General features: G+C 35.8%; 9 protein-coding genes across 14 annotated transcripts; 6 read left to right on the top strand and 3 right to left on the bottom strand.

Annotated features, from left to right (window-relative positions):
* The first annotated feature begins 16680 nt into the window (after window positions 1-16680).
* LOC128217638 (phospholipid-transporting ATPase ABCA3-like) lies at window positions 16681-66846 on the top strand. 5 transcript variants are annotated; one of them, XM_052924914.1, is made up of 27 exons: window positions 16681-16788; window positions 20692-21072; window positions 21689-21931; window positions 24826-25079; window positions 28963-29200; window positions 29433-29606; window positions 31669-31850; window positions 32592-32621; window positions 34859-34993; window positions 35636-35668; window positions 46821-46938; window positions 48708-48862; window positions 49510-49665; window positions 50096-50306; window positions 50938-51187; window positions 51715-51877; window positions 55218-55344; window positions 55853-56252; window positions 56412-57016; window positions 57446-57694; window positions 58604-58713; window positions 60089-60190; window positions 60882-60989; window positions 61372-61578; window positions 62025-62212; window positions 62545-62715; window positions 62975-66846. In XM_052924914.1, exons 2-27 carry the CDS (start codon window positions 20775-20777, stop codon window positions 63396-63398), a joined length of 5331 nt encoding a protein of 1776 aa, XP_052780874.1. In that variant the 5' UTR covers window positions 16681-16788; window positions 20692-20774; the 3' UTR covers window positions 63399-66846. The 5 variants fall into 5 exon arrangements, with proteins under 5 accessions (XP_052780874.1, XP_052780873.1, XP_052780877.1 ...); XM_052924913.1 differs by having other exon boundaries at window positions 16780-16899; XM_052924917.1 differs by lacking the exon at window positions 16681-16788 and having other exon boundaries at window positions 51715-51820.
* A 9727-nt stretch (window positions 66847-76573) lies between these two features.
* LOC128216742 (uncharacterized) lies at window positions 76574-81381 on the bottom strand. The gene is made up of 7 exons (XM_052923400.1): window positions 81253-81381; window positions 80347-80464; window positions 79404-80103; window positions 78991-79310; window positions 78616-78792; window positions 78068-78385; window positions 76574-77942 (listed from the first exon to the last, which is right to left on the bottom strand). Exons 2-7 carry the CDS (start codon window positions 80461-80463, stop codon window positions 77379-77381), a joined length of 2196 nt encoding a protein of 731 aa, XP_052779360.1. The 5' UTR covers window position 80464; window positions 81253-81381; the 3' UTR covers window positions 76574-77378.
* Window positions 81382-83479: 2098 nt separating this feature from the next.
* Window positions 83480-104402, bottom strand: LOC128218089 (GRIP1-associated protein 1-like). The gene is made up of 27 exons (XM_052925629.1): window positions 104357-104402; window positions 102204-102270; window positions 101992-102053; window positions 101601-101627; window positions 101098-101205; window positions 100434-100587; window positions 100065-100154; window positions 99764-99802; window positions 99105-99175; window positions 98515-98594; window positions 98088-98135; window positions 97574-97673; window positions 96430-96507; window positions 96069-96203; window positions 95122-95217; window positions 94403-94549; window positions 94080-94193; window positions 92892-93035; window positions 92199-92273; window positions 92047-92103; window positions 90535-90634; window positions 90295-90355; window positions 89649-89709; window positions 89232-89402; window positions 88640-88733; window positions 88089-88237; window positions 83480-85397 (listed from the first exon to the last, which is right to left on the bottom strand). The coding sequence occupies exons 1-27, from the start codon at window positions 104396-104398 to the stop codon at window positions 85185-85187; spliced, it is 2583 nt and encodes an 860-aa protein (XP_052781589.1). The 5' UTR covers window positions 104399-104402; the 3' UTR covers window positions 83480-85184.
* Window positions 104403-107661: 3259 nt separating this feature from the next.
* Window positions 107662-117134, top strand: LOC128217801 (zinc finger protein 684-like). Its single transcript, XM_052925196.1, has 4 exons — window positions 107662-107723; window positions 113814-113930; window positions 114283-114426; window positions 114722-117134. The coding sequence occupies exons 2-4, from the start codon at window positions 113831-113833 to the stop codon at window positions 116062-116064; spliced, it is 1587 nt and encodes a 528-aa protein (XP_052781156.1). The 5' UTR covers window positions 107662-107723; window positions 113814-113830; the 3' UTR covers window positions 116065-117134.
* Window positions 117135-118039: 905 nt separating this feature from the next.
* LOC128217417 (muskelin-like) lies at window positions 118040-172918 on the bottom strand. The gene is made up of 19 exons (XM_052924561.1): window positions 172834-172918; window positions 168963-169032; window positions 168616-168758; window positions 167491-167579; window positions 166883-166992; window positions 166231-166423; window positions 165969-166043; window positions 163292-163473; window positions 161601-161714; window positions 156457-156614; window positions 132741-132882; window positions 124808-125012; window positions 124307-124374; window positions 123981-124057; window positions 123576-123687; window positions 122430-122507; window positions 121170-121334; window positions 120281-120353; window positions 118040-119744 (listed from the first exon to the last, which is right to left on the bottom strand). Exons 1-19 carry the CDS (start codon window positions 172905-172907, stop codon window positions 119596-119598), a joined length of 2277 nt encoding a protein of 758 aa, XP_052780521.1. The 5' UTR covers window positions 172908-172918; the 3' UTR covers window positions 118040-119595.
* Window positions 140394-144830, top strand: LOC128217419 (uncharacterized). Its single transcript, XM_052924563.1, has 2 exons — window positions 140394-140838; window positions 141821-144830. Exon 2 carries the CDS (start codon window positions 141822-141824, stop codon window positions 143163-143165), a length of 1344 nt encoding a protein of 447 aa, XP_052780523.1. The 5' UTR covers window positions 140394-140838; window position 141821; the 3' UTR covers window positions 143166-144830.
* On the top strand, window positions 151387-155225 carry LOC128217418 (uncharacterized). The gene is made up of 2 exons (XM_052924562.1): window positions 151387-151683; window positions 152306-155225. Exons 1-2 carry the CDS (start codon window positions 151635-151637, stop codon window positions 153721-153723), a joined length of 1467 nt encoding a protein of 488 aa, XP_052780522.1. The 5' UTR covers window positions 151387-151634; the 3' UTR covers window positions 153724-155225.
* A 36-nt stretch (window positions 172919-172954) lies between the features above and the next one.
* LOC128216446 (carnitine O-palmitoyltransferase 2, mitochondrial-like) lies at window positions 172955-199200 on the top strand. 2 transcript variants are annotated; one of them, XM_052923016.1, is made up of 16 exons: window positions 172955-173084; window positions 174781-174824; window positions 175796-175995; window positions 179733-179792; window positions 182921-183024; window positions 183700-183833; window positions 185557-185661; window positions 186162-186259; window positions 186565-186711; window positions 187150-187276; window positions 187624-187820; window positions 188610-188779; window positions 189987-190092; window positions 190841-190963; window positions 195566-195757; window positions 198224-199200. In XM_052923016.1, exons 1-16 carry the CDS (start codon window positions 173010-173012, stop codon window positions 198364-198366), a joined length of 2025 nt encoding a protein of 674 aa, XP_052778976.1. In that variant the 5' UTR covers window positions 172955-173009; the 3' UTR covers window positions 198367-199200. The 2 variants fall into 2 exon arrangements, with proteins under 2 accessions (XP_052778976.1, XP_052778975.1); XM_052923015.1 differs by having other exon boundaries at window positions 187117-187276.
* A 7025-nt stretch (window positions 199201-206225) lies between these two features.
* Window positions 206226-210529, top strand: LOC128217465 (uncharacterized). Its single transcript, XM_052924620.1, has 2 exons — window positions 206226-207448; window positions 210090-210529. Exons 1-2 carry the CDS (start codon window positions 206443-206445, stop codon window positions 210527-210529), a joined length of 1446 nt encoding a protein of 481 aa, XP_052780580.1. The 5' UTR covers window positions 206226-206442.
* The last annotated feature ends 1413 nt before the right edge of the window (window positions 210530-211942 follow it).

The following is a 211942-nucleotide window of genomic DNA, read 5'->3' as shown; positions in this document are numbered from 1 at the left end:
ACTATCAATGCCCCCTCCCCCTGTTTTTCCTGTCATTATCAATGTCCCACTGGTTTCCCTTTCATTATCAATGCCCCCTGGTTTCCCTATCATTATCAATGGCCTCCTGGTTACCCTGTCAGTATCAATGGCCTCCTGATTTACCTGTCAGTATCAATACCCCACTGGTTTCCCTGTCATTATCAATGCCCCACTGGTTACCCTGTCAATATCAATGGCCTCCTGGTTACCCTGTCAGTATCAATGGCCTCCTGGTTACCCTGTCAGTATCAATGGCCTCCTGATTTCCCTGTCAGTATCAATGGCCTCCTGGTTCCCCTGTCAGTATCAATGGCCTCCTGATTGCCCTGTCAGTATCAATGGCCCCCTGTTTTCCCTGTCAGTATTAATGGTTCCTTGGTTTCCCTGGCATTATCAATGACCACTGGTTTACCTATCATTATCAATGACCCCCTGGTTCCCATGTCATTTTCAATGCCCCCCTGGTTTCCATGTCATTATCATTGGCCTCCTGGTTTCCCTGTCATTATCAATGGCCCTTGGTTTCCCTGTCATTATCAATGGCCCCTGGTTTCCGTGTTATTATCAATGGCCCACTGGTTTCCCTGTCATTACCAATGCCCCCCTGGTCTCTCTGTCATTATCAATAGCCTCCTGTTTTCCCTTTCATTATCAATAGTCTCCTGGTTTCCCTGTCATTATCAATCACCCCCTGGTTTCCTGTCATTATCAATATTTCTGGTTTCCCTGTCATTATTGATTGCCCGCCTAGTTTCCCTGTCATTATTAATTGCCCGCCTGGTTTACATGTCATTATCAATGGACCCTATTTTACCTGTCATTATCAAGGGCCCCTGGTTTCCTTGTAATTATTAATGCCCCCCCCCCACCCCCCTGGTGTCCATGTCATTATCAATGGACCCTGTTTCCCTGTCATTATCAATGGCCCCTGGTTCCTGGTCATTATCAATGGCCCCCAGGTATCCCTGTCATTATCAATGGCCCCTGGTTTCAGTTTCATTATCAATGCGTTCCTGGTTTCCATGTCATTATCAATGCCCCCCCTGGTTTCCCTGTCAGTATCAATGGCCCCTGGTTTCCCTTTCATTATCTGCTAGAGGACCCTGGTTTCCCTGTCAATATCAATGCCCCCACTGGTTTCCCTGCCATTATCAGTGGCCACCCGTCATAATCAAAGGCCCTTTGGTTTCCCTGTCAGTGTCAACTGCCGCCTGGTTTTCCTGTCATTGGCAATGGCCTCCTGGTTTCCCTGTCAGTATCAATGTCCCCCCCCCCTGGTTTCCCTGTCAGTTAAAATGCCCTCTCTGGTTTCCCTGCCATTATCATGCCTTACTGGTTGCCGTGTCAGTATTAATGGCCCACTGGTTTCCCTTACAGTATCAATGACCTCCTGGTTTCCTAATAAGTATTAATGCCAGCCCCTGATTTCCCTGTCAGTATCAATGGCCCCCTGGTTCCCCTGTCAGTCTCAATTCCCCCCTGGTTCCCCTGTCATTATCAATGCCCCCCTGGTTTCCCTGTCAGTATCAATGGCCCCCTGTTTCTCTGTCAGTATCAATGACCACACAGTTTCCCTGTCAGTATTAATGCCACCCCCTGGTTTCCCTGTCAGTATCAATGGCCCCCTGTTTTCCCTGTCAGTATCAATGGCCCCCTGGTTTCCCTGTCAGTATCAAAGGCTCCCTGGTTTCAGTGTCAGTATCAATGGCCCCCTGTTTACCCTGTCAGTATCAATTGCCCCCTGGTTCCCCTGTCAGTATCAATGGCCCCCTGTTTTCCCTGTCAGTATCAATGGCCCCCTGTTTTCCCTGTCAGTATCAATGGCCCCCAGGTTTCCCTGTCAGTATCAAAGGCTCCCTGGTTTCAGTGTCAGTGTCAATGGCCCCCTGTTTTCCCTGTCAGTATCAATTGCCCCCTGGTTTCACTGTCAGTATCAATGGCCCCCTGTATTCCCTGTCAGTATCAATGCACCCTGGTTTCCCTGTCAATATCAAAGGCTCCCTGCTTTCAGTGTCAGTATCAATGGTCCCCTGTTTTCCCTGTCAGTATCAATGGTCCCATGGTTTCCCTGTCGGTATCAATGGCCCCGGATTCCCTGTCATTATTAATGCCCCCCTGATCTCCCTTTCATTATAAAAGGCCTCTGTTTTCCCTGTCATTATCAATGACCTCTGGTTTCCCTGTCACTTTCAGATGACGCAAACCGTGAAACCAGACTGCTGAAGAATACGCAGGACTATCGGAATTGGCCAAAAACAGCTGCAAAACATAATGCCTATCTTATTATGCGGAAACATGTAAATATGCATTTGTAATAATTACAAATAATATTTTTATTTTATTTAGATCATTTATGTTATTGCTGTTGGTTTGCTTTAAATATGTTATTTAGAAACCTGCGCGTAAATGGCAATGGTTTCTGACTTTAATGCAAACAAAAATGCACACGCTGTCCACAGCTTCTCTTGTCTCATCTGATGTATGGGGTGAATCGACCGATCCCGACCGATCTATGGGATAAATCGACCGATCCCGACGAACTATGAGATGAAGCGACTGATCCCGCCCGATCTATGGGGTGAATCGACCGATCTCGACAAACTATGAGACGAAGCGACCGATCCCGCCCGTTCTATGGGATGAATCGACTTATTTTACAATGGTTGTGAAGAGTAATATTCAGCTGTTGAACTGCCAAACGATTTCTAAACATGCTTTTTACGCTGCGGACTTCCGTCCCTCAAAATGAAAGGTCAGGCAATATATAAAACGTTAGGGAAACATGTGGTAGTTTAAGTTATAATTTTTAACTAATCGTATTTGTGAGTGAGCCATGTCGTGGACGAATGTACCCCAACACTTCATTCTTAGACGTCCACAGTTGACTCCTTTCAACTCAAAGCTGACCGGTAGACAGTCTTGGATGTCATCGGCGTAGCAAATCCCACGGCCTGGTGGCGTATGTGTGGTCGTTGACTTGGTTGTAATTGTTGGCGTGTATGTGGTTATGGAAAGGGTTGTTGCTGTTGACGAGTGTGTGGTTTATTGACGGGATTGTAGTTGTTGGCGTTTTTGTTGTTATTGACTGGGTTGTAGTTGTTGGCATGTGTGTGGTTATTGAAGAGGTTGTATTTGTTGGCATGTGTGTTGTTATTGAACCGATCCATCGATCCACCGACTTCCGCGCATGCGCGGATCTTAAAAAATCTGCGACATTTACTCCCAATTATAAGGTATTGGGGCCCCATTGAAGAGTAACGTATGTGATACACTTGTCGACGTCAGAAACTGATGTCCAAATGACGTCCCCGGCGCCCCGACGGTGGCGTTAGTTGGGGGAACCAAGTACCCCAAAGAATAGAACCGGTCAGGATTTCCGCACATGCGACGTTAACACCCCCTTTTTAAGGATTTGTACATTTGTAACGTGTTGGAGAAAGTTATAGACGTCAGAAACAGGTGACCTAATTATGTCCCAGACTCCCCGGCGTTGGCATTTCATTGTGAACCTAGCCACCTAAAGAAAAAAACGGTTCCGACTACCGCGCGTGTGCGGATCCTGAGATATCTGCTTCATTAATTTAACTATTTTAAGGCAGTTTGGCGCCATTTGTAAAAAAAAGGAGGAACTTGTTGAAATCTAAAACCGGTGAAGCAATTACGCCACATGATATATCCTCCTTCTTAAATGAACAGAACCCGTCCCAGCTCTGTACCTGGTCGGGAAAGTGGGAAACTCGGCGCACAAAAGTCCCCATTGTTACCCAATGGGCGCACCCGGTGACGACAAAAACCGCCCAGAAACAGCCATTTGACATCAAACGATAGTCTGGGTCACATAACATCGGCCACCTTAGACGAACTAAACCATCCCGGCTCTCTTATTGGTCGGCAAAATGTATAACTCGACCCATAAAGGTACCCATTGTAGCCAAATTTGCGGCTTCGGTGACCGTCAGAACCGCCCGTAAACGGCGTTTGACGTGACACAAAAGTGTGGTTCACAAGACAGTCACATATGGTATTTAATACGAACGGAGCCGGTCCAAGCTCTTTACCTCGGCGGGAAAGTGTTTAACTTGGCACCAAAGAAATCCCAAAACGCAAAGAAACGGTCGTTTAATTTGACGTTCACAAGAAATCCGTCCCTTAAACGAACGGAACCGGTCACAGCTCTCTAACTCATCGTTGGATGATGGCCGAGGAGTTCCGATTGCTTGGGTAGCTGAGGGGTATCGTCTGTTAAGTATTTCATTAACACTAGTAGTCCTGGTGTTTCCGTGTGTTAGTCATTGAGTTTCTTTGGCTGGTCTGTGTATGTCTTATTGCTGATATCACTGGATAGTCTTGAGAATGCATTGGGTGTCTCTTGGTAGTCCTCTTGGGTAACTATATTGTAGTTCGGAGTCTTGACTGTGTTTTGCTAGTCCTGTAGTGTCATATTGTAGTCCTGGATGGCGTTTAGTGTGCTTTAGATGCTCTTCAGAGGTGAAAAATTTAAATGTCCTTATTAACTTATGTAGTACTTTGTGACCTTAAGGATTCATGTAGTTTACTTGAATAGCTCTTGGTTGTCTTTATGAAGTGTTTAGATGTCATTGCGCACACGTAGAGTGTCCTTGGACAGTTCTGGTATGACATTCGTTTTTTGGTTGTCCTAAGGTAGACTTGTAGTGTTTTGGGTAGACATGTGGTGTCACATGGTATACCTTGCGCTATCATCAGAAGTGAGTGTGTGTTCATGGCTTTTTTCGTGGTTGTATTCATTAAATACGTCTTGCGTAGTTATTTGAGGTCCCTTGGTAATGTTGGTGTGTCCTAGGATAAGCATGGAATGCCCTTTGGTAGTTCTTGGATGTGTTTGTAGTCCGACAATGTCGTATGGTAGTATTAAGATGTTCTTGGGTAGTCATGCGATGACCTCGTGTAGTCAATGGGCACCTTGGCTAGTTCTGTAGTGACCTTGGCTAGTTTTGGCGTGTCTTTGGGTAGTTCTGAAGTGTTATAGAAAAGACAAGAGATGTAAACCATTACCACTTGACTCAAGTTTCATGAACAATTTGAAGAAATATGAATACCATATGTTATATTGCTTGATGTTTTAATAAAAGACGAATAAGTAATCATAGAAGAGGTTCTTGTGGCGTTATAGTGTTTCTAAAAGATAAACTAGCAAAGATTTTTACACGTTTATATGAACAAATCGATGATTGTGTATTTTTACATGTAGCCAAGGAACATACGGGATTTAACAATGATCTTATACTATGTTTTACCTATATATCGTCAGAATATTCTCCGATATATGCTGATGGTGAGCAAGACGGTGTTTATAAAGTTAATCAAAAACTTCTGAGTGTGTTGTCCGATTTTCCGACGGCGAGTATGTTAGTAGCTGGCGATCTGAATGCCAGAATAGGCGATCTCAAAGATTACATCCCCGACGATGATACAGATTTTATATTTGGTCAAACGGATTACCCATCTGACACCTTTAATGTCCCGAAACGAAATACTAGTAAAGACACTGTTTTGAACAAGTTTGGGTCGAGCCTTATTGAACTATGCTGTTCATTTAATATTCATACATTGAATGGTAGAGTAAATGGAGATGAATACGGGGAATATACATATACGGCAAATGGGGGATGTAGCGTAGTAAAACAGTTTTGGGGTAAGATAAACAGTGCTAAGCGAACCAGATCGAACACAAGCGATTTAATAGACAGTAGCCAGTGGTTATCGTATTTCAAAGACTTGTTTTCAACCTCAGAGGCCGAGAACCCACAGGCGCGGTTTGATGATTACGTTAGTGAGCGACTAACAAGGGAAAAAAATACGTATGTCTTAAATGAACCTCTTACTGAGAGTGAGGTGTCTTATAGTATTAAAAGTTTGAACGGATGGACTGAGTATGGAGATGTTTAAAATCACTACAAATAAAACTGTGCCGTTTTTGACAAAACTGTTTAATGCTATTTTTGAAAAGGGTATATATCCTGATGGATGGGGACAGAGTCTTATATGCCCCATTCACAAAAAAAAGATCAAAACTAGGACCAAATAATTATAGGGCTATATCATTATCGTGTAGCCTTAGTAAAATATTCATGCAATATTGTTCGAACATTTAAGCCAGTGATCTTGCTTTTGGAATGTAATATAACCCATAATAGAAATCTTTTTTTGCTCATGTGTGACATCAGTTGGCATTTTGACATCTGAAAGTATGAAGAAGAAAGGAGGAACCAATTCAGTCTGAATATGTTGTCATCGGTTGTTTTGATTACTGATATCACTGATTCGATCGATATCAACGCGCGCTAAATTAAAGACTGCGTTGTAAAGCGAATAAGTAATGCCCAAAGGTGACGATTACCGTTATGACTAAATAATCTTATCAAGTGATTAAATACTTTACGTCCCTTTTCGAATATATCGTCATTAGTAAATTTGTCGTATTGTTCCAAGGACCAAGGCAAAGGTGATATCTACAGTCTCAAATCCTTTTTGGTGCATGTTAAACATAACTACCTCTGAGCAGAGACATATGACGGTAATTTGTATTGGGGAGGCGGGATGGTCCTCCGGGAGGTTTTGCGTAGATTTAGTTTCATGTACAGTAAGTCCAAATAATTGATACGTTGACGGATTTATTTACGATTTTTGATATGGCAAATCCTTCACGTACAAATTGTTTTGTACGAAAAGTGGGTAGTTATTCCGATCGGGATTCCGGGTTAAAGCATATTGCGTCCATAAAATATCACAAAAAAATAAATATCCAACGAATAATAACGAGTTTAATGGGGTTTTCTTCATTTCATTCTGTCAAACATAACGACATATACATGAAGGAGTTGTTACTATTGTATTTATGAGGACTATCTCGAAGCTTGTCAGAGGTGGCCTAGTTATTACTATAAGGGTCGAATTGTTCCGCTTGACATAATTGTTGTCTGTGTCAGTCAAATTTCATTTTATTGTAAAGGTAAATCATGTGTTTTAATGCATTTTAATCTTGTTTTGTACAGAATAGCTTTTCTATAAGCGGTAAAATAGGAATATAAACCTTTATTTTCCATTTCAAAGATAAAATACTTCACTAAAAACAATTTCAATATTTTTTTCAAATCCCCCCGTTTTTTGCACAAACCCGTTAAGACGTTAGGACGTTATGGATTGAAAGAATCCCGTATAACACGTCTATTATTTTAGACTAATTTATTTGTAAGACCCGTACAATTTAAAACACATTTCAACGTTGTTGCTGCTTCCAAAACTGTAGATATAGGTACATATCTTAACTTTGATGTGAAGTAGTCACTGTATATTAAAATTATGGTGTAACCCACCAATCAGTGTCAACTGACTACAACAATCCAATAAAATGAGGCATAAAAAGTAAGGAATACAACACATTCAACGCAATATTTCTGTTCTCCCATTTGTTTGTTAGGAACAGGTAATCAAAAGCAACGACAAATTTATCTGTGTCATAACAAATCACTTTCTAAAGCTATTAGATTCATAAACAGAGTAAATGTATTAAGGAAGTCTGATATGCAATCTGGATAAAATAATGTATCTTGCAGATGTTCCCATTATTGTCTGTAATGAAGGTAAATTTTATATGGAGTTTCTTTCCCCATTTCATTTGTTTTAATGGACTCTTTATTTTATTTTGGCTATGTCTTTTATGTCGTGTTAGTTTGATCATCACCATTAGTCGTGTCGATTTTAAATATCCATGTGTAAACAAACTTTCTTTGCTTGTCATGATGACTGCGCCTCAGTTTTAGCCAAATCCAAATTTTTCCGCCTAAAATCTCAATATGAAAAAACAGTTTACAATGTTTGCAAAGCGTTTGTGTATATGTCATCATTGTATGTGTGTTGCCAGAAAAAAAGAATGAAGGCAAATTGTTAGTTGCCAATTTTCAAGAGTTTCCACTCAATTTTTTTTGCTAGAGCCTTAACACTCAACCTACATTTTCCCAAATTTCACTCACATTTTGCGAGTGTGAGAGCTTAATTCGAGCCCTGATTATGGCCCTTGGATAAATCAAAATTGCAATAATTGAGCTTGTAAACACTAAGTCTTCATTTTAAACCTGATGTTTGCCAAACTAATCAGTAGCTAGATATCAATAACAGCTCAATTCCCTTGAAAAACCAACTAGATCCCATTTACAATTGGGGATAAAAAAAACAACATTTATCATCCGATGTTTACCAAGTACCTAGATTTCTATGAGAGCTTGTTTCCGTCTGAAAACTAGCCAAACTAAAAATGTACATACATGCCAGGATTATGGGCCTTGGAATAGTCAACATTGCAGTAATTGAGCTTGCGGACAAAAACTGTTTACTTATAATCTGGCCCCAATTTCTCGAAACTTCTTAAGTCCCTTATAACAGGATTAAGCTAATCTCACTATATTTGTTGTTCTATAAAATATGTTAAATTTACTTCTTCAAGAATTTTAAGAAATTATGTAGGAATAATCTATATGATTATTAGAATAAACCATTTTTCATTTATCAAAATCCATTTTCAGTATGTATTTTGGCTAATTGAAATAAGCGACTTAAGCCTGTTAAGCTTAAGAAGTCTCGAGAAATCGGGGCCTGATGATTGCCTAACTTATACAATACATGTAGCTAGATATCCATACTTGCTTTTTTTTTTAAAAAACAAGCCTTATCTGTACATGCATGACTTGATTTTAATAAGACCTTTTAAAATGTTCAACTTTGTGAACATGATAAAGTTGTCATTTATTAATCGATGTTTACCAAACTTATACAGTAGCTAGATTTCAATGAGAGCTCAGTTCCGTACATGCATGTCTTGATTATGGCCCTTGAAATAGTCAAAATTGAAATAAATGAGCTTGTGAAGACAATAGAGCCTTCAATTATAATACGATGTTTACCGAATAGTAGTAAGATATCAATGAGACCTCAGTTCCTATCGAAACCCAGTCACATCCATCCATGCATGACTGGATAATGGCCCTTTAGAATTGTCAAAATTGTTATATATTTCAACATTTGAACACAATAACACCTTCATTCATTATTCAATATTTACCAGATTTAAACAATAGCTTTTATCCGCAATTCCTTACTAATGTCTTATGATCTTGATACAGAAAGTGACCAAATGAGGCATGCCAGTCGAGCACATGCCCTATTAACCTATTGTTTAAGAAATTCTGCCTTTTCATTTTGCATTGATTTCTGTTTTTATAATATTCTTCTGCTTTTTAAAAACTTAAATTATATTGGTACAATAGTCTAAGATTGAAAAAAAGGTGTTCTCATATAATTTTTTAAATCAATTAATTTTGTTAAAATGAACAACAACTAAATGGTATGTAAGGCCAAGAAAAAATACTTGTGTTTCTGGTAACCCGAAATACTTGTGTTTCTGGTAACCCGACCGACCCTATTTTTTCCTCGTCGACCATAATCTTTTTTTAGACATAAAGGTAAAAAAATATTAATTCTATCGTAAGATTTTTTTTTAAATATATCGTTATTATTTTATTATTTTCCGTTGTTTTCCTTTCTATGTCCCCGAAAAATAAACTTTCATTCCTTTATGTATTACCGAGACGCTATGTCAACAGGTAAACAAAATGGCGGAGGGCGGCAACCCTGTCCGATATCTTCAATTTGGCAAATGCATGTTTATGGTCCAAACACGTGGTTAATCACAAGAGACATATTTTACTGTCTTAAAAATGAAAGTATTTAGGATTATAGCTTGCGGTGTTATTTATTCATGTCGAAAATAAAACTTACTTTTTTATGATTAGACTTTGCGTATATCATGCGGGCTTCTTACGATTAATAGGCTTTGCGAATTCATGCAGGTTAACTGCCAGGTTCCAATTCACATTTCATTAATCGTTACATTAATTTATCTGCAATTATCAATGGTTGTTTGTTGGAATGTGTCGGCTGCAGATCAAACGGTACAATTTGTGACGTCAGAGCACGAGCGGTGATAATATCAAAGGCGCGTGGCTATGGTTTGTATTTAATTCGGTCAGTCGGATACCGTATGAACCCATTTGATTGCCAGGATTTCGCCTAGGCTGGTAAGAAAATACCATATGATCGAAAAAATAATAATCAATAATCGTTGTCTGGGAATCTTATAACAATGACCGAAATGTTTGAAGAATAATATAAGTAAAATAAATCCATATCCGTGTTTACTTGTTCTATTTTTAACCTTCTTCCACTTGAAGGCCTAATTTAAGGAGCTCACAGTTGACAAGAAAATCGGTGATTTTCCTCAAGCAAATTAACAAATTTAGTTGATAATTGACTGCTTGGGTAGAACATTATCACAGATTTGTATTAATAGAAGTGCTGGATATGTTCTAAAACCGATCGCGACTTATAAACGAGTATTGTATACAAAAAACATCAGATTTCATGGGCAAAATTGGCGGGAAAATACGGTAGTCAAAGGTAAGGAAATGATTTCAGACATTAAACAATGCTGTTCTTCTCTGACTTTTTGTAAATTATGAAACGCTTAGATATAACAAATTGATCTGATTCAACAGAAAAAAGCATTATATTGAAACTGTAAAAAAAAATCCCGACCGACTGACCCTTTTTTTTCGCCATGTTACCGGAAACACAGGTTGTTGTTTTTTTGGCACAAGATAATATGTATCATATGGTACACACTTAAAAGTATAATTCAGTGCTTAGTTGAAAATCCCTTTTATACTTGTTGCTTTTGAAAATTATTTCCAAATGTGTTAAATAATAGATTAAATATATACCTTGAATACATAACTTACTTGGCAAAGCAAGTGGCGGTTTTTGCAACAAATACAGTACCACAAAGTATATACATTAATAGCTTTAACTTCTTATAGACTGCTTTTTTGATGAGAAAACAAAGTTGTTCTGTGTGTGCATAGATTATAGAAAAGCTTTTGATTTCAGCAATAGAGGGAATATGTTGTTACATCACCATATAAATGGAAAATGTATGAAAATAATTTAAGGAATGTTTTCAATTGCCAATTAAGTCATTTGTTAAGGTTAATTCTTTTATCACACTTCATCACATTTTTAAGGTTTAGAAACAGTGCCTAAAGGGATGTTGATGTAGACATTTATGTTAGATTATGTTACTGTATGGTGATAGGGGTATACTTTCAGAAGATCTATGCATATGATCTTCAAAAAGACATTTAGATGCTTTGTATGATTACTGTTTGTTACTGAGGCTATAAGTTAATGCTTCTAAAACCAAGTATAGTATTCATAAATTGCTTTTATTATGCTGTAAGATTATGTAAATTTGTTGAGGATTTGTCATATCTAGGAGTGAAGTTTAGTTGCAATGGCAACCTCCTATGAGCAAACAAAAAACATATTGTTGAGCAAGTAAGGAAATCAATCCAAAGTGACCACAAGCTCAATTTCGCTCTGTCTTATCAATTACATCTGTTTGGTGCAAATTATTGCACCAATTCTATTATTTGTTTTAAAAGTAAAGGGTATGGAAGAGATTAAGATAATTGACTAATTTCAATTGTGTTCTTGTAAATTTGTTTTAAAATTGAACTCCGAATTGTGCAAACATGGTTTTTAAAAAAAAAATATATTGTAAGTGCAAAAGTTGATCAAATGTGTGAAAAGCAGCATAAAATACTTATACAGAATAATACTGCTAATAACTCTCCTTGGGTTCCTTATGTGATGAACAAAGCTTATCAAAATAGCTCATATGCCAAAGTGCCTTGACATGTGTTAACAAATTTTAAATCATCATTTTAAATCATTGCTTAAGAATAGAAAACTTAAGCTCTTGTATTGAATATATATATTATATAGAATTTTAAAGCTGCGCTCTCACTGATTAACAGTTTTGACAACTTCTACTGGCCAAATTAGCTCTTCTGGCCTTTGGATGGTAATGTGTACATAGTATGTGCATCCGTCCGTCCTTGCGTCTGAGCGTCTGTAAACAATTGCTTGTGAACACGATATAGTCTTCAGTTTTGATTGTATCTCGATGAAACTTGTACAGTATCTAGTTACCCATTAGAGCTTGGTTCCATGCGAAAACCAGCCAGATCCGCCCATGCATGCCTAGATTATGGCCCTTGATAGTATAAAAAAAATGCTATTGTGTAAACAATTGATTGTGAACACAATACAGTCTTCATTTTTGATTGTATCTCGATGAAACTTGTACGGTATTTAGATATCCATTAGAGCTCGGTTCCTTTCGAAAACCAGCCAGATCCGCACATGCATGCCTAGATTATGGGCCTTGAAAGTATTAAATAATCAGTTTGTCTGTAAACAATTGCTTGTGAACATGATACAGTCTTCAGTTTTGATTGTATCTCGATGAAACTTGTACAGTATTTAGATATCCATTAGAACTCGGTTCCTTTTGAAAACCAGCCAGATCTGCCCATGCATGCCTGGATTATGGGTCTTGAAAAGTATAAAAATGCTATTTTAAGCTAAGTCTATTTTTAGCCAAGTCTACATGAGCAAAGTCTATTTTTAGCCAAGTTTACATGTAAAGTCACAATTGCTTGTGAAGGTTTGTTCAAATTATGCCCCTTGGGTCAATACTGCCCCCCCCCCCCCACACGGAGATTGACCAGTGCGGCAAAACCACTATGCAAATCCTTGCTTTTTTTAACAAGGCTTTATTAAGTGGTCCACTACCATGGTTGTTCAAATTATGCCCCTTGGGTCAAAACTGGCACTGCCCTGGATGTCACTATAGACTTTTTTAAGAAATATTTTCAAAATCTTCTTGTTTCAAACCACAAGGCCCATACCTTTGATATTTGTTGTAGAGCGTCATATGATGCAATTGAAAACATTTGAAATAATGCCCCTTGGGCAAAAGCTGGCCCCACCCCTTTTGACTTACTTATTAATTTTTAAATCTACAGTAATGAAATTTTGACCATGTGAACAGTTTTGCAAACAAGCATTAAAGTTGTCTTTGGATGTCCTTGACTTTGACCAACTTTTTTAATTTTAAAGCTACAGAAATGAAATTTTGACGATGAGTACAGTTTTGAAAGCAAATATTTCTTACCCTCAGATTACCTTTACTTGGCACATATTAAAATAGTTAATGCAACTAATCTGCTTACAACACTTCCTGTCCTCAGATGTTGAACGTGCAGCATTTTCAGCTAACCCATACACTAAAAGTGAACTATATATTTGTTGCCTATATTACTCAAATGTACATGCTCTTGATTGAAAATGACCACAAGAGCCATGCCAGTAGAGCATAGGCCCTTTTGGGCCTCTTGTTTCTTGGAATGTACCAGTCTTTGTGTAAATGTCGGAAAACCATTAATACAAGACAGCTGACTAAAGATCAGATTGTAGTTTTCATATTAACGCTCGAAATTAGATATTTTTGACTAAACTCGTTATTAACGCTTTAGAAAAATGAGGGTTTTTTGGCAGTTTTCCAAATTATTGAGATGTGCTCTATTAATTGTGAATCATCCTAAATGCCTGAACTGAAAGCATTGATACCAAGATAAGCTGATTCCAAAGCAAAAGTACTAAAAAAGTCAAAACTGTCAGTCTGTGAGAGATCAGCTTTAAATTATAAAATACTTATTGAAAAATGTTGCTTTTAATATACGGTAATGACAGACATCAAAATTGGTGATGAAATTCAGAATTTGTTTGAATGTCATTTTCATACGTAAACAGTAAATAACCCCAGCTCGCACTTTAAGGGGGAATAACTCATGAATTGTAATAAAAGAGCAAAACTGTTCAAACTCTCCCTCTTTTGTAAACTAATTTTAAGTCATTTAAATGTCAACTCATTCTCCATGTACAATCCACAGATTTAAGTAAAACTGTATGTATTGTAAATGTTTGATTCATTATACCCCCCAAAACAAAGTTTGGGGGGGGGGGGTATACTGGAATCGGGTTGTCCGTCTGTCCGTCTGTCTGTCTGTCCGTCCGTCCGTCCGTTTTTTTTTTGTCCGGGATTCATCTTTGTCGTTATTGAACAAATCTTTTTCAAACTTTCAGATATTAATGGCCATGATGTAAACTTGCGCCTCTGTGAAATTGGTACGGGTCACATGACCCTGACCAGAGTTATCTCCCCTTGATGTGTTAAAGTAGGCAAAATAAGCCCTGTCCGGGATTCATCTTTGTTATTATTCAACAAATCTTTATCAAACTTTCAGAAATTAATGGCCATGTTGTAAACTTTCGCCTCTGTGAATTTGGTACAGGTCACATGACCCTGACTGGAGTTATCTCCCCTTGATGTGTTAAAGTAGGCAAAATAAGCCCTGTCCGGGATTCATCTTTGTTATTATTCAACAAATCTTTATCAAACTTCCAGAAATTAATGGCCATGTTGTAAACTTTCGCCTCTCTGAATTTGGTACAGGTCACATGACCCTGACTGGAGTTATCTCCCCTTGTAGGCAAAATTAGCTTTGTCCGGCCTAACTCCAGGGCAAACAACCTAGACATGGAGGGGTGGGGGGTATTCGTTAGCCTATGGCTTACAGTTCTAGTTCCTTTATGGGTTTACAATATGTTTGCTTAATTTTGTTTGACAATTGTGTATTAATGCTTTTTTTGATGTTGTTTTTGTCATGTCATACCCTAAAAGAGTCTTGATATTAAAATTAAAAAAATGAATTTTTGTCCTTTAAACAATACTTTCAAGATTAAAATGGGAAATATATGATGCCACTAATTTATTGGATATCAAGAAAACTTTAAAGGCACATAATATTGGTTGATGCAAAAAAATGATGCATTTTTATGTTTGACTCGATTGACTTTAATGATGAAAACAAAAAAGCATAATGATTGTGTACAGATTTAAAATACATTAGCGATATTTTGGCACTTTTTTAACAGGGGAGTTTGTGGCCACGTAGCTATTAATTGAAAAACTCCATAAAATAAGGGTCTATATCTTTTTATCTTTACATATCATTATCCTTTTTTGTTTTGATCATAAAGTAAAATAAAATGAGTTAAATATAATAATAATAATAATAATTGAAAAAGAACACTTTTGCATCAACATAAACATTATGTGCCTTTAATGTAAAAGGATTATGATTATCACGAAACCTGATAGTTAGTTCAGGATTTATTATATGCTTTCTGTTGGTTTATAGAGATTTATCAGTAAAATGAAAATTATATTTCACTGTTTCTCACAGTGAAATATTATCTATTGAATATTTTACACTGTGCTCTCAAATTTTAGTCTGTTATCTGCCTCAAAAATTTAACTTCATGGCACACAGGACTGGGACTCAATGTCTACCTTTTGTCTTTGAAATGGCATTATGTTTTCATACAATTTGGCACGCTTTTCTTAAAAATTGCATTTAGATTCAATTCAATATCCTTTTCAGGCAGAGACTTGTTTTATAATGCGCTATACAAATATTTACATTCATTCATTCATTCAATAAAAAGAAAAATTGCTTCAGTGTAAGAGTTCTTAATATTTCACCCAGTGAACACCAAAATTAAATCTTTCACTCATGCCACTAGTGAAACATAATGTAACAACATTTGATTGTAATATTTTGCGATATTACAATAAAAAAAAATAATTATCCTCTATATCTTTATTTAAACCTGATGGCAGCAAATGTAAAAATTTTGAAAAGGTCACACCACATTCCATTTAGTTGTCGTGATTGAAGTTTCCTGATTTTTCATGAAAGCAAAATAATCTTCTTTTTTATCATTTCTTTGACAAAACATATTTTTTAGAGATTTTAGTTAAAATTTGTCATAATTTACCGTGAAAAGTATCATTTCATAAAAATACTGACTTTTCATGAAAACTTCTTAGTGTTGGCACAAACGTCTCTTAACTAGAGTGTTACTAAAAATGCACTTAAAAGAAAAAAACCTTAGTGCAACTTCGATGGTGACATTTTCATTCAGTTTTTTCTATATGAAATAAATTGGATAAATGGGTAAATACGCCTAGAGATTATTATTTTTTTTTAACAGTTTTTTTCTTTTCCACTAAAGAAATACAATTGTTTTGTTACATTGTATATTCAATTTACTTCCTTGAATGAATGAATCAAGTTCTAGATTATTATGTTAAGAGCTGTAGAGGACAGTTTTTGGCTGATCATTTTTTGGCTCTATAAGTTGTTTTGATGTTTTAAATCTATATTTCTTTGAAGAACTATATATTTCGTTGAAGTCAATTGTTAAAAAGGTATGCTTGATAAATGGAGGGTTTAATGATTTACGTAACATGCGATCATTCTATTTACTGTAAAGTTCTTCGTTATGTTCTGATTAACACACATGACCTCGTTATATAACTGAACAGCTTATACAGGATAATGATCCAATTCTTGTCTTTCACTATTTTTTTACATTGTTAATACTCTACTCTACTGACACTTATAAAATCTTGGTGTGACCTGAATACCATTTCAAGGTATATGGAGGGAAAAGCAGCTTTCTTCTTCTATCATGTCAGTATAAGTTTCATTTAAATAATATTTGCACTTTACGGACATGGAATAAAGGGTATGATTGTGACTGTAGTTTGTTCAGGTCATGTGCTATACTATGACCTATTGCACTGGTTCCCAATATCTAGTGATAATCTACCCTGGTAGTGTACTGTGGGTACCAATACAGGTGTGTCCTTGCTTTATTATATATTGACAACACAATACATGCAGAGGAATGTGATACAAGGTATGGTGGATTATTATTGACTTTTGACCATTTATACCTCCTGTAGCTGCTAGTGGGGGGAATATTTCCTTTTTACAGTGTTAACTTAGGTATTGATATAGTTTTGAAAAGGTATGTTATTCTTGATTTAATTTATGCATAGAAAACTTTATATAACAGTATAATTTATGCACTATTTGTCTTTAACCATAAAGGAAATACAGCACCCGATGAGGTAATGGGAGTAAATGCTGTTATAAATTTAGATTGTATGAACAGAATGGGTCTCTACAGGTGTCTTGTAATGGTTTACCTGTATAACTTATATATTGTGTTTTGTGTTCCATCATTTAAGCATTATAAACCCTATTTATATATGTTAACCAACACTACCTATCACTCAAGTGGAGCACTCAACAGTTCCCGCTGGGAAACAACCACTACATTGCTGAGTTCTTTCAATACTTTCAAGAGATACACATTGAATGATGTTGTCCGAGACTGTCGCTCAAAACATGTTTTAATGAATTTTGATAAATTGCATGACATTCATTCAATGCAATGGGGATTATGAACTGAGTTTGGCTTTTCAACCACAATCTTGTGTAACAACATGCCAAGGGGAATGATAAATATAATGTTCTTATTAACTTGTTTTATAATTGTTATAACCCGTTAGCTCGATATTCCAGGGACCGGCCAAAAAAAATTAAGTGTATTTTTTTTCTGGTACGTAAATGAAAGTCTCTGGTTACTTAGTTTGTTACTAGCTATGTTATCTCCGCAAGATAAGAGTATTTATTGGAATTAGTTACATGCATCATACTGTTCGCAACATGACACATTTTATACAATAACTTTTTTTATTATATATTTACGCAATGAAATATAAACACATGTATGTGAAATTAATAAACACGCAATCTTTATACAGAGAATAATACACATGAACAGCTTAGGTTGTACTGGGTCCTTCTCTAGATTACTCAGCATTTGAGATTTGTAAAAATGATTCCATTTAGAGCAGCATTCAGCACAATTTTTTTATGTGAATGACACCTTATCAAAATGCATTTAGATTAATACATGTAATGCCATAATTTTGAAATTAGTACTCATGCCAATTAAAGACGGCATGTTTGCTCAAAGTGTTTTTTACTATTTAAATTTGATAATTATTGTGATACCAATCAAGCAAATCTTATCCACTAGCGCCTTGTGCTAAATGATTTTAGCCAAGTAAACAAATCAAGGTGTGAATTTCTTACCCGAGCCCTTAAAATGACATCGAGTAAAGCTTACGAAACAAAGTGTGAAAATCTTACTTGGGACTGTGAAAAATGACAATAGAGCTTGGAGAAATATCGACCCTCAAGATATCGAGCCATCCAATCAAATTTCATATGAACAAAGAGTAAAAAAAATTGGTCCTTTTAATCTGGTTCGAGCCAAAGAGGATATTGAGCCTATTGCCATATCACGCCAACTAGTTTCAACTGTAATCTTATTCTACTTTCAACTACACACCATTTCCTTTCTCTTTGACATGAGAGTTGAACCAGTTACATGCATGTACCCAGGTACCTCATTCAGAACACATGGGCCATTTTCCATCAAAAACAACCTCAAATGCATACCAGTACATCAGTAGAAGTAGTTCTTAAATTTATGATTAATACTTTTATAGTATTAATTAATTGTAGTGTATATCTGAGCTTAAACTGATTGCCAATGAAGTGAATTATTATATAAATAATAAAGACTCCCAAGGGTAAAGTCTTTAAGTTAATTGCAACTGCTAAATTGAAATTACTGCGTGATCTACTAGCAATATATTAAGTTAAAAGATTTCTGACACTGTAAACCTTCCATATACATCCCAGGAAATTGTAATGGCATGTACCTTAGCAGCTTTACACGTTGGTCAGCCTTACCGATGCTGGAATGAGGGTGGGCTAGTGCGGAGATGCTGAGACTCTAGGTGGCTGCATTCAATCATAAATACAGCTATTATTTCCATTCCGCCCAGCAAGGTCATCATCTCGTACCTTACAATGTGTGTTGTTCACGGAGTGTGTTGTACTCTAGTGTTGGCACTGTAGTTAGTAGTATCGTTAATTAATGTAAAAAGAATGTAAATAAAATGGCCAATAGATGATATTTTGTAATACGGTAAAATTAGAGATATCTTATTCATGTCCAAGTATGCTGTCACTGGTAATGAAAGTGTAATTGTCTGCTGATTTTATCTATCATACAGTCGTGTCACCATGATTGTATGCCGTGATAAAATTGAATAACTTTGCTGTTTCGGTAAAATATAAATGGACTTAATATTTTTTATAGAAATAAGTTTGAATCTGAAAAGGGAATTTCATGAAGTCTGTTGGTATTTACTTTTCATAAAAAGGTTCATGTAAAATTGTGTAGTTTAAAACATTACTGTAATTTTTATTTGCAGTGATTGTAAATGAAAAAATTGACATTTTGAAATTGGTTTATACTGTGGATCATACGCATTTTTCTAATGCTGAAAACTATTCAAATTATTTTGCATGAATAATATCAAATAATATGATTAAGAATATAAACAGGAAAAAAAAACACAATGTAAGATTGTGTCAAAATTAATTTGAAATCCGACATTGGACTGAACAGATTCGTATTGATTAGTTACTAATGAATTGTCTCCCATCTTGTTAAAATGTTATACTATAATTATGAGAACAAAATCTGGTACATCGTTTTAAAAGTAAAGCATGTCTCACTCAGCTACGTACTTGTTCTGACAAAATGCCCATTTTGGGTACAAATCATGAACAAGATACCGTCATATCAGTCTTTTACGACAATAAACTTTAAAGTTTATGAGCACTTGAGGTATTTTATTATGGCCTGCTCCTTTAGTTAACATGACCTTTAGTTAACATTGATGATTTGCTTAAATGTGACAACTTAAAGAAGCATATCCCTGATATTCAGATGTTGAGCCCTAAGGGTATACATAGATGCACAGTGGTGCCACCCTTTATTAGGCCCTGGGAAAATGAATTTGTAAATTAACTTGTTTGTAAGTCGTAGCCCTTAAGCTGACTGTCCCATTGATTGATAAAATTATATATGATATAAGATAAAATAACAATCAATAATTAGGAATTCAAAAATTTGTATCAGTGATGTACTCAATGAGACTGAATGAGAGTGTCTGAATTTCTGTAGAGCTTGAACATGTCAATAAAAAATGCTAGACATGATATTCCAAGTTTTGTTGTATTGGCCTAAATAGGAGATATAGAATGTTTGTGTACTTAAGATTGCTTGCAGATAATGATACATGTACTATTACTGTTGGTATGTGTAATGTTAGTATGTGTAATAAGATATATTTGAATTGTGATTAATATCCTCTGTCTTAACTGTTCTTTGTTACCTGAAATACTGTAGAAGGCCGTACTGGTAAATGAGGTGATAAAATACAGACCTGTATTGATCTGAGTGGAGTTCTACCTTTTAACTATGAGTAAAAATAGATTTGTGAAATAGGATATATTAGCTTCAGTTAATGACAACAACCGAATATAAGGCTGTAATGCGCATAAAAGGTAGTATTTAGGGTTTGGAAATTTATGTGACTGGAAAGTTTCTTTTCTACCTTTTCAGATAGCAATGAGAAAATGAATGATGATGTTTTTGTTGATGGATAAAGCTGCTGCTTAAATAATGCTGATTCCATTTTACTTGTGAATCTAGATAAAAAGAACTGATTTCAAACTAAATAGTTGTTCTTAATCATTTTTTTGACAAATGCACTTTGTCAAAAAGTTATAACGGTTTGTTACCAAAATAAAAACAAATTGAAGTTTTAGGAAGGCATTTATATATTTGATGAGAAGTTTAGAGGTTTGTTTTTCATCCTATTTCCAGGTGGAGTTTGACTGTAGACACCTGTAACCAGCATATTGTAGTACAGCAAAGATTCAAGACAGTTCTTCAGGAGTGATCTCGCCATGTCGTCGGCCGGAAGCCAGTTTGGCCTTCTTCTGTGGAAGAACTTTAAACTGCAGGGGAGGAAAAAAGTTGTGACTGCGTTTGAAATTATAGCTCCACTATTTTTCGCTGCCATTTTGCTTGCTATTCGAACAGCTTCAAATTCGGAGTACATTACCACAAACACTCTTTGGGATAGATTTTCATTGGAGTCTAATTTGGAAACTGATGGAAAGACAACAATATACTTCACTCCAAATAATACATTCACCAGGGCCCTAATTCAAAAGGTCATTGATTACTCAAATGCAACGACAAGTAAGTTCATGATTTACTAATAACTTAAAGATACTCAGGAAAAGTTTGAACTTATTGCGTAAACACTAGATGAATAAGAAGGGCAGAGCTAATGAGGTGAGCGAGCCCATCATAGTCATTATTTAAGGTTTTAAGCAATATGTTCTAACTGATTTAGATTAAGTGTTTTTCTGCAGTCTGTAAAGTTGTGAAACTGTAAGTATTAATGATAAAGAGTGATACTAAATAGAAATAGGTAATTTCGTTGGCTAGAAATTTAGGCTGTTATCTGAATAAAATTGAATATAGTTATTTATTTCATACATATTGGGTATCTGTTCACTGAGTAGAAAGCCATGCAGCATAAATAATTGTTGTGTGACTTGTATTGTTTTAAAACCAATGTCAATTAAATTTGAACAGGTTTCCGGCCTTTTGCAGGTTTTATTTAATGACGTAATATTAAGTGTTGTAGTATAAGTATATAGTATAAGTTTCGATGCAAGTGTTAGAGTTTTTATTGTCCGATTGAAAATGTTCATATCAAATTATTCACTAAACATGTAACCTTTCCTAACTTCAAATGACAAAATGTTGTGTAATGCTGTGTCAGATGATATTCCTATCATTTCTTCAGAGGTTGGATTTGACACTGAAGCAGAGCTACTAGAAGAGTATGAAAACTTTGACAATTCTGACCTGTGGGCGGGGGTGGTGTTTACGTCAGACACAAGCACCACGCCTCTGGACCTGAGTTACAAGCTTCGTGTGATGTGGCGGAAGGGCAAGGCAGACGATGACCGGTGGCGGACGGACCGCACATTCCAGTTCTTTCAAGTTTTTGGGCCGCGTAACAAAGATGCCGACGGCGGGGAGCCTTGTAAGTTTTTCCTTTTTGTTGCTATGGCAAGTTTTGCATGGAATACTCTTCTATGATGAATTTGAAAGAGCATAGTAATGCTTCACATTTGGTAAATTCATCAAACACTCGTTTGCATTGTCATAGAAATTTCATGGATGGTCATAGAAATTTCAAAAATGTTATCTTTTCTGATTTATAGATCTCTTTTAAACTTCCATATATGTGCATTCTTCTACTGAAACAAAAAACAATAACACTTTAATAATAAGATATGAAATGATGCAACCTAGATTGTTTTACAAAAAAAACACCAAATTGTATGCAAACTAAGGGATATTGTGGAAATTGTGTCCCTGCCCTATGGCCCACAGACATTCTTTTTTTGAAGTGAGAGCAATCATAAATTTTAAAAGTGAATAATATCAAATTGTTATTTCACTCAGAGTTACAGATAAGGTGCACCTTAGTGTCAATGGGTATTGAAAAGCATTGAAAATGCAAGAATTCAAAAATCAGTAAGTAAATTAAAATGGCTTTCTTAGGAATAAAAACGAAAAATTGGAAACTCAAAATGTCTAATTCATTGAATTAGATTCCATAAAGGTATTTAACCTCAGTTAAAAATAGATCATTGTTTCCGAGATTTGCCGATTATTTTCTGGAAGCAAACTTGAAATGAACAGTGTTATGAATCTTGGCAATTGAATTTTTATTTCCCTGATAAGTCTATGTAAGTCACCAAAGAGCAACCATTTAGGCCTTAAAATAATGTAATATTTGAAGACTGGTCTCACTCATAAAAGTACTGATGTCATAACAAGTACATAAGGTTGGGGAAATTCATGAATCACTACCATAAGTATGTCATTTATTGTTAAATAAAAAGACAAATGTATATTTAGTAGCAGACTTCCTTTATGTGCCAGTAGGCCAGTAGTATTCAGTGTTAGTTCCACAACAGTCGCAATTTCGCATATCAAGTGCCTTGTTATTATCAATCAGGTTCATAAAATGGCTCAGCAGGTAACAACACTTTTCATCAGGATTATAAGATGTTAGATACCAAAAGTTTCCAGTTGTTCACACAATCACATTTTACTTCAACTGGGAAGAGCAAAATGGTGTGGAAAACACATCAAATATGGACAAGAGGCTCATAAGATGTTGTTTTTTGGTCTACTACTTTTTCACGCAGATGACATTTTATACATTTCTATCAGGAAAAGCTTATTTCACACTTGATTTCTTGAGTCTGATCATGCAGCCAACTTAGTTTATAAAACACTGTATATATATATATATATATATATATATATATATATAAATGACTAGTGATTATCATATTAAATATGTTTTAAAAAAGTCTTTAAACAAAGAAGATAAATAATAACATAAGATAAGAATGGCATTTTCATCATGCATCATCTTGAATTATAAAAAATGGCCAGATAAAAATATTAAAGTCATTATGAAATAAAGACTGTTAAGATTAAAGGACATACTCGTAATATAATAATGTTGGTACATTATCAAACTTTACAATATTTAAACTCAAGTGTGACAATCTCTTCCTTTGTGGTTGAGTGACTAACATGTTCACATTTCATAACACATTATTTCCATATAAGTACACAGTCATTAATATTTCCTCATCATAGACGAATATTATCATACAGTTCTGTTTCATAATTGAAATTCAATATTTAAAGCTGCACTCTCACTGATTGACTTTTGACAGCTTTTATTAGCTCGACTATTCGAAGAATAATACTACTCACCCAAGCGTCGGCGTCACCCCTTGGTTAAGGTTTTGCGTGCAAGCACACATAGGTTAATATCTCAGCAACTATTTGATGTATTGCATTGAGACTTTATACAATGGTACTCAACCATCCAACCTACTTAATTAACCAAGTTTGATAACTCTACTTGCATTTAATGCAAATAATAGGCCTTTATTATTTGACTTAGAAATTCTGGTTAAGGTTTTGCGTGCAAGCACACATAGGTTAATATCTCAGCAACTATTTGATGACCTAATTGAATAATCAAGTTAGATAAATGTGTTTTGCAAATAATGGCCCTTTATTATTACACTTAAAAGGTTTTGCATGTAAGTAACTTTAAGTCATTATCTCAGTAAATACATCATGTATTTCATTGAAACTTTAGATATGTATTCCCAACTATCTAAACTACTAATTTAATGAAGTTAGATAACACTTTTGGAATATAATGCAAATTGTGGGCCTCTATTATTTGACTTAGACATTCTGGTTAAGGTTTTGCATGTAAGCACACAAAGGTTAATATCTCAGCAACTATTTGATGTATTGCATTGAGACTTGATACAATAGTACTCAACCATCCAATCTACTTAAATAACCAAGTTAGATATCTCTAGTTTGCATTTAATTCAAATTATGGCCCCTTTTTTATTTGACATTGAAATTCAAATACATCATGTATTGCATTGAAACTTCATACACAGGCTCCCAACCATTCAACCTTCTTAATTAATCAGGAGAGATAACTCTATCTTGCATATTATATAATTTTTGCCCCTTTATTATGCGACTTAGAAATTATGGTTAAAGTTTTGCATGTTAGCACACATAGGTTAATATCTCAGCAACTACTTCATGTATTGCATTTAGACTTTATGCAATGGTACTCAACCACCCAACCTACTTGAATATCCAAGTTAGATAAATGTATTTTGCAAAGAATGGCCCTTTATTATTGGACAGCTAGAAGTAATATGAAATGTAAATAATGCTATACAAATAATTTGATAACAATAAGACTTTTAATGCTGCAGTAATTGATTGAATTGAGTTTATGTACAGATGAAATCAGAGAAAACACTTATACATATATATAGTACAAAAACTAGTATCACAATGTTTCAGATTACAGTCAGACCGGCTTTCTGACACTGCAGTACCTGGTAGACAAGGCATTCATCGAGTTGTTGAACCCCTCGAGCAATGTGGGCGGAAATATTGATGTGGCCCTGAAAAAGATGGTTTACCCACCCTACCTGAATGACGTACTAGCCACCGTTCTCCAGCAGAATCTACCCCTGTTTATTGTGCTCTCCTTCATCCTGAATGCTATCCAGATGGCGAAAAACCTGGCCTATGAGAAAGAGAAGAAACTCAAGGTATAAAGCCATACTTTTCACTTTTGTAAGAAGGTGGGAACAATTGATATGATTCTAGTTACGGTCCAGTCATCAAATCAGTTTTTTGGATGAAAAAGCCCGAATTCTTATTCTATTGCTTGGTATCTTTTTTAACAAGCCCTGCTATATAAATAAACTAATATTTTAGCAAGCCTGGATCACATTTTACTGCTGCAGTGCTTGCGGGCTTGTGTTAGTTCCTCCTGTTTAGCTGTAATGTTTATTTTACACGCCAGACGGGGGGGGGGGGGGATTTTGAGAAGACAGCATTAAGGTACAGATAATTATATAGTTTGCTGTATATATGAAAAATAACTGTGTACAGCTGATGACAAATATTAAAACTTGTGCCTGCTAGGGGAGAGAAAACTTCTTTACAAAAAGGAGCAGTACTTATCAGGTGAGACAAAATAAAAAATAAAAAAAATGGCTGAACCATGTCTGTCAAAAAATTCCTCTAGAAAGCAGTAAACTAAAAACCAAGAACTCGACTTTCCTTTTCTTAGCTGTAGGGAAAAAGAAAAAGCTTGAAGGTTAAGCAAGAATAAGCAGTAACGATTATTTCCTTTCCCAATTAATGTTAAGACTATGATATAAAAGATGGTAAATGCATAGCTAAAGCTTGATATTACATTTCAAAGGCACAATTACTGGTATATGGCAATAAACTGGTTTATTGTGTAAAGATAATGCAAAGAAAAATATGGCTTTATACAAACATATAACCTTTAATTTACTGCAGCACAATCACAAAATCAATGTTTCTAAATCTCCAAAATGAACAAGTATTTGCAGACTATAATTAATATGATGATAATTGTATTTGCTGAAAGATTGAATGACAGCTTTCTGAACATTTCTAGTTTTCATTTCCATGACTTTAATTAGCAATGCTCCTTGAATAGGGAGGTAAGCCTACAGTTTGTTCAAAATTGGAAGAAATGGTTGTCGTTGGTTTACCATCACTGAAAAATGAACTTGCATCACTTGAGTAGCTAACACTTGTAACCACTTGTATAGTGGTTTGAATTTAGCACTTGTTTATGAGCGATTTTATCATTTTTTGTCCATTGGATCATTATGTTGTCCATGGTATCATTATTTTGTCCATGGTATCATTATGTTTTCCATTGTATCATTATGTCGTCTATGGAATCATTATGTCGTCCATGGAATCATTATGTCGTCCATGGAATCATTTTGTTTTCATTGTATCATTATGTAGTCCATGGAATCATTATGTCGTCCATGGAATCATTATGTCGTCCATGGAATCATTTTGTTTTCATTGTATCATTATGTCCTCCATGGAATCATTATGTCGTCCATGGAATCATTTTGTTTTCATTGTACCATTATGTCGTCCATGGAATCATTATGTCGTCCATGGAATCATTATGTTGTCCATGGAATCATTATGTCGTCCATGGAATCATTTTGTTTTCATTGTATCATTATGTAGTCCATGGAATCATTATGTCGTCCATGGAATCATTATGTCGTCCATGGAATCATTTTGTTTTCATTGTATCATTATGTCATCCATGGAATCATTATGTCGTCCATGGAATCATTATGTCGTCCATGGAATCATTATGTCGTCCATGGAATCATTTTGTTTTCATTGTATCATTATGTCGTCCATGGAATCATTATGTCGTCCATGGAATCATTTTGTTTTCCACTGTATCATTATGTTTCATTGTATCGTTATGTTGTTCATGGTATCATTATGTTTTCAATTGTATTATTATGTCGTCCATGGAATCATTATGTCGTCCATGGAATCATTATGTCGTCCATGGAATCATTTTGTTTTCATTGTATCATTATGTCCTCCATGGAATCATTATGTCGTCCATGGAATCATTTTGTTTTCATTGTACCATTATGTCGTCCATGGAATCATTATGTCGTCCATGGAATCATTATGTCGTCCATGGAATCATTATGTCGTCCATGGAATCATTTTGTTTTCATTGTATCATTATGTAGTCCATGGAATCATTATGTCGTCCATGGAATCATTATGTCGTACATGGAATCATTTTGTTTTCATTGTATCATTATGTCATCCATGGAATCATTATGTCGTCCATGGAATCATTATGTCGTCCATGGAATCATTATGTCGTCTATGGAATCATTTTGTTTTCATTGTATCATTATGTCGTCCATGGAATCATTATGTCGTCCATGGAATCATTTTGTTTTCCACTGTATCATTATGTTTCATTGTATCGTTATGTTGTTCATGGTATCATTATGTTTTCAATTGTATTATTATGTTGTCCATGGTATTGTTATGTTTTCCATGGTATCATTATGTTTTCTATTTTATCAATTATGTTCTCCATTTTTAACTCGACTATTCGAAGAATAAGGAGGGCTATACTACTCTCCCCGGCGTCGGCTTGCGGTTAAAGTTTTAGGGCAAGTTGGGATTTCACTTATAAGCCCAATACCCTTCATTTAATTGACTTAATACTTCACACAGATGTTCAGGGCCATCACATAATGAGGTTAGATAACTCCATATTATCTTTTATACAAATTATGGCCCCTGATTGACTATGGAAAGTTTTAGGGCAGGTTGGGATATTTATTGAACTTTAATAATAATCCTTCATTCAATTGACCATCACACAATGAGGTTACATAACTCCATATTATCCTTAATATAAGTTATGGCCCCTGATTGACTTAGGTTAAAATTATGGGCAGGTTAATGAATTAGGGCAAGCTGGGATTTTAATAAAAAAACTTCTATACCCTTCATTCAATACACTTAATTCTTTGCATGATTATTGACGACCATCTTACAACAAGGAACATAACTCCATTTTAACCCTAAATACAAATTATGGGCCTTGAATGATTTTTTTTTCTCTTTTAATTTCTTTTGAAAGGCACATTTTTATATTCTTTACCACATTTTCATAAAGGAAAAAAAATATATTTGAATGACTTGCGTCATTGTTCCGGCGGGCTGGGGGTAAGGCAGTGTTAAAGTCACCTTATGTATTGAATAATTTTAGCTAGGTTTGACATAAAGAGACCAAACTTGTTATATATGAAGAGTTTATAGAGACCTTTCATGGGAATGCGTTTGAGGCCCCTAGGATCACAGTCAATGCTACTATTAATAGAAAAAGGGTTGGTATTGAATGACTTAAGTAAGGGTCTACATATTGTGACCAGACTTGGTATATAGGAAGAGTTTATAGAGACTTTTCCTGAGATTGTTTTGGGCCCCGAGAGTTATGGTCTAGATCAAGGTCACTGTTGCTATAAATAGAAATATGGTAAGTACTGAATAATTCAAGTAAGGGTTGACATAGTGTGACCAGACTTGGTATATAGGACAAGTTTATACAGAGCTTTCATGGATTGCCTTTTGGCCCCCTTGGGTCAAGGTCACTGTTACTAATAATAAATTACTGTTTCAATTATGGTTGACATACTGTGACCAAACTTGATATGTAGGAAGGGTTTATGGAGGACTTCCATGGGATTGTGTTTGGGGCCCTTAGAATCAAGGTCACTGTTACAAAAAATAGAAGAAGGCAGTTGAAACTGAATCTCTTCTGCCAATCATTAAAAACCTGGTTTTGTCACATTGCGATTCTTGTTCATTTTTTAATTCGATTTTTTTATTGCTTTTGACAGGCACATATTACATCATTTTTGTATTGACTTCTAAGTCAAAGCGGCGTAGTCGAGCACGCTGTCTTACCACAGCTCTTGTATCAACTATGTTTTCTATGGTAGCATTATCATTTTGTTGTCCATGGTATAATTATGTTGTCCATAGAATCATTGTTGTCCATGGTATCATTATGTTGTCCATTGTTTTATCCAGGAGGCGATGAAGATGATGGGCCTGAAAACGTCCATGTACTGGCTGTCCTGGTTCTTCAAGAACTTAGTCTACCTCCTTGCCGTGGTCATTGTCTACACCCTCCTGCTCAACATTAAGGTCGGGGAGCGGGGCAAGATCATCAACTACACACACCCAACACTATTCTTCGTCTTCCTACTGCTATACATTATAGCCACCATCGCCTTCGCCTTCATGGTCAGCGCCTTCTTCTCAAAAGGTAGATTCTATTTTTCTTCTGCAGCTCTAAAAAGAAAATCCCATGTAGGCCAGTGTAGTACTAGTTTTGTAGTCTCAATGTACAAGTTTATGCAATATTCTCATGTTTTTACTATTCATGATCATTCAAGTTACATACAGTAAATGTCGACCTATAATATTATCTTATATTAACATCGTGAATGTTAACTAAATGTTAGGTTGCTATATATAAATAATGATATCTGTTTCAGCTAACTCTGCTGCCTTTGCATCAGGAATCTTATATTTCGGGTCATATTTCCCGTACTTTTTCCTCACCAACAACTATGAGACAATGAGCAGAACGGAAAAGTACCTGGCATGTCTTCTCCACAACATCGGCATGGCATTCGGCATCAAGTCAATGCTCATATATGAAGGAACAGGTGAGTTCAATGGATCAATGGTTGTTGTTTGTGCGTTTTATTTTTATACAAATTTATAGTTATGGCCAATTCATGCTAGGGTTTTAAATACCTTAACCATTATATATTGGAACGATTGTGAAGGAAGCAATGATTGCTTATACTAAGTCACCCTCGTTGGCACGATGTTGCACGAGAGTGTGGTCTTGTGTTGTGGGGGAAACCAGAGTACCCAGAAAAAACCCACTTGTCCGGCTTGGTGACCACTAACCAAACTCACATGCGCCCAGGCCGGGAATCTAACCCGGGTCGCCTTGATGAGAAGCGAGTGTGCTAACCACTGCGCTAACGGGACAACCGATCCTTATTTAAAAAGGACATGGTGCTGCAGAAAAGGGACAGGGTGGTAAGTGAGAAACAGTCTGTTTAATCAGGTTAAAAAGAACTTGAACATTAGGAATTGGGCAGAAAATATTTGAAATTGTGTTTCATTGAAGTAAAATTAGTTGTCAACTGCCAGATATGTTAGTGTGTATTAATTTATGATTTAGTGTAAGTTAACAATTATTAGAGTGCATTCAACCTTATGATGTACAGAATTTAAGTTTTGGTGTTAACAGGTTAGAATATATTGTAATCTTACAACAAACAATTTTCCTCAGAATGATATGGCATTAGGGAAATGGAATTGATTTTTTTCGTGCTAAGCTTTTCTATATAAAGTTATGTTAATCCAGTAGCATGTAGTGCGTTCAGTAAGGCGAGCGTTTACAAAACGCTACCAAATGTTTGTTGCAAGTGGGGAACCAAACAGCAAATGTTTTCAGTAAACATGTTTACTGAATGCATGGCAGGTTGTGATGAGACGCATTTATATTGCTTTATGTCAAGATCTGGCATAAAATTTAATGTAATTGTGTTGATCAGTCATTACGAAATGTTAAACTGTAGGAAGCAAGGTTAAAATGTGTTCTGTTTAATCAACATGCGGTTAGCAATTAGATACGGGTTATATTTGAGTTCATGGCAATGTATGAAACCATCGACTACAAATTGACTTAGTACTGAGCAAGTATTTCACTCGCAGGCCATCCTAGTGGTTAAAATTAAAACAAGCCCAAATTCATGCACTTCTAAAATGTTGGACAGGCTTGCTCAAAATCTTAATTTTACAAAGCCACAATTTTATTGATTTTATTTAGCCAAGTAAGTGTAAAACAGCATTTTCTTATGATATTAAAAGTCCCATTGTGATAACTTCTGCCCAGTGTAATTTGACGTAGGGATCACTTTTTCTAATTTCAATAAAAACCTTTTAAGCTTAACCATTTTTTAAGGGGATTTAATTTATTAAGCACTTAACTACTAGTGTTTCACCCCTAATGTTTCACCCCTAATAGTATTAGTAAGTAGTTCATAGAAATAGAATGTTGAATTGAAATGAATGTTGAATTGAAATTCCCAGAATTTTCAATGATAAAACACACTTGCCTTGTTCAGAATGTAATGGTTTTAATTTTAAAATACTGTATTTGAATTGTATTGATCTACAATGTTTATATTTTCATGAAATAGGAAGCTTTCATAAGGCTGTACTTTAGAGGTGTGTTTGAATTATTAATTGAATAAAGGTTATAAACAAACACAGAAAGTGGGCAGTTATGCTGAGTTGAGAGTGGCTAAGTCTGTTATGAAAAATTGTATCATTTTTTTTTATGTGTTTTATTCAGAATAAAGATGCATATGCACACAAAGCAGAAATGTTACATCATGAGAATTTCAGCCACCTATTAGGTTTATTTGTCAGCATGATTAAGATGTCTTCATGATTTATTCCTTTAATATATACTAAAGAAAAAAGGTAACTACAGTGCATGCATATTAACCCAATTGATAATGCCAAAGGAAGTACTACTTTGTGTCAGAGTTGCAATGCCATGTTATAGTAACTATGGACTGATGAACAGCATGTGATCATTGAAAGTCTTCAGGTTCTGATAGAATGATTCCTATTGTGAACAATTACTTTTTTCTGATATTTAAGCTATTATGTGTTATACAATATTCAACATCTTTCCTTCAGGTGAGGGAGCCCAGTGGAACAACTTTGCACAGCCGGCAACAGTTGATGACAACTTTGCATTGCTGGACGCCATGGCAATGTTGGTGGTTGACACGGTCATCTACATGTTTATTGCTTGGTACATGGATACCATTAACCCCGGAGAGGCTGGCATCGCTCAGCCACCATGGTTCCTTTTCAAGGTATGCATGCTCATGTGATCTTGGCCCACAGTCTAAAACATTTACCGAAATATGTAAGCACTGAAACATATGAATTGAATATCTGTAATCTTATCTTAATGATTGCCTATTGGACTATAACACTGATTTACCATGACTAACATGCATCTACAATATCAATTTAGAATTTGAGGCTATTTTAAATGTTAAAAGCTCCTACTCTTATGTTCTATTTCGATTAAAGAAATAGATGAATAATAGTTCTCCCTGATTGTGGAACTTTTAAAATACAGCAATTTTCGGAATACATGCAAGTAGCAAACCGTAGCTTTACCACACAAATAATGCCGTTTGCAGCGCCTTTTCAAATTCAGACTTATAATATGACAGAATAAGGGTTTTAGAAGCACTTCAACATAAACATTGTACAGTAGCATTTGTGATGTGTAAAGAAAGTGATTAAACTGCTATATATTCCTTTTTTGCTTTCTTATTTTGACAACGATCCATGAAGTTGGTGAAGATATTTACAAGAGTTGAAACCATTTTTAGTTACTTGATCATGAGTAACTTGAGTGTCTGTTTTGGCTGTACAACTATATCTCATGGAGAACACAAAGCATGGGTTAATAAAGATTGTTCCAACTATAAACTTAAATGATGTTGATTCTAACTTGAATTTTTCATGCATGTGTCTGTTTCCAAAAAGGAAGTAAAAGTTTAAGATTAAGCGTAATGGTTGCAATATCTGTTTGCTTGTAGAGGAGCTACTGGTGTGGTCTCTCATCCAAGGTGACTTTAGATTACATGCACGTATTTCCTAGATGTGCCACTAACTTAGGGTGTGTAGTGGGCATTCATGTTATGTACTAGCCATTTTATACCTTGGTCCATATTGACTCACGTCTCGAAAGTTTCAAACTCTAGACTCGAAAACATTCATCTTAATTTCCTTATAAATATATTGTCAGAAAATAATTTATGGTGAAAAATGTTGAGTGTGTTATAATGAACACTTCACTGTTTGTTAAACATGTTTGTCAAAATGAATCACAAAACACTTTTTTACCATTTATGTGTCTGTGTCTCAAACTGGACTCAAGTTGAAGTGAATATGGTCCAATTGATCAAGTTATATGGTAGTTTTCCATAGCAATTATATATCAAAAAACAACTTCATATCATCTGAAATATTGAATGGATCAAAAATACCTGTTTACAATGATGTATTCTCTCCTGATTCAATAAACTTCATTAAAAAGGTGAATCGTTCACCTCATTACAATGTTTCTATGCTGTTTCAGCAATCTGACAAAGATATTCTCATTATTGTATTGTTGCCATGGAAACCCTATTCTAAGATATCATCATTCTGCAATTGATATTGGAAGCTGGGAAATAATGATGATCTGAGTTTTATAAGCTTGTTAATATATAGTTTGTTAGATTAAGTAAAGCATCATTGCCATATAGGTATTGATTTCCAGAGCATCAAGCCTTGCTGTGTAGTTGCCTACCTCTGTATTAGCTCTAAATATGGGCATGAGGTAGCGGTGTCATGACTTTGATCCGAGAATGAAATATTGAACAATTACCTTCTGTCATTTTTGTATCATACCAATTACCAACCTTTCACCCAGATTTTATGCCATTCACTAGACATACAAATAAGGGACATAACCTTTATTTAGCCTTTAGATCCTTCTTTTCCCCATATATGTCAGTTCTCCTTTCTTGCGTTGTGTGTCTCTGTTGATCTTCTGTGGGCTTCCTAATTTTATCTTTACCTATGCTTGAACATATATGAAGGTATTTTTATGTAGAAAGGACCATAGATTCTATCAAGCCTCAAACGATCATCAGATAGAGTCTATCCATTTTGAAACTTTTCATTGAGCCAATGTGAACTACAAAGTATACTACAATTGAAATATTTCGATCAGTTATGTATTATTTGATGTCAACTGTGAATAAAAAAAATTGCTTGGAGATCGTTCCATCAAGAAAGTTAGATGTGATCTGATATGGTATGCTATACTGTTTAGAATCTATCCTAGATATGGCATTACTCCTGTGTTGTAGGTCGCCTGAAAAGACGACATATAGGGGTTACTTTTGTCGGCGGCGTTGGTGTCGGCGTCCGCGTCCCCTTTTCGCTTGCCCGGGGTATATCTCCTAAACTATTAGTGGTATCAACTTGAAATTTCATATGTAGATAGATGTAATTGAGGGCAAGTGCAGTGCACAAGAACTGTTACTCTTGCTTCCATATTTATAGAGTTATTGCCCTTCGTTATTTTTCATGCTTAAAGTTTTGTCTGGGGCATATCTTGTAGAATATAAGAGTTATCAACTTGAAACTTCATATGTAGATAGATCTCATGGATGGCAAGTGCAGTGCACAATAACAGTAAATCTTGCTTTTTTAGTTTTAAAGTTATTGCCGTTTGTTAATTTTCATGCTTAAAGTTTTGTCCGGGCTGCCATATTTTTAGAGTTATTGCCCTTTGTTAATTTTCATGCTTAGGTTTTGTCCATGGCATATCTCGTAACTATAGGAGGTATCAACCTGAAACTTATTCCGTAGGTATATCTGATTGAGGGAAAGTGCAGTGCACAAAAACTCTTGCATCTATATTGTTTAGAGTTATTGCCCTTTGTTAATTTTCAAGCTTAAATTTTGTCCGGGGCATTTCTCGAAAACTATAAGAGTTATCAACTTGAAACTTTATAGATAGTATTTATTGTGCTCATTTTTGCTTATATAACCAATTGCTTGCTCCTGGCTTAATGTTGTTACCTTCAGTTCAAATGCCACCTACACTTGAAAGTTAAATGGCAACATCATTGTCTATAAATGAATAAAATGCCAATCTAACAGCTATAATGTCGACAGTAAATAATTCGTCAGGCGACACATCCGACTCGCGGAGTTCTTGTTGATTAAACGGCCCCTTGATTTTATGTTATCATTATAATAAACAATGAAGACTTTTTTTTGCATTTTAACTGATTGTTCCTGTTTACAGCCGTCATACTGGTGTGGAGGCAAGGTGTCTGACTTGACCCTGATGAACAACGGAGAAGTGAACATCAACTCACCGCAGTTCGAGAGAGATCCCCCACATAGTAGGATTGGTATCAGCATTAGACATCTCAGCAAGGTTAGCACATACAATCTTACTTGTTTAACTAGCTCAGTTAATTAGCATACATCTTTATAGACCATATATAGCTTATCTCAGTTGATAAAATATCAACCAGGGGCCATTTCAGTAATGATTCCTAGAAGCAGTGTTTTCTTCTGGAGAGATTTGGATCAGTGCCGAACCACTGTTGAAAATCCCGCTGATCTTAGGATTCCTGATGAAAGGTCCCCAACTGGTATAAGTTGGTCACTGTAACTATGCAGTTTTAAGATGATATTATACACTAAGTTGTGTTTTGTCTGACTAAAAAAAAAATCAACACAATGTTATTAACGGACAAAACACAATATTCTTTAAATACAAGCAAAGCAATTTGGCCATTTTATGACTACATAATGTTTAATTTAATACAATTATGTGCCAAAATTTAAAAGAAATGGCTGTAGTTAAAGCAACTACTCGGGAAATCACCAGAAAATGATTATGTTAGAATTGCTCCAGTACTCCAAAAAACAATTGTTTATGTCACAAAATATCACATTAATAATTTTCGAAGAAAGTATTACTGTTTCTGTGTTGATGATAGAATAAAGATGTTTTAAATCACATTTGGATGTTGTTTATAATATTTTGAATTTTTTGTCCATCTTGATTTAGGAGTTTGAACCAGGGTTCATTCAGCGATGCAAAGTAAGAATGATAAATGTGCACACTGTGGTTTTCCTCATTCTGTTGACCACCGTAATGTAATGGTTGTAGTGATTCATTTGTCATTCTTTTCATTCCTGATTAATTATTAGTTTTTATTCCCCTACTTCTAAGACAAAGGCTTTTGATTTACTATTTTCTGTCCATTCACCCGTCCTTCTGTCATAAAATCTTGTGTCACAAATATTTGCCTATAATGTGTGGCTGTACGTAGTAATTGGAAAGTAAGGACTGTTGAGTTAATTAATAAATAGTCAATAGAGCATGCAATCATGTGTTGTGCGTATCTCCAAAAGTCTGCTAGGTGGAGCCAACTGGTAATTTTAGTTCAGCGACTATAGGCAAAATACTGATCCTTGCTTTTGGTTTAAACATATTTTATTTAACATATCTATATATCTATATATACATATAATACACGTTAAATATAATTTAAGTATTTGCATTAATATATTGAATCGGATTGAAATGAAAGAATAGCTTATAAAGTTTCTCTCCGTGAGAATTAAGTTACACATTATGCAGAGTAATGAGAAGGTTAGACAATTTTAATTACATGTATATATGTTGTTAATGAAAACATGCAGAATATTATCTTAAGAGAATGAAAGAAAGCGTTTGAAATAGTGTATAAAAATGATGATTTCGGTAACAAAAAGAAGAAAAGAGAGCATGGATGAAAACAAAAGTAGACAGAGCTAGAATATATGGAAGTTTGATGATAGTTAGATTGATGATAGTTGGGTACCTGTACCGTTTGGTAGAAAGGGTCAAGTCTGGGAATATAGCATAATCAGAAGCGTTTTGAGATTTTTGAGTTGCTCTCGTTGTTAAGGGTGGGATCACCGTTGGGAATGATATCAATGTCAACACGTGTGATTCTAGACATATCACAAATTAAGGTTTGTCTAATATCCGTATACAAGGGACAATGCAGGAAGAAGTGAGTACTACTTTCAAGTTCACCACATTTGCATAGAGCAGAAATTATTACGTTTTTGCAAAAGAGTTGATAGTTAAGGGCACTACAACTAGTACGCAGTCGAGCGTGGAGTACCTGCAAGCGACGGCTACCATTGTAACAGTATGGAGGGCAGACTGAAGATTGATTTGAAATAGATCTCTTGAAGGAAGCAATAGAAGGGCTGTCCCGCACATCCTGAGAAAGTTTATTCCATGCACGTACAGAAGAAGGAAGGAAAGAGGAAAAGTAAGAACTAGTACGTGACATAACCGTTCTTGTATTAGATGCATTGCGTAGTGGATAATTATGAGAACCAACAGTTTGGGGTGTAAGGGATGATAAATACTCAGGTACAAGGCCGTTGTCCATTTTATAGAAGAGACATAGTTTGTGATTGAGTCGTCTTTCTGAAAGAGTAGGCCAGCTCAGTTCCTTGTGAAGAACGGAAATAGATACTAGCTTTGTAGCCCCACAGACGATTCTACCAGCCTCATTTTGAATCTTTTGAAGTTCATTTTTTTCATAGTCTGTACAATTATCCCACAATGTATCAGCATATTCAAGAATTGGGCGAATGTATGAAAAATAGATAATTTCTAGACATATTCTGTCCAAACGGAATTTTAGCTTTCGCATGATGCATATGTGTTTGAGGGCCTTACTTCTAATGTACTCAAAGTGCTCGTGCCATGTACAGTCACTGGAAAGGACCAAACCAAGATGTTTGTGCGAGTTAGTTTCTGGAATAGTTAACTCGGGATAGAAACAAGGTTGTTGTTTTCGGGAAAACAAAATTGACATAGTTTTTGCAGGGTTAAGGTTACTAACCATTTATCAGCCCAAGTACTTATGCTATCAATATCCCTCTGGATTATTTCAGTGGCCTTCAGGGGCTCATCAACCAGAATGTACAGACTGGTATCGTCTGCGAATAACCTAATATTACTACCAATATTAACAACAATGTCATTTATGAATATAAGAAATAAAAGGGGACCTAGAATGGAACCTTGCGGAACACCGGCCTGAAGTGGGGCCCAACTAGACATGGAGCCAGGGAGAAATATGCGTTGCCTACGATTATTGAGATAGTCACAGAACCATGATAGTAAGTTGCCATGGACACCTGTGTCTTGAAGCTTCACAAGCAAACCCTTGTGCCAAACTTTATGAAAAGCCTTGCTAATATAAAAAAATACTGTTCGAACTTCAAGGCCATCATCTAATGCCTTGCAAAAAGTGTTGTAAAGGAAGGTAAGTTGATTAACAGTGGAGTCACCTGGCCGAAAGCCTGACTGAAACGAGGTTAGAAAGTTTATATCACGAAGATGGTTAAAAAAAATGTTTATATACTGCCCGCTCGAACACTTTTTCCATTGTATTAAGCAGGGAAATAGGACGATAGTTTACAGGAAGTGTCGGATCTCCCTTTTTGAAAACTGCACATACATTGGCATCTTTCCACTGCTTGGGAAACTGACCGGTAGAAAGAGATGTATTAAAAAGGGCGCACAGTGGGCGAGCTAAACAGTGCGAGCATTCTTTTAGTATTCGGTTGCTTATTCCATCAGTACCTGAGGCTTTGTTTATGGGGAGGGAGGTTACAATGTCGGTGATATAACTTGGTAGCAAAGTTATGTTATCAAGATTATAAATAATGTAGCGATTGTTTACCGGCGGAATGACATGACCACTATCGTCTAATAAAGATTGGTTTCTAAAATGTGTATTGATCAGTTCAGCTTTATCAGCGTCCTCTAGACACAGTTCTCTGTTAGTGGGATCTTGAATTGCATTGATACATGGCTTAGATTGAGGATTAAGAAAAGACTTTAAAATCGTCCACCAGCCTTTAGATTGGACAGACCCAGAACAAATCTTTTCCGAAAGATTAGAATAGTAAGTTTCCCTTGCACTCTGAATGGCCAGAGTGGATTTGTTTCGAAAACGTCGAAACTTATCCCAAAGTATAGTTGAGTTTTTACTTTTAGCATTTTTATAGTACCGTTTACGCTTGCGAATGAGATTTTTTAAATGCAAAGTCATCCAGGGAACGTCGTCTGGTCGAATAACGACTGTTTTAGTTGGGATACATCTTTTGGCGTGATTCAAAATTGCGTTAGTTACATTGTTAGTGTACGTATTAATATTTGCATCAGAAAGAGAGTCCCATTCAGTATTGTCGAGAAGACCTCGTAGCTCCTCGTAGTTACCCCTGTCGTAATACCATAATTGCCTCGGAAACGAGGTTGTCTTACACTTAGCGAATTTAAGTATTCCAAATATAGGACAATGGTACCGAATATTGGATGGGAGAAAAGGATCCCCAACACCCGAAGATATTAAGCTATTAGTGTTTGACGCGAAGATCAGATCTAGTGTGGATGAGGTATTTTCAATAAAGTGGGTCGGCTCGGTTATAACTTGCGAAAGTCCATAAACAGAACATAAGGTTTGAATACGCCTGGAAGAACTTGAGTTGCTTGAGTTGTAATTAAAATCACCAGTTATTATTACTTCACTGATTCCTGTATCAATGGCAAGTCCCACAGAGTCCTCTTTAGAATCACGATACACGCTAGATGAGTTTGGTGGTCTGTAAAATGTCCCAAATAGTAAACGCTTACGGCTTTTCAAAGTAATTTCGTCCCATATGCTTTCCAGGCAATTGATTTCTAAATGTAGGGGGCGAGTGAAGTGTATACTATCCTTGATAAATACACAAACACCACCATGACTGTCGCCTGGTCTATCACGTCTCTCGACCGTGTGATAACCAATGAAAGATATATCTTTGCAAGGGATTGATTCATTAAGCCATGTTTCAGAAAAAGCTATAATATCAAATCCATTCAATTCAGAGAAAAGTATATTAACCTTGTTTTGCAGGCTTTGTACATTGTAATGGATAAATGAGACGTGATGTTGTGACAAAAGGAGTTTTGATAAATCTGAACTGGATTCTGTTAAACATGATGAAAATGAATCGGGACCAGGATTACAGTGAACATCACCAGATAACAATATGAGCTGGACAATCCATAATTCAAATACAATGGCAGAGAAAACTGAGTAGACGGTTACAAACCATAACCTGTTACAACAGAGTTTTATAACATTAGGCTGGATCTTTTTTCCAGTGGTTGGCGTTGAGTGTGAAACGTGGTATGCCTTAAGAGAAAACAGGGCTAAGACGTTGAATAGGATTGGGATGGAAAATATTAAAACTATACTGATTTTCCAATATCCCCCGACGTATAACTTTGTCAAACCGGCTACTGACGACCAATTATTACACAGTGCATTCATGAAACAGAATGGATAAGAAACAGAAACAAAGTCACCGCCGATATCCGGTTGACGACATTAAATGTCACTAGCGAGTACCCATAAACTATCATAAGGCATACCCATAAACTATCATAAGGCAAGGAGCATGAAGACCAAAGTGTGAAGAAAAGAAAAGTTTACAGGATGATGGAGATCTAGAAATGTGAAAAGTAAGAATAAACAAAAAAAGTGATGTGTCATGTGGAAGAACCTAAGAGCGTAATAAAACCTTGGTCCTTAATAATGATGATTAATAGCAAATTTCTGAAAAACTGAAGTGTTAACAGATATTGATGTTAACAACAGTATTATGTACAAAGAATTACATATACCTGTATGCTAAATTAAAAGTTTCAATAATTTGTAACAAGTGATCGGTTCATAATTAGTTATGGTACAAAGTAGTTACATATGTATATATATATATGTATTAAATAGACTCTAAACACTTAATAGCTACAACAAAGTAATGATTAAGTGTTGTAACTATACATATGCACCCACAACAATAAATTGTTAGATGCGACTCAGTCAACCATTGACCTTGTATAGGCACTCACCAACCAACAGATTAGAAGCAATGATGTGCATCCAAATAATATTAGTATATGTTATATACTAACTTGATCAAAGGTTAACAATGATACAATTAATTTGGTACGTTACAATACTGTTTCAATAAATTAAATCATACAGTAAACTAAAATTATGCAGGAAGTTAAAGGCACATATTTTAAAGTTATAGTACACTAGATGTTTTGGTAAGAAGCGATATAGACCAGAAAAGCAAACATTTAAATATATACGGAATTAATTTAATATACTACATGTGTGTTAAATCAATTTGTAAATATACTGTTTCCAAAACAAAATTGAAGCAAGAAGTCGGAATATATATGATGTAGGTTATATGCACATCATTAATAATAATACAAAAGATGATGGGGTATTCAAAACTATAAACTATTGATTGAAGATATTTAAGTAAAAGCATGCTAAATTGTAAAGATACTACAATGATCATGTTAGTTTGTTCAGTACAAATACTGTTTCAATAAATTATCACGGGTCATGTTACCGTTAAGTGGTTTAGCACGATTTTATGTACTTAGGTGCTTTTACTGACCAAGTGGTTTAAATAAATAAATCCTCGATTAAAGCACCTGTGCTAGTTCATGACCTATGATAGCCTTACTGTTTAACAGTAAGTACCGTTATTAGTGTTTATCGATATAAAAGTACATGGTAAATTTAATGCAATGTATCTAATATACTTCAGATAAAATAAAACGTAACACTAGAGATGGTAAGTCACTGGGAGCCTGCCGAAGGGGTATTGATGTTGGGGTATTGGGCGAAGCACTGTCGAGTTCTCAAACTTAAGAAGATCGTTCGCTTTCGTGACTCTGTGGACGTTCATGTCATTGTCACGAAGCAAAATAGTGCCGTCAGATGTCCATGCGCTTTGAATTTGACGTTTGCGTGTGAGGAGCCTAGCTTTGAAGAACATGTTGCCTCGTGCTTTAGATAGATCCTCATTAATAAAGACCTTGTTATATAGTTGCTTCCCCTTTGCATTGGCTCGAATATTGAACAGTTTCTGGCGCGAGCGGTAAGACGTGAATTTTACTATGATGTCACGTGGTCTAATCATACGAGCAGACCGATCAGACCCCAGTGATGACCCAGGTACATATCGTTTTCCGACCCTATGCGACCTGTTGATCTCATCCATGGAGATTGAGCCTCCCAAGTCCGACACCATAGATATGACTATATCGTCGGTGACTTCCCCAGCGGCCTCCTTTATGCCCGATATAAGAAGGCTGTTTCTCCGGCTATATTGCTCGGAGTCATCGACTCTTGACTCGAGTTCTGATACCAGTACTTTCAGAAAGTTGTTTTCCAACTTTATGGTATCAAGCTCCTTGATAAGATTTTGATTGATTTTGCTTACTACCTTTGGAATAAGGGAATCAACCGCAGATTCGACTGCAGTTGTAATAGAACTCTGAATTTCAACAAGAAAAAGAGCCTTTAGATGATTTGATATGACAGTAATGTCATGCTGAGAAAGCTTTATGGAAGGACTGACGTCAGCAGTAGTGTCAGTGGAGTGTTCTGGAATGCTCGAAATGTCAAAAGACTCATGAGGCCTTGACTTTTTATTGTCTGTTGGCAGGTCCATTTCCGATGGATATGACCTTGTATAGGCACACACCAACCAACAGATTAGAAGCAATGATGTGCATCCAAATAATATTAGTATATGTTATATACTAACTTGATCAAAGGTTAACAATGATACAATTAATTTGGTACGTTACAATACTGTTTCAATAAATTAAATCATACAGTAAACTAAAATTATGCAGGAAGTTAAAGGCACATATTTTAAAGTTATAGTACACTAGATGTTTTGGTAAGAAGCGATATAGACCAGAAAAGCAAACATTTAAATATATACGGAATTAATTTAATATACTACATGTGTGTTAAATCAATTTGTAAATATACTGTTTCCAAAACAAAATTGAAGCAAGAAGTCGGAATATATATGATGTAGGTTATATGCACATCATTAATAATAATACAAAAGATGATGGGGTATTCAAAACTATAAACTATTGATTGAAGATATTTAAGTAAAAGCATGCTAAATTGTAAAGATACTACAATGATCATGTTAGTTTGTTCAGTACAAATACTGTTTCAATAAATTATCACGGGTCATGTTACCGTTAAGTGGTTTAGCACGATTTTATGTACTTAGGTGCTTTTACTGACCAAGTGGTTTAAATAAATAAATCCTCGATTAACGCACCTGTGCTAGTTCATGACCTATGATAGCCTTACTGTTTAACGGTAAGTACCGTTATTAGTGTTTATCGATATAAAAGTACATGGTAAATTTAATGCAATGTATCTAATATACTTCAGATAAAATAAAACGTAACACTAGAGATGGTAAGTCACTGGGAGCCCGCCGAAGGGGTATTGATGTTGGGGTATTGGGCGAAGCACTGTCGAGTTCTCAAACTTAAGAAGATCGTTCGCTTTCGTGACTCTGTGGACGTTCATGTCATTGTCACGAAGCAAAATAGTGCCGTCAGATGTCCATGCGCTTTGAATTTGACGTTTGCGTGTGAGGAGCCTAGCTTTGAAGAACATGTTGCTTCGTGCTTTAGATAGATCCTCATTAATAAAGACCTTGTTATATAGTTGCTTCCCCTTTGCATTGGCTCGAATATTGAACAGTTTCTGGCGCGAGCGGTAAGACGTGAATTTTACTATGATGTCACGTGGTCTAATTGTACGAGCAGACTGATCAGACCCCTGTGATGACCCAGGTACATATCGTTTTCCGACCCTATGCGACCTGTCGATCTCATCCATGGAGATTGAGCCTCCCAAGTCCGACACCATAGATATGACTATATCGTCGGTGACTTCCCCAGCGGCCTCCTTTATGCCCGATATACGAAGGCTGTTTCTCCTGCTATATTGCTCGGAGTGGTCGACTCTTGACTCAAGTTCTGATACCAGTACTTTCAGAAAGTTGTTTTCCAACTTTATGGTATCAAGCTCCTTGATAAGATTTTGATTGATTTTGCTTACTACCTTTGGAATAAGGGAATCAACCGCAGATTCGACTGCAGTTGAAATAGGACTCTGAATTTCAACAAGAAAAAGAGCCTTTAGATGATTTGCTATGACAGTAATGTCATGCTGAGAAAGCTTTATGGAAGGACTGACGTCAGCAGTAGTGTCAGTGGAGTGTTCTGGAATGCTCGAAATGTCAAAAGACTCATGAGGCCTTGACTTTTTATTGTCTGTTGGCAGGTCCATTTCCGATGGATATGACCTTGTATAGGCACACACCAACCAACAGATTAGAAGCAATGATGTGCATCCAAATAATATTAGTATATGTTATATACTAACTTGATCAAAGGTTAACAATGATACAATTAATTTGGTACCTTACAATACTGTTTCAATAAATTAAATCATACAGTAAACTAAAATTATGCAGGAAGTTAAAGGCACATATTTTAAAGTTATAGTACACTAGATGTTTTGGTAAGAAGCGATATAGACCAGAAAAGCAAACATTTAAATATATACGGAATTAATTTAATATACTACATGTGTGTTAAATCAATTTGTAAATATACTGTTTCCAAAACAAAATTGAAGCAAGAAGTCGGAATATATATGATGTAGGTTATATGCACATCATTAATAATAATACAAAAGATGATGGGGTATTCAAAACTATAAACTATTGATTGAAGATATTTAAGTAAAAGCATGCTAAATTGTAAAAATACTATAATGATCATGTTAGTTTGTTCAGTACAAATACTGTTTCAATAAATTATCACGGGTCATGTTACCGTTAAGTGGTTTAGCACGATTTCATGTACTTAGGTGCTTTTACTGACCAAGTGGTTTAAATAAATAAATCCTCGATTAACGCACCTGTGCTAGTTCATGACCTATGATAGCCTTACTGTTTAACAGTAAGTACCGTTATTAGTGTTTATCGATATAAAAGTACATGGTAAATTTAATGCAATGTATCTAATATACTTCAGATAAAATAAAACGTAACACTAGAGATGGTAAGTCACTGGGAGCCCGCCCAAGGGGTATTGATGTTGGGGTATTGGGCGAAGCACTGTCGAGTTCTCAAACTTAAGAAGATCGTTCGCTTTCGTGACTCTGTGGACGTTCATGTCGTTGTCACGAAGCAAAATAGTGCCGTCAGATGTCCATGCGCTTTGAATTTGACGTTTGCGTGTGAGGAGCCTAGCTTTGAAGAACATGTTGCTTCGTGCTTTAGATAGATCCTCATTAATAAAGACCTTGTTATATAGTTGCTTCCCCTTTGCATTGGCTCGAATATTGAACAGTTTCTGGCGCGAGCGGTAAGACGTGAATTTTACTATGATGTCACGTGGTCTAATTGTACGAGCAGACTGATCAGACCCCTGTGATGACCCAGGTACATATCGTTTTCCGACCCTATGCGACCTGTCGATCTCATCCATGGAGATTGAGCCTCCCAAGTCCGACACCATAGATATGACTTTATCGTCGGTGACTTCCCCAGCGGCCTTCTTTATGCCCGATATACGAAGGCTGTTTCTCCTGCTATATTGCTCCGAGTGGTCGACTCTTGACTCGAGTTCTGATACCAGTACTTTCAGAAAGTTGTTTTCCATCTTTATGGTATCAAGCTCCTTGATAAGATTTTGATTGATTTTGCTTACTACCTTTGGAATAAGGGAATCAACCGCAGATTCGACTGCAGTTGTAATAGAACTCTGAATTTCAACAAGAAAAAGAGCCTTTAGATGATTTGCTATGACAGTAATGTCATGCTGAGAAAGCTTTATGGGAGGACTGACGTCAGCAGTAGTGTCAGTGGAGTGTTCTGGAATGCTCGAAATATCAGAAGACTCATGAGGCCTTGACTTTTTATTGTCTGTTGGCAGGTCCATTTCCGATGGAGAAAGTAAAAGGTTACGTTTGGCGGCCGGCCCTGAGCCAACAGGCGTGGGCGTAGACGTACAGTGCTCCATATGTATTCATTTATAAAATTAACAATACGTATGTGTCCCTTTTAAAGTTCTGCAGTATACAATTTGATAGTACTTACATAGAAAACACCAAATGTCCAAAATCATCCATTTGTAAGTCCTCAAATTCACGATTTTCAAACATATACACTTCAAGTAACTTCACAGATTAATTATCACCATTTTTAAGTCCTTAGCTTGACTACAAACTCGAAATTTTGTTTATTTTAATGACCGCGAGAAAATACGTCTGACCATTTCAAGATTTAATCGATCTTAATTAATGAATAGGTTTATTAGACATTTATTTCCATCAAAAAGTAAAGAGCCCTATTATCCCTACTTTTCTCTCTTAATAGCCCTATTTTACCCTACTTTTTCAAAAAATTCCTCCTACTTTTATCCCTACTTTTTATTGGTCACTTGAAAGCCTGCATTTCTGGTTCATATAGATCCACTGATGATAAAACAACTAACAAGAATTGAATCATCCATAAGTTTACTTTTTTATAAATTAACTTGTTTACTTTTTTATCTTACTGTTGTGTCATTACCAGTCCTACATTCACGATTCTTTTTTAAGGATTGGATTGTAGTCCTCCTTATGTGACTGTTGTGTTTTCACCAAGTAGTGTAGTTTAAGATGTATTGTTCTTCATTCCCCACTTAATTTCTCATATACATGATTTTTAGGTTTTTTTCAGGAAAATAGTCAAAAAATTGTGATAGTTTTGGTGTCTTCTGCAAACACTTATACTTCGGCCTCAACACAAAAATAGTTCAAGATATTTATTTGAGATTTGTTACCCATGTACAAATTTTTTTGTCGTCAACCCATTGCTAACAACCTTAATGTTAATTGCTTTGCCTTGGTGTGGGAAATTGCTGTTGTAATTGTTGAATCAAAAAAAAATATTGCTAAACATTGACATTCATAAAAGCATTTTTACATGTACTAAACTTGTTTAATTCTTTTTTTAATTAAGTAAAGTTGATTACAGTACATTTGTAATATTACTTCCCTTTTTGTTAGCCATTGTATGTAAAGGTTATAGTTCATTCAGTAAACAACATGAATTATTATACATATACTTTATATTATTGTAATCTAGCTAATGGGTCACATTTTTCATTCTGGTGAATAATCTACATACCCATAATGTACAAACATCTTATTTAAGAACATTTTATTGTTGGAGCTTAGATTTGCTTTAGGGCAATAAATAAAACAACATTTGCATATGTTCTAAAGAAATTCAAGAACAAGGTGGCAGTGAGGGACACAACCATGAACATGTTTGAAGGTCAGATCACGTCATTGCTGGGACACAACGGTGCTGGCAAAACAACCACCATCTCCATGCTGACAGGTACACATTACACTAAGCCGCCATCATTGTCAACACTCTCCAGTAGTTTATTTTGAAAATACAACAGGAAAAAACAACATAAAGATAATTCCTATAAAGCCAGAGAAAAATATGTTTTAGATTCTCATCTGGGCTTATAAACAAAAACAAATTGATGGTGAATCTTGATTAAAAAATGTTATAAGCACGTGGTTTGTTTACATGTAAATCAAAGATGAGCAGACCTTATTCCCTAATAATTATTTTAGTATACCGTAAGTTTGCATAAATGTTTGACTTGGTTGATATCTTTTTATAATATCAATTTATCTGTTTAATATTAATACTCCTAAGTCCTTTTGAGATTCCTTAATGGAACATGTATGCTCTCGATAGCATTTGGGTGAATTAAAAAAAATGAAGCCTATTCCATTTTTGTTAATAACCTTTTATAACAGAGGTCCATGAGCTCAACATTAAGCTCATCAAGTGTGTTTAATGGTAAGTGTTGCTGCTGGAAAGTTTTATTCTGTTATCTTCACTTGTTAAAAATTGCCGAAGAATAAAGTCGCCAAAATGTCCTGAGTGTACTGATTTTTGCATGACATTTCAACTTCTCGGCCATTTTAAAATTTGAATGATACTTAAGATATATGGTATATGACCATTTTTTGCTGCTATTCATTTATTAGTATGTCTGCCATCAATACATTTGTATATTATCAGCCATCTTGGATTGAACAATTTAAGAGAGTCTTGAAATGAACATGACCAGTTAAATAATTTTGAGGGTGCAAATATGCACTAACCTCACCATTACAGGTTTAATATAACAATTTGATAATAATTTTATGTGTGAATGTATTTCCTTTCAATAATGTAATATTTGAACCTTGAAATAAAACAACAATTAGGCATCACTTTTCTTTTATGAATAAGCTAATATGTTACTTGACTCGGCATTGTCCTGAGTGTACGATTTGGAACACAATTACCCTAAAAATGCCCCCGAAGGTGGGCATATTAAAATCGCACTGTCCGTCTGTCCGTCCGTCCGTCCATTTGACTCAATAACTCCGAATATTATGGACAGATTTTAAAATAACTTGCCACATGTGTTTGGCATACCAAGACAATGTGTCGCGTGCAAGAACCGTGTCCCTACCTCTAAGTTCAAGGTCACACTTAGGTGTTTATTCACAATGGAATGCTGCATATAATGACATAGAGTATAGATTGTCGTGTCCGGGCTGTAACTTTTCCTTGTATGGACAGATTTTAAAATAACTTGCCACATGTGTTCGGCATACCAATACGACGTGTCGCGTGCAAGATCCGTGTCCCTATTTCTTAGGTCAAGGACACACTTAGTGTTTATTCACAATGGAATGCTGCATATAACAACATAGAGTATAGGTTGTCGTGTCCGGGCTGTAACTTTCCCTTGTATGGACAGATACTAAACAGACACTACAAAAACAATGCCTGTGATGGGGCAAATGATGTTTTATTGCTTCAAAATGACATTGACAAAACAACTGACACCATTTAAGCTATTCACACAGCTGTTTATATATATATATATAAATGCATAAAAGGCTTTGAAGCTATTTTTTGTTTTGTTTTATAATTGGGATTATTTAATAGAATTTTTTAAATATTGAATGTAAACATTGCAGTACATCAGTGTATGAAAGTATTAGGTCAGGGCATGAATGTTAGTGATGTTAAAATGTGTTTAATTACACCTATGAACCGTAATACTAAAATATTCAATCTCTAAATATCAGGTTTCCTGGAGCCCACAAGTGGTACAGCGATCATTGACGGAGAGGACATACGGACGGATATAGACAAGGTGCGACGTAACCTCGGCCTCTGTCCACAACACAACATTCTCTTTGATCTGCTTACAGTGGAGGAACACCTGTACTTTTTTGCTAAGGTTTGCATACAAATAACACTCAGTTAGATTTTAATGTCATGTCAAACTTCTGAACAAGCCTTTTCTATCTACATGTACATGTTCAATATTGGTTAAAGGAAAATGCCAGGAATGGTTGCAGTAGCTACATCTGGCTATTAAGCTCCCATTTAGAATCTGTTGAATCAATTGATAAAAGGCTGAAGCTCATGCTGTCATCTTGTGAGGTTCTCCCTTACTTTGAACTTGTGGCGCAACAGGTTGATAAATGCTCTCTTTGACCTTGTGGCGCAACAAGTTGATAAGTGCTTTCTTTGAACTTGTGGCGCAACAAGATGATAATGGCTTTCTTTGACCTTGTGGCGCAATAAGTTGATCAGTGCTCTCTTTTTTTCCTTGTGGCTCAATGGGTCGACAAGTGCTCACTTTGACCTTGTGGCTCAATTGGTCAACAAGTGCTCTCTTTGACCTTGTGGCTCAATGGGTCAACAAGTGCTCTCTTTGACCTTGTGGCTCAATGGGTCAACAAGTGCTCTCTTTGACCTTGTGGCTCAATGGGTCAACAAGTGCTCTCTTTGACCTTGTGGCTCAATGGGTCAACAAGTGCTCTCTTTGACCTTGTGGCTCAATGGGTTGGCTAGTGCTCATTATTCTTTTTCCATTTACAGTTGAAAGGCTGTGACAGTAAGCGGGCAGATAAGGAGGTTGCTGAGATGATACAGGTCCTTGGACTCGAGTCAAAGAGGGATGCCAGGTCCGAGACCCTGTCTGGGGGACAGAAACGTAAACTCTCTGTGGGCATCGCTCTCATTGCTGGCTCTAAGGTAGGACTTTCGTCTGCATTGCAAGATGGTTACAATTATTGGAAAATTTTATAAATATATTATTTTTCCAATGAGTTAGAGGTTTTGTTACCACCATTTTTAGGGGGTAAAAAATATATAATTAAACATATACAGACTGGTGACACCAGTGTATACGGTACCTTATTTTATGGACCGCAGAAATTGTTATTTAACATGACTTTGTCTCCATGAATGTTTGTCTCATTGAATATCGCTTTTACCTCTTTTGGGCCATAAAACAGAAAAGTCAATAATGGTATATTATCTTCTAAATATCTTGGTTACGAAAGAATAGATTAAAACATGGTTTGGAATTCTGATGTTTAGGAATTTAACCATGATGATTTATTGTTATAGCATAAGAATGACAACTTAGTGACAACAGTTTATAGTGTATACTCAACCACAGATTGTTATCTTGGACGAGCCCACATCAGGTATGGATCCGGCAGCACGTCGACAGACATGGGAGATCCTGCAGCGATACCGCGAGGGTCGGACAATCATCCTCACCACCCACTTCATGGACGAGGCCGACATCCTTGGAGACCGCATTGCCATCATGTCTGACGGTGTCATCAAATGCTGCGGGACTTCCATGTTCCTCAAGAAACTCTATGGTTGGTCTATGTGTCCTTAAACACTTTTTAGTTTAAACTTAATTTATTTTACAATGTTTGTGAAAAAAGTCATATTAACTTATGCTTAGTCACTCCCATTGACACAATGTTCAGTCATTGAAATTAGACTTTTGGATGAACAAGCCCGAATTCTAATACTATTGCTTGGCATCAAATTTTTTAACAAGCCCTGCTATATAAGTTTTAAAATTTGAGCAAGCCCGAAAGACATTTTACCAGTACAGGGCTTGCGGGCTTGTGCTAATTTCGACCACTGAATGTTGCGCAACTATGGTCTTGTGTTCTTTGGGAACCTGGAGCAAACCCACTTGTCTGGCTTGGTGATCACCAACCAAACTTCAAATAGGCCCCGGCCGGGTATCGAACCTGGGTCGCCGGGTATTTTATATATCTATAATTATTATTTTGAAACATTTATACCTGAAAATTAATTTCTGATAAGAAAGATAAATCTGGATTTAAAAATAAAAGAAAATAAATATATCACAGAAAGTGCAAGGGAAAAGTTTATTATTTTAAGCCTATATTGTGAACTTTTCTCCTTGAGTACTACACATGTATTCAGTTAATTCTTAGAAAGCTTAACACCCATCTGCAATTTCTGCTATAGGTGCCGGTTATCACATGGTCATGGTAAAGGGTGCACAGTGTAACGTCCAGAAGCTCACAGAACTCGTGCAAGCCCACATCTCTGGTGCAACCCTGGAGAGCCAGATCTCCGCTGAGGTCTCCTACCTACTGCCCTTCAACGAGTCACGCAAATTTGAGGCCCTCTTCCAAGAGGTGGAGGGGAAAATGAAGGAACTTGGTGTCAACAGCTTTGGCGTGTCCGCTACTACCATGGAGGAAGTTTTCCTCAAGTAGGTTTTTATTTTTTGCTTTTTTCATTATAGCTTGGTGCTGTGATTACCAAAAACATATAACAATTGCTATATCTAAAAATTCATTCAAGATATTACATTGATTAAATGTTACGTGTTACAATATAAGTGTCTGTAGCAAAGCCCATACCTCTGTTCCTCTGTTGTTAAATTATGCCAATTCATCAACAACAACTAAAAAAAGTGGCATCGGTCATAAGAAATATAATTCAATGATAAATTTGTCCTCGAAAGAGAAAGATAATTTGTTCAAGTATATTTATGCCCTTTGAGGTATTTGCTATGAATCATTTTCCTTAAGATTCCTGATGAATCATACATAATTACATATACCATAATCATCTCTCAATAGTGTATGTTGATAGCAGTTGTCGGTAGATGTCAAATTGTGCTAATTAGTAATTGAATAGATTGCTATTGAAAAATCTAACATTATGGTGCCTGTGTACAAACCATAATATGGCCCCTTAAAAGAACAAAAGTCAAACTATGCAAATCTCTAACAGGGTTGGAGAGGGAGTCGCAGATGAAGATGAGGCCAGCCCAGGAATACCCAACCCTGCGTACGAAAACATGGAGCACCAACAAAGCTCAGGGGCCATGGAGAAGAGGGTAAGACTGCCGCCTATTGACCAACATTTGAGGCCCAGCATGGGACGTGATGAGAAGGTGGGATAGCTGATTACCCAATCCATGTGATCATCTTTAGTTTACATGCATTCAAAGCATGTTTAGGTGTTTAGCAAATAACATAGCTTAGTCTTAACTTTGATTATTTTGCTTAAAAAAAGAATGTTGCTTTTTGATAATTAATCAAACAACAAAAACAGACTGAAGCACTTTCTACATAAATGATGTAAAACATTACTTAAAGTAAACCTTAACTATGAATGTTAATAGATTACTTGCTTCCCTTTTAAAAAACGATATTTTGATATAGACTACCGTAACTCTGTTTAGTATAGATGTCTTCTAGTTACACATGCAATTCAGATCAGTCTCAATTATTTATCTTTAAGTAACAACGTTATTTACTCTTCAACCAACATGGAGGTATTTTTGCATCAATCATCATTACTCAACTCAATATGGATACCAATATATGTACTATTATTGTCAGAGGACTAGGTAATAAAGAAAAAAGGCTGCAAATATTCCAACAAAATTTGATGTTCTATCTTTTACAAGAATATAATGGAAAGGTCTCTGTTTTTTTAGTGATGTCTGGACAAACAGTGAATGTGTTGGATTTTTTATAAATCCAAACTTTACTATTGGTGAAATTAAAACATATCAAATTTAAATAGGAAGAATATTGGCCATTGAACTCTCAATCAACTCTAAAGAGTATACCATAATTAATATATATGGGCCTAACACAGACGATATAAAAGTTTTAATATCTGCAATACTTTATACATAAAAGCTCTGACAAGCGCATACTAATAGGTGGCGATTTTAACACTACTATTGATGTTAGATTAGATAAGAAGAACGGCAATCATAACAGGCCTAATTGATGTCGGACTTTTATAAAAAAAATATCAAAGACACTTATTGAATTGATATATTTCGTATAAAACACCCAGACAAAAATTTTTTTACATGGCATTTAAACTCCGATCAAGTATACATTGTTGATTAGATTATTTTTTTAATATTGGATTCCATTCAAAATCTGATAACTGATTGTTGTATACGCACAAGTTTCAGAATTGATCATGCATTTGTTGGTTTATGACTCTGTACACTCGAAAACAATTGTGGACCAGGATAATAACGTCCCTCCGTCTGTCCGTTCGTCCGTCCTTCCGTCCGTCCGTGTGTCCGGCTCAATAACTCGTGTCCGGGCTGTAACTTTCACTTGTATGGACAGATTTTAAAATAACTTGCCACATGTGTTCCACATACCAAGACGACGTGTCGCGTGTAAGACCCATTCCCCTACCTCAAAGGTGAAGGTCACACTTAGTGTTTATACACAATGGAGTGCTGCATATAGGACAAAGAGTATAGGTTGTCGTGTCCGGGCTGTAACTTTCCCTTGTATAGACAGATTTTAAAATAACTTGCCACATGTGTTCCACATACCAAGACGACTTGTTGCGTGCAAGACCCGTGTCCCTACCTCAAAGGTCAAGGTCACATTTAGTCTTTATTCACAATGGAGTGCTGCATATAGGACATAGAGTATAGGTTGTCGTGTCCGGGCTGTACTTTTCCCTTGTATGGACAGATTTTAAAATAACTTGCCACATGTGTTCCACATACCAAGATGACGTGTCCCGTGCAAGACCCGTGTCCCTACCTCTAAGGTCAAGGTCACACTTAGGTGTTTATTCACAACAGAGTGCTGCATATAAGGACATAGAGTATAAGTTGTCGTGTCCGGGCGGTAACTTTCCCTTGTATGGACAGATTTTAAAATAACTTCCCACATGTGTTCCACATACCAAGACGACGTGTCGCGTGCAAGACCTGTGCCCCTACCTCAAAGGTCAAGGTCACACTTAGTCTTTATTCACAATGGAGTGCTGCATATAGGACAAAGAGTATAGGTTGTCGTGTCCGGGCTGTAACTTTCCCTTGTATAGACAGATTTTAAAATAACATGACACATGTGTTCCACATACCAAGACGACGTGTTGCGTGCAAGACCCGTGTCCCTACCTCAAAGGTCAAGGTCACACTTAGTCTTTATTCACAATGGAGTGCTGCATATAGGACATAGAGTATAGGTTGTCGTGTCCGGGCTGTACTTTTTCCTTGTATGGACAGATTTTAAAATAACTTGCCACATGTGTTCCACATACCAAGATGACGTGTTGCGTGCAAGACCCGTGTCCCTACCTCTAAGGTCAAGGTCACACTTAGGTGTTTATTCACAACAGAGTGTTGCATATAAGGACATAGAGTGTAAGTTGTCGTGTCCGGGCGGTAACTTTCCCTTGTATGGACAGATTTTAAAATAACTTGCAACATGTGTTCCACATACCAAGACGACGTGTCGTATGACAGACCCGTGTCCCTATCTCAAAGGTCAAGGTCACACTTAGCTGTTTATTCACAATGGAATGCTGCATATATAAGGACATAACAGTGTCGGTTGTCAACTATGGGTGGTATTTTTTCTATGTTTAGAGGCAATTTAAAATAACTTGCCATATGTATTTGACATGTAAAGGCAAGATCAAATTTTCATGTACTGACCTTGTTCATAGGTCAATGTCACAATCGGGGGCATTCGTTACATACTGTGACAGCTCTTGTTAATATTGTTTTTGAATTTTTTTTTGTATTGAGCATGAACAACAGAAACACTATAACAACTTTTACATTCTTTTTGAACTAGTATGTAAAACTAAGAGAAAAACTAGATTGGAAACAGCTCTTATCAACATTCCAACAAAAGAAACTTCCAGGAAAATGGCATTTGCTGAATAACTACAACAATGCATAAATACCTTCTTTATTCTTCCTATCCTATCTACCCTTCTTTCTTATTTTCATCTTACTATTATTTTTTTCTTTAACACTTAGATATTGAAAGATTATATACTTATATAATAGTAGTCATCAGTATAGACTATTTTGTACAATATTTTTTGCATGTGATATCTTTCATATACCAATAATTAAAAAAAACAAGTACATGTGTATTATATAATTCAAATAACTAGTACTCTATATAAATGTCTCAATGATTTGTTTACATATATTTGCAATGTGCTGTGTTGTTTATTTTTTGTAAGTATTGAATAATGAAAAAAGAACATAGCTTTGGAATTGGACATCAAAGTTTTTTATCTGAAACATACATTTTTCGTTATGCATGATATTAAATAAATCATGATTAGATATTCAATATTTTTTGTTACTAAAGTCAGTTCAATATATACTTAAAACCTTTAATTCCTCACATAACTAGGCAGTAATGTAAATTTCTGTTGCTATAGGGGATACTGTTTATTGAAATATTTTGACATTTTGTTCATGAACTCTTCTACAGAATGTGAATGGATTTTCACATGTTCCTCCCCCAGCTGCACCAGCTGTGGCTTTCGAAAATGGCTTTAACCCGAATGGAAAGAAGGAAAGCATCATCCCAATGAAGGAACCACAAGTGAATTATATTGGTGAGTAAGAATGGATCACCATGCAAGAGCGATTCTTCAATTTTAGTTCCCCAGGTTTTACATCTTCTTATTACACACAGGGGCAAGAAACATTTTTTTTGTATATTTAAGCCTATATGTATATATATAGAATAATCAAAAAGAAAATAATTTGTTTCTGCCCCCTGTGTTATTACACATAATACTTTAGACAGTAATGAGGTTTAAGTCTGTTGGATTGAAAGTGACATTGATTTATTATAAGCTATGTATTATACCCTGAAATATATTACTTTAATGTTGATCTTGTTCAAGTTATTCCCTATCTTTTGTTCTGGAGATTGTAGATTTCTCTATACGTCAAGATCAGTCTAAAATTTAGTAAATGCTTTGGAAATCTCTTGAAAAAATATCATTTCAATGAATGGCAAAGCAACTTTTGCTCTCTAAAGACAAAGTGCAAGGTCACAACACAATTTACACAGTTAGTTAGCATTATAATAGCAAAGTTGAAATATGTCAATTTCAGCATACAATGCAGGCATCAGGAAGAACACTGGACTATCCCTTACAATGCAGCAGTTTTATGGTATGTTAGTGAAGAAGATGCTCCACGCAGTGCGGAACCTCACAGTGGCTGCCGCCCAGCTCCTTCTACCCATCATATTTACTGCCCTCGCTCTCTCTGTCGAGAAAGCCATCCCCTCCATCGGTGACTCTCCAGCCCTTGCTCTTAACCTGGCCCCGTTCTCAGACTACGATGTTGCCTACAGCGGGGGTGTGAATAGCAACACAGCATCTAATCTATTTGCTACAACATTCAAAAATCAATTTTCAAAAACATCTGATGTTGATAGGACAGCATACGCAACTATGGATGATTACTTTGCTAGAAAACAGAGTGAAGCTGGAACTTCAACTTTCAACAGGTTTGTGTTTCTGGTTTTAAAGCTTGTAAAATTATACTTGTAATTTTGTCAGTTTAGTTAATGAATGTTCTCTGATGATGATTTATACAATATTTTGAATGCTAGTAAAAGATGAATTGAATTACAATGAAGTTTCACCTTATAAAACATTTTTTTCAGGCAGTATATAATTGCTGGAGACTTTGATTACAACAGCACTAGCACACTGACTTCAACAGCCCATTTCAATGGCCAGCCTTACCATAGTACAGCCATCGCCTTACACTACATGATGAACAGCCTGCTGCATCATGAGGTCAATGATTCTACCAGTTTACAGATCACCAACCATCCTTTCCCCAAAAAGGCATCGGACAATGTCAGGCGAATCTTCTTTGCGACTAACGGAACTGGATTCACAATTGCTATTTCCATACTGTTTGGTATGGCATTCATGGCAACAAGTTTTATCATTTTCTTGATCAAGGAGCGCTCAGTTGGAGCCAAGCATCTACAGTCAGTTAGTGGGGTGGGGCCACTGGCCTACTGGCTGTCCGCGTTCGTCTGGGACATGATAAACTACCTGATACCAGTGCTAGTCATCCTCATACTATTTGCGGCTTTTGGTACAGATGCTTTTGTGAACGACAATCGTCTGGGCATTACTTTCCTGGTATTTATGCTCTATGGTTGGTCTGTGCTGCCGTTTGTCTACATGATGCACTTCTTCTTCAAGGTTCCATCCACCGGCATGGTGGCTGTCTCAATGATCAACTTACTCACAGGTAATTTTCTCAGCCAACTTGGTTAAGATTCAGATGGCTTAATTATGCGATAGATTATATAAAAATGAGTTAGCTTCTCTGTAGAAGCTGTAGTGTTCAATAGAATAGGTTTCCAGAAAGTGTAAGAGCTTGGAATGGAATATACCAGCTACATAAATATTTGTAGACTATTTAACTGTTTATAACAGCAGAGGGTTAGACATTGAAGACTTCATTTAAGATCTTATAGACATTTATTTTGTAGATTGTAAATAGGTAAATTATAATAGCAAGATAAATTTAGTATTATGAAAAATATTGAACATTAACATCCATATTGCACAGGTCTGATACTCCTACTGGCATCTTAAACACGCAGAAAAGCTTTCAAAAATTGTAATTATAAGCAAATGCTTTTTATTATGCAACATATATTGCTTTTTCCTGCAGGGTTGATATTCCTGTTGACATCATACACCCTGAGTATCCCGCAGCTAGGAACAGAGAAGATAGGGAAGGCCCTGGAGGTTATCTTCATCATTCTCTTCCCTAACTACAACCTTGGCCTCGCCCTGATGGACATGTACACAAATGCAGGCTACAAGGATACCTGCGGGCCTGTGCGTGACACGCTGTGTAAGCTGATAGAGACTGGTACTGGCCGCTTCGCCAACCAGACAAACCCTTGCTGCTTCCCAGGTAACTATTGTCAAATGGTTAAATGTACTGATATATAGCTTTTTAAATCTGTCTATTTCGGTTAAGTAAAAGAAGGCAAATACATGTACTCTTTGTTTTCTTTGGTAGATTTCTTAAACATATTACTCCAAAACAATTTAGTGACAAGAATGTGTCAATGTTATATGAATACAATATTAAAATGCTTTAAATATGAAATCTCCTTACATTTCACATTGACTCCGATTTTTTGTTATGTATGATACTTGAGATATGATACTGTAAGGTATGATACTGTAAGATATGATACTTGAAGGTATGATACTGTGAGGTATGATACCGAAAATATGATAGTGGAGATATGATGCTGGAAGGTATGATGCTGGAAGGTATGATGCTGTGAGGTATGATACTGAAAAGATTTATACTGGAGATATGATACTGTGAGGTATGATACTGGGAAGATTGATACCGGAGATATGATACTGTGAGGTATGATACTGGACAGTATAATACATTGAGGTATGATACTGGGAAGATTGATACCGGATATATGATACTGGACAGTATAATATTGTGAGGTATGATACTGGGAAGATTGATACCAGAGATATGATACTGTGAGGTATGATACTGGACAGTATAATACTGTGAGGTATGATACTGGGAAGATTGATACCAGAGATACGATACTGTGAGGTATGATACTGGACAGTATAATACTGTGAGGTATGATACTGGAAAGATTGATACCAGATATATGATACTGTGAGGTATGATACTGGACAGTATAATACTGTGAGGTATGATACTGGGAAGGAGGATACTGCAAGGTATGATACTGGAATGTACAACCTTTATGCTATGCTAAAACTGCAGGTGTTGGTATTAATAAAGACTTTTAAGGGGGAATATTGACTTGTTTTTCAGACCACTGCGGAGCAGACAGTGAAGCCAGCACATGTTTCACATACTATGATGATTTCCTGAACCTGAACAAGCCTGGCATAGGCAGGGAAGTCCTGCTTATGGTCATACAGGTAATAATATGTGGTTTTGTAATATTACGAATGAGAGGTGTGTGATTTATCTGTTTAGAGCAAAAAGGTCTTATCAACCTTATTATGTCTTCACTTCTACTAAGATAAGATAAGATAATTATAACCCCTATTTGAGGGGGTATATAGGAGTGAGCTTGTCGGTCGGTCGGTCGGTCTGTCGGTTTTCATGGTTTCCGGACGATAACTCATGAAAGGCTAGACAGATTTGAAAATATTTTGGTACACAGGTGTAACATCAGAAGATACAGGTCAAGTTCAATATTGGGCTGGTGGGGCCAAGGTCAAGGTCACTGTTACTAAAAATAGAAAAACGGTTTCCGGACGATAACTCATGAAAGGCTAAACAGATTTGAACAATTTTTGGTACACAGGTGTAACATCAGAAGATACAGGTCAAGTTCGATATTGGGGCTGGTGGGGCCAAGGTCAAGGTCATTGTTACTAAAAATAGAAAAACAGTTTTTGAACGATAACTCATGAAAGGCTTGACAGATTTGAACAATTTTTGGTACACAGGTGTAACATCAGAAGATACAGGTCAAGTTCGATATTGGGGCTGGTGGGGTCAAGGTCACTGTTACTAAAAATAGAAAAACGGTTTCCGGACGATAACTCATGAAAGGCTAGACAGATTTGAAAAAATTTTGGTACACAGGTGTAACATCAGAAGATACAGGTCAAGTTCGATATTGGGTCTGGTGGGGCCAAGGTCAAGGTCAAGGTCACTGTTACTAACACTAGAAAAACAGTTTCCGGATGATAACTCATGAAAGGCTAGCTAGACAGATTTGAACAATTTTTGGTACACAGGTGTAACATCAGAAGATATAGGTCAAGTTCGATATTGGGGCTGGTCTTTATTTAAAGTTGGTTATGATAAACATAAATAACTAGCTGATAGCTATTTTCTGACATAATAGATTATCCAATAATAGACAAACAAAAGACCTGAAATGATTCAAGATCATAATATCACGTGTTAAAATGTTAATACATATTCACATTACATGCATAAAGCAACTAAGCCACATTTCAACTAAAACTATACATTTGTTATACAAGCACTGAAGGGAGACATACTTCTTTTGGCATGGTTGTCTGTCTGTTTGTCTGTCTGTCTTTTACAAATTTGTGTCAACAGTATCACTAAGTTGACTCTGGTTTGGATAATGGCTCTTGCTTTTGTGACAAAAGAAGTGGGGTCATCTATGTCCTATGGATTCTAGATTGTATTGCGATCACTTTTAGAAAACATTTCTGGAAATATCTGAATATCTGAATATTTGGTGTAAAAAAAATTGTCATGCGTTAATTGCATGCTTTTTTTAAAGTCATTTTATTTATTGAATTTCAGGGCTTTGTGTATTTCATAATTGTGTTGCTGGTGGAATATGGAGTGTTCCGTAAAATTCAAAACAGATTGAATGGGAGAACTTCATCATCTGTTGGGTCTCAGGTATGTACATACAGATGATCTACGTCGCATTTATGTTGTTAATGCTGTTGAGCAGTTCTAAGAGAGAAGAATGAGTTTTTCAAAGGAACAGGAATCAGCTTGTTATCATTAAATAAAGATATTTAGTCGATCTTAAAAATATCAATTGCAATAAAAATTCTAGGCAATATTAAACAAGACTAATGCTGTTTTTATGTGTTAACTCTATTGTTGGATCTAAGCAAAGAGAAGGGCAGTGTTGTATATGTGGTCAGGGGCGTACCTGAAGCATTTTGAAAAGTACGCCCATGCACTTAAGCGTGGTTAAAAGGTAAAGGTATTTCTATATTCTGGACGCAATATGATATATGGGGTTTGAGCGGGACCGATATATCCCCTGACGTGGGACTTTTTACTGGCCATTTTGCGGAAACCTTAATTCATTTGTACGCCTTGGCTTACTGGAGTATGCCTAGGTAAACCCCTGGTGGTGAAACAGATGATCAGCCTTTTTTCCTATTCCCAGCATTCATTAGATTGTCCTTCCCTTTCAAACCATGATTTATCTCATATCATCCTTAGTTGAATCTAAATCGTTGAGAAAAAGACAGCGATATGTAGCTACAGAGAAAGGGAGCCGCCCTTACCTCTCTAGCATTCCTTAGATTGTCTGTCACTTTTATAAAGATGATTTATCTCATATCATCCTTAGGTGGACCTAAATGGTGAGGAGAAGGACAGCGATGTGGCAGAGGAGGAAAAGAGGATTAACCAGACCCCCCTGTCAAACCTACAGCAGTCAGATGCTCTCATTTTCAAGGTGGGTATACACACTTGCTTCTGATATTTGTTTCGTGTATTATATGTATCATTCTCAAAACTGAATCAAATTTGTTAAGTTCTAAATTCATATAAGTTTTATAACTCAATCTGTATGTTATTGATTTAAATCCAAGTATTATTAAAACAAGAAGAGTCAAAAACAATGATTGTTACATCTTAGCAGATTCATGTTGATTGTTATAAAGCCAAAACAGCACAGCTATATGTACTTTCCTTTAGCAGAAAAAGGAGAATTAAATGAGTGTCATTCTTTCTGTTGATGATGTTACTCAGGGTGTGAAGGAGAAGCAAAAGCTGTTCCTGAATAGATTCTGTTACATAACTGTGTTAAAAGTAAGGTTATGCTATTGCTGTTTCAGAACGTGGAAAAAGTGTATGGTACAGGTATTGGTTTCCGTGCTGTGAAAGGCGTGTCCTGTGGAATTCCAAAGAATGAGTGTTTCGGTTTGTTGGGACAGAATGGAGCCGGCAAGACAACCACATTTAAGATGCTGACAGGAGACGAGCCCATCTCATCAGGCAATGCGTACCTTAACCAGTACTCCGTGAAAGGAGACTTAAAACAGGTACACAAAATTCCTGGGTTTTAGAAATGTTTAAATAAACTTGGTTCAATGCTAGTTTACTGTTAGGAATGCAGAATTGTGCTTGTTATAATTCATGTGGTGTGCTCATGTAGGGATTTATAAAAATGGTCTTCTACAATTTAAACAGCTGTTTACTTTGGATACATCTTCAGAAAAATGTTGTGCCTTACATTAAACATTTTTCGTAAGAACATTAAGAAGGGGTTCTAATGACACATGTACATTAAAATGTCTGTTTAGGTATCAGCATTAGGTATTTTTTATTACCATGATGCTGGTTTTCATTAAACCATTTGATTGACCAATAAATAGATTAAATGTCATCCAATGGACTCTGAAATCTACCTGCAAAAAGTGACGAGGCAGAGAAATGCTCCAATAGACATCAAGTTTATTACTGATATTTTTCTCGTTTACTCAACCAGGTTCAGCAGAACCTCGGTTACTGCCCACAGTTTGATGCGCTGATTGACCAGATGACCGGGCGGGAGACGCTGTACATGTACGCGAGACTCCGGGGCATCCAGGAGGAGCAGATCAAGGACATTGTTAACCAGGTTATTGACGTCATGATGCTGGACAAGCATGCCGACAAGGAGTGCGGAGTGTACAGGTACCATGGCAACTCTGTTGCTGACCCTTCGTACATGTATTAAGTTATTAACTGATTCTGTATTTGATTTTTTGGAAAAACAAGTGTTTCTCTATTCCTTATTTAAAGAGCAATGATATGGTAAAGAAAATGAACTCTAGGAGTGATTTCGTGTTATGCTTTGCTGGTGCTTCAACTGTGTACCTTCATTTTGCATTAAAACAGTATGACGTTTCAGTATTTGATTGCCCCATTCTTTGAAAATTACATTCTGAGTTGTGATGTTACTAATCAAGAATAAACGATCAGAATTCATTCCTAAGTACCTTTGGTAACATTGTTAATTATTTCAGTGGAGGCAACAAGCGAAAGTTGAGTACAGCTATAGCCCTGATTGGAGACCCTCCTTTCATCTTCCTGGATGAGCCCACCACAGGCATGGACCCGGGAGCACGACGTCAGCTCTGGAATGTCCTGTCTGATGTACGTGCCAGCGGCAGGACTCTCATACTCACATCTCACAGGTGAGATTAACCATCTATCGGCACTTACTGTCTTAGCATAAGCGCCTTGCAGTTTGTAACAAGATAGAATAGATAATGCCATCATTGTAAATAAGATTTTATTTGATGACCAAATGCCATAAAAATCCTGAAACGATATAATCCTGTTGTCTCTTTCATTATAGATTTCTCACTTATTTAAATTGGAAAGTTTTTTAAAATCATACAGATACGATACACAAGTATATTATTACCATGTTCTGTTACCTTCTTTTGACAGCATGGAGGAGTGTGACGCCCTGTGTACAAAGATCGTGATCATGGTCAATGGGAGATTTGTCTGTCTCGGCAGCCCCCAGCACCTCAAGAACAAATTTGGTCATGGATACACGCTTTTCTGTCGCATGAAGCTTCAAGATGGGACTGTGGTGAGCAGCGAGCCCCTCGTCGAACATCTCAAGGGAATATTTATGGATCTGGAGGTCTTTGATACAAATCAGGGCTACGTGCATTTCCGTATACCCGACGATAACGCCAAGTTGGCACAGATTTTCGGCCTTATGGAACAAGCGAAGGAAAAGTACAATGTGGATGACTATTCTGTACACCAGACCACTCTGGAACAAATTTTCCTGACATTTACCCAGAATCAAGTAGCGCCTGCAGAAAAGGAACAGAAAAAGTGTTGCAGGTTCTTTTGTTAGGCAGCACGTACACTAACTCGGTTATCTCACCATCACCTCAATGACTGGTAACCATGGCAACCATGATGTTGTTTTGTTCTGATGTTTATATATAGTTTTAAAATTGCAAATTCTTTTTTATGTTGTTTGTTTGACATTGACTAATATTACTGAAAGCATATAGCTTTAAAGCTCATGACCTAATGAAAATTATTTATTATTTTTTATATACAGAAATGGTCTATGTTATTTGTTAAATATACATGTAAATGGTCCAAGGAACAGATATCAGATCTCTGATAACTTGTTACATACATTTAACTGTGATACTTTGACACCTCACAAACAGTAGTTCTTTATTATCAATATGTGACTTTCTTTGTGTTATTTCATCACCACGTGATTAAGTGAGAATGCATAATGCACCATTTTAAAGCTCAAAAAGGATTTTCGATAAAACTAGGAGAACAGCGTAAAAAAAAAATATCCAAATTATGGATAACGACACAGCGTTTAGTGTGCAATTTTATGATAGTTCCGTCTTCACCAATAACAAACAAGCTGTCAAACTTCAATTATTTTAAATCTTTTCTGTTGATGTTTGTATATTACAAATGTTCTTACTGTTTTGCGCATCTGTGAATGATACAAGATTATTTAACCTCTGCCTTAAAAGCACTGAGAGACTGACAAATGTTGGATTAACATATAAAAATGAAGCATTATAAATGTACTGTAGTTTTACATTACTGTTGTGTTGTAGTAGACCTCAATGTGTGCACATGTGCTTCAGTTATGAGTTGTATTTTGCAGTGTAACTTACATGTACTTATATTGCATAGGAATGGAATATGACCATCCATTTTAGGCAGGTTAAATGGTTTGATTTCACCAACATCTCCCCTGAAAATAAATTTGGTCAGTTGGAATAACTTTTCTTTAAATTTTCACAATTGAATCACAGCATTACCATGTCCTTGGTCTTTCAGTACACATGTACTCTGATGACCTTGATATATTAACATTATTTTACATCTTGTATATTTCATGTGTATTCTAGCAGTTAACAAACACAAGGTGTGAAAAATGACATAAGAATATATCACAAAATTATATTTAAGGTTGGCTGGGTCAAGTTGGTGGAAACAAACTATTTCTTGCCTAATTCTTATATCTGTGATGTACTACTTTATTTATTTTTAACGTTATACAACTTGTTACAAGCCAAGTAATTTATCAAAAAGGCTGATGAAATCCATTCCTTTATAATTTAGTTATTGCATTGTTTTCTTGCCATTCCCATGCATGTACTCAGTATCTGTTATAGCGTCTTCTTATTGTCATGTTAGATTTAAGAGACCCGTTGAACAAAACTGAAGTACATATGAGTGGGAAGTCATTATCTCAAGTTAAAATAAGTGATCAATTGTTAAAAAAAAATGAAAAAATGTGCCAAAAAGTTCTTGATTTTAGCGAGTGTTTTTATCACAATTGAAAATCAAATGGTCTTAAGCTTTAAATTCAGCTCTTTTATTTAAATGAGATCTACCTCTTTTTGTTTGGTGATTATTCCAACAAATGACTACAATTGCTCACTAGAAACATGATAAAAGTCCCTTATAAGTTGGAATGCAATGACTGTAGATGTGGTAAAGGTCATAAAGGTCAAGAATGGCATACATGCTCATGTATACATACATTTTGATTTTTGTTCATCAAGTTTATGAGGCTTTAATTGGAAAAGAACTGCCCTCAAAATTACTTTGTTTTACAAGGGATATTTGTTATTTAAGTCAATGCATATTTATTTGTTCAGTGTTATTTCATGAGTAGTAAATCTCAAATGTTTAACATTTACAGATATTTATATCAGACAGGTTCTGCCTCATGTCAGTTACATTTCTACTGCATTACCTATAAGACAAAGAAACAATGTGGACATGAGAGAAAGAATTATGAAGTTACATTTTCTTAACCTGTTATGTTGCACTGATCTGGGTTGGGTTTTTTTCAAAATTGCTAGTATAATGTAAGAATCAAAATAAGATGTGTATTGCTGTGTTGTTTCATGTGACCTGGTTTGTTGTATTCATGTTTTTCAGGATTTTATTCCATTTGCATTGGAACTCATAGAATTGGGAGTATGCTTAACCCATTGGAACTCTTATCCATGACCACAAACTCAGAGAAAAACATGGTAACTCATCTGACAATTTTTGTCCATGAATGATACATGTTTTGTTGTTATCTGCCAATGGTATTGAATGAAATTTATTCTTATGATTTACACTTGCTTTTTGTGTTTCTTATTTTTATTTATTTTTATTGACTTTTGCCTATATTTAGCTTTACAGTGATGAAGAAGCCACACACCACTAGGTTTTTTATGTTTTTATGTTATTGCAGCTTGATCCATGTTCTTTTAATGACAATCCACATATATTTCAATTCATTCCAACTTCTATTAAGATTCATGTGTCCACCAGTATCAATAAGAAACAAATCAGAAATGTATGTGAACAGTTTGAACTGTTCTGATTTCATCTCTCTTGCACTGAATTGAAATGTAACAGTAAAAGAGCAGACATGTTTGTCTGTCTGTTTTTGAGAGGAAAAGGGTCCAGATATTGTAATGGCCTTCTTTGGTGTTGTTGTCAGTGTCCTAAAGCCTTTCAGCTCAAACTCCTCTCACAATATCAGACAAGCTTTGCATCCACATGGAGTGCTCTTGTTCCTTAATAACCCGGTACTTTAACTAGTCGGATAAATATAACAGGAATCCAAACTAATCAAAACTGTACTTATTATTGTTAGGTTACCACTTGTCATGTTTTTATTATACCCAACCTAACAAAGTTGTGGAGTAGGAGGGGCGACATTGTATATAGAAATGATTTTGTCAGATGGTTGGTTGGTTAACCTTGTCAAGACTATAACTCATGAAAAGGTCGACGACTTGGCTCTCATGTTTAATACCTCAAACTTTGATCATATTCGAGCCCATTTTCAACTGAAAATTTGCAAGAAAACATTGTGTCCAGACAATAACTCATAAAAGAATAGTGGACAGATTTATATATTGTTTGGTACAGATTTTTAACACTAAAAATCAGTTTCAAGTTCGACTTCAGTTACAAACCATTAACTTTTTATTGAGTTATAGCTCCTTTTCAACTTAAAATTTGTCAAAAATATGGTATCTGGGTGATAAATTATGGAAGGAAAAATACATTTTTAAAAAAAGGTTCACATGCTTAACACTTCAAAATACAAAACGAGTTCGACTTTGGTTACACACCACTAATTTTTAAAGGAGTTATGCCCCCTTTATAAAGAAATAGTTCATCAATCCAATCGGCATGTGTGATGATTTATCACTCCAACAGCAGTACTTTTTTATTTGTTTTGCATTGTAGATGTTTGTGAGTTACTTGTTATTTTATTATCAATAAATGTTCTAACAAAAATACCTTTACTGTGTCTTTATTTGAAGGTTAGATTGTATTGAGAATTGCATACATTGAAGGTTCAGTTGTATTTTAGTTTCGTGAACCCCGGACATAAGTATTTTCCTTTTGTTTCCTTACTGGTGTAAATTGTGGCTTAATTGGTCGAATGACCTTTACATATTAAACTGAAACAAGCAAATATCCTCTTCATACGAAGAAGACAACTCAACAACTCTTTACTCCTGGAGCCGTTTTCATTGAGCCAACACCGTCGAGTCTGAGACGGCATGTGCAGAAACCTTACCAATTTTAATGCCTTCTCAAAATGACACTCAATGTTACATTATAATTTTACATCACAGCTGGTGAAATTATTATTGCTTTGAATTAAGACAACACGTCGGTCATGTTCATTTCACGCATGTGTAGCACTTACACCAAGTATGTAGTAATTTGACATTCCAACATAATATCAATGCTATACATATGTAAATTTAACACTGTTATTATCAATATGTCAACAAGTAAGTGTTATGGATAAAAACTAAAGCTACACTTTGTTCTTAAGGTTTTTACCATCCGCTTTATGTACAAATGCACATTTCAACCATTTGCGTATTCAAAAATAAAATACAAACGCAGGATATCAATGTCAATGGAATTGGGATGTGCTGACCTGAAAACGCAGAATACCGAAGTCTATGAAAATGTATTACACTACAGATCTTGATTTGACAATGTCAAGGAACCACCTTTTCTCTTTACAACAATGTTTTGCTGTTTCTGTCTTGGTCTTTCTCTATATGTATTTCCTCCACGCATAGTCAAAGTGATCCCTGATATAGTCCGAGGCTGCATCCATCTTTTTGTATTGAACTCCGATGGTGTTTCCCTTAGCGACCCCGCGGCGCACAAATAGGGTACACCCATTATTATTGACCCTGCTTACCTCTTGTCTGATGTTCGCTTGATGTAAAAGGTTGGTGCACCATGTGCCGCTCCGAGAGAAGCCGCGTAACGTCACGCGGTTGTACACCACATACTTCTTGCCGGCGCCTCTTCCCGGAACCTACCGAATTTGTCCGACATTTTGTGTACTTGGATTTCACCCGGTTTGGCACGAAAGGTACCACGACCTTGATCCAGTTGGACCACGTCAGTCCGCGTAGTGGCCCCTTGCTCATACAGGAATCCGGCAGCGTCTCACGCTGAAATTTTATCAGTGTTGATACTTAATTTGTTTATTTCAGTATGTAAAAGGGGTTATAGTAGCCATATATTTTCATTAAAAATGTAAATGCTTGATTATATTCTTGTTCAACATATAAACATCTAATATGCTTCTGAAATAGAGTGTTGATATGTTGATAACAATTGACATACCTTTTGAACTTTTTCAATCTTCTTTGATTTCTTGACTTTGGTCTTTTTGGCGATTTTCGCTTGTTTAAGCAAGACACCCTTCCTTTTTCTGAAGGCCTTAGCAGCTGCCTTAGTCGCTCCATTAGCTGCACGCTTGGTTTCAGCCGCTTTACCATTGCCTTTGGTCGCTTCTCTGAGTGTTTTTTTCCGCGCTCTCGGCGATGTCTTTGCTTTTCCAGTCGTATGGCCTATGGCCAAAGCTGCTCGATTTCTTAGAAATGGAGGCTTGCTTTTTCGCGGTGGATGGAATGGGATCCGATATAAGTAGCATGGAAGTTGAGACCTGAAAAAAAATACTAGTACTTAAAGAAAATCGATTATTCTGACTCTCCAACATGTGTGCGAAACGTTTCATTTAGAGTTATATATGTAATACATAAATGGTTTAAGCATAAATGTGAGCAGTTTTCCGTGCATTTACATACCTCTGTGGTTGCGGCGCTGCTCATATCGGATAAAGTCGCGGATGACGACCGGTTGGACATCTTGCTGGGACGCTCGTACGGTGTCCTAAAGGAAGTTTTTCGTTTTGTTACCGGCATCTTGCAAGAAAAGATACGTATGCGGTGATCAAATGAAAGAAAATGCATTTAGTTTAGTCCCATTCTCTTAGCATACAAACCATATTTTCAGCCAATAAAACTGCAGATAGGCAACTATTTAGCACTAAGCTTAATCATGAAAAGTTTCTTTTACGGGTGTTTAAAGGTCCGCCTACTACCACTCATCTGATACACACTCCTTGTGCCAGATTGTGCGTTGACAATGTGTCAGCTTGCACACTTAGTCAGTTAGACGACGTGAAGAAATATCTTAATGAGGCGTAAAATAAAGTTTGTTTCCACTGACCCGACCGACCCTATTTCGTTCCTCCTGACCCGAACTTTATTTTGCCGTAGTATGGATTTGTGTCGTAATATCCAAACAAATGTTGCATTGTTGGTTGGGTTTGACCATTTAATATTTTTTTTCTGCAATAGTGATATACCCTGATATAGGTCGGTCTTGTACAGAATCTTGTTTCTCAAATGAGAAACAAAGAATCATATTAGGTGTGATGAAGTCATTAGAAATCACTTCAGATCTTCCTAGAACTGCTATTGTAACGTGCGATGTCAAAGACGCAACGTATCATGCTCGACCCTGTATGGGTCCGCTGGTCTTTATATACAGTAAATTCTCAATCCACACAGAGCCCGGGTTTTGCTAATTTGCATATTACCAACCAAGTAATCATACGTACTATGAACGTACTTCCGTCTATAACGGAATGCTATAATATGCATCCGCCACCTACAGCGAACCGTTACACTACTTAAACAATATTATTAAGATATTATAAGTATTAATTCTTTTTGTTAACATATTTTAAAAGCTACAAAGGTAGTAGTGAAAACCGTATAAATCAAATACAACGACATTAGTATTTAAATGTTTATCTTAGCTGTGTCCATAACAAAAATCAATTCCAATACGAGATTGATCAGGTTCAGCCACATGAAAAATGCTTACCTTGCAAAATTATCATACAACGTACCCAATCGATAATCACAAGTAAATAAAAATGCAAACAGCTTCCAGTTCACATAAGAAGAATGTAACAAGCTCACAGTTTTTACCTGATTTATCTCTGCAGGATTTAAAACGCGTTAAAATTTAATGCTCATAAGTGTGTACACTTTGAACTTCGACTTTTCTTTATGACAACCAGTTTATAGGGAAGATCATACATACCTTTAAATTCAACATGTTCCGTCTTGATATCAGTATATGTTCTAAAATTAACGAATACGTCACCATCTCTGGCTACGTTTAAAGTAAAATGGTTTACCAAACATAAAGTACATCTTCACGTAATATATTCTATAAGTCAGAAGCTATCTTTAAATGCAGGTCGAATATAAATGTTCAAAAAATGCGCACAAGAGAACGTGCAAAGGTTAATTATAATAATTGATTGCTTTCAACTTAGATATGATAATGAAAAGAAGATTAAAGAGTAAAGGCAATAAAAACGATGTAGGGTTATTCCAAAATCTGTTTTGTTTAATTTTAATACATTATCATGTTTAACTCATTTGACTTGAATGATAACATTAAAGAAAGTATATGATTTGTGTACACGGAAAAATTATTAACTTTAATGATTTCCTTATTTTAATAGCTGCGCATTCATAAGTTCCTAAATCAAAGAAGCGCCAAAAATATCGCTATTTTTATCTGTATACAAATCTTTTATGATAATTTTAATCATTAAAGTCAAAAGCGAATGGAAAGCGCGCTCTGAACAATAGGATAAAGCGATTAGGTCGTTTCATCGTTAAAGAACCAAGCCCTTGTATGTTTAAATGAACTTAACGGAAGCATGACATCCGTCAATAACCACAATGACGCTCTTCATTGTCACGGCAGAACTCCAACAAACATGACATCGCTTAATGACCACAATGACGTTCTTCATGGTCATGTCAGAACTCCAACAAACATGACATCGCTTAATGACCACAATGACGCTCTTCATGGTCAAGTCAGACCTCTAACAAACATTGCATCACTTAATAGCATATACATTGATTCTTCTGGGCACTGCTAGCGTTTGTCGCTACTCGCTTGGTTTTCATTGCTGCATCCTCAGCGTTTGTCGCTATTACCTTGGCTTTGTTCGCTGCAGCCTCTGCGTGTGTCGCAACTATTTTGCGTTTTTATATCGCCGAACCATCAACGTTTGTCGCATCTCACTTGGCGTCCGTCGCTGCATCCTTAGCGTTTGTTTCTACTTTCTTGTTTTGTTATGCACCCTCAGTGTTTGTCACTACTTTGTCGGCACTTTCTTCGCTTTTATTTCTGCGACCTCAGCGTTTGTCGCTACTTTGTCGGCACTTTCTTCGCTTTTATTTCTGCGACCTCAGCGTTTGTCGCTACTCTCTTCACAATTGTAGATGCACCCGTTGCGTTTGTTGATCCTCTCTTGGCTTTTGTCTCTTGGCTTTTGTCGCTGCATCTTAAGCGTTTGTCGCTACTCTCTTGGGCCTTTTTCGCTGCAATTTTAGCGTTGGTCGCATCATTCTTGGCCTTTGTCGCTGCATACTTAGCGTGTGTCACTACTTTCTTTGCTTTCATTGCTATATCCTTAGCGCGTGACGCAACTTACTTTATTTTTTGCTGCAGCCTCATGTTTGTCGCTACATGTACTATTTTGGAATTCGTCGCTGCATCCTACACTTACCTTGCTACTCACTTGGCCTTTTCCCTATATCATTTACGTTTGTTGCTACTCTCTTGGTAATTGTCGCTGCACCCTCAGCATTAATCACAACTGTCTTCGCCTTTGCCGCTGAACCCTCAGCGACTGTCGCTTCTCTCTTGGCATTGTCGTTGCACCCTTGGCGTTTTTCACTTTCCTCTTATCTTTAGTCGCTGCATCCTAATTGTTTGTCGCTACTCTCAGGGTTTTTGTCGCTTCCCTCTCAGCGTTTGTCGCTCCTCTCTTGGTGTTTGTCACTTGGCTTTTGTCGCTGCACCCTAAGCGTTTGTCACTACCATATTGGCCTTTGTATGTGCACCCAAGTGTTTGTCGCTACTCTCTTGGCCTTTGTCGCTGCATCCTAAGCATTTGTCGCTACTTTCTTTGTTTTTATCGCTATACCCTCAGCTTTTGTCGCTACTGTCTTGACTTTTGTCGCTGCATCCTAAGCGTATCTCGCTACTCACTTGTTTTTTCCTATATCCATAACGTTTGTGGCTACTCTCTTGGGGTTTTCATTGATAGCTAGACCTTGTCGCTGCACCCTAAGCGTGCTTTACCTTTCTCTGGGCTTTTGTCGCTACACCCTCATCGTTTGTCGCTACTCTCTTGGCTTTAGTCGCTGCCCCCCTCAGCGATTGTCGCTACTCACTTGGCTTTTGTCTCTGCATTCTTAGCGTTTGTCGCTATTCTCTTTGCGTTTGGCTTTACATCTTAAGCGTTTATCGCTACTTTTTTCGCTGAATTCGCTGCAACCTAGCGTTTGTCACGTCTCAATCTTTGTTTTTGATGCAGCGTTAGTCGCGGCTCCCTTAGCTTTTGTCGGTGCACCTTACGCGTTTGTCGCTACTCTCTTGATGTTTTAATGTTGCTGAAACCTTGGTGTTATTGGTTTTACTCGTATTTGTTTTTATTTTATTTTCGGCGCGTTATGCCTTGAACAAGTCTCCAGCCGCACAAGATGAATCATCGAGCACAAATGTAGGCGTTGGTATAAGCCCATTGGATACCCTACATCGTCCATCATCCATACCGCCTGGTCCCGCATCTCTTCGTCGTACACTTATTATGGTAAGGCTATCTTTTACTGTTAGACCTGTTCCTTATACAACTTGGTTAATGTGTGTCTTTCATTTAATCTAGTTAAAAATGCATTTTTATTGTAATATCCAATGCAATCTAAAAAACATAGCCTAAATTTTACCCAAATTTTCAAATCATCTCATAAACAGTTAATCATATTTATCCAACAAAACGGTAAAACCCTCTCATAATACTTACGCTAATCATCTGGACTGGCCTCCCTGCAACAGAGCATCATCATATGAATTTGCAACTATTGGGTACTTTTTCAAAGCAAATATCAACATTAATATTTAGGCTTACATTTGATCTAGAGGAGGATGACCCTGGATGGCAAACCAAGATTATTTCAAATTTTCCAGGAAGATTTTGAATCATTTTTATTTTGCTCAAACGTTTCAGTAAAAACTAATTTCTTTGCTTTGTCAATAAGAGACTGTGCATTTGTCTTAATTCCTTGAAAGAATTAAAATTATGTTCACATTTATCTGTCCGAATATGGTTAAACGCCTCATCTTTTTTATTGATAGCTTTGAGAAAAGTTTAAGAGTCTTTGATAATAATTCCTCGTAAGCCAGCAAACAATTATCTAAACTTTGTGGTATAAAACACAGTGCATGTTCTTGCAATGAATATGTTCCTGAAGCCGCTTGATAAAAGCCTTTAGCCCTCACTTCCTCTAGAGAACCATTCATTGACCCGTCGTGTCAAAGGATATAACAATCTCCATAACTCTCCAACACGCCCCTGGGCAGCACAGTGGCACTAGCTTCGGTGGGTTTCCCTGTTTCCATGATGTCCTTCACTGCCTTGTTCTCTCCTCCGCATCAGCTGTGAACCTTGCTCCCAAAGTCTTTCTTAAAGAATGCCATACAGATGATCCTTTTTATGTCAATAATTTTCTAATTTGTCGATCTGCGTGAGTCAGGGGCAGACACCATTTATGTCTTGTCTTATCTACCTTTCCTGCAAGTTCAAATACTGATAGAACCACTTTGTCTTTAAATGGTAGCCCCGCTATGCCTAATTCACCAAGATGGTCAAGGAAAACAAGTCAACATGGAAGGCAAACTACTTTGAAGACTGAACACGTCCAGACTGCCTTTGGACCTGGGGCTTGTAAGAGATATGGACGGAACCGCTTCTCTTCATGTGGCCACCGCAGCCCTCTCTCCAACAATATAGCCATATCTAATGTTCGATAATTGCTTTACAAGGTGCTCCCTCTTCAACAAAGCAGCTTGATTTCTTACACATAGAGGCTGGCTTTTTCACTAATAATTTCCTCTCTTTCCGGTGGCGCCCTTGCTCGCATCGTCCGACGTAAGGACAGAGGAGAGTGAAAGTTATCAGATAAAGCTCGGGAAGAAGCTGAAAACTGAAAAATAATCAAAAAATTAAAAAAATATTTTGATTCTTTCTGTTGTAGACGTATAGCTTTTGTTAGAACTCTGGTGCTCCTTGGAATGTATGGTAATCGATAAGGAATATTTATTTGAAATATGTATTTTACATACTTATACATTAATGACATACACAAAACGTAAAACATTCAGAGTTTATAGTCCATAACGTCAAAGTTTTCATATCTCTGTGATGGTGGCTGCGCAACTCCTTGATATAGTCACGGATGTCGACCGCTTAGGCCCCCCAAAAAATACCTGTGTTTCCGGTTACCCGACCGACCCTATTTTTTCCTCGCCGATCCTAATCTTTTTTTAGACATAAAAGTAAAAAAATATTTTTTTTAATTCTATCGCAAAAAAATATTATTTTTTTTAATATATCGTCATTATTTTCGTTGTTTGTCTTTCTATGTCCCCCGTGAATAAACTTGCATTCCTTATTATGTAAAACCGGGACGCTATGTCAACAGGAAAACAAAATGGCGGAGGGTGGCGAACCCTGTCCGATATCTTCAAATTGGCAAACGCATGTTTACGGTCCAAACACGTGGTTTATCACAAGCGACATATTTTGGAGTCTTTAAAATAAAAATATTTAGGATTATAGCTCGCGGTGTTATTTATTCATGTCGAAAATAAAACTTACTTTTTTGCGATTAGGCTCTGCGTATATCCACAGGCATCTGAATCATTGTTTGCCACTTAAATGTTGTTTAAAACCATTTTGGGTACAGTAAGTACCCAAAATGGTTTTTAAACAACATTTTAGTGACAAACAATGATTCAGATGCCTGTGCGTATATCATGCAGGCTTCTTACGATTAGGCTTTGCGAATTCATGCAGGCTAACTACCAGGTTCCAATACACATATTTCATTAATCGTTACATCAATTTATTCGCAATTATCAATGGTTACAAAAACCTTCGAAAGTTAACGACACATTTGTTGGAATGTGTCGGCTGCAGATCAAACGGTACAATTTTTGACGTCAGAGCACGAGCGGTGATAAGATCAAAGGCGTGGCTATGGGTTGTATTTAATTCGGTCAGTCGGATACCGTATGATCCCATTTGATTGCCAAGATTTCGCCTAGGCTGGTAAGAAAATACCATACGATCGAAAAAATAATAATCAATAATCGTCCCCTGGGAATCTTAAAACGATGACCGAAATGTTTGAAATCACTATAAATATGAATTAAACTTTAATTGTACGAAAATAAGATAAGTAATATAAATCCATATCCGCGTTTAATTGTTCTTTTTTTTAACCTACCTCCACTTGAAGGCCTAGTTTAAGGAGCTCACAGTTGAATAGAAAATCGGCGATTTTCCTTAAGCAAACTAATAAATTTAGTTGATAATTGACTGTTTGGGTAGAACATTATCACAGATTTGTAAAAATTGAATGCTGGATTTGTTCTTAAAACCGATCGCGACTTATAAACGAGTATTGTACACCAAAAACACAAGATTTCATGGGCAAAATTGGCGGGAAAATAAGGCCCTCCCTATTTTTTTTCGCCATGTAACCGGAAACACAGGTGTGTTTTTTTTGGCCTTAGACGTCATGCTGGGACGACTGAACAGCGTCCTGAAGAACGCCTTTTGTTCCGTTGCCTGCATTATGCAACAGTAAGACGGTTGCATTTTAAAAGAAAAAGACATAAAATTACCATCCCTCCCTCAACAGTGTGTTTGTCCGTCCTTAGTGGTAGATTATGCGCTGGAAAATTGCTGTGATATTACTGAGGTTAAAACAATATTGTATTAATGCTAAACGATCTGGTCAGTGTCATTTTTGCTTGTTTAATATTTATCTAGTCATTATGGCGATGGGAGACATTATCTAAGAAAGTATTTTACAACTGAATTGGTCGTTTCAACTTTGTACTCAGTAGATCTGAAAGTTTGAATTAGTCTAAGAGAGTATTTATTCATAGACCCTCGGATATTCGACTAGCATGTGAAAATAAAAATGTGATATTTATTCCTTTTGAATAATCATTAGTAAATAATTTACAGCTTAAGAAAATAGTAAATATCTTTAAAGTCTATTTCTTTAAAACTATTGTCAAAACTTCGCGCCGAAATTCTTAAACAAATACATGGAGACTATTATTCCAAAGGAGCTCTTTGTCCATTATGCAACTCCTTAGAAGAAATCCAGCCCGAGTTCATGTTGATCAATAATCAATATAGTAGTCAGCAAATATCGTACCAAACGCTCAACCGATGTTTGAACGGGCTCACATTGTAAATCGACATTGATTTTTTTGCTGTACATGTATAATACCGAATGTCGAGCTAAAACGCTTAGTTGAAAGACCCCTTTCAATAAGATACAAAATTGAAATGTATTCATGTGGATCATGAAATAAAATATATGTTTCGACACGTGAACAGAACATATTTATTCACTACGCCTCTAGACGATGTTCTCTTGAATAAGTCGTTGTAGACCGTTGTTTTGTTCTAATAGTTCATTTCTTGTATCTGTTCCACTTCGTTCAGCAAGAAAACAAAAGAACACAAACAGCAACAACAACAACAACAACAAAGACGAACACATAGATGTTATGGTTGTTTTATTAAACTACCAGCAGTAGACAGAAGTAAGGACATCTATTTCCTTATGATAGAGTTTATGAGCATTAATTTCTTAATAACATATTAAAGGACGCAATGCCTCTATATTATCCACACGTAATAAACCCAATGAATGACTAAATGGAATTGAGGCGATTCTTGTCTGCTTTGTGGATTTTTGAAACACAGTTACGTCATAGTTTTTCAAAATGATACAAATGTGAGTCTTTCGGGCAATTTCATTGGCTGAGACAAGAGCCTGAACACTGAATGTGAATAAATCCACTCAAACGGTTTTATACTCAGGACTTAAGTACCTATTGTTAGGTCGGTGACGGCCTATATCGTGTGCAGATACGCCACACACAATTCACCCGTTGTTCGCCGTACAATTAATTGATTTAATACTCATAATGGCAGATATTTTATCACACCTTTTGAATTTATTTCTTTGAAATAACATAACAAGATTACAGAAAATATGTATGCACATCCATTGCACGAGCATGTACAAATGTAGTTCTATCACATGTTAACACGATATCATGGATATGCATGTGTATAAACAAAATGGTTATGTTAATTTAATAAAAATTAATAATTCTAAAAATATATACAGATGCTAGAATGAGTTACTCTGACAATACAATTACCAAATATCACAGGTGGTATCATCCGAGGAGGCGTTTTTGCAATCTGTTTTTATAAACAACGTACACGAGTCACATTTCAACCACAAACATACCCAAATAGAGTCTAATGTTAATGAAAATGCAGAAAACCAATGTCTATGAAGATGCGATACGCTTACACATCTTTACCTGACAATGTAAACGAGACACCCTTCCTCTTAACAACAAGTTCTCTATGTTTTTGCTCCCCAGCCTTGGTCTTCCTCCAGATATATTTCTTCCAGGCATAGTCAAAGTGATCCTTGACATAGTCCGAGGCTGCAACCATCCTCTTATACTGAACCCCCTTAGTTTTACCCTTCGCAGCCCCGCGGCGTACATATATGGTACAGCCATTATCAATGACCCTGTTCACTTCCTGTCTGACGGTCTTGTGACGTAACAGGTTGGAGTACCACGTGCCGCTCCGAGAAAATCCGTGCCGCGTCATGCGACAGTAGACCACGTACTTCTTGCTAGTCCCTTTCCCCGGAAGCTGCAGGGCAAACTCGTACATTGCGGGAACTGTGAATCCCTCCTTAAACCACGTCTTCAGTAAATATCCCTTATTCGATCGACGCTTTGTGTACATGGACTTGGCCTCCTTGGGAGCCTCGGGTATCACGACCTTGATCCATTTGGACCAAGTCAGTCCACGCAGCGGTCCCTTGCTCATACAGGAATCCGGCAGCTTCTCGCGCTGAAATGATGGGGATTTAAACTGTTTTAAAAGCCATAGATGACATGTATTTCGTTGTTGTATAATTTTCTGTTCAAGACAACACTATTAAATGTAGTTATTAAAGAATAAGAATATTGTCATACCTTTTGCACTTTGTCAATCTTCAATGTTTTCTTGGCTGGCTTCTTCTTCGTGACCTTTGGCTTCGCTCTCGGACCCGCATCCGTTGTTTTAGCCGCTACAATCTTAGCCTTTTTCCCTCTTTGCAATGTCTTTTTCACTTTAGGCGCTTTCTTGGCTTTTCCAGTCGCAATGCCTCCAAACAAACCACCGGGTGCGGGGTATACGGGCATGTGGGATGGCTTAAATGACGGGGAACCTCCAGTCTTCAACGTCTTTGATAAGCCCACCAAATCGTCCGCCATCCGTCCCTCCCGGTCTCGCATCTCTTGCTCGTATATCTATAATGATATTATCAAATTAATGATGTAATTGGTTTATGATTTGTATTAGTACATGCATCTTGTGCATTAAATATAAATTATCTCGTCTGCATTTTAATAACCGATGCATTTTTATAGCAATTCCCTAAATGATTTGATTTTCAACGAATTCAGTCCATTCACGTGAATTTTTTAACCCTCCGTAATCTTGCCAATCAAGTAAACCAAAATCATATATTTAGACTTACGCTCATCATATCTGGATTTGCCTCCCTATAACAGATCATCATGATGAAGTCGAACATGCTCGAGAAGTTCTTTAACTCGAGGAGTTTCCCGCCCGTTCTTTTGGCCATATCCTCGTAGGTGTTTCGAACTCCAAATGAACCGAACCCACAGGCCATCACGGGATATACCTTCACCCCCTAGTGGACACAAATATAATGTTACTATTCATGAGTATTATTTATACTACACGACAAACATATGACATCAATTCATTAATGTTTATTTACTATCTATAATGTTGGGTATGCATGTATATACGTTCATCTCATCAATTTTGGGAAATAAAAGAATGTATCTTTCTTAACACTACTCGTCTAATGGTCAAACATCCTTACGATTTTGCCCAAGTAGTTGCATTCGTGGCGCCAGTTGATGTGGTAAGTTTTTCCGCCATAGTTGTACCCTGGCTCATGCGGCAGGTTGTCGCCGATCAAGATGAGGGCGCGCTGGGAACCAGGCGTCCATGTGAGCGCCTCCCGGGTTCGCTGTAATACCAGCTCGTAACACTCTGGACCATCCCCTCCACCGGTTCGCCCCACTCCCTTCACGAACTCACACAGCTCCGGAAGCGCAGAGCCAAAGTCGATCCACTTGATGAGATAAGAGCTGTGTTCATCGCAGTAGTCACCGTGAGCGATAATGGCAATTCGGATACCTGAAGTTTATGACAACATGCATGGATAATGATTTAGAGACGTAATGTTGAAACAGTGCTTCATACCACATCTATTCTGTATTGATTTCTTACCAGGTATATCTCCCTGAAGCCGCTGAATGAGATCCTGTATCTTTGCTCTCACTTCCTCCAGACAGCCGTACATCGAGCCTGTCGTGTCGAAGGAGATGGCGAGCTCCATCAAGCCCCCGGGGGGTAGGGCGCCACCAGTGGCGGCGGGTTCCTCTGTGTCCATGGCGTCCCCTTCAACCTCCGCATCTGCTGCAGTAGACTTTGCAGAGACACCCTTGCTGAGTGTCGCACGCACAGACGAAGCTTTCTTCGTCAGCGATTTCGACTTAGATTTCTCTTTAGACAATGTCGATCTCAGGGAATCAAGGGCAGACGCCATTTCTGTCTCGTCTACCTCTCCAACAAGTGTGGACTTGGACACGGCTAGACTTCCTTTAGACCCGGAAGTTGTTAAGGCGAGCTTTGTTAGGCCGCTCGGTATGGACGTAACCGCTCCTCTTCCTGTTGCCACCACGGAAGTCTCTCCGATGATTGAGCCGGATTTGGTTCTAGATAATCGAGTGACAAGCGCTCCCTCATCGACAAAGCTGCTCGATTTCTTAGACATGGAGGCTGGCTTTTTCACCGAAGATTTCCTCTTTCCGATGGCGCCCTTAGTCGCGTCGGCCGCCTCCTCTTCTTCCAATGTAAGTGTCGATGCCCGACGTAAGGACGGAGGGGAGGGAATGACATCCGATATGACTGGTGCAGAGGCTGAGACCTTGGAAGGAAACCGAAAAGTATGACTTTTTAAGATTTTTGAACTTTTGACATCACAGTATAGCTTTATTTTTAAATACGACCGATTAGTGGTGATTTATGAAATGCAAGGTAATCGATGCTGCATATCTATTTCAAATGTGTATGCTAAATTCAATAAATGTTAATACGTTAATGGTTTTAACTTTTAACTTTCGTATAACTTGCAGAGAATAATTATATTCCATAACTTTTATTTCCGTACCTCTGTAACGGTGGCAGAACTCATACCGGATAAAGTCGCGGATGTCGACCGCTTTGACATCTTGCTGGGACGCTCGTACGGCGTCCTAAAGGAAGCCTTGCGTTTAGTTGCCGGCATCCTGCAAAAGGAAGAAACTGTTGATCGATGAATGAAAACAATGCATTAACATTGTCATAAGAAGTTTGATCCCGACATAATTAAGAAAATACTATGCGCTGAAAAATCGCTTTGATCAACGGGGTGAGTCGGTCTAGTTTGTTTTAACTGAATCGTTAAAACTGTTTTCTCCGTTGTTCTAAATAAGTATAAAATGAAATTGACAATGGAGAAGCTGTTCAATTTTGTTTTCTAATCCAAAATAAGAAATAAAACGAAATATATAATTTTAGAAAACTTTGTAAATATTTAAGAAACTTTGTGAAAAACATTCGCTAAAAAACTAATGAATACACAGAGATGATTATCATTATTATTCAACTGGAGGTCTTAGCTAGCCAATATCGCAGCTCTTTTCAAAAGAAAAATCAATTTAATTGAGCTCAATTTTGATCAATAATAGGTATAGCAGTTAGCCTGACAATATAAGGAATGCTTATGCAGCAAATATCGTACCCGACACACACATCAAGATCATAGAACGGGATTAGGGATAGCTAGGATGCAAACTAACTTTCTCGTTTATATAAGAAAAATAAAACATGTACATATGTATCGCATTTTATATTAATATACATGTTTATCCGTATAAAGTGTTATTAGTATATCAATGAAACTACATGTAAAGAGTCATCGCAAAAAATCAATTAGCCAATAGTTATTCTACGGAAAATAATAAATGCATATTATCATGATAATATCAATATTACAATTTTGTAGGTAATGCCCAAAAAAAACCATTATATTTACCTGATATTAATATCTAGACAGAATGGTAAAATACTGTACTAATTTATGGTTATACTTTGTACTATTGCAACCACTGATATAAGTATGTTTAATAGCAAGGTATTTATACCAATGTTATATACCCGCGATTCAACATGTTCCTACTTGATTGATAACGTGTTCGTTCTATATTTAACGAAAGACGTCATCCTCTCTCGCTAGGCTTAAGGTAAAATGGTTTACCATAGGCTAAGTTTATCTTCACATAGTTTATTCTTTAAAGTTCAAGTTATTTTTAAAGCGAGTTGGAATATGAATAGAAATGGTCGGTACATGCGCACAGAGCAAGTAAAATAAATAATAATATTAGGTTGTTTCCAACTAATTGTAGTAAATGCATGTAGGAAGTGTTTAAAAAGTATCTATCTAGTTAACCAGTTAAGTGGAACTCACAAACCATAGTTAAATAGCCAGTTACTGCTAAAAGCCAAAAGTGCATTTATAGATAAGCCGTAACACGAATCTGATCTAGTTAACCAGTTATTATGTTACTTATTAAGTGGAACTCACAAACCATAGTTAAATAGCCAGTTACTGCTAAAAGCCAAAAGTGCATTTATAGATAAACGGTAACACGAATCTGATCTAGTTAACCAGTTACCGTATTATGTTACTTATCAAGTGGAATTTAGTTAACCTGTTAAGTGTTGTAAAACTAAAACGGGTAATAGGTGGCAGCTCTAGGTACTGTCCAGCGGGTAATAGGTGACCGCTCTAAGTGCTGTCCAGCGGGTAATAGGTGGCAGCTCTAGGTGCTGTCCAGCGGGTAATAGGTGGCAGCTCTAGGTGCTGTCCAGCGGGTAATAGGTGACAGCTCTAGGTGCTGTCCAGCGGGTAATAGGTGACAGCTGTAGGTGCTGTCCAGCGGGTAATAGGTGGCAGCTCTAGGTGCTGTCCAGCGGGTAATAGGTGGCAGCTCTAGGTGCTGTCCAGCGGGTAATAGGTGGCAGCTCTAGGTGCTGTCCAGCGGGTAATAGGTGGCAGCTCTAGGTGCTGTCCAGCGGGTAATAGGTGGCAGCTCTAGGTGCTGTCCAGCGGGTAATAGGTGGCAGCTCTAGGTGCTGTCCAGCGGGTAATAGGTGGCAGCTCTAGGTGCTGTCCAGCGGGTAATAGGTGGCAGCTCTAGGTGCTGTCCAGCGGGTAATAGGTGGCAGCTCTAGGTACTGTCCAGCGGGTAATAGGTGGCAGCTCTAGGTACTGTCCAGCGGGTAATAGGTGGCAGCTCTAGGTACTGTCCAGCGGGTAATAGGTGGCAGCTCTAGGTGCTGTCCAGCGGGTAATAGGTGGCAGCTCTAGGTGCTGTCCAGCGGGTAATAGGTGGCAGCTCTAGGTGCTGTCCAGCGGGTAATAGGTGACAGCTCTAGGTGCTGTCCAGCGGGTAATAGGTGGCAGCTCTAGGTACTGTCCAGCTAGTTTTAGTCTGGATATGTATTTATCTTACCGAAAACGTTTTGCGAGTATTAACAAAATAGCTAGATAATAATCGCGAAAATTAAGTGGTTAACACGAAACTATTCGCGAACGTTAACAGGTTATGTACGGCAGCTATATGCCGCCATAAAAAAGACATCACACTGTGACCACAGGGGCAGGGTGCGTTTTTTTTGACACACTCCTTTGACCACGCCCCCCCCCCATTTTTTTTTAATCCCAGACTTATTAATAATGATGGGGGAACTGTTACTAATGATAACTTACAAAAAAGCTTTTATAATTTATAATTATCTAAGATAATAGAATAAAAATTCATTTTTTTTTGAAAAAATAAGTCTGGGATTTATTTATTTTTTAAAAATGGGGGGGGGGGGCGTGGTCAAAGGGGTGTGTCAAAACAATGTACACTGCACCTCTAACCTGTTCCATACGGGAATCTTGTATATGAACACCATACAACCCTAAGCAATACTTTCTAATGTGGAATTAAACCAAAAAAAGATGGCATGCACGAGCAGTTTGCCTGTGCAAATTAGTACGGCGAGTGTGTATTGTGTGATGTAGCTTGTAAGATGAATTCATTATAAACACAAGTGCTCAAGCCTATTCTACGAATAATTCAGTTATCAACTCAGTATTGATAGCAATCTACTAGAAATTTTCCTGTGAATTCTAAAAAACTTAACATCGGTCACACTGTGTTTTAAGAGATATTATTTCATTACAATTCCGTTGCAAACAACATGACAAACAAAAGAGTTGGTATTATTTATTCATTTTAAGTTTCAAAATGAGTTATCAACAATAAAATAGATACCTATGTTTTCAAAATAAAATATACATACCATACAATTTCAACATTTTAATGCTTTGAATGTCATCTAGGATGGGTAAACAATAACAAGTGAACATAAATAAACGCAATACATGTGTATTCAAACATAACAGAAAACATTTTGTTAATTAGAAATGAAAACAAACAAATCACACAAAAAAGAAAAAGGGCCGATTTTCATTAAAAAGAGGTAATTAATTTAGTATATTTGTCTGCTGTGTGTATTTTCACTAACATCTGGATATAAGATAAGAGTAAAATAAAAAAAAGTTGTAAAAATGGTAAATCTGTGAGAGTGCAGCTTTAAAATTAAGAATAGAAATGTTGACCTAGTCTTTGAAAATTAGTTGGTTACACCAGTATTTGACAAATATTTGCTTTGAAGAAGGATACATGTAAAATAAGACTTTACATCTTTCAGTCAGACATATAAAAGTACTTATCAAATTTATTTACTAATCCATGCAGTAACTTCTGAAAGCCTGATCATCATGCTCCATTTACATTCTGATAAAAAAAATGGCTAGAAGTCTGATCATCATGCTCCATTTACATTCTGATAAAAAAATGGTTATCTTAATAATTAATAGAAATACCCCTATAGTAAAATAAATAATTGTATTGTACATAAAAAGCATTGAGCTGAACACAAATAATCAGGAATATTTTAGCTATGAGGAAATCCTATTCATGGAATGTTGATCACACTGTTTAACATAGACAGCACCAGGTAATATTTACAATTCAACAGATGTATGTGCTATAAAACTGTCATAATAATATAACATAATGTTCCAATAAATTATTTTCTATATTGTTTCATCATGGCACTTATTTCAGCAAGTGATGCAAAAATAATCTCATCTTACTCCCACAACACTGAACAGATCTGTTTGTTATCCATGCATTGTAATAATAAAACCGAAATATAAACACCTCATTCTTGTGTTATCACCAATTTATAAATTATATTGCACCACCCTAATGTCCAATTAGTAGGCAGTAATTTAAGCCTTAACAAGACCTGTTTTGAGTAGCTATCTTTATAGTTGACATAATTTCTTTGAGCTTGATTATGATGAAAGTTGATATGAATTACTCTTGGGTCCGTTGCCTGGGTAGAAACCATAACAGATGTCCATTTTAAGAGTCCATGAGAAAGTTCCCCTATGATGACCGAACCATCAACCTCTTGGGTGAGAGATCGACAAATAATTAGCTAGCTCTTTCATGTTTTTGCATGAGAGTCCCATAGAACATAGTTGTTATTCACTCGAATTGGGAAACTCCATTACCCTTGCTAAAATAGTACATAGATTTGATTTATTTTAGTTAAACTACTAGTAATTAAACATAAAAAGGTTGGAAATATATTTCTTTATAATTCATTTTTGGGACTCACACTCCTTCAAAGGTATGGACAACGAACCCTGCCTATACAATTTATAATAATATGCTTCACAAGAATTACATACAGTTCATACATAAACTTTGTCATTTTATGAATATACTGTGCCCATAACCATTTATAAAAAGCCTTGTACAACAAGCTGGCTTGAACATAAGATAATAGAGAATGTACCAAAACAAGAAATTGATTAAACCTAATATGATACACAAATTATCAGGAGACTGCACCATTGGATGAACACTTTGTGGCCAATGAAAGACTGTCAGACTGTGTACATGTAGTTGAAATACTGTCTGTCTGTGTTTGTGTTGACGAAAGACTGTCTGTGTTTGCCTGTGAAGGGGGTGGTTCGCGGCTGGTTTGAAATAAAGCTTGGTGGGGCAGCTTGCTTAGTCGAACTATCTCCTGAGACATCATCTCCAAATCCTACAATACAAAACGGTTGTTATGTGCTGTTTGAAGCATAATGATCATTGAAACCAAAAAACAACAGTTTTATTCGTCCATGTTAACATGTTTCTAAGTCATAAAACTTTACTCGAATCTACTAGAAATAAATATTTGACACAAGCATTTTTCTCCACAAAAACTTCAAATACACATTACTAAATGTACACTCATTAAATATTAAAACAACTCTTTTACATCTTAATTGATCTTCAATTTTTTTTCTATCCCCGACCCCTATCATAACCAAGGCATTATACATTCTTTAGGTGCATGTTTTTACACAATCCACCAATCATAACAAAGGTAACCTACATTCTGTAGGAGCAAGTATTCAAACACCCAATGTTCCCAACCAATAAAATCTGAGGCAACATGAATTCAGTAGATGCCAGATTTTACACCCACACCCATCACAACCTAGGTAACATACATTCTGTAGAATAATGTTTTTACACACCTCATCCTTCATAACAAAGGTAACATACCTTCAGTAGGTGCAAGTTTTTACACATCCCATCCAATATAACCAAGGTAACATACATTCTGTAGGTGCAAGTTTCTACACACCCCACCCAACATAACCATGGAAACATACATTCTGTAGGTGCAAGTTTTTACACATCCCATCCAACATAACCAAGGTAACATACATTCTGTAGGTGCAAGTTTCTACACACCCCACCCAACATAACCATGGAAACATACATTCTGTAGGTGCAGGTTTTGACACACCCAAACCAACATAACCAAGGTAACATACATTCGGAAGGTGCAAGTTATAGCACACCCCACCCAACATAACCAAGGTAACATACATTCTGTAGGTACAGGTTTTTACACACCCAAACCAACATAACCAAGGTAACATACATTCGGAAGGTGCAAGTTTTTACACACCCCACCAATCATAACCAAGGTAACATACATTCTGTAGGTGCAAGTTTCTACACCCCCCACCAATCATAACCAAGGTAACATACATTCTGTAGGTGAAAGTTTTTACACACCCCACCCAACATAACCAAGGTTACATACATTCTGTAGGTGCAAGTTTTTACACATCCCATCCAACATAACCAAGGTAACATACAGTCTGTAGGTGCAAGTTTTTACACACCCCACCCAACATAACCAAGGTAACATACATTCTGTAGGTGCAAGTTTCTACACACCCCACCCAACATAACCATGGTAACATACATTCTGTAGGTGCAGGTTTTTACACACCCAAACCAACATAACCAAGGTAACATACATTCGGAAGGTGCAAGTTATAGCACACCCCACCCAACATAACCAAGGTAACATACATTTTGTAGGTGCAAGTTTTTACACCCCCCACCAATCATAACCAAGGTAACATACATTCTGTAGGTGCAAGTTTCTACACCCCCCACCAATCATAAACAAGGTAACATACATTCTGTAGGTGAAAGTTTTTACACACCCCACCAATCATAACCAAGGTAACATACATTCTGTAGGTGCAAGTTTTTACACACCCCACCAATCATAACCAAGGTAACATACATTCTGTAGGTGCAAGTTTCTACACCCCCCACCAATCATAACCAAGGTAACTTACATTCTGTAGGTGAAAGTTTTTACACACCCAACCAATCATAACCAAGGTAACATACATTCTGTAGGTGCAAGTTTTTACACACCCCACCAATCATAACCAAGGTAACATACATTCTGTAGGTGCAAGTTTTTACACACCCCACCAATCATAACCAAGGTAACATACATTCTGTAGGTGCAAGTGTTTACACACCCCACCCAACATAACCAAGGTAACATACATTTTGTAGGTGCAAGTTTTTACACACCCCACTAATCATAACCAAGGTAACATACATTCTGTAGGTGCAAGTTTCTACACACCCCTCCAATCATAACCAAGGTAACATACATTCTGTAGGTGCAAGTTTCTACACACCCCACCAATCATAAACAAGGTAACATACATTTTGTAGGTGCAAGTTTTTACACACCCCACCAATCATAACCAAGGTAACATACATTATGTAGGTGCAAGTGTTTACACACCCCACCCAACATAACCAAGGTAACATACATTTTGTAGGTGCAAGTTTTTACACACCCCACCAATCATTACAAAGGTAACACACATTCTGTAGGTGCAAGTTTTTACACACCCCACCAATCATAACCAAGGTAACATACATTCTGTAGGTGCAAGTGTTTACACACCCCACCAATCATAACCAAGGTAACATACATTCTATAGGTGCAAGTTTTTACACACCCCACCAATCATAACCAAGGTAACATACATTCTGTAGGTGCAAGTTTTTACACACCCCACCCAACATTACCAAGGTAACATACATTCTGTAGGTGCAAGTGTTCACCCCCACCCAACATAACCAAGGTAACATACATTCTGTAGGTGCATGTGTTCACCCCCACCCAACATAACCAAGGTAACATACATTCTGTAGGTGCATGTGTTCACCCCCACCCAACATAACCAAGGTAACATACATTCTGTAGGTGCATGTATTCACCCCCACCCAACATAACCAAGGTAACATACATTCTGTAGGTGCATGTGTTCACCCCCACCCAACATAACCAAGGTAACATACATTCTGTAGGTGCATGTATTCACCCCCACCCAACATAACCAAGGTAACATACATTCTGTAGGTGCATGTTTTTGGTGAGTGTCTCCTCTAACATGTTCTGTAGTTTCTTGTTCATGTCACGCAGGCCCTGGTCATCAGACTTAACAATGTCCAGCATCTTCTTAAATGAGATCTTCTCCTCCGGCACTAAGTGCTTCGTGTCTGGATAATAGCAAATGTAGACTGATGGGACTGGGATGTAGAGTGATGGGAATTATAAAACAAAACTTTTAATCGTCAACAAATGTTTCACTTGAACATATTCAACAGCCAGAAACTCCACAAAAAGTAAATGGGACTGATACAATACAGGAAATACCACTCCCTTTATCTTGAAATTAATATAAATATTTTTTCCACACACTCATATGAAGTATGGGTGTATTTTTTAATTGAAATCTGAGTAAGTGCCAAAAAAGTTTTATAGGAAACATGTATTTTAAAATTGCAGATATCAGATAATAAATATTATTGTGCATAAACATTTATAAATGAATTAGTGAATATGTTTATTGACGTACTTATGTCAAAATCAAATCAAAACCATCATCCCTTGGATATTACCTGTTCTTTTTTCCATCACATAGTGCTCAATAATTTTGGATTTCTCTAACAAGTCATTAGCCATAGCTGCAGTGCTGGTCTCTAAATGCCGAACCTATAGGGAGTACAAAATATTCCTCAAACACTTTGCCAACGCACAGACATTTAGCAATTTTCTTTTTGGAATTTATAGAATACCAGTATGATACAAGAATATGCCAGTATGGATGACTTCATATCTTAAATGAGCTACTGATAGTTTCACAGCAATGGCTTTATTAGTAAATATGTTCTAACAGTTTAAAATTCAATACAAAGTAATCACTGACCATTCACAGCCAGTGAGTAATACATGTTATCAATAAAAATACACACTATTTCACCACTTCCACCCCTTAACATTAGCCATTCTACTGTAAGTTTTAGTGAACCAGCATCCAATTGTATAAAACTGGCTTCAAAGTTTGGATAAAGCGAGCAATTTTTTGTCGTCATACACAGCATGTGTAACAGTGTGTCAAAAATGTTTATTGATTGGTTTACATCCATTTAGCAATCACATTGTTTCAAAATGCAAAATTGCTGAAGATAGTTTAACAAATTTAATACATACCTTTTCCTCCATGTTCCATTTCTCCTGCTGGACTTCAGCGAGGCGTGCCAGCAGGTCCTTCCCCTCCCCCTCCATCAAGGTCACGTCCCCGGAGCCTGGCCCAGCACCACCCTGGGGCACCTCACTACCAGGGGACATCCGGCTAGAGGTGGATTTTGGTGGGGACGTGCCCTTAGGAAGAAAATAATGGTAATGTTGATTGTCTATATCAATAGGTTGCCTTGTATATTGAACAATACCAAGGATAACAATTATGGGATCAGAAAATTGAAATAGTTTAAGTTATTTTTATGCATTTTATTTCCATATTGCCACATTTCATGCTAGTGTTTACAGTTTCAATTTCAATGCCGTACAAAACATATGAGCAAATACTAGGAATAAAGCACAAAGGTTAGAGAAAATAAACTAACTCACCAATGCACTATGGTTGGTATAGGAAGCTAGGGTTCCCCCACCACTCCATGAAGATATTGAACTGGAACATAGTAAAGAACACAGCATTTAATGATAAGAAAAATTAACATTACAACTCCAGTGGGGAAGAAAGGCAAAATTAGATAGAACATGCCAGTTACAGAGTCAAGGGCCTAACCTGCCTTTGCCCTCTTGATTTTCACCGGTGTTACCATTTTTGACAATAATGTCATTGAACTTTTGCAACTGATGTTACCCATATGTCCATATCACAAGCTATGTACCTGAAATCCATGTTTCAAGTATAACATTTATAAATGTAAATTGCACATCCGATTGGCGTCCAATCTGTGCACGCTAAATTCTTTGTTTGCCATGTCTTTTGAAATAAAATGAGGTACTACTTAGAAATACATATTTGATTCTTTTTACGGACACAATGAATATTGTTCCTGTTTTGAAAGGCATATGCATACCGTAGATGCTGACAACGAACGGGACTGTGTGCACATGGAATACCGACTGTTTGCCTTAAGTTAATCATATATTGATATATATTGCTGCTTTACTACCATGAAACTGGCATAGATCAAACATCACATAATAATTCTTGACATAACCACTTTACATAAGCCCCATGTCTCACCTCTGGTCCTCTCTCCAAGAGTCGCTCAGGGTATCAGGTGAACGCAATAAATCCTCTATACCTACAAAATAACAATGACATAAAACTACATTTAAAGCTGTGCATACAAGACAACTATCATATAGCGAAACAGATTCCAAAAAAAATGCCAGTTTTTTCAAAAGGTATATTATTTAATATTCAATTAGACCAATGGATGTTATTTCAAAGTGCAGAAAACATGTAACAACAAACACATACTTTTGTTGTGTGAGCCGTTGGAGAGGACTTCCTGTAGACGTTCCTGCAGCTTCTCGCCGCGCTTCCTCTCAGCGTGTAGTTGCTTTTTCAGGTCCTTTAACTGGGGACGGCGAGAATGGTATTTATTATTGTAGTTTGTTTTAATTTCATGGTTCTTTTTTATGTGTTGGTTTTTACATTTGTGACCTAATCAAACTCTACAGTTTCATTTATACAAAGGCTCAAACTAGGGACAAAAAGAGTTTCTTGAAAAGTTGCATAGACAATTTTAAACAGGAGGTCCCTGAGGGCCTATACTTGGCATTGTTCTAGTGGTCAAAAGCATGTATGTATGGGTAATAGGCAACATACTTATAGTTCACTTACATCGTTTTGTGTTTGGGTTAGATGAAAAGGTCGTATGTTAAACATACACGTTTAACATGTAAGGACAGAAATATAGTAAGGAGGTTAGATTGAAGAACTATTTTAGTATGTGTCAGAGACAGTAGTTCATATTCAAAGCATGTAAATTCTAGTAACAGGCAATATACTGAACCCACATTTAAAGTGACCCATATGTTTCAAAAGACAAAGGGAACAAACACTCAAGTAATACAACACTATCTGTAAAAAAATCTTCCTTAAAGTGAAAGGTTTCACAATTTCATTATCCATTCATACATTAGTGGATGTGGCTGGTTTTCAAAAGGAAAGGACCTCTCATGGATATAGAGCAGCTGAATATGTTTGATTGAGATACAATAACAAGAGGGCCATGATGGCCCTAAATTGCTAACACTAAAATTTTAAAACTTTGTTACCACTAGACAATGTAACACATAATTTTTTTCTAAGCTCAAGGCCTTCTGGTTTCAGGAAAGAAGATTCACAGTTTTTTATCCTTTATATCTTTTGCAACACTGTTGACCTTTTTGAAACACCATTGGACCGGTGCAAAAAATTTGAACTCAGGGGCACAATTTTATCAATCCTGGTAAAGAACCATAAGATTATGGTACACACCAAATATTTAAGTGAAATATTAGTTCCCAAAATTGTACACATGGTCTAAATTTCATTGCTGTAGCTTCAAAAATAAGAAAGTTGGTCAAAAGTCACATGTGAATATAAATATTGATGTATGTTTGCAAAATCCAAGGACAACATTAATATTAGTTTTCAAAGCTGTACGCATGGTCTAAATTTCATTTCTGTAGCTTCAATAACAAGTAAGGATGACACAATATCACAGCAAAGGGCTTCAGGGGAAAGAATTGATAGAAAGGCCTGTTAACTGAGACATTTGTTGAAGTTTAAAGAGAAATGGTAATTGAGAGGTTAAAAAGCGCTACTTGTAGATGTATCTAAGCCTATGGTCTATTTTTAATGCTCTACTAAATCCAGGTTTGTGAACTTTAAACAAATTTTAAGCCTTTATACATATCTAGGGCACAATTATAACCCCTGTAGATGTAGTATAATTAACCAATTAATTCATGCAGATTAGAATATATGATTTACAGAACTTACCATTGACTGGCCTTTCTTTTCATGAACCTTTTTCTCGTTCACTCCATCTTTAAGTTCCTAGAAACAACAATATTTGCATGTAAAAATATTGTGCAATGATTAAAACTCAATGTAAAAGGAGGTTAACGTTTCAATAAAAACTTTCAATATACCTGTTTCAACCTCTTGACTTCCTTTTCTAAAGTATCTATTTTCTTCATCTGAGATTCCTCTGTTTCCTTTAATGTCTGGAAAATAGCAACAAGAAAAATGTTACAGATAAGCGTTCTGAGAAATACATGTACTAAGTTAACATGACAGGAATGGGAGCTTAGCTCCATTCTGTCACCTGGCAGAAACCAATTTTTTTTTATCTTATCTTGAGTTGGCCATTGGTTAATACATTTACGGTTGAATTATAACAAGCTTTGTGACAATTGTTTGTCCATGAGAGTGATGGCTAGCTATAAAGATCTTTAGTGGACTGATTCTACTGGCCGACTCCATACCATAAAAATTTGGAATGATTAAAAGATTGACAATTTACCCAAAGGAATCTTTATTATTTCTTGCGGCTTATTATAAAAAGAGAGTTTCTTGCTGATCTATACATGCATGTATTTTTTTCCACAACACCTTCATTTGAATATCTTAAATGTTTTTTCAGTTAAGACCAAGGTAAAATAATTTGCACGCAGACGTTGCCACTGATGATGACAAAGACACCATTAAAAACAAAAAGGCTCACAATCAGTTTGTATGTTTAAATAAGATGATGGAAACTTAACGTTAGATTCTTACATTGATAATTATATAGAAAGGAATGTTTCTCAAACCAGTATAAACTTTCCCATGAGTTTTGGTACCTGTATTTGTTCTTGAAAGCTGCATGTGGTTTGTTCTAGCTCAGTGGAATGTTGAGACTTGAGGTCGGCCACTTCCTCCTCATGCTGTGCGGTGACGTCGAGAAGTTTGGCCTCGTTCTCATCCAGGGTCTGGTCCAGAGACCCCTACAGAATATTTAATGTATTACAGATTTACCATTTAACTATAACTCAAAATAAAATCCTAGTTTTTTTCAAAATAACAGATACCGTATTTCCCTGACTATAAGGCGATCCGCTTATAAGACGACCCCCTAACTTTGCCCATGAAATCTGGTGTTTTTGTCTCGACTCATTTATAAGACGGGGTTGATTTTTAAAGCAAATCCAGCACTTGAAATACAAGTCTGTGATATGTTCAAACTAAACAGTCAATTATCAACTAAATTTGTTCATTTGCTAAGGATTATTGATTTTTATTTTCCGATCGTATGATATGTTTTTACCAGCCTAGACGCAATCTTGGGAGTTAAATGGGTTCATACGGTATTTGATTGACCTATTTAAATACAAACCATTGCAGTGCACCTTTGATCTTTACACAGCTCTTGCTGTGATGTCACAAATTGTACTGTTTGATCTGCAGCCGACAAACACGACACATTCAATTGCATGTGTTAATAAGTTACATTTTCGTAGGTGTTTTGTATTGGGGTGTCATCAACAGACAATAAATCAGTCAGTCGAATACCTTATGTTGAATATTCCTGATTCTGACTCTATTCTTTCTGAATTTCTTATAGCCTCGCTTATAAGACGGGCCGGGCCCCCTACTTTAAGGTTAAGAATCGGGACCAAATTTCCCCGTCTTATAGTCGAGGAAATACGGTACTGTTTAACATACTGTAGTTAGACTGAATGCTGTTTTCTGGATTTTACCTGCGAATCAAGACATTCTGGCTTGCGCTTGAAAGTCTGAATTTCAAACACTGCTGTATTTCCTTTTATAATATTCATGTGTATCATAAGTCAAAATGAATATTTGGTAACACCTCACCTTTGTATTTATCATTCAAGAAGATTTGTTTTATAAATTTTAAATTAAATCACAAAGTAGGAATGATTCATTACACATGACTATCCAAATTTATCTTCATAATCAAGCTAGAATATATATAAGAATCAACAAATGTATCTTGAAAAGACCTTATATCAATCGTATTTCCTTACCTCGGTCTCTTTGAGTCTCCGCTCCAGCCAGCCATTTTTCTCTTCAAGGGAGGCAATCCTGGTGTTCTGCTCGTCCACCACGGGTCGTAGCTTCTCCAGTTCACCAACCTTACCCTGGAAAGAAAAATAACACAGCCCCTCATATGCTTGAATTGAACACAATGTACCTATACTTTCATGCTTCACAAATAATTTGCAGATATAAAACAAGGCCAATGAAATAAATAGTTTTGACTAACAGCTATGAGTAAATATTTTGGTATTATTCCAGATTTATATCAATTACCCATTACTTATTATGTATAATAATAATAATAATATACCCGCTCAGTTTCCAGCCTGGCTTGCAGTGCGGACACCTGACTCTCGTACTGGTTTTCCTGCGCCAGCAGTTGTTCCCGATGTTTGTCTCCGTCTTTCTGATACTGTATAGCCAGCTCATCCAGGTTCGCCTTCCGCCTCTCTGCCAACTTTGAATGTATGAAGTTAAACATTTATTTTTGTTACACAGACCACTTATAAACTCTCCTGGACTGGCGGCTGTTCCTTGACGCTTTTCTACCAATTGTGTGGGTGCAAGATTAAATTTTTATTTGGCAATTATGAGTATGCTTTTGGGTAGTTGCTCCAGTCAAATATAATCCCCAACCTTTATTGAAATCTTCACATAATGCTTCAGCACTCGTACAGTACTCGTACAATATTGCTCTGAGACTCCACAAAACCCAATAATGGTTATCATCAGACTGAACTATTCACACCCCTCTATACTTATAAAAGAGTTCCTTTGGTCTGATATGCCCAATGGTTACAGTTATCGATTTTCATAAGTAAGTCTCCTGTGAGTTTGTTTTTTGGTCATGAAGCCGAATGTGTAGATTTCCTCTGGTTACACCAGTTTCCACCATATAAGACTTCACTGACATTACAATGTCCATGAGCTTCGGTGCTATTATGCTGTATCCATTGATTCACAGATGTTGGAAAAAGAATAAGTTTAAAACTAACATTCAGCCCCAACCCCTGTACCCCCTTCTCTCACCTTGTTTGCATCCTGGGCAGCCCGTACGTGCTGATCCCTCTCCTGCTGGGCAGCAAGCAGACATTCTGATGTCTCCCCGGTAGCACGTTTACTCTCCTAGCATTCAAAAACAATAAATAGATATTTCTATAATTTCATAATAACCCTAAGGTTGTAAAGCCGAGCTATTTGGTATCCTGGCACGAGGTATAGCAAAAAAGAAACCTCAAACCTTATGGTTCTTTACCTAATGATAATATATGTTATACCAGGAACACTAACAGACGGAAAATTCAAATCCTGAAGATCTTGAAAACGATCTAGATTGAGTGTGATGTATTCAGGTCCAAAGCAAGGATAGGGGACTTGCTGTAATTGTTTTAAAAGTCATTTATTTACATTTCAAGATACTTTTTTTGTAATGCAAATGACTAGCTAAAACAGAATTAACCAATGTTTAATAGTCTGAATTAAAAAGCCTTCAGTCCTGCCTTGAGGACATATGCTGAACGTTATCATAACCAGGGCAATCAGGGTATTGAGGTATGAAAAGCCTCAAGGTTATTGCATATTGACCTGATCTCTGAAATTTGAAGAACAAATTCAAAATAGAAGGGGAAACCAGGTATTTAGTATGTATACAGCAGAACATACACTGTCTAGCTGGAGTTATCTTTTATAATGATGGTATTGAGAGTCCACATGCAGATCTTGGGTTGTGGGTTCAATCCACACCTGATGCACAGAGCAATTTCCAATAATTTAAGATATCTTTTTAATAATATGATAACAATGCAGAGTAAATATGTCCAAGATATACATATTATTAAACTGAACCAGAAATCAATCTTAAATCGACTCCTAGCAGCAGTGAAAAATGTTGTACTTTCATTTTGATAAGTTTATTTTTTCAGGCAGAATAGTTTCTATTTTGTCCATGCATTTGTTTTTAATATCATGTTTTATACCTCAAGCTGAGTAATGAGATCATCCTTGACCTGGGTGAGTTTGAGCACCTGTCCCTTGAGTTCCCCGATGTGGGCTTCTAGACTCCGACTTCGTTCTGCAAGTTGCTGGCTTCCTACTATGTCAGCAGCATCAATCTAACACAGAGATAAAAGTGACGATGAACTCACTATGCTATTAGGACATATTCCCAGGCAAAACATGTACAAATATATATATATACATATATTCAGGAGTCCCTAATTGATTGAGACTGTTCATTTCTAGTGACGGCTTCAGCAGTTATTATTGGTCATTTGGCCATGATTACCAAAACACAATTTTTCTTATAAAATGATCATGTTATATTTAAAATGATTTCACCTGTTGCTGCATTTGAGCCATTTTATTCTGCAGCTGTTTTATTGTCTTGTCGGCACTGCTCCGGCTGTCTTCTTGTAACTTTACAAAAAAATATAACATAAAATAGCTTCGTTGGTACATTTAGTTGAAATCATCCGATGAAATGACGGCCTAGATGTAAAAAATGGGCTTTTTTATATGAATACTAAATTCTAGGTACAGTGAAAACTGTAAATATCCTATTTAACATGCCTGGCATGTGTCTTTTCCCTATCGGGATTTTTTTTAAAATGTGCTAGATTTGCATATCAGTTCACGAGTCAAAAAATGAAATACTGACTACGATTGTCATTATTACCCATCACCTAGACCATAGGCAAAGCCCGCAAAAGACCAATCAGCGATCAGTATCCACTTCATCATAACATGTATTTGTATACACTCCCTGGTGGTAGATCAATAAAATGGCAAGAATGAGGCATGTTTGTATCTCTTAATGGCTAGATGATGTTGTCAAGTTTGAGTTTGACATTTTCATTTCTTTTAAATACAAAACTGACTCAAATATATTCGTAATCTACTAAGATGGATGGCACATTAATTCAATACCTATTGAATTAACTGGTGATTGTTATCACCTTTCACTGCATATGATTGGTTTTGAGTATACCCTATATGCATGAGGTCAGCAGCCTGCATGTGTTCTCTATAATGGCGCTGATGATATACTTTTTTATTGTAACAAATTGCATGTTTGTTCTAATTATATAACTATTTAAGGTAAGCCTTGTTCATATTGCAGAATCAGAAAATAGACCCACATAATGCCCCCGGAGTGTCTATTAGGGCATGCACTTTGAATAGGACATTTAAGGTATAATAAAATTTAAGAAAACGTGTATGTTAATCAACACTACATTTTATGCATGATTTCCAAAGAATATACTGATAATAACAGACATGAACAGAATAAATTGATGCAATGTGATTGTATTGCATGAAGTACACCAAACAAATACAGTTGTGAGTGTATTCTATGAAGTTCATCAAACAAATACAGTTGTGAGTGTATTCTATGAAGTTCATCAAACAAAACATTTTGTTTCAACCTATGTTACGAGTAACAACTTAATTAAGTATCTCATGTGTGTTATTTGATTCATACCTTCTGATATTTGGCATTTTCCTGTTGTAGTTTGGCTATTTGGTCGGAGTAGTATTTTTGGTCCCTGTCTTTACTGGCTTGTAGCTCCTCTAGTTTGGCACTGCAATGCATGTATAAACAGTAGATAACAAGTATATAAACAGTAGATAACATGTAGCAAACAAGAATTCCATGAATCAGATGTTACATCAGCCGGAAGCGCCCACCATTTTGACAATTCAAGGGTGATCTGACTAATCATCACACTCAAATGAGATATTATGTAATGTTTTGCAAAGATTGGAAACGCAATGTCTTAGTTAGACAGGGGAAATGAAAGTGTGACAGCAGAAATGACAGGGTGATGCGTATTACATTGCGGGTGACGCTGTACAACATTTTACACATGTGTCTATCATGCTACGTAGGCGACACTCTCTTTGTACTTTGTGAGTAAAATGTGAGAAAGTACCTGAGTTTATCTTACACAATACCAAGAAGTTTGAAGAAAATGGTTGTTAGTAATAGCTCCTACCTCTGTTCTTTGAAAGACTTCTCTTTTTCTATCTGCAACTGTAAGTAACTGAAAATCAAGAAAAAAAGCCATAAAAAATCAAAAGTTTGAGTTGTACAGTAAAACTAAGTTGAATATTTCATGTTTGGCTCAACCGTATTTCTGTCTTATGATATGTAGTCAATTTAAGGACTGAGAAAAAAAAGGTTTTTGATTCTCATTTTGATGTGATTTTGATTCTGGTGTTTAAATTTCATTTTTTAGCTTTCATATCCATTTTGGAACCATTTGCCCTTTTTAACCACTTTTGAGGTTGATTTATGTTCAATTAAAAAATGCTGCAGCTTGGGATTTTGGACAGGAGTGAGTAGAGAACACATCTTTAATATAATATTTCATCTGGCCTGACATGATTCAGCATAAATTATAACTTCTAAACTAGACACACCTTTCTTGCTTCTTTTTCAGTTTTTCAGCGACTCTCTCTGCCTCTTCCTGCAGAGTCCTCAAGTCCTTGGAATGTTTCTCCTGCAGAAAGTAAAAGATGAGATTTATCATAAAGATATAACTCTGACAAATTAATTCCACCCAAAAAGCCCTTTCAAAAAATACCGATATAATATGGGCTCACCAGACGTCCAAAGATAACATAATTGAACGGAAACATTCAGATTGATTTAACTTCAAAATACTGCACAAGTAACCTAACCCTTGAAGAGCATTTGACCGAACCTTTATAGAGAATTTATAGTTCATGAGTTTTGCCATATCACTGCCATACTGAACAAATAATGTTAAATGTAAACAGACAGCAAAAAAAAATACTTTAGTAACTCAAAAATGAATCTTCATTGCAAGTACAGGGTATCAAAAAGAGCTTTCCATATACCACCATAAAACTTCAACAGCAGTGTTCTTTTATATCAATTCATAGAATGGGTTATTTGTAATGGATGCACATGCTGGATTGCTGCATAAAGTCCATGACTTCCAAAATACAAGTATTCATATCACAGATCTGAAATATCTGTTCTTTACCTCCTTCTCTGACAGTTCATCTTTTAGAATTCTCTTCTCCTCTGCTTCCGTGTCAAGGTTTAACTGCAGCTCTGAAACATAGCAGTTGAGTTACTTAGATATTCTTCAAAATATCATATATGGAATAAAGCTGAAAAGATGAAATAGGAAGTTACTATATTGGCCTTCAATTAATACCATGTTTAATACTAACGGACATGAAGTCATAATTTGTCTCACCGCCTCAAAACAGGATTTTAAGTCAGTTTGAGTATATTAATTTATGTAAAATCTTGATAACTAAGAAGGGATTCTGACTATCACAAACATGTAAGAAGGGTGGCGGGAGTAAATACCAACATCTGAATGTTTTTGTTTTTTTCTCAGTCAAACAAGGGCAATAACTTAATATTGATTAAAGCAAAAGTTATGGGCATTGCAATCCATGAGCGTTTTGTGTCTGGCAACATGTGTAACTTTCATTTGAATACTTCTACTGTTTTTGAGACAAAGCCAAGGTATTTTTAGCACAATGATGTCGACAATCACACCAAGGCTATGACAATGGCTCAACTTTGAAAAAAACAATCAAAAAACTGATATGCTTAAATGTTTTGTTTTTTTATTCATTGACAAGGAACCTCTTCAAACACTACTGGTCTAAAATAATTGTGGATTACCTTCAATTCTCTTTTGAAAAGTTTCACTTGTGTCAGCACCTGCATAAATAGTTTATGTACAAATAATATAAGCTGGCCATCAAACATCTAAACATCCCTTTACATAATGGTGAACACCCTGAGATTGCAGTTCATAGACTGGATTTGTACTTCTGGTATGCTGTAAATTAACACGGTATTTGAGAAAATAATACCAACAAGCACAAAACTAGTAATTCTAACAATACAGACAAGCACAAAACTAGTAATTGTAACATTTTAACAATCGTCACAAACCTTTATGTACTGATATTTTTTGTACCTTGTGTATCTAGTTGTTCTACAGGAGGTTCAGACATAGTGCTGCCATCTACAACATCCTGTTCCGGAGTTGAAGCCTTTGACTGTAGACCTGTGTGTAAAGTTTAACACTTTTTTAGATGTCATCATTGGCACCACTACCAAACAATACCACAACCACCACCATCAGCAGCCACAGCTTCATCGTCATCATTGTCACTCTTCATATACCCTTCATATACATCTTTAACCATCATAGCAGTTTCCCAAGCTATGTCCTGATAATCAACAACACCATCCATGATTGATCATCACAATTGGCACATAATCATTCATGAAAAGAATGCTTTACCAAAGGTGTATTGTAGAACAACAGTTATTCCAGCCATACCCGCAATATTCTTCTGGAGTGCAGCATTCTGTGCCTGGAGACGGCGTATCTCATCTTCTAGCTGGCCTGTTTCAGGACTGGGTCCCGTCCCTCCGCATCCTGCCTCCTTTATCTCTGATATTTGTTTTTCTAAGTCCTCATTTGATGTACACAACTGAAATATGACAAAATAACAGGTGAAAACGAAAGAACTGTTATTTATCACTTTATCAGAGATGTTGAATAACTGTCACCTTTACCTGAATGAAAACATACATTTATTTGAAAGTTTTGTTCATTCGTGAAATGTGCTATTCATTTCCTATAAGTTAAGCATAACCTGTCCCTTGCACTTGACACTAAGTCTTGTCTGAATATGCCAAGCTAACCAAATATAGGCTTCCATAAAGTGAAAAACTAACAGCAGATACAACCCACCAAGGTTTTAACCATATATGATTGATTTGAGCTCCATTTTGAAGACACATTTCCACTGAGATGAATCAATCTACATGTACAGTCTGTTTTCTGGTAAGAAACCAGCCCTGGTATCCTTTTTTTAGAGGCCAAGAAAATGTACCCCATGGGGTGAGAGGCAAACTCTTATATCACTGAACTACTCTCACTCTCTTGTTGATTGATCTGTCATCTTATCCACAAATAAAGTGACCTCCCATCCACTCACCTTATTGAGCTCCTGAAGCAGGGTCTGGTTCTGTACTCGGAAGTCCTCCTCCTGACTGTGCAGTTTAAACTGTAGACTGTCATTCTCAGCCAGCAATCCTTCAACCTCCTGGCATGGAAAATCACAGTAAACCAGTCATGTTTATGTCTTTATTGGATAATGTCATTAGATCTAACAAATTATTAGTCACTTATAAGGAATTTATATTGTTATTGTTATAATAGTGTCTCATTGTTGTTTTACATTTTATGATCATTATGAATATAAAACTCATGTATGGAGACATGAGACATGCATGTTCATGTAAAATAAACTTGAAATAAGATTTTCAGTTACTGAATGGTCCTGAAAACTGTACATAGGCATATTTCATTAATTTCAAAGATATTTGATGTAAAGCTGAGCCTAAAAGCTAAGGTCAAAGTTGAGAGAATCTTTGCTTGGAAGTCTTTATTCTGTTGAAAGTCTATGGTGATATTTTAGACACATGTATACAAACTTACCTTGGCCTTTTTACTTTTATTGATAGCCTGAAATGTAGAAGATAAATTCACATAAAGTCAAAACATGAATACAATATACAAATGCCACTGCACATTTATTTATCCATGGCCATTAAAACTTCATTGTTTTTAAGTAGGATGGACAAATAACAACAAAAAATGTCTACAGGGTTTAAAGTTGTGTTGTTCCGTGTCAACAAGTTTCTTAAAAGACAAATAAAATAATTACATGTACAAAAAAATACCTGCTGTGCAATGAATGCATATAAATACATAATACTATTATTCAATCGATTCTGTTAGTTTTTGCGAAAGAAAACTAGCTCCCATTGTCAACTGGTGAAGGTTTCAATGTGGTTTAAATTGTAAGCTACAGGTATATTACATTTACCTTGAGGGCTTTCTGAAGTTCTTTGTCAGCATGTTCAGCTGTCTCTCTCAGAGTCTGGCACTCTACAAGACATAGGTATAAACATGACAATAAGGATGAGGATTGGAATGAAAAACTCACTTATAAATAAATAATAATTTTAAAAACATGTTATGTAAAAAATGGTTTAGATTTATTCTGCCAAAGTTTTCTAATAGCTATCCTACTGATACCTCTTTCAAACTTCTTGTTCTGTGATTCCAGTTCATATTTCTCTGTCCGTAACTCAATTAACTGCAACTAAAATAAAGTTGAAATATTATTATTTCTGTATTAAGTAATTTGATCACAACTGAAAATCAATCTCCATATAAATAATAAAATTCAAGCCTTTTACAAGAAGTCAAAGCCTCAAAGTATGCTATTTAACTTGATTACTTGGTCATTTGGCTTTGCACAATATATTGTGTATTAGGGAACTTGAATAAGCTCACTTTTTCTTTAAATATGTAACATATAAATGCAGTGTATGACTGTTGTGTTTATTTTAGATTTGATGCTATATATTGTAGAAATGAAATGTCTATATCTTGGCTAATTTTGTCTGATTTTGTTCAATGTTTGCTCATAAAAAGAACATTTTGAAGATATTTTTGCTCAAAATGGATGAAAAATATTCTTTTCAGGGTGGGAAATTAGGCCAAATTTTATCTCAAAATCACAAACTGTGCTATGTTCAAAGACAGCCCTGGAAACAACCAATTATTTTCCATATGCTTATCAGTACCGATAAATGATGGCAAATTCAAGTGTTGGGATAGAACTCATGACTTATCCAGAGTCTAATATGCTAATCATATAACGTTTATCGTTCATATAATAATTAAGGGGTTTCAATAACATACATAGACATATTATATGTCTGGAATATCCCAAAATACGTCCTAGAATTGAACCCCGGGCATTTTGAAAATTTCTGAAAATAGCTGGAAACATTTGAATTATCACATGGCAGTTAATAGTAATACTGACAGTGACTAGTTACGGTTCACATAACTGAATCTTCTCTCAAGTTTTTTATGTTGAATATAATATGCTTACTGGATGTTGTGTTGATTTATAATCAAAACTATATGCCCAAGGTCAGGGAGAGATCTGCCAGAATACATACTGTTTAGGTTCTACCTAGTCCAAATAATTGTACATTTACGGATTTTTTTACTTTTTCTGATATGGCAAATCCTTCACGTACAAATTGTTTAGTATCAAAAGTGGGTAGTTATTTCGACCTGGATTCCGAGTTAAAGCATTTAACATCTAAAAAATATCATAAAAACAAGAAATATTACCAGATTATGTTATTTTATATCAGTTCCATCCATAAAAATGTCATATCCTACGAATAATTGAGTTTGACGTGTTTTTTTCATTTCTTGCTGTCAAAACATAGCGATATATACATGAAGGGCACCTGCAAGGCTTCAGGGCACAATTTTTAAACAATCAGAACATTTCGGCCATGGCCGAGTTGTTACGATTGTATTTACGAGGTCTATCTTGAAGCTTGTCGGAGGTGGCCGAGTTATTACGATTGGGTCGAGTTGTTCCGCTTGGCATAATTGTTGTATGTGTCAGTTGACTTTCGTTTTATTGGAAAGGTAAATAATGTGTTTTAATGCATTAAATGCTTGTTTTGTGCAAAATAACTTTTCACTTACATGGTAAAATATGAATATAAACCTTTATGATCAATTTAAACCATAAAATACTTCACTTTATACAATTTCAATATTTTTCAAAACACCCCCGTTTTTTGCACAAACCCGTTTAGACGTTAGGGATTGGAAGAATCCCGTATAACACATCTATAATTTTAGACTAGGTTCTACCCGATTGCATATATATGTCTTCGACATCATAACATCAAATGTTTTGTTTCATGTAAAAAAGTTTGATTTTGTTCACAAATTAAATATCATCCACACTTGTAATTGTTCAGTGATTGGAATAAAAACATTGTTTAATATGCTAACGGTGACAAGATTCAACTGTCTTGGGAGGATTTAATTCTAAATGAATAAGTACTAAGTAGCTTTATAATATTGACTAATGTTTTCTCTACCACCAAAAAATAAAGCAAGATTTTGAAATTTTATTTCCTCCTTCTACGAACATATTCAATCCTGGAGGTTCGTTAAACAAACAATATAAAAATAAAAATAAAATGCCTTAACAAGTTGAAGTCTTTATTTTAGCTCGCTTTGTCAATAAATATACATGCACAATCATACGTGTATAAAGGCTCTGATATAACTTTATATAAAATGAACTATACTGTTTAAAAATGCCGATTAACAAATAATTGTAACTTAAATGGTATAAAAACCTGCATCCGATGAAATTCGTCATCTGACAGTGCGGACGCCATTTTGAACCAGTGTCACGTGACATAAATACTTTGTAGTACGCAAATTAACAAATTTCATACGCAGTAATTTCCCCTAGCAAAACTTGGACAGAAAGAAGGGCAGTCATACTTACCGATTGACATGCGACGGACAATAAATAAAGTGAGTGTTAATTAATTAATTAATGTTAATCAATGAAATTTTCTTGCACTGAAAAGTCCGGACAGCTTTAATGCGTACGTTTGTTATATAACTGTCTCTTATTAGTCTATTAACTCGCAGACACTTTTCACTATCCCTTTTCTGCCCCGTTTTTTTACATAGTAACTAATTTTAAAATTGTCTGTTTTAAAACAAACATTTCAGAAAAAGGGATAATAAAAACTTGGTTTACGAGGTCCGGTGTAAATCACTCTCACATGGACACCCTTGTAACGTCACTCCTGGAAGACGGTTAGTATTTTCTTGAAACACTCAATAAAAAAAAATAGTGTATGACACCCGGCCCCAATATCACAAAAAAACTAGTGCTAGAGCAAAACATATTCTATAAAGTATTTTTTTTTTTAAATTAATGAAAGAGCTCAAACACATTTTTGGTTGTAGAATATTGTACCCCTGGAATATTGACCAAAGGCGTTTATCAATATATTCTATGAAAGTAATCACCTTTCAAAGTGTAAAAACGTATATGAGTTTTCAATAACTTTTGAGGGCGATACTATTTCCCGGTCTCTCCTGGTAAAATCCGGTCTCATAATTTCCGGTTCATAACTTATGGCCCCAGGCAACGGATTGTGTTGCTGATGTTAATAACACGATTTTGACAATCTTATTTGTTTTTATATGTGACAAAATGGTATAAAATATATAAACATTATGTCTTAATTTATGCAATTTGTTAAAGGTCTACACTATTTATGCAATTCGTGTTAAAGGTGTAGAGAAAGATGCGACGACAGTACAAATGCTCTTGTTTTTTGCATAAAAGATTGAGGACGGCTAGAGTATGAAGTAACTTAGAATTGCACCTTTTTAATAATGTTATGTCAAAGTTGTGTATTGTTCTTCCTTTTCTGGTTACCCCACCCTCCTTCCCCCTCCAGACATTATATTTTTTAAGCATTAATGATTACAATTGAAAAATTCCATGTTTGCATATCCGACTCATATCGATACGATACGATATGTTTATTGCGTAAAACATTATACAATTCTCATAGCATGTAAAATCAATGAATGGAGAAAAGGTACACAAACACATTTTCTGGAGCTAATAGTTGCAATGTTATAACATCCTATTATAGTAAGTATGCGTGTGCTTAGACATTAAAGCTACTAGATGAAGAGTGTTTTATTTGAAGTTAAGCCATTTTTAAGTAATCAACACATTATGTCTCCATTTTTCGTTTATAATTTTGTGCTATTCGCTAACATTGAATACCTTCGTCATTATTACACAACTTTAGCCGAATATATTTTGTTTGTCAACTTGAAATTTGCAATAAAACTCTAGCTGTTTAAGAAATCTGATGCTGATTATTTTATTTATTTTTAAATTTGGTCATATGTTATCATCGTATTATTTATAATCAAGATTATTAGAGCCTTTGCATAACACTCATTAATTCTATAAAATTGCCTTTATAATAAACAAAAAAATATTTAGGGTATGAACCGAACAGTAGCCGTGCGTGTGTAATAAAAAAACTGGCTAATCCGTTTATCATGTCCTTAACGAGGGACATTCGCTAATCTCTGACACGCGTTGTATAACACATTTACACCTTTCATGGTAATATGACATTATTGTGTATTGTCATAAACCTGTTATGAAGAGTTCCATGACAAAATAAAATGATAATAAATAAACTTCTGAAATATTCGGAAGGCTATTTTACAAACGAAATATAACTTACAAGATACAAGAATCTTTATTTAAAGTCGTCATGATCGGTGGAACTACGATGCTCCTAATTTATAAAAAGTAACAAATCTCTGCTTTTAAAAGTTCCGCGACTTCTATAACAACTAAATGTATATGCCTGCATGTGGTGTCTTTGCAACTGCTAATGCAGTGGATTTTTGTTTTAAGAATGGCTATGTAAATACAAATGCCAATTTCGTTGTAAGTGAAATGAGGGAACATCTAGTCAGCTGTCTAGAAAATAAAAAAAAATCCGTTTCATAAAGAAAATGAAAAGTCGCGATCCCTATGACTTTCAAATTAAAAACATTCTGTTCGTGTGAAATGCCATAATTCGTCGATAGTTTAGTTATTTGCGAAAATAGAACATGCAGGAAAAGATTCCACATAAAAAAACGTCGGCATGAAAATTAAAATTAGACGATCAGTTGGCAGAAATACATAAGGCAACTTGTCGTGGAAGTGCATCTGCTGCAACAAAATAAATAGTTAAACAAAAGAAAAATAATAGAATTCCTGAAGTATTGAGTTAACTTATATATTTGATTTACATGTAGTCAAGCATTGTTTCTTTTTGTATTACTATTATCAATAGTATACTTATTACTGAATTTAATATGAAAAAAACCAATACACAATGCGTTTGTTATTCATGACTTTAATTTAAGTACCTGGGAATATTTCATGCTATTATCTTTGCCTTAATTTATTATATGTTTTATTTATATAAAATATGAAATAAATGGTGACATAATTATCATCAAATATCTGATGTTTTAATCAACTGTAATCTTTTGTAATCCTATTATCCCCGCGGTCATTAACACCTTTTTGGTCACGCCCGATAGCTACTATAAAATTTGGAAAACAGAGACCGGAGGAGACCGGAGGAGACCGGTACCGGATGAGACCGGGACCGGGAAATAGTATCGCCCAACTTTTGATGTTATGAGATGAAATGAATTTTGACCGAGATTGAGATATGACTTTTAAAAAAGTATTTTCGTGATAATAGGGCCCGTTCCACAGGAATATTATCTCCTTAGGGCAGCCCGGTGATATAATAATAATAATATTTGAAAGCTGGTCGGTGTTGTTTCCCTTGATAATGAAGGGCCAACACTACATTTTCTACATGATACTTTTCCTTAATATTCAGTTGCAGATTCAGCCCCGAGGTTCAGGAAATACGTTTCAGGGACGTGCCCTTCCCAGACTCACACCCGTTTACACCCTTTAAGTAAATAGTGAAGTGGAAGTGCAAAGGAGTGTATCCGCGGCGTATAATTTGTTCATTTTTCAACTCATTGCAAAGGGAGGTAACCGCTGCGGCGATTTCTTCCGTTCCGTGTTTTTGTATTTTCAAGATGGCTGCGCCCATGAAAAATATTTGTTATATATTTTCTTGAAATAAAAAGGTATTGAAAGAGTCAACTGTTACCAGTATTATATCTTAAGGAAAATGGCATGCATGGTGTGCATCTGGCAGAAAAAATGTTATTTTCATATAAATATGTTTGTTTTTGTTCATAAATTAAATTAAAAAGCCTCAGGAATAAATAATTAGAGAAAAAAGTGAGAATATAACTGATAGGGTCTCATATATTGTCTGATCAATTCCTGAGGTCCACAATGCTTATTAAAAAGAAATGTAGGGGAAATACTAAGGCAATCCAAACTGGTCCACTGACTAACTATATGCTAATTTTGGAAAGATAAGAGGGCGGGGCATAGCATTGATGTTCTTATGTGAAAAATCGCAAATGGGTACTCGCTCAAAATGCTCTTTTTTTGTACGCCAAAATGACGTGTGGCAAATCATAAGGAGTGTTAAAACTAAGATAATATAAAGCTTGAGCCCTTCCTTTTGCTCAAATAACGTCTTTGAAGGCCATAACTTTCATGCTTTGTTGTTGCGTAATTAGTTGATTGACATTATCACATGATGTTATAAATGTATGGTCAAGATGTCAAAATATCAACAAGATATATATGTATGGTCAAGATGTCAAAATATCAACAAGATATATAAGTCCTCATTCTCTAATGTATCAGATGGCATCATATATGATATAATCAAGGTGGTTTTTTTTGAGCATACCAGCATGGTTTCAAACCCCAATAAAATCAAAATATTTTTTATATCTATAACTGTATTTTTTTCTTCAATTTTGAGATCAAGGAAAAGAATAAGGATAAAATAAGTGTTTTCAGATGCATAAGCGGGAAAACCTTTAAAACCAAAAGCACCTTAGTTAAAAAATGTAAATCATTAGTACAGCTGTAACTTGTTATGTTGAAGTGGTCGGGATCTACCTAAAAAGTTTGAGATAACAAACATTCAACATATCCAAAATACAAAAATATTGCACCAAACCCAACACATTTAAGTCTGAATCATGTCTAATGTTTACATCCGCAATTGAATCAGTGTTGTATTATATTTCCGTCATAAAAACCGCAAGCTTATTATTAGATAAAAAAAATGAATTATTTGTGTCAATTTAATTTAGTTCATATTTATTTATTACAGAAACACAAATATAGAACAAAACATTTTATACTAGGTCCTTCTTTGAATTGATCGACCAAAGCAGTGCAACTAACATTTGACATTTTGAAGTTATTCTTTATGTGCCCAATTCAATGGCATTGTCATTAAATTAATAAAATCTCCATGTTGTAAACATAAACAAATAATCATGAGCTTGAGTAATAATGGTCTCTTGAATAAAATACATGAACAAACAACTTTAAGTATTATCTTTTACCAATTATCCTCCAAATTATGACAGTTTGTTATTTTGACACGCTCAGTAATTAAGTGACATACTGCAAACAGCATGATTTTATCGCACCTATATCTTGATCTGCAGTTCAACATAAAAAATATAAAAATGTGTGAAATTTGACCACAGGGACTGAAAAAATTCAACACAACCGAGATATCAGAGATCAACATAGCCAGTTTGGACTGTATATAAAGCAACATAGAATTTTAGGTATTCAGAAAGTCACTTGATATGGCAATTTCGTAATGACGTTATGTGGGCTTAATTTAGATTACACTTGGATTATGTTTTTTGGTCTGTAGCATTTTGTAATTGCATTTTTAGCTCACCAGAGCACAAAGTGCTCAAGGTGAGCTATTGTGATCGGTCTTTGTCCTTGTCCGTCTGTCAGTCAGTCCGTCAACAATTGTTTAAAAAACATCTGCTCTGAAACTACCTGGCCAAATTCAATGAAAATTCACAGGAAGCTTCCTTGGTTGTCCATCTACAAAAATACAACAAGGGGTCACGAACAACAACAACAAAATGGCTAACTTCCGGTTTTGCTTTAAAAAGCATCTCCTCTGAACTTACCAGTCCAAATTCAATGAAACTTTACAGGAAGCTTCCTTGGGTGACCCTCTACAAAAATATAACAAGGGGTCACGACTGATCAACAACAACAACAACAACAGCAACAACAATAAAATGGCCGACTTCCTGGTTTGCTTTAAAAAAACATCTCCTCTGGAACTACCTCTCCAAATTCAATGAAACTTTACAGGAAGCTTCCTTGGGTGACCCTCTACTAAAATACAACAAGGGGTCACGACTGATCAACAACAACAACAATCTGGCCAACTTCCTGTTTTGCTTTAAACACATCTCCTCTGAAACTAGTAGGCCAAATTCACTGAAACTTTACAGGAAGCTTCATTGCATGACCCTCTACGAAAAAACAACAAGGCATTGAGATTGATCAACAACAACAAGAACAAAATGGCCAACTTACTGTTTTGCTTTAAAAAAATCTCTGAAACTACCAGGCCAAATTCAATGAAACTTTACAGGTAGCTTCATTACATGACCATTTACAAATATAAAACAAGGCATCATTATCAGTAAAGATATGTTTAAATTGCAACATTTTTAGCTCGACTATTCGAAGAATATGGAGAGCTATACTACTCACCCAAGTGTCGGCGTCGGCGTCACACCTTGGTTAAGGTTTTGCGTGCAAGCACACATAGGTTACTATCTCAGCAACGACTTGAGGTATTGCATTGAGACTTCATACATTGGTACTCAACCATCCAACTACTTAATTAACCAAGTTAGATAACTCTTGTTTGCATTTAATGCAAATAATAGGCCTTTATTATTCGACATAGAAATTCTGGTTAAGGTTTTGCATGTTAGCACACATAGGTTAATATCTCAGCAACTATTTGAGGTATTGCATTGAGACTCGATACATTGGTACTCAACCATCCAACCTACTTAGTTAACCAAGTTAGATAACTCTAGTTTGCATTTAATGCAAATAATTTCCCTTTATTATTCAACTTAGAAATTCTGGTTAAGATTTCGTGTGCAAGCACACATAATTTTAATATCCCATCAAAATTCTGGTTAAGATTTCGTGTGCAAGCACACATAATTTTAATATCCCATCAACTACTTGAGGTCTTGCATTTAGACTCGATACAATGGTACTCAACCATCCAAACTACTTAATGTACCAAGTTAGATAACTCTAGTTTGCATTTAATGCAAATAATTGCCCTTCATTATTCGACTTAGAAGTTCTGGTTAAGGTTTTGCGTGTAAGCACACATAGGTTTATATCTCAGCAACTACTTGAGGTATTGCATTAAAACTTTATACAATGGTACTCAACCATCCAACCTACTTAATTAACCAAGTTAAATAACTCTAGTTTTCATTAAATTCAAATAATGGCCCCTTTTTTATTCGACATAGACATTTTGGTTAAGGTTTTGCATGTAACCACTTTTAAGTCAATACCTCAGCCAATACATCATGTATTGCATTGAAACTTAATACACAGGCTCCCAACCATTTAACCTTCTTCTTAAAACAAGTAAGATAACTCTATCTTTCATATTATATAATTTTTGCCCCTTTCTTATGCGCCCCTTTCTTATGCGACTTAGAAATTCTGGTTAAAGTCTTGCATGTTAGCACACATAGGATAATATCTAAGCAACTACTTGATGTATTGCATTGAGATTTTATACAATGGTATTCAACCACCAAACGTATTTGAATAACCAAGATAGATAACTGTATTTTGCATATAATGGCCCTTTATACCAAGATAGATAACTGTATTTTGCATATAATGGCCCTTTATTATTAGACTTAAAAATTCTGGTTGAAATTTTTCATATAACCACATTTATGTTAATATCTCAGCACATCATGTATCGCATTGAAATCTAATCTAACAGTGATCCATGCATGTTTTGCCCAAACTTTTCAATCCATACACTGAATAGCAGCGAAATAGTCGAGCGCGCTGTCTCTGTGACAGCTCTTGTTATTAATGCTTTATCACAGAGTTGTGGCCCTTTCCTTAGGTGAGCATTTTAGGGCCATCATGGCCCGCTTGTTATTAATGCTTTATCACAGAGTTGTGGCCCTTTGCTTAGGTGAGCATTTTAGGGCCATCATGGCCCGCTTGTTATTAATGCTTTATCACAGAGTTGTGGCCCTTTGCTTAGGTGAGCGTTTTAGGGCCATCATGGCCAGATTGTTTTTATCATTGTGGGAGTTAAAAAGATCAAGAAGGTTAAGAGTAGCCATTTGAATATACATACAAAAAAAATTACAGCACTAAAACATAATGGGACTTTAAACATTTCTATAATCATATGACAAATTAGTCATAGCCACAATCAAGTCAAGTGAATATTTGTTTATTGTTGGATTCCATGTAACATGGCAATAATGGGCATTTTGCGAAACATAATCTTCAGTGAATTATTTGGACATGTTTTTGTTTACCAGTAATGCCCCACTGGCACAGTAATGGCATATCCCTCGTCTGGGGGGAAAAATCTTTCCAATTTTCAAATCATGTCAAAGCTAGGGATGAATATTCCTGAAATTTATGTGTTGGCTAGATAACAGGATACAAGTATCTTTATTTAAAATTGGGTGTATGCTTACAAGAAACATTCGCCTAATGAGCTATTTCCAATATGCTACATGTAGATTGCTTTTATATAAACTTTTGCTTGCACAATATTTACTCACTACAGTGCTTTGCAGTTGAAAATAAATGATTGTTTAAATAGAATGCTGTTATAAGTAGAACTGGCTTGAAAATGCCTGTGAGGGATCAATGACAAAATATATGAAAATCCCCAAAGTTGAATGCCACATGCCCTTGTTTCTGAGAAAATTTCCCTGAACTAATGTCACTTCAGCGTTTAATTCTTTGAAGGCAGAAGGGTACACATGCTGGCGTTCATATGGGCAGAGGGATGCTACCATAAAAGGCCAGGGTGCAGCATCCTTCCAAACTCCTTTGCTTAAACCCTACAGAAGCAATAATAGTTCATATGATTAGTTCTTCCCACATTCAAGCCTTGCTTACCAAGTAGAAAGGACCCTCTTGCGACATAGTTTTTGTTTTTTGAGCGTTCTTAAGCAAAGTTTTAGAAAACCACCCCAAGTCTAGGCTATCGTCCAAATATTTGGATGATTGAAGAATTTGCTTAAGATTGTTTATATTTGTTGGTTTATACTCGCTTATGTTGTGCCTTTGGCCCAGGGGACAATTGTTCCAAAGAAGCGCCAAAAGGCAAAACAATTTTTGTCAACAATAACATAACTGTAGTTTTATCAGTGTGTGTTTACCAAATGACGTCAAAAATGCTATGTCGGAAGGCAATATTTTGCTTTGAATGAAGACTTTAAACAAATATAAATTTGCTATTTATTCACCTTTTAAAATAAAACAAAGTGCAGCCTACGCCGCTTTCTTAGCCCCACCTTTGGTCTTTTACTAGTGTTTGAATGAGATAAATGCTATGTCGGAAGGCAATATTTTGCTTTGAATGAAGACTTTAAACAAATATAACTTTGCTATTTATTCACCTTTTAAAATAAAACATGGCGTAGTCTACGCCGCTTTCTTAGCCCTACCTTTGGTCTTTTACTAGAGTTTGAATGAGAGTTTAGTTTCTTCAAACACTTTTGACAAACGTTTCCACCAAACCGCCACCTGAGGAGCACTGTCAGAACATTATTTCAGAAACAGGTTTGTCGAAGTGATTAAGAAAAGTTATCACCTAAACAAACTCTATTAAAAAACGAAGGCAGGGCCCTTTGAGCAGCATAGACTGCCCTTTGATTTCATTTAAAATGGTGAAGAAAAGAAAAGTTATTTTGAGTCACCATTCGAAGCAAAATGTTGCCTTCCAATGAAGCATTTATGATGTTATTTATCATGTGGTATACACACACTGATTATGGCTATTTAAAAAAAGATTGTGTGTGTGTGGCAATTAGAAGCTGAATACATAGTTAGATATATTTGTACAAAATGAGTCAATTCTGTAAAAAAAATTAGTATTCATTCACTCAAAATGTATGCAAATTGAAGGAGAATATTATTTTATTTTTATTAACTTGCCATGCTTTTGTGTGATATAAATTCACTTTTTTCTAAGGATAATAACGAATTAAAGATCTTTATCATTTCAGAGAACTCCATATGAATAATGGACACCTACCGCCTGACTGTTTATGTTACGTATGAGCAGGAGATGGCCATTCATGAGCTCTTCACATACAGAGGCTGGACATTTACCACATGTAATGGTATGGGGTTGCTGGATCGTAATTCAATCTCTTGGATGGCAAGCCTGATTTTTAACACTGTAACATCTTAGGGTTTTAAGGAATGAAGATTCAACACGCTATAGGACTATATATATTTTAATACTTCTAAAATTACATGCTTGATATGGTGCTATCAGCAGAGAAGTGAACTCAATTATAATATTTGGAGGCGGTGTCAATATAGCTAGGCGTGGTTGACAGGTTGACATTTAAATAACAATAAACATAACAAACACTTCCACTTCATTTGAAAAAAATAAAAACATTCAGTGTTTTTTCTGGCTAACTTATTAAAGGGTGGAACTTAGACCTGGTTATTGTTCCATTTTAGATTTTGACAACATGATCATTGTAAAGTCTGAAGTTGAGCCACAAGAGGACTCTGTTACTGGTACATCATGTGTTAGTCTGCATGATGGAGACTACACCCATGACATGCCAAAGATACTGCCGGACAACTCAACAAGCAAAGCAGGTAATATAATTATTAGTTGAGGTACTAGTATCATTATGAGTCGGGCTGATTTTAATTGAAAATAGATTTAGTAAGATTTGAACACTGTTGAGTATAGTTAAATCAAGCTGATCTGTTGTCTCGTGTGATATGAACTTAACGCCAGCAAGGTCATACAACCCCACTGATCAACATACTTAAACAATATTTTTTATAGATACATGATTAAAAGCTGCCTGCAGGGAGGGATTGATAAATGATTGCCATATGTGAAGTTGATATGGAAAATTCAATATACATATTTGTCAATTTTCAGATTTGGAGAATGTTGTTGTTGTAAAGTCAGAAGTCGAGACAGACAATGAATCATGGTCATCAATTCCAGGTCGGCCAGAGGAGGACAATTCCACTGCTAACATGTCAAATGTAGCATTGGAAACAAAATCAACTAGTGTCAACCCGGTTGTCAGTGGTCTTATGTGCACATTTAGTTCTGATTTTAACACGGTGACTGGTCATTTTTCAATGACATTAAACAATAGAAATAACAATAATGCAAGCCAAATAATGCCAGTGGAAACAGACAATCAAGAAGACGGGGAAGGTCCATTGCCATTCACTTACACTTCATCTGCCTATCCAGAGGGATTTCAAAACAATGATGTTGACTCAGGAAGAAAATCTCAAGAGACATGCTCTGACTTATTAGACAACAACAGTGACCTAGTTGCACTGAAAACCAGAAATAAGGCATTACAGGTACAACAGATGGAGACATTGTCTAAGACAAATCAATACAAAAAGTCAAATCAAATTAGGAATGAACTCCAGAATGAGGGTGCAAAACTGGCAGGATCTGAAGTTCCTCCTCCAGGAAAGGGACAAATTCCTTTAAACAAATCTAAACTAGAAGAGATTGCAGACAGTTTACCTATGATAAAACGAAAACGTCCGAAATATAGTGATCGAAAGATGAAGTTTTTTTGTGAATTCTGTCAAAAGCCTTTTCCATATCATTACGACTATTCCATCCATGTCAATCGGCATAAGAAAAATAAAACAGAAAAATGTCCTGTATGTGAAAAGCTGTTCTATGTAGGCGATTTATCGCAACATATGCACATTCACAGTGAAAACCGGCATAAACATTTGTGTGATATTTGTGGAGAAAAATTTGCACAAAGTGGCGGTCTTAAATCACATATTTTCTTCAAGCATGAAGATCATCCACAGAAAGAACATAAATGCTTCCTATGTGATTCAGCATTTCTAACAGCCTCATTATTAAAGCAACATGTGAAAATTGTACATTCCATAGAAAGGCTCTTTACCTGTGAAACTTGTGGAAAATCATTTAAACAAAAGACAAAACTCAAGCGTCACTCTGCTGTCCACTCAGACGTGTACCCGTATAAATGTGATTTCACAGGTTGTGAAAAAAACTTTAAAACAAAAGATTTATTGCGGATGCATTCAAAGAGACACAGCGGTGAAAAAACACACTTCTGTGAAACATGTGGCAAGGGGTTCTACGAGACTAGTGATTTAAACCTCCACATTAGGACACATACTGGCGTGAAACCGTGTGTATGTGACATATGTGGCTTCAAATGTGCCCTTCCTGGAAACCTCAAAAAGCACAAAAAAGTTCACAAATAGTGACTTAAATGTTTGGCCAATTTGATATTGTTATATTGATATTGTGATACTACTCATTCATTTATTTATTTATTTATTTTATACATTTTATTCATGGTCTCTTAAAAATATTGGTAAGCAAAAACAACAATGAAATCAACATGTGTAGACATTTAAAGAGAATTAATGATTTCCCTTGATATGAATATAATTTAATATATATGTTGTCTAAAAGTAATTATTTTTTTCTACCTTTCCCATAATTTTAGTGTTGACTGAAGAGATGCCTTTTTGAGATTTCTTATGGCATTGGTGGCATCATCAATTGTTTCAAGCATGATCTCCTTCTAAACCAGCTATGATAATTCTGATGAAACTTCACAGGAATGTTCATTAGTTGGTGCCCTTTCATTATTGCTAAAAAATGAATTCCATGCAGAACTCAAATTGAAAAAACTTCTTGACAGTAACTGTACAACATTGTAAAGTGGTCCTCTTCTAATATTGTTCAAATTAAGCTCCTGGGGTCAAAATTGACCATGCCCTGAGGGTCATTTGTTTTCATAAATATATAGAGTGAAATCTTTCAAAATCTTCTTGTATGTAACCTGCTAGGCCCACACCCTTGATTATTTTGCAATGTTGTGTCCTAAAATGATCCTCTACTAACTATTCAGATAATTCCCTTGGGGTCAGCTGACTATACCCCTTTTTACCTACTTTATAATTTTTGAAGCTATAGCAATGAAATTTGGAGCATGTGGTCAGTTTATAAAACATCTATCAATGTTGCCCCTCCAATGACCTTGACTGTTTGTTTGACCTACTTTTTGAATTTTGAGGCCACAGCAATGAAATTTGGAGCATGTTTACAGTTTCATAAACAAATATCAATGTTGTGCTTGGATGACCTTGACTGTGACCTTTTGACCTACTTTCTTATTTTTAAAGCTTCAGCAAGGAAATTTGGACCATGTTGTCCTCGGATTACTTTGAATGTATCCTTTTGACATAGTTTCTTATTTTTGAGGCTACAGCAATCAAATTAAGACACTGTTAAAAATTTTATAAAAAATAGCTTTGATCTGCTTGGATGACCTTGACATTATTTTTGAAGCAACAGCAATAAAATGGACCATAAGTACAGTTTTGAAAACAAATATCAATGTTGTCCTTGGATGACCTTAACCACTACAACACTTGTCAATTCACAAACATAGTGTAATCCCTAGTTGCATAAACCAACAAGCTCATTAATTGAAAAAAAACAAACATTTAAAACTTTCACTCAGGTTATATATATGGATATCCTTACACCCATGAAATACTAGCTGATAAGCTCCTTGTTTTATTTGTATTAAAGGGGCTGTACTCCGTATGATGAAATAGCGAAAAAAAAAGAAAGAAAATTGTCGAAAACTGACATAAACTTGGTATCTATGTGTACAATGCATTGAAACTTACTAACTGAAGCACCATATAGTTTACAATTACTTTATTTTTCTCAGTTTTGTGGTATTTTTCCATTAAAAAATATTACTAGGTATGTCTACCTAGTAGAATTCATTCCTTATGCAGGATTGGCTAGTCGATGTTATCACGTGATATTACCAAGTAAGGTATATAGCTGAAATATTCCACCCGTAAAGGGTAAGCCTTAGTAGCATAGTGGATACAACAGTGGACTGCATTTTTGGCAACCCTGGTTCGAACCCGTTCTCGATCTTTTTTTTACATTTTGGTGATTTTTTTTACAATTATGATATCAAAGAGTAAAACATTTTATTAAATATTTGTCTTCAGATTTGTTACAGAATTATTTTTTTGTGCCAATCTGGTGTACAGTCCCTTTAAGAAAGATGCAGATTTTGTCTATGTCAATTAACCCAATCATTAAATAAAAGTTGATTGAAAAGGAGTCCAATTATTTTCAAAATTTGCGAATGAACTGTTAAGGGAACACTTAAATTGATTAAATTAAAGACAAACACAAGAGTATTCATGGATAATTTATTTAATAAAAACAACACAATGCATTACTTTACTCAGCAAATGAAAAGGTAATAGCCATCAATATGTGCTTGCTTACAATGTATATCATAACCATTTAAAAGTCAATAAATACAAAATTGGCGGGATATATTTCCTGCCATCAAAATTGGACTTTCAGATGAACAACTCTGATTTAAAACAAGTGCTTACAGGGAAAAAAATCAATAAGCCCTGCTGTATGAAATCCAGATTTTGTTCAAGCCCTGAAAGAATTTTACAAATGCAGGGCTTGAGGGCATGTGCTATATTAAGTGTGGGGAATTATGTCTACTTTAACAATGCACCAGCATTAAGGTAGGATTGTGCTCAAATATTTGTTAGAGCGTAACGATCAAGGTAATATTATTAAAAAAATTATATCATTAATTTTATATTAAGCATGGAGTTTGAGCAATAAATTAAAGCTCATTTCATAGACAGATAATATTTGCAACTTAAATTACAAAGCAGCAACTTACATTCCTGAAGATAATCCAAGATTCATCTGTGAACACAAACTCTTGCTTAGGCCTAAAAAAAAAATACATTTGGTTCGGGTTACCCGACCCTACCTACGGAATAGGCGCCGACCCTACCGTTTTTATAGTCAGTTTGAAAAAAAAATGAAAAAAAAAAAAAAAAAAAATTTCGTTTTTTTTTTTAATTGCTTTTTAATATTAAGTTTAAACCTTAAATGCTTGTACAGAAGATAGCTTTAACACCATTCTCCAATGATGAAAATTATATTCTTATATAAAACCTAATAAAAAAAAAAAAAAATAAATAAATAAAAAGCCTACCTACCCTACCTATTTTTTTTAAGGATGTAACCCTAACCAAACAATTTTTTTTTTTAGGCCTTAGATTATCTGATAAATTGAATGATTGATCAAAACAGTTAATTGAAAGTACAGTCCCATCACAGTGAATATTCAATGAAGGGCATATGGCATCATCGTTATTGACATAAGACATTTATATTTCTTTAAATACTTTCTTACAGCTACATAGTAACAATTCTCCACTTTTTGGTCAGGCAAAAAAGCATTCGCATCTAAAAACCAATTTAGTTCAGTTCAGCTCCACATACATGTATGTAGATATACAACCCACAATTAACTGCAAGCATGACAGTATTTACCATTTGACCACAACATAGTCACCAAGGAAATGTGGACTTGACATTAGAATGGTTGTCTGTCAATATTCTATGCAGTGACCTCCCTTTACAAGTGGAAAAAATCTTGTCACCACGGACGAATGATTACACTTCATTTTGACAATTGAATTTCTAAAATATTTATTTTATTTTATCTCGTATCAGTATTGTCTTGTTTAAATCTTTTAATATTAAACATTTCATATCTTGAAACAAAGTATCGCATGACTTTGATCACAATCAAAGCAGTGGTTACTGTACAGTAAAGGGAAGTAACCCCGGTGGGAAGTTTGTCAGTATCCACAATTCACTGCTCATCCAGACACAACCACAAGAGAACAAGAGACTGTAGCAGGCTAAACTCAACACATTGGTATCAGGTCAACAAGTGTTCCCTTTGGTTGAGTCATGGTTTCAGGGAAATATTCAACGAGCTGGTCAAACAGTTCTGTTCTCTTGCGATACTGATCCTGGCCTATGTCTGCAGCTGATGAAGGCTCTCCTAATGAAACTGAAATATGAAACGGGAATTTATAATTCAAATTTGCATTATTATATCATAGAAAACTTAAGATCAAGCTTCTGGGAAATGTGTGAAATTATGACCTCGAGGTTATCATAAGGTTTTGCAATTAATTTTTGTGTTTGGGACTGGTAATGGTGCTTGAATTCTTTGACTTATTAAGGTTTCGATCAATCATCAGTATATTTTTTTTAAATAGCAGGAATAATAGTCAGGTCTAAAGCCGGACCTCGACCAAAGGCCAGTTCTTAAACAACCGCCTGTTTGCAGTTTTGCTGTATAAGTTATTGTAATGTCAGGAGATTATAACATGTAATACAAGTATTATAATGTTAGGAGATGATCATTATATATAAGATGAATAATTGTAATCCCGGGAGTTGATGTAATGTGAGTAATTGTAATGTTAGGAGATGATAATATGTAAGATGAGTATTGTCATGTTAGGATATGACATCATGTAAAATTAGTAACTCTGACAATCAGCTGAAGAGTGACTATGACCTTCAAATGTTGGTACTCACAGATTGCGTGTGACTGAACCATCTCCTCCTCATCCTTCTCCAGCCTGAACAGCGATGATGCCAGCTCATGGAACTGAATATGTTCAAACAAATTAGTTCTACGTGTCTGTGTAGGTTACAATGGGTCTTGTAATCAAATTGACCTGATAAGGAATGAACTGAAATGTGTAATACAATAGCCTTATTAGTCTTGCATTTTGATCCGGGAGGTCATATTAGACTGGAGTAGATTTAGATTTAGGGTGCCTTGTTAAATATAGTATATTCTACTTGGAAAACAGGCAATCATGTTTTGTGATACATAATGTTAACAGAATTATAAAGTGTATATAATAACAAATTGTCCTACACCGTATATTGGGAAAACAAACAAACCCCGAACAGCTCAAGGGACTGAAGCATTTCACCTTGATGTGGAATGATAATTATTTGTTTCAGTGTAAGACCTCAATAGTTCTCCCTGAGTGAGGACCAAAAGCTTAATTTTCTTTTGCTGTTGACATTACAATAAATGACATTATGATAAAGAATGTAAATTAGGCAAGTAGAATTGACTCAAGGTGCCAAGTTTGCATCATTGAATAAATTAATGTATTTCAATTCAAGTAATATACAGGTGTCATCTATCTACCTTTTGTTTCTTTGTATTCTGTAGACCATGATTGACCACTGGCCAGTATACACATGTCAAAATATGTCAAAAAGTTGCAGAGCACAACTAGTTTGACAACCCACCTCTTCTCTCTGTTGAGCATTCTCCTGGTCAATGGTGCTTGCAAGGTCATTAAGGTCATTCTGCAGGTAGACCATTGCTGACCACAGGTCAGTGACCAGTATATACATGTAAAATATCGAAATCTTGCAGAGTACAACAAGTTTGACTACACACCTCCTGTCTCTGTTGAGCATTCTGCTGGTCAATTGCACTGGCAAGGTCATTCTGTAGATAGACCATTGCTGACCGTTGGTCAGTGGCCACCATCTCCTGGAACCGGTACTTTCTCACCAAATATTGGCAACGCCTCAACAGGTTACTGGGTGATGGCCGACTTAGCTGTAGAAATAGATTAGAGATGACAATGGTTGTATATGACCAGCACAGGATGTATTAAATCATTCGGAACTCCTCGGCCATTTTTTTCAAAAACAACCTCGGATGTATGCTGGTACATCTGTTGAAGTAGTCCGTATTTTTTTTAATAAAAGCATTAATTAAATGTAGTGTTTAAGAGTTGTATTCATTGCTCTCAGTTTAAATTGATTGCCAGTGAAGTGTATTATTGCAAACATAATTACGATTCCCAAGAGTTAAGTCATAAATTTTAACTACTAAATAAGATTACTACGCGATCTATTTGCAGCGACTTAAACGTACCACTTTTTAAGTATGTAAACCGTCCATATACATCCGAGGTTGTTTTTGAAAAAATGGCCGAGGAGTTCCAAATGGTATTAAATAATACAACAAAACTTGCAACTGCCCTATGAGGATACTGGGTGAGGATTGACTCTCATCTATTGAATACATTATAGAACAATAATAATGGTTATATGGTAATGAATGATAATGGTTATATATGGTAATGTGATAGTGTAAATGACAATGTTTATATGATACTGACAATGGTTACATGTATGTGAAAATGATAATGGTGATAAGTAATGATAATGGTTACCGTTATATGATAACAATAATGGTTATATGATAATTACTATATGATAATGATTTCATTGTAATGATATTGGTTAAATGATAATGATTGTAGGACGTGTAAAAAAACCATTTCCCAGTCTACCTTACATTTTCCTGTGTGACCAAAGTATTTTCATTATTTTTTTACTTTTTATGTCCCCTCTTTTGGGTCACTTATCAATTCTGTTTGCATCCATAAAATATGTACAAAATCACATCATCAACTAACTATTTTGTCAATTTTAAGGCACTCCCTTGCATCCTGACATGACTTATTTAATTGATTTTATATAAATATCCTGATACATATATTTCAATATGGTACATGGTGTTTACGTATGTTGGAAAAGTGTTGATGCAACAACATTGTTTTATATATTGTTTTAAATAAAACTAGATCAAACAAGTTTCTATAATACAACTATAAAGATCATTAACATCCTGATTGTTATATACCTGCAAACACCAGAAGTCATCCAGTCTCATCTTAGGTGAATTTTCTTTACCAGGGTTACCTCCAAATAAGTAATGAACCTATAATAATAAAAATAAGAAGGCATCACTCATGAGAAAATGGTTTAATGTGAATTTATAATATGTTATGATTTTCATTATTAAGCATCAGGGCATACCGGTATGTCAGATTTTAATTACTTTAATCTTATTTTGTTTAAAACAATCACAAAACAAGTCCTTAGACAATTAAACTTATCACACTCATTGGCGCAGATGCTACACGAGAATGTGTCCAGTCAATAAATACAAGAGAGTGAAGAGACCATACAATTGTATCGCTCCGTAACAATCAACCAAACTCATCTTTTCCAGGACATATAAGTTAACTATTGGCTTTGGGAACAAAAACCAATGTCTCCCCCATGCTTGTCTCATATTTTGTTTAAAGGCATTTGACATTGGGAGATATGGAGAAGATTGTGGGTGGTGGGTCAATCAGGTGAACATTTTACGCAAGTTTCACGAAAAATCCTTCTAGCGATTTAGGAGATATGGAGCACATGACTGGAACCTTTGACCATATACAGTGACCTTGTCTGGAACGTCTTGAATGTCTGTTCTGCAAATTGTCTAGATGTGGTAAATATTCAACTAAGATACAAATCCATCAAGGGTTTTAGAAGATACAGAGTGGACAGAAAAATGTGACAGAAAAACAGAGACATCAGCACCAAAATTAAAAGAAAGGGGGGTGACATTAGCATTATCAAGTGCATTTCCTGGGTAGAAACCGGGCCCTTATTTCTCAAAACATCTCAATACCTATTAACAGGATAAAGCTAACAATATTTTTTTGGTATGTATAATATTATCATTTTGAATAGTTTTGAGACTTTTAAAGGAAATTGTCTTTATGATAACCAAAAAAATTTTTTTTTTTTTTTTTTTTTTTGTAAAACCAAAAACTAAAAAACATAATTTGGCTAAATGAAGTAAGATATTTAAGCTTATTATGCTTTTAAAAGATGTTTTTCAGAAATTATACCCAGTACTGGTGTTAAGAAGCCAGGGGAATGTGCACATTTTAGACAACTACAGGGCTAGATCACCTTGACCCTCTTCTAGATGTTTGTATAAGTGTGTTACCTTACGGACATGGTCGTACACAAGCTGGTGGGCAAACCGTGGCACTGGTTCCACGTGCTGCATCTTGGCCCAGTACTGTTGACCGGTGTTCTCATTCTTGTATATACACGACCTGGTCAAATGTACAATTCATGTGAGCAAAAAAATAGTTTTAAAACAAATACCATAGTAGTAAGACTCATTGCAAATTATTAGCTGATATGACAAGCTATGATAGAATACAAACCTCCATGCTTAATTTGTTAGGAAATGGCTTGTTTATGCTTCATTTAAATCATCTAACAACCAATTTCAATGCAAAATGTTTGAGTCTGTTTTTGGCAAAAACAACCTCTTAGATTAAAACAAACAAATCGGACTAAGTCATTGAAACATTTGACTATCTATGTCGGAATAAATACATACCATTTATTTTTAGCAATATTATAAACCCAGAATGAATTTTTTACGTTGTCTCGTTTATCTTTGTCTTTACTTAAACCCTGAAAAGAAAGAGAGAGAGATAAACATTGTAGTACATTCAGAATGATTCAAATAAACAAAACAATTTTCAGCACGAGTTCACGTGGGTATATATTGACTGTGTACATCAAATTGTATGTAAAGTGTGACAGTCAAAAATATCAAAATTTATACCCTTTAATGTTACAAGATTTATAAATGACATTTCTCTCCAAGTCTGTAAAACATATAAAAGGGAAAGTAACACACAGGAACCATTATGTACTCACCGAAAGCACATGTATTTCTTCAGTGTCGGGGTCTAGTGTCGCCCGCTGTGTAAAACCAGCAGCAGGTACTGAAACATGGTAATAAATAGTCCCTGCCATTGGTGGTACATGTAAGGGCTATCTTTTCACTGAGCTCACAACAAAACGGGGTAGGTTCAGAGAATTTAGTGAAATACATCGGTATGACAGAAATCAAATTAGGATTTTTATCTACCAAGTTGAAATGATCAATTTGTTTTGAGATTTGCACGTTGATTGCTCCATAATCATTATCACAAAACCATGAAATTATCTTGATTTTCAGCAGTGGGGACTACATTCAAAATTAATGAATACTGTAGTCCACAGAGCTGAATTTGTTCTTTGTTTTCACAGGCAAACACAAAGCCATTTTAAAATATTAATTAACTGATTTACATATAGAACATATAATTTTGGAAAAGGAGAGTGTATCAAAATAGCTCTAACTAAAACCAACTCAAGAGCCTAAAAAACACTTACTAGATCGTTTTGTGGGGTCTTTGAGAAAGCTGCGTATGTGAGAATGCCCTGTCATGGGGTTGTCTGGACGACCTGAAGGGGCAGGATCCTTCTTCGATCCATCCAATATAACCTCGACCCGTCGCTCGTCCACGTAATACATGAGGAAATCATTCAAGTACTCTTTGGCTCTCTGGCCAGCAAAGATGAACAAAACTCGCTTTTTCTACAAAGAAAATTAATATACATCACATCAAACTTATAGATTAATAGTTATATCTAATAGATATCAAATATAAAGGATTTAAACTCGAACTAAAGTCAACCACAATTTTGAAGTCCATTATGAAATGCTGAACAAATGTTTTTATGTTGTTATTTTTGACTGTCTGCTAATACTTGCAATCTTTCTCAAGATATTTTTTTCTAAAATAAATTGTTTTGTATTATGTTTATTTAAAAAATGTAATGTTTTGAATGAGAAACGGTCCAATTGGAAGAGGTGAAATAAATTTGCCCAGTAGTTTGATTAAAAATACTAATTTAATGTCTGTTGTTTAAAATGTGGCCAAAACTGAATTTCCTGTCGGACTTAAAACAGGAGACCCTGGAGGGCTCTGCGATAACTGGCATGGCTTGTCTGATAGTTTTCAAACCAGAGCACATAAGTAAGAGTACTTGGAGCATTATGTGTTATTTCATGGATACTACCATTAAAGTCTAGTAACATATAAAGTACAATGTGAATGTGAAGGCTCTATTGAATACAGAAATGTTGCCAATTTCAAGGGTCATAATCCAGTCATCTATGAGCGAATCTAGCTGATTTTCAAAAGGAACTGAGGCCTCAATGATGACCTTTACAATAACATTATGAAAATGTGAAGTCTCTTCATGAAGATGGGCATAGAATGGGGGAAGGTCATGTTCAATACTCATACAAAAGTTTATTGTAAATAAAATTCTTTTAATAAGGAGAAAATAAATTTCATTTTGTTTCAGATTCATTTTGTTTAGTTAAAATTGCACTTACTAAAAAACAAAAACATTTTCAACACCTTGTGCCTCTAAACCAAATCAATAAACCCTACATGATGCATTTAGAACTTTGGTTAAGTGTAATATGTTATCTACAATATAGTATAACGTAATTAATGTTTCTCAAATATTTTTCTTATCCAAAGGATTTCCAGTCTGATATACAAAAAGGTTAGCTCGCCTTTTGACCCTTAAGTATGGTCTTGACTTTGAAGGTACATGGGTTGAAACATGCTCTATGAATTTTACTGGAAATGAATACACAAAAACAACTCAAATTTAATGCTTCAAGGAAGTACCACACATTATCACAATTACATTATACTTCATATAACTGGGATCAATAACAAGAACTGTCACAGAGACAGCGCGCTCGACTATTCCGCCGCTTTTCAGTGTAAGAATTGAAAAGTTTGGCGAAACATGCATGGATCACTGTTAGATTAGATTTCAATGCAATACATGATGTGCTGAGATATTAACATACATTTGGTAACATGCATAATTTTAACCAGAATTTTTAAATCTAATAATAAAGGACCATTATTTGCAAAATACAGTTATCTAACTTGGTTATTCAATTAGGCTGGGTGGTTGAATACCATTGTATAAAGTGTTACAGGTTCGGATCATGATGGTGAACAAGTGTGCAAAGTTTGAAAGGCATATGTCAATGGACTTGGAAAATATCTGAGGTAGTACGCAAACTTTAACGTAAGTTCAAAGTAAATAAAGAGGCATAATATTGTAAAATAGCTTGATAAAGTGACCTCCTCCTGTACACAGGTTGAGATCATGATGGTGAACAAGTGTGCATAGTTTCAAAGCCATATATCCATGGAGTTTGATATTATCTGTCAGAGGTGTTACGCAAACTTTAACATCAATTCTAAGTCGAAAAAGGGGCATAATTCTGTCAAAAGGCTTGATAGAGTTACCTCCTCCTGTGTACATGTTGGGGGTATGATGGTGAACAAGTGTGCAAAGTTTCAAAGCCAGATGACAATTGAATTGGAAAATATTTGAGGTGGTACGCAAACTTTAACGCAAGTTCTAAGTAGAAAAAAGGCCATAATTCTGTCAAAATGCTTGATACAGTGATCTCCTCCTGTGTATAGGTTGGGGGCATGATTGTGAACAATCGTGCAAAGTTTAAAAGCCAGATGTCAATGGACTTTGAAAATATTTGAGGTGGTACACAAACTTTAACGTAAATTCTAGGTAGAAAAAGGCGCATAATTTTGTCAAAACGCTTGATAGAGTTACCTCCTTCTATGTACAGGTTGGGGGCATGATGGTGAACAAGTGTGCAAAGTTTCAAAGCCAGATGTCAATGGACTTTGAAAATATTTGAGGTGGTACGCAAACTAACATAAAATCTAAGTAGAAAAAGGGGCATAATTTTGTCAAAATGCTTGATGGAGTTACCTCCTCCTGTATACAGGTTGGGGGCATGATGGTGAACAAGTGTGCAAAGTTTCAAAGCCATATGTCAATGGACATTGAAAATATTTGAGGTGGTACACCAACTCTTACAAAAACTTTAACATAAAAGGGGTTACGCCGGCGCCGAAGCCGACGCCCGGGTGACTAGGATAGCTCTCCTTATTCTTCGAATAGTCGTGTTAAAAAGTAACAGTTATGAACAATTACTTTAAACAAATTTCCTGTCATTTGGTTTCTTTTTTCAGCTAGCACACTTGTATTAAACCTAAACACTTGAAACTAGAATAGTGTCAATAGGACGAAGATTCCCCACTTTCAGCCTTTGTCTCGATTGCAAAGGCCATTATTTCGCCCAAGGTTGATGAATGTGCAATAGGCAAAAAAGGCAATACCAAACTTTCAGCCTTGAAATATATCTACACATCATATTTTATCACCAAAGTTTAATTCGAACTAAATATATAATGTAAAACCCTTTTCTCTATTTTAGTAATAGTTCCCTTAGCCCCAAATGCACAACTTCATAATTGCTGGTTAACACTCCTCTTAAGTTTCATGACTCTGGCTCATATAATTATCGAGAAAGGCATGACACTTTATTCCATATAGGGAATTTTAATGCACTTAATGGGCAAAACAACACACAAAAACCACAGGGCCCTGTTTCAATAAAGGAAGGATCTAAGGGTTAACCTTAGATCTATAGGAATACCAGTTTAGGCAAGTCCCAGTAGTTATTATTCTTAATGTCAACCAGTGAACTGGCTTAATTCCAGATTTTACAAATATATATAATTTATCACTAAGGAAGAAAACTATGACCCAAAGATATAGAGGATATTTGTTTATTTCAGTGTAAGATCGTATTTTATTTCACGAGTGTCATAGAAAAACATATTTTCACGAGTGGCGAAGCCACGAGTGAAAATGTAGTTTTTTTTATGATCACGAGTGAAATTAAATTCGGAGTTTTATTTGATTTTTATTTATTTCTGAATTACCCCCTTTTTTTGAAATGGGTGGGCTTTACGCCGCTATCCGTGGGGCGCCCCTCATGCATAATTATAGCTGTCAATTTTTTTACTTTCGGTTTGCTGAGAAATAGTTCTCTGCCATAATTTGAATTTAATGCAAACTAGAGTTATCTTACTTGGTTATTTAAGTAGATTGGATGGTTGAGTACCATTGTATAAAGTCTCAATGCAATACACCAAGTGGTTGCAGAGATATTAACCTATGTGTGCTAACATGCAAAACCTTAACCAGAATTTCCAAATCAAATAATAAAGGCCCATGATTTGCATTATATTCAAAAAAGTGTTATCTAACTTCATTAATTTATTAGGTTAGATCGTTGGAAATTTATATCTAAAGTTTCAATGCAATACATGATGTATTTGCTGAGATATTGGCTAAAATGTGGTTACATGCAAAACCTTAACCAGAATTTTTAAGTCAAATAATAAAGGGCATTTATTTTGCTTTAAAAGCAAACTAGAGTTATCTTACTTAGTTAATGAAGTATGTTGAATGGTTGAGTACCATTGTATAAAGTCTTAATGCAATACATCAAGTGGTTGCTGAGATATTAAGCTATGTGTGCTTACATGCAAAATGTTAACCAGAATTTCTAAGTCAAATAATAAAGGCCCATTATTTGCATTAAATTTGAATAAGGTTTATCTAACTTCATTAACTTAGTAGGTTAGATAGTTGGGAATACATATCTAAAGTTTCAATGCAATACATGATGTATTTACTGTGATAATGGCGTCTTAAAGGTGCTTACATGCAAAACCTTTTCCAAGGTGTGACGCAGATGCCGACGCTTGGGTGAGTAGTATAGCTCTCCTTATTCTTCAAATAGTCAAGCTAAAAATAAAATAATTACTTAAACCTATAAACCTACAAAAAGAACGATAATTACCTTAGAAGTGACTACTTGAAAGAATTCATAAAATATCAATTTATTCTAAACAATAGACAATAATTAAAACAAGAGCTGTTGTAACACCATGCCGCTTTGTCTTAGAAGTGAAAACAATGATGTAATATTTGCCTGTCAAAAGCAATAAAAAAATCAAATTAAAAAGTAAACAAGAACCCTGGTGTGATTAAACCTGATTTTTTAATGATTGGCATAAGAGATTCAGTTTCAACTGCTTTCTTCTATTTTTTGTAACAGAGACCTTGAACCTTGGGGCCCCAAACACTATCCCATGGAAGTCCTCCATAAACATTTCCTATATATCAAGTTTGGTCACAGTAAGTTATTTAGTACCAACCAGTAATCTATTTTTAGTAACAGTGACCTTGACCCTAGGGGGGCAAAAGGAAATCCAATGAAGGGTCTCCATTTACTTGTCCTATATACCGTATTATATCATGCATAGGACGCACTTTTTACCCCAAATTCTCGTCTGAAAAATTGCCTGCGTCCTTTCTATGCTATTAGAATTTCATCTGTTTTTTCCAAGTCCATTTCAGGTGGAAAATATCAGACCGAGGAAGAACGCGGTAATAGTAAGTATCTGTACTGCGTCACCGAAGAGAACAACTGACAAAGGTAAAATCACGCAAGTTAACACACGCAGAAATATATTGAATGTTTACTTTAAAATGATTTATTGATAAATAAATTGAAAACAAACATGAGTGTTTACTTTTTTACAAAAGGGACGCTTCTCACAAAAACTCAATGTGAGTCAGCATTGAACTGGATTGAGTTATAACGGCAACGGAAAATCGGGAAAGGAGGTAAATATCAATTAATCGTTGTTCATGATTTTAATGTTTCGATATTTTACAAAACATTTTGTTGTATGTTACTGTTTTAAAAAAATAATAAAGGAATGTGCATAACGCAAAGTAGCATTATTGTCACTATCAAATCTTTTCAAATGTGCGAAGGTGTGAAAAACACCCGCTGTCTGTCATTAGAAAAACATCAATAGAACGAACTATTGCGATGGTAATACCGTATGGTTGTTTGTTCGCACTTTACCCATCGTGCCATCCGCTGGCAAGGATAATTACCGACACGCATTAATTATGCCTGACATGCTTTATTCCGCGCAGCGACAAGCCTTATCAAAACAATCATCAGTTTTGACGATACACAGTTTTGCAACGGTTGACTGTCATTCAGATGGCATGTCGGAACTATTGCAACGGTTGCAACGGTTGACTGTCAGTCAGAAGGCGTGCTATTACAGCATTTGTATAAGTCTTATAATATGCGTGAATGTTCTCAAAATGTCAAGACTTATAACATTGTTGTGTACACTAAATTACCGAAATGTTAAATTACCGAAATACGACGATAATTTTCGAAATACACAAGACAGTTATCGAAATATGCCTTATATACATTTTTTTTTTTTCTTCAATATATGTTACTTTACCAACCTCAATTTTTCGGCTCCGATTTTAACATTTTTCCGCTGCGTCCTATCTTATATATTAAGGGGTTTTACCCGTTTTTTCAACTATTTTTTTTGCCTGCATCCTATCTATGCTAGCGTTCTTTACATGATATAATACGGTACCAAGTTTGGTCACACTACGTGAACCATTACATAAGTTATAATTTATTCAGTACTAATTATTTTTCCATTTTTAGCCAACAGTGACCTTGACCATAACTCTTGGGGCCCAAAACATAATCTCATGAAAGGTCTCTGGAAAAATCTTGGTCGCAAAATGTTGACCCTTACTTTAGTTATTCAATACTAACCATTTTTCTATAAATAGTAACTTTGACCTTGACCTTGATCCTAGGGGCCTCAAACACAATCCCATGAAAGGTCTCCATAAACTCTTCCTATATACCAAGTCTGGTTACTATATGTCAAACCTAGCTAAAAATTATTCGATACATAAGGTGACTTTGACGCTGCTCTCCCACCAACCTGCCTGAACAATGATGCAAGTCATTCTTATAAATAGTTTTCTCTTTGTGAAAACCTGGTTAAGAATATAAAAATGTGCCTAAAAAAAGAAAAGAAAAAAAGTTAATAGGGGGCCATTATTTGTATTTAGGGTTAAAATGGAGTTATGTAGCCTTGTTGTAAGATGGTCGTCAATAATTCTGAGAAGTTTTAAGTTGATAAAATAAAGGGTAGAATTTTTTTTAAAACTAAAATCCCAATTTGCCCTTAAACTTTAACCTGCCCTAAAACTTTAACCTTAGTTCCTTAGTCAATCAGGGGCCATAACTTGTATTAAGGATAATATGGAGTTATGTAACCTCATTGTGTGATGGTCCTAAACAAATGTGTGAGGTATCAAGTCATTTGAATGAAGGATATAGAAGTTATAATTAAATATCCCAACCTGCCCTAAAACTTTAACCTAAGTTTCTAAGTCAATCAGGGGCCATAATTTGTATAAAGGATAATATGGAGTTCTCTCACCTCAAAATGAGATGGCCCTGAACAACTTTGTGAAGTATTAAGTGAATTGAATGAAGGGTATTGGCGTTATAAGTAAAATAACAACTTGCCCTAAAACTTTAACATGCCCTAAAACTTTAACCTAAGTTTCTAAGTTCATCAGGGGCCATAACTTGTATTAAGAATAATATGGAGATATGTAACCTCATTATGTGATGGTCCTAAACAAATGTGTGAAGTATCAAGTCATTTGAATGAAGGATATAGAAGTTACTTATAAATATCCCAACCTGCCCTAAAACTTTAACCTTAGTTCCATAGTCAATCAAGGGCCATAATATGTATAAATGATAATATGGAGTTATCTAACCTCATTAAGTGATGGCCCTGAACAACTGTGTGAAGTGTTAAGTGAATCGAATGAAGGGTATTGGATTTATAAGTGAAAATCCCAACTTGCCCTAAAACTTTAACCAGCCGCCGATGCCGATGCCGGGGCGAGTAGTAAAGCCCTCCTTCTTCTTTGAATAGTCGAGCTAAAAAGTAATCTCCATCATAAAGGGAGAAAGTATAGCAAGATTTGCTGCCCTTGCTGCAAGAGTAAACTTTACATAACTATCAGGTTTTAACAAAATGTGTTTATAGTAAACTTGTAGCCCCCGGGGTTGGGTCAGTTTTGACCACAGGGGCATTATTTGAACAAGCTAGGTAGACGACCTCTATTCAATGTTACACACCAAATATGTAAGCTCTAGGCTTCATGGTTTTTGTCAAGAAGAGTTTTGTAGTTTTTCCTTTATGTTGCCATGGACACCAAAGTTATGCATGGAATTCATTTTTTAACAATTTTGAAAGAGCACCACCCAAGGAACATCCCTATAAAATATCATCAAAATTTTCCAAGCGGTTTAAGAGAAGACAATGTTTATAAGCAATTGTTGAAGCCAGACGCAGGACATAGACCGATTACAGCCAGACGTAGGACATAGACCGATTACAATATCTCACCTTGAGCACTTTGTGCTTAGGTGAGCTAAAATAACAGTAACATTAGGATAGCTAGAATTAGAGCTTACAGGGTGGAACAGCATGGAGTGAGCAATTCTGGACCTGAGATCGGTGCAGTCGTCCAGCAGTTTAGTCCATGTGTTGGTAGGTATGTGGTAGGAGAACAGACCACTGAACTGTGGGGAACCACTCCGCTCACCCTCCGTTGTGCTGCAATGGAAATATTAGAGGATGATACAATTTTGTACATATCTGACTGGGTTGACATGGCTATCATGCCTGACTGAGATATTCTACTCATATAGTTACAATAGTCCAAAGCTTGTTGATCATCAGACAAAGCTTCTCAAGTAAGAGCGCCGACAACTTAGTGGACATCAACAGTACACGTCCACCTTGCCACAGGTGAGTCCATAATTATTTTTTTTGACATAGTAAGACGGGACCATGAAAACTTGTGGTTAGGTAGGTAAACATTTTATGAATAAAAGAAAAAAATATGGAAATAACAATGAATTCTTCTGCATATGGTTCTTGGTTACTCGAGGACTGTCAGTGGAGAACTGTTTCTACGTGATTTGCAGTTTCTGATAAATGAAAGACATTTTTGTTAATCAGTGTCATTGCAACTTTTGCTTCCCTGAAGACCAGACTTTTCATTTCATTTAGTTTGCAACCCCATATATTGGCATGCGTTGTAACATGGGCCTGAAGTAATGATCTATTTGTAGACACTAACATTAGGTCGTCTGCTAACATCGGGTTTCCGGTTTTGATGTGCCCAATGAAGGACCTATATGGGGAGTCCTCTAGGTCACACAGAAGCTTGTTGATGAAAGGAGATATGGCCAGGTTGACAGTACCCCTCCTTGGCAGAAGCCTTGGAGGACCCGAAATGGAGGTGATGGCACACCGTTTGCAACAACTATACTTTCTATCTGTAAAACAGTTTATTAAGGGTATGTAATGTCTTTCCACAGATACAAAGTTTGTGCTTCTTAACAGACAGTGCTGCATGAAGAACATTGTCTAAAGCACAGTATGAGTCTACCAGGGCCACATGAGACAGTGATCCATTTTCTGCATTTGAGGCTATTGGGTCTTGCAAATTAAAGGAGACTGTTAATGAGCCAAGTTTACGCTGATAAGCTTTCTTTGAGGGTTCGGAAAATCTTTAACTTGGACATTTGACCTAATGATGAGTCGATCATGTACTAATTTTTCAAATACCTTGTATACAACAGGTAACAGCGTTATCAGTCTGTAACTTTTGCAGTACAGTGATTCTTTGGCTTATTTGCTTTGTGAACCAGTATACCGGTGTAATACCCATTTTACACTCTTCTGGAACGCACCGCTTTGTTAAAATCATTGTGAAGAGTTTTTGTAGATACATCCGAATCATTGTCCCTCCGTTGATAAAAAGTTTATTTACAACTTTATCATGACCGCCAGACTTTCGCTTTTTGAGATTACGAAACAATGTTTCAATTTCTTCAGCGGTTACGTCACAATCCAGGATATTGTAAGAAATGCAGTCAGCAGAGCTCAAGAAACTCTGAACTTTGTTGTGCAGTTCTGTGTGGCAGTGTGTGTTAAAATTGTCTGTATTTTTCATACGAAACACATTTTCGTTGCCAAACGCCATGGATATTTCATTGGGTTTGCATACTGTTTTACCCTTTGCTTCAATTTCATTGATAGATTCCTTTTCTTTGTTTTGTTTCATGTGTACCATACGCCAGAATATACTATGTCGCATGCGGCTGCATCATTTAGCTCTTTGTAATATTTTTTGTTGCACTAAGTTATCGCTGATTTCTGAGTTTGTCTAAATATTCACTTGAATTCTTTGTATTTGTCAAAAAATAAATTGCCTTTAATTCCTATGTTGCTGTTCGCTAAGAGTTCTTTTCTGGCGTTTCGCTAATTGGTATGGGCTGCTTTGACAGCGTGGTTCCAATATGGCTTCGCATGTTTGTTAAACTTGCTCCAGGGTAGTGCCTGTGATGCCTGTTCTATAAATTTGATTATATGATTATAACATTTCAATTGCTTGGATGTTTGTTATATTGAGACATTTCAAATATGTGTCTAACATGTCTTAGTAGTTCTTTTGTTGACATGAAGAACATTTATTCCATGCAATAAGGCTTAAACTGTCGACTACAAAATAATTCAATGGCATATTTATTGCTGTATGTAGTGGTAGGTGGTCAGACAAGGCACAGCATTTGTCTGTGATGATGTCACACTTCTTAAGTAAGTCCCTTTGCCATGTGCCGATGAGAAAGGAATCTAAGCATTTTAGCGTTGGTTTAAATGTGTATCCCTGTAAGCTGATTTCTTTTGTAGTGAACAAGAGTAACTTCTTATACATAATACTGACTCCCCCTTTTCCGCATTTAATTTTGAGGCCGTGTTGTATTCACATACTGTCATTGCTGTATAGCCATTATGCATTAAAAGTATAGGATTTTTCTATCAATTTGTGTTCAATAACAATCGCTATATCAATAGAGTGTTTATCAAGAAGGTAGCTTAAACTTGCAGCAGAGGACATTGCACCTCTAACATTCCAATTGAGAATTTGGCAAGCAGATGAGTTTCGAAAATAGACATTGTTAAGATCAAGTTATAAATCATTAACATAAACGCTGTGGCAAACATTAGTCTTCCATGCAATTTTGTCCATATTCTCTTTGAGCTTTAGTATAAAATAGAGATTCCCACTCGTTCTCTGAATACCAACGCTGACAGTTAATTCTACTCGACCAGAATCGCTTGTATTCAACCACTTCCAAGTCGTCTTGGTAAAGTATTACTTTGGTAGCTAGACTACTACCCCCTACATAATACCGTCGTGTTTGCCCTGACCGGACACTTTCAAATACGGATTCTGTTGGTTGGATAGGCATGTCTAGTGTAATATGTTTGACCCGCCCTAAATATTCTGACTGTATAATTTTAAAGACTGGAGCTTCCGGAGTGGTCGACACATGCTTTGGCGGAGATGTGTGTCAAGACTGGACTCTGCCAGAGTTCTGTTCCTGGATGGCTGGAGCTTCCAGATAGTAATCTTCAGTTGTTTATCTGTTGCTGTTCCGTAAATTTTTCTTCTGATTTGTCAAGTGTGCATTGAGAAGTCATTTGATGACATGAACGGCCATTTTCTTAGTAGTTACTTCCTCAGAAGGTATTTTTAGAACAGTTGCATAAAATTGATCCTGTGAGGTAACAGGTTGGGTGTTTTCCTGTGGCGAATCCTTTATGGCTTTGTCTTGGAGGTATGTCCAGGATTTGAGCTATTATTGTCGATGGATTGGGGCTCTGCAATAAATTCTTTGGCATTGCTCATATTCACATTGTCTTCTATATAATGAGTATGAGGTATACAGGAGTTCTTTTTAAGGGTATTGACCTAACTTTTTAGGTACTGTATAAGATGCATATGATAATTAAGAGTCCTGTTTGTGGCTTCGACAAGTTTTGCACAATATGGTTTCATTTCAGCAAGGTCAGCTGCATGCTTTTTTGTTGTTTCTGTCTGAGTGGCATTTGAGATAACGAGTTCGCTGATCTGTTAAGTTTTGGTCATGATTGTAGCTACTTCCAGAGCCATAACTTTATGCAGTTACTGGTACAATCTTGCTTTTGATCGAACTCAGTCAAGATACAATGTCAATTAACACGCAGAAAATGGACATGAAAGTGTGACAACAACTTTAACATATGAAGGCTTAAAAAAAATGTCTTTTGCTAAAAAAAAAGGTGGTTTGGTCGAGAAGTTTCTTGCATTTTTTGGGCACATTTCTGTACACATCAGAATTGATAAGCACTCAAATGAGTTTGTTATCAGCAGAATTATTTCTTTGCCTTATGTCTTCAACCTTTTGGCATTTCAAAGTAACAGCTAAAAGAACAAGGCAGCCCAAAGGATGGCTATATCCCCGCCGTTATTTCTTAGTATATTTTGTTTTTCTCGCAACCTGACTGGTATGTCGAATCTGACCAAAATTGTACACAACCACTGGTCAAGAGTAGGAATATAGGAAATACAAGTTGTTTGATCAGTAACCTTAATATTCTTGGATATTTGAACATATTATAAAAGGATATTTGTTCAAGTTATTCATGTTGTGTGTAGTGTAGGTAAAATCAATGTCAAGGTTATTTTGGCTGAAAATGGGAAGGAAAATGAGTCCTTGATTTATAACATCAATGAAATAGCAAGCCTTAAGTATTTTCAATAAAGTGGGGACGTCTTAACATTGTTTTACTGCTTTTGAAGAGAAAAACATGTTATAAATATATTATCACATTTGTGTCCATTGTTTTTTTTAAATATTAAACTTGTTGCACATAATGATAATGCTTGGTAGAGTGCGCTAAGTATCAATCTGTGCAACTCTATTTAGCATTGTCATAATATGGACCCAAAACTTCATGATGGATTACTGGCACAAATTGCAATTGGTTCATTAGTTCTTGGATCAAATTTAGTTATTGTTGCTAAAAGTACATGAAATGTATAAGGTCAATAAATCCAGTAAGAATTGACATGTCTACACTGCTAAATGTAAAAAGCCTGGACACAAGCATGTGTACTATGACCTTTGAATGTCAGATGTGACCTTGACCCTTGAGGTATGGACCTGGGTCAAGGTCACTGCACATCATCTCAATAAGGACAACATTTGTACCAAGTAATATTGTAATCCATCAATGCAAGAGTAAGTTATAGCGCGGACATAAGCATGTGTACTCTGACCTTTAAATGTCTCATGTGACCTTGACCTTTAAGGAATGGACCCAGGTCAAGGTCACTGCCCTTGTCTCAATGAGGATAACATTTGTACCAAGTAATATGGTGATCCATCAATGCATAATTAAGTTATAGTGCGGACACAAGCATGTGTACTCTGACCTTTAAATGTTGTGTGTGACCTTGACCTTTGAGGTATGGCCCGGGTCAAGGTCACTGCACATTATCTTAATAACGACAACACTTGTACCATGTAATATGGTAATCCATTAATGCATAAGTAAGTTATAGGGCGGACACGAGCATGTGTACTCTGACCTTTAATGTGTCCCTGGTAACTCTGATCTTAGCGGTATGGACCTGGGTCAAGGTCACTGCACATCATCTCAATGAGGACAACATTTGTAGCAAGTAATATGGTAATCCATCAATGCATAAATAAGTTATAGTGCAGACACGAGCATGTGTACTCTGACCTTTAAATGTCTCGTGTGACCATGACCTTTGAGGTATGCACCTGGGTCAAGGTCACTGCACATTGTCTCAACGCGGAAAACATTTGTACCAAGTAATATGGTAATCTATCAATGCATAAGTAAGTTGTAGCGCGGACATGAGCTTGTGTACTCTGACCTTTAAATGTCTCTTGTGACCTTGACCTTTAAGGTATGGACACGGGTCAAGGTCACTGCACATTGTCTCAATAAGGACAACATTTGTACCAAGTAATATGGTAATCCTTCAATGCATAAGTAAGTTATAGCGCGGACACGAAATGTTACAGCCAGACGGACAGACAGATGGAAGAAAAGAAGGAAGGAAAGAACTGACAGACGGACAAAGTGCATTCCTATAATCCCCTCCCCACTCTGTGGCGGGGGATTAATACTAAAATATGTTATCAGAACAGGTTAGAGATGAGTAAATCTGACTGATGATTTTTGGGGTTATACTTTTTTTTGGTTTTAGGCCTTTTTTAATTGTTACATAGGTTATAGAGCATCATTGTATTTGTATCCTTACTGTACATACTGTTAATAATTTATTCATGGAGTTAAAAATTTTCTAGTAAAATCACAACAACTGGTGATAAGGACTGTTTTTCATTATTCTACGACAATGGCTCTATGCTCCTTTTCAGCTGTATTTCACTAAAAAAGCTTATGTTTAAGATACCAGTATTATTGAGTATTATTGAGTGCTTTTATTTTGTCGGGAATGAATATAAGCACCTGTTGACTGCAATAAGCATATTTGTATTCTTTTTCTGATATGAGCTGGACCAAAAGCTAGGGAGCTTGAGCCTTAGTCTCATAAAAAGCAAGAATTGCATGCAATGCACACAAATAAGTATCAATATTCACCAAGCGACTCAATGTGATGATGTTTACAAAAAAAAATTCAAAATGGTCTATAACTAGTATTAGAAGTTAATTTATTAAAGATTTACCAGATGAACATTTTCTTTTTTCTGCTGTGCATTTGTTCATTGTAAATATCATTTCAGTTTTTATCCTCGAAAAGAAAACAAGAGGCCTAAAAAGGGCCTATGCTCTACTGGCTGGGTTTGTGTGGTCAACATCACTGTTTTCGAAAAGAACCAACCTCTTATGGATATCTGAATACTGTACAAGTTTCATTGAGATACAATCAAACCTGAAGACTGTATCATGTTCGCAAGCATTTTTTACACAAAAGCATTTTTTTATACTATCAAGGCCCATAATCTAATCATTTCAAGGCGCATAATCTAGGCATGCATGGGCAGATCTAGCTGGTTTTTGAAAGGAACCGAGCTCGAATGGATATCCAAATACTGTTCAAGTTTCATTGAGATACAATCAAAACTGAAGACTGTATCGTGTTAACAAGCAATTGGTTACACAATAGCATTTCTTTATACTATCAAGGCCCATAATCTAGGCATGCATAGGCAGATCTGGCTGGTTTTTCGAAAGGAACCAAGCTCTAATGGATATCTAGATACTGTACAAGGTTCATCGAGATACAATCAAAACTGAAGGCTGTATCATGTAAACAAGGAATTGTTTACAGGCACACTGATTTTTTATACTATCAAGGCCCATAATCTAGGCATGTATGGGCCGATCTGGCTGGTTTTCGAAAGGAACCAAGCTCTATTGGATATGTAGATACAGTACAAGTTTCATCAAGAAACAATCAAAACTGAAGGCTGTATCGTGTTTACAAGAAATTGTTTACAGACGCACTGATTTTTTATACTATCAAAGACCATAATCTAGGCATGCATGGGCCGATCTGGCTGGTTTTTGAAAGGAACCAAGCTCTGATGAATATGTAGATACTGTACAAGTTTCATCGAAATACAATCAAAACTGAAGGTTGTATCGTGTTAACAAGGAATTGTTTACAGACGCACGGACGCATGGAACCACATACTACATACACATTACCATCGCATAAGCTCTTCTAGCCTTTGGCCAGTAGAGCTAAAAACTGATGTTCAACACAGGTGTTTAAACAAGATATATTAATAACCAGCATGTCTGATCACTTGTTTTGGTAATTTTATGCCAAAAATATGATCAATAACACAATAAATAATAATTTGTCATGTGGATTCCCCGCCGTGACAGTGTTAAACGCAATTCAAACGATTTAAGCATGCTTTCTTAGAGCATATAATTATGTTAAAACATAGTGTTTGAATATCTGTCTATTTCCAATCTGTGACATGAACAATGGTAAACTCTAATTCTACAAAAAATACATTTTGTTCCAATGAGGATTCCACCTCATGCATATAAAAATTATGGTTAACCCATGACCAAATGTATAAAATGACAGGTGCAGACAATAGTCATGTGCTTATCAATAAGTCTTGTATTCATAAATGCATTGTCAGGTAAAATAAAAGGTGCCAATTATTCAAGTAAGTATGTTCATAGTGTATAAGGCATAAATTTGAATCAGTTTTATATCTGAAAGAAATATAAAGTTCAAATCCAAATGTTCTGGACAATTTTCTGCAGGAAACAAACATTCTTCACATTGCCATAAGTTGTGTATTGATATATTAAAGCCATGTATTAAGTGGCACATTTTATGATTCAACAAATCAGAGAATATACAGCTATGATACAGTGAAGACTAATCCCTGGATGGTTATTGGTGTGCATTTGACTCCGCCTACCATCTAGGTGATGGGTAATTTTGACAAGCGTAGTTGGAAGTTCATATTTTTGCCTCTATACTTGATTAATCATCGAATGCAAGAAACACTGAGAACCTTCTTAAGAGAAATGATAGAGGCAGCAGGTTTACAGTGATAACAAGACAGCATCAACAAGACCCCAATTGAGAGGTGACATTCAATAAACGCTTGAATGAAATAACCATTGAAAGATTCACACTGCAGGGTATGTTCTTGTGTTCTTTTAGACTATTTGAAATACTTTAAAATACTTTTTACACATAGACGTGCTTAACTTCATATGTATATTGGTCAGCATAGAAGTTGTATATCTGCAGTTATCTGTTATATTTCGCATAGCTATACCCACTTTCTTAGTTAAAATGGTTTGCGCTGATACCTTCCATATTTACCGTTAACCGTATAACATTTCTATATTGTTGGAGTTCTACTTGTTTTCTTGCATACCGGACGTGTGTTTCCGGTCATGTGACCAGTGCTGGAAAAACCCATCTTACATACCCCATGTAAGATGAGTCACGCGCAACAACGCGCCACTAATTATATCATTTATTGTATGGTTTATGAAAAATAAATTATGCTTTTTCAATAAAGCACAATCAAATATATATGTTTGCAAGACTTTGAATTAAAATTGAAAATAAATAATCGTAAAAAAACGCTATTTTTAGTTACTGCACTCTATGACGGCAGTAAACAACTTCGCATGCGCTTTTTGGTGTTATTGTACAAAAGTTCGTTTTCAACGTCATTTTTTCCACAAATTGATAAATTTAGATATGCAAGAAAAATTATCAATCATGTTTTTCCGGTCCGGATCGAAAAATCCGACCCTCGGGCACGCTGCTTGGCCGGTAACTCGGCAAGCCTCGTTACCAGCTTACACATGTGCCCTCGGGTCGGATTTTTCTATCCATACCGGAAACACATGATAGATACTTATAATCTATATTGGCATCTGTGTTATAACTTATAAGGACATGTTTCTTGTTTACCAAATAATCTACTTAAATTATGCAATAAGTGTGTTAAATAAAACAAAATATTGCAATGATCAAAATCGATGTACTATTCTGCTTACCCAATCTATATGTAAATAAACTAATCACTAATGTCAGTTAAAATGTCAGTAAAAAGTATTAACATTCCTTTAATGTATGTAACCGTTCTTATTCATTTCTTCACAGTATGGCTGATAAATGCTGGGAAACAGTCAAGACAATATGCAAAATTGTAGTCACAGTTCTTGTACATCTATTCAGCGTCATCTGCAACATTGTAATGTTGATTGACCTATACACCATAGAGAAAGGACTTGTTTACGGTCCTCCATCCTGTGCCAAGAAGATAGCACTTACATTTTTCATTTCCATTTCCTTCTTACATAGTGTAATACAAATATTTTTATATATTGCGAAAGAACGAAAAACCATAAAGCCTTCCATTGCTGAAGCACATGATTTAATTGCGGTATTTACAAGCGAAATTCCCATTTTGATAGTAACAATCATAATAGCAGGCTGTAGAGAGGAAGAACTGAGTGTTTTTCAAATAGTAAAGGCAATATTTTTATTATGTTGGTATACCCTAAGACCGTTGCTAAAAATATGTTGTTTGGAAAAGATAAAGAATTGCTGTTGGGAGAAGATAAAGAATTGCTGTTGGGAAAAGATAAAGAAATGCTGTGAGAAATGTCAAGATACAGAGTGCAACTGCATATGCATTTTTTACTGTATTGGAGGTGTTATTGTTCTGATTTGCTTCATAGTTGTTTTGATATTTGTTCTTCACACACGGACTCCAGATGGTGAAATCCATTGCAGGTCAACTAAATGTGACGAGAAAATATTGTACAGGGATGCCAAGTATTTCAATAATGTGAGCATCTACTTCAGTCACAGTGATCTGGATTATTTCAATTCTGATAATATTCACTTCAATCACAGAAATCTACTTCCTTTAATATCCCTTAACAGTTTGAGAAAACGCAACAAAACACAAGTTGTCCGAGTTACTATTGAAAAGGTTGACAGCCAGTACAAACTCCAACTAAACGATGGAAGAAAACATGAATGCTTTATAATTTATCACCAGCTGGAAGGAAGAGGTGTTCATAAAGCACAGTGCTCAGAAAATTTTATTAAAAATTTACACAAAGAATTTATATTCCAAATGAAATATGTTATCTCAAAAGACAGATTTTTTCTAAAACCTAGACAAGTCTTTGGCGATATACACTACAACATGAAAGTGAAAACAAGAACAGAATGCACACAACCAGACTTTAGAGTAAGTGACAATCTTAAAGATAGGTCTTCTGACTCCACCACGGCTGTGTTACACTATTTTAGGTCCGCTGATGGTGTTGACAAGGACTATAATGTAAGGTATATCAGAGAAGAACAAAACACATTTCATCAGGCTCAAGACATGGAAGATTCCGTTGACATCTGGAACACCGGATATTCACACTGTAAAAGTAGTGGGAATTTAGCACCTACATTTGACAAAGAGATCCTTGTTGACTGTTGACTTGCGCAACTAAACTAATGTAATCAAGAGCTCAAGATAAGATTTTGCAATGAATTGGTAATTACCCACTCACTTTTTGCAATTGGGTATTCAGGTTTTTGCGTTGGGTAATTATTATTTTTTACCAATGATTTGAAAACATTGGGTTAAAAGATGAATACAGTAAAACTGCAGTTGTTCGAACAAGCAGTCGTTCGAGAACCAGTGGTCCCTCGAGGTCTGAGCTTGGTCCCAAACATTTTTCCTTCTATTCTCATATAAAATATACTGATGCTGCCTCGAAACTTAAATAAGTCGAGGAGACGAGCACTATATCCGGTCCCATATACACAAATCATGCACAAAACCTTAAGGTGTTTTCGCAAGTTGTAAAAATTGTGATGACGGTTAAAAGGAAATTTAATAGTGTGTGAAAAACCGTTTATCACTGTTTACGCATGACCAATGATAGTTGATAAGGGCATTTGAGAAGTTAATTATGAGATACAACAGTTTCATGAGACAGACAAGATGCGGCAATCATCAATCCTTGATTTTGCGAAAATTAAATCTGACTAATGCCATAATTTGTACTGTCATATTTAATGTTGCTTGTTTAGAAAATGTGCTTTTTGTAAAAATAAGCATAACTATTTATTCATTAATAATTGTTTTTTTCTTTAACATTTTGTATACAACAGTCTTTGAATATACAGTCAAACCTGGTTGAACGGTCACCTGCTTTAAATGGCCACCTGCCTTAACGGGCCACTCCAAATTCCCCCCGTACGTTTTTACTATATAATGTACGTGCATTAAGCGGCCAACTGTCTAACGCGGCCACGGCCACTAATTTTTGTCCCCACGAAGCCATATATTCACTAATTAGCGGCCACTAATCCCTTGTCACTGACACTTTTGCTTATAAATTTTTCCAATACACAGCTTTAATTGCATACAGTAGTTTACGGAAAAGAACGACGGCCTCGGGTATCTCCGTCATCCAATGAAAATGAATATTGCATCACACGATTGTCATGCGTGTTTTCTCATCGAGAAATCATGTTTATTACACGTCGGCGAATGTTTTGATCAGAATTGACACAATTAATGACACAATTAATACGATAATTAAATAATTCAGAGGTAAATTATTAAATACCGACAAAAACACCGGTTATTATGAATTCACAGCGGCGTGAAACGAGATACGATTTTTTTTATATTTTTCAAAGTGCACGGATTTTTATTTCTACGAACAAAAATTTACAATGCATTGTTCTTGATATTTTTTTTTAAAGTTTTATTATTGTCGAAAAAAAGACTAATCGAAAGTGTTTGACTCTAAAAGAACGTGTCGAGTGTATAAAGTTATTAGAAAACGGCCGTAGTGCAAGAAGTGTTGCCAATGAATTTAACTGTGGACGGACTCAAATCAATTTCTTACTATCGCGTAAGCATGAAATTGTGGAGGAATATGAAAGCAATGGAAATCCAAATGCAAAAAGACAGAGGAAAATTACAGGAAATGTGTATGCACATGTATTTTTGTAAATGTGTAGACTGATTTGTGGTGTGTTTTGTTTATGCTATGCTATGCATCAACATTTATTTAATGTACGGACTACTTTAAAAAGTGAACTAAAATTGTGAATGTACATGTAGTTGTGTAAATGTGTAGACTGATATGTAGTGTTTTTTTTATGCCTTGTATTAACATTTATCTAATGTATTTTATTTATTAATTTGAAATAAAGTTATTTTATCTATACAAATGTATTTGTATTCAATCTTCTTCAATAATATGGATACAGATGTTATTGATTGTGGTGTGAGGTGGTGGTTAAGATACATACTCCATCTCTGAATAAAGCTAAAGTGGCAGAAATGTCAAACCTGGATTAAGTGGCCACCTGTCTTAAGCAGCCACTTTGATCATTTCCCAAGGGTGGCCACTTAATACAGGTTTGACTGTATGACCGATTTCCACAACGCAACACAAAATCGGTGTCGTAGTAAACAGTCAGTTTGAAGACTTCAAACTTAATATACACTGAAAGATAATTTATAACAAACTGGAAAATTGAAACTCGGGTTGTTCCCTCGAGGTTTCAGCTCGGACCCCCGCATCCTCGAGCGATCACAGTTTTACTGTACATGCAAATTTCATGAAATGTATTATATCTACCTATGAATTTTTTTTTAAATTCAAGGGAGTATTACTACGATCCCCTGAATGAAAACAGATTATGTTAACAGGACATACTATCTACAAGAATGACACTGACACTAAAATAAATTGTTACATTGTTGCTGGATTATTTCCTGGGCATCTTTGTTTGAACTACCAAGTTTTTTTTCTGATTTACAGTATGTATCGATTTGATAACCTTTTTGCAGTCTTACAAGTCCTTTTGAGCGATTAATTTTCAGATGCTTGAATTTTTGTATATAATCAGAATCATATTTTACTCATGAAGCGCCTAGATGATTATCTTAATAAGCAGACGATTGATTTTGTTTACAATTCAAACTGCACTTTGCTTACAGTATAACTCATTAAAAAAAAAACTGCCAAGCTTATAAAAACAACTGCGGCATGCATGATCAATTATCATTTTCAATGCATTTTTATATGCTTGAAAATAAACTTATTTGTTTTTCTGTGATCTGAATTGCATATTATTATGCAAAGTATTTAAAATTTCAGTTATTGAGTGGAGACCGTTTTTTCACCTTAAGGGCAAGGCCTTGACTTGGTTCTTTGACCTACTGATCTCAAAATCAATAGGGGTCAGTCACTAGTCATGACCAACAGGCTTAAGTATGATGTTTCCGGGTGCAAGCATTCTTAAGTTAATGACTGAAAACCTCGAAGTTTGACCTACTGGTCATGGGGTCATGTACTGGTCATGAACAAATTGAATACCAAGTATGAAGTTCCTAGACCAAAAGGATATTCAGTTATTGAGTGGAAAGTGTTTTCACCTTCAGCACTCAAAATCAATAGGAGTCATCTTCTGGTCGTGACCAACCTGCATACACGGTATGATGTTCGTCGTGGATCTTAGCCTCTCAATTTATTGAGTGGCAATGTAGAGTGAAGTCTGGACTGACCAACCACTGACAGGGCAAAAACAATTATTCTCCCACCTCAGATAAATAAATCCAATAATTTAACCATGCTAGAAATTCTTATCTTGCCCACCGGCGAAGATAAAATGCCCGTATGGAACTCCTTTTTAATGGTCACCACATTGTAATTGCCTCCCTTGTTGAAGACTGTCGTCTGTAGCATCATGGAAACCTTGTCTTGTGGCAATATTTAGAACGCCAATTAATCATTTCTCGCTTCAAATGTCACCATAAAACAGTTTTCACGCACCTTTCAAGAAATAATGCTTCACTCTCCTTAGAACTATTTAAAGGCTGATTTGACTATTAACATAATCTGATTTACTGTGCGCATATCCATGACAAACACGAATTATGGCATATCCATATGCAATTGTTTTCACTAAGCACAAAAGAGTTCCAGCAAAAAATACATTTTTACTTAATTTTGCTTAACTGAGGTGGGAGAAAAAGCATCTACCATAGCCGCTCGTGTAATATAGGTTCATCCTGACCCTCGCACAGGGTGTTTTGCAGCAACGACATTAACCGAGTTTCCGCAAATCACCGTGCCCGAGAGTCGGGATGAATCTATCTTACACGAGCGGCTATGGTAGATGCTTTTCCTCCCTCATTTATTGAGGGAGATATAATTTAATGTTGCAATCTGGTAGGCTATCAATATTGTGCATTTATTATGCCTATAAACATCAGATCAGAAATGAATTTTTGACACTTCAAGGGTTTGGAGAACTTTGAACTTGTATGCTTAACTTGTTTCTAGACATTAGTGGACATTGTATAAGAAATGCTCAAGTTAGAAAACAGTCTGTCATTATGTAGTAAATTTTTGAAAAATCAAGGGCAAGTTAATCATGACTTTACCAAAACACTGCTATAGTGATGCAACATGTTTTGCTTTATTAATTGAAAATTCATCAATTAGCTTCATGGCATTGAGAAAACGATTATTTTGAAATCTTTGTCTTTAAATAAACATGCAAATTCATAAAATAAGGCAGATTTTTATAAAGGCGCCTATAAAAAAATGAGCAGGAGGCATTTTGTTCGGTTGTAGGGAAAGTTATTGTGAATTCTTCAAGACTAAAAAAACTGAGGATGAAATCAAGTTGAAGCTTTACTTTGTTTGTGTGAGAAAATCCTTTTCAAGAATCTAAGATCACCTGGAAAAATAGCAATATTATCATTGTATATGGTGTTCTTATCCATCTTACTTTTTGTAATTGTATGCAGTAAAATAATAAGAATTACTGCACTACAGGCGACAACAAATATGTACTCTACTTTTGACATACATGTACTTTTTCAAGTCAAGGGAAGGAAATCTTATAAACGATGGAAAAAATAGTATCTGAGTTGTCTGCAGAGTGAAATGATCAAGTTATCGTTCACCAATATTTTTCATTCTTTCACCGATATGCGTGAAATCAATTACAGTCCATAGCTGATTTGACACTCATCATAGCAATTGGTTTTAACAGCAAAAAAGGACACAAAAGAGTCTCATTGAAATCTTAAGTTGTCAAAAAACTCGCATTTATATCAAGGACAAAAATATAAAGTACAAGGCAGAAGCAGACTTCTGTTAAATCATATCGACCCAATATAAATATTAAATCTCTGTAGATAAACCCTTTCAAACAATTAGGGTGACTACAAGTTTTGAGTTCAGCCATAAGCTGTATTTTCTCTAAATTCTACCAGCAACCGCAACTTTTTTGCAGCTTCAAAAAATAATGCTGTACAACACAGGTGTCACTAAAGTGTTAATCAGAATGCCTATACACCCTCCATCCGCTGTCACAACTAGACAAGTGAAATGGAGATTCATTAGAGAACAAAATTCCAGACCAGTCATTTTGTGTGATCGTAGAAGCTGCTGCTAACCTCGCTTGATCAGCAATGTTGGTGTGAAACAATCATATCACAGGACAGCATGGCCTTTATAATGTAATGCTTGCAAAGACGAAAAATATGTATAAAAGAAATGATGGACACAAACATATAGGGTTCATTTTTTTCTAATAAGTGCCCTAACTTCATAAAAAGCCAGAACTGCGTACAAAGCACACAAATAAGTATCATTATTACCAAGCAACACACTGTTATCATGTTTACAACATTTTTATTAAAACAGTCTATTACTAGTATTTAAAGTTGATTTATTTAAGATTAAACAGACAAACAGTTTCTTTTTTCCGCTTGCATAAATCAATTTTTATTTCATGATGATAAATTTCTTAGCCTTACTAGCACAAGTCTTGGTCATTATCCATATAATTTCAGTTTTTCTTTCCCAGTTGTAATATTTTATTGTTATTAAAGTATATTTCATGCTCATTTGTTTTATGTGCATTGTTATTGAAAAAAGAATCGTACCATGAAAATTGCCTTTTTAAAGACAACTTGACATGTGAATGCAATATCGTCGAAAAAAAATCACTGAATTTTAGATGCTCAATGCCAGTATCATCGTGTTAAAAAGGGATGTTAATCACCAGCTTGTCGGATCACTTGTTTTTGTAATTTTATGTCAAAAATATGATCAATAACACAATAAATATTTGTTATTTCTTTTTTATTTAAGTTTTAGAATTAAACAAAAATTTACTAAGATAAACCATGACTTGGTGACTCATTCTGTAAACCTTGACTATGTATCTTTTAAGTGTACACATACATAACATAGGCAGTTGAATACCAGGATTCTAGGTAAAATATTGCATTGGGATCTTGAATCCATGGACTACTAATCATTTTCGGCGTTGTGACAAAATGGGACATGACCCATGACAGTGTTTCTATAGGGATAGTGTTTGCCATCATTACAGAAAAGGGTACATTGAAACTTTGCAATCATTGAAAAGGGTACATTGAAACTTTGCAATCATTACAGAAAAGGGTACATTGAAACTTTGCAATCATTACAGAAAAGGGTACATTGAAACTGCCTGTCTTAGCAAAAGAACGAGACAAAGTCCATCACAAACTGGGGAAAAAGAAATCAGATAAACATACAATGATGGTCAATTGTAACCACGCCCCCCCCCCCCCCCCGGTCTGGGGTATACGGGGGATAGCCGGGAAAATGGGCCATGTTTTTACCTTCCTGGTGGCCCCGCAGTACCGGATGAATGCGGTGATTTTGTCTTTGCGCCCAAAATAGCAGAGAATGGGCCTTACCTAGGGTCCCTGGAGTGCGGGGGCATTTGGTGGGGGATTCTACCAGCAATTTGTCCCCACAGGGCGGGGACTTTACCCGGGCTTGGCTGGACAGAAAGTCAAAGACCCCACTAATCCGCGGACCTGGCGGGGCCGTGGTTACAATTGACTGGTGCCATTATAGTGTTCTCACACATTCAACATTCAAAAAAAGTGACTGAGTAACAGTCATTCACCAAACTTTCTCACTCACACACTAGCACAGTGTTAGGCGCAATTTGCACGATATGTTTTAGCATGCATTCTTTAAGCATACAAGTTCAAACATAGGGTATGAATTTTCGAAGGTCTAATTTCCAATATTGCAACATGAACAATGCTAACTTTAACTCTAATTTCAAAAAGAAATGCAATTTGTTCTGATAAAGAGCATTCCACATCATGCATATGCCCATATCCTATTGTAAACGCGCAGACGATAAAAGTCATGCATTGTCTAGCAAAATAAAATGCGACAATTAAAGAAGTAAACTTAAGCATGAGAAAATACATTAGTTGAATAGGTTTTATGAGTCATCGATCTCAGTAGATAAGGAATAATTACTAGTGCATTTTAGATTTTACAGGGACTAGACACCAGATGAAACCATTGCAAGAACAAAAGATTAAAAACTTCCATAAAATTGATAACGTTGTTAACAACGCATTGAATCTTTCCGATGTATCACATAGCTAATGACACATGTATCTATCGCAGTTTTTACTTATTTTTCCAATTCAAAATTTACCAGGATTGTCTGCCACGTAAACCCCATGAAATTTGAAATATGCTTTGATTTATGTCTCTGTACTAATCACATGATTTTCACATTATAAATATACACACTACCAACTGGGAAACCACTATTCATAAACTGGTAAACCAGCTGTGAAAGGGATGAAATATTCTTTTAATCATGTAAAATGATTTGTAATCAGCCTCATATAATTATACTAGTTCATATTGCTAATTCTAGGCTTGTTTTAAAGAAATACTGTATTTGCCAGTTTTGGGACCTCCTGATGCCTAGTCCCTTTAATAGAAATACAGAGTTCAATCTCAAATCTTTTGGACAATTTTTTTGTTTGAAACAAACATTCTTCATTCTTGCTGAAAGTTGGGTAGTGATATATTGAAATTTGTTCAGTGGACTATTTTATTGATTAACAAACTACAGGGCTGGTATCCATATAACGTCTTAAGTCATTGCCTATCTCAAGTCATTTCCTATCTCAAATAATTTTCCTATCTCAAGTCATTTCCTATCTCAAGTAATTTTCCTATCTCAAGTCATTTCCTATCTCGAGTCATTTTCCTATCTCAAGTTATTTCCTATTTCAAGTCATTTTCCTAAGTTAAGTATCTAACTGGTCATATGATATAATATCTAAAATATATCTGAAATTCTTATTCATCATTTATTTTACTGAATATACATTTTTTAAAACCCATTATACTTTTGTTTTAATTTGACTATGAACAATTTAAGAAAACAACTTAAGTTAAAAAATGACCTATGATGTTTAATGAATACTGCCCCAGGATGTATACAGCTATGATGTTTAATGAATACTGCCCCAGGATGTATACAGCTATGATGTTTAATGAATACCGCCCCAGGATGTATACAGCTATGATGTTTAATGAATACCGCCCCAGGATGTATACAGCTATGATGTTTAATGAATACTGCCCCAGGATGTATACAGCTATGATGTTTAATGAATACTGCCCCAGGATGTATACAGCTATGATGCAGCTTATGCTGATCCCTGATTAGTCAATTGCAGCTTTTCACTCTAAGACATATTTTTGACTCCATATATGACTCATAAAATTAAGCAGATTTTTTTAAGTTTGCTGAATGGGAAAGGATTGTGCTTATTTAACATGCAGGGTTTTCAACGTCACATTGAATAAATTGTCAATTGAGTAAAAGCATGTTTTAACAGATGGAACCTAAGCAAATCAATACTTTATGTGCACAAGCATGTTTTTTAAAGTGAACTTTTTAAATAATGTGTGAACTCAACCTTATAGACCAACTAAGGAGAAATGATAAAGTCAGCAAGTTAAAAGTAATAAAAGACAGCAGGGACATACAATTTTAACTTTATGTTATGTAAAAGAGCTTATTGAGAGGCGACATAAAAATGGGCTCAACTGGAAGTCCTGTTGTTACTGAAAGTATCGAACTGCAAGGTATGTTCTCGTGTTCTTTTGGAAAAGAAACCTAGACATGTAACATTTATTATGTACATCGGTCTAAGAAGTTGTGAACATGCATTTTTCTTATATATTTTAGATAGACAATAGTTATGAAAAGATTACTAACATGGAACGATATGGGCAGGTCCGGATAAAACATTTAAGTAAATTCGATAATCAACCCGGGAGGATATCTGGATCAGTAATAAAAGCAAAGGGTGGTTAGCGGCCTCAAATTTTGAAAAGCTACCAGAAGAAATATGACGCCATAAAAGAGTAGAGGGTAGAGTCTAAAACACAGATCACAGATAAATGTATATTTGAAACAGAATAAAAAGGAATCATTTGTCATTTATTAAAACAAATTCAACATAAATGTATACTGAATGACCACTCAAACAAAATTCAACAGTTTGGTTACGTATAGCCAACATTGCAAACTTCATGACTTACCGTAATATTTTGCGCCACAAATTATATGTGAATGCTGTCATTTTCTATAAATTGTTAATCAGAATTAGAGTTGATCTTAAATTCTCATCTGGATCCCTACAACTTCTGATTAATGGTGTTTAAGTGTATATATTGTTTATCAAATAATTTACTTTTAATTTAGAATCAGAGCCTGGAAACAGCAGCGGACCTCATGGCATAAGCCAAGTTGTCAAGAAAGACAGGACAGTTTTCGATTTACTCTGCATAGCTGCAGATTTACTCTTCATACCTGCAGTATTAGTCAGCTTCTTCAGCAACATTGTAATGTTGATTGATCTATACACCATAGAGAAAGGACTTGTTTACGGTCCTCCATCCAGTGCCAAGAAGATAGCACTTACAGTTTTTATTGCCATTTCCTTCTTAAATGGTGTAACACAATTATGTATACATTCGGTTAACATTTGGTTCAAGCACTCTAAGAAAAAGGATTTAGAAATTATTCCTGAAGGGTATGATTTATTTGCAGCATTTTCAAGCGAAATTCCCATTCTGATAGTAACAATTGTAATAACAGGCTGTAGAGAGGAAGAACTGAGTGTTTCTCAAATAATAAAGGCAATAGTTACATTATGTATGTATGCTCTTATATGCTGTCAGGAATGCTGTGGGGACAAGCTGAAAAAATGCTGTGCGGACAAGCTGAAGAAAGCCTGTGGTGAATATGACCAAGAACAGGCAAACAAAGAAGATAATCAAGGTACAAAGAGGTTCAGATACTACATAAGCATATTCACCTGTATTGGAGGTGTTATTGTTCTGATTTGCTTCATAGTTGTTTCCGTTTTTGTTTTTTCTACACGGAATACAGATGGCAAGATCCTTATAGAATCAACAAAATATGATGAGAAAATATTGTACAGGGATGCCAAGTATTTCAATAATGTGAGCATCTACTTCAGTCACAGTGATCTGGATTATTTCAATTCTGATGATATTCACTTCAGTCACAGAAATCTGCTTCCTTTAATATCCCTTAACAGTTTGAGAAAACGCAACAAAACACAAGTTGTCCGAGTTGCTATTGAAAAGGTTGTTAACAAATCCAGACTGCAACTAGATGATGGAAGAAAGCATGAATGCTTCATTATTAATCATCAGCCAGATGGAAGAAGTGTTCGTAAAGAACAGTGCTCAGAGAATTTTATTGTAAATTTACACAAAGAATTCATATTCCAAATAAAATATGTTATCTCCAAAGACAGATTACTTCTGAAACCTAAACAAGTCTTTGGCGATATACATTACAACATGAAAGTGAAAACACGAACAGAATGCACACAACCAGACTTTAGAGTAAGTGACAATCTAAAAGATAGGTCTTCTGACTCGACCACGGCTGTGTTACATTATTTTAGGTCCGCTGATGGTGTTGACGAGGATTATAATGTAAGGTATATCAGAGAAGAACAAAAAACATTTTATCAAGCTCAAGACCTGGAAGATTCCGTTGACATCTGGAACACAGGAATTTTACACTGTAAAAGTAGCGGGAATTTGGCACCTACATTTGACAAAGAGATCCTTGTTAACTGTTGACTTGTGCAACTAAACTATCTAATCAAGAGCTCCAAATAAGATTTCGCAATAAATTGGTTATTACTCATATTTCTTTTTTTGCAATTGGGTATTCAGGCTTTGGCGTTTGGTTATTTTTTTACCCAGTGATTTGAAAACCAATTGGGTAAAAAGATGATTACTTGCTCATCAAGTGCTTAGATGATAAATATTAACAGACACTCAATATTGTTTATGATCTGTACTGCACCATGCTAACAGTAAATATCATTTCAAAAAACAATGTTAAACATATAGAAACAACTTCATCAACCATCATTTTGTATGCATTTTTATACGCTTTCTGTTATTTGAATTGCATGATTAAGCAAATATGCTGCTGATGTTTGGAGCTCTAGGAAGGTCATTCATAAAAATTATTTCTTAACTTAAATCATTTCCCTAAATTTTCTGTAGTCAAATTAAAAGAAAAGTAATGTGTTTTAACATAAAATTATATATTTCTAATCAAACAATGCAAATAAGAGTATTTAAGATAATTTCTATTATTTTATATAATAAGTGAAATACTTAACTAAGGAAAATGATTTAGGTTAGGAAATGACCTAAGATGGTTTACGAATACCAGCCAAGACCTAATGTGAAACATCCAGCAGCTTATGATTGGAGCTGTGAACTAATGTGAAACATCCAGCAGCTTATGATTGGAGCTGTGAACTTATGTGACACATCATGCAGCTTATGATTGGAGCTGTGAACTAAAGTGACACATCATGCAGCTTATGATCTGCACTCCGAGCTAATATGACACAATGTTTTATAATGCTAGCATCATATGAAAGGGCCGTTGTTGTGACTGATATTTCCTTCATTTCATTTGGGATTTAAATGTCCTTTATTACTATATTTTGTTTCAGATTCATACAGTCGAAACCAGTTGGCTCAATAACGCTTGGCTAGATTTCTTTGTTGGCTCAAACTTGATGTTAAGAACCAATTCACAGTATTTTGGCAGGTCCCTAGGATATCGAGCCAACAGATTTCAATTGTAAACCATATGGTTTGTGTGCTTTTGAATAAAAAAAATCAAATGAAATTCTTTTTGATACAAAATAGTTTTTAGAATACCATTTTATAGTGTAATATTTGTTAGTATTCAATCATATTTTTTTTTAAATACAATGTATCTTTTATAGAGGAAGTAAATTGATGGTGACTATGTAGGTTTCCCATTGTACATTGTGTGACAAAGACTGATATTTTAATATCTAATGATGAATTATTTAGCATATAGAGGATAATTGTTTGTTTCTATTTGCAGTTAATGACACATTTCACATAATTATTTTTATTTCCCTTTTCTGCAGAAAAAATCAATTCAATTCCATTTTGAAATTATTTTAGAAAATTCAGCACATTTAAAATACCAACTATAGCTGTGTCATGTGATTTCTATTAAGTTCAAAACTTGTGAAAGTGAAGAATTATTCAATCATGTTTGCGACATAAAACATTGTTATTTACACCTGCTCACATTTTTTATACGGGGTTTGTCTATTGAAATTGTCTATAATGAGTGCAATATATTCAATGGAATTTGTTAAGATAGCAATAGTAGAATATTGATTGCATTTGTTCAGCTTACACAGTTTACGCATAAACGGATGGTTATGAAATACTTGAAAAAAATATCTTCTCTGATCAACATAAATAGCGTTATTGTTATCAGAGCTAAAGTTATCATTCAACTTAAATGTGAATGGTAGGCAATTTGTACAATAACATAGGGCAGTGTCATGTACACCTTTGTTTCATTCAATTATGAAATCATGATGATTGATAAAGACTTCTGGCACATATTGCAATCATGCTTGTATTTTTCATACAGGATAAACTTGATTCTTTAAGTAGAAATTAAAAGCACAGCAGATATCACCCAGACAAACTCTGATTTCCAAAAACCATGTTTTTTGTACACTGAACTTCCCCTCATTCCAATCTATATTTGAAGTTTCATTTCAATCCCTTTAGTATTATCCAAGATATGGCCCCGTTAAGCACCAATTATGAACAAATGGGGGAGATAACCCAATAAATATGCATGATGGAATTATGGTTCTTGTGCACTGCACATCCTTTCATTGCCATCTTTCTTTATACCAAGTTTTACTTTAATCCCATAAGTAGTTTTAAGCTCTTCTCCAGAGAAGGGTGTGAAGGAGAAAAGGACGGACGGACGGACTCCTATTGTGGTGCCTAAAAATGGTAGCAGATATGGAATCGTTACAGATTGTTTTGCCATATTAAACCTTACTCCGTTTTGGTCATTGTATTTGATAATATGTTTCTGATAGTGAAGTGTCGACAAAATAAAAATAACTTTTGATAGCCATGCCCATTAAAAATCACTTTATTGTGCTTTTTTTACCATTGAACCTTCAGTGTGACTTTGACCTTTGACATACTGACATACGTGTTGCTTTAGACATGCAGGCTCCTCATGTTAGACATTTCGGCCAACTTAGTTAAAAATCCCCCAAGTAACAGCCCAGATAAGCCAACACCTGACGAATGGATTTCTTTTTATCTTTTGCAATTTTTATCACACATTCTTTTAACAATTACACAATGGGAAAAGCACAGTAGCCTTCAATTCTAACAAGTTCCTGTTTAAAGGTACAAGGCCCTACAGAAACTAATCTAGACATGTACAATGTCACAAGACAACAAACACATTACAAGAACAACCCTTACCATGTGAGCACCCTTCCCCCAAACACATAGAGGGTCTGCTGGTCAATATCAATGACCATCTGATGGTCAAAGATGAGCTTCGGACCACCCATGGACGCCGTGTCCTCCGTTATTAATGTCCACTTTCCACTCACTATGTCATACATGTAGAAGTCACTCTGTAACAATGACACAATCAAATACAATAGAAAATATGATGCATATTTTTTTTCGTTATTTTTCTGTAATATGTCAAATAATTCAAGAAGTAAGCAGGAATACTAGTTTGTAAGTTTTCATAATAAAAAGAGGATGGTATTTGGGATCCAACAGAATTCCAATTTCAAAGGGGTTTATCTTCAATCAAATATATCTTGAGTGAAGTTAAATAAATATAGGATCTGACACGAGTTGTCATTTAATACAAGATTTTATTAAACGAGTTTATGAAATTTGTTAGTAAGCGAGCCTCTGGCGAGCTTACTAACAACTTTCATGGACAAGTTTAATAAAATTCTTGTATTAAATGACAACGAGTGTCAGATCTTTTTTATCACATGCTTAAAACCGTGTTTTTATTACCAATTTAGTTCCAGTTTCTGAACCGATTGTTTGACAGCCAAAGTACTCAGAGTAGAATGTCAACGATGCGCCATATAAATAGTTCCAAATTAAAATGACAAAAGTAACTAGCAGTTATCAAGTTTTAATTCTGATAAAGCGCTTAACAAGTCACAACTATAAAAATGTGTTGTAAAATATCCAACAGCATGAATAACGAACGATTTTAACCAAAAAAAAACAATAAGTACACAATATGATGACATCACAATTAGAGTACACGCATTTACGCGGTTTATGTGACCTACATCGGTCTGTCAAGTTTAACTGTGTGCACGGATTTAAAGGTTATTCGCTGTCGCTTTCTACGATGATTTTGCAGCGTTTATTAGTGTAATTGGAGTTTCACAACATGCAGATGATTACGGCAGAGCCTTTCTCTGTACTACATGGATGTTGATGTTGAAAAAGTTCCACCAAGAATGTTTCCAGAGAACATGATGTTCTAGCCACCATGGGATGTGTAAGGAGATGTCTGTGCTGCGGAATTCGTATCTGTGTTTTCGGTAACCGACAGCTGATTAAACTGGCAAGCAAATGGCATTGATTGCGTATTGCTTGTGTTGTCAAGATGGAAATGTTTGAAATGTTCTTGTGATGTTTGTCACTAATGTGGCTGTATTTCACTATTTGTTGACTGACTGGATCAGGGCTTCTAAAACTTTGGAACCTCAATCGGTCCGGACCCGGCGACGACCCCCCCCCCCCAAAAAAAAATAATCCCCCCCCCCCTCAAAAAAAGAAAGACCTGTTCAATAGTCCGATTTTATAGAAATGTCATACATTTTCGCAACGTCTTTTCTGTCAATATTTTTTGCGATGTGGCAATTCGTAAGAGGGCTCTAGGGCCAGCATAGCCGATTCGGATAGTCATTGATACAAGTTTAATTCAAATGAGATTCTCATCGAGTTCTGCCATGTGAAAATATGGACCGATTTTAACACTTAATAAGGAAAGCTGCAAGCAGATAATTAACACATAGTTTGTTTAATTGTGTCAAGTTACAATTACGATTACAAGTGTCTGCTAATTAACAGATAGGCTATAGAGTGATCAGCGTAGCGGAAAAAGCAGCTGGTCGCATCGGTCTCATGGTAACCAAGACACTTTCATGACCCATTGGATGTAGTTTTGAATGTGTAAATGACCCATGAATGTTTATGTATTACAATTTCTATATCTTTTACTGGCTTAGTCGTTTTGGACCGAAATTCCAAAAAATTTTTTAGAAAATTTGGGACCGATTTTGGACCGATTTTTTTTACACTTTTTGAAACTGAAATCGGTCTTGCTTGGTCAAAATCGGTCCAGACCGGCAAATTGCCGGTTTTTAGAAGCCCTGGACTGGATATTTCTGTGACTAATGATCTTCATTATCTGGTTGGTGGAACATTGTTATCAGAAAGTTTTTGTACAAGATGCTTTCTGGCACTATGATTCGTTAGTCATTTGTCTCCCGGAAGTCTTTCAGCTTTATTATTGAGGTAAGTATTTGTTGGCATTTAAACCATTTTGTTTAGAAACAATGCGGAGGGATATCTAGGTTGCGTGTGATTAGTCTAGGCAATAGAAATGTCTGATAGGTTATCTTAGACATGTGTAAGATAAAAATATTCGTAATGGGTATATTACACGGAAAACAAGGGTAAGCATGTGATAAGATTGTTTTTTTCAAAATGTTTATTGGATTTTACGCATACGGACACAACAAGTCCAACATGACTTACAAGAGCTGTCACAGAGACAGCACGCTCGACTATTCCGCCGCTTTTCAGTGTAAGGATTAAAAAGTTTTGGCAAAACATGCATGGATCACTGTTAGATTAGTTTTCAATGCAAAACATGATGTGCAGAGATATTAACATAAATGTGGTTATATGCAAAATTTTAACCAGAATTTTTAAGTGTAATAATAAAGGGCCATTATTTGCAAAACACAGTTATCTAACTTGATTATTCAATTAGGTTGGGTGGTTGAATACCATTGTATATAGTCTCAATGCAATACATTAAGTAGTTGCTGAGATATTATCCTATGTGTGCTAACATGCAAGACCTTAACCAGAATTTCTAAGTCACATAATAAAGGGGCAAAAATTATATAATATGAAAGATAGAGTTATCTTACTTGATTAAATAAGAAGGTTAAATGGTTGGGAGCCTGATTGTAAAGTTCCAATGCAATACATGCATGGGTAAAAGTTGAGAATTTTGAAAATCCTGAAAAATGCTGGGGGCCGCAGGGCCCCCGGTCAGGTCCAGGGCGAAGCCTTGGCCAGGGGTTCAGGGGGCCAGAGGCCCCTGGAAGCTCCTTGAACATAGCCATTTTAGTGGATATGAAATGCCTTTTCCAGGCTTTAATTTTAAATGATGAGGAGTATTGGAATAAGGTTTTTCAGACAAATATGACTATGAATAAGTATACTGATATACATGTGACACTACATACTAAAGAATATCCTGCATAAGCAAGCCAGTAATCATGATTTACTAATTTTATTTTAAAAACCTCAAAATTAACCATGCTAAAATACCATATTAATCTGTCACTTTAAAGAACATGGTGCAATAAGCAATTTGTCAAATCACTTCGCAATTCGGCCGAGATCGTTGCTAAGTTACCGGTACGGTACAAAAGACCATTAATCATTCTTGTTAATTGGCATCCTACTAATCAGCATTTTTGTAAATATCAAAGACAAAATAAAACTGTCAAAACATAAAGAAAACAACATTACTAAGGTGTTATAAATTATCTACAGTGTATAAAATGTTACGACATTTTGGGGGGAAATTTGACATATACAGTACTGCAGTCGTCTGCACTTACACTCCGACCTGTTTTGGCAGTCTGATTTGATTTTTTTAGCAGCACTTCTGATAATAAACTTGTTTTTACAAGTCAGAGGTAATATTTCTTCTGTTTCTCAATCAAAAACACTGGCACTTGACAAGTCTCAACCATGACGTATTTAATGCGTATTTTCCGAAAATCTAAAAATAGTAACAAATATCAAGTTTTTGTTTACATTGTTTCCGTCATTGTTTTTGTCTGAAAATTTAAGAAATTAGAAATTCTACCGCTTTTGAACACAAACTACCGCTATTGAGACCTAATTCTACCTCTCTGTCATTGCCAAAGTAAACTCAGCAAGTTTGCGGTTATTTTTGAGAGGCCTTTTGTAAGTTTTGCGGTATCGGAAGTAGAGGATTACCTTATATGGAAAATGCTTAAAATAGCACATGACGTATTGCAAAGGTTACGATCTACGCACACTTCTGGAGAAATGACCCGGAAACTGATGCTTTCTGTCACGGAAAGCTCACGAGAGAGATTCAATTTGAATTTCTTGAGATTGAAACTGAGATTTAAGCTCGCTTAGATATCATCGCTGACCAAACTTGAAAACAAAATACTACTTGCGCCTTTTTATTTAATATCATTGTGACTAAGGACCGCGTCTGCCATATATGGAAACTTTCGTGATTCTCCTCAATGACGTTAATCTTCCGATCGATTTGATTAGTCGAGCAGCAAGTCGTGTTTTTCCGCCTATTTCCGTGAAATATACGTCACAGCGTCGTTTCAAAATACCGCAGTGTTTGGATAAGACAATAATAACATAAGTTATCGCAGATCTATACCAACGTCAAAGCATCGAATAAGCGATGGAAAATATATTTCAAGGTCCCAGCCTAACCCCCTCCCCCCCCCCCCCCAATTTTCTCAACGGATCTCGACGAATTGGAAATTCGACCCTCCGGGAATACGAAAATCCGAAATTTCTGGAAAACTTTTACCCATGTACATGATGTATTTGCTGAAGCATTGACTTAAAAGTGGTTACATGCAAAACCTTAACAAGAACTTCTCTCTTGAATACAAAAGGGGCCATTATTTGAATTTAATGCAAACTAGAGTTATCTTACTTGGTTATTTAAGTAGGTTGGATGATTGAGTACCATTGTATAAAGTCTCAATGCAATACCTCAAGCAGTTGCTGAGATATAAACCTATGTATGCTTGCACGCAAAACCTTAACCAGAATTTCTAAGTCAAATAATAAAGGCCCATTATTTGCATTAAATGCAAACTAGAGTTATCTAACTTGGTTAATTAGTTAGGTTGGATGGTTGAGTACCATTGTATCAAGTCTCAATGCAATACCTCAAGTAGTTGCTGAAATATTAACCTATGTTTGCTTGCACGCAAAACCTTAACCAGAATTTCTAAGTCAAATAATAAAGGCCTATTATTTGCATTAAATGCAAACTAGAGTTATCTAACTTCAATAATTTAGTAGGTTAGATAGTTAGGAATACATATCTAAAGTTTCAATGCAATAACTGATGTTTTTACTGAGATAATGACTTAAAGGTGCTTACATGCAAAACCTTAACCAAGGTGTGACGCTGACGCTTACACTTGGATGAGTAGTATAGCTCTCCATATTCTTCGAATAGTCGAGCTAATAAGCTTACAAACCACCAAAACAAGCTCAATATCACTTCTTGTTGGTACACATATAAACATGCATGTTACCTTAAGGTTTGCCTCTGTCCTCATGGAGGAATCTAGGTAACGTCCCAGGGTGAAAATCTGCTTCCGGCTGTAGTCAAGGCACATCTTATGGCAAGATCTGGCACTGGGGCCTCCCTATATGAATATAGTACATTAAATACAAAACAGAAAAATATATAAAGGTTCAAATATTTTTATTGATAAAAAGGTGTTTATATGGAAAATAATGTATGTAATGATGTTTAATGTTGGCATTAACATTGTGAACTACAGCATTCAAAAAGGAGCCAATAGTTGTAAAGGTTCAATCTTAAAAAAAAACCAGAGATGTTTGTCAAACATTATGCCCCATGTTGTCAGAAATATTTGGACAATTGAATTATATATGCATGGATTAAAATGCCAGATGATTTGTCATTTCACAAACAATGCCTATGAATCAGTTTTGAGATACTGACCAATTGTTCATTCCAAGTTTGTGGATAATATCTGAGGCACTGTCCAGTTATCACTCAGACAAGCCTTTTGCATTCAAGGTCACGGTTACATTGACCTTTGACCTGATAAACTCAAAATTTATAGGGGTCATCTTCTGGTCACACCCATCTTTCATGTCAATTTTGATGCCCATGGGTGCGGATGTTGTCAAATTATCACTTGGACAACTTTTTCGCATTTAAAATCCCTGAGACCTTGATATTTGATCTTAAAATCAATAGGGGTCATCTACAGGTCAGACGGAGTCCCATGTCAAGTTTAAAGACAATATGTCTTGGCATAATGTAGTTATTACTTGCACAAGCTATCATGTCCAGGTCACTGTGACCTTGACCTCTGACCCAATGACCACAAAATCCATCAGGGTCATCTACTAGTCATGCCCAACATCTATGATGTCTATTTGAGAGCCATCGTTGCAGGAATTGTTGAATTATCATACAAACAAGTTTTTTTCATTCTTAGGTCACATTGACCTTGACTTCAAAATCAAATGGGTCATATACCAGTCAGATCCAGCCTTTATGTCAAGTTTGGGGACCATAGGTCTTGAGTTATCACTAGGACAAGCTATTTTGCTTTCAAGGTCACTATGATCAGATGACTTCAAAACTAATAGGGGTCATCTAAAGGTCAGACCAAGAGTGAAGACCATTGGTCAAGGCATTGTTGAGATATCACTTCAACACGCTTTTTCGGGTTCAAAGTCAGTGTGATCTAAACTTTTGACAAACCCGGCAGGAAGGCACTTTTCAATTATGCCGCCCCCCTTCAGAAGCAAATTTAACCTCTGAGGGTCCAAATTAGCGAAAAAAGCACCAACCCATATACTATTAAAATTATTGCCTTTCCCCAGGTGTAATATGTTTTACTGGAATAGCCCTAAGTAGAAGTGTCTGAAATGTATGTTTTATTGGATATTGTGTACTTAAAATGGTTATTGCCTTCTTCAGGATTGGGTTTTGTTTTTTTACACATATTCTAATGAAAAAATTATTTGATAACAGACCCCACCCAGTTTTCATTTCCCTATGAATATATGGACTGAGTTCTTATTACCGTGCTAACAGGCCATAAACTATATGTACAATATCCTGATGTTCCTCTATCCACAAACCAAGTTTTATTACTTTAGCTTGCATACTTCTTGAGTTATTGTAGCATTTTTCTGGACAAACAGAGGGTAAAAAAATGGAAGAGTACTTATAACATACCTCCTCTGCAGCATTCTTAGAGAGGCAGGACCATGCACGAGAAGGTACATGGTAGGACCAGAGATCTGCAAGGTCTTGGTTCCCATCCCAGCCCCCATACAGGTAAAGCATCTCAGACTGGACATCCATTGCCATTTGATGTCCACCACGCATCCCTGGCCGGTTCACAACCTCTTCCAAATCTGCAGGGATATAAATAACATCATCCCGTATATTGTGTATATTGTATATTGTGTATACTGTGAAAATGCTTAATTACTATTAACATTTTACAATGCATATAGCACTATTCAACTGTCAACATGGTAACATTACTATGAATTGAGTATAAAAGAAATTTCTGAGGATTGGAAGTCCATAATAAGAGCAGTCACAGACTACCATATCCCCTGCTGAATTAAGAACAGGATTACAATTAAACAATAGAAAATAAAAAAAAGTACTGCATCCAGAGTTATGGTTCTTATACACTGCCCTTTTCCTAAATGAGACCTGTTTATATATATATGAAGTATGAAGTCACTACCTCAAAGTCTTTTCGAGTTATGCTCTAACAAAATATGAGAATGAAAATTAACAAAAGGCAATAACTCAAAAGATACTGCATGCAGAGATAATTATGGTTCTATGCATTGTACTTTTCCAAAATGATATATATCTGTAAATAAAGTTTAAAGTATATACCTTTAAGACTTTTTCAGTTACGCTCAGGACAAAAAAGTATGAAAATTAATAAAAGGCAATAACTTAAACAAGAGGGCCCTGAAGGCCCTTTATCGCTCACCTGATCCAATAAAGATCATCAACAATAACATTCATTAGAAGCCAACATAGACGAGGTAGTGACTGATCACCACTACCGGCCCGGCCATCTAGAGGGTGTACCGAGATAAGGGGCGAAACACCCAGTGACAGATGGGCAGTCGGCTGAGGACGTCTATATAAGCAGTACAGTTGTATCTTCACAACTGATCAAGTTCCATGAACATATGGTCATAAATGTGGCCTCTACTAGAGTGTTAAAATACTTTTCCTATTATTTGACCTGGTGACCTAGTTTTTGACCGCACATGACCCAGATTCAAACTTGGCCTAGAGCTAATCAATATAAACATTCTGACTAAGTTCCATGGACATACAGTCCTAAATGTGACCTCTAGAGTGCTAACAAGCTTTTCCTATGATTTGACCTAATGACCTAGTTTTTTACCACAATTGACCTAGATTTAAACTTGACTTAAAGATTACTAATATAAACATTCTGACCAACTGTCATTAAGATACAGTTATAAATGTGACCTCTAGAGTGTTAACAAGCTTTTTCTTAAATTTGACCTGGTGACCTAGTTTTTGACTGCACATGACCCAGATTCGAACATGGCTTAGAGGTAATCAATATAAACATTCTAACCAAGATTCCAGATTATACAGTCATAAATGTGACCCCTAGAGTGCAAACAAGCTTTTCCTATGATTTGACCTTGTGATCTAGTTTTTGACCGCACATGACCCAGTTTTAAACTTGATTTAGAGATAAGTAATGTTAACATGCTGACCAACTTTCATGAAGAAACCTTTATAAATGTGACCTCTAGAGTGTTAACAAGCTTTTCCTTTAATTTGACCTGGTGACCTAGTTTTTGACCGCACATGACCCAGATTCGAACTTGGACTAGAGCTCATTAGTATAAACATTCTGACTAAGTTTCATGAACATATAGTCCTAAATGTGACCTCGAGAGTGTTAACAAGCTTTTCCTATGATTTGTCCTGATGACCTAGTTTTTGACCGCACATGACCCAGATTTGAATTCTGACCATTTTTCATGAAGATACAGTCATAAATGAGACCTCTACAGTGTTAACAAGATTTTCCTTCATTTTGACCTGGTGACCTAGTTTTTGACCGCACATGACCCACAATCCAACTTGACCTAGAGAGTATTAATAATAACATACTTACCAAGTTTCCTGAAGATACAGTCATAAACTTGACCTCTATAGTGTTAACAAGCTTTTCCTTTAATTTGACCTGGTGACCTTGTTTTTAACCCCAGATGACCAAATATCGAACTCATCCAAGATTATTTTGAGAGTAACATTCTGACCAAGTTTCAATAAGATAGTGCCCAAATTGTGACCTCAAGAGTGTTAACAGTCAAATTGTTGATGACGGATGACGACAACGGAAGACCACAATAGCTCACCTTGAGCACTTCGTGCTCAGGTGAGCTAAAAATGCTGCAGACAAAGTTATGGTTCTTATGAACTTTAGTTCTCCTCAATGAGAGCTTTCTGTATATAAAGTATGAGGTAAATGCCTCAAAGACCTTTCAAGTCAATCTCCGGACAAGATTGCCCAGTTAACACACATGCAGGCACACACACACGCCTTCTAACAACTGTTATGTAAATATTTGATTGAGAAAATTATCTTAAAATGAGGGTGTTCAAAAATTTCATTTGTACAGTATGTACTTAATCAGGTTAAAGAATTCTTACCAAGATCTTTACCAAATTAGTCTTATAAAATGATTCAACAATCAGAGCAATCTTTAAAAAAAAATTATACTTAGATAATTGAATACACAATGTCAACAACATGTATAAATGTCAATAACTCAAAATAATAGTACAGTTGTGACTTGAAACACAATATTATACATCCAAGTCCTACCTGAGCTGATGGGTACTATGGGTGTCCATGTTGGCTTGTAGTCCTGTTCTCCAATATACTCCTCAAACAAACCCTCTGTTATACAAATATACAGTTTATAAGCATCTAATATACAAATGTAGACATATATGTTTGCTAAGAAAATCTTGCATTCAATTTGAAAAATTAAAAGAATCATAAAAATGGTAACGTAAAATCAATATTATAACATTCGCTTTTTAAAACATTCTGCAATAGGACTTTGTTAATAAGTGCCTCTCACCAGCACAGGCCCTTGTGATAAGCTGCTCACAGGCATCATAGTTCCCCTGTCGGACCAACAGTTTGTGAAGTTCGGTGAGTATTGGGTGTTCAAGCTCCACACGGGTCCGCTTCTGGAGTGCCTCATACGCCTCTGTGTACTGACGCTGTCGGAAGTGCTTCAGACACAGGCGGATTGCCTCCCGTTCTCGATGCTGAGGAATAGATTCAGGGACGAAATGTGAAATATATATTGATGAATTTAGTTTTAAGCAATGCTTTTGAACAAGCTGATGTTATTCTATCTAAATTCTTATCTAATCAAATAAGAAAAATATCTGAAAATTTTGTTGCTATGCCAACACAACTTTAACAAATGTCAACAGGTCAGGCAGTACTATTCTTACTCCAAATTACTAACTTATCCGGACTATTCAAGAGCACATGTCAAATAGTTTCAGTGAAATAAATGAGAACTTGTCCACCATGTTTTGCCAATCTGCCATTGAATACTTACTTTTGAACACTCATTAAGTTGTGCCAAGTGAGAAAGTGCTGTATTATATACCAGTCGCCGACACTTTTCTATTATTCAAGTCAGGTAACATGAGATATAGTAATGATAACCAAATGAAATTGTAATATACTAATTAAATTTGACCTCGAACTCTTACCGAATGGTACCAAGTAAGACAGGGTTGCACAATGTCCCAGTCATCAACGCCATTCAGTTGCACGTGCCAAATACTGAAATTGAAGCTCGGGCCCCAGGTCTGCAGAGGCACTGCACAAGAAAATGGACAGTCAAAATTATGTAAGGTAGGAAGTGAATTTATACATTCAAGTAGGGTTTTACTGTTTTAATTATGAAATTATATGCCGAACACATGTGGCAAGTTATTCTAAAATCTGTCCATACAAGAGAAAGCTACAGCCCGAATACAAGAAGTTGAGCCGGACACACGGACGTACGATTGCAATTTTTATATGCCCACTTTTGGGGGCATTAAAGGAGTCATGATGATCTAAGAGTAAACTTATCACAACCCTTTTTAAAATTGATCCATTAAGGAATTTTTGCTATTAACAATAATTTTTAAGTTTGCAAGAGAGTGAATGTTGGAGTAAATTTGTTATTATGATACTTATAACTATTCATTTGGTACCAATTTACAATACAAATTAATTGATGTATACAAACCGAACTTAGTTAACAGTGATAATGCCAAGCTTCATATCTACACATGTATGCCTCAAGTATTACAAAAACTGAATTACAAACCAATCTTTATATAGCGGCATGGGAAATGGTTTCCATCAATATCATTTTTTATTGGGAACGTCTCTGGAATATGGTCATTTTTCAACCCACTGAAATGAAAATTATGTACCATTTAATTTCACATATGATCAATTTCTGAATAACATGTTCATTTGATTTCTATTCAAAACATGTATCAGACAATGCAAAAGTTAAAAAAAGTATCATTTGGTGCGACAACCTCAGAAATTTTGTCAGTCTAAAACAGAATTTATTGGACAAATATTAGTGGCCGCGGCTGCGTTAGACAGTTGGCCGCTTAATGCACATACTTTAACTTTATATAGTAAAAACATACGGGGGGAATTCGGAGTGGCCCAATAAGGCAGGTGGCCCTTAAAACAGGTGACTGTTCAAGCAGGTTTGACTGTATCTTACTTGATAATTTAAGAAATTTTAATCATTGAGTACAGTTCTATAAGGTCTCAGTGCAATACATCATGTTGTTGCTGAAATACTAACTTATGTGTGCTCACATGCAAAACATAAACATGAATTTCTAAGTCATTTAATAAAGGGCAATAATTTGTATATGAAAGAAAGAGTTCTCTTACTAGATTCATTAAATCAGTTGGGTAGTAGAAATCACACATCTAAAGTTTCAATGCATTACATGATGCATTTGCTGAGATAATGACTTAAATGTGGTTACATGCAAAACCTTAACCAAGGTGTGAAGCCAACGCCAGCGTGAGTAGTATAGCTCTTGTTATTCTTCAAATAGTCAAGCTAAAGATGAAGTTTTCTTATAAAACATATTCTCAATTTTAAGGGTTTTAAATCCTTGACGAGCATTACATCTTCATTATTCTATTCCATCTAAATGTGAAACTGTCGGTCAAAGGGACTAAATCCCTTAAAATTTTAGTCTGTCTGCGTCCAAATTTACCAGCCAGTATTGTCGAAGTTAAGGCTTTTGCAATGTTTGATGTACGTCAAAATGTGGGGAAACTAAGGCAAATATTTCAAAATATTTTGGTCATTAAATCATAAAATTAGAATTAGAAGGCAAGGCTACCAACAAAATCAACTTCATTTCAAGAGGATAATCAGCTTCAAAACGTATTCAAGCTCATATATAAATACCTTTCTAAGAGTTCCATCATTAATTCATCACTGAGGCCCCCAAACACCTTGAACTTCTTCAGATTACAGACATGGGTCTTCTCATACTTCCCAAATGTGACAGTGTTCACAATTGATGGCTGCTCTAGCTTAAGAATCAGGTACTACAAATAGAAATAACAAAAATCATTATAGAATCAATGATTACTATTAATATATAAGATTCAATGGTGCAAGGAAATTTACTATTTTGTGTTTTGAAAAAGGCACCTTATTTGTGACTGTTTATTCAACTGTATTTTGATTGCCTTTTATGATGTTATAACAAAACGTTTTCCATAAAAAAGCTTGTGAATCCAAACAAAAACCTGTGGAGGATGATTAGAATCCGATGACCATCTAGATGACTGGTCTGCTGGCTTGTCGAGAAAAACATTCCTGAAACAGAAATAGCATTCATTTTTTGCGCGATTAATCACCAAAATAGTTTAGTGTTACAGGGTTCTGATTAAGTTTCAGTTGGACTCTCAAATAGTTACTAAAGTTACTGGCTCCACTTAAATTTCCTTATTTTTCAAATAAAGAGCCAGCAGAATTACCATTTCAATCGTTTATTTTTGCCAGTAGCTGTTTCCTATTGTGAAAATTGGTGGTAGAGTGTGGGTACCCCCTTGCAAGTCTTACTAAAGATGTAAGAAATGGTACAGGTTGCTTCCTTGTCTGAGACTCAGCAATTAGCATTAATAGATTGTAGTCTTGGCAGATTGCACAACTAGCACTGGTCAATTAAAGTTTACACCCTGAAACTTTGTGTGTACCTTGTATTAGTGTAACCAATGGTTGAATTTTGCACAAGCCCAAATGAAGTTCCAGGTTTTGTTATATAATTCAGACTTGTGCTGTTCTATGTTTCTTGTTTGTGATTTTGTGTTCTATGTCTTTGGCATTTGCCCATTGCCACTAAACCGGGTTTATGTTTAAACTTTTTGCTACTGAGCATGTTTCTATAGCTTTTTGCATAAATATTGTGGGTAACAATCTTATCATATGATAATGAACAGATAGGATTCTAATTATTTTTTAAAAATCTTAATTTTGATGACACCACCATGTACATTAAGGTTAAAATCTTATAATCATTTGACCAATATGATTCATGTTTGTTCAAGAAAAGTAAATTATATAGATACGGATACCTTGACCTGTGTTTAAAAGGTGTCTTCAATCCTCATGTGGAATTTCCCATTTTGAGACGTTTATGCATTCAAATTTCCCAATTTGCAGAATTTCACGCATTTAAATTTCCCAAAATGAAAAGGCTAGGCCTCCTCACAATTTTTGGTGAAAAAGCCCTGTGATGACTATCACTGGACAATAGAATCCATACAAGATTGTCAGATGATATGATCCAGATAGGCAGACCATACCACCTATTTTTATGATATGTTATAATGTACTTGATTGGTAGAGGATACTAATGAGACTAAACAGCCATAAGGCCAAAATTAAGGGGGAAGTATGCCCCCAGTTAAGCAGATCCGATACGGCCGAATTAGGCAACAATATGGCTACATCATTTAGTTTATATTGTCTCTTGCAAAGATGTATAGTCTTTCAATATAGGCTGTGTTGTTCGCTAATCAGGGCAGTATTGTCATTCAATATGAGACAAATTTTGGTCAATCTGAGAATTATTGTCTGCCAATTTGTGCTGTATTGTCCGTTTATAGCTACAATAATGAGCCATCAGGGATATGTTTTTTATTATTTTGTCATTTCTTATGTATCCCTGTAACACTACAACACTCTGCCATTTAACAAGGGGCGAAAGATATAGTAATATTATGCATCGATGTTGAATAATAATGACCAAGTAGTTCAATATATACCTGACTGTGATCTAAAGGGGCTTATGCTGTTCCAGAGGTCAAAGGTTGTGGGTTAAAGTCCTTTTATATTTTATAAGTAATACATACTGTCATATTCATACTTTAATGTGATAGTTATATATAACTTTCTCAACTATAACTTAATGTTACTAAATTATGTAAAGTGACTGTGATACAACTACAGCAATATTTATTTTAATGCATAAAGACTAACTTTCAATATATTTGTGCAATTTCGATTACAGCTATATTATTACTTAAATATGCAATGCCTCCCTATGCCATGCCACCAAAACAAAGGACCACAATGGAAATAAGAGTTTTCTCTTTTTTGTGTCATCCTTGGTTCAGTGTGCCTGTCATGGCTATTAATAATATCATGTATGTATAATGTTGTTTACTATATATACATGTAACAACCTGATCATTTCATAAATTCATTATATTTATTAAAAAAGCGCGATCATGTTTTGCCCGTAGTTAATGTTCTGTCAGTGTCTTGTTATGTATGTTACATGTATGTAAATGTTTAAGTTTGTGACGTATGAAAGTAGTTGGTTCAGTATGAGTGATTTACCTATTTATAGATTTATAGAGGGCGCTTTTACTAATCGATTTACCCGTGCTAACTTTCCCGGTCACTCATTCCTGTACTGAACACCGCAACCAACGGACCACTATTCATTGTTTACGTAAAGTGTTTAATATTCTTGCAAAAGAGTATTTTGCTGCCGGTAGGTTAGATTGTTATTTCATATTAGATCGAGTGTATTTTTTTACTTTTATTCATTATATATATGCATATATTGTGTAATTATCATTAATTATTGTGTTATTTGCAAAAAGGTGATGAATCATCTTTTATATTGCAGGCTTCATCTTCAACATCTACAATAAATATATATTCAAGACCTACAAAGGCGTTATATTATACCCCCTGTTACATTTGGCGCCCAACGAGGGACCCGTGTTATACGATATGCCTCAAGGTCATTGCGAATTGACCTTAGTCTCCGAAATTCAAGAACGAATTTCAAAATAGAGGGGGAATGTGTAACCGGGTATACGATGTATATAGCGGCACTTATACTGTCTCGCTATGGAGCTAGCTTTTATAGCGACGCGGTAGAGTGTCCGCCTGCAGAGCGAGAGGTCGTGGGTTCGAACCCCGACAGGTGCACATAGCAATTTGTGCAGTCTGTTACATTTGTAACCGGGTATACGATATGTATATAGCGGCACTTATACTGTCTCGCTATAGAGCTAGCTTTTATAGCGACGCGGTAGAGTGTCCGCCTGCAGAGCGAGAGGTCGTGGGTTCGAACCCCGACATGTGCACATTGCAATTTGTGCAGTCTGTTACATTTGGTGCCCAACGAGGGACCCGTGTTATACGATATGCCTCAAGGTCATTGCGAATTGACCTTTGTCTCCGAAATTCGAGGACGAATTTCAAAATGGAGGGGGAATGTGTAACCGGGTATACGATATGTATATAGCGGCACTTATACTGTCTCGCTATAGAGCTAGCTTTTATAGCGACGCGGTAGAGTGTCCGCCTGCAGAGCGAGAGGTCGTGGGTTCGAACCCCGACATGTGCACATTGCAATTTGTGCAGTCTGTTACATACATGTTGTTTATTTTAAATATCCATGTATGTACATTCCTTACTGAAATAAATCTATCTATCTATAAACCGGATTGAATTTGCCATTAGAGTCGTTATTTTCACATAAATAATTATTCTGGGTCATGGAGACTATTATTTACAAATATCGGGATACTTGATAAACAATTGAAACATCTAAGTGTGATATGATATCTGAACATGTTTTTTTTGCCATAATGATACAATTAAATATGTGTTTAATAGTAGGCAATAATATTTTAGTAGAAATTAGAATTATAACGGAGATAATTTCAAAATTGTAGCCGCGAGGATTCTCTGCCCAAGGACCATCTGCTACTTTTTGCTGGGATGGTGGACGTCACGAGTCTGCCATTATAAAAAAAAAATTGTCAAAAGACTCGTTGACAGCCACTTAGGTGGACATACCCTTTTTGCCAAGGAGTCTATTCTAAAATTAATTGTTATGGTTATCTAAGTCTAAAAAATCCGAACTTTTATTCACATGGATAACTGAACATCACGTTTCGTAATAGTCAAGTGTTACTGCGTCAAACTATGATGTAGATGTATATAACTACAGTTGATCACATAATTCTAACCATTCTAAGAATGTGTCGCGAAAACATAAGATCTTTTGAAATTAGACGGATTTCTTTCTACTGTCACACATTTATCATGAGTATATTAAATCTACAGCACGGATTGTCTCTTAGTACTTACTCAGGTTTGTAATTATATGAATAACTAGACCATTTGTGGATTTCAAATTTCAATGTTGACGATTTGCAAGCCATTCTTCTAAAACTTTCACGAATCGAAATTTGACAATTTCATCGTTGTCGACTCGAGCGGCGACTGTCAGCGCTGACAACTTTGGAACGACAACAACAACGAAAATGTTGCGATTTAGAGCCGTTTCCCGTATTAATACCAATGACAAACTATTTAATAACGGACATAGATACAAACAGGTGATTTTTGATGTGTTTTTCAACGACAAAAGGTTGAATTCATTGAAGTCAAAATCTATAACGTCTGTAGTGTCTATATTTTTCGGATTTTGACCGTCCGGATTTATTGTATATATGTTAAATTCACGAATATTATTTAGATCTTTAGCACTCTTGAAAGCATAAAGGTGAACTGGGTAATTTTATTTTTAATTCGAATCTTTGTCTTGCAGCTTTACCGAAGTGATCGTAGTGTAGATAAATAACCACAATAAAGGGCGTTCAGCAAACCCGTTTTTGGACAGTGTATATATAATGATTCACTGTAAAGCATAGTTTATAAGTTGCATGTAAATATAATATGTCATGTTGAAATATTTACCTTATACAACATATGTCATACATTATGTATATGAGTTGAGCAAATCTTGAAACTAGTAACCTCACAACTCTCAAAGGTAAATTCTATGCCAATAAAATAAAGGGTGTCGGGTAAAGGCCCAGTGGTCTAGAATGTCCCACTTCAAATTAAAGAACACACTTATATTAAGTTGGAGTGAGTTGGGCAATGAATAAAGAATTTTCCTCAAAGTCAGCTTGCATGTGTATTTTTGAGAGATGTTTATCGCCTTTGGATATGATATTTACATTTTGTAGAACTGTTGATTTTGTGTTATTCCACTCAAAGTTATTTAGAACTGTGGGGTTTTCCCTTAGCTGTATGTTTATGTAACAAATCTATATCAAAGAAGGTGATTAGAATCTGGCCCTACCTGATCTGGTACTGGGCCTTTTTGGAATTGGGCCTTCTTTACCCTTTTGCCCCTTTCAAAACCAGCATGGGCACTCTTCCGCCATCATAAAAAATTAATGCTTAAGATTATTTTATTTTTTTATTAAAAATTATTATTTGATTTTAAAAAACATACATCGTTGGATACCCCATTATACAAACTTCACAACTTTAATGTGTAGCGCAACTTTAATGTGTAGCGCGGGCTATTTGCTAGGAAAATCTATTAGCTATGATGAGTTTACGAGAAAGTTTCATTAGCTCCGCAATGAACCAGATCTTTTCACATAGAAAAATATTTTTAAGAAAGCGGGAATTGAACCAGGTCTGCCATTTCAGTTCAACCATTTTAGACAGCATGCAAGACCACTCCACTATGGTGGCTACTGACACCACCTAGGCTTTTGAAGAATATTTAGTAGTTGAATTCATTGGAAGAACAGTTGTTTCCCTTACCTCATGCATATTCATTAAAACCAACTTTTGTCAGTCAAATAGCCACGATATTTATGAAGTTTAACCATGGTTGCCAGTGAAGAAAATCATACAAATTTGTATATTTGGCAGTTAAAACATTTTATTGTTAATAACTTATTTTATCCTTTTTTTTCAAGAACACACAATTTAAGAGAATTGTCAAATGAATTGGCATTAATTGAAAAATCGCGTGAGAAACAAAATATTGTGATGTCATTCTGGTGACATCATTTGGGATGTTTTTCAACCAAGCATAATAAGGGATGCACTTCTTCTATGAAGCAACATGGGAACCAAAGTCTATAAGAGCAGTGAAAACATTATATTATCATTGAAAAGTTAAAAAGAAATATTAAAATTGTAATATAAATTAAAAGACAGTTTGGGAGAACTGTAATGGTATCTAATTAAAGTTGTTTTCTTTTGATATTTTTTATTATTATTTAGATATTCGGTTGCAGAGGAATCCAGGTCTCACAGGCCTTGTACAGGTAAAAGACTAGAGTAGCCTTCATTTTGTGGAGTTATTGTTAAATGACATCACTGAGTCAGTTTAATCATCTGGTTAATATTAAACTGCTTGCATTTTATTTTTGCTACATTATACAGTGTATTATTTTCATATTATAACGACATGAGAAAAAAGCACTGGTAACGGTTGTCCAATTCAGAACTAAACCGCAAACTGTTTGGTAGAATTAATTGCCAACATTTTGTATGTATTTCATGGTGTGTTACAAGTTTTATTCAAAAAAGAAGTAAAGCATTTTATTATCAAATGCCTGTTTTTATTTAAAAACAACAACTTAAAGATGGTCTGTATTTTGATTGATTGTTAAAGGCATGAATAAGTTGCAGTCTTTGAATAGGGTCATAACAGAAACCCAGGCTGCCATATCTAACACTTACTTAAAGTCAGAAATGCATTGTTTTCTTAGAAAAAGTACTTTTTATTACAACCATAAAAATGTTTTCAGTGTTCATGCAATTCATAGATAAATAAGAACTGCAAATATGTTGCCTTTTATTAAAGTATAATCTGTTTATTTATGAGCTTAGAAATTTGGCACGTATACGGCAGATGTACAACAGATATATATCAACTCTAAAATGCTTTATATCTAGAAACGTTTTATTAATTCAAGGGACTCATTCACATTTTATATTTTGCTTTAAAGCATAAGTGATACTGTCAAAAAATGTATCACTTTAGGCTTGGACTTACAGAATTCTGTTTAAATGAGCTTCTGTCAGTTTTTGTTTCTCGTTTGTTACTAAAAAGAAGAAATATAACTTGACTTGAACAAATTAAAAAGATAATGTTAACAACATAAACTCTGTGAATAAGTTTCTTTTAATGTATAACAAACAAATAATTGAATGCACAAGAACTTTTAAGAATATTATAGCAGTTCCAATACTCCCATCAAAATATTCCTATGATCTATTGTCAACTTTACAGTACATCTGTTGGGAACGACTTCATCCATGAAAGCATTGTTCCATCCGACCACTTCCAGAAGAGCCTTCCACACCTGCCGATCCCCAAGATTGAGAATACGTTGACGAGGTACCTCAACTCCCAATCCACCCTGCTTGGAGAGGAGCAGTTCAACTACACGAAGAAATGTGCAGAAGCATTTGCCTATCGCGATGGAAGTGGTAAGGTTAAGTAGGGAATGAGATTATATCAAAGATATATCAATATTTTAGATTGTTTATATTCAAATCAAAAGAAAAAAAGAAGAGATTTTAGAATAAATTAATTTATATTCAATAACATAAATGAAAATAAAGTATTTCAGATATAATTAAGTTATTACATCAAATGACCTGTGTTACCTCACCTAGGAAAATGACTTAAGTTATTGAGTCTCTCTCCCCATTTACCTTTTGAAGATGAATTTTATAAACTTTTTATCATACAAATAACAATTCTTAAACTGCAGACCATCCCTATTTAGGCATAAGCTGAACTTTTTAGAAACCAGTTCTGTTATACATTTTGAGAATGTGCCGCTGTGTAGTTCAAACCAACGACCCTTGAATGGGATGCAGAAATTGACACCTTTACAACCTTTACCAAAGTTTGTAAAATATATGAAACATCAAAAGTATACATACATTTGAACACTGTAAAAATCCAAACACCGTTTTTCACAAATTATCACTATATCGGATTTATTTTTAGGTTTGATTTTCATTTTTCTTTGTTTTACTAAAATTGTCATCAATAATCTGAAATCGCTATTTCAAACCTAATGCTATTTTGAAGTTAAATTACCGCCCCAAATCAGTCTTACACAGTCACTTATTTATCGTTCATTGTTTCAAAATCAGTCTTCTTATAGTTTCCTCACCATACGGTGATAGCATGCTGGGATTGGTTTTAGGTGGTAAGAGAACATATTTAGCGCTTGTTAAAGAATAACATGGAAACATTTGTATGTAACAACATCCATATCAGAACAATACGGAGAAGGGCCTGGTAACCAAACTGTAACAACATCCATATCAGAGCAATACGGAGAAGGGCCTGGTAACCAAATTGTATCAACATCCATATCAGAGCAATACGGAGAAGGGCCTGGTAACCAATCTGTTCCAACATCCATATCAGAACAATACGGGGAAGGGCCTGGTAACCAAACTGTAACAACATCCATATCAGAACAATACGGAGAAGGGCCTGGTAACCAATCTGTTCCAACATCCATATCAGAACAATACGGAGAAGGGCCTGGTAACCAATCTGTTCCAACATCCATATCAGAACAATACGGGGAAGGGCCTGGTAACCAAACTGTAACAACATCCATATCAGAGCAATACGGAGAAGGGCCTGGTAACCAAACTGTAACAACATCCATATCAGAACAATACGGAGAAGGGCCTGGTAACCAAACTGTTCCAACATCCATATCAGAGCAATATGGAGAAGGGCCTGGTAACCAAACTGTAACAACATCCATATCAGAGCAATATGGAGAAGGGCCCGGTAACCAAACTGTAACAACATCCATATCAGAACAATACGGAGAAGGGCCTGGTAACCAATCTGTTACAACATCCATATCAGAACAATACGGGGAAGGGCCTGGTAACCAAACTGTAACCAAATTGTATCAACATCCATATCAGAGCAATACGGAGAAGGGCCTGGTAACCAAACTGTAACAACATCCATATCAGAGCAATACGGAGAAGGGCCTGGTAACCAAACTGTAACAACATCCATATCAGAGCAATACGGAGAAGGGCCTGGTAACCAAACTGTAACCAAACTGTTACAACATCCATATCAGAACAATACGGGGAAGGGCCTGGTAACCAAACTGTTACAACATCCATATCAGAACAATACGGAGAAGGGCCTGGTAACCAAACTGTATCAACATCCATATCAGAACAATACGGGGAAGGGCCTGGTAACCAAACTGTTACAACATCCATATCAGAACAATACGGGGAAGGGCTGGTAACCAAACTGTATCAACATCCATATCAGAACAATACAGAGAAGGGCCTGGTAACCAGACTGTATCAACATCCATATCAGAACAATACGGAGAAGGGTCTGGTAACCAAACTGTAACAACATCCATATCAGAACAATACGGAGAAGGGTCTGGTAACCAAACTGTAACAACATCCATATCAGAGCAATACGGGGAAGGGCCTGGTAACCAAACTGTATCAACATCCATATCAGAGCAATACAGGGAAGGGCCTGGTAACCAAACTGTAACAACATCCATATCAGAACAATACGGGGAAGGGCCTGGTAACCAAACTGTAACAACATCCATATCAGAACAATATGGGGAAGGGCCTGGTAACCAAACTGTTACAACATCCATATCAGAGCAATACGGGGAAGGGCCTGGTAACCAAACTGTAACAACATCCATATCAGAACAATATGGGGAAGGGCCTGGTAACCAAACTGTATCAACATCCATATCAGAACAATACGGAGAAGGGCCTGGTAACCAATCTGTTACAACATCCATATCAGAACAATACGGGGGAGGGCCTGGTAACCAAACTTTTACAACATCCATACATCTGTTACAACATCCATATCAGAACAATACGGAGAAGGGCCTGGTAACCAATCTGTTACAACATCCATATCAGAACAATACGGAGAAGGGCCTGGTAACCAATCTGTTACAACATCCATATCAGAACAATACGGAGAAGGGCCTGGTAACCAATCTGTTACAACATCCATATCAGAGCAATACGGAGAAGGGCCTGGTAACCAATCTGTTACAACATCCATATCAGAGCAATACGGAGAAGGGCCTGGTAACCAATCTGTAACAACATCCATATCAGAACAATACGGGGAAGGGCCTGGTAACCAAACTGTAACAACATCCATATCAGAACAATACGGGGAAGGGCCTGGTAACCAATCTGTTACAACATCCATATCAGAACAATACGGAGAAGGGCCTGGTAACCAATCTGTTACAACATCCATATCAGAACAATATGGGGAAGGGCCTGGTAACCAAACTGGTTATCTGAATCTCAAATGAAAGGGAATGGTGTTAAGCAGCGCCAAAATTGAAAAAAAAATACCATGGCAAATGTGACAGCAAAATGCAGCTAGACTTCACATTTCTTTAAATAAAGATAACTCTATTGATATCCAGACAACTTGGGTTTTTTCAGTAGATATATACTAAAGGATGAAACATTTTGGTAATGTGTAGCTGACATGGCATTCTGCACATTTTTAATCTCACTATTCTTCCTTTTTGCATGAGGATCTCAAAAGACCAACCAAAGATAAGATGATACCCTCATACTCATTACTACTGAATTGTGTACATTCAATCTGATTATTGGGCGGCTGTTCATGTGTTTCAAAGTATTCATGATATATAAAACAACAATATATTGACAAGTATTATAAATGTAAGAGAGTTCTCTATGTATATTTTTATATAATCAAATTTACTCTCAGTGATTTTTTTTGGAATTATTTTTACTGCCTGTGCCTTGCAAAATGGGAAAAATAGTCGACTTTGGGAATAATACAAAATCAGGCCAAAATAGCTAATATAATGTAAAATAAACATGTTTTAACTTTTTTAAGCATACATTTTGCTGTGAAAGAGTAAGTCTTGTCAAGACTATGTTTATATATCAAGAAATTCATTGCTTTTTTATGCATTAACGTAATCTGCATTTATCAAATTGGGAAAAAATTATAAATTTTGGGTTTTTTGCAAGGCAGTAAATTGCACCAAAAAAAATCACTGACTCTTGTTATTATATTTTTAATTACTTTCTTAAACAGCTTGTTACAATAATGTACGTGCTTGTATACTGTCAGCCTATGTTAATGCATTTATTGTATTCAGCGTATGTTTATATTTCAGCTCTACATGATGATCTGGTAGCCAGGGATAAACTGAATAAGCAGACCAGTTATGTCACAGGTAGGTGTGGGATTCATGTGAGATAATGCTGACAAAGAATAATACTACTGTTTGCAAAGTGTACACATCAATCAGACTATGAACTCATCTTTTTGTAATGAAGAGATAGCTAAGTTCTACTTCCTCAAGATTTTTAACAATAAGTTTTTGCCTTTCAAAGAGTGTAACTTAAGATTATACTTAATTTGCCCAGTTTAGTATCCCAGTATGAGCTGCCCCTTTCGTAGTAAGTTGACAAGGTAGAGAATATGCTTATTATTAAATATATTGATGGTGGCAGTTAGCTTTCTTTGATATGTGAAGTTAAGAAATAGGCTTATTTATGCTGCACTTGCATTTGATATTTACTTCTTGAACTTGTGTTAAGAAAAGGCCGGGATTATTCGATGCTCTGACACCTTCAAAAGTTAATTTATGAACAGTAGAAATAATAAAAAGAATAAGATTATAACTTTGATTCAGCTGATCAAGCTTCATTAGCATCAGGTATTTGGAGATTGACTTGTGGTACTGATGGCAAAGAATAATGCACCAGTCAATTGTAACCAAGGCCCCCCCCCCCCCCCCCCCCCCCGGTATGGGGGTATACCAGGGATACCCGGGGAAATGGATGTGATTTTACCTTACACCGAAAATGGTTGGTTTTTGCCTTCGCGCAAAATATAGCAGGGACCGTGGTTATGATTGACTGGTGCATAATTTTGATTGAGCAGCACATCAATATGATTAAAAAGCCTGGTACTATGTTTCTGTAGCCTGCATACATGCCATCTCCCCGACAGGGGGAAATATCCCCGAGAATTTCGATCCATCAATCGGTCTCCTGTCGGGAGATAATAATTTAACAAAAGTTTAAATTAAAAACGTTGCCGCTTTCAAACTTTCGGCCTTTAATATCGTCTAGTTCTCTGAATTATGCTAGAGCCTTTGTAAATTAAGACATATTAATTTATTTGAAACCCATTTAGGAATTTGTGCACTTGTTTTTACTTCAGTAAAATGAAAATAATACCAATGACATCCGAAGTACTTACAGTATTGTTGAGGGCAATCGATATACTGTAGTGAAGGTTTAAATAGCATAATTTAATTTTAAAGTATAAGTATGTGTCATGTGAACAAGTGGTTAACGACTTAGCCTGTTAATCTGTCGACCCTGGTGCGTGTGTGCGTCTGTCTGTCCCACATTCATTTCTTTGCATCTCCTCTTATTTTTCTCATGCAATTTCTGCCAAACTCTCACAGATTGATGATCATAAAGTGAAGCAGCGCATATTGTCTGGCTTTTGTGATTTGACCATTTTTGAAAGAGTTATTGCCCTTTGCTTATTTTACATTTAAAATTGGTTTCTTCGCAAATCCTCTTACGTTTTTCATGCGATTTCTACAAAACTTTCACAGATTGATGATCATAAAGTGAAGCAGTGCATATTGCCGGGCTTTCACGATTCGATCATTTTTGAAAGAGTTCTTGCCCTTTGCTTATTTTACATTTAAAATTGGTTTCTTCGCTACTCCTCTTATGTTTTTCATGCGATTTCTACCAAACTTTCACTGATTGATGATCATAAAGTGAAGCAGCGCGTATTGTCATGCTTTCCTGATTTGACCATTTTTGAAAGAGTTATTGCCCTTTGCTTATTTTACATTTAAAATTGGTTTCTTCACAAATCCTCTTACGTTTTTCACGCCATTTCTACCACACTTTCACAGATTGATGATCATAAAGTGAAGCAGGGCATATTGACGGGCTTTTCGGATTCGACCATTTTTGAAAGAGTTATTGTCCTTTGCTTATTTTACATTTAAAATTGGTTTCTTCGCAACTTCTCTTACATTTTTCATGCGATTTCCACCACACTTTCACAGATTGATGATCATAAAGTGAAGCAGGGCATATTGACGGGCTTTCCTGATTTGACCATTTTTGAAAGAGTTATTGCCCTTTGCTTATTTTACATTTAAAATTGGTTTCTTCGCAACTCCTCTTACGTTTTTCATGCGATTTTTACCAAACTTTCACAGATTGATGATCATAAAGTGAAGCAGGGCATATGGTCTGGCTTTTACTGTTTGACCATTTTTGAAAGAGTTATTGCCCTTTGCTTATTTTACATTTAAAATTGGTTTCTTCGCAAATCCTCTAACGTTTTTCATGCGATTTCTACCAAACTTTAACAGATTGATGACTATATAGTGTCGCAGCGCATATTGTAGGGCTTTCGCGATTCGGCCATTTTTGAAAGAGTTATTGCCCTTTTTTTTACATTTAAAATTGGTTTCTTCGTAACTCCTCTTACGTTCTTCAAGCAATTTCTACTGAACCTTCACAGATTAATGACAATATAGTGACCCAGCGGATATTTTCAGGCTTTTGCGATTCAACCATTTTTGAAAGAGTTATTGCCCTTTCATTATTTTACATTTAAAATTGGTTTCTTCGCAACTCCTCTTACGTTTATGACTATATAGTGATGCAGCGCATATTTTCAGGCTTTTGCAATTTAACCTTTTTTGAAAGAGTTATTGCCCTTTCTTAATTTTACGCATTTCTTATGTTCCTGAGAAACTACCATTACCATTGATTGGCTTTTGTTACAAAAAATGTGCCCATGAGGCGGGGGATATAGCTGTCTGTGACCGCTCTTGTTTAATTCAATTTTTCTGCCAAACATTATTGACAGTGAAGACAAATTCCATGTCATTAAATGATTAAAATAAAGCATTCCAAAAAAGTTTGATATGTTTAAAGTTAGTTGTGCCCACCCCATTTAGGAAGTCCTGGATCCGTCGCTGAGTATTAAGCAGAATTTTTAAAAGACATATTTTTCCAATGACATATTTTATTCTGCTACTGCATTATAGTATAACATGACAGTGTACCATAAGAATATGATAAATCATAACATAAAATAATTATGTATAATGAAAAACGTAGAGGTTTCAAAGCAAAATGTATTTTATATTTTAATATCACATAGTTTCTTCTTAAATTTACCCCACAAATTTTCTAGAAAAAGAAAATAAACTTTACAATGTATCATCTTACAAAATTTGACATTTTACTTGCCATATAGATTTTTACAAACATTACTCTTTAGGTAAGGCCTTCCAATGTATTATTTTAGAGCCATGGTTTGACATGTACCTGCGGGATCGGAAGCCTGTATCTCTCACCCACAACCCCTTCATCACCTTCACAGATGACCCAAACCCAAAATACATGGACCAGGTATGGAGTTGTATAGATTTATAGAGCAATAGTTAGATGGGTTCATGCACCTGTGAGACAATGGTGGATGTTGGAACCCACGAAACATGTCATTTGTCAAGTATTATTGTCAAGGGCTGAAAGCATCTTGCTCAATATGAATATTGTGGCATACACTACAGTCCCAGTTCTGTGCTCATTCTTTCTCTATATTTGTTGCATAAATCATCTTGTTTATACATTATATACACATGCATTCTTGAGTTTTCTTAATATTCTGCATGTTAAAACAAGTTTTCACAAACAGCAAATGTAAATGTATATGGAATCGACTTTCCTTCTGATTAGTCTGAAAGTATTCCTATTCATTATGAGTTTAAGGGCTGATTGCTCAGAACTTTGTTTACAATGCTGTAAACATGAGGTGAAAAGGTTCACCATGGAAATTAGCAAGGATGCTGTTAACACCTTAACAATATTCTGAGCAATCGGCTCTTAAAGTTTAAACAAACGTCTATAGTAATGGATGGTCCAATTTGAGTGCAGTTGCTTGTATGATTAAATGGAATAGCCTTGAGGGTTTGCACATGTTGTGTGTTCCATTTATTCAAATATGCAGTAGAAATTACCATACCATTAACTTACTGTGATAAAAGTCATGCCTACAGTTCCAGTATGTTTGCTTCTTGTTTCCAGTTGCTACGAGCAACAAACATGGTGATGTCATCACTGCGGTTTATGAAGACATTCCGAGCCAATCTCCTTGAACCAGATGTTTTCCATCTCAACCCAAAAAAGAGTGACACGCTACAATTCAGGAAATTTGTCAGGTAATAATGCTCCCTTTCTAAGAAGAGGGTGTATATTGCTTTGCTCATGTCAGTCGATCAGTCGGTCTGTCGGTAGACTTAAGCTTTTCTGAGTGATAACTTGACAATTCCTGGACCTATAATCATCAAACTTGACATGAAGGTTGGGCCTGACCATTAGATGACCTCTATTGATTTAAGGGGTCATCAGGTCAAGGTCACAGTGACCTTTAACAGTAAAAGGTTGTCAAAGCTTGTCCAAATAATAACTCGACAATTCCTGGACCTATGGTCATCAAACTTGACATAGAAGCTGGTGGACCAGAAAAGGAACCCAATTGATTTTTAGGTTCTTCAGATAAAAGGTCAAGGCCAAAGTGACCTTGAATGCTTAAAGGTTATCCTAGAGTCTTAACTCGACAATACCTTAACCCATGGCCCTTAAACTTGTCTTGGAGGTTGGACCTGACCAGAAGAATGCCCTTATGATTTTAGGGGTCATCGGGTCAAACGTCATGGTCACAGTGAAGTCAACGCAAAATGGTTGACAAAGCTTCTCCAAGTGTTAACTCAATAATGCCTTGACCTATGGTCATCAAATATACCTGGAGGCTGGGCCAGAACAGTAGATGACCACTATTGATTTTAGGGGTCATCATTTCAAAGGACAAGGTCACAGCGAAAAGGTTGTCCTAGTGATTACAGGTCATTGCTTGCACCCATGACCCCTAAACTTGAATTGGAGATTGGGCCTGACCAGTAGATGACCCCTATAGATTTTATGGGTCAAAAGTCAAGGTCACAGTGACCTTAAACACAAAAAGCTTGTGTGATAACTCTACAATCCGTGCACCCATGGCCCTCTAACTTGACATTTGGGTTGGGTGTGACCAGTAGATGACCCCTTGATTTTGAGGTTATAGAGTCAAAGGTCAAGGTCACAACTCATATTGGTCATTCAAATTTATGTCATATTTACTTATTCCCTGCTACTGAGAGGATACATTTTTATCTACAAATATCAGTCATCATCTGAACATAATTAAAAATTAAACCTACTATCCTTACACTTTGAATGGTCATAATCTTAAAATGTCCTCAAAGGCATCCAATGTCAATGACAAACCAGCTGTCATTTCAGTCCATGCATATTTCATTCAATTGTCCAAATATTCCTGACATCATGGCGCTCAGGGTGGCATAATGTTTGACAAACATCTCATGTTTTAATTCAAGTCTGCAAATGATTCGCTGACATGAAGCTGCAAAGTGATTGTTTAGATGTTGAGAAATTTAGGAAGTGAAATATTGCACATTGGTGTGATGTTTCTCTCTGTATATAAGATTGAATAATAGTTACATTTGAATAATACTGTTGTTGCTGCACTGATGATTAAAGCATCATTTCTTATTTCACAGTTCATGACTGAATTGCAAAAGATTAGAAAATAACTTAAAAATTTCACCAGCTCAACTGTATAGTGCATCCAGTACATAAAAGTGCTTTCTTCTTGTTGACTTTAGCTCCACTGTTTATCAAAGAAAAAGAGCCTGTGTAATATGATAGGCTTAGTGTCTTGGTGTTGTCATGTAAAGCTATGCCCCATGTTTGGCTGGGAAAAAATCCAGATGAGAGTTGCTGTGGGTTCCTAAGGACTCTTGATTTTTTGAAAGGTATCTCTTTCTTGATATAAAGGAGGAGCTTCGTCTAGGATTTAATATACTGGTATTTTGTTTATATCAGGCGACTGCCCAAATCTGTTTCATTCTACGGAGCATACTGGTACAAGGCTTTCCCACTGGACATGAGTCAGTACGCAAACCTCTTCAACTCCACCAGAATTCCAAGGTTTGTGTGTGCTAACTTGGTTTTGTTATAGCAAAACACCAAAGATAACCGTGTTATTTTCTTTAATTAAAATCAAATTAAAAGCAATTTATAACTGAATTTTTGCTGTCCATGACTGAAGTATTGGTCAAGTTTGTTTTGAAGGCCTAATTATTAATACAAAACAGTACAACAACAACATTAACACTAAGACGTCAACATGCTTGTATTAAGTATTAATTTTCTCTTCATCTGATGGAAACAGGGTTGATATTCATCAAAAAGACATCTGAAGTCATATAAGTATCCTACTGGTCATTTGATATTACATCAGGATACTATTACAAAACATTACCTTTATGAACTTCAATTTAAAAGATCAACTTTAAAGTCCATAAACATTAAATTTTATAAATAAAGAAATGACTATCAAATATATAAGAAATTAGCTTAAGTTAGGAAAAAACTTTTTTGATAAATACCAGCTGTGTAGTTTTTTGAAACCATTATATCTGTTTTAGACACAATAAAGATGAGTTAGTGGTTGATGAGACAGCCAAGCACCTGTTGGTTATGCGCAAGGGTCATATGTATCTGTTCGATGCCATCGACAGAGATGGTATGTAAACTGTGCAGGAATGTCAGTAATTGAGTAAGAAACATAAGTTAGCCGATGTTATAAAATACCTTATTTTGACTTTGTACTTAAGCTTTCCATCATGTAATTGTAAAGGGCCACAAAACAAGTTTACATGATGTTTTTTGAATTATCAGTTATATCAATAGTATCAGTTGTTAGTGCACTGACTGTGTCTGAAAGCACTCTTGATTTGGGTTATTATTATGATTATTTAAAAAAAAAATGCTGATAATTAAATATTGCTCATCATACACTAGAATGACCGTTCCAACATTTTCATGCAGGTAACATTGTTTCACCTGACGTTGTAATGGCCCACATCAAGTACATTCTTGATGATCCTCGACCCCAGAACGATAATGCCATAGGGGTACTGACGACCCTCAACAGGGACAAGTGGGCCACTGTCCGGACACAGCTGTGTAATGCAGGTAAGTAGGCTGCAGGTATGAAGTAATTCACTAGATATTAAATGGTATGCAGATAAATATAGTTACCTTGTCTAGAAAATCGAGTTTGGGTATTGTCAGTCTTGGAGTCATTGTCAATGGCATTCAAACATGACTATTACTCTAAAACCATTCAAGATTTTCTATGAAACTGAGTTCACATGTTTCCAGAGATATACAGCAAGGCCCAACTTGAGCTTTGATAATTATTGAGTAATGCTCCTTTTTTATTGAAAAACAACGAGAGTTGGGGCTTGCTCCTCAGCACTCTTGTATTGACATATTAGTGAGTAAATAATCTTAAGTTGGCTATCTCTGTAATACCTTTAAAAATGTTTTCTTACTAAATACTTTTAACTGCATTTAACAATCATATTATACCTTCAGGTGAAATGAACGAATCTGCTTTCTTTTCGAAAGGCGTGTACAATGATGGGTACATGAAGTTGGTTGACTCCGCCCTGTTCGTGCTTGTACTAGACGATGATGCACCTGCGGACCCTAATGCAATTACCCGCAACTTCCTTCATGGCGATGGCACAAATAGGTATGGCGGGAAAGTGATAAGTCCTCTCTTTTTTCAGATGAACCACTATCTAACTATAAAGCCTCAGATACAAGTAAAAATGGATTCAAGTTTCTAAAGAAAATCGTCTTCTTGCATTTTATAGTGTTAGTCATTTTTTTAATAGAAAAGGTATATGGGTTCCTACATGGTAACAGTATTACAATCTTTGAACAAATCAAAATATTTTTAAACAGTAAAATACCTTTATGAATTTTATGAATTTTTAATTCAAAAATTAGTTGAACAATAAGAGATAAGTCATTAGCAAAGAATGACATTGAAATAACCCTCTTATTATTTCATGCAACTTGTGCAATATGATTCAGGTGGTTTGATAAGAGTTTCTCCCTGATCATCACAAAGGACGCGAAGACTGCTGTGAACTTTGAGCACTCATGGGGTGATGGTGTGGCTGTGTTGCGATACTTTAATGAAGTGTGGAAGGAGACAACTACCAAGCCCTTTGTCCATCCCGACACCGTCCCTGCAAATGTTCATTCAGACAGGATCGTGCAGAAACTGGGTAAAGAGCTTTAATATTATAGTTTTAATTTTGTTTGTATGAAATATGACGTTTTAGATCATTTATTTGTTCTTTGAAAGGAATATGCTCAAAGTATCACAAGAATTGTAAGGTTCATTCTTCATATTGAAGCACTTTGAAGTTGGCAATGAAAGGCAAATAATGTTTTGTTGTTATGTCTGTTTTGCAGAGACATAAACATTGTAATATATGCTCATCCTTAAGGCTGCACTCTCACAGATTGACTGTTTTGTCTTGGAATGAGTAAATGTCTGTTTTGCACTTGACATTACCATTGTAACATATGCTCATCCTTAAGGCTGCACTCTCACAGATTGACTGTTTTGTCTTGGAATGAATAAATGTCTGTTTTGCACTTGACATTACCATTGTAACATATGCTCATCCTTAAGGCTGCACTCACACAGATTGACTGTTTTGTCTTGGAATGAGTAAATGTTTGCATTAATGTCTGGAAACCTGTGAAACAAAAAGATCTGATCACAGCTTTTCATATTTACATATGAAAATTGATGTTTTATGGCTAAATGGGTTACTAACGCCTTAAAAAATATGTGTCTTTTTGGCAGTTTTCCTTGCAATTTAGATCAGTTCTTTATTGAGTTATCTTATATGACTGAATTAAAGGCATTGCTTCCAAAATCAGCGGATTCTGGGACAAACAGTGAAATATAAGTCAAAACTGTCAATCTGTGAGAGTGCAACTTTTAATGCTATAATCTTTTATTTCCTTTTGATTTTTCATTCAAATTTTTAATCACTCCACAGAGTTTGCCTTGGATCCAAAACTGAAGGAGTACATCTCCGATGCTCGAAGCAGCTACGCAGAGCGATGTGCCTCACTTGATGTTGACCATCTTGAATACTATAAATTCAACAAACAATACCTCAAAGACAAGAAACTCAGCCCCGACTCTGTCCTACAGTTTGCAATACAGGTCAGCTTTGGGATAACTTTTTTTTAAACAGTATTCAAACTATATTATCAAAAAATACTTTCACAGATTAGACATATAGTTAAAAATTCAGAACTTAATGGCTCATGTTACTGCTCTTGGGTATTAGATGGAATACCAGTGAATGGAAATAGCTGATTGTTTGAAAATGGTTTATCATAGATACAGGTAGAAAGACATGCCAGTAAGAGATCAATCTGTAGCTGATAAACACAGACTAAACATTTATCCTTCACACTTAAACCTCTCTTCACTCAGTCACAGAAATTGTAATTATGCCCCCCTTCAATAAAATGGATGTAAACTGCTTTGCACAGTCATGTTGGTTTGTCATTTAGTAGACTATACTCAATAGGAAGGTAAGTTATGGGGCCCCTATTAATTGAAGTCTGTAGGTCAACAGTCATTGCTGTGGTTACTTAGAATACAAGTAGCTTGTCCTATTTATAGCTAGAGTGATAGGAAGGCTGGTCGTGACCAGAAGATGACCCCTATGATATTAAGGTCAGTAGGTCAAAGGTTGCAATGACCTTGAGAGCTTGTCTGATTGGTAACTATAGAATGCTGGGGCCTCAGGCCGTCACACTTGGTAGGGAGGTTGGTCATGGTCTGTAGATCCCTATTGTAGACCCTTTATTGATTTTTAGATCAAAGAAAATGTCAAGGTCACCAGATTGGCTCCAGTCATGATCATCTTTCGAAACAGATATTATTTTTTTTAACGTTGTTTAAAAACTCAATTCCTTTGCTGGTAATTTAAAATAATATGACCATTTTCATACTACTATTTTAATTGGTAACCACTTTAATTGACCTTTAAGCAGCTATCTGTATATCTGTATAACTTGCACTGCCCATTCACTGCTGTCAGTGGACACAAACATTATATGCTATTGGAAACAATAACTCATCAAGTCCTATAAAAACATTTAGATCTGGTCAATAACTTAACCTACTACCAGTACCCTCAAACTTGGAATGGATGTTGTGAGCCAACAGAGATTTAATGTGAAATGACAAAACTGCCATTTTGGGGGCATTCATGGTTTACAAACATCTCTCATTCCATTCCTTTTCAGAATGAAACTGTTTGTTGGTATGTATGAGTTTTTATGTCTTATAAGTATATGGTTATTATTCTATTCTTCTGACTCTTTAATTGATCTTTGATATATATTGCTTTTTCTAGTTGGCATACTATAAACAGTTTGGGAAGACAGTACCCACATACGAATCCTGCAGCACAGCAGCCTTCAAGAAGGGGAGAACGGAAACCATCCGGTCAGCCACTAAAGGTGCACAATGTACATCAATATATTACCTTGTGTAGCTAGAAGAAAGTATGCACATTGGGATTAACTGTTTGGGTCCCTGGTAGGAGTAATAAATGTAATAAAAAATAAAAAGTTATTAATGTTAGGAAGGGTTGATATCAAGCGATACATTTGTGTTTTTGTAAGATATTATTTAAGGAATTAATTGCGGGAATTATGTCAATCGGATGATAATCGCATTTGCCGAAAGGCAGTTCATTTAAGGACTGGAAGTTAAGGTGTTAACATACATGTATATATATATTGTATTTCAAAGTTATTATATATACCTTTTCTTGTTGAGTTACCAGTCTGTAAATATGAAAATGAAACAAACATTCCAAAAGTGTTATCTATATGGGCGGCAAAGCATTAAGCGTGGCCACATCTCAAAAATATTCAAGATGCAATTGAAATTTATTACACATTATTGTGCTAAATTCCAAGTGAATATCATGAACTTTGTTAAGTTATGGCAATGTTTTATTCGTGGCAAAAGCAATACCAGTAAGAATAGGCACATGTATATCAGGTAAAATAACTCTGGCTTAAATATAACTCTAGTTATCTCCCTTTATAGACTCAGACAAGTCTTGGCATATGCTTGCAGAACTCTGCATGCAGGGAACTTATATCATGGTGAGGTGCTTTTAAAGGGGTAAAGCTAGAATTCAAAGTGTAAGTGAAGCATTATTATTAAATACTGTGTGTGTGTGTGTGTTGTTTCTAGAGACGAAGCGAGCCTGTGCCATGGTGGAGTCTGGAGAAATCATGCACTCGGTCCAGGATCTGACTCTCGCTCTTCAAGAATGCTCTACCATTCATTCAAAATTGACCAAGGAGGCCGCCATGGGTACGTCACAGTGGTTATGATAGACTAATTACATTTCAGGAATAATAATACCACTGCAGCCAATTGTATGAAGCTTTAATTGGTTGTCCAACGGTTATCTTTGGCTGGTTGACCCATCCAAGTGATTTGATTGGTTAGTAGTTATTAATTAATAAACATTATGGATTACTTTGAACAAACCAAAACCTTAACCAGTTTTATACAATTGGGTGCAGATAGATATATATTGAATGTCCCATCATCTCATCACAAAATTTGTGTCACATTTAGCCCCAAAAGTATTGGACCTACTCACATGAAACTTCATAGCAATGTTTCAGCATTGGAATCTCTTCTCCTGTAATTTTTGTGAAATTTAACTATGTCTAACAAAAGTTGTTGCTCTTGATTAAGTAAATGTTGTTCTAAAAATCTTGTGTCGCATGGTCAAGTCGTTAGTTTAAAAATACAACATTTATCAATTCCTATGTTCAGGTGGCATATGAGAATATTCATCACCTCTGTGATAGTTCTAGTTAAATGTATAATCATAGCCTTCTGGTGGTGTCTTTGATGCTAATGTCAGGGTACAATTTAAACCCTTGCCATAGCTCAAAAACTGTTAAACTTATTGATATGAAACTATAGTAAACCTTTTTCCAGTGACAGTTTGCACTAAGTCTTGTGTATTGAGACTATAACTCCAATGTGAATAATTGTCATGTTATGGAAGAACTCAATGAACTAGCATGGTCATCCACTGCAGCAGTGTTCTTGTTCAGCATATAGAAGGCAATGGCCTTAAAGGCCGGGATGCCTGACCCCAAATATCCTACCGGACAGCAATTAAGCCTATTTGGCAGAGGAGGCGTGGTTTATCGGGTTTATGAGATCTGCTCTGGTCAGCAGTTTTGATTGTAAACATTCACGTGGCTTGTGGTGTTATATCATTCGGATAGAGTGGTACAGAAGAATTTGTCCGTTGCTTTCTCATTTGAGATTAGATAAATAAAGTTTCATATACCATAACCAATACTTCCACGAATTGTGTTATAATAAGCCATTTCATAGTATATATCACCCAAGATAATGGATGTTTCCCACCATATGGCAGTTACAACCTCATACTATGATAGTAAACCTGTAGTAAACAGGAATTGGTAGTGAAATTCAGTTGGCTATTAGAGGGTCATGAACTTTCAAGATCTGTCAATCAACATTGCTGGGAAATTTGAATTTGTTTGACAGTTATAAAAAAAAATATTTGAAAGTAGTATTTATAACTGTTTGAGAGACTTGAAATTTACAAAATATGTTTATGATACATTTAATGAACCATCTTGCAAATTTTAGCATTTTTTGTTCGTTAATTATTTGTATATTTGAAAAAAATGTACTGGCAGTCTGTACTAGCAGACAGCTCTGTGAGGTCAAGTGAAGTGGCCATTTTTATGACTTTCTGCCTTTTATACTATTACCCCGGCCTTTAATACAGATGGTTTCAATTTCCTAGTTGAAGCATGTGAGCCACTTATCATCCACATAATTCAGTAGCCTTTCACTGGTAACAAACATGTTTATTATAGGGATACAAACGAATATTCTATCAAACATTTGGTGTTTGAGTGTCAAAATCAGTTTTTAAATATATATTGTTTTTGTTCAATAAATAAAATAATAAACTTTTTGCCTACAACTGTGTTATTGTGTATAAAGTTGGATTGTATGATCTTAATAACGATTGGCCCCTAATGCCAGAGGTTTGAATGTGATGATAATACACTATACACACTTCATAATACTGCCGTCACACCGGACTGGTGTCCTTACCGCGTCCTAAACTGTCATATTTTGGAGAAAGCTGATGGTCGCATTGAGAACGCCAATGATTTTTCTAAAATAAATCCAGCCGTCACACCGGAGTTCTGTGCTCTGCGATCTGTGTATGTACACAGCGTTCCCAACACGACCTTACCGCGTTCTTACTGCGTCCTTGGAGTTTCTATTGAGTTTACACGGCGTCACTGCGGCGTCTATACGGCGATCAGCGGCAAACCCTCTGCGACCCCACTGCGTTCTTAGCGTTTTTACCACGACCTTACCGCGTGCATGGCGTTCCCACGGCGTCCTCGCTGCGACTATAAAACTTCACTGTTCTTTCGGAATGCTTCATTCATTATTTTACTCTCATCCGTTGAGGTCACGCATTTTAACGTGTACGCATATTAAACTTATACGTTATGCCAAAAACCAGGGGCCGTGGGCGTGGGCGAGGTATAGCAGCCAGGACAGCCTCAATATCTCCAGCACCAGCGTCATCTCCTGAAAGGGACTCCAGCGTCGATGATGTAGCGGAATCGGACACACAGTCCACACAGTCCAATGCCAGCGCTACAAAATGTGACAGTCCATGCCGTAAAACCAAGAGGAGCAGGCTTGTGCGTAGTGATCTGACGCCCGAAGAAGAGGAGGCCATGGTAGACTGGCTTAGGGACCACCCACTGCTCTTCAACAAGAAGTTATCCTTATACAAGGATAAGGGCAAGAAGGACGCGCACTGGGCTGAGCAGGTCCGTAAACTTGGTAAGGAAGTGGTCCTCCTTACTGTGTGGTACGGTCCATTCGGACCAGGTATGGGAAACTGGCAAGGCCGAAGTCTGGGGCTGGGACTGGCGACCGCACCGAGCGTGATATATGGATCTTGGACAAGTTTGACTTCTTAAAGTCGCACATCTATGAGGTCCGGCCAAGAACCTTTGTTAGTGTAAGTACACTAGTATTAGGGCGGTTGAAGTGGCCAAACTGTTCTCTTCGGACATCACCGAGCCATGGTCTAACCCAGCATCTTCTTAACCTTGCCCTTCTTCTCCTTCGCCGTCTGATAAGTTTTACAGCTATGACATGATCATCTGCCTGCTGCTGCTGCTGGACAATAAGTATATGTTGCAGTGCGAGCAAGTTCATCATTTATTCGGCCCTAATGATGGTGAGTACGAGAAATACACTGATAAAGATAGGATGAAATATTGGGTTTTATAGCTCTGCGAGGGCGAACAGTAGGAACGCGCTAGGAACGCAGTGCAAACTCCGTAGAAACGCAATAGTCGTAGTAGGCACCCCGTAGAAACGCCATTAACGCCGCAGGGACGCATTGAGAACGTTGTAAGGTCGCGGACAATAGCTCAAATCCCGAAATATCCGCCCTGACATCGCGGTAAGGACGCCATAGACGTGATGGGGTCGTGGTAAGAACCCCATAGACGTGGTAAGGACGCAGTATGGTCACCAATAGGTTCCCTCGATCCTTTTCTCCGCGTTTACATGGCGACTCTACCACGTCTGTACTACGTTCCTTTGGCGTTGTTCGGGTTCCTACTGCGATGCTACGGCGACCATGGCAACCTCAGGGCGATCCCACGGCGTCCTGAGCCAGGACGCGCTCAGGACGCCGAACCTCGGCATTTACTTTGAACATGTCCAAAGTAAACGCCATCGCTCTGCGACCTTCGGCGTCCTTGGGGTCCCCACGGGGTCTTGATGCGTTCTCACCACGACCCTACGGCGTCCATGGCGTCCCTTCCACGTCCTCGGTCGCCGTAGGGACGCAGTAAGGACGCCAGTCCGGTGTGACGGCTGCATAAGCAAATAAGGGGCATATCATGCTATAAACAAACCCTGTAATTTTACAGTAACTGGCTATGAGACAAGTGATATATTTGGTACATTTAAATGACCATGCCCATGAAGGATTTAAAGAATCAGCCTTAAAACCAAATTATTGTCTTGGCTGCCAATTAAGCTGTGCAATATATATTTCAAATAGCCATGATGATATGATTGATATGTGGTAGTTATGTGCTTCAAATTGTTTTCTATGATTCAATATAACTTTCAGGCTTTGAAACATATCTGTAAGGTAGTGTTTAAGCATATATTTCAAGTCTTGTTGTACAATAGACGATTCAAAATCCACAATCCTTTTGTTTTATTATTTTACTAGTTCCCGAGTTGGTTTGGTTTTTCCAAAGAAATGTTTAGGAAATGTCAATCCAAGAACAAGGCTGCTGGTCCTACCGAACGACCCTCTGTTGGCCCATAATGTCGTTTAACCAGAAATTTATGATCTTTGAAGATCTAATTCCAGATTGTTTTCTTATATGAATGCAGTGGATTTTGTGATTTGTTTGTTAAAATATTTTTGCTTTTAGTTGGGATTTTTTCTAATAATGGGGAATTTCAGAGGCTAATAACTTAGAAGGGTAAAAAAGCCCCTGCTATTACTAAAGCGAATAAAAAAAGTTTACAACAACTTCTAAAAGATTCATTTCGGGAATCAAATATTCCAATATTCATTTAATGGAATATTCAAATATCAATCTTGCCAATCATTTGCATTTCTAGTTTATTATAATTCCTTTCAATGCCTGGCTGGAATCTTATCTTGAATCCTGATTTTATCAGTATAGTTCTGCAAATTGATGCTTTAAAAAAGTTCATTCTTTTCACTGGAATTCATTTGTGGGATAATTAATTTCTATTTTGTTCAAAAGCCAAATGATCAATAAAAACTTGTATACACTAATTTACTGCCTTATATGATGTACATGTATTTTTCAATTTCAGGTCAGGGCTGGGACCGGCACCTGTTTGCCATGAAGTACTATGCAGAGCAGGCCGGTACCCCTCTCCCAGAGCTGTACAAGGACCCAGCCTATAACTATATCAATCAGATCACACTATCCACCTCTACACTGACCAGTCCTGCTGTGGTCATCGGGGGATTTGGGGCTGTCACACCCAATGGATATGGTGTTGGTTAGTGTGATTATTGTTAGCATGTCTAATGTTAAGCTTGTCTGATGAGTTAATTTCTTTGATTGCCTTGGTGTTGTCATTGTGGTGCAAAATCCCAAACCATGGTAATTACTAAAAAACTGTTCGATATATCAATATGAAAGTTATCCCGCATGTTGCCACAGACAACGTGTACATGTTCTTTTTTACATGGAGCAAGGCCCTATTACTGGTTTTATGAAAAAGCCTGTTTGTTATTTGGTTGTGATAGTTCTGGCAGGTTAGATTTGAGTTGTCGGTAATTCTCAAATCCAATCTTTTGAAGTGATATTGAATCATTTAACTTGATTTCTCTGTAAACTTACATAGTATCATGCTCTTAGCAGGATTACTGTTAAGAAAAATAATAATATGTTGATGTTTTGCTTTTAATAACTCCTTTTTATCGTATAAATTTGATTGATATTTAAATCATCACTTGCATTGAACCAAATTGTTTGTGTCAAGTTTATTAAAAAAAAGTAAAATGTTATTGATTGAATATTCAGTTTATGTTTAAAAGCACACTAAATATCTGGCTATTTGAAATTCTGTTTTCTATAGATAATAAATGCTCTGTCATGTTGAAATATTGTGCAACCAACAATCATATCAACTACTAAGGTAAAGTCTTTCAAAGACCATCAGGAATGAGAGGTTTTGTCACATCTTTTGTGGATGCTGATATTTAATTCATATGATTTATGTTTAACACATTCTCTGTTAATTGTATGCTAGTTATTTATGAGTACATTTATTTAAAGAACTGTGGCTCAATAGTCATAAAAGATTATTTATATCTTTGTTTTTCTGCTTATGGTGCGCTGAGGACATAATCACCCAGGCAGAACATTGTATTTGCAAATCTCATGTGGCCTGGCTCAGAAAGACCCTGACAATGATTGAAAACAGGCTGAACAATTACATAATTCACCGGGTTAATTGAAAGGAAGCAACAAAGTTGGTCATTTAGGGATTGATTCTTAATTTTAGTGCGTTCATGCAGTATGAAATTTGCAAAATTTCAACCGAGCATTCATACTGCATATCCCCTTTTTCATTCTTTATATTTTTGTGATGATAATGATATTGGTGAATGATCTCTGCATCTATTAAGACAATTTTTGAGCTTTTTTAATTAGTGTTTTATGTATGCATGCCCTGGTCTTTCATGCAAAACTCCACCTACAGGGGTCACCAAAGGTCAACTGGTTCATGCAAAAAAAAAGAACAATTTTATCCAACAAAAAATAGAGTGCGAACGAAAATATTCAAATTTTTGCTTCAGATGAATATTGTATCCCTTCAATATTTTAATAAGATGAAATACCCAAAAGCACTTCTAAAATTCCTCACTTAATATCTAATTTAATTTAATAATGCTAGCATTATCTCATCAACTATAACAACTATTGCCTACAGTATTATATATTTGTAAGGCATTATTACAATAATAAAGCTATTGAAATTCATGTAACAGTCCAATGACTATTGTTTCCAAAATTGTATATTAAAACGGTATTAATTTTCTGGCAAAGCTATTTTGATGGGTTGGGTATATAGGACTGGCCGGACCCGACCAATTCCGAATCAACGGAAATCTCTGTACCGATTCGGAAATGAAACTTGGGTATAAAAGACTGACTGATGTGGAAGGTGTATTAAAATATGAAAATATGAATATGAAGTGCATTTATAATTTCAATGCAATTTGTAAACAGGGTGTTTTGACGATTTGCAACTATTAAACGTCGTCCGTTTCATGTTTACTAATTACCAATTTGCATCAAACCTGTAATTGCTGATTGGTTGACTTGTTCATTTATCCTGGGAGGTTTGTTATTGGTCTAGGATTAAGTTGAGCTATTTTTGATGTACATTTCTCTGTATGGTTTTCTTTTTGATGAGTATATTATTCACACGGTGTCTATCCAAACATTATCAAGTATTATGTGTAACTTATGTAATATATATTTAAAACTTATATGTAATAAGCTGTTAATTGTTGTTATTATTATGATTTTGTACAGATATGATCCGGTCAGGCCAGTGTTTTATACCCAATCATAATTCTAAAGAATTCCAAACGATTTTCTGACTGATTGATACAGAAATTTCCATTGGCCCTTGCCTTGTTTCCCTAAAGAGGGGATTTCTCCAATTCTTTATATGGGAAGAGAAAGTTGGAAAAGATGAACAATAATGTGCAAATTTATTTTTTTGAACATTTGATACTGCTTATGTTTTGTATACAGAACTTAAACAGGTCTCCAGGTCACTGATAAAGTGGCAGGTAGACAGACATGCACTTACACAATATTCAAACAATATCCTTCTATGATTAATAAGTAATTATGTTTTTTTAAGTACTTCAGTTTATTATTTTGCAATTCAATACAGCCTTAGTGATCCGTAATGGTGTGTAATTTGTGTGTTTTTTCCATTCAGGTTATGCAGTGGAAAACGAGAGAATTGGTTTCAACGTCACAAACTACCCTCCGGAGACGAATGTTCACGAGTTTGTCAATTGTCTGCGAGAGAGTTTAGATGATGTATACTCCATTCTTGAGGGGAAACACCCTCGATCATAACGTCGCTTTACAGTTCTAAAGGAAAATATTTATCATATATAGGTCAAATACCATATCTTAGGTACCTAGGGTGGAATATTTCTTTAATTTGCACAATATTGTTATTATTCTAGCCTGTGAAGTGTGGCTTTCTATGAATTATTGATGAAAGTTGTTATTTCTGCATAAATTGGATAAAAGTGTGACATGCCAATTAATAAAACAATAAATAGATAAAAACAATTCTAGAAGTACACTTAATAGAATCATTTTGTTCAAATCTAACACTATGCTGATGTGCAGGATAGATCCTATATCACTTTGCTGAAAGTATAACATCTAGAACTAGAGAAAATGTGGCTCCATTATTTAAAAGGTTCTTTGTTTTTTGTTTCTTTTGTGAACTTTGTTTTATTTTGAATAAATCAATGCCTGTTGTTATTTATTTTTAGTGCACTCAGCTTGTTCAATGTAAGTTTTATGTAATTATGCTTTACATGAAACATGTTTGTTCAAATTGAAACTTAAAAAACAACACTCTATTTGCACACGTATAAATGAAATTGTTTGCAATTCTTTTGCTCTTCTCAAATTAGGCTCCTTTCATATCACTTCAACTTGTATAATAGATTTAAAAAATATCCTCATTATTTAGTCTAAAAATCAATGTTAACATGAGGACATTTTTTATAGTTTTGAAGTTATTTATTTACATGTTTAATAGACGAATTAGACCATTTATAAAGTATTTACTTTCCAAAGATGATGCTTGTAAAATGGAAAAGTGAAAGCAAGGTGAAGGAACATAGGTTGTCTTTAATTAGAAGTGTTTATAGAAATTAAATGTATGAAACATTTACATGTTGTATTATGCTTTTTGAATGGTTGTCTGTCTGACACTCTATTTGTCCATCACAAATATCTGTCACATTTATGTGCAAGTATATTTGGCAGAGTGATGAAATTTGACTGGAATGTTCAGCAGCATATTAAGGTTTGCACATACGGTTTTGTGTGTGGCTGCATTAAGTAATTGTTATGGCCCTTGACTTTATGTGCACTAGCAGCAAATTATATTACACTTTGTTAAGTTCGCCCCATTTTATATTTTGGCACAAAGTGCTCAAGGTGAGCTATTGTGATCGCCCTGTGTCTGTCGTTGTCTGTCGTCCGTCGTCAACAATTTGACTGTTAACACTCTAGAGGTCACAATTTGGGCACAATCCTAATGAAACTTGGTCAGAATGTTACCCTCAATAAAATCTTTGACGAGTTCGATATTGGGTCATCTGGAGTTTAAAACTAGGTCACCAGGTCAAATCATAGGAAAAGCTTGTTAACACTATAGAGGTCACATTTATGACTGTATCTTCAGGAAACGTGGTCAGAATGTTAATATTAATAATCTCGAGGTCAAGTTCGAATCTGGGTCATGTGCGGTCAAAAACTAGGTCACCAGGTCAAATTGAAGGAAAAGCTTGTTAGCCCTCTATAGGTCACATTTATGACTGTATATTCATGAAACTTTGTCATAATGTTTATATTGATAATCTCTAGGTCAAGTTCAAATCGGTGTCATGTGCGGTGAAAAACTAGGTCACCAGGTTAAATGAAAGGAAAAGCTTGTTAACACTCTAAAGGTCACATTTATGACTGTATCCTCATGAAAGTTGGTCAGAATGTTTATATTAATAATCATTAAGTCAAGTTTAAATATGGGTCATGTGCGCTTAAAAACTAGGTGACCAGGTCAAATTATAGGAAAAGCTTGTTAGCGCTCTAGAGGTCACATTTCTGACTGTATGTTCATGAAACTTAGTCAGAATGTATATATTGTTTAGCTCTAGGCCAAGTTCGAATCTTGCTCATGTGCAGTCAAAAACTAGGTCACCAGGTCAAATTTTAGGAAAAGCTTGTTAACACTAGAGGTCACATTTATCTCTAAGTCAAGTTTGAATCCAGGTTATGTGTGGTCAAAAACTAGGTAATAAGGTCAAATAATAGGAAAAGAATGTTAACACTCTAGAGGCCACATTTATGACCATATTTCATGGAACTTGATCAGAATGTTATTCTTGGTGATCTTTAGGTAGAGTTTGAAACTGGGTAATCAGAGGTCAAAAACTAGGCCACTAGGTCAAATCATAGAATATAAGTTTCTATCATGTGTTTCCGGTACGGATCGAAAAATCCGACCCGAGGGCACGAGGCTTGCCGATCCGGACCGGAAAAACATGATTGACATTTTTTCTTGCATATCTTACATTATTAATTTGTGAAAAAAATGACGTAAAAAAACGAACTTTTGTACAATTACATCAAAAAGCGCGTGCGACGTTGTTTACTGACGTCATAGAGCGCAGTAATTTTAAATAACTAAAATAGCGTTTTTTACGATAAATTATTTTCAATTTTAATTAAAAGTCTTGCAAACATATATATTTGAGTGCGCTTTATTGAAATGGCATAATATATCTTTCATAAACCATACAATAAATGAAATAAGAAGTGGCGCGTTGTTGCGCGTGACTCATCTTACATGGGGTATGTAAGATGGGTTTTTCCAGCACTGGTCACATGACCGGAAACACACGTCCGGTGTGCAAGAAAAACTTTGTAAACACTGTAGAGGATACATTCTATCTTTGATCACCATGAAACTATGTCAGAATGTTTGTGTTTATGAAGTCTTATGTCTAGTTTGAACTGGGTAACCGGAGTTCAAAAACAAGGTCACGGATTCAAATCATAGAAAACATTGTTAAAACACTGTTGAGGCCATATTTTCTACTTTATCTACCTATATGAAACCTGGTCAGAATGTACTTATTACAGCAAGGTAATTGAATTGGATCAGGTGAGCGATACAGGGCCTTCAGGGCCCTCTTGTTTAATTAAATTATTTGATTGGTTTAAAGTACTTATTGGATAAATATTGACCAATCAAATAAATATTTTATTACACTCTTACCAAACAAAAGAATGAAACCCCTTTAATACAAGTAGCTCATGAGGTTTTTGTATGGCTTCCGTTCCCTAGATCCAGTTAAAAAGCCTACAGAGCAACCATCTGTCACAAAATTTTGTGTCCCTTGGATCTCCGAAAGTCTGTTAGCCAGAGTGATGAATTTTTAAAGGATTGTTAAATAGCATGTGAAGTTTTACACATGGGGTTTTGTGTGTGACTGAACGAGGTAAGAGCAGAGTTACTGCCCTTGACTTAGTTAATTATAGAATTTAATATTGTGTCTCGCATATGTCCGAAAGTATATCAGACAGAGTAATGAAATGGGACAGGAATGTTTAGTAGCATGTGAGTGGATGCACCTTGAGTTTGTGTATGGATATACCCAGTAAGTGAAGAGTTATGGCCCTTGACTTGATTAAATGTAGAATTTTATATTGTGTCACATACCTATAATCAAAACTATCGGACATACAAATGAAACTGTACAGGAATGATAAGCAGCATGTGAATCACATTATTTTTCACACCTGGAATTTGTGTTTGGTTGTATCACATAAGTGAAGAGTTATGACCCTTTACTTTGTGAATATATTGTATACAGATCATACAATTTTGTGTTATGAATATCTTTTTGAGTAAGATGACTACAGCCATGGTTTCATATGAATGTTAACCAGTCTATAAGCTTGTGCACCTGGGGGCAAAGCATCAGCTGCCTACAGCATGTTTAGAGTTTTTGAAGAATTTAATATAATGTCACCCTATCTTGACACATTTTTGGACGCCTTTATAGTCTATATAAGCACAGTACACATGTACACTTTTTGACCCAGCATGATCGTTAATCGAACTTGGTCAATGTTTTGAAGTAACACGTTATGTCGAAGTTTCATGAAGATTGGATAATGAGCTCTGGAGTGTTAACAAGCAAAATGATGTCGATGGTAAAAGGCAGATCACAATAGAGCTATGAGCAAAATGGAATGGCATACGATACATGATACAAGAATCTTTACTTAAGGTTGGGTATGTGATACCAAGGGTGTATAAGCTCAATGGGCTATTTTCCGACATGTACATTGGTTGTTTTGTCAAACAGCTGAACATTGTAAAATGCTAGTAGTACATCTCAGAATCTTTGAAAAGGTAGATCAAGAGAGACACAAGATACAAGAAAAATTATTTCACGTCGGATATACACAAATTACAACACTAGCTCACAGAGCTATTTCCGACAAAATGCAAATCAAATAACATATCAATAATGCAACGCAGAACCTTGATGATAAATGCATTCAAATAAGTTTAATGAGTTAAGTAGTATTATCAAAATAGACACAGAATAATATATTAAATGATTATAAATACATCGATTTTATAAGCATATGAGAAAAAATACAGTTGACTAGAAGAATTGTTCCGTACAAGATTATTCAGACTATGTTCTTATGTCTGATTATAATATTGGAAAACAGTGTTAGCTTAAATCCAAAAATGAAAATTGAATTGATACAAAGCAGATTTAAAAATAAAATAAAAAAGCAGCGCAAAGCACATGGTATTAAAGACATATACGAGGAAAATGTGTCAAATCAAAACGATGCACTTTGGAAAAGTTAAAAATAAATGTAGGATGTTGCACATCCTAAATACGACATAAATAGAGATTATAATGTGCAACGTCAAAGACGCAACAGATCCCTTCAGAAAAAAGCATAATCGACCCTGAAGGGGTCCACTGGTCTTTATATACAGTAAATTCTCTATCCACACAGAACCCGCGCTTTGCTTATTTGCATATTACCAACCAAGTATACATACGTGCTATGAACGTACTTCCGTCTATAACGTAATGTCATACTATGAACGCACATCAGCCACCTACAGCTGACCGTTACAAGGTAATAGGCAAAGGGTTTAGTTACTTCTAAGCATGTAAATAAGACATTTACTAGTTCAACAAGAAATACAACTGATATAATTATATAGCAGGTTATATAAAAAGTTAAGCAGCAATGTAAAACACTTAAGTAGCTTATAAACTATGTACAGTGTTATTTAAAACGACACATGGAACACTTGCATTTTGGCCCTGAACAGGTGTTTATGAGTCTTTTGAACTCTTTAAAATTGTCTACTTGTCTAAATTCATTTAGACGGTTGTTCCACACCTGGGCAGCCTCAAAACGAAATGAGTTCTTTCTTTATGTGGAAGTTCTTACCATAGGAATGTCAACTGTGTTTGGAAATCTGAAACTGTGTAAAGGTGTTAAACTTAAATTTAACAAGAGCACGGACCTAGGTTTATAGGTCCGTGACAAGAGCATGTAAATATTCTGGTGAAATACCATTTAAGCACTGAAAAGTTTCACTGGGAACTGTTTTAATCGTAAGGGTGGACAAATTGCAGCAATTTTATAGATCTTCATAAGATGAGATAAAATCATTATAGACTATTTGAATAGAACTCTTTGAAGTTTTTTTCTTTCTTTTTTATGTCTACAAAATTGCCAAATGACAATACTTAAAATTTGATCTGATAAAATATTTAGAAATAAGAAGTATGTTCTTTTCATAGAGAGTTTGCTTTAAAGTAGTGTTTGAAGAATATTTAGTTGAGTTCCCGTTTTCTGCACAGGTATGATATTTGTGTGTCAAATTTTAACAAGTTATCTAGTTCCATTCCTAGAAGTTTGACTTGTTCATCACATTGTATTGTGTAGCTTGATATTGCTCCATATTTTTCTGGGTTTGCTTGCATTTGATTTGATGAGAATCAATCAAGGAGTTGACTGCTTTCTGTTACTAGTTTTGACTTTGCTACATCTTTATTTTGGTGCCAGTGTCGTAACCAGCATAGTTGTAGAGATGGGTATTGCTGGTAAATAGAAATATATCGTTTATGAAGATGTTGAAGACCAGAGACCAAAGCATGGACCCAGCTTTTCAGTAGACCACATGTTACATCTGTGAGACTATTATACTGGAGTTTGTGAATGATGAGGTCATGCGGAAGACAGTCGAAAGCCTTTGACAATTCTATTAGGTTTGACGTTTCTAATGGCCCCCGACAAGGTTGTGTCCTATCCGTATTATTATTTAATCTATTTTTAGATGACCTAGTCAAGTAATTAAAAAGTTTAGGTGTTGGCATTTCTATTGAATATGAGAAAATAAGTATTCTATTATATGCAGATGACATTGTTCTGTTAGGTTCAAACGAAAATGACTTACAAATACTTTAAAATGCTTAAGCTGATTGGTGTAATATTAATGATATGACTATCAATTGTACTAAGAATAACAAAGTTCCGTTTCGTCCTCAATCTGTACAACGTACTTGTTTCAATTTTATATGTGGCAACAACAAATTAGATATAGTCGACTTGGCATTACCTTGATTATAATATGACTGCTAAAGCTGTTGCTCAAAGTGCTAGCCGGACACTTGGTTTTCTTATTGCTTAATGTAAACGTGGGGATGGTTTGGATGCATTCACAAAAGTATATGACTCAATTGCATTGCCTGTTATAATAAGTCATGGTGCATATATCTGGGTAGTAAAATCGTTTTCATCCATCAAAACTGTTCATAACAGAGCAGTGCGTTTCTTTATGGGGGTCGAAAAATACACTCCTTATCATGCTGTGTCAGGTGAAATGACATGGATACCCCGAATTTTTCGTTAGTGTAAGTCTGTCGAGGGATTTAGTTGTGCAACACAGCTGTATCTCGTTTAATTAAACGAATAGCACTCTGTGCAAACAGCAAAGCAAGTGGATCACATAAATCGTTGTTTTATTATGTAAAGGAGAACATTTTAAGCTTTGGTTTTAGACATATATAGTTATCTAAATAATAAATAATAAATTTACTGTTGTTAGACAGATAGGTGATAAATATATGACATCGTGCTAGTGATTTACATGGTTAAATAAATAGATGTAAAGGTATACGTGGACGGGGCATGAATACGCTATTGCAATGAAACAATTGCAAATATAAAACAAGGCTTACTTTTGAAAATGATTGCAAACTGATAATACTTCTTAAACATAGGTCAGTGTTTAGTAAGTTTATATGTGGAATAGCTCCAATTCGAGTTGAAACCGGGCGATATGAAAATCTTGCATTGAACAATCGTCTTTGCCCCTTTTGTGATAAAGTTGACTCAAAAATTCAATTGTTGATACATTGTAAGCTATACGAAACAATAAGAATGCCATTGTTAGAGGAGGTAAAAATCATCAATCCATTATATAAAAACATGTCTAATATCGATAAGCTGTCTCTCATATTATCAACTAATATATTGTCAAGAATTTGTGCCAAAACCTGCAACACTTTTCTTAATTATAAAATGTTTTATTTATGTAAGTAATGCATTTTAGCTTTTATTTCTAGATTATGTAAAGCTACAATTGAATGCTTATCAGCTCATCTCCGTTCTGACCGCGGTGATAATTGCCTACTTCCATTTCTTATATTATGCATGACAGTACGCGCTATTTTATAGTATTCTCATTCGCCTCTTTAATATGTTTTCATACTATGGTTAGCATTCGTTTCTAGTCTCTTATTGTGTAAATATATATAGTGTTAGTACAATATAGATACATCATCTGTTTGATGTAATATTATTGTGTTGTAATTATAAAGTCTCATACTAAACTCTAAACTCTTACTTTGAGTGGCAATACTTGTTATTGTTATGTTATCATGAAATGTATATATTTTGTATTGACGAGACTTTAATAAACTATAAATCCTTTCAAAACTAATTTGGGCTATTGCGCAATACCAAAAAAAAACATATCCAAAGTGTTCATCATTAATACTTAATTAACACGCATTTGTTGAACCTACAAATAGGTAGAACATACATAAACAATTGACAGACAACAACAGGCTTTCATCGATAATAAAGAATTTAATTAATTATTTATTTTTGCTTATTGTACCTTTTTATACGAAGGGACTATAAGCCACAGACTGTGTTGCATGCGGCACAGGCTGCCTACAGTACGGAACACTTTGAGTGGTTTTCTCTGCATTTTGTTTTCTGCAAAATTACATTTATTTAAGGAACATTTTAGGAAAACAATTAAACCAAGGAAATTTATAAAATATGGTTATTAAGCGAATATTATATTTGATTTGTTTCCTTGCTGTATGGCTAATCATTTGCGTTTGTGGAGCTTTAGAAAAAATAATATACCAGAAACGATGCTACGACAACAGTTTACACGTATTTTACACCCAAACTGCCTTCACCCTGGATGAGTGCATTAGCGAGTGTCAATTACGGACCCGTTGTTTTGGGACCCGCTACAACAACCATTACAAACACTGTTCGTTATTGGACCCTGTGGACCTTGATCGTCTACAGGACCAGTCCCCGGGGTGTTTGTTCACCAATATAAGTCAATGGGAGCACCAGAATCTTGGTTCCTGTGCCGGGCACAACTGCTCAATGTCCGAGGTCTGTGTTCCGGTCAACCCCACTGACCACGAGTGTATGACATCATATTGCGAGGAACCGCCAGTAGTTGCCAACGCCCGGACAATAGTAGGCAAACAACTGCTTGGATCTCGAAACCGTTACATTTGTAACGTGGGATTTACTCGAATAGGAGACCCTGTTGTCACGTGCCAGGATGACGGGCAATGGACAGAAACAGACGTCTACTGCGTTAAACAATGCCGTCGTCCAAAAGCGGATTATTTCAATTCCTATCTCATCGGCACAGACATCGTAAATAATTTCGCTCCGGGGACTACGCTCTACTTCCGATGTAGGGAGGGGTTCCAGTCGGCTGGAACTGAAACCTCGAACACTTGCGACACAAACTCCAGATGGACGAGAGGAGCCATAATTCAGTGTTGCAGTGATGTCAATCACTATTATCAGGGACGGTGTTTTATGCCATTTGGAAATAGTACCGTTAGCTCTATTCAAGGTAAGAGTTTGAGAGTTTGTATTCAGAATACTAGTAATTTAATTCCCTTTGTGCATGTGCAGCAATTTTGGCTTGATACTTCACTTGCGTCCATTAAACGCAAGACATGTATACCGGTATATATCCACGCCTATACAATTATGTCATGGTACAATTACCACTTTGGCGATTGGAGCAATAAACCTTTAATTTTTAAAGGAACTGTATTTTAAAAAATGTGCGTTTTACTGTAAAACCTGTACGTAAAAATCACACATAAATTGCCTACACTTTATGCATAAGTTAGCAGTATTTTTTCGATAGTAAAATCAACGAAACACAGAAAACGAGCGTTCAATTCCATAGTTACAAGTTAAGTAGATGTATTTAATTAACATTGTTTAAGGGCCGATACCGATCCATTCTCGTCATTCAAATCGTTCGGTAATTATCTCCATTTAACTTCATGATATTTTCAAGATTTAACTCTTCCACTTTAGTGAGTATGTTACACTATGATAATTTAATGTACCTTTTGCCAATGTTCTTTTTTTTGCAATTTCTTTGACATTTTCAAGTTTCATTCATGAACGTACGAGAACCTTATGTCGTTGGGGTCCTAAAATCGTCAGTTTTTCAGTTTGGGTTTTTATCTCACGTGAATGCTTTAAAGTTGTCAGTGTTTGAAAGGTAAATGTTTAAACTTCATCAGCGTATCAATACTTCAGTTGTTGATCGAATTCCGCTTGGCACGCTCTGCACCCTCAATGGTCATTTACACCAACATCCTACACGGAGCAGCATACCATCGCCAGAGGGTGCAGATAATTACCTACGGATGTTCTTACACAGATTGTGCGGACCAAAACCTGAGAAAGACAAACAAAAGCATGACCGAATGGACGTAAACGAAAAAAGAAAGAAAATGTGTGAAAAAGGAAAACAAACAAAAATGAAAAAAATCCCGAGACTGAATGAAAAAAATGAATGAGAGAGAAAATAAAAGCTAAAACTAGAACGGCTAAACTTATGAGAGAAAAGCATAAAATAATTCTGTACAGCTCGTACAAAAACGGCCGTATATTGCCCGTCGAAAAAAAAAATATGCAAAAAAATCAATGAAAAATAGCTAAAATAGGTAAAAGAATGGTACACTTTGACTAAAACACAGTTTCAAGTCACGCATTTTCTACTTTCACTTTGTAAACAAGCAATCATTCAGCTTATACATTCAATAACTTTTTTGTTAATGCCTCTATAGAAACATACGCTAAAAAGCTGAGAGAAGCTTACACGTGTGGCCTCCGGGTAGATTTTTGCCTTATAATACCTGGAAATACAGAATTAGAATTACGCGACCATTTGCTATCAAGTATTAATTTATTAGACACCAAATGAACCTTAAAGTCTGCGAAGCTGTGTAGTAGTAGGTCATACTTTAAAAAGATCGAAAATGATATTAATTCAGTTAATTATTAATTTTCGTGTTATAAAATTGCTACAGTTTTTCACAATTCGTTTCCTACTAAATTACTATTCATGAGAACCACAACCTATTCATTGGCACCACAACGTTCAGAAAATCGAGCATAGTGCAGCAAGTATAACAAATAAAGTTTTAAAATTTGTAACGCGGCAACCTTTTGTCAATAAAAAAGCCACACACATGTAAAGAAAATGCTTAAACCTAAGGTACGAGAATAATTCTCACGAAAATCCAGATTTTTACGTTGTCAACACTAACGTCTAGCAAGTTATGCAAGTTCTAGACGATCAGATATTAAATTTTATTCCGAACTTTTATCTTTAGGACAATTCATGGCCATTCCTATGTGGAACTACATTCTCCAATTTTTTTTAAATTTACTCGTATAAACCTCTAAAAATGAAAAATAAGAAATCATACTCACTGTTTACATCCATATTCCGCTCATTGGCACTACAACGGAAGACGCGTTTTCAACACATAACAAAATGTTATGGCTCCAATGATTACCCGTCATGTATATCTTCGGAAGAACAAATGACGAAGATCATAATGGATAACATGCGTACATGTTTTGAATAAAAACAAATGCATTGGAGGTCGAGAAAAGGGGCTTAGAAATGCTGACATCATTATCTTTCAACGAGCGTTCCCATTTGTTCGACTCTTGACTACACAATCTGGCATGATTTTAAAAATATGTTTAAGCTTGATTAAAAACTAAGCTGGTGTTAATAGCAGTTAATAGGCCTACACATGACGATCGCTTTGTTATTAAAAAAAATCGATATGTCTTAAAGTAGTCAAAAACGACGTGATTTGGTCATCGAATTCGTAATGTATAAGGCCTTTATATTATGACTCAAAATAGTGTTACTCTTGTCAACGAATTGTATGAAAAATATATTTTTGGCTGTGAATTTGGAAAGCAAGATATCAACTTTTTCCTTATGTCTTAAAATTGTCCACTAGCGTCAAATTCTGGAATTTCAACGACAACGCTCACAAAGTGATAGTTCTGTTGTGTCTGTCTGTGTAATGTACAATTTCTTACATTTTACAAAACTATCAAAAAATGTTTCATCTTCCAAAACTCGACGTTGCGCGATTGCATCATATTTAAAATAATGGAGTTAATTTCTCGCTCAAAAAGTTTTTTTCTTCATTAAATAGTCTGACTAAAGGTAAAAAGTCGGATAAAAAGTGACCATCGGTAGGTAACGAAGCAGTTTTGATCTTTTCAAATAATATGTCACTGGTCGAATGTGAAAAGTTGTATTTCTATAATCAGATATATATGTACATGTATGTGATCGTGTCTGAACTTGTATCATTGTTCTGCTATTCCAGGAATGCGAAGCCACTGTCAGAGACTTGGCGGACGGCAGGGCAACGTTTACACCAGTTACGGGAAACAAATAGAAGCGACGGGCGTGGCTTATGACCTACTTATCAACGCCTGGCAGAAGCAACAATTCAAATGGTTTTACAACCTCACCAGCAATTGTCTGGTCCCCAATTTCGGGTCCGACCTGGGTCGGTTCACAAACATGGCTTATGACGACATTGTTCACTACGTAAAAGACAACTTTGAGACCTTAGATACGAGGAGAAATGGGTGTTATCAGGCAAGACTTTGGGGGCCTGACCAGGAGCCGGACGGCGGAGATTCCGAGCCATGCATTTTTCTGCGAAAATCTAACGGTTACAAGGGCTATGGAGATACCTCTTGTAACTTTCAGAATTTAAATGTTGGCTTTGTATGCCACTTTCAAATGGATGGGGTTTGATGATGAAGTTGTAAACACATGTTTACACATTTCATTTTGTGAATTTATATGCCATTATTGTGAGGCAAGAAAACAAAAACAAAAACAAACTTTTAGTATAGATGTGTGGAGCATTTAGCTCCTTAAAAAAGGGAAAACCAACTAAGATTGACCATGTCCCTCCTGTCAATAAACATAATACAACACAGGTGATCAAATTTTGCAATATTTATGGGCGTCTTCTTCTATTACACAGTGCCGATTATAGCCCCCGTTTGAGATCAGAGGGCTCACGACACGAAAAGCGAAAAAGTCGGATCACTATCCTAAATTATTTAGAATTTTCTTTATTGTCTGAAAGAAGTCGTATACGTTCTTAACAGAGTCCTACGGATTGGGTCGGTCGAGTACTCCCGTCAGTTTGGTGCGTCCCGTAAAATTCACGAAACTCGATTTGCGTAGTCGGATTACAATCAAGGCTCTGTCGTGACAGATTCTACTGTATCGGTTAAAATCGTAACAACGTCCTGTGTTATGTAGACGGTGTCTTGACTTGGTTGTCTTTTAACCATGCAAAGTTATACATCGGATCAGAATCGGACTGAGAACGGGAGTATCGGTACGAATTCGATTGGAAACGCCTGAATCGGGACGTTTGCTGAACAATATCTGAGTGTTGTCGTGATTAAATAAATGTTTTTACAAATTTTCGAGCTACACGTCACAAGGTCTTGTTCGGAGTTTTGTCAACTTTTAATCGGGAATGGTCCTATCAAGGACGGCAGTAACAATCGTGAATGTGTGACAGAGGCATCATTAGACAAAGGCATTCTTAATTTCTTTGGTGAAACATTTAAATAAATTTCAGTTTCAAAACGGTACTTAAATACTTAAGGTATTTATAACGTCTGTATTACCATTGTTAACGTTTTCATAACATGACTTTAAATACATAAAGCACTCTATTTTTGGTCGTCGGACATGCATTTGCGTATAGATTTTATTTGGTATTTGAAGTAAATGAAATCTCAGGAGGTAATACTGAAAAAATCATGGTGATATCACATTGCGTTTAAGCTGTGTTTGTTTACAAGTGAGTCCATATATTGCGCATTTATTTGACGTCGTTATTACGAAAGTACATCATTGAAATGACGTGTATCATTGACATAATCAATGTTACAACTAGCTTAAACTATACTGGATGATTACCTAAATCGGAACAGTACCTAAATATGGAACACTCATTATAAAAGAGTTTTTCCGATCGCGATCAGTTTAATTACGATCATAATCAATAAAGACGCTTGACTTAGATACAAGTTCCAAAGAACACGATTCTCTGGTAAGTACGGTAGTTCAAATACTGCTACCATTCAAAGTTCTTTGTGTTCAAATGTCAATACATGGCATGCGGGGGAATGACTTCATGCT

Source organism: Mya arenaria, chromosome 14 (assembly GCF_026914265.1).
Source record: "Mya arenaria isolate MELC-2E11 chromosome 14, ASM2691426v1".
In the NCBI taxonomy this organism is placed as follows: Eukaryota; Metazoa; Mollusca; class Bivalvia; order Myida; family Myidae; genus Mya; species Mya arenaria.
This window is presented reverse-complemented; position numbering and strand designations above follow the sequence as displayed.

Bases quoted from the DNA above. Each gene is read 5' to 3' on its own strand.
- LOC128217638 (XM_052924914.1), top strand. From the start codon at position 20,775: ATGTCGTCGGCCGGAAGCCAGTTTGGCCTTCTTCTGTGGAAGAACTTT. The intron at 21,073-21,688 runs GTAAGTTCATGA...TCATTTCTTCAG, and splicing joins TTACTCAAATGCAACGACAA to AGGTTGGATTTGACACTGAA. The intron at 29,201-29,432 runs GTAGATTCTATT...TATCTGTTTCAG, and splicing joins CAGCGCCTTCTTCTCAAAAG to CTAACTCTGCTGCCTTTGCA.
- LOC128216742 (XM_052923400.1), bottom strand. From the start codon at position 80,463: ATGCCGGCAACTAAACGCAAGGCTTCCTTTAGGACGCCGTACGAGCGT. The intron at 80,104-80,346 runs GTACGGAAATAA...TTTCCTTCCAAG, and splicing joins GTTCTGCCACCGTTACAGAG to GTCTCAGCCTCTGCACCAGT. The intron at 78,793-78,990 runs GTAAGGATGTTT...TGTGTCCACTAG, and splicing joins GCAACTACTTGGGCAAAATC to GGGGTGAAGGTATATCCCGT.
- LOC128218089 (XM_052925629.1), bottom strand. From the start codon at position 104,398: ATGGCGTCCGCACTGTCAGATGACGAATTTCATCGGATGCAG. The intron at 102,054-102,203 runs GTATCAGTAGGA...TATGTCTTGTAG, and splicing joins GAACAAGAAGTTTGAAAGAG to AGTGCCAGACTCTGAGAGAG. The intron at 100,155-100,433 runs GTATGGCTGGAA...CTTTACACACAG, and splicing joins ACTCCAGAAGAATATTGCGG to GTCTACAGTCAAAGGCTTCA.
- LOC128217801 (XM_052925196.1), top strand. From the start codon at position 113,831: ATGGACACCTACCGCCTGACTGTTTATGTTACGTATGAGCAGGAGATG. The intron at 113,931-114,282 runs GTATGGGGTTGC...GTTCCATTTTAG, and splicing joins GACATTTACCACATGTAATG to ATTTTGACAACATGATCATT. The intron at 114,427-114,721 runs GTAATATAATTA...GTCAATTTTCAG, and splicing joins CAACTCAACAAGCAAAGCAG to ATTTGGAGAATGTTGTTGTT.
- LOC128217419 (XM_052924563.1), top strand. From the start codon at position 141,822: ATGGCTGATAAATGCTGGGAAACAGTCAAGACAATATGCAAAATTGTA.
- LOC128217418 (XM_052924562.1), top strand. From the start codon at position 151,635: ATGGGCTCAACTGGAAGTCCTGTTGTTACTGAAAGTATCGAACTGCAA. The intron at 151,684-152,305 runs GTATGTTCTCGT...CTTTTAATTTAG, and splicing joins TGAAAGTATCGAACTGCAAG to AATCAGAGCCTGGAAACAGC.
- LOC128217417 (XM_052924561.1), bottom strand. From the start codon at position 172,907: ATGGCTTGCAAATCGTCAACATTGAAATTTGAAATCCACAAATGGTCT. The intron at 166,424-166,882 runs GTAAGAGTTCGA...TCTATTCCTCAG, and splicing joins GTCTTACTTGGTACCATTCG to CATCGAGAACGGGAGGCAAT. The intron at 120,354-121,169 runs GTGTGTAGTCAA...GAACATATTCAG, and splicing joins ATGCTCAACAGAGACAGGAG to TTCCATGAGCTGGCATCATC.
- LOC128216446 (XM_052923015.1), top strand. From the start codon at position 173,010: ATGTTGCGATTTAGAGCCGTTTCCCGTATTAATACCAATGACAAACTA. The intron at 183,834-185,556 runs GTAATAATGCTC...TGTTTATATCAG, and splicing joins CAATTCAGGAAATTTGTCAG to GCGACTGCCCAAATCTGTTT. The intron at 190,093-190,840 runs GTGCACAATGTA...TGTTGTTTCTAG, and splicing joins CATCCGGTCAGCCACTAAAG to AGACGAAGCGAGCCTGTGCC.
- LOC128217465 (XM_052924620.1), top strand. From the start codon at position 206,443: ATGGTTATTAAGCGAATATTATATTTGATTTGTTTCCTTGCTGTATGG. The intron at 207,449-210,089 runs GCAATAAACCTT...CTGCTATTCCAG, and splicing joins TTACCACTTTGGCGATTGGA to GAATGCGAAGCCACTGTCAG.